Source organism: Arvicanthis niloticus, chromosome 5, assembly GCF_011762505.2.
Source record: "Arvicanthis niloticus isolate mArvNil1 chromosome 5, mArvNil1.pat.X, whole genome shotgun sequence".
In the NCBI taxonomy this organism is placed as follows: domain Eukaryota; kingdom Metazoa; phylum Chordata; class Mammalia; order Rodentia; family Muridae; genus Arvicanthis; species Arvicanthis niloticus.
Genome location: NC_047662.1, coordinates 129,767 through 408,784, shown reverse-complemented (window position 1 = coordinate 408,784; position 279,018 = coordinate 129,767). Strand labels below are relative to the sequence as shown.

At 46.8% G+C, this 279,018-nt stretch overlaps 16 protein-coding genes across 39 annotated transcripts; 10 read left to right on the top strand and 6 right to left on the bottom strand.

Moving 5' to 3' along the window:
* Positions 1 to 1,778: 1,778 nt before the first annotated feature.
* Positions 1,779 to 13,653, top strand: Dvl1 (dishevelled segment polarity protein 1). 3 transcript variants are annotated; one of them, XM_034502988.2, is made up of 16 exons: positions 1,780 to 2,249; positions 7,805 to 7,874; positions 8,020 to 8,141; positions 8,366 to 8,469; positions 8,715 to 8,853; positions 8,986 to 9,079; positions 9,151 to 9,220; positions 9,306 to 9,445; positions 9,524 to 9,600; positions 9,692 to 9,759; positions 9,876 to 10,028; positions 10,536 to 10,667; positions 10,766 to 10,933; positions 11,015 to 11,221; positions 11,931 to 11,969; positions 12,416 to 12,587. In XM_034502988.2, exons 1-15 carry the CDS (start codon positions 2,080 to 2,082, stop codon positions 11,939 to 11,941), a joined length of 1,725 nt encoding a protein of 574 aa, XP_034358879.1. In that variant the 5' UTR covers positions 1,780 to 2,079; the 3' UTR covers positions 11,942 to 11,969; positions 12,416 to 12,587. The 3 variants fall into 3 exon arrangements, with proteins under 3 accessions (XP_034358877.1, XP_034358879.1, XP_034358876.1); XM_034502986.2 differs by lacking the exon at positions 11,931 to 11,969 and having other exon boundaries at positions 1,779 to 2,249; positions 9,876 to 9,953; positions 12,416 to 13,653; XM_034502985.2 differs by lacking the exon at positions 11,931 to 11,969 and having other exon boundaries at positions 12,416 to 13,653.
* Positions 13,102 to 17,933, bottom strand: Tas1r3 (taste 1 receptor member 3). The gene is made up of 5 exons (XM_034501587.2): positions 17,524 to 17,933; positions 17,108 to 17,408; positions 16,222 to 17,025; positions 15,902 to 16,099; positions 13,102 to 15,808 (listed from the first exon to the last, which is right to left on the bottom strand). The coding sequence occupies exons 1-5, from the start codon at positions 17,712 to 17,714 to the stop codon at positions 14,549 to 14,551; spliced, it is 2,754 nt and encodes a 917-aa protein (XP_034357478.1). The 5' UTR covers positions 17,715 to 17,933; the 3' UTR covers positions 13,102 to 14,548.
* Positions 17,934 to 19,657: 1,724 nt separating this feature from the next.
* Positions 19,658 to 23,865, bottom strand: Cptp (ceramide-1-phosphate transfer protein). 2 transcript variants are annotated; one of them, XM_034501693.2, is made up of 3 exons: positions 23,587 to 23,865; positions 21,545 to 21,769; positions 19,658 to 21,311 (listed from the first exon to the last, which is right to left on the bottom strand). In XM_034501693.2, exons 2-3 carry the CDS (start codon positions 21,664 to 21,666, stop codon positions 20,783 to 20,785), a joined length of 651 nt encoding a protein of 216 aa, XP_034357584.1. In that variant the 5' UTR covers positions 21,667 to 21,769; positions 23,587 to 23,865; the 3' UTR covers positions 19,658 to 20,782. The 2 variants fall into 2 exon arrangements, with proteins under 2 accessions (XP_034357584.1, XP_034357585.1); XM_034501694.2 differs by lacking the exon at positions 23,587 to 23,865 and adding an exon at positions 23,176 to 23,377.
* Ints11 (integrator complex subunit 11) lies at positions 23,434 to 39,443 on the top strand. Of its 6 annotated transcripts, none has more exons than XM_076933565.1 (18): positions 23,434 to 23,558; positions 25,943 to 26,082; positions 26,347 to 26,444; positions 26,914 to 26,987; positions 28,828 to 29,056; positions 35,886 to 35,984; positions 36,063 to 36,097; positions 36,327 to 36,465; positions 36,832 to 36,896; positions 37,391 to 37,580; positions 37,705 to 37,788; positions 38,028 to 38,117; positions 38,201 to 38,363; positions 38,451 to 38,558; positions 38,641 to 38,702; positions 38,780 to 38,922; positions 38,994 to 39,123; positions 39,218 to 39,443. In XM_076933565.1, exons 2-18 carry the CDS (start codon positions 25,956 to 25,958, stop codon positions 39,281 to 39,283), a joined length of 1,902 nt encoding a protein of 633 aa, XP_076789680.1. In that variant the 5' UTR covers positions 23,434 to 23,558; positions 25,943 to 25,955; the 3' UTR covers positions 39,284 to 39,443. The 6 variants fall into 6 exon arrangements, with proteins under 6 accessions (XP_076789680.1, XP_034357578.1, XP_076789681.1 ...); XM_076933566.1 differs by having other exon boundaries at positions 23,461 to 23,548; XM_076933564.1 differs by lacking the exon at positions 23,434 to 23,558 and adding an exon at positions 23,751 to 23,767.
* Positions 39,431 to 43,026, bottom strand: Pusl1 (pseudouridine synthase like 1). 5 transcript variants are annotated; one of them, XM_034501688.2, is made up of 8 exons: positions 42,815 to 43,026; positions 42,526 to 42,583; positions 42,205 to 42,392; positions 41,903 to 42,052; positions 41,652 to 41,822; positions 40,249 to 40,372; positions 40,016 to 40,178; positions 39,431 to 39,739 (listed from the first exon to the last, which is right to left on the bottom strand). In XM_034501688.2, exons 1-8 carry the CDS (start codon positions 42,889 to 42,891, stop codon positions 39,678 to 39,680), a joined length of 993 nt encoding a protein of 330 aa, XP_034357579.1. In that variant the 5' UTR covers positions 42,892 to 43,026; the 3' UTR covers positions 39,431 to 39,677. The 5 variants fall into 5 exon arrangements, with proteins under 5 accessions (XP_034357579.1, XP_034357581.1, XP_034357580.1 ...); XM_034501690.2 differs by having other exon boundaries at positions 40,085 to 40,178; XM_034501689.2 differs by having other exon boundaries at positions 40,249 to 40,303; positions 42,815 to 42,976.
* A 361-nt stretch (positions 43,027 to 43,387) lies between these two features.
* Positions 43,388 to 57,752, top strand: Acap3 (ArfGAP with coiled-coil, ankyrin repeat and PH domains 3). Of its 2 annotated transcripts, none has more exons than XM_034502339.2 (24): positions 43,388 to 43,663; positions 47,363 to 47,420; positions 47,827 to 47,946; positions 48,144 to 48,197; positions 49,306 to 49,364; positions 49,835 to 50,018; positions 50,386 to 50,430; positions 50,516 to 50,611; positions 50,714 to 50,788; positions 51,475 to 51,486; positions 52,140 to 52,252; positions 52,341 to 52,392; positions 52,597 to 52,697; positions 52,770 to 52,881; positions 53,121 to 53,329; positions 53,419 to 53,488; positions 53,586 to 53,680; positions 53,757 to 53,959; positions 54,196 to 54,303; positions 55,285 to 55,383; positions 55,470 to 55,690; positions 55,867 to 55,976; positions 56,061 to 56,171; positions 56,266 to 57,752. In XM_034502339.2, the coding sequence occupies exons 1-24, from the start codon at positions 43,617 to 43,619 to the stop codon at positions 56,411 to 56,413; spliced, it is 2,502 nt and encodes an 833-aa protein (XP_034358230.1). In that variant the 5' UTR covers positions 43,388 to 43,616; the 3' UTR covers positions 56,414 to 57,752. The 2 variants fall into 2 exon arrangements, with proteins under 2 accessions (XP_034358230.1, XP_034358232.1); XM_034502341.2 differs by lacking the exon at positions 43,388 to 43,663 and adding an exon at positions 43,719 to 43,901.
* Positions 57,753 to 59,020: 1,268 nt separating this feature from the next.
* On the bottom strand, positions 59,021 to 75,804 carry Scnn1d (sodium channel epithelial 1 subunit delta). Its single transcript, XM_076933531.1, is given in 11 exon segments — positions 59,021 to 59,478; positions 60,254 to 60,341; positions 60,343 to 60,386; positions 60,463 to 60,678; positions 60,681 to 60,879; positions 61,193 to 61,331; positions 61,434 to 61,663; positions 62,186 to 62,235; positions 62,237 to 62,278; positions 75,402 to 75,572; positions 75,733 to 75,804. Coding segments are annotated over 11 exon segments (1,485 nt in total). The 3' UTR covers positions 59,021 to 59,244.
* On the top strand, positions 75,409 to 90,381 carry Ube2j2 (ubiquitin conjugating enzyme E2 J2). 5 transcript variants are annotated; one of them, XM_034503619.2, is made up of 8 exons: positions 75,409 to 75,758; positions 77,842 to 78,004; positions 80,586 to 80,716; positions 83,086 to 83,126; positions 87,692 to 87,794; positions 87,902 to 88,025; positions 88,976 to 89,056; positions 89,746 to 90,381. In XM_034503619.2, the coding sequence occupies exons 2-8, from the start codon at positions 77,969 to 77,971 to the stop codon at positions 90,028 to 90,030; spliced, it is 801 nt and encodes a 266-aa protein (XP_034359510.1). In that variant the 5' UTR covers positions 75,409 to 75,758; positions 77,842 to 77,968; the 3' UTR covers positions 90,031 to 90,381. The 5 variants fall into 5 exon arrangements, with proteins under 5 accessions (XP_034359510.1, XP_034359511.1, XP_034359513.1 ...); XM_034503618.3 differs by having other exon boundaries at positions 75,412 to 75,600; positions 87,882 to 88,020; XM_034503617.3 differs by having other exon boundaries at positions 75,412 to 75,758; positions 87,882 to 88,020.
* A 3,936-nt stretch (positions 90,382 to 94,317) lies between these two features.
* C1qtnf12 (C1q and TNF related 12) lies at positions 94,318 to 98,655 on the top strand. Its single transcript, XM_034503219.2, has 8 exons — positions 94,318 to 94,720; positions 96,544 to 96,660; positions 96,781 to 96,901; positions 96,993 to 97,144; positions 97,625 to 97,733; positions 97,914 to 98,004; positions 98,130 to 98,208; positions 98,457 to 98,655. The coding sequence occupies exons 1-8, from the start codon at positions 94,562 to 94,564 to the stop codon at positions 98,553 to 98,555; spliced, it is 927 nt and encodes a 308-aa protein (XP_034359110.1). The 5' UTR covers positions 94,318 to 94,561; the 3' UTR covers positions 98,556 to 98,655.
* Positions 98,656 to 121,026: 22,371 nt separating this feature from the next.
* Positions 121,027 to 124,376, bottom strand: B3galt6 (beta-1,3-galactosyltransferase 6). The gene has a single exon (XM_034502397.2). The coding sequence runs from the start codon at positions 124,175 to 124,177 to the stop codon at positions 123,200 to 123,202; it is 978 nt and encodes a 325-aa protein (XP_034358288.1). The 5' UTR covers positions 124,178 to 124,376; the 3' UTR covers positions 121,027 to 123,199.
* Positions 124,377 to 124,454: 78 nt separating this feature from the next.
* On the top strand, positions 124,455 to 142,537 carry Sdf4 (stromal cell derived factor 4). Of its 2 annotated transcripts, none has more exons than XM_034502394.2 (7): positions 124,455 to 124,606; positions 128,282 to 128,611; positions 132,334 to 132,470; positions 133,575 to 133,688; positions 141,089 to 141,247; positions 141,470 to 141,645; positions 142,103 to 142,537. In XM_034502394.2, the coding sequence occupies exons 2-7, from the start codon at positions 128,289 to 128,291 to the stop codon at positions 142,277 to 142,279; spliced, it is 1,086 nt and encodes a 361-aa protein (XP_034358285.1). In that variant the 5' UTR covers positions 124,455 to 124,606; positions 128,282 to 128,288; the 3' UTR covers positions 142,280 to 142,537. The 2 variants fall into 2 exon arrangements, with proteins under 2 accessions (XP_034358285.1, XP_034358287.1); XM_034502396.2 differs by lacking the exon at positions 124,455 to 124,606 and adding an exon at positions 124,641 to 124,868.
* Positions 142,538 to 142,687: 150 nt separating this feature from the next.
* Positions 142,688 to 148,817, top strand: Tnfrsf4 (TNF receptor superfamily member 4). The gene is made up of 7 exons (XM_034503853.2): positions 142,688 to 146,491; positions 146,711 to 146,833; positions 147,352 to 147,459; positions 147,558 to 147,624; positions 148,094 to 148,293; positions 148,374 to 148,490; positions 148,580 to 148,817. The coding sequence occupies exons 1-7, from the start codon at positions 146,107 to 146,109 to the stop codon at positions 148,648 to 148,650; spliced, it is 1,071 nt and encodes a 356-aa protein (XP_034359744.2). The 5' UTR covers positions 142,688 to 146,106; the 3' UTR covers positions 148,651 to 148,817.
* Positions 148,818 to 159,833: 11,016 nt separating this feature from the next.
* Tnfrsf18 (TNF receptor superfamily member 18) lies at positions 159,834 to 162,443 on the top strand. Of its 3 annotated transcripts, XM_034503493.2 has the most exons (5): positions 159,834 to 160,055; positions 160,864 to 160,986; positions 161,513 to 161,600; positions 161,762 to 161,964; positions 162,032 to 162,443. In XM_034503493.2, the coding sequence occupies exons 1-5, from the start codon at positions 159,851 to 159,853 to the stop codon at positions 162,154 to 162,156; spliced, it is 744 nt and encodes a 247-aa protein (XP_034359384.1). In that variant the 5' UTR covers positions 159,834 to 159,850; the 3' UTR covers positions 162,157 to 162,443. The 3 variants fall into 3 exon arrangements, with proteins under 3 accessions (XP_034359384.1, XP_076789599.1, XP_034359385.1); XM_076933484.1 differs by lacking the exon at positions 160,864 to 160,986; XM_034503494.2 differs by lacking the exon at positions 161,762 to 161,964.
* Positions 162,444 to 166,049: 3,606 nt separating this feature from the next.
* Positions 166,050 to 194,500, bottom strand: Ttll10 (tubulin tyrosine ligase like 10). 3 transcript variants are annotated; one of them, XM_034502998.2, is made up of 15 exons: positions 193,379 to 193,999; positions 184,175 to 185,336; positions 184,011 to 184,073; positions 181,982 to 182,400; positions 181,247 to 181,327; positions 181,030 to 181,162; positions 180,772 to 180,890; positions 180,568 to 180,694; positions 179,427 to 179,512; positions 178,811 to 178,982; positions 177,744 to 177,915; positions 177,155 to 177,295; positions 171,148 to 171,264; positions 170,740 to 170,833; positions 166,050 to 170,449 (listed from the first exon to the last, which is right to left on the bottom strand). In XM_034502998.2, coding segments are annotated over exons 2-15 (2,181 nt in total). In that variant the 5' UTR covers positions 184,177 to 185,336; positions 193,379 to 193,999; the 3' UTR covers positions 166,050 to 169,994. The 3 variants fall into 3 exon arrangements, with proteins under 3 accessions (XP_034358889.2, XP_076789677.1, XP_076789678.1); XM_076933562.1 differs by lacking the exon at positions 181,247 to 181,327 and having other exon boundaries at positions 193,379 to 194,500; XM_076933563.1 differs by lacking the exons at positions 181,982 to 182,400; positions 184,011 to 184,073; positions 184,175 to 185,336; positions 193,379 to 193,999 and adding an exon at positions 181,585 to 181,957.
* A 44,022-nt stretch (positions 194,501 to 238,522) lies between these two features.
* Positions 238,523 to 257,689, top strand: C5H1orf159 (chromosome 5 C1orf159 homolog). Of its 2 annotated transcripts, none has more exons than XM_034503979.1 (10): positions 238,523 to 238,885; positions 244,283 to 244,395; positions 246,900 to 246,993; positions 249,313 to 249,388; positions 252,339 to 252,434; positions 252,755 to 252,820; positions 253,905 to 254,039; positions 254,363 to 254,388; positions 254,478 to 254,508; positions 255,839 to 257,689. In XM_034503979.1, exons 3-10 carry the CDS (start codon positions 246,922 to 246,924, stop codon positions 255,934 to 255,936), a joined length of 600 nt encoding a protein of 199 aa, XP_034359870.1. In that variant the 5' UTR covers positions 238,523 to 238,885; positions 244,283 to 244,395; positions 246,900 to 246,921; the 3' UTR covers positions 255,937 to 257,689. The 2 variants fall into 2 exon arrangements, with proteins under 2 accessions (XP_034359870.1, XP_034359871.1); XM_034503980.2 differs by having other exon boundaries at positions 238,874 to 239,027.
* A 3,751-nt stretch (positions 257,690 to 261,440) lies between these two features.
* Rnf223 (ring finger protein 223) lies at positions 261,441 to 263,906 on the top strand. The gene is made up of 2 exons (XM_034503978.2): positions 261,441 to 261,581; positions 262,961 to 263,906. The coding sequence occupies exon 2, from the start codon at positions 262,965 to 262,967 to the stop codon at positions 263,766 to 263,768; it is 804 nt and encodes a 267-aa protein (XP_034359869.1). The 5' UTR covers positions 261,441 to 261,581; positions 262,961 to 262,964; the 3' UTR covers positions 263,769 to 263,906.
* The last annotated feature ends 15,112 nt before the right edge of the window (positions 263,907 to 279,018 follow it).

The window sequence follows — 279,018 nt, the reverse complement described above, 5'->3', positions numbered from 1 at the left end:
TCCTTTTTTTTTTTTTTTTTTGGTTTTTCGAGACAGGGTTTCTCTGTGTAGCCTTGGCTGTCCTGGAACTCACTCTGTAGACCAGGCTGGCCTCGAACTCAGAAATCCGCCTGCCTCTGCCTTCCAAGTGCTGGGATTAAAGGTGTGCGCCACCACTGCCCAGCCAGGCATATTTTTTTATTGGATATTTTATTTACATTTCAGATGCCATCTCCTTTCCCCATTTCTCCTCCTTAGAAAACCCATATCCCATGCCTTTTCCTTTTTGCTTTTATACAATTTTTTAAAAATGTTAATCAAAGGCTTTATAAGTTTGGTAATGCTCAATCAGAAGTGTAACCCAATACCCAACCTAGATATATCAACTATCTTTGACTGGTGGAGACACGTGAACATCTGCCTCCATGCCCCCCCTCTCTCTTTCTCTCTCTCATCACCTAGCTTCTCCTCTCCTTCTTCTCCTCCTCTCCTTACTCCTTCTCTTCCTCTTGGTACTCCTCCCACCTTAGCTCCTCCTACATATCACCCTTCCTGTTAAAATAAAACTTTTCTCTCAAAATACAATTAGAGCATAATTATACCAATTTGTACCAGTGAGGTACAAGATAGTCCTAATACCCAGTCCATCATTTTGTTGACTAACCAGAACCTGAGGGGCACTCATAAAAGGGACTGTCTTTCTTCTCCTTTGGGCAGATCCTCTGAAGCCATCTTGCCCGATTTCTTCAGGTTACTTTTATAGAGATTCAAGGAAGGCCAGCTGCTGGCAAAAGTAGTATAGGTTTCCAGAATATTCCAGAATAGCAGTTGGGAGTAAGGGGGAGAACTCTGCTTAGGCTGACTTCAGTGGCCTTTAGTATAAGCATTCAGCGCCTACCTCTGAGTCCTCTAGGCAGTGGTGGGATCTTTCCTTGTGCTGGTTTAGTGTCTGGGGATGGTCCAAGGTCACAACAGGCACCACTTTTCTCCATCACTGATCAATATCCTATGCATTCCCCATTCTTACTGGCCAGTGAGTTACTCCCTCTAATGGCCTTAGGCCATCCTGGAGTGAGGAGTGACCTGGTCTTCCTTGGTCTGCGGAGGACACCTGGCTGGTTCAATCTACAGTGTCCAGGGCGAAAATCCCTTTGGCTTCAGTTGCAGCCTGGGCCTTGCCTGGATATCTGTGTGTATACCTGTGTCACTACTTGAGTTTCTTGGAGATCCGATGGGCCAAGGCAGTGGGCATAAGAACTGAGCTCCGGATTAGCGTGGGAGCACAGTGAGGCTCCCGCTGTTTGGGCTAGGCATAGGTATCTTCAAATTCTTGTAGGGCGCCCAAAGCCGCCAAAGTGGCCAGTGCCTCCGCATTCTGGACACCTAGGAGGCTCTGGGATTGGGTCGGAGAATCAGGACCGACTTAGCCTTACGACACTCCTCTGCTCCCTGGCAGATCTTATTGGCTCAAGGGCAGCGACCTTTCCAGAGTCTATCTGTCTTTCTGGGGTCCAGCATGACTATCTGCCCACAAACCTCAGACCCAGATGCCGTAAGGATTGCAGCCTGTTGGGAATCTGGGCGAGCACTGGCTAAGGGAACTCAGAGCCCCACCCGAAGCCAGTGCTCAAAGAGACCCAACTAGCCCGGCCTCCGGAGCCTGCCCAGTCCCACCCGAGTTGCTCCGCCCGTGCGCACACCGTAGCCCAGCCCCGCCGGACCCGTTCCGCGCGTGCGCAGTCCCGCCCCGCCCGCGCTGCGGGCGACCAGTGACGTCACCGTCCCTGAAGCGCCCTCCGGCGGCCGTGAGCTCAACCCCACCAGGCGGTTCTTGAACAGCCCAAGGGGGCGGCGGGCCGCAGTAGCCCTCTGAGCTGCTTTCCCTCGCGCCCGCTCCGGGGCCGCAGCGGATGGGCGGCCGCGGGCCGCGGGGCAACAGGCGGGGAACGGGTGCGAGCCGGGACCGGGAGGGGCGGACGCGCAAAGGGGCCGCGGGGCGGCCGGGCGGGGCGCGGGCCGGCGGTTTGGGAGGGCGCCCCGCGTCCGAGAGGTGAGCCGGGCCCTGAAGCTGCGCGGGTTCCGCGTCGCCCCTGCCGCGCTATGGCGGAGACCAAAATCATCTACCACATGGACGAGGAGGAGACGCCGTACCTGGTCAAGCTGCCCGTAGCTCCCGAGCGCGTCACGTTGGCGGACTTCAAGAACGTGCTCAGCAACCGGCCGGTGCACGCCTACAAATTCTTCTTCAAGTCTATGGACCAGGACTTCGGGTCAGTGGGCCCTGCGGCCTGGGCAAGGGTGCTGGCACTCTCCCGCGCGTGTGTGGTGGCTGCCGGGCCCCCGCGCGGACATGAGCTGGCACCTGTCTGCGTCGGCTGGGCTTTCGGGTCTGGGGATGTCAGAGAGCGCCCCCGTAGCCCGCAACCCTGCGGCGCATTTACAGCAGGTGTAGGTTGAGACTCTGTACCTCGGTGACCCTGTCTGTGGCAAGCTGGGGATCCGAGCCCTTGACTACCCTCTAGGTAGGCCAGACAGCTCTTTCTGATGGACAGGCGAGGGCCCAGGCTTTCTGACCACCATTCGGTGGTGCTCCTGTGCCCAGCTGGTTCAAGTTGGGTGCCGAAGGCCACTCTCAAAGCCACCTCCCTTCTCTCTGGTTAAGCACAGGTTCTGATGCATTCCTCCTCTGTTGGAGAAAATCCCGGGCTCAGGACTGCCCTGGAGGGTGTGCAGTTTTATGCGGGGGTGGGGGCTGGGGGGTGGGTGGGATCAAGGAGAAGGATTGGGGATTTGTGGCTCCTAGCACTTAGTGGATCCTCCACTTGAGATGGGGTAATGTGGAATAGGTGGGTCATAGGCACCCATCTATTTTCTGGAGCTTAGAAAAGTTTTGAAGCCTGAAAACAGACTCTTTCTGGCCCCTCTAGAGTCCCTGTGGCAAGGCAGAGGTCAAGGGTCACTGGAAACCAAGAAGCTTCATTCCATGTACCCTGTCCCCTTGATTCCTGGCTCCTGTGCCCCTGACCTTTCTGAACCACACAACATTTGCATTCCTGGGAGGTGCTCAGGTTATCTCCTGACTTGAGTCAGCTTCTAATGTAGTGTGTTTCATAGGTAAATGGCTGTGGTAGCTGTCTCAGGAGACGGGACTTCCTATTTGAGCTAAGCTGGGCCTCTGAGACAGTGAGCCAGGGACTGGCAGTGCAACAGAGGCCTGACAGGGCATAGCCACAGAAACTTGAGTCCATGGCTTGGCAGTGTTTGGGGGGGTGGGGAGGCAGGGTAGCATGCTTAGGCCCTGTGGGTGGAGCAGGTGTGCTTGGTGCCCTTGTGTGTGGCTGCATCTCAGAGCTTTGACATTGAGGCTATTTCCTGGATTCCATGGTTGCAGGGTCCCTGGGCAGCCCATGCGTCAGGTCAAGCTTGGACCTCTTTCTGACCCTGGGTGTCTAGGCAGAACTGAATCTGGTTTGGATAACTAAACTCTCTTGCCTATACAGTCATTGTGCCCCGACCACCAGGAAAAAGCAAAGGAGAGTGTGTCCCTCACAGCTTAAAGGCTGGTGCTGCCCATTTGCCTGGGGGCTGGAAGGCCTTGCTCTGGAGGTTTGTCTTTCCTGACTCTCCTGACTGGACTACCTCCTGTGGTCTCTAATCTCAGGGACAAGGTATCTCTGGATCCAAGTATTGGTGCATTTTGGATTTTTTTTTTTTTTTTTTTTTTTTTTGTGACCAAAGTCACAAATGTTCCCACAAACTTGTTATACCCTAAGGTGTGAGTAGTAAGGAGTAGACCTGGGTTGCTTTCTGCTATACACTCTGGGCATCTCCTGAGAGTACTTGTCCCTCTACTCTGATATCCATGTTGGGTAGGGTGTACCAGGAGCAGTAGCCCAGCATCAGCTCACATAGGTTCCCTACTATCTGTGCTTGTGGCAGGTTTGGAGGACCTGCAGGTGTCCTGGCTAAGGAGATGGGATAGCAGAGATGTGTCTTGAAGCAGGAGTAGTTCCTTTGGGTGGGTTTGAAATGGCTGTGCAGTGGGATCTGAAGTTAGCAGAGAGCTCAGAGGTACAAGTTGGGTGTCCTGGGTGTGTGGAAGAACTAAGAGGCAGAGCAACTTAGTGGTAGAGTCTGGACTAGGGATGCCACAGAAAGACAAGCAGCTTTTCAGTAGGCATTATCATGACTCTGACCTGGTTCTCTGATGGTTTAGTGGACCTGGGAGCCTAAAAAAGGAGCCCCACCTTGTTCCAACAGCATCTCTCCTTTCCTTGCCTGAGGTCTACCTACAGAGCTTCAGGGATACCAAGAGAAGGGAAGCTCAGCAAGGTTGCCTGTGCTAAGCAAGTGGTCTCAGGGGTGGCCACGGATAGAGTCTGTGAGGAGTACCCTAGTGAGTCTAGTTCCAAATCAAAGCTGGCTACTTTGTAAGGAGCAGAGTCTGCCCTGGGCTGGGCTCAATTCCCAGTGTGTATCTTTAGCCAACAAGGTCTATTCTATGCCCACTTATGTGCAGCTTGTGGTTGTTCTGACCCTGGACCCCAAGGCTTAGTTAGTAGTAGCATGACTTCTAGGTTCTGGTAGGCCCCATAGAGGTGTTTGGTGTTTGGTCTTGTGACAATGGAGGGTCTAGTCTATGATAGAGTGAATACATTTGGCTCTTGATCCCTGCTACTAGGAATGTACTGCTGATACCAGCCTGTCTGATATACTGAGTTCATCTGCCTGGCAGTTGCCCCAGCCTCATCTCTGAGAAAGAGCTACCTGAGCTGGAGGGAAGCAGGCAAGGGTAAAGGCTAGGAGCCCTGGGCTCTGGGGTCCTCTTGCACATTGGCAAATGTTCTGAGGGCTCCCTGTGCCCTGGTCAAGCTGCCTGGAGTCAGTGACTTAGCCTCTCTGTGTTCCATGTGCCTCCCTAGTATTTATTATGAGGCTCTAGGTAATTATAATGCATTCCCTGAGCTGTGGGGAAGGACTCGATGTTCTGGGGCTTAATGCCCCCATGGGATGGGTTGGTAGAAGAGTGGACAGCTATGGTCAGAGGCCTATGTACGCCTGCCAGTTCAAATTCATGGATAGTAAAACTCCTTAGGCTAAGAGACCCGTCCACACCAATGCTTGGTAAGAGTTGGACCCTCACTCCTGGGAGCATACAGAAGCCCCTTGAAGCTCAAAATACCTCCATGATTTATGCCTACTTGCTCTGCCAGTCTCTGGCTCTATGTGCATGGGAATTGGAATGGGGCTATCTCAGGGCTAGGTATCTAGAGAGGTAGTCTGTGTGTTACTGTAACCTCCAGAAACCCTGGGTCCTTTTTGGCCAAGCTATGCAGGGTTCCAAAGGCCCTACCTTAGAGCAGATTTCTTCTTGAGGTGGATCTCTGGGGGTGGATGGTAGAGCTCAATGGCCACAAGGATCTTTCCAGGAATTCTAAGGTTGGGGCAAAATGCTCACGGGGTGCCCTGAGTCACTGTGCAGAGTCAGTGGAGACACATTAAGGTCAGCTTTCCTCTTGAGAGGATAGACATACAAGGCTCAAGGTGGTAGAGAGGTTTGGTTGTGCCTCATTCTGTTCTTGTTGTAGAGTGCCCAGGAGGCTATACCACAGCTGTGGGTAGCATCACATACCTGTGGTACCCATTCCTGCCTCTACCATGGGTATTGTGATGTTTGTCCTTTGCCTAGCCAATGGTTGGGAAGGACCAGGGTTAGCCCTAGCATCTGGGGTAAACACCATCCTCTCAGTGCTTTCATTTCACTTTGGCCTGTCTTCTTGCCCTGACCCCTAGGAAGAAAGCAGGACTTGGGTTGCTCAGGCTGGGAGGGCTAAGAAGCAGGGCTTTTGAACCATAGAGGTGTGTCTTGTTAGGGTTTGAGAGGCACAAAGGTCTCAAGCTGGCTGTATTACCTTAAGGGTCTGACTGAGTAGGCTCTAGCTGGGACACAGTGCCTGTTTGAGGAGCTAGGCAGGTCCTATCGTGGGTGCTAGGAATTGCTCATATGTTTCCCCATGGGTGAGTCAGGGAGGGTTGGAGCTTGGGTGTGCCAATGAGAAAGGCTTTTGGCGAGTCCACTTGGGGTCGAGGTTGGGGGCTAAGGTGAGGAGGATTCCTGTCTGGCTTTCTGTTGCTGTTAGGTTACTCAGAGATAGCAGGCTTTTTGTGGGGCCTGGTATACCAGCTGCCATAGGCAGACCCCTGTCATCCTCAAGAGAAACTTTATCCCACCACAGAGCAGCCCCAGGTCTTTCTGTGATGACAGCCTCTCTTGGGGCTGCTTTGGCCCAGGCTTGTAAATAGAGCAAGCTACATGGCTGTAACTTGTAATTGGGGAAGTGATTCTATCTGCTGTTGGGGTCCCACTTCATTGATTCAGAACCCTCATGGGCACATGGAAGCAGCAGTAAGATCAGAAAAGTGATTGTAGCCTCTGCCACCACCTCAGCCCTAGGTCTCTAACAAGTGGATGGACAAAGGCCTTATTCCCTAGATAGGATGGGATGTTGCTCTGCTAGAGCTTCCAGCAATCTACTGTTGCCCAGTGGTTCTGGAGCAGCAGGCAGAGGTGGCCCTGCCCCTGGCATTGGGCCCATTAAGCCACAAGCCTGCTTCCTGCCAGGTGCACTTCCAGGACCAGTCTGGTTTTCCAGTTCTACTCAATTCAAGTTTTAGGTGTGGAAAATCCCACTATGCTAGGCGGAGCTAAGTGCTAGGGTGAAGGTGAGGGGGTGGAGAATCTAGGGCCTGAGGAGATAGGTGGAAGCCTATTCCCAGCTGCCCCTTCTGACCTGTCCTGGCTCTTGTCCATGCCTTTTTGAACACTGACCCCAGGCTTTCTGGCTTCCTTCCCAGTTCTCAATCCCTGACCCTTTGAATCTTGCTTGGGCGGGCTTGGCTCCTTTCTAGCCATGCTGACCAGGGAAGCAGCATGAAGACAAAAAGAGATGGCTATGGTCAGTAGGTACAGCCAGGGCTTGGCTAGCTCTGTCCCTAAATGTCCTTCCAGGCCCTCAGATAGAAGCCAACCAAACTCCCTGATAGTAGGGACTGATCTTGTGCATGAGGTCCACTTTGTCTTTCTAGCTGGGTAGTTGGTTTTGGGGGCAGCAGGAGCTGGTATCCTTCTGGCCCTCTCACATCTGTAGAAGGGGTTGGCAGTCCTTGTACCTTATACCAGGAAGTCCAGGCCCTCTCTGGGTTGGGGAGCTTCAGAGGCCCAAGGGCATGGAGCACCATGAGATGCACATTATATTGACTAGGGCCTGTGAGAGAGGCACAGAGGGTATGTGTTGGGAAGATGAGGACAGGAGTCAGACCTGATTTAAGCAGAGTGCACAAAACACTGTTCCTGTGCAGCCCAGTCTGCAAATGCAGGATTTGGAGGCCCAGAGAGTTCCCAAAGGAGCCTCAAGTGTCATATGTTGTAGTGAGGGAGCTTTTGGGTCCCCATGAGCAGGCATATATAGCTAGAGACAGGTCTGATATAAATCTCGGCCAGGGCCAAGGAAGCTGAAGAATTAGGGACTTTCCCAGGAACCTTAACCTTGTCTGACTCACCAAGGGCTAGAGGCTGACTCTGGAAGTGAACAAGAGTTCTAGGATGTCCTTCCATGAACTCCTACATCTACCCCAGTGTTAAGGTTCAGGGGTTTGGGGGTAGTGGAGAGCAGCAGAGTCCCTAAGAAAAGACTGTGTTAGGTAAACCCTCAGTAACAGCTGTGGCCTAGCAGGTGCTCTGTTGCTAGGTCCAAGGGTGGGAGATGTCTCTTAGTGTCATTCATGGATCCAGGTGAGGTGACATCAGGGCCTTGTTTGACCACAGGGTGGTGAAGGAGGAGATCTTCGATGACAATGCCAAGTTGCCCTGCTTCAATGGCCGGGTGGTTTCCTGGGTGAGTCTATGGGTGGCTCCACCAGAATGATGCGGGTGGGATCTTCCTGGGAGAAGTAAAGTAACTGGACAAAGGTGGGCATCTGGGTGCCTGTAGGGTGGTCTTGAAGCATATGGCCATCCAAGGCCTCACTCTTCCTTCACAGCTGGTCCTGGCTGAGGGCGCTCACTCGGATGCAGGGTCCCAGGGCACTGACAGCCACACGGACCTGCCCCCACCCCTTGAGAGGACTGGCGGCATTGGGGACTCCAGGCCCCCCTCCTTCCAGTAAGGCCCCTAGCAGGGGCAGAGATCTGCCATTGCTGGATACTTGCTACCCAAGACCCACCTGGGAAGAGTGAAGCTGACAACAGAGGAGGGGCCTACAGTTGGGTGGGAGGCACCTTCTAGAACTAGGGTCCTGCCTGGGGGGTTGGGGACTAGGAATCATTCGAGGTACTGGCTGCCAGCCACCTGGTCTACCCAATTTCACCTGCTTCTCATCTGTGCAGTCCAAATGTTGCCAGTAGCCGTGACGGAATGGACAATGAGACAGGCACAGAGTCTATGGTCAGTCACCGGCGGGAGCGAGCCCGACGTCGAAACCGCGATGAGGGTACTATGGCTGTGTCTGCCCAGATCTGGAGCCTAGGCTTCCCTTTGGTATCCCTTTGATATACTCCGAGCCCCTGGAAATACTCCACATATTCTTTCAAGCAGTGATCCTTGGGTAGAGGCCCCAACTTGGTACTCCTAGACTCTGTGGCCCCAGAGTCACTGCATAAGCTTTGAAATGCACAGGCCACCCTCATTCTGTGACCACTGAAGTCCCACAATCTTCCCATCCTACTATCCCCACAGCTGCCCGGACCAACGGGCACCCGAGAGGGGACCGGCGGCGGGACTTGGGACTACCTCCAGACAGTGCATCCACTGTACTGAGCAGTGAGCTTGAATCTAGCAGCTTTATTGACTCAGATGAGGAAGACAACACGAGTCGGTAGGTGGCATGTGCACATGTCAGTATGTGCTGGAGATTTATGGTTAAGAGTACTGGCTGCTTATACATATTTGTGCCTTGTGCTTTTCTGACTCCTGGCTCCTTGTTCCTGCCTCTGATCCCCTGCCTCAGGCTGAGCAGCTCTACAGAGCAGAGCACCTCCTCTCGGCTAATTCGTAAGCACAAATGCCGTCGTCGGAAGCAGCGCTTGAGGCAGACAGACCGGGTAGGCAGCTGGTGGGTGGGGTGTCTGCTCTGAGTGGTGTCCACACAGCCTCTCACTGGGTCCTTCCACAGGCCTCCTCCTTCAGCAGCATCACTGACTCCACCATGTCCCTGAACATCATCACTGTCACTCTCAACATGGGTGAGGCCTTGTGGGCTGTGGGTGCTTGCTGGGGGTGGGTTCAGCCTTGGGAACTTTTGGGGCCCGCTCACGGCCCCTCCTGCAGAGAGGCACCACTTCCTGGGCATCAGCATCGTGGGCCAGAGCAACGACCGGGGTGATGGCGGCATCTACATTGGATCCATCATGAAGGGCGGGGCTGTGGCAGCTGATGGCCGCATTGAGCCAGGCGACATGTTGCTGCAGGTGGGAGTCACGTGGGGACTGTGGGGACAAGATGTACCCACATCCCACCACCAACCCCTGACCCCACAAACCCCATAGGTGAATGATGTCAACTTTGAGAACATGAGCAACGATGATGCTGTGCGGGTGCTTCGGGAGATCGTATCCCAGACGGGGTGAGGGGGGGTCCGTGTGGGGGTGGGGGTGGCATGGAATAGGAGGGGCTGTGCGGGCCTCACCTATGACGTGGTCTGCTGAACTCTGTAGGCCCATCAGTCTCACAGTGGCCAAGTGCTGGGACCCAACGCCTCGGAGCTACTTCACCATCCCAAGGGGTGAGTGACCCCATGGAAAGGCAGGCAGGGTGGGGTTCCTAGGCCCAGTCTGAGAGTCTTTGTTGTCTGCCTACTTACTATCACCTGTCATCTGTTGCCATGTGGTAACTGTGCAGCTGACCCAGTGCGACCCATCGACCCGGCTGCCTGGCTGTCCCACACAGCAGCACTGACCGGTGCTCTGCCCCGCTATGGTACGAGTCCCTGCTCCAGCGCCATCACACGCACCAGCTCTTCCTCACTAACCAGCTCAGTGCCTGGCGCCCCACGTAAGTGGCAGCTCACAAGAGCCCCCCAGGAAACTGAGGCTGAAGGGCAAGGGTCAGCTTCAGCTTTGAGCTTTGGTGCTCATCGGAGCTATTCCAGGGGCCTATTATATATGAAGGTTTTGGTTTGCCTTCAACACCTTCACAAATGTGTACACAAAGATACATGTACATATCTCTTCAAGCCTGGCCATAGTGGTCATCTGCATGAATTGAAGGGTCCTGCCAGGCCTGTGCTGAGGATTGGGAGGACATGGTAGCCTCTGCTTTGCTTTTCTGCTACCTAACATAACTAACAGCTTGAGCTCTCCAGGGAGGTGTCCTTAGGGGAGGGGAAGGAGCTGGTTTGCCCATGTGTACTTGGACTGGGGCAGGGAAGAATATTTCAGTCTTAGGTCAAGTTTTGATCCTCCCGAGGGTAGGAGATAGAGGTTTGATCCTGTCCCCTGCCCCCAACCCCATGGAGGTTCACACTGTGAGCCTGGGCTTAGAGAGAAGTATGTTCTGCAGAGCTTGAGGAGGCACCACTGACTGTGAAGAGTGACATGAGTGCCATTGTCCGCGTCATGCAGTTGCCAGACTCGGGACTGGAGATCCGGGACCGCATGTGGCTTAAGATCACCATTGCCAATGCTGTCATTGGTGAGTCCCTGGCTGTGTGGGAAGGGCCCAGTCTGTTCTTCATTCTGGTGTAGCTTCCCAAGGCTCAGCTACCCTGACTTTCATGTGCCTATGGCTAGGGGCAGATGTAGTGGACTGGCTGTATACACACGTGGAGGGCTTCAAGGAGCGAAGGGAGGCAAGGAAGTATGCCAGCAGTATGCTGAAGCATGGTTTCCTGAGGCACACGGTGAACAAGATCACGTTCTCTGAGCAATGCTACTATGTCTTTGGTGACCTGTGCAGTAGTGAGTAGGGGTTATCGGGTTGGGATTGTTGTGGGGCTCATCCATTTGCCTTCACTTACCCCTCCCTTCCCTTCCTGCCAGACCTCGCATCCCTGAACCTCAACAGTGGCTCCAGTGGAGCCTCAGATCAGGACACACTGGCCCCACTGCCCCACCCATCTGTACCCTGGCCCTTGGGTCAAGGCTACCCCTACCAGTACCCAGGACCCCCGCCCTGCTTCCCACCTGCTTACCAGGACCCTGGCTTCAGCTATGGCAGCGGCAGTGCTGGGAGTCAGCAGAGTGAAGGTGAGAGTCATGCCAACCCTTCCTCCCACTCCCATTCCTTGGCTCTGCCTGGCCCTGATGCTTTCCTCTGTGCTCCTGCTGTGTGTTTGGGTCCTGGTGGGTCCCATCTCGGGAGTCAGTGTGTGGGACAGGGAGGGGCTGATGTGGGCACTCAGTGTGGTTCTGTACTTAGAAGCCGTTAGAGAATAGGAAGACGGCCTGGTGGGAACAGGCCTGGTATGCTAGGTGGCAGAGGCAAGAGGCCAGGAGATGAGGTGGCAATAGTGAGAGTGAAAGTAGCCATGGGCATCAAGGAGGGACTCTCTCTAGGTGCCAAGTTAGGGGGAGAATGGGCTTTATCAGTTATGGTGCCTGCATCCCAACAGAGTGCCAGACAAGAATATGGAACAACACCAATAAAGTATATCCCAGGGATATTGAAGACCTTGAAGGGTGGGTGTCCCTGAGGAGGAAATGGCCTAAAGCGGAGGTCTTAGGCAGAGTGGGGCACAGTTAGGCCAGCAGCTGTGCTACAAGGCTCAGAGAAAGACTCAGGAGAGGTTGGGCCAGTGGGTGGCGATGCTCAAGGGAAGCTATTGAGTGACTACTGACCTTGGATAGGCCCTTGCATGTAACCAGGCTCAGCGTGGCCCAGAATAGTCCTTTTAGCCATTGGTGAGCACTGGAATGGTGTGTGACTTGTGCTATCCCTTGCTTTGTGCTGAGCAAGCCTTAGACTGAAGGACTAGCAGAGTGGACCCTCGGGCCGGTAAGCCAGGTCCCCCTGTGTCCCTCTCAGCATGTCCCCAGCCAGCACGTGTTTTCAGGTTCCCACTACTTTCAGGACAGGGGCTAAGAAAACTAGCTGACCAGGGTCCTGGGGTTGGGTGGACAATGGGTATCTGGGTGGTGAACCCAGGATGGCTAATGGGAATGCTGGGCACACAGGGCCTTCATTGGTTTCTTAGTTTCTCAGCTGTAACATTAGCCCTTGGTTCAAGCATTGGGGTTAGGTGTGGGGTGCCAAGCTGGCCCCTATTGTCCCTGCTGTCTGCCACTGCCCCTAGCTTCTCGCCTCTCAGCTGTTCTGGTATCTGCATGGCTGCCATTCCCCTACCATCCCCAGGCTCACCAGGCCCTGCCCTGGCTGGCTGGGAGCAACTGATGGTCCTGGAAGTGGCCAGGCCTAGTGCTGACTTGTCCCTTCCCTTCTAGGGAGCAAGAGCAGTGGGTCCACAAGGAGCAGCCATCGGACCCCAGGCCGAGAGGAGCGCCGGGCAACTGGAGCTGGGGGTAGTGGCAGTGAATCAGACCACACAGTACCAAGTGGGTCTGGTAGCACCAGCTGGTGGGAGCGGCCTGTCAGCCAGCTTAGCCGTGGCAGTAGCCCTCGAAGTCAGGCTTCAGCTGTTGCCCCAGGGCTCCCCCCACTGCACCCCCTTACAAAGGCCTATGCGGTAGTGGGCGGGCCACCTGGAGGGCCACCTGTCCGGGAGCTGGCTGCTGTTCCGCCAGAGCTTACAGGTAGCCGCCAGTCCTTCCAAAAGGCCATGGGAAACCCATGTGAGTTCTTTGTGGACATCATGTGATGATCAACCAGTGTTTTCAGTGCTACCTGTGGCGAGAATCTATGTTCCTGCTGTGCCAGGAACTTTGTGGGCTTGCCTTAGTGGTGGCCAGCCAGGATAGATCAGCTGTGGAGTCTGGGCCAGGGCAAAGGGAGCAGGCTACAGAGGAGGGGCTGAAGGCAGCCATGCCACCAGGATATTGGCTTGATATTTTGTCTGCTGATGGTGGTGCAGCTCAAGTGTCTGTAGAGTCTTTTAAGGAGACATCTTTATCTTTAAGTCCTCAGCACAAGTCTCAGAGACCACCTCCTGGTTCCTTTTTTGGAAGTGACCTCCATTTAGGACACAAAAGGCTCTCTTGGGCTGTTACCCTTTTCCCAAAAGTCCCCCAGAGGGGCACAGGCTGACCATCACTATGTTTATGGGCCTCACCTGTCAGGCCAAGGTGGCATTCTTGAGGGGTTAGACAGAGCCCTCAAACCTCTCTGGCTGCCCAGGTGGGGTCTAACTTATTTATTTATTGCTAGCCTGCCTGCTCTGAGGATGGCAGCTGGTTACCCAGTAGGGGCAGTTTGCCTGTCCCTTTCCCCACCTGATACTTGGCAGACAACAACACAGTTTGTACTGAAGGTATGTGGAGGATGGCTAGTAGGGGAGACAGTGAACACAGGAGCTGCAGAGGTGAGGTCCTGTCCTGTCACTGTTCTGGTGGCTGCCTGTCAGCATGTGCCACTGCCATCCCAGCACAGCAGCCCCACACATCTACACTAGACACTGTGTCAAAGTCTGAGCGACTGGGTAGTTCACATAGAGCTGCTTCTGTGTAAATGCTGCTTCTGTGTAAATGCTATTTTAAACACTAAAAAAGCGTTTAATTTTATGGGACTGATGTGTGGCTTGTTTCTCTTTTCTCCAGCTAAGCTGCTTCCGGATTCAGGTGTGGGGGCCAGTCCAGAACTGACCCAGGTCTGATCCTGCCTGGAGATGGAAGATGCTCTTGTCCCTTGCCGCTTAGTCATGTGGCTCTGTCCCTGGTGCTGGCCAGTAAGGGGCCTCGCAGGCAACTTTTCTGTCCTTGGTACTAGAAGCTGAATCCAGGGGTCCTGGGTGGCTGGTGCTGGCCATGGTGCTGACCCGTACCCCCGTGTGTGTGTGTGTGTGTGTGTGTGTGTGTGTGTGTGTGTGTGTGTGTGCGCGCGCGCGCTCTGTCCAAGGTGCTGGTGGCGACCCGGTCCTCTCCTACAGGTTAGGGCTCAGCCAGGAATGGAGAAGGCTGGATGTTGCCTACCTCCTGAGTGTCCTCTGCTTGCTGTCTTTCTTGTTCTGTCCTGATACATACATACATGCCCGGCCTTCTATTCCTGGGATGCCTGGACAGGGTGCTGAGTGAGGGCCCCAGGCTGGGCATGTTCAGGCAAGTAGTACCTTCTGGCCTCCCAGGGTCTGTCCGGGGAATTCCTGAATTTGAAGTATGGCTATGGAGTCTCAAAGAACCTTTTGTGGGTCATTTTCTAAGATAATAGAGCCTGGTTACCTGGGCAGGCCTTAGGTGGGCATAACAGGATCAAGGATGATCTTTCCTTTGAGGGATAGGTGGGCTCACAGGGTCCATCTTGTACACTGCAGGCCTTGGGGGATCACTGTGGGGCTAAGGTCAGTGGAGTCTGAGTCTATAGTTAAGTGTTGTAAGTCTCAGGTTGAGGTACTATTTAGGATTTTTTGGCTTAGGAGATCTCTGGTAGGGCTGGGTTCACTAAAGGTAAGGTCATTGGGTCAGGGGTCATTCGTTCTGTTCTTGAGTTGCCTCATCTCTACCACTGTTCCCATCTGCTGCTCCCTTAGGGCTCCTTCCCAGGAAGAACTCCTGGGTGTTGAGCTTTGGCAGCCACAGAAGCACATAGCACTTGGGCAGGTGGAAGGTGACCAAGATGCCCAGGGCACAGAATAAGATAGCACCCATCTGCACAGCTGGCTGGTAGGTCACCTGCACATTGGCCAGGAGGGGCACAAAAGAGACCCATGTGATGAAATAAGTTAGCATGGCGAACGTGAGACCACGGGCACGGTTGTAGCGACCAGGCTGGCTCTGTACCAGGAAAGTGCCCAGAAAGCAGAGGAAAGCTAACATTGCATTGGTGATGTGCACCAAGCCCAGGCTGACCCAGGAACGCGTGCGGCAGTGTTCCAGTACCTCTGTGGGCAGCACCTGCCAATCTGTCACCACCTCTGGTGGGAAAGCTATCAAATACCAGGCACATAGTGCTGCCTCCACAAAAGTGGCCAACAGTACCACCAGCCAAGCCCAGGGTCCCCGAAGGTAGCTGCATAGCCAGTTTGCCCAGTTCATTGGCAGCTCAGACTCCACAAAGGTCTCGGCTGCTTGCAGGAAGAGTGTACTCAGGCAGCCTGTGAGAGGGAGGTGAGCCATTGGTTGTTGTGCAAGGCAGCTGGCAGAGCTTGGCCGTCCTGGGAACAGAAGGACACTGAAGCAGAAGAGGCCCAGGCAGATCACACCAAAGCAGAACAGTGACCCACCTGAGGCCTGAACAAGAGGGCTGTCCCAATGGTGGACAAAGAGCCCCAGAGCAGCCAGTGCTAGGCCTAGCACCAGGCAAAGCAGCAGGAGTAGTGACAGCACAGTTGGCTCCCCCCAAGCCAGAAACTTGGGCCTGCGAGGTAAGCAGGTTGTGCTTTTCTCTGGGGACCACTGGTCCTGGTTACATGGAGTACAGGTGAAGTCATCTGTAGTGGTGAAAGAAAGAAGGGCAATGTGGGGGCTAGTGATGGGAGACAGAACTCCCCAGCCAGCCCCCGACAGTAATTGCTTCAACATTAGCCCTAGGGGAGGGGGGCTTGCCAGACTTGTATGCTTCTGTCCCATAGCCCAGCTGTGCAGGCTATCTAGGGAAGATGGTTCACCTGGATGCTTCCGGTAGCTGCCTGCCTTGCAGTCTACACAGTCATAGCAGCAGGAATGAAAGCCCTTTACTCTGCGTACCTGGCCATCTTCACACTGCCGGGAACACTGGGAGACTGGAACCTGGACATGGAGCCTTGGGTTAGGATCCCCTCAGCACTGGCCCAAGACCCACAAACTTCTACCCACCATGCCTTTTGCCTATCTTGTCCTTACCTGGTTATCTGGCCAGTGCATTTTAGAGTGCTGCAGCTGAAGGGTGCCGTTGAAGGTGCCTACAGTATGTAATACAGGTGTAGGGCTCTGCCACACCCACATCTTCAGGTCATATTCCATGTCTACATTCCCTTTAGCATCAAACTGCAGTGTCAAGTCTCGAGCACGGAAACTCATATTGTACATGTTGTCCAGGAGCTGTGGAGTGGAGTCAGGGTAAGGCTGACCCATGAGCCTCTCCAGTCACGACAGGATTTGGCTCTGCCTGGTTTAGTGTTCCTGCAGTAGCAGACAAAACCCAGCAAAATCCCTACCCTTACCTGCCAGGGTTGAACATGCTCTGATGTGTGGCAATGTGAGACATTGCACTGTAGGGTATTGTGAAGGGCCTGAGCCACACTGTACACAGCTGCATAAGTTGCAAATATTTGGTGGTGCAACTGCCCAGCTGATAGGTTCTGTAACAGCCCAGATGATAGGTTTTGCAGCATGATGTAGTCACACTGTGGACAACGTTGCCCCATCACATGCTCCTCCAGATCCAGCTCTGCATTCAGTGAGGCACAGAATGTTGGGTCAGCAGCCAGGGCAAGGCGAGTCTCCACATAATGGGAAAATTCAGGCAGTGGGGCACCCCGCTGCAGAAACCCAAGCACAGTGCCCACACGGGCAATATTGGGAAGTGTCATGACCAGGTTAGAGGTCAGCCAGGACTCACTGGCCACCCATACCTTGGGTGAAAGGCTATGATGGATGCTGTAGCTAAAAAGGGAGTAGACAGCATGGGCAGAGGCAAACAGCACCACCACTTGTACGTTACTTTGGTTCACCTGGCGTAGCACATCCAACACCTTGTTCAACGGTTGGCCGCTAATGTCATGTTGTGGCACCAGGCCCTCATGTGCGATGCAGATACCTCGTGCATTGGCCAGACTAGAAAAGATGCTCAGACCTTCCCGGCCATAGTCATCATCACTACCTAGGGCAGCCACCCAGTTCCAGCTGAAATTCTGTAACAGAGTCACAACCGCCTGCAGCTGCACCCGGTCACTGGGCACTGTGCGGAAGAAGGATGGAAATGTTTCCCGGTCACTTAGTCGATCCATGCTGGCACTATAGCTGACCTGTGGTGATCAAGAAGCACTTCTTGATGTGAGAGGTCAATGGGCACAACTGGTTGAAGGAACACAAAGGAAGTGGGCTCACCTGTGGCATGAGGAAGAAGCTGAAGAACTTGCCTGTGATAAGGGCAAGCTCTGATGAGTGGGGACCAATGACAGCCAGCACACGGGGTTGGTACTGTGTGTAGTTGCAGTAGGCAGCAATGCTTTGACTGCCCACCTTGGCCATGAACATGAGACTGGGCTTCATGGTGACCACTGGCTCTGAGCATGTGTCAAACAGGTCATAGCCCAGTTGCAGCCCAGGGAGCAAGGCAGATGCGTTGTTGATCTCTTCCACAGCCATCTTCATAGCCATGGCCAGTAACAAACCAAGGTGTGAGAATCTGAGGCCACATGGAAATTGCAGGTGGTTACCACCTCATCCCCAGATTGGGAGTACCACAGATCCAAAGCTGCTAAGCTTTGGCTCACTCCCGCCCCAGCTGCTAGCCTCCATACCTGGTACACGGAATGCCATTGGGCTGTGTTCTCTGGTCGAGAGTGGCCTCCTCAGTTGAGCCCAGGGGAAATAGCCCACCTAGTATGTAGTCCCCTTGTGCCTTGAATTGCCGTGACAGACACAAAGAGGCCCCCATCCCAAGCTCCAGGAAGGCAGCCAGGCTGAGGCCCAGGAGAGCCAAGCCTGGCATGGTAGGTAGAAGTTTCCAGCAGTGACAATAGACGGGCGTGAGGGGCTGGAGCCACAGATGTACTGGAGCAGTGGATTTGTTTAGCAAAACCACTGCTCTGCTTGGCTGCCAAGCTCCATGGAGCTCCGGTGATATATGCAATATCCCAGGTCTGATGTTTTGTGTATACTTGACTGCGTATCTAATAAACTCTGTCCAAGAGTGATCCAGTAAGCCAACTGTGACCACTGACTGTGGTCTTGTCATCTGTCTATGCCCAAGCCCCTTAGCACCCTTCATTCCTAGAGCAACCTGGCACACTGTAAAAGGGAAGGTGCAGACATGTTCAGGATTCCAGGGTTTCTCTTGACTGGAATAAGGAGGCACAAGGGCCATACTTGTCACAGAGACACCTTTTATCTTCTGAAGGCAGGGGCTGCAGAGGTGGTCCCTCAACAACAGCTAGCTAGCTAGCTAGCTAGATCTAACCTTCACATGGGGTAGGGAGAGCTCCAGCTGAATTTCTTGGCCTTCCCAACTTGCCTGGGTCCTGGGGCAAGGCAGACTCATTGAGGGTCCCAGCTGTTTTGCTGGGGTTCTGACACCTGGGAGCTGTGGAGCTCCTAGGCCACCCTGCTGATCTTCAGTGTAAGCACTCCTGCCTTGGCAGGCATGTGGACATCTCTTTCTCTCTGCAGAGTGCTCATGCTGGTCCATGAAAATGAGCAAAGGCCATAAACAAATAACTTCCTGCAGCTGCTAGGGCCAGGTGTATGCCTGTATGCAGTCGACAGTTCCTTCTTAGCCTCTTTCCCTGTTCTGGTTTTATGTCAACTTGATATAATCTAGAGTTATCTGAAAGGATTGAACCTCAACTGAGAAAAATGCCTCCATAAGATCTGTCTGTAGGGCATTTTTTAAATTAGTCATTGATGGGGGAAGGCCCAGTCCTATTGTGGTGCCATCCATGGGCTGGTGGTCTTGTGTTCTATTAAGAAAGGAAGCAGACTGAGCAAGCCAGTAAGCAGCACCCCTGCATTACCTTTACATCAGCTCCTGCCACCAAGTTCCTACTCTGAGTTCCCATCCTGACTTCCTTTGATATTGAAGTGATATGGAAGTGTAACCCATATACCCTTTTACCCCCCCAAGTTTCTTTGGTCATAGTTTCATTACAGTAACCCTAGCTAAGCCATCCCCCTCTTAATCTGGGTGTGAGGGAGCTATTGCTAACACAACAGGTTTCTGATACCCAAACATAGGGGAAACAACTCCTGCTGGAATGGGTACCCTGGTAATCTCAATGTCCTATGGCATCCAGCAGGAGTTATGGAAATGACCTCTGCATTTCCCTGCTACTTTGTGAGGATGTCCACAAAGCATGTTCACATACTTAACACACATGTACACATGAATCTGTGTGTGGCACACATATCAGCTATTGTAGTCTTACTTTCTGGCCAGTCTCAGCATTGGCAAGCACTATGTGGCTTTTAGTTCTTAGCTGGGTATAAGCATGGCCAGACAATGTACAGCCCAAGAAGATGAGGTGTATATACAGTGGAGTACCAAGAAGACAACACTCATAATGTACCCTCTAGGTTGTTGCCATGAAGAAAGCAGCTCTAGTTTTTCTCCAGCTTTGTCACACAGTGCCTGGGTATCTTCAGACCTATTTCCCCACTTAGTCCTTCAAGGTAGGTGATTCAGGTGTTTCTCACCTGCAAAATGGAGGTAACGCAGACCTCATAGTGTAACTGTGATTAAGATAAACCAAGGACAGATACATGGGAACTCCTTCAGTCCTGGCTACTGGATGAACATGTTTCATGATTCATATTGCCCTTTGAGCCTTCAGGATTGGGGACACATGCTTCAGCCTTATCCCTAGGGTTAGTTCCCTCCCCACCCATATGAGTATTTCCATGTTCGTCCCCCACATAATCAGGCAACTGACACACCTGTGACCCATCCCAGAATGCCATACCCAATCATGTAGGTATAATTTATTTATGCTGGAAATACTACATATATCACAGTTCTTAAGGAAAGAGATATGCCCCAAAGTTTGCATTTACACACATCAGCTATGCTGAGGATACTCTCCTAAGGTTTAACATTAAGACTCAGAAAGTTTAGGGTCTTATACACTGGTTATCAGCCATGCTGGGTATGGCCATCTGTCAGACAAAGGGGCCTAGCCCCTTCCATGAGTCATGTCCTGAGTCACCTGGATACCATAGTAACAAGAGCAGCAGGGCTGGCTAGAGAGAAGTATGGTTTGGCCAGTTAATATTGACGTCTTAGAATCTTGGGGGCGGGGGGTGCATGTGCTGTAAGAGGCCACCTTCAGAAGGCTGATGGAACTAGACTACAGAAGCTGTGAAACAAGCTGTACTGACTAGGGCAGACTTTCCTAGAGAAGTATCACCTATCGGTTTCATACAATTTCCATTTCCAAGGAGACAAGGGCCCTGTTTGGTATGGAGAGAGACTAACAAGGAAGCAGATGAAGGGCAGGAAAAGAGCCTTTAGTACTCATGCCACTGCCAGAGGAACTTCATCTTACCTGAGGACATCTTTTAGAATATGAAGGGGCCCCAGGCATGTAGGTCCAGGAATGTTTGCCTGGCACCAGTGCCATGTCTGAGGCTCAAGATGGGCGCAGGATACACAATGGCTGGGCATGTTGGTTATGGGAAGACAGCTCCAGGGTCCTGTGTCCTAATACCATTTCTGATTCTACACAAGAGGTAGAGCAACCTTGGGCTATTGCAGATACATGACCCCCCAGCCCCCATCTTCTCCACCTGCCATCTGCACTTCAATCAAGCCTGACTGAACACACACATAACTAAAGTGGGGGGCAAAACTGGAGTTTAACTGTCTCATCCTGGACCAAGAGGATGACCAGCACCCACCTTTCTCTGTTCAGCTGCCCATCACCTTTCTTTCACAGACCGTGGCTCTCAACACGTTCAGCTGTCAGGGGTGACAGTGGGATCCAGAAAGCACTGCTGTGGGAGTAGTCCCAGGTTGCCCAAATCCAGTTCTGAGCAGAGGAAGTCTACACAGTATGGTTACCACTACTAGGGCAGGTCTAGCAGAGAATGCTCAGCATAGAGCTTCTGGGAGATGTCATACACATGCTCAATGAAGGGCAGGGCCTCTCCTAGCATCTCCACTGCTTGTTCAGAGGACCCAACATTCATGGCCTCAAGGAAGACCTTGCGTGAGGGCAAGGCACAGAAGGCCACAGTGACAGCTTGCCGTACTATCCAGGAGTGATAGGCAGCCAGTGTGGCATTATAGGCCTCACTGCAGAGTGTGGAGGTACGAGCATCCTCAGAGCTGGTGCGCAGGCCTTCCAGGAACAGCTGTAGCCAGTGCAGAGCACGATGTAGGCGCAGCACAGTCCGGCAGCCCGAGTTAGGGTGTCGTGGACGGGAGTGGCGATCTATGTCCAACAGCTTGTTGCTCACCTCGTAGGCTACCATGGACTGCAAGCTAGTGTAGTGTTCAGACTGTGGGCCGCTTCTCAGATGCTCCATTATCTGCAGCTTTGAAACCACATCCTTGGAAATGAATGAGAAGACAGCCCCCAGGCTGTTCAGAAACCTGTGAAAGGAAGTATAAATTTGAGGCTCGACCCATACTGCCAGCAATCCTCTAGTACAGGGAAGATACCTTGAGCCTGCTAGAGCACTTGTCTGTCTGGTGGCAAGGGCAGGAAAGCTGGATGGAAATAGTCTGCTAGCTGGTCCCATCCTGCTATGCCATGTGGGATGCATATGTCCCATGTGGACTCTGGCCGGCAAAGCCGCTACCTTCAGCAGCCCCAATAAACACACCTGACAAGCCCCTTCCAGCTGTCAATGTAGTGGTCCAGCAACACCTCTCCCTCATCAGTGAGACACTGCTTGAAGCTGACCAGGACGACTTTAAGGTTGAAATCTCTCTCTGAGTAATCCATCTTCCAACACAAGCCAAAATAGCTTCACACAGAACTTGTAGTCATCATGCTGGGTTAGCTCATTCTGTGGTTCATTTTCTCAGGAAGTGATTGGGAAGAAGATCTGAAAGAAATAGTGCATGCGGTGCTAAAATCGTCTTCTAAGAATCATGGTGAACTTCTATCCCTTTACCTGAGTGCCTATGCCAGGAACCACAAGCTTTTCCACAAGCCAGTTTGGCCCTGCTGTGCCCTTGAATCCTATACCCACAGACCCTGACATTGCTGCTCCTTGCTCTTAATGCTAGTAATCTGTTCCTGATGTGAGACTCACTCCATGGCTGCACTGCTGGCATCTGCTGTTGCTTCTTACATTTTGTTTTTTTTTCTCTTCCTAGAGCATCTGTTTCATGCATTAGGGGAATGTTTCTAAAGTCCTGGATCCTGGCCACACCTGGACCTCACTGTATCAGGCCAGCATTCTGATGGGAAGTTGCACTGAAACAAAAAAAGGGACTCTAAAATAACAAGTGATTCTCACATAAGGGGAAGGGGGAGAGGTGGCTAGACAGGCTTTCACTTCCTTTTTCAGGGGTGTATCCCCAAATTAAAGCAGAGGCTGTGGGTTGGCATCTGCTAGACAGACAGGCAGATACTCCTGTTGTTGAAATGGTATGTGTCCCCAAAAAACAGGGTAGCTGGACCAAAGGTCATACCACACACAAAGGATTGCTACAAGTCCTCCCACTAGCTCCAAAGAACATTTTGGAAGTGGTCTAGGATAAAGGCCTCAAGGTAGGGCTGGGCTCTAGATTCTGTTTGCATTTTTACAGTCACTCCACAAGCCGAGCCCCCACACTTTTTGTTTGTTTGTTTTCAGTGGGGACTGAGCCTAAGGGCCTCTTGTATGCTGGACAGGGAATATCTTAGCCCTGGCTGTCCTGGAGCTCACTCTGTAAATCAGGAGGATGGCCTTGTACCCAAACCTGCCTGCTTGTGTCTGTCTCCCAAGTGCTGTGATTAAAGGTGTGTGCCACCATGTCAGGCAAGACCTTTTACTTTCAATCTTCCTGCCTTCTGAGTAGCTACAACTACAAGCTTATGCCATCAGGTTCCTTTTGTGCTCACATATTGAATGGATAACTCTAAGCACCCAGCCCCTAACTTTCCTGCTATCTTAACAGCCTTGCCTTGGTGTCCAGGTCCAACCCTGTGGGGTGTGGCTGCATTACATTTATGCCCAACACTTACCAACAGTTCTGGAGATTCTTGTGTCCCTTAGTACTGGATTCCTGACTTAACCTCTGTACCGATAGGGCTTCAAAAACCCATCCCCATCCAGTGTGCAACATCTATGTGCAAGTTTTTTCTTTGCTTCACACAGTCCTATGTCTCAGTCCTTCAGCTCTGGGAGTGTGGTCTGCATGTCTCCCTGGTCAATGACTGAGGCTGCCAGAGTGGTGATAGAGCCCCCTGGGTTGGACTGGGTGGGTGCCCGTCGAAAGTTCCAGACTTAGGAGATGGGCTCACCTTATGTTTAGGTGTCAGGGACAGCTCTGCCTGGGTCTCAGAAAGATGGCGACGCCCAGAATACACCCTTCTCTCAGGGCCTGTTTGCTGTCCAGTGGGTAAATAGTCCTATGGCCCCCCAACAGTTCATTTTTGGCCACCTAACAATCCTGCGGCTAGGCCTTCCTGCCCAGAGCCCGAGCCAGAAGCCAAGTAGCCTCTTAGAACTGTCCGCGGTAACCCGGAAAAAAACAGGAAGGGAGGGCAGCTCACCAGCTCCCGGAAGGTGATGCAGAACACCTCTAACCCTCCCTCAGAAGATCAAGCTAAACAGGACGGACAGCCGGCCGAAGGTCCACAAGCTGGCACACAGCACATGCACCTGGGCGTAGCAGTGAGTCAGGGTAATGCAGACAAGTCTGCAAATCTCACCTGAGATGGGTTCCGGTGGTGGGGGAGTGGTGGTCTCTACTCCCGCGGAGGGCAAAGATGCAGCAGAGGCCAGAGATGGGGAGGGTTGATCAAAACTACAATTAGGCTGTGGGAAATGATTCTTTGCCCGTCCGTTCCGGTGGTCTACAGAGACGTGGCTCTGCTGCCTGATCCATGTCAGGTAAGGGTCCCCATCCCCATGCTTTCCCCCAAGCTGGGAGCCTGCGGTTGAGCAGAAACCTTGACCTGCAACCCAAAGCCCAGCCCCTGCCCCGCCCTTCGCCGCCACGCCATCCCAATTGGTTGCTGGTCATCCAATTAGAACTCGACATATCGGCCTGCGTTTCCGGCGCAAGGACCGGAAGGAGGAGGTGTGTGTGTTGGCGGTTGCGCCTGCGCGCAGTGTGTAGGTGTCGCGGTGTCTGGGCATCAGGTCTAATCGCGCGCAAGGTCTAAGGCTTTCCTGCGGGCGGTGCACGCGAGCCGTGGAAACGTGGTTCGAGACTGCCTTCCAGACGATGCCTGAAATTAGGGTCACTCCCTTGGGTGAGTCCGAGTCCTAAGCATCTTCTGCGGCGTCCGGCTAGTCGGGCGGGTCTCTTCATCTCCTTAGTCTTCTGTCAACTGTTCGTCCCAAGGAGCGGAAGCCAGAGTAGAACATTTAGGAGCTATTGCTTCCTTTTCTCTGTCTGGCAAGGGCTCGAAGAGATTTGGGGTTGATTCCTGGTCCTAGCTCGATTTGAGTTATGGAGACCCAGCTTCTGTACCGCGGCTGCTTAAGGTGGTTGTGAGGTGAAATGAGTCTTGAGCAGATGTCGCCTGTCAGAGGTGTTGAATCTAGCACAGAGTTCGTCCTGGAGACTTTTCCGTCCTGTATTTGGACTGCTGTTTCAAGACTCCTCTGTATGGGCTTCCTTCTCACTTCTGCCCACACTTCCCCCTAGCGCTTCTCATGTTGAGGTTGCTTGCTATCACCCCTCAGATCAGTCTTTGTGTCTGGTCTATCCCGAACTTTTAAAAGTATATTTGTTCATCGTAGAAAACATAAATCTAGACTTCTAAAAGTCCCAATAGCATAGTATGGTTGTGAAGGAGAAAACAACCGTTTGAAATCTGGGGTTTCAGAACCTCCCAAATGTTGGCTAGAACTGGGAGTCTTTAACTCACTGCATCACAGGGCCTTAGCAGAAGCAACTTCTCATACTGACTACCTCCACTATCTCGTCTAAATAACTAACTAGCTTACAAGAGCAAGCATATTCATTGACCTGGCTCCTCAACGTCCCCTACCCCCACTGGGAAAGTTTTGTTTTCTGTCACAGTTCTGAAATTTTTTGGCACAGCTATTTAATCTCAGAGTAATGTTCTCTGTGTCTAATTGCCTTGTCCCCCCTATGGTGTAGTTCTGCGCTATGTAGAGAAGTATGGACAAGCCTTTGCTTTCTTGTCAGTTTTTTCTCCTTGTCCTTTTTTCCTGGAGTTGTAAGTCTCCTTGGGAAGAACATTTGCTAGTGCCCAAGAACTGGGCTTTGTAATTCAAAAATGTATACTTTGGCATTGTTCTTGGTAGTCCTGTGATTATGGGTGCCTATGATGTCAGGTAACCCTTGTAAAGGTGCAGCCATTCTCCCTTCTATAAATACTTTAAGGGCCTCAGGTCCTAGCACAGCTTCAGGGCTAAAGATACTGTGGGGGCCGGGCAGTGGTGGCGTACGCCTTTAATCCCAGCACTTGGGAGGCAGAGGCAGGCGGATTTCTGAGTTCAAGGCTGGCCTGGTCTACAGAGTGAGTTCCAGGACAGCCAGGACTACACAGAGAAACCCTGTCTCGAAAAAACAACAACAACAACAACAACAACAACAACAAAAAAGATACTATGGGGAAGGATGCTAGAAGCTTTCTCTCAGGGTGCACACATCTTGAGGGGACAGCAGCAGGCCTGCAGAAGACTCTGAGATCAACGACTCCTTAACCATTGTGGCTGGCTACATAAGGAAAGCAGCTGAAGCAGCTGGGCCATGGCTGGTCACCATGATGTTTGTGATACTGATGATAGTGGTTGGTGCCTGCAGTTGGCAGGTGAAAACTGGATTCAAGATGACAACAAGGCTGTTTGTTGTTTTCAGACTCCTGTTGAGGCATGGGCCATGTCTACTTAGGGATCCAGATCCCAGGAGAGATAACAGACTCTGAATGGGGGAGATAGCTGTATCCTGTGTGGTCAGTGTCTTGGGCTGAATGGCTGGCTGCTTAGTCGTCCGGAGCATGGGAGGAACTCCCATTAAGGCTGAGCTAGGGGTTCAGTGGTATGGGGCATGTGCTGCCTACTGACCAAAGTGGGCCATCTGTGTTGCAGTTATTGGCCAGTCATGTTTCTTTATGGCTGGCCTAAGGCCACATGGGTTTGGCACTACTCAACACTAGAACTCAGGATCCAGGCCTCAGCCTCTTCAGGAAGAAACCTCAGGGAAGAAAGCCTCTGGTTTGCAGCCTCAGGTAATTTGCCTAAGGTCTGAGGAAACAGCAGTGACGTTCTACAGAGCACTGGCTTGTTTCTGTTCAGTGTTGGGAACCACAGCCAGTGCTCAGTTCTCTGCTAGCAATTTGTTACACCTTTGAGATGTGCAGGAAAGCATGGTGAGGGAAGGCACGTGCCCCTAGTGTAGTGCCTTGTCTCCTCATTGTGCATTTTCCTAACCTGCTGGGGAAAAGAGGGAGGAACCATGGCCTTGTCTCTCACTTGCCCTTCTCTTTGAGTAGGGGCTGGCCAGGATGTGGGCCGCAGCTGCATCTTGGTCTCCATTTCGGGGAAGAATGTCATGTTGGACTGTGGAATGCATATGGGCTACAATGATGATGTGAGTACTGTGGATGGGTGGTCCAGAGGACAGCAAGGGCCACAACTTACTTTCTAGTCATGTTCTTTCTATCTAGCCATGTGAATCCTGGGGCTTTGGGTGATAAATGGGGCAAGTGGACAGTAGGAGCACGCCTGGACAGCTATACTCATGCCGTATGGGTACCAGTGGCCCTGCACACAGTACTTAAAAATTAGGGTTCAGCTGAGATGGGCCTCTTAAGGATTCTTGAAGCTGGTCATGATTGGACGCTTTTGGCTTAGGAACTTGCTCAGATAGTAGTTTGTGAGGTCAGCTAGTAGCTTGACCTTTTCATGAGGTTATAAACAGGCAGTGGCCTAGGTGACACCCACAGTGTAGGGGTTCTCTGGTCCTTTGCTGGGGTTACTACCTGGGACGTACCAGTCTTGCTTACAGGAGATCCTGGGTAGCCTTCAGCATTCCAATTTTTCTCTTGTCTCTTTATTAGAGGCGCTTTCCTGACTTTTCTTACATCACCCAGAGTGGCCGTCTGACTGACTTTCTGGACTGTGTAATCATCAGGTAGGCTTGTCATGTTTTTGATGGTCCTTCCTTGTACCCCGTTATAGATGCCAGAGGCCACGTGTGTTACCCAAGCTACATTGTGGGTCACTCTTGAGGATGGTCAGTATCCACTCAGAGCCAGGAAGATGATTATACCTATTGACTGTGCTCTCAAGTGTCATGAATTAAAGCCTAACAGGTGCCCCTGGAAGTAGAGACCTGGCCAAGGTAGCTAGTACCAAGTGCGGGGCTACTCCAGCCTAGATGACTCCTAGATGACTGCTGCTGTCAGCTAGAGTGGTCCTGCGGGCCTGAAGCAGCCCATCTGGATAAGCACTGTACTCATAGCTCAGGCTCTAGTATTTTGGTCCCTTCTGGACATGTGTCTCCCACTCCCTGCCTGCTATGGTTTCTCTGGCCCCATTCTTTCTGCTTAGGGTATTCCTAGGCCTTGCCTGAGCTGTCTCAGTTCTCTCTTGGTTCTACCAGAAAGACTTCCTACTTCTTGACTACCTGACAGATAGTTCTTTTTCTGGTATGGTGTTCTCTGGACTGCCTTATATTTCCTCACCAACTTGCCACTGTCTGATTCAGATGTGACTCAGATGGTGTGTGATTGCGTGTATTTGTGGGGGTGTTTGTGGGGGGCCATAGACAGCGTCAAAGAATATTCCTCTGTAGTCATCAATCCATTTGTGGTTTGTCTTGGTTTGGTTTTTTTGTTTTGTTTTTTTTCCTTCTGAGACAGGATTTCTTTGTATAGCCTTGTCTGTCCTGTCTTGGAACTTTCTCTGTAGATAAGGCTGGCTTTGAACTCACAGAGATCTATCCTGCTTCTGCCTCCCAAGTGCTGGGATTAAAGGCCTGCTTCACTACACCTGGATGTTGAAGATTTTTTAAAAAGACTTATTTATTTTTATTTTATGTGTATAAGTGTTTACATGTATGTAAATGTACTGCAAACATGCATGCCTGGTGCCAACGGAGGCTAGAAGTGGGTGCTGGATCCCCTGGAACTGGAAATATTGGGAACTGAACCAGTATTCTCTACAAGAACAGCAGGTGCTATTAGCTACTAAGTCATATCCCTAGCCCTTTAAAAAATCTTATTTTTATTTTTGAGATTTATTTACTTTTATGTGTATGGGTGTTTTGCCTGCATGTATTTCTGTGCACCACTTGCATTCATTACCCCCAGAGGCCAGAAGAGGGCGTCAGATGTCTTTGGAACTAGAGTAACATGATTGCCAGCGACCATGTGGATGCTGGCAATTGAGCCGAGGTCCTCTAGAAGAGCAGTCAGTGTTCTTAACGTCTGAGCCATCTCTCTAGCCCATTTTTATTTTAAAATTAATGTATGCGTGTTTGTGTGTGGATATGTACCCATGGAGGCCCAAGGCTTTGGATCCCCATAGATCATCATGTAGGTGATGGGAACTGAACTCATGAACTGAGACAGGATTCTCTACCGAAGAGAATGAGTGCTCTAAACCTCTGAGATATCTCTCTACTCCGTTTTCCTTTTTCATTTTTTTGTAGATAGAGTCTCATGTAGTACAGGCTGGCTTAAACTCCTGATCCTCCTGTCTCTACCTTCCAAGTGTTTGAATTACATGTATGTGCCACTATTGTCTGTTCTGATTCAGGTTTAATTATTAATTGCATATTGGTAGGCATCTAGGCTGTTCACTTGGGAAGACTGTAGCTTTTGTGATTTGTTCATTTCTGACTCTTTAGTACCTATGACAATGATACACATTAGGCCTGGGTAAATGAGTGGACCATGAGCATAGGGCTGAGTGGGATGGATGGGCTGGAAGAGGGTGGTCCCAGGCTGACTAGTGTTACCTTCCCCCAGCCACTTCCACCTGGATCACTGTGGGGCGCTCCCCTACTTCAGTGAAATGGTGGGCTACGATGGACCCATCTATATGACCCATCCTACCCAGGCCATCTGCCCCATCCTGTTGGAAGACTACCGCAAGATCGCAGTGGACAAGAAGGGCGAAGCCAATTTCTTCACTTCTCAGATGATCAAAGACTGTATGAAGAAGGTGGTGGCCGTCCATCTGCACCAGACAGTTCAGGTCAGGGTCCCTGCCCCACTCTGCACATAGTCTGGAAGTCCCTGGGGTCTTGGTCTCAGGCCACCTCATCTCACTCTTATGTCTAGCACTGTGGAGTCACCAAGAAACAATAGTGTCCAGTCACATTTAGCATTTAGCCTGGGAGAATATATGTAGTGTGTCTGTATGTGTGCGCATACCTATGTAATCAAGACTGTTTTCCACCTGGCTCTGCCCAAGCAGTAGTCTATAATCCAGGCCGCCTTCTTCCCTCCCAAGGGAGAGATCTGAGGTATATGCATCATAGTCTATTATGTGGTAAGGAGGCAGAGACAAGACTGACCAGTCTGGGTGAGTACCCAGTAAGAGGCTGTGATAGTATATGGGTCAAGAGAGGAATGAAGGGTTTTAAATAGCCAAGTGACTGCTTAAATTTAACAGAGTCCCCAGAAAGTATGTCTGTCTCCCATTAAAGTCTTTGTTTTGCTTTATATGTTACTATCACCATATACACTTTTAGTTTTTAAATGTTTTGTTTGATTTTGAGACAGAGATTCACAGTGTAGCCCTGGCTGTCTTAAGACTCTGTCTGTAGACTGGCCTTGAACTCACATAGATTCACCAGCCTCTGTGTCCCACGTAATGGGATTAAAGGTGTGCACTGCCTGGCTAGTTTTTAAATTTTTATTTTTTAAAAAAGATTTATTTATTTATGTATTTTATGTATATGGGTACTTTGTCTGCATGTACATCTGCACACCAGAAGACAGCATCAGACAGTTGTAACCTGCCATGTGAGTGCTGGTAATTGAACTCAAGACCTTTGAAAGAGCAGTGAGTACTTTTAGCCACTGAGCCACCTCTCCAACCCCAAAACTTAAATGATGTGTCTTTTTTTTTTTTTTTAATTTCAAACCATTTATGTAATACTATTTTATTTATGTTTTGTTAAAACATAATATATATGTTTGATTATATTTCCCCCCAAACCCTCCCAAACACATCCCGAATCCAACTTTATGTTAAAACCCCCGTTGAGTACAGTTCGTATGTCCATGGAGTTGGAGACATTAACTGAAACATGGTAAGAAAAGTGACCCTGTTTCCCCCAGCAGCTGTCATTTGCCAGTAGATCCCCAGCCCACAGCAGGGCCTTGTGAGCCGCTCCCTAACGTTACCCTGTTGGAATCTCGGTTGTCAGGTCCACATCCTGGGCAGATGATCACAGTTGCTGTGAGTGCAGCAACCATGCCCTGTGCAGAAACACATTTCACAGTCCTCTTCCCTGTCTGTGGCTCTTACACTCTTCTCTCCTCTTCTTCAATGTTCCCTGAGCCTTGGGAGAAGGGAATGTGGTACAGATGTCTCATTTCAGCACGAGCATCCATAATCACTTGCTCTCAGCCCACATGGTACTTTTTTTTTTTTTTTTTTTTAAAGATATATTTTAGTGCTGAGCATGGTGGTACATGCCATTAATCCTAGCACTTGGTTGGCCTGAGGCATTTACATAGTGGGGGTCCTGTCTCAAAAGTTACTTATGTGTGTGAACCTGAATGTATATATGTGAGAGGGTGTTCAGTCCTTTGGAAGTGGAGTTACTGACATTTTTGAGCTGCTGTAGGGTGCCGGGAACTGAACCTGGATCCTCTAGAAGAGCAGTAAGTGCTCTTCACTGCTGAGCCATCTCTTCAGCCCACCCATATCTTTGTTTGCTTGTTTTTTGGGGGACTGGTTTCTCTGTGTAAAGCCCCCCAGGTATTCTGGAACTAGTTTTGTAGACCAGCCTGGCCTCACACTCATAGATCTGCCTGCCTCTGCCTCCTGAGTGCTGCAATTAAAGGCGTGTGCCACCATGCCCAGCCACAGACAGTATTTTGAAATGTGGATCTTTTAGGAGATATATGGCTTTTTTGTCTGTTTGTTTTGAATTTAACCTGGTTAACTAAGATCACTGGATTTGTATATACTTTTATTGTTTGTCTTGCTTTTTTTTTTCTCATTGTTTCTTAAAATTCCTTTCTTTTCCTTTTCTTAGTGACTATATACTCTTTTTGTTTGTTTGTTTGTTTTTTGTTTTTTGAGACAGGGTTTCTCTGTGTAGCCCTGGCTGTCCTGGACCTCACTCTGTAGACCAGGCTGGCCTCGAACTCAGACATCTGCCTGCCTCTGCCTCCCAAGTGCTGGGATTAAAGGCATTCGCCACCACCGCCCGGCGACTATATACTCTTGTTTGTTTGTTTGTTTGTTTGTTTGTTGAGACAGGGTTTCTCTGTATAGCCTTGGCTGTCCTGGAACTCACTCTGTAGACCAGGCTGGCCTCAAACTCAGAAATCCGCCTGCCTCTGCCTCCCAAGTGCTGGGATTAAAGGCGTGTGCCACCACCGCCGGTGCTGGGTTGATTCTTATTCTATTCTGCCTACTGAAACACTGTGGTCTATGTTATCTTGTTGTAAGGATTCTTCTGACAGTCTTAGAGAAAGTGACCAAAGGTATATACATTGTTTTTCTGGTCTACTGCCAGGATGTTTGCTTGGGAATCTAGTGAGGACAGAGGTTTTACTGGGCCACACAGACCATGAACATCTGTCTGGAAGTCCCACCTTCCACTTCCTGCCCAGTCAATAGACTGTCAGCTCTTTATTAAAGCCAGTCAGATACAATTCTAGGTTGCATTATGCAGATGAGGAAGGAAGAATTATTTACACAATATGAGACAGGTGATGGGCCATAGAAATAACAGTATCTGTATCTGCTAGTATTTAGCTCTCTGCCAGTACAGAATTAACAACTGAATATACAGAGACACACCTTCACACAGTGTACCCCAACAGTTAACAGTAAAGGTTTAAAGAAAAAAAATGTTATCACCTAGAAACAAGCCAAGGAAATTATAAGAAAATGTCTTGTTTGTTCTGTGGGTAACCAAATTCCATTACCTGCAGGAGGTAACCCTAGGGATACTAAAAGAAATGAAATATGGCAGATGGATGTGTTTCATTTTGCAGAATTGGAAAACTAAATACACCATACCATTGATACATATTCAGGATTTCAATGGGCAACTGCTTTGAGTTCTGAGAAGGCTGATTCTGTAATTACTGGAATTACATTTACTGGAAGTAATAGCAGTTATGGAGATACCTGTACAAATTAAGACTGACAGTGCCCCTGCATATATCTCCAGTAAGATGAAGCAATTCATTGTGTGTATTAAGAGTATAAAGCCCATTATGGGTATATCGCACAATCCTACAGGACAAGCACTTGTAGAACAATCTAATCTCATCTTAAACGCTTATAAAACAAGAAGGAAGAATGAAGTCCTTTGGGATAGACTAAAAGTGCTCAGGTAACCTTAAATATTCTGAATATTAACGAGAAAGGAACAGCAGTAGCTGAGACACTGGGTTATAGAAGAAACTGAAATTAAATCATGCTATAAACTATAAGGATATGTTGACATTAGAATGGAAGCCAATGAAAGTTTTGTATTGGGGATGTGGATTTATTTATATTTCCACAGGAAATGAGAAGCTGTGGATATGGTTAAAACTGATAAAGATTAGAATTGAGCAGAGAAGTCTCCTGAAAACCTTGGCCACTGGCCTGAAAGTGCTTATTTCAAATGTCTCTGTTTATAATTTCCCTCTATACACAGCACAATTAATGGCTTAAAACAAAGTGAGGAAAATGTAGTGAGAATCCTGGAATTTTGGTTTCTTTAAGAAACACAGGGGGCCTGGAGAGATGGCTCAGAGGTTAAGAGCACTGACTGCTCTTCCAGAGGTCCTGAGTTCAATTCCCAGCAACCACATGGTGGCTCACAACCATCTGTAATGGGATCTGATACCCTCTTCTGGTATGTCCAAAGATAGCTACAGTGTATTCATATGCATAAACATAAATAAATAAATCTTTAAAAAAAAAAAAAGAAACACAGAAATATTATAAGATTATGTTTTAATTCCAGGTGTGGTGATCTAGGGCTGCTTCAGACTGTCTGCAGCAGCTATGGTTTGCCTCATGCTCTAGCAGAGGCATGTTTTTGCCAGCTGCAGATAGTTTTTGTGATTGTGTGACATTTGGAATTCTGGGAACTTCTCAGAAGTTCAAGAAGTTCAAAGGCAGGTTTGGTGGTCATTCAGGGGGTTGGTTGTGGTCTGTTAGTAGTTGTCCTCAAAGAAGGAACAAGAAAGAAATTAGATTCACTGTCTCTTTCTCTCTGTCTCTCCCCCTTTCTCCCTCCCCATCCCTCCCTCTCTCTCTGCTTCCCCCTCTCTTTCTTTCCCACCCTCCTCTCTCCTTCTTTCTCCTATCTAGTGATAGGGGGTGAACCAGGAAGATAAAGGGTGGGAAAAGAAGAACCCACGGAGTATCAGACTCCCATGTGCTCTGACCTGTAGAAGACTGCATGTTACAGGAATCTTACACACTCTGGGAGACATTCCTCTTACCAGCCTTTGTATGGCAGACATTCCTGGAGAAACACAACATACCTTTCTATGTTGGTGTTCTGAGTTACTCAGCATTACCAAAGAAAGAGAGCCACTCAAGATGAATTTAGGACTCGCTGGCTGCAGGGAGATCCAGCCTCTGGCCTAAATGTTCAAACCACCACACAAAAGCATATTTATTGATTGTTAAATAAAAGTCATTTTTTGGGGGTAAAACAAGTTCCTCATACCAAAGCTCCTGAAGGAAAACATCACACCCTGCAACCTTAGTCCTTGTTGTGCACTGTTTGCAGTACCCACTAATGGAAGATGTTCCAGGTGTGCCAGGATGATCTTGTGACCAAAGTCATGCAAAGGCTGCCAAGCTCCTTCAGAAAAAAGTCACTGTTATCCAGAGATTCTTCAAAGTCTGAGTACTTCTAGAAAATAACTGTTCATTCCAGTGTTTACCCTAAATATGATGATTCTATTAGAATTCCTACTACAACCACACACCCTAGAAAAGGGGCCACAATAAAACAACGCCCCAATGTTCAGTTTATTTATTCAATGAGAATTTTTTTAAAAGATTTATTTATGTATATAAGTACTTATGTATGTGAGTACGCTATAGCTATCTTCAGACACACCAGAAGAGGGCATCGGATCCCATTACAGATGGTTGTGAGCCACCATGTGGTTGCTGGGAATTGAACTCAGGACCTCTGGAAGAGCAGTCAGTGCTCTTAACCACTGAGCCAGCTCTCCAGCCCTCACTGAGAATTTTTTATTGTGGCTACTAACAAGTATGGGTGAGGGGTTACTTTCAAGGAACAGGGATAACTCAAAAATAGCAGCATTACCAGAACATATGTGAAACTTCCTTGCTTGGAGGCAGCTCCACCAACCAGCAGACCGTTCTTCAGTGACAAGGTCCTGAGAGAGAGTATCAGGAAATCAGAAGATAAGGAGGTAGGAAAGTTTGGACTCTGGAGCTCTTCCATAAGCTGTTTTATGCCAAGCAAGTTTATCCAGAAGTACAGCATCTTATACTATTTCCAGGATAGAGTTAGCAGAAATTATCATATAATTGGAGGAAGTCAGCAGGAAGCTAATCGAGCACTCTTGCACTAAGGGACACAAAAGCATGATAGACTGAACACACAGCAGTCTTGGTGCATTGTCATGGGGGTGGGGTGGGGAGGGGGAACCCAAGTTCCCAGGAACTGAAACTTTAACTTCTTTAAGGCCTCACATCCCAGCCACAGACTGGGCCTTACCTAGTCTGTCCCTGTGCAAGGACCCAGAACTAGTCCCTTTTGTTCCTCTCATCATGGCCTCTGTCTAGCTCTCAACACTCCACAGTCAGATCATTTCTCACCTGATTTCTTCCCACAGTTTGGCTGGTTAGAGTATCTAACCCCGTCAACTATTCCCTTTTATACTGTTGGTGGGGACTCTGAAGAATCTTCCAAGCTTTTGTTCTTCTAGAATGTGCTCTTTCATTTACCACTTATTTATCACCCAAGACTCTGGGCCTCCCTGTCCTTCCAGAGGCAGATGTTTCAATTTGGAGGGAAATTCCCAATTCCAAAGAACATGCCTACAACATAGCCCCTTTCCTTTGCCTCCTGTGGGCTTGTCTTCTTTGAAGCTCTTCCATGATCACTTTTCATGAGATGCACAATTCCAGAATCATAGTTACCTATATTATTTGGAATACCCTCTGTTCCTTGTTTAGGCTGCTTTCTCTTTGGCCTTGACAGGCTGTGCTATGAGGGACCTTAGTTTACTTTTGGGTTAGTATGGAGTCTAAGGTCTTTAATTCTTCCTGCCTATGTTCCTGGGGCTCTGAGTAGTTTAACATTAGGTCTTTTCACTGTAGCCTTCTATCATCCATTTTGTGTTATATTTCATACTGGATTTAAGAAAAAAAATTTGCTTGAGGGAGAGTCTCATTGCACAGCCCAGGCTGGCTTCAAACACTCTACTGTCCTGCCTCAGCCTTCCAAGAACTCAAGAACTGAGATAGTTAGCTCTTGCTTTTTTTTTTTTTTTTTTTTGGTAGGATTTCACTATGTAGTTCAGGCTAGCCTTGAACTCATAAGTGATCCTCCTGCCTAGCTTCCAGAATGCTGGGATTACAGGCTGGTACCACCATACCTAGCTTCATCTGTTGAATTCTTAATTTGGGTTCCTATAGTTTTACAATTTTTTTGTAGTGTTTGGGGTTTATTTGTATTCTTAGTCCAGTCTAGAAGTGTGGCTTCTAGTTCCTTTGATACTTAACCCGGTTTTATTTTTATTGTAGACAGCTTCTGAGAAACAGGAATTGACTGGACAGGGTTAAGGTAGTCACCTACTTCCTGCTGCCTTCCTGCCCTGCAGGCCTAAGAGCATTCTTTCTTCTGCAGGTGGATGATGAACTGGAAATCAAGGCATACTATGCAGGCCATGTTCTGGGGGCAGCCATGTTCCAGATTAAAGTGGGCTCAGAGTCTGTGGTCTACACGGTCAGTGGAAGTATTTGGCTTCAGTGAAATTGCTGGGAGGTAGAAAGACAACTTTCTTATTGCAGTTTTCTTTGCCAGGGTGATTATAACATGACTCCAGACCGGCATTTGGGGTAAGTATGACTGTGTCTCACCATGGGGGCGTCCCAGGACTTGATTGCTCTAAGAGGCATGGTGGGCATGTAAGTACTCCCATGCAGTAAGGAAGTCTGGGCTACAGGCTCATCTTCCCTGTTGTCTCTTCTGACATAGGAGCTTGTGCCAGGGGCTAACATCCACTTTGCCATTTTCAGTTCTGTAGTCATGAGCAATCCATCATCCCTATTCCTACCTCTGTCCTAGGGCTGCATGGATTGACAAGTGTCGCCCCAACTTGCTCATCACAGAGTCCACATATGCCACAACCATCCGAGATTCCAAACGCTGCAGAGAAAGAGATTTCCTAAAGAAAGTTCATGAAACTGTGGAACGTGGTGGAAAGGTATTGATTGTAGGCAGGCGTTGGGGTAAGCGCCTACTTTGGCTACACTCTGTAGGCCTCCTGGCAGGCTTTGCTGTTGTCGGTCTCTGGGTACGGGGGTTATTGTTTGTTTGGCACTAGAGTCTTCCATTCTCTTATGCTTGCATCCTATGAAGGGCTGTTCAAGAGCCTCCCACAGTTTCTGCTGTCTCTACATGTAGCTGGTATACACCCAAATCTGTGGTTCGTAGATGTCTGGCTCTTCTTTTGCAATGTCATCATTTAACTTGCTAGCAAGGGGGCAAAAAGTATCTTGCTATCTGATGTGTTCAGGGAACGTTAGTGTGGCCAGTAGCTCCTACCTGAACCAGCTTCACCTACCCCCAGGTGCTGATCCCTGTGTTTGCGCTGGGCCGAGCACAAGAACTCTGCATCCTGCTGGAGACCTTCTGGTAGGTACAAACAGGAAAATTCCACAGGCAGGCAGAAAAGGATGGAACAGCCTCCATGTAGGAGAGTAAGTCTCTCATACTACCAGGCACAGTGGAACTGTTAAGAAGTTAAGGCACCATTGACTACCACTGGGTGCTCTATGGTATACAGTACCACTAGCTCTGCTGTCTTGGGTGGAACTGTGTATCTGTTGGGACATCATCGCACTTGAGCCATCATCTGCTGGCTATATTGGCCAACATGTGGTTCATGTGGTTTACCATATGAACACTGAGCCTCCTCACATGAGTTCTGGGGAACTCATCTTCCATGTTTCATAGGTTTCAAGGTCTGGCCTAGTGGACATCAGGGTAGAGACAACAAAGGGTTCAGTTCAAGGTACATTGGACTCAGCCCTGACCATAGCTACTAAGCTGTGCAGTAGAGGGCATAGGGCTACATGTTGCAGGCTAACTCTGGCCTCCACATACTGACTGGGTTGGTGGACACACAGGGAGCGCATGAACCTGAAAGTGCCCATCTACTTCTCTACGGGCCTGACAGAGAAGGCCAACCACTACTACAAGCTCTTCATCACCTGGACCAACCAGAAGATCCGGAAGACATTTGTCCAGAGGAACATGTTTGAGTTTAAGCACATAAAAGCCTTTGACCGGACATTTGCTGACAACCCAGGTCCCATGGTAAGGCCCTGGCACTGCAGCTTCTCTACGTCTGGCCTCCGCGTGGGGTTCTGCTGGTCAAAGGTGTGGTGCTTACTGCAGCCCTAGGTAAGGTCTACTTTTCTGACCCTTTTCAACTGTGCAGGTTGTGTTTGCCACACCTGGGATGCTGCATGCTGGCCAATCCCTGCAGATCTTCCGAAAATGGGCAGGAAATGAGAAGAACATGGTGAGGGTTTGGGACCAATTCCCAAGGTGGTTAAGGGGGTCCCTTACAGCTTTAGGGAACTGGAGTACAGAAGAACTGGCCCTTGAACTTTGTGCCCTGACCCTATAATGCCACCAGCAGCCGAGACTGAGCAACTGTCACAGTGGTTAGCTCCCCCTGAGAATTCATGTTAGAGTTTGTTCCAGGAGGCAGTGTCTATCGTTGGAGGCCAAACAGTTGGACCTCACTTCTGCTTGCAGGTCATCATGCCTGGCTACTGTGTGCAAGGCACTGTAGGCCACAAGATCCTTAGTGGGCAGCGGAAACTGGAAATGGAGGGGCGTCAGATGGTGAGTGCCTCCCTGTCCTGGGTTCAGCAAGCCTTCCAAGCTCTTGCTGCTGCTAACCCTGCTTACATCTTGTGATGCCACAGCTGGAGGTAAAGATGCAAGTGGAATACATGTCATTCAGTGCCCATGCTGATGCCAAGGGCATCATGCAACTGGTGGGACAAGCAGAGCCAGAAAGTGTGCTGCTGGTGCATGGCGAGGCCAAGAAGATGGAGTTCCTGAGGCAGAAGATTGAGCAGGAATTCCGTAGGCAGCTGGTGGGCAGGGAACATCCATGGGGTGGTGCAGACAAGGCTGGCAGCCTAGACTGAGGCTCTGTATTACTTTCCTCAGGGGTCAACTGCTACATGCCAGCCAATGGTGAGACAGTGACGCTGCCCACAAGCCCCAGCATCCCAGTGGGCATCTCCCTGGGACTGCTGAAGCGGGAGATGGTGCAGGGTATGAAGGGCAGACTGGGGCATGGGTCAAGGGAGGTAGGTAACTGGTGGCTTGTGTTGATGTGTTATTCCATTCCCCACAGGACTGTTGCCTGAAGCCAAAAAACCTAGGCTTTTACATGGCACCCTAATTATGAAAGACAGTGTAAGTGTATCAACAATAGTGGTGGGGTACAGATTGCATTCATTACTTTCTGTGACCTGTTTGCCTTTGCCCCACAGAGTTTCCGGCTGGTATCCTCAGAGCAAGCCCTCAAGGAGTTGGGCCTAGCGGAGCACCAGCTGCGCTTCACCTGTCGTGTGCACCTGCAGGACACACGCAAAGAACAAGAAACAGCCCTACGTGTGTACAGCCATCTTAAGAGGTGCGCCCTGGCCTTGTCCCACTCCCTACAAGCAGGGTGAGGCAAGGGTCTCTCACTATGCCTCTCCTTAGCACCCTCAAGGACCACTGTGTACAGCATCTCCCTGATGGTTCTGTGACTGTGGAGTCCATTCTTATCCAAGCTGCTGCCCACTCGGAGGACCCTGGTACCAAGGTGCTATTGGTCTCCTGGACTTACCAGGTAAGGAGGATGGGCATCACTAGTGTTCCTGGAGACCTCACTTCCTTGATACTGTGTTGTCTGTAGTGTTTAACTGTGGTTCCCTTTCTTACAGGATGAGGAGCTGGGAAGCTTTCTCACAGCATTACTCAAAAATGGCCTTCCCCAGGCTCCCAGCTGACATGTATCCATCACTCTTGTGCTATTTTCCCAGCAGGAGGACCAGGGCTTCGGCTTTGAGAGGCGGGTGAAGACAGTTAACTGGGTCACAGACTCTGTCCTAGGTATAAGATCAGAGTCATAGGCTGGCTAAAGTAATAAAGAGGCCTTTTTGTTCTTCATGCCTTTTATTCCTACTCCCTTGCTCCCAGAAATCTTGGGTTCTTACAGCTTTTGACTGCCTGGTACCCCATGCTGGTCCCTTAGTGACAAAGGGATGTCCATGGGAACTGCTGGAAGGCATGCAGAACTGCCAGAGCCCTGCATAGCTGTAGATTGATCTCTGCCGAGCACAGTAAATGTTGGACGAGGTTGATAGCCCGTGTGCTGTGTGGCTTCATTTCCACTGTGTACTGTCAGCTGGTTTCCACACTCTGGACGCCATACGGTTCAGGATGTAGGACAGGTTCAGGATGACCTATGGACAGACCCTCGGTCAAAGTAGAACTCCTACTATAGTTCATCCAGAGACCCCACGTATCCCTAAAATCTGACCCTTGGACCACTTACTACATGCACCATGGGGATCACTGATCCCTAACTGAAGTCCTTTCTCCCACTGCCATTGGCTTCCCCACTAGGTGCTTGGATTCTCATCTGGTATAATGGGGGATTTGACTGCTTCCAAAAGTCCCCTCCCTTCAGTGAGGACCCAGCTTTGGGAAAGACTCTTTCCAATCCCATCCCCTCTTACCAAAGTTGTTATATAGCACTGACTTCAAGAACAGGCCATGGGCTGGGGCAACTCGAGCCTGATACTTGCCCAAGGGATCTTGACTCTCCAGAATCACTTTCACTTGTGTGGGTGCCAGAGTCCCTAGCCCCACCGCCACCAGCACAGCCGTCATCCTCCGCACCTGCAGCAGAGAGCTCAGGTTGTTACAGGTGTCTACCTGAGCCCATCCTGGGAAGGTGAAGATAGCCTACCTGTCGATAAAGGAAAGACTGGCTTTCAAACTCCAAGGTCCAAAACTGCAGCCTCCTAGGAACACAGACAGCTTTGAGATCCAAGCTACAGGGCAGCCACAGCCAACCTCGCTCACCATGTGGCCTCAAACAAGACAAAGATTTAAATGCTGGTTTAAAGGTTTATCCATCCATCCAGGGTGGGTTCTTGCCTAGTTGACCACCAGTTCCAGAGGGGGAGCGAGTTTTGCATGGCTTCTGGAGTCTATATATATATATACCATAAAAGAAAACAATTATATATAACGGAGCATTGGTTAGTCTGTGCACAGGAAATAGCAACTGTTTGGGGCCTTCTTCATGTGTCAGGACTATAGTATATGTGGCGAAGCAGGACACAGCCAGCCCACCTATCAAGGTGGAACCTTACCCTTGTGCTCTTGTGTATGGTCACACCAAAGTCCCCTTTCCCCTTAGAGCTTGTTCCAGATGTGATGTGGTTTCTGGTGGGAAGCCCACTAGGAAGTGCTTAAAGCAGAGAACTTAACACTGTCAAAGTGGAATGAACTACTTAGCTCCAGTGAAATCTTTTAAGTGACTGCCAGAACCTATCTGCTACAAAGAGCTAAGGGCCTCAGAAAGGAAACATTTTCTACCCTGTGCTCCCCAGCCTGAAAGGGACCCCACCCAACAGGAAGAAGATACAACCTTTTCTAAGTGGCCAGCACATTCCACCCTCTAGGCCCAATGGATGTGCAATATACCAGTTTAACATCATCCCACTTTTTCTTCTTTTTTTAATTGGATATTTTCTTTATTTACATTTCAAATGTTATCCCCTTTCCTGGTCCCTATCCCAATCCCCAAAGCCCCCTATCCCATCCCCCTTCCCCTGCTTCTATGAGGGTGTTCCCTCACCCACCCACTTCTGCCTCCCCGCCCTTGAATTCCCCTACACCGGGGCATCGAGCCTTCATAGGACCAATTAATGCCCGACAAGGCCATCCTCTGCTACATATGCAGCTGGAGGCATGGGTCCTTCCATGTGTACCCTTGGTGGTTTAGTCCCTGGGATCTCTGGGGGATCTGGTTGGTTGATACTGTTCTTCCTATGGGGTTGCAAACCCCTTTAGCTCCTTCAGTCCTTTCTCTAACTCCTCTATTGGGGACCCCATTGGGGACCACATGCTCAGTCCAGTGGTTGGCTGCAAGCATCTGCCTCTGTATTTGTCAGGCTCTGGCAGAGCCTCAAGAGACAGCTACATTAGGCTCCTGTCAGCATGCACTTCTTTGCATCCACAATAGCGTCTTGGTTTGGTGACTGTATATGGGACGGATCCCCTCATCTTACTTTTATTGGGGTATTATGAGAATTTAACCCTGGTGGCCTCTAGTTTGGCATAGTGAAAGGCTAGTCTCCTCACCTGCTCTCCTGGGGGAGGACAAATGGACTGGCTGGACCAGGAGACACAGAGACCCTGCGTAGTGTGCGTACAGCATTTGTTACTGGGCTGCCAGCAGACTGGAAGGCACTAAAATCATGTGTCCCGAGGAGATGCTGGGCAGCCTCCTGCATGGCAGCCATATCCAGGTACCTGCAGAGCCAAATGAGCATTCAGAAGGGTCCAGCCAAATGGATGGTGAGCCATTTTCTTCTCTTTCTTAGCTCACTCACTCTGTCTGCAGAGCCCAGCATACATTTTGTTCAAACACAGGCAGTTGATTAGGCCTGCAGCAGCCTGTGGCCAGACGGTATAGGTAGGTTCTGGAGGTAGCTGCGTGGCGAGCGTGGAAGTCGTTGGGCACTCGGAAGGCCTTCAGTACACTGTGGCAAGCAGATCTGGCTCATCCCAGGAATGAGTCTGCCCACCTGTCCACGTAGCGCTCTGGAAATCTCAGCCACCCACCACAGTGGGGTGTGGGGTGCAACAGTAAAAGACAAAACAAACCAGAACCATACAAAATTCCCGGGCTCACCGAATGGCCGGGTGCTTCAGGTGGGTGTTGAGGGCCTTAGTCACGATCTCCGGGGAGAAAGGTGTCTGGCCTGGGCGACGCTGTATGTCCAGGTGCGCTGCGTTGCTCAGGGCATGCACTCCGGCATCAGTGCGGCTAGAGATAGTGAACCTGACAGGCTTGACAGACTTCAGCCGCTTGGCAGCCTCCTGCGGGAACAGTACAGGCAGGCTGCCACAGCGATGGCCAAAGCCCGTGGGACAGTCAATACAAGGAGTGTGGGCAGGGATTGGAGCTGCCGACTGCTTCTTCCCCCTAAACCGGTCATCGATAACAGCTCACCTCCAGGAAGTTCAGTACCCCAACAGCGCGATGATTACCCCTCACGGCCGCAACTCCGCTGCAGAGAGAAACAGGAAGGAATTATCTGTAGCGTCTGTGGGAGCTGTCCCGCCTGGGATCTCGGCCCCCAGGAGCGTTCATTCCGTCCAGGCCAGTGTTACTAGGCTCCTAAAATTCTGCACCCAAGAACGAACGCCCAGGGGCTGTCGATCGTGCCCCTCCTGGCCGTCTCGCGGATTTAACCGCGAGGTCGAGTGGAGAAAGCGGAGGTTATAGCGGGAAAACGTACTTGAAGTCAGTGCCCAAGTACTGGAAGAACACAAGGTAGCGCGCACGCACCGAGCCCACCGGCCCGCAGGAACCCATATTTGAGCGGCTGGCGGGCGGGGCGGTTGCACGTGGCCGGCGGTCGACCCTGCCCAGCTGTGACGGCGCCTGCGCACTTCCTCGGCCCACCCCGCCTGAATGGAGAGACGGAGGCGGGACCAAGCTTAGGGAGCGGATGCGAAGTGCTGTCTTCTGGACCCGACCATGTTTACTGTCCTCTGCCTCACAGGGGCGCGTTGACGGGTTGCTTCCGCACAAGTGTCCTTAATTCGTTCACTCCCGATCTCCCCACCGCCGTCCCGGAGTGTGTCTGTCTGCAGCATTCCAGCCGAGTGCTCCCAAATGTACTTTTTGTTAACTCCCTGAGTTTAACCAGGGCAGGGATGCCTGAAGTGGGAGAGTCGTGCCCTTCCCTTTCCCGCGGACGAGCCAAACTACTCCGAAGCCCAACTGCCGCGGCCAGCCCAGATCCCAGACCCCGGTGGCTGAGGACAGAGAGCAGTGACAGGCAAGGGAGTACAGCGGCGCTTTTAGCGACGCTCCCCAGAGGTGACAGCGGGTGGTGCAGGCGGCGGCTGACTTTGGCGACGCTCCCCAGCGGTGACAGGCGGGGCGGGGCCGCGGCGCGCCGGCCTCATACCGAGGCGGGCAGGCGGGCGGGCGCGGAGCGCAGCGCAGCGCGGGCGCGACGGACGGTCTACCGGCCGGGGATGCCGCTCGACGCGCCTTGGTCCTCGGTACAGTGAGCACCGCTCACCGCAGCCATGACGGTAGAGTTCGAGGAATGCATCAAGGACTCGCCGCGCTTCAGGTGTGCTGCGGGCCTGGGGTAGGGCGCGGGCGGGGATGGGGAGCCGCCTTTGTGCCGGAGGCGGGCAAGGGGTGCCCAGCATGGTGACCGCTCCAAGTCCACCTGGACGGAGCAGAAGACCTGGCACGAACAAACCGGCTGGAGCCGGAGTCGCGGTCCCCTAGCTGCGCAGCTCCGCCTCCGGCCTCGGGGGACCGGAACAAAAGACGCCCCTGTACTGATCACCTCGCGCGCGGGGGTGAGTGCTCAGACTGCCTTGGGCAGCTGTGTGTCACTGGCCATTTGCGTTCAGTGCCATCTCTAGAACTGTCCACCCTTCTTTGTGTGTATGCTTTAGTGTGCCACAAGTACTGAGCTCCTCCTTGGCCCTGTAGTCCAGTTCTGGCTAGGATTGTTGGGCACCCTGCTTGGTCTCTATCTTGATCCGTATGCCCAGAGCAGTGTATTGGTGCGAGCAGCTAGAGCCATCAAGGCCTGAGATGGACACCTTGATGAGAGTTAACCGATGTATGAGTGACCCAGGAGCCTGAAGGGTAGAGGCTGTAGGGATAAGGAAGTCATGTTTAGGTGGCAGGATATGGGCCTTATTCACCTATGGGTTTGTTTCTTTTATTGTTCCTGGAATATAGTCGTGCACATCTGTGTGAACCATATGGCTACACAGATATACATGTTTCACTGGGTGACATTTGGCCCACAGTAATGGTGTACCTCCTGTGTGTCATTTGAAATCGCATACCTTCATATGCATATACACATACCTCTGTATATGCATATACACAGGGGAACATGTTCTGCCACTCTGCTCCTCCTTTGAATAGGTGCCAGACGATGCACATGAATGTGTGGGTGAGCTGTGATACTGGGTTGGTGTGCTTGATGCATGCACATAGCATAGTGAGGATGGACATGTGTGTACATGTGCTACATCCCTGTGGAGTCATGAGCCATGTTTGTCATACTACTGGGCACATGTTAATGTATGCAGGTGTGTGTTTTAGAATGCACATGAGTGCACTGTGTTCCTGGAACACATGTCTATATGCCCTGTGCTAATACAAGCATGTATCATGCCTTTGCAGAAGAGTGCTTGATCACATATGTACATGAATGTTGAGTTTCTGATGGCCTACCTCAGCAGTCCAGCTCTTTGCAAAACCACCTTGCAAGAGAGTCAGCAAGAAACACCTTGGAGCATTAGAGTTTGCCAAGAGTATCCACTGACTATAGACAGGGAGCTTGAGGCAGTCAACTATGCCTTCCTGTTTTCTATTGAGAGGAGTGGTCTGAGAGCCTCTGATACCCCACATTTCTGCATCCAGGCTTGGTAGGAATCATGGCCAAGGCCTATGTGACTGGAACTGAGACCCAGTTAAGACACTCTTATCTTTGCCCTGACCCATTTCTTCGAAGCCCTGGCTCCACCCTGCCCTGTATAGGGGTTTGGGCCTAAGCAGAAATCCATTCACCTCTGGGCCTTCTTTGCCACAGCCAGCCAGTTGGACTTGTGGGGCTGCAGTAGGTGTGGCAGCTGTCTAGGCTTAACATTATTTCTTTTGGTGGGGGGAGGGGAATTGTTAGGGTGGGGGCTGAGGATAACTCTCTGGACACTGGTCTTGAGGTTATGGAACCTGGCTTGGTGGATTTGGGTGGGCTGTGATTGGATGGGTTGGAAGAGTACCTTGTCTACTCTAAGGTGTTACTGAGGTTATAACTAGATCTTTCTGGCCAACAACATTTAGGTGGGGCAGGGTGGGGCTGTCTGAAGGATGTGGAAGTGAGGTGGAGCCTAGACCCTAACCTGGAAACTGTGGTAGTTTTGCTTTGGAACTCTTGGCCTAGAATAAGGGCTTGTGACAGCCTTAGGAATGTCTCATAGTCCCTGAAGCTGTGGGTGGGGGTGCAGGGGAGCCCCGGAAGAGAAGCCGGCCCAGCCTTGACTGTAAGCCCTTCCCTGGGTGGGGCTTCAAGCGCTGAGTCATGGCTTTGGTGAGGGGGCTCCTCCCCAACCTCCAAGCTGCTGAGGAAGTCCCTGGCTGGCAAAATAGGCATAGGGCAGGAGGGGATGCCTCAAGTCCTTGGAGGAGGTGGGAGTGCTGAGGAACTCCTAGGATAGAATGCAGGACCCCTTGAGCTTGTTCTAAGTACTCACTATGTTCCCCCTGTCCCTGTGAATACAAATGCCAGCTCCTGGTGCAGCCCCTCCCGGTTCCTGGCTCCCTGGCCAGCTGCAGCTCTCTATGCAGCTGTCTGGGCTGTCAGGCCTACTTGGGGAAGCCCTGAATTGGTCTCTCCTAGGCAGATAGTTACATCTGTGTTCTGGAACTTCTGACTCTCATAGTGGCCAGAATCCTGGAACAGAGCCTCCTGTGGTGGCCTGTGTTAGGCTCATAGATAAAGGGCATTTTTTTTCCTAAGCCGGACAGGCTGTGCAGCATCCTTCAAAGGCATGGCTGCCAATGGTTCAATCAGATGCTGCAGCTCTATTCCCGACCCTTCTCTGCTTTAGGATTCATGGTGCCTTAGCCATTAAGAAGGGATGAGGCTGATGGCCAGGACGTTTGAGGGTTTGTGGCTAGGGCAGCCTGGCCATTTCAGGCCCAGGTCCTAAATGAAACTTATGTCCCCTATGCTTCTCAAGCCCTTTACCCAGGAGAAACTCTAGAACAGGTCTTTCTCCTTTCCTTTCTGAAGAGTAGGGCAGAGAGGGGTGAGGAGCTGCTAGAACTAGTTGGCTTCCCTTCTGACACCCAAACCCCAGCTAGTGTAAAACTTGTTCCTAGAGGTCTGTCTAAACCTTTGGCCTATTATGTTCCCAAGGTACCTCTAGCCATGCAGGCCAGATGGGCCTACCTCACCAGCTAAGCTGATTGTATGAGGTGGGGGACTGCTGAGAGCCTGCCCTTATTTCCTTATTTCCTGTTCCCAAGTTGGAGTTAGGGGGGTGCAGTCACGTGCCTGATCCATCTGCCTTTGGCTTCCGGGGATTCTCCCAAGCTTCTCTTGGTGATGTCATCATTAACTCCTCCCTCCCCGGGGCATCTTCTTTATCAGGCTGGATTGGTGGAAATGAGCTCTAAAGAGACCCGACCCATCTCTTCTTCTGGTTGGACTGAGCTATATGGAGTCTTGAGATTGAGGGAGATGGAGTTTTAGGCATTGTTCCTTAGCTGATGGTTCATAACCAACTGCTTTAGGGTCATCTAGCTGCAGGCCAAAGTGGCCTGCAGTTGAATCAAAGAAGTAAGGGGCAGGCTCTTTCCAGTGAGGAGGGGCTGTCCAGATGGAGTTGAAGCTCAACTTTGAACCTCAGAGAGGATTGTCATGGGCACTAACACTGCATCATGAGATTTCAGCATTATTGTGCTTAGGAAATAAGGACTTGTTTAACCTTAGTTCATGAGGCATAGCTACACTGTAGAGTGTGTGTGTGTGTGTGTGTGTGTGTGTGTGTGTGTGTGTGTGTGTGTGTTGTGTTGTATGATAGCCCATGTAGCAAGACTAGGTGGCTTCAGCCTGCTTGATAGGCTCTGGGTTGCTCCAAATTGCTGGACCTGGGTCCCAGTTATATCCATCAGGCAGGGTATTTACCACTCTAGGCCTTAGTTTCCTGAAGCCCACTTCTGGCAACAAAACCCTTGGGGAGATGCAACAGGAAAGGAAACTCCAACTGATCTAACCGCCCAATTCTTGTTGTAGGGCAACTATTGATGAGGTAGAAACAGATGTGGTTGAGATCGAGGCTAAACTGGACAAGGTAAGAGGCAAACCTGTTGGGACATAGAGAGCCCAACATTATTCTGCCCACTCCAAGCCCAGCCTGGAACTATGGGATGACTCCATGTGTATCTGCCTATGTCTGAGATGCCTATTAAATGAGAAATAGCTGCTGTGCTTACTGTGCCTACTGTGACAGGGGTAGAGGAACACCAACCTTCTAGATGATCCTCTGAATACCATCTAGATATCTAGATGCTATAGTCTGTCCCTAGCCCTCAACTGAAGAGGGGCAACTATGTCTGGATATTAGTGGGCCTGAGTTAAATTCTGGCTGCCCCCGGGCTGAAAGTGTATTCTCTCTGGCCTGGCCTTGTGGCAGATCTGAGTTATCAGCTTGAAGAAACTGTTGGGCCCTCATTTTGTCCACTCTATCCCACTTGTAGCTGGTCAAACTGTGCAGTGGCATGATCGAAGCTGGCAAAGCCTATGTTACCACCAACAGGCTCTTTGTGAGCGGCGTCCGAGACCTGTCTCAGCAGTGCCAGGGCGACACCGTCATTTCGGTGAGGCGCCAGTATGGTGTGGTGGGTGAAGGGAGAAAGCCCCCTAAAGGATGTCTAGACCATGAGCTTTGGGTGGTCTGCATTCTGCTTCAGTACATCTAACCCTAACCTGTGGACAGAGAGGAGTCTTTAGGGACTTGAAGGAGACATTAGCTACTTGGCCACCCCATTGTGATCTTCCCCTTACTTTTCTTCAGGAATGTCTGCAGAGGTTTGGAGACAGCCTACAGGAGATGGTCAACTATCACACGGTGAGCCCCATGGGGCATGTGGGGTTTCTACTTCTATCTGAGAATATGCAATGTATCTTAAAGGCCCTGACTAGACAAGAGCAAAATGGACTGGTTCTTAGGTAGCTGAACTGGTGGCCACAAGTGAGAAAGGCCATGCTCTGCTTCTTTAATCTATAGAAATGGTAGCAACCCCAAGTCTATGAGTCAGTGTGAGGGATGTTTCTGGGGGAGGGTGGCTGCCATGTCCCCAGCTGTGGCCAGACTATATCCTAAGGCAGAAGAGGTGGCACACAGATCTGACCTGAAGGCAGCAATGTCTCAGGGTGAGGAAACCCTGGAAGTTTCTTCTCTGCTCCAAGTTGGGCAGAGCTTTCTATCCCAAGACAACTTATTTCTGGATGACAGCCTCACTGACATCCAGGCACAGTGTGGTAGCCTCATAAGGCCCCAATATTCATGTGAGTAGACACATAGAACATGCCAGGTCTCAGTACAGTAGGGGTAGACCATGGCCTGGGAACTAGCATCCCGGACTAAACAAGAACCCTCCATTTGGCCAGACCAGCAGAATCTCAGAAATAAAACAGCTTGGGATGGTTCATCCTGGGAGCTGCCAGTCTGTCTATCTACCCCTGACCTGGCTCAGACCTCTTCCATGTGTCACTGTGGGTCAGGAGTATTGTGGGGGTGTTTTGGGGGGGGGGTGATATGAAACCATGTTAGTTCATCAGTGATTCCAATCAGCTACTACCTTTCCCGGGCTAGGCCCTATGGGAACTCTCTGCTCTGAGTTCTTGTTGCTGGTAATCAGCCTTGAGGCAGCCCATATGTGCCACCCATGCAGATATCGAAGGTGGAGTTTAGAAGCCTGCCTGCCATCACATTGATCTCCAGACTGGCTAAGAGCCAGATGGGAAGATGAGCAAGTGGCTACAGCTGTTACCTCTGGCCCCCAAGAGGCCACCCTGGTACATGGCAGGCTCTACCTAGTGTTCTCTGTAGAGAGCTGGGGCCCAGGAAGAGATGGGCAGGGATCCCAATTCTCACCTGGTAGGTGATGGGACTTTGTCTTTGGGGTCCTATTGGTAGTGACCCTAATAACCTAATAACCCTGCCTCTATCTCAGATCCTGTTTGACCAGGCCCAGAGATCGGTGCGGCAGCAGCTCCACAACTTTGTCAAAGAGTAAGTGACCAGAACCAGAAGTCCCCCAGCCCCATAGCCAAGTGCCATGGTGAAAGCTGAATTCCATGTTCCATCTTCAGGATAAGAAGGGCAGCGGGTCCTTGCCAAGGATTCAAGCTATGAGGAGCCTTTGCCCTCTGACAGGAGGTTCAACCAACAGGGGCAAAGACAGTGAGATGGGATAGACAGGCCAGGGTGGAGTTGTAGTTTGTCCCCATACCCTAGAGGAGATGCAGGCTGACATTTGGCGTATGAGCTGGGGTCTAGACTAGACAGGCTGGTGACGGGGCTGAGGAGTCCTAGAGCAGGGAAGAAGGAAGAAAATGTTTGGTTGAGTCCAGGGGAAGGAGATAAGGAAAAAGACCCTGCTCAGGAGCCATTGGGGGATATGTGGTAAGAGAGAAACAAAACATACTATGCACTCCTGTTCTGACCTCTGACTCTTGGCATCCACATTGACTGGCACCCAGGGATGTGCGGAAGTTCAAAGAGACAAAGAAGCAGTTTGACAAAGTACGAGAGGACATGGAATTGTCCTTGGTGAGGAATGCCCAAGCCCCAAGACACCGGCCCCATGAAGTAGAGGAGGCCACGGGTGCCCTCACTCTCACCCGGAAGTGCTTTCGCCACTTGGCACTGGACTATGTGCTCCAGGTTAGCTGTGGGGCAGTAGAGATGTGACTTCTCCAATGGGTAGGGATGACACCTTGCAAAGCCTGAAGGTAGGGTGGTCAGTAGGGGGCAGGGGCTTTGATCTTATACAGGAGGCCTCTAGGGATATGGGCAAGGATAAGAATTCTTGGTTTCATCCAGATGAGACCTTATATTCAGACAAGAGGAAAGGCTGTGAATCAATCATCTCAGCTTCAATCTTCCTTAGGACTTTTCCTATAATACCATGCAGAGACCTAAAAACTACCTGGGGTTTTGGAACTATAAGCGGTCCAAGTGGGTTCTGTAAATATACAGGTTGTGGTCTTCTGGGCCCTGACACCTGATCTGTTTGCTCTCCCTCTGGCAGATCAATGTCCTCCAGGCCAAGAAGAAGTTTGAGATCTTAGATTCTGTGAGTGCTTGTGTTGGGGAATACCCGTGGGCATTGTTTGAGCAATAGGAGCTGGGCCTTACCTGGGCTCTACTCTCACCTGCAGATGCTGTCCTTCATGCATGCCCAGTACAGCTTCTTCCAGCAGGGATATAGCCTTCTACATCAGCTGGACCCCTACATGAAGAAGCTGGCAGCTGAGGTGAGCCTACAGGAGTGGCTCAGTGACTGAGCCTTCAGTGGGGGCTCCTGGTTAAGGTCTTGGGAAGGGGTCTACTGCCTCCCTGTGATGCCCTCCCCACAGTTGGACCAGCTTGTGATTGACTCTGCAGTGGAAAAGCGAGAGATGGAACGCAAGCATGCTGCCATCCAGCAACGGGTGAGGCCCTGGGAGAGCACTGGGAGAATGTTGCCATCAAATCCATTATTCCATCATCACCACTCCACACGCCTGATGTAGGGCACCAGTAGACATGTCCACAAACTCTGCCCTCACTCCCAAGACTGTCCACTTGCTACCTATTAGGCCTTGCAACAATTGCCAGCTGAATCTGCTCTATTGCAGCAGAGGGAGGGGCCCCATCTTTAAGGACATCAGTATAGTGAGCCTGATAAATGGAAGGGCTGGAGCTGGGACCTGGAACCTCACTCCTTAGAGCCATGGTTCTCAGCCTTCCTAACACTGCAATCCCTTAACACAGTTCTTCATGTTGTGATGACCCCCAGTCATAAAATTATCTCATTGCTACTTCATAACTGTAATTTTGTCATGAATTATAATTTTTATGAATTGCATATGTAATGTAAATTATAATATAGGTATATGATATGCAAGATATCTGATATGTGACTCCCAAAGAGGTCATGACCCACAGGTTGAGACTAGTTGTTGGCTTTTTCTGGGGCCTTTGCTCAACTGCTGGACATTGATCCCAATGTCCCCCGCCTTCCCCCAGAGCAGAGATTGGCTGCAGTGGGATAAAAGAACCTGTCAGTGTTTGGGAGCAGGGTCATCATTCATTGGTTTTCTCTTTTTCTTTTCCCTCCCGCTTGCTTGGGTCTCAGACACTCCTGCAGGTAAGACAGCTGAACTCTGGGTTATACACATGGGGCTGTTCACGAGCCCCCTTTCTGGGGTGTTTCAGCACCGAGGACACCTCCCCCACCTCAGTGCTCCTGCAGCATTTTGGGAGGGACCTGTAGGCCAGCTCCTTGCTGGCACCAGCAAGATGAATCTAGCCAGTCCCCCTACAGGAATGGTGGCAGCTGTGCTGTCCTTCCCCTGCTCAGGCTGAGAGCAGGTGATAAGGTCTTCCTTCTACTGGCCTGGCCTGTCAGACAGCAGGACACCCAGGACACCCAAAGCTCTCTGGCTTCTGAATGGAGCTCTGTCAGGCAGCTGGAGAAGGTCCAGCTGGCAAAATGCATGAAACACTTAGAATGGCGGACGGGGGGAGGGGGCAGGGAGTGCTGCTTCCTTCCTGATCATAGCCTGCTTGTTCCTACAAGCTTAGTTGTGGGGGATGGAGCACTCAGGACCAGCTGTGAACACAAGGGATCTTCCCATAGTGTCTTTGGACAAAGGGCCTTGCTTGGTCAGGAAATTCTTGTGGTGGGCAGATGTTCCCAGAGCATGTACCTCACCTTAGCTTTTATTTGGGATGAGCCTGGGAGGGGTTGGGGTTCTTCAAGGATGGGCACTCCCCAAGGGCCAACTCTGTCTTCCTTAGGACTTTTCCTATGATGAACCAAAAGTGGAGTTTGATGTGGATGCACCAAGCGGTGTGGTAATGGAGGGCTATCTCTTTAAGAGAGCCAGCAATGCCTTCAAGACATGGAACCGGTAAGAACCTTCCTCAGACAGGGCTAAGGGCAGAATGACTGTGGAGCCAGCTCTGCCTGACCTCTTGTCTCCCATGTTCCTCACTCAGACGGTGGTTCTCCATTCAAAACAGCCAGCTGGTCTACCAGAAGAAACTCAAGGTATTCTGGGGACAGGGTCACTTTGGGGCAGACCACATCTAGAGACTATGGGCCAGGCTGCTTAGTGGATATTAGCTCAGGGCTGAGGACACAGACAGGCACGGAGTCCAAAAGATCAGGGGGCAGGGAGTTAGAGACACGTTGCTTGAGTCTAAGATAAAGGAGAAAACAGGTATGAGAGTGGTAAGCTTGTACTGCCCACAGGATGCACTGACTGTGGTGGTAGATGACCTACGCCTATGCTCTGTGAAGCCATGTGAGGACATTGAACGGAGGTTCTGCTTTGAAGTTGTGTCACCTACCAAGTGAGGAGGCCCAGCCCCAGGAAGGGTTGGGGAAAGCACTGCTTACCCAGGCTGACCAGCTCCTCCCTACAGGAGCTGTATGCTGCAGGCTGACTCGGAGAAGCTGCGACAGGCTTGGGTCCAAGCTGTGCAGGCTAGCATTGCCTCTGCCTACCGGGAAAGTCCAGATAGCTGCTACAGTGAGGTGCACTGCTTCTCTGCTTCCACATGTGTATATGTACCTCAGAAACAGCTCCTGTAGGCTACATTCATGCTTGTGCAGGCAGTTTGTGCATGTGTGTATGTGCAGTGTTTGCATGTACACATGCATGCCAATTTGTGTTTGAGGGGTCCTAGCCTGTGTCGACCCTTCTAACTGGGGATCTTCTGGGGAGTTGAGACAAGTTCCTGAAGGGCTGAGTGGCTCTTCACACCATCCACCAGAGGCTGGACCGTACGGCATCACCGTCAACAAGTAGCATTGATTCCACCACGGACTCTCGGGAGCGTGGAGTCAAGGGCGAGAGTGTGCTGCAGCGTGTCCAGAGTGTGGCTGGCAACAGCCAGTGTGGCGACTGCGGCCAACCAGATCCCCGCTGGGCCAGCATCAACTTGGGTGTACTGCTCTGTATTGAGTGCTCAGGCATCCACAGGTAGTTCCTCTTGACTCTGGCTGGACAGGGCTGGCTGAGGTTCTGGATCGAGCCACACGTTGGTCCATTTCTCTCCTCTTTCTATCTAGGAGCTTGGGTGTTCACTGCTCTAAGGTACGATCCCTGACACTGGATTCCTGGGAGCCTGAGCTACTAAAGGTGTGTGAAAGGCTCTTGACTGGAGCCCCCAAGGAGTCAAGGGTGGGATTTAGGTCTTTGAACTTGGACTAACATCCACATACACTGTGCCCCACAGCTGATGTGTGAGCTTGGAAATAGCACCATGAACCAGATCTATGAGGCCCAGTGTGAGGGCCCAGGCATTAGAAAACCCACAGCCAGTAGTTCCAGGTGAGGTTGAGGACAGCCAGCTTGGCCATGGGAGTCCCAGCCTGTGGATGCAGTCTCATGTTCACCTCTGGTCCAGGCAGGACAAAGAGGCATGGATCAAGGACAAATACGTTGAAAAGAAGTTTCTACGGAAGTTGACTTCTGCACCAACACGGGAACCCCCAAGACGCTGGAGGGCACAGAAGTGCCAGCGCCCTCACAGCTCCCCCCACGCCCCCACTGCCCGCCGCAAGGTCCGGCTTGAGCCCGTCCTGCCCTCCGTCGCCGCTTTGTCCTCAGGTGGGAGGGCTGCCAGCAGCTGCACCTGAGCTCATGTACCTGGGCAGGTTTGGGGACAGGCTCAATGCAGCCATGGAAAGAGTCACCAACCTTCAAAGTTATGGTGGGGTTGGGTAGGCTGGAGGCTGGGCTTCACAGGGGCACCTTGGAGCTCTGCCTGTCTCAGCATGACTTGAGATATTCCCCAATCCCAAGGCTCAGTTTTACCATCTGAATGTGTGCCCTATCCCTTGCAGCTGGCACTATGGAGCGCAGGTTCCACAGAGACTCCCTCTTCTGCCCTGATGAACTGGACTCCCTCTTCTCCTATTTTGATGCAGGGGCTGCTGGGGCTGGTCCACGCAGTGAGTGCTGGGAGACATTCCCTTCCCATGCTTTGTGTCCCTCAAGGGGCATATCCCACCCTCAGCCAAAGTAACAGGAGAGGATCCGTTGAGTTCCTCCGTATAAATGCGGATGACACTTCCTCAAGAGCTTGAAGAGACAGGGACAGGGTGGTGATGCCACAGAGGGTCAAGACTAGAAAAACATCCAAAGGGCAAAAGCAGAAGTTCTCACTTTGTTGGTCTCGACTCCTTTGGGGTCACACATCAGGTATCCCGAGTATCAGCCATTTACATCATGATAACAGTATCAAAATTACAGTTATAAAATAGCAATGAAATAATTTTATGGCTGGGAGGGGCCAGTCACCACAACATGAGGAACTGTATTAAAGGGCTTCGGCATTAGGAATGTTGAGAACCACTGGACTAGAGTTATCTTGATCACCAATTTGGGGTCAATAATGTGTGGAAGCCAGGCATGGTGGGTTACACCTATAACTCAACACTCAGAGGCTGAGACAAGGGGATTGTAATGGATTCAAGGCCATTCTGTGCCACATAGTGAATTTGAGGCCATCCTGGGTGCATTTGTATGACCCTCTCTCAGGGGGAAAAAACAAGTGTGATGTATGAACTATGGCTTGTGTGCACATAGGTGTAAGAAGCAATTGCATGTGCCTGTACTAATGGCATTGACAGCAGAGGGCGCTGTAGTACTGACCCTAAGTCGATCCAGAGAGGACCTATAGCTTCTCTCTGGGTGATGACCTGGCTTTAAAACCCAGAGGGCTGGGAGGGAGCATTCTGGGTTACACTGGGCAGGGAGGGCTTCCCCTGCCTCTCTGAGTTATTATTGCTTGATTTTCTCTCCTTTCCGCCTAGGCAGGTGTTTCCTAGTAAGGGCTAATCCTCCACTAAAGGGCAGGTGGGGCTTCAGCTTTTCCTCTAGTGTTTCAGGACCCTCCAATGCTAAGGATTCCCTTTCCTGTGGTCCTACAGGTCTAAGCAGTGACAGTGGTCTAGGAGGTAGCTCTGATGGCAGTTCGGATGTTCTTGCCTTCGGCACAGGCTCCGTGGTGGACAGCGTCACCGAGGAAGGTGGGTGTGTGCCTCTCTGCCTCCATATAGCCTACCATCCCAATACCCTTGAGGGTTTCAGCTTTCTAACCTTAACCCTCCCACAGAGGGTGCTGAGTCCGAGGAGTCCAGCAGTGAGGTAGATGGAGAAGCTGAGGCCTGGAGCTTGGCAGATGTACGTGAGCTGCATCCTGGGCTACTGGCACATCAAGCAGCACGTACTCGTGATCTCCCGGCACTGGCTGCAGCACTGGCCCATGGAGCTGAAGTCAACTGGGCTGATGCAGCAGATGAGGGCAAGACCCCACTGGTGCAGGCTGTGCTAGGGGTGAGCACAGGCAGGGCTTGTATAAAGAACAAGACTGCATACCTATGTGTGCATTTTATTGTTCTAGATGGAGATCAGGATTGATCCTGTTTGGGGGTGCTCGTGGCAGGAGGTCAGGGTGCATAGGCCCTACCAGTGTCCTTTCCTAGTTCAGTCTGATTTCTCTGGATCTCCAGGGTTCCTTGATTGTCTGTGAGTTCCTTCTGCAAAACGGAGCTGATGTGAACCAAAGAGACAGCCTTGGCCGGGCACCCTTGCACCATGCTACACTCTTGGGCCGTACTGGGTGAGTTCTTTGGGTCTCTCTTATGCTACTGTCCCCTCACCTTCAACCCATTCCAATAAGCTCCTCTACCCCGCCCCACCCCAGCCAGGTCTGTCTATTCCTGAAACGGGGAGCTGACCAGCACGCCCTGGACCAGGAGCAGCAGGACCCACTGACCATCGCAGTTCAAGCAGCGAATGCTGACATTGTCACACTGTGAGTCTGGCAGGGTCCTGGGGGGTGCAGTCACTTGAAAAGAAACAGAGACTGTGTGGGGACAGAATCACCTTACGCTGTTCCCCACCTCCAGGCTTCGCCTGGCCCGCATGGCTGAGGAGATGAGAGAAGCTGAGGCACCCCCTGGTCAGCCAGGCCCCCTGCCAGGCAGCAGTCCTACAGAGCTGCAGTACCGCAGGTGCATCCAGGAGTTCATTGGCCTCCACCTGGAAGAAAGCTAGGACCTGGCAGGCCGGGCAGCTGAGGGATCCCTACCCTGACCCCAGCCTACCCGGCCCAGAAATCTTGCATGTTCCTGAAGACCCTAGCCCCTCATCTAGCCACAGCCTGCCTGTGACAACTGTGGGCCCATCCCAACAGCCCAGTACCCTGGTGTTCCTGGAGTCCTCACTCTCTTGCTTTTCCCTCCTTCTGGCTGCTCTGATGCTCAGCCAGAGGACAGGAACCCAAGCACTACATCTTTTGAAGCCCCACAGTTGTGGGTGCTTGCATCGTCTGGTGCCCCTCATTTCACCTGGGGGAACCTGTCTTCAGGTGGTCCTTCCTTCAGGGGCCTGGGCTGTTCATGGCACAAACCACTCTTGAGGTCCATGTCACCCTGTGCCCCGCTGCCCTCAGGGCCTATTTCAACTTGTGCCCCTATGTTTACTGCCCCCAAACTCTGGCCTGCTAGCTAGGTCCTTCCTACATACTTCCAGAGCCCTTTCTCCAGCCTAGGGCTGGTGGCTGGCCACCAGCTCCTTCCCTGGCAGGAGTGGCAGCCCACCCAGGGAATCCCCCTGAGTACCTTGCTCAGTGACCCCAGCATCTGGGTTGGGCTTTGATGGTGCTGGGAGGTGGAGCTTTGGCCCAGGTCTTCCATCCAGCCTGGACGCAGGCGTCCCAAAGCCACGTGGCAGGCCACTTGGGTCCTTGTGCCTGAGGGTTCAAGTCTATCCCTGCCTCCTCCAGAGGCACTGTCTGGTTTACCTGGGCCAGAGTCCATGCCTAAAGCAACTGGTACTTTCCACCCTGTGCCCAATGTTCTTTGTTACTGAGAGGATTTTCTACAACAACCTCATTCTGACTTTGTCTGCGTCTTTTTTCTGTGGACGCTCAAGGACCATCCTGATCCCAGCTCTGCCTGCTGCTGGGGAGGCCCACATAGATTTCCCCCCTGCCCTGCCCCCAAGCTTCACTCCTTGGGCTGGGTCTCTGATAGATCCAGTGGTCCCTTATGTGGGGGGCCCACCAATGCCTTCAATTTCTCTTTCTCTGGAGGAGTCCCAAGATAGAGGCTGGGCCCCTCTGCATACTATGGGGTCCTTGGTTAGGTCAAGGGCACTCAGCTGGTCACTATGCAAACACTGCCCTGGGAGCATCCACGGACAGTAATGTAGGCACTGGGTCAGGTCAGGGCCTCTGACTCCCTTACTTGATGGCTGTGGCCCTAAAGAGCAGAATCAGCTTCTTCCTCCTGCTTGAGCTCTGCCCACCACCTACTCTGCCACCTTTGGGCTGGCAGGACCCCACTCCTTCCTGCTCTGATCACACTCACTTAATAAATCTCTGCCGCTTGCACCCACTGCCTGCTCATTGCCGTATCAAACCTTGCTTAGCTCTGTCTCAGCTGAATGTTTGTCTGGGAACAGCCTGAAGCAGAGGCCCAACATTGTCCCTTTCCAAAAGGATATAACCCAGACAAGCCAAGGGGGTCCGATACTTTGAGAAAAACTGACACCTGACACCCTCAGCCCCTGTTCTCTGGCCTCTCCTCTCTGCCTTTCTCTGAATTAGACTGTATCCCTTGATAGGGATAAGGAGGAACACAATCAGTGAGAATAGCTGGGGCTCATGCCCCTCTTCTGTACCCAGTGTCCCTTAACAGCAGTGTGTCTGCTGTGCTCTGTTCCAAGGTGCCATTGAGGTACATTCTGAGGTTTGTAGCTTACTCTGATATAGGTGGTTGGGGAGACACATATATGTGCAAGACAACAGTCAGAATGACTGATTGTATCACGGAGCAGCCCAAGGTCAATAGATGTCTTGGCCTGAATTTACTTTTTAATTCCTGCCTCAAAACCAATTCAGGCTCTGTCTGGCGTGTGTGTGTGTGTGTGTGTGTGTGTGTGTGTGTGTGTGTGTGTGTGTATTTCAGAAACATGTACAGACAAATGTGATATTAAACAGACTCCACAGTGTAGAAGTACCTCTTCACACACATGAACATGAATGGATACATGCTCATATCCAGAGTTTCCAAGTATAGAGAGGGGAAACTTCACAGCCTTGTCTTGAGATCCCCCTCAACCCAAGGGACCATCACCTGGCAGGGTAGGTGGGTAAGTGGAGTCCCTGGCATGTTGGATATACTTAGTTTCTGCATGGGTCAGATGTTACTGCTTTCTGGGCCCTCAAATTGCTAGTTTGGCTCACACTGGGCAGCTAGGGAGCCCGCTGCTGCTACAGCTCCCAAAATTATGCTGAGGGATTGGATGGCACTATTGGGGTTAGTTCAGTTGTCAAGATCTCAAGGGAGCTCTGGGGAAGGGGCTACACACACACCTTTAATCTCAGTATTTGGTAAGCAGAAGCAGGGGAATATCCGAGTTTGTAGCCAGTCTGGTTCCAGGACTACACAGAAAAACCATCTTTAAAAAATGAACAAAACTCTCAAGGGCCTGGAGTTTAGTTCAACTGTTACACTGAAACAGATCCTCCAAAGATCCCGGGAGCATCTGTGTAAGCTTATCTCTTAACGGACCTTTGGCATCATCCACTGAGGTTTGGGGTGGAGGTCTCAGGCTGGCCTGGGTGGAGATGTGGGATTTCCTGAAGTAGTACTGACTCCCAGCCAGGACACCTTCCCCTCAGCAAAGCCAGTGAAAACAAAGGGCAAGGGCAGTGATACCCAGCTCCAGCACAGAGGACAGATGAAGGGAACCAGTTTCCAGAGGCTGCTCCTGGCATAGTGCCCTGTGGAACCTGTGGGTAGACAGGCAGTAAGTCCATCAGGGCCTCCTAGACACTACCTATGAACAGGGTTCTGTGGAGCTGCCTCTACTCAACCACCTCAGAAAAGGTGAGAGTGGTTAACCATAGGCTTTATTCCCAACCCTGGCCCTGGATCTCTCACAACACAAGAGTATATTATTGCCTCATCCACAACATGGTAGTTAAGCCCCTGAGAGAGAATGGTCACCTTGGTCACACTGCCTCCTGGATGGGGATAGGAGAGGTAGGATGTGTCCCTGGAGATATACCCACCTCTGGTTCTTGCTCCAGCTTGAGCTCCATAGGTCTTGCTCTAGGCATAGTTAGGATCCAGTCCTGCATGGAAAAGGCTCGCATGGCCACAATCTCCCCACCCCAATACCACAACAGGATGTGAGGAGCACAAGGGGTATTGGCTGATCCACTCCCACCAGGCCCTGTAAAACTCACAGTAGATTTGGCTGAAGGCCACCTGGAAGTTCCTGCAAAGATTTTTTTTTTTAAATCTATTTATTTTATTTTTATGAGTACAGTATAGCAGTCTTCAGACACAGCAGAAGAGGGCATCAGATCCCATTACAGATGGTTGTGAGCCACCATGTGGTTGCTGGGAATTGAACTCCGTGTTGAGAGCCTCTGGAAGAGCAGTCAGTGCTCTTAACCTCTGAGTTAATCTCTTCAGTCCCCCTGCAAAGATTTAATACAGAGACATTTTGGGAGAGACAGCACCACCAGTCATCCTGCAGTGCTCTCCAGGGAACTGATGTCCAACTCCCAACATCATTGTCCCCTCTTGCCTGCAAGGTCTAGGGTATCAGGAAATACAAGTAAGCTGGGGGTTTCAGGTCCAGGTAGAGTTGGTAGAAGCAATGACCTAAGGAGTTTGTTAAAAGAGCCCATGCTGGGCAGTGGTGGCTCACGCCTTTAATCCCAGCGTTTGGGAGGCCGAGGCAGGCGGATTTCTGAGTTCGAGGCCAGCCTGGTCTACAGAGTGAGTCCTAGGACAGCCAGGGCTACACAAAGAAACCCTGTCTCTTTAAAAAAAAAAAAAAAAAAAAAAAAAAAAAAAAACATTAAGAGTGACTGACTTGGAGACCCCCAGCAACCTCAAAGGAGATAACAGGCTCACTCCAGGCTGGATGTTGTTTGTGGCTACAGAACTGGGATCTGGCTGGAGCAGATCTCCACCATCAGCTGCTGGAAGCAGGACACCAGGCATGCCTGAGGAGATGGCAAGGACTTAAATCCTGGATCCTGCCTATCCATGACTCAAGGAGCCTCCTTGCCACCCACTCACCTGCATAATGTTTGAAGTGCTATACAGCAGTCCCACATCCATGATCTTAGCACCACCAGTGCAGAGGCAACAGGGACTTCTAAGGCAATGCACCTTGTCTTGGGGGAAAGGTGCATCAACTTTGTTCACTCCATCATGATGAGGCCCTGCCCCACTCAATGCCTGGGTTTGACAGGAAATCCAATAACCCTGCTTACCTCTCGAATTCCAATGGTAGCATGAGTCCAATGGTAGTATGAAGTCACTGTGCTCCAGAAGAGTGTGTTGTAGCTATGAACCATGACCTTGATTCCAGCCTCCAAGGACAAGAGAGGGAGGTGATCTTGCCTTTTAGCCTTGAGGACCAGGCTGATCTCTGGGGAAACCAAGAGATAATGAAGAGACCTGCCCAACCCCTTTATTGTAATGTCCAGATGCCTGCCAGGGCACTGTGCAGCTCAGACACCCTTAAAGGAATAGTAGTTACGATAGATCTGATGCTGGAACTTCTGGAAGTTCCTGAAACATAAGGCAAAGCTTAAGCACTTGTCACCTTCTACCCTATCACGTATGCCCTGGGAGGCCATGGCCTATCATTCAGGGAGTCATTCATAGCCAGCCTTGAGAAGCTAACTCCTAGCTTTTACCAGTTGGACCCCAGGGAAAAACAACTCTGCTGGTGAGATAGAAGGGAGCAGCCCAACAATTTTGCCCTGTTTACTACTCACCCTGGCAATCCTGTCATAGTGACAGGACAAGATTACCATGACTTTGGTGACTGTCTTCCCAAGCAGTGGGGAGTAAGGCCAAAATGTCTATGTAACAGAAGCAATATCATTCCTGAGCAGTTAGCATACCTGAGGAGTAGGCACAATAGAAACAGCTGCCACCTCTCTATTACAGAGAGGAGACAGGATTAGGTCAGCCACAGCCCATTGTCTGTCCTTGCCAGAAAAGCCTTCTTAGGGACAGCAGCAGACCAGCACTCTTACCTCCTTGAGTCCCAGAACTCATCAGTCTGAAGCCCACTTTGTCCTGGCTGCCCAGATGACTCAAATGCTGCAGATGAATCCCATGGTTCAGCTGAAAGTGGAGTTTATGACTGGGGATTTCAGCAAAGGGGGTGTCCCATTTTTCACTAAAATTGGACTTGTAGAGAGTATTGATGTTTTCCCAGGCAAAAGCATCAAGTACTTCCAGATGTTGGCAAATGAGGTCTGGCCTGTAGGCATGGCCAGTGTTCCTGTGGAGAGCCTTGTGGGTTTCCCTATGCCACAGAGCAGGGATCCAGCACTATGTGGCTTCAGTGTTCCTGTGTGTCCAATGAAAACATGAGTCCATCCCCCCTACCTCAAGCCAAGAGAGAAGCTTTGAATTAGGAGCTGGGCCTCTACACTCTCATCTCCAGCCTGGTCATTTCCAGGGCCACATGCCTTCCTGGCAGGCTAATATCCATTCCTTACCTGGAGTTCTACTTAGTCCTTCATCCTGAGGTGCCTTACAATTGCAGCCCAGCTCAGACTGACCTATAAAGTTCCCCTTCACCTAATAACCCTGGGAGCCTAGTAGTGTCTAGGAGTTTCTTTAGGAGTGACACAGAGATCTGAGAAGTCCTGATTAGGTACAGGGGTTGGGAGAAATAGGATCATGAGGTATCATTTGAGACCACACCAAGGGATATATTCTAGGCTGATATATGTGCTGGGGAGCCCATACGCAAGGCTGACAACTCTCAGATCCTCACTGATGTGGGTTTACATCACATAGAATGACAGATGGGAAGAATTTGCACTCAAGAGTGCAGGGACACTGCCATGATGACTGGGTAGCTCCAACACTACTCTAATAAAAGCACAAGCTGCCAGGAGAGCACCCCCGAGGCACCTAGGACCAGCATCCCCCTGCCCCTGGGCACTCTGTCTTAAACTGGTTTTGATGGGAGCAGACAGGGCAGATGGTGCTGTGGATGGTGCATTTGCACAGAATAAAATAAAGTGCAGATCTTGAGATCCAAGGAGCAGATCTGAATATAGAATTCAGAGTCTCTAGACATGGCAGGAGCCGAAATGCCAGCCCCTGGCATGCATATGAAGTTATACATACCTGTGCATATACATGTGTGTGCTCACACACACTGCAAGGCATGCCCAGTGTATACTTATCTTTCAGTCAACTGTAGCCACAAGCTTTTCTACCCAGCCTCTTTGTTCCCAGAGCAAAGATTCTGAGACTCTCTTATTTGTAGGCCATAAGCTCTGGCTCACTTCCCCGACTAGGTTGTAACTTACATAACCCATTCTAGTCTATGTTTGCCACAAGACTGGTTAGCTTTCCTCAGTTTCATACATCCGATGTCTTCAGAATTTGGGGTAAATCTCCCACTCTGGACTCCTACCCAGAATTCCTATCTCTCTGCCAGATGTCCCACCTTTCAATCCTGCGTCATCTCATTGACCATCAGATTTTGGTTGATAGGTGATGCTTTCTCACAGTGCACAAGAGATTCATTCTCTCTACAGTTAATAAGTATCACAGAATAGAAAATAATAGACTAGAAAAGAAGACAGAATCCTGTTCCACATGAGCTGCATGCTTGTGCTGGCCTCTTTCTTGCTTAGTTCCATGTATTTATGCTGTGGTCATTGTGTATAGTTCACAAGTGGGCATCCTGTAAGGTTCATGGCACCTGGGCACACAATGGTGCCAATCTACCCTAGGGGGTTACCCCACACATTGTATGAAATTTTTTCCATGAAAATAAAAACATTTTTATGGTAGAAGAAATAAGCATTTACCACTTAATAACCTAGCAAACTAAACAATAATGAAGAACATAAAACCCACATATAGAAACCCATTAAAAAAGATGCTGGAAAGATGGCTCAGTGGGTAAGAGCACTGGCTGCTCTTCCAAAGGTCCTGAGTTCAACTCCCAGCAACCATATGGTGGCTCACAACCATCTGTAATGGGATCTGATGCCCTCTTCTGGTGTGTCTGAAAAGAGTGACAGTGTACTCACATACATAAAATAGGTAAATAATTATTTTTTTAAAAAATAAATAGATTTTTTCACATTTCATTCTTTCTTTTTTCTTTTTTATTATTTTATTTATTTATTTTTACTTATTCACTTTATATCCTGCTCACTGGCCCCCTCCTGGTCACTTCCTTCCACAACCCCCTCTCCCCCTCCCCTTCTCCTCTAAGCGGGTAGGTCCCCCCTGGGTATCCCTCCCACACCCTGGCACTTCAAAACTCTGTGAGGCTAGGCACTTCCTCAACCACTGAGGCCAGACAAGGCAGCTTGAAGAACATATACCACGTACAGGCAACAGTTTTTGGGATAGCCCTGTTCCAGTTGTTCAGGACCCACATGAAGGTCAAGCTGCACTTCTACATATGAGCGCAGAGAGGCCTAGGTCCAGCCCGTGTATATTCTTTGGTTGGTGATTCAGACTCTGAGAGGCCCAAGGGTGCAGGTTAGTTGACTCTGTTGGTCTTCCTGTGGAGTTCCTATCCCCTTTAGAGACCATAATCCTTCCTCGTATTCTTCTATAAGAGTCCCCAATCTCCATCCACTGTTTGGCTGTGGGTGTTTGTATCTGTCTGAGTCAGCTGCTGGGTACAGCCTCTCAGAGGACAACATAATCCTGTTTATATGGTTCAAGAGTCTGATGGAGATAGAGGCAGTAGGAGAATAAAGGTCCCCTTGGGATGGCCTGGAATGTTTTTTCAAAAATGTTTTGTTATTATTTATTTACATGTACATGTGTGTATGTGTGTATTATTTATTTACATGTATATGTGCATGTGCCTGAGATTAGGGGCATCCCCTGGAGCTGGACTATACATGCAGTTATAAGCTGCCTGATGTCGGTGTTAGTTGAACCCGAGTCTTCTGCAAGAATGATACGTGTTCTTAACCATGGAGACATATCTCCAGCTCATCATGGAATATGAGTTTTTGAAGCTCAATTCAACATATACTATGCCCCACTAGGGGTGTAGTGATTTAAATATGCTTGGCTAGAGGAGTGGCACTATTTGGGGGTGTGGCCCTGGGTTGGGTGTGGCCTTATTGGGGTGGGCGTGGCCTTGTTAGAATAGGTGTGTCACTTTGAGTGTGAGCTTTAAGACCCTCCTCCTAGCTGCCTAGAAGCCAGTCTTCTAGCTGCCTTAGGAACAAGAGGTGGAACTCTCAACTCTTCCAGCCCCACCTCTGCCTGGATACTGCCATGCTCCTACCTTGATGATAATGAACTGAACCTCTGAACCTGTAAGCCAGCCCCAATTAAATGTCATCCTTATAAGAGTTGCCTTGGTCATGGTGTCTGTTCACAGCAGTGAAACCCTAACTAAGACAGAAGCTGGTATAGGGACTGGGGTATTGCTGTGATAGGCCTGACCATGCCCTTGTTTAGAAGAATGTGGATTTGGAAAGCAGTGGAATGCTTTAAGTGGGGCTTAATGGGCTACCCTAGTAGGAGCATGGGAGACTTTGTTGCTGAAGGTGATTTGAACTGTGGAAGCCTGGTTCTAGAGGTTTCTTTTTTCTTTTTTTTTTTTTTTTTTTTTGTTGTTTTTGTTTGTTTGTTTGTTGTTGTTGTTGGTTTTTCGAGACAGGGTTTCTCTATGTAGCCCTGGTTATCCTGGAACTCACTCTGTAGACCAGGCTGGCCTCAAACTCAGAAATCTGCCTGTCTCTGCCTCCCAAGCACTGGATTAAAGACATGCGCCACCACCACCCGGCAGTTCTAGAGGTTTCAGAGGAGAAAAATTTTAATATGTGGCCAAGAGACTGTTCTTGTGGTATTTTGATGAAGAATGTGGTTGCTTTTGGTCCAAAGAAGAGTCTACCTGATGCTAAGCTAAAGAGATTTATATTAATTGCATTGACAAAGGAAGTCTCAAAAAAAAGCCCAACAGAGACTTTGTTCTCTGGTTAAGTCTCATGAAGAGCATTTTGAACAAGTGTACCAAGTTTAGAAAGGAAAAATATAAAATGTATGGTTTGAGTAATAAAGGGAATGAAATGGAGGTGAATCCTGTGTTCAAAGAGATAAAGTGATTAAGGGAGTGGCGGTCTCAGGGTGAGACCTCACCCAGCTAAACTTAACTGTTTGTGTTTGCAGTTGAACAAGGAATAGTTTGGACTTTCAATCTGGAATGATTACAATCCAGAAATGGAGGGCACACTTGTGATCCAGATTTTGAGGCTGGAAGACAGGGGGATTTTGATTCAGATTTTGAGGAACGGTGGTCATGAAAAGCTGAGGCCCAGGCCTGGTGGTACATACGATTAATCCCAGGGGTCAAAGCCAAGCAGATCTCTGAGTTCAAGGCTAGCTTGGGGTAGAGCAAGTTCTAGGTAAAGAAAAGCTTAAATCCAGGCATGGTAGTACACGCTTTTAATCCCAGCATTAAGGAGACAGCTGTGCAGATCTCTGAGTTCAAGGTTAGTCTACAGAGGTGCAGCTGGAAGCGCTGAGAGTCGGCCTCTTGTTCCTAAGGTAGCTAGTAGGAGGGTCTTAAAGCTTACGCACAAAGTGACACACCTAGTCCAACAAGACCACACCCACTCCGAGGCCACACCCACTCCAACAAGACCACACCTTCAAACAGTGCCACTCCCTTGGCCAAGCATATTCAAACCACTACATGGGGAGACAGGCTAGTTACCACCTCAGTACAGCAGATCTAAAAAATGACCTGCCCTGATTATCAAGAAGGAATCCCCATTCAACCCCAGGAGCCAGCACAGAAAGCAGAGGTAATGCACTCCTTAGTACTTTGAAGATGGGCTCTTGTTCAGGTGCCTCCATTCTTCCCCTAAAAGTGTGGTAGACAGCTGAGATGGTGACAGCTCCAGCAGGTCATAAAGCAAGAGGTGGGCTGAGGCTAGAAGCCTTCTCTTTATAACAGGCCATTGGGATAGGCCAGGTGACAGGGGAGGGACCCAGAGTCACACTTGCTCTGGGCATAGAAGAGGAATTCTTGGGGAGGCAGAGATGTAAGGTTCTCTGTCAGTTGAATCTTTTTTACCCTGAGCCTGGCAGAAGAGACTTAGGCTCCTTATCCTAGTTTTGGTGGTAGGGTAGCAGGTTCTGGATGGGAAAGTACAGAGAGAATCTCTTGTGTACTGTATGGAAGCATCACTTGTTAATTAGAAGCTGATGGCCTTCTAGCAAAAGGCAGAAAATAAGTGGGAATTCTGATAGAGAGATAGGAACTCTGGGAGTTAGTGAGAGGCAAGAAGATTTCAACTTGGAAGAGACGGACATATGAAATAGGAAAGAGGTAACCAGCCATGTGGCAGACATAGACTCTAAATGGGTTATATAAGTTATGAGCTGTTCAGAGAATGAGCCAAAGCTTATTATTCACAACTATCAGAAGCATTATTCTGGGAACAAAAAGACTGGGTAGAAATGCTTGTGGCTATAGGAAAGAGATCTGATTTGGGCCAGGACCTGAGAGCTCCTGGAGCTCAGAGTTGGGCTCCCACCAGGCTAGAGGGACCTCTGCTTGCCACCAGCACTGACCACAGGCGTTTGTGGTTGAGTGACTCTGACTGGAACCCACCACTCCCAGAACACAGGTATTCCTTGAGACTAGTTACTGGGATGGAAACTATTTGTAGGAACAACCTTGGGCCTAGGTGTAAAGATGGTACCAGGTGTCCTGAGTGGGTGGAGATTCGCCTTCTCCAGTGCCTTAGCCATATTATCCACTGGGACATGCTAAAACACGCATGAAAGCCATACATACACTAAGACCTCACTTCACACTCAAGAGACCAAACCACATAGTAAGTGTGTGAAACTAAAGGAAGGCTAGCCAGATGCCACAACCCCAGGACCTTTAACTATTCCTGTCTCTTCTGAGGAACCTTACATGTCTCAGAATGACCCACTGGTCTTACCATGCTCCTCAGCCTGGTTTGTGGGTTGAGCACATGTACTGAGAATTCTGGTTTCTTTAAAACCACAGAAATGTCCTTTTTGTTTTAATCTAAGATGCTGGATATGGGTGGGGCTGTTTTACATTGTCCACAGCAGCTGACTATGACTTTGCCAGCTGCAGATAGTTTCTGTGAGTGTATGATATTTGAAATTCTGGGGACTCTTGAAAGGGTATATAAATGCTAGAGCCCCAAGAGGGGCTGCTGCTGCTGCTTCTGCTGCTTCTGCTGCTTCTGCTGCTGCTGCTGCTGCTTCTGCTGCTGCTGATGCTTCTGCTGCTTCTGCTGCTTCTGCGGCTGTCTGGCTGTCTGGCTGTCTGGTTGTTGTGGTTTGTCAAGTGGTCATTCATAAAGAGATGAGAAATAGAAATTAGATATCCTGATGGTGAAGACTGAACTTGCTCCAAGGAAGTCGATGCTGCTGGTCAGTCCAATGATATCAGCACCCTCTTTCCTCTCTAGCCTTCTTCCTCTCCTACCTTGTGCTGGGGGGTTGGAAGGGTGGAGGAGAGGCAGAGAAGGGTGGTAGAAAAAGGGACCCATAAATTAGCCAAAAGTCCAGCTACAAGCACAAGCCTTACCGTCCCTCACCTAGGACAGATTCTGCTTTCCTGACTAGTCAATTTTAAGGACCTGGGTTAGACTGAAGGAGGGAGTATCCATTGACATTGCATCCAGCTTAATTTTGATTGACAAAAGGGATGAAGTGATCAGCCTCTTGGTTCTGGAAGCAGGCAGAAGCCATTATGACTTCCCAGGAGAGTGAAGTCATGCTGAGAAAGAGTAGCTCAGGACTTAGCCAGTCAGTTGGAAATCATAGCTTATCACTGACCAGCTTTGTCTGAGCTCTCTGAGCCCATTTTCTTAAGTGTAAAATGTGACTAAGGCACTCTTTAAGCCTGAGGTTCAAAAGTGGCACTAGTTAATATGGCTGGTGAGGGACTCCCAGACTCAGCACAGAGCCTGCGATGTCTTTCACATCCAAGCACTGTTCCTTTGGAGGATGAGAATGGACTTGTTGACATCCAGCAGCAGAAGAGGAAGAGCCTGGCCTAAGTTGTATGCATTAGAGCAACTCAAAACTCCCAGTACTGCTGGGGCGGGAACGAGAGAGGGGGGGTGAGGGAGAGGGAGAGGGAGAGGGAGAGGGAGAGGGAGAGGGAGAGGGAGAGGGAGAGGGAGAGTGAGAGAGAGAGAGAGAGAGAGAGAGAGAGAGAGAGAGAGAGAGAGAGAGAGAGAGGAAGGAGAGAGGAAGGAGAGAAGAGGAAAGAGAAAAGGATGAAGGGACACTGGCTGGCCCCTAATTCAGCCCTCCTCACTTCCTGGGAAACCCTGAAGGGACAACTAAGGTGCAGGGAAGGGACAATGAGGGTCAGCTTCATGTCTTACACTTGATTTGGGCCCCAGTGTGTCTCCTCCTTCCTGGCCTTTCTCACACCTGCTTCCCCAGGTGCCCTGGTTCTGTGAAGAGGAGGCAGGCTATAGTAGCATAAGGCTGTCCCAGTTATTGATCCATGAGAGTCCCCATGATCATTATTCACTACAAGTTGAAAGATATGGAAAGGGGCTGGAGAGATGATTTGGTATTAAGAGCACTGGCTACTCTTTCATAGGACCCAGCACCTACATAGTGTCTTACAACCATTTGTAATCCAGCTCCAGGGTGCCCTTTTCTAGCCTCCATGGACACAGGGCATACATGTGGTACACAGACATTAAAATATATGCATGTTTCAGGTAAAATACACATATACAATTTTTTTAAAATGTGGTGAATGGGAGGGGGAGGGAGGACGAATAGATGGTTCTGGACCTCTGCCCTCTCAGAAAGGACACTGGAGCACTTACTTCCACCCCAGGCCTTAGAAGTATCTAGCCACAAGAATAATCAGGAACCAGGAATAGGCAGTGTCCACCAAAGATAGAGCTGCCTTGGTACTACAGATACCTGGACTTTCATAGGACTCCAGGCTCAGTTCTTCCCCTGGGGTTCTTCATAACTGGGTGTGACTCAGAGGGCACCCTGCGAAAGACTTATGCAACTCATGTGAAACATGTGATTCCTAGAAGGGGAGATTGAGGCACCCTTTCTGGGCTCAAGGCTAGCTGATTTGAGGTTCCTGAACCTAAACTGAGGGATCTTTTTGGTGTTTCTGCAGAGAGACCAGGCATTGACAGTACTGGCAAGACCAAGATCTTGGGCCACCATAGAACAGGTGCCTTATACACTGACATGGGACACATCTGCTAGTCTGATGTACGATATGCTGGAGGTCAGGGAGATATGTAAGGATGTTCTTCTGGGTCACCTCCAGCTCTTTGGGGCTCTCCCTCAAGCTCTGGCCAGACTGTCTCTACTGGTGAGATGGGACCAAAGCCTTGTGGTCTACCTTGTAAGAGTTTTTTTTTTTTTTTTTTTTTTTTTTTAAATAATTTAATTTTAAATTTATTAGTCAGGCATGGCAGAGCACAGCTTTAATCCCAGGACAATGAAAAACAGAGCCAAGGAAGGAGAATCCCTGAGAAGCCAGCTATCTTGGTCTACACTGTGCATTCCAGTTCAGCATGTGTGTGTGTGTGTGTGTGTGTGTGTGTGTGTGTGTGTATGTATATGTATATATATGTATAAATTAAATTAGTAACTTTTATTTGCCTGTAGTAATTGTTGTCTTGACTCAAAACTTCTCACCACACTAACTGATTCAAGCTTGTTTCTCCTTCTTGGCTTCTCCTGAATTGCTCTGCTTGGCCCCAAACTAACTCTAGGAATCTTTTAAAATCTTCAAATCTTTCTGTTTTATCATGTTTTCTGCCACTCAATTAGACATCACTTTTAAATATGGGAGTCTCCTTCCACAAACTAACTTTACCTTCATTGTTTGGGGTTAAAGGTGAGTACTAAGGTCGTGTCTGTATGCCAGCAAGAGGAATTAAAGGGTGCATGCTAAGGGCTGAGCCACACCCTAACTAGAAATAAATTCAAATATCCTGTAACACTGTCTCAAAAGAAAAAAATACATATATTAGGGTTCAGTGGTTAAAAGTGCTTGCTGCTCTTCCAGAGTACCCAGTTTTATTCCCATAGCACCACTTAATGTAACTTACAACCATCTGTAATTTTAGCTCCAAGGGTGTGATTCTTCTGGCTTCTGTGGGTATCTACACTTATGTGCACATACCTACATGAGAACACACACAACTAAAAAATTTTGTAAGCATTTACATATATTTATGTGTGTGTCTAGGTATGTGCCACAGTACAGATGTTGTAATCAGAGGACAACTTGGGTTGGGGGGGGGGGGTCAAAGTTCTTCTAGCATGTGGGTCCTGGTACTTGAACTTGGGGCTTTGTGTTTGTAGCATGTACCATCTTGCTGCTCTTGGAGAGTTGGGTTTTTTTTTGGGGGGGTTGTTTATTTTTTATTTGTTTTATTTTTTATTTGTTTATTTTATTTTTTTATTTTTTATTTTATTTTTTAAAATTCCATCCTATCCTGGTCTTTTGGAAGCTGTTATAAGACACTGATAAAAGTACTAAAAAACTGAGTAGTGGTTAGTGTTTCTTTCCTGCAGCTCAGCAATCCATAAAACTGGAGGCAAACTAGGAGGTACATCCTGGAGGCAATCCCTAGGCTCTCCCATTGCAGAAAAATGGAGCGAGCCTACTCTTAGGAGTTTGGTACCGGAGTTCAGGAGGTTCCAGTCACAGCCAGCTGCTAGTCTATCTTGGCACCCCTTCTTAACTCTTAAGGTTATCAGCTTTGTACAGACAGAGCAGGGCAGCCTGAGTCTTGTTAACCATAAAGTTGAAGATGTGTATGGTAAGGTGAGGTCTCTGTTTCTGGCAGACTGTGCTAGTTACATCTGTCCCCATATATCCCCAAATCTTATCCCTTCGGGTATGATCCACATGTGCTCAGGGTCTGGGGGGGCCCTAAGTTGGGACCTCTCTGCATCTTCACCATCATGATGATTCAGGTGCTCATGCTACCCTGGTGGGTATGTTAGTGCTTCATTTTATACAAGGACAAGCAGTTCAGAGAATGGTTATGGCCCAAGCGTTGGCTGCTGTTTGCATTTGTATTCTCTTGGAGTTACTATTATTATGATGAAGCAGCACGACCAAAAGCAATTTCGTGGGGAAGTGTCTTACTTAAGGTTTTTATTGCTGTGATGAGACATCATGACCATAGCAATGGTGGTGTGTAGGCAGACATGGTGGCAGGCAGCAGAAAGAGAGAAAGACACTCAGCTTGGCCTGAACATTTGAAAACCCAAAGCCTACCCCCCAGTAACACACTTCCTCCAACAAAGCCACACCTACCCCATCCCCAACATGGTCACACCTGAGGCTATGGGGCCATTCTTACTTAAACCACCACTATTGAGGTCCAGGAGTTGCCTCACAAGCTACAGGAAGACGGATCTCATTCAGACAGGGATAGTTTATTGAGCACATGTTCAAGGCTGATCAATCAGGGCCACAGTCCAGACTCAGCAGCTGAACTGTGACACTGAGCTAACATCCTATAGAGATTTTAAGCCTAAAATCCACAACATCTGTACCAGGTTATTCCACCAATCAGGATTTTGGGGTAGGGGATTTCCTTGGGAAAATGTCTTTGGTATACATTTATCCAGCTTTCATTGATTGGGGTATTCAACTGTGGCAGGGAACTTGCATTGTCTAACATTAATGTCTTAACTTGTCAATCAGGATGTCAGTTACCGACATACATGTATTTTCCTGCCAAGTTGGATGTCAGTTCCCAGGGAGATCTTGGGAACTTAAACATTGCTCAACATTGCTCAAAATGGAAGTCTTATTCCAAATAGTTTCTTGTATTTGTGCAAGTGTTTCTCTTATACTGGGGCCCAAGCTTATTGTGGGTAACCATACAAAGCAGTTCTACTGATTTTTATTGTGATTGGTTTCCAAGGGCACAGAACCTAACAGAATATGTAATCAATTTGGGCATACGAAAGTTTCTTAGTAACAGCAGAAACAACATATGAGAAAGTTTCCTTATAATATTAGTAACAGCAAAAAATGGCAGGCTAGCCAAGTAGTAGTTGCCTAGGCCTTAACAACCACAAAAAATTTATTTGGTATACACTTCCACATCATTGCTTATCATTGAAGGAAGTCAAAGAACTCAAGCAGGAGAAGAATCTGGAGGTAGGAGGTGATGCAGAGACCATGGAGGAGTGCTGGTTACTGGTTTGCTCCGTATGGCATACTCAGCCTCCCTTGTTTGTTTGTTGAGACAAGGATTCTCTGTGTAATCTTGGCTGTCTTGGACATCACTTTGTAGACCAGGCTGGCTTGAAACTCAGAAATCCACCTGCCTCTGCCTCCCAAGTGCTGGGATTAAAGGCGATCAGGTTCCTTTCTTATAGAACCCAGGGCCACCAGTCCAGGGGTGACCCCACCTACAATGGGCTGGGCCCTCCCAAATCAATCACAAATTAAGAAAATACCCTACAGGTTTACCTAAAGTCCTAACTTATGGAGGCATTTTCTCAGTTGAGGCTCTCTCCTCTTAAATGACTGGCTTTTGTCAAATTGACATAAGACTAGCTAACGAGTTATGTTCTAGAGAGCATATTTTCCTATGTGGAGTGGCTTCATCTTCTAACTTTCCTCCTTTAAAAGTGGCTTATTTTACACTGATTAGGAGTCCTAGTGCCTTGGGGAGGGAGGAGGCAAAGGGTCTCTGTGCTGCTTTGTTTTCTGAGTTTGACAACGGAAAGAGAAGCCATTGATCTCCCAGAGCTAACTTGTCATGGTGGGCTTACAGACAGGACTCCCCAGAGCTCAGGGGCCAGTCCTGTTGCAGTAGCCCAGATCAACTAAGATGGGCTGCTTGACTCCTCCAGAATGCTTCTAGGACTGAATACTGTCTAATCTACCATCTGCTCTGTGAATCAATCACCACTGCTGGAGTTATTGTTGAATCTCCATCAATTGACAATGATCATTTAGTGAGCCCACTGTTGATACTCAAGAGGCAGTCAGGGTTCTGGTGAAGGTTGAGGATTTAAAGTTGGCCATCAGTTCTGCCCTTCGTAACTGGTTGGCCAGGCACTGTAATGTCTCTGGTACAGCCCATTGACTGTGTCTGATTTGCAGCCCAAATAGCAACCTAGGATACCCCAAGCACTTGTAGCAGATTTTTAGCAGAACCATCATATCTGGCATGGAATTCTAGAGTCACCTAGGCTTTGAACTAGTCTTTCGTAAATAGTCAGTGGTTATTATATGAGCTTTATGGGGTTGCTCTTCGAAAGGACTTAGACCCTTTGCATAATATAGTCCAGAGACATACCTGGCAAACCAGGAAATATCTTATGGCTGAGAATTGCTTAAGCAATGGTTCCTCGTGACCATGAGCCTTTCCACCAGTGCCCAAGTTTCCTGAAATAATGGACTCTGAGACTATTATATATAAATACATGCTTAGGCCAATAGCTTTGGCTAGTTTCCACTAGCTCATAATTCAATTATCCCGTTTAGATTAGTATAAGTTGTGCCTCATGGCTAGTTACCTTTCCTTTAGTTTCATGTGACCGTCTTCTTCATGTGGAGTGGGGTGATCCTCCTTGCCTGACTCCCAGAATACTCCTCTCCTCCCCTCCCCTCCCCTCCCCCCTCCCCTCCCCTCCTCCCACCTTTCTGCTATTTCCTGCCTCAGGTCATTGGCATAGGCTTATTATTATTATTATTATTATTATTATTATTATTATTATTGACAAATGATGCTTCCATGCAGTTTACAAGAGATTTTCTCTATAGTTCCTTCAGACTACTCATAGATCAAAGGTTTTGGTATGCACAAATTGACTTGCTAAAGATGCCTTTTGTGTAACAATATATAGGCTTTGCAATGTGGATTCTGGGTTCAGTCCTGCAAAGGACTTGCTTTTGAGAAATCTAAATTCATCCTGCAATGTCTCTCTTCAATCTTCTAGTGTGTTGTAACCCAGAACACTGACACTTGTCACATCCAACCTGGCTTTCTGGAACCTGTACACAGAGTTCACAGGCAAATGAAGGGGAAGGTGCTCTATCAAGGACATATGGTGTGTGTGTTTGTGTGTGTGTGTGTGTGTGTGTGACAACGTATCTCACCAACATGAGAACAAACTTTAGCATTCCAGGAATGCAACCGTGAGACAGGAGTTTGTGCATAGAGAACTGGAGAAATCTGGATATCTATCAGCCTCCTCAGCCCAGATTCTCCAGCCGTCAGGGCTCAAACTAGTATTCAGAACATCCCTACTGGCAGCCTCCTGTCTCAGCACCAGCCAGATAGTCTGGCCAAATGATCAAATTGTACTGCCTCTCCTCCCCAGGGCAAGGAAGGAGGCTGAGGGAGAGGGAAAACCCGTCTTAGAGCAATGTCTTCGAGCATAATGATGGTATTCAAGAGCTGAGTGGAAAATTTGGTGCGGAAACACAGGAACTATTTTTATAGGAACGGCTGTCCCCGGGGCTTGGGGGCTGTCGCGGGTTCGGAGTGCGATATACGCTTACGCCCATCAGTTGCGCTGTATAAAAGGGTCTTCGTGGCTAGAGGGGCAGCGAGGGAGGGCTGAGTGAGCCCCCAGGCCCGGAACTTAACTGCGTTAAGAACGGACAAGAGTGCATCCTGGGCCAGAAGGTCCTAATTCGTGGTGAACTCACGGGTCATCTTTTCTCTGGGACTGGCCTCCCAGTCTGACCCGTGATTTGAGGTCGGGAGCACTGCGGTTTTCCTGCAGCCACTTACTGGTTCCTGGAGTGCCGGCTAGACAGTATTAAGTCTCAGGCGTGTCTTGGAGGAATCAGGCAATACTACCCCAATTCCTAGTGCGCACGCGTCAGCAGCCCTTTGCGCAGTAGCGCGGCGCAACTATAGCCACAAATCTGAGACTAATCCGAGACACTCAGGAACTGACAGTGGAGCCCTCCACCAAGCTGCCTAGAGAAGCGCTTCCACCCGCAAACAGTGCACCGGAAGCGGAAACGGGCCCAGGCCGCCCCCTGAGCGGCCATCTTGGAAGCTGAGCGGCGGTAGCAGCAGAGAGGCTGCGGCGGGTGCGGTGGGCTTAGTCCCAGCGCGGGTGCGGCTCACGGCGCGGGCCCCACTCTTCCGTACCCTGCTCTGGCCTCGACCACGGCGAACCTGAACGCGGCAGCGGCCTCAGGGAGAGGTGAGCGCTCGCGGGCTGCGCGGGGCCTTGGGCCGCTCGTTCGCCCCGCCGGAGCCGGCTGCAGCGGCGGGCGGGGACTCGGGGACTCCACACGTCGGGTCCCGTTCGTTACGTCGCCGGCTGTGCCCGGACCCGGAGCGTCCCTGCGCGGACCCGAGGTCGGTTACTGAGGGCGCTTGGGGTTCCTGGCTGGGGTTGGTCCATCGGGCAGGTTAGGGATTTGGTTTGCCACGCGTCAGATTCTCCCACGAAGAGGCCTGTTGGTTGGTGCACTTGAGGTACTTCGAGGAGGAGCCAGGTTTGAGCTTTAAAAACGTATCCCGTGAGTTTGTGTTGTGGGGTGGTAGCTGTTGAGTGACCCCTTTCATCTTGAACAGTTAGAACCTCAGACTACTTAATATACCCCAACAGGAACAAGTGTATCCACAGTTATGCCCTTGAGGGTAATATAACAAAACCTTTGACAATAAGAGTTGGGACTCGGGCCCGGAACAAGACCCTGCCCGTTTCGGGCGTCGGGGAGGGTGAGGACGGTCGATGCTTACCATTCACCTTTGCTAACTGCGGACTCTCAGCCAATGACCTCACTTCCTTTTTAATCTACATCACTTAGGTGTATGTTTAACCTAAGTCAAGTTCTCAACGTTTTATCTAATCCAGATAGACAGCTAGGAAGAGATAAGGCCTCAGTACATTGTACTAGCACGTGCATAAGACTATACCTTCTTAAAAGTAGTAGTACAAGGCTTTATTTATGCCAGGTGTGTGTGTTGGTATTTAGCTTTAGGGAAAACAGGAATTTTAGGATTTTATTTAATTAGAAAGTCCTGTGTATGATCTTCAGCCAGAGATAGGTCTAGGTCCTAGAACTTGGAGTCATTACTCTGCACATCATGATCTTCCTGTACTCAGCGTCAGTTCAGTTCTCACGAGTGTGTAAGAAAGTGGTGCTATGAGCCTCTGGCTTCCTCCAGCCTATGAAGTAATCCTGGAGAAGATAAAACTCCCTAAAAATTCTGGCCTTGGGTGTATCATATACCCTTCTGATTAGTCAGGCCAAGGTCTTACTCCACATTGTCACCTAACCTGTGTGTAGTGGTGTAGGAGAGAGATGTCCAAAAGAAAAAAGAAGTACCACCTTGGCACAGTGATTAAGTACTGAAAAAAAGACTGTTACCCTGCTAGTGACTAGCTGTTTCCTGTCACCTACCATCCCCTGGGAGAGTCATGAAGATATTGCTGTTGTGATTGAGGTAAAGGAGGAGCAGTTACGGCCACAGAGTAGTTAATCATAAGTATGATTTTATATGCTTAACAGCAAGTTTGAGGCTGGAGATGCAGCTCAGTGATAAAAATACTTGCCTGTTCCACGTGAGGCTCTAGGTTTAATTTCCAGTACTGAAAGGAAGTTAAAGCTGGTCCTAGTGACGGATGCATTTAATATCAGCACTTGGGAGGCAGAGGCAGGAGGATCTTTGAGTTTGAGGTCAGCCTGGTCTACATAGTGAATTCCAGAACAGCCAGAGCTATGCACTGAGACCTTGTCTCAAAAAAAAAAAAAAAAAAAAAAAAGGTTAAAATCAAGTATGAGAAGGACTTTTGTCCTGTGATTGACTAGGCAAAAAAAAATTTTTTTTAAAGATACAGTTTCTCTATGTAACCCTGGCTCTCCTGGACCTCACTCTGTAGACAAGGCTGGCCTTGAACTCACAAAAATTTGTCTGTCTCTGCCTCCCAAGTACCAGGCTTAACAGTGTGTGGTTCCACTGCACTAAACTTTTTTTTTTTTTTTTTAAGACAGGATCTTTAAAAAAAAAAAAAAAAAAAAAAGACAGGAAGCTGTATGTATTCCAGGCTATCAGGCTATATAGCCTAGGGTGACTTTGAACTTATCATCTTCTGTTTCTACCTACTGGGATTATAGATAAACACCAACCATGCTTTACTTATGTGGTGCCGGGAATTAAACCCAGGTCTTCATGATGTCAGGCAAGCACTTAACCAGCTGCATTACATTTATAGCCTGGCACAGCTAACTGCTAGCTTCCTCTGTGTGTCCACTAACTTTGATTACTCATCCTATCTGGTCACTTAGCTGAATACAAATATGGCTGTGTTGGAATTACTCAATGAAGTTATTTTTTATTTGTTGGAGTATTAACTTCAGAGGTGAACATAAGAGAAAGCACGAGGCTTGTAGTTTGCTTGTGGATCATTGGATATTGCTTTGTTTCTTACTAGGTGCTGGGCAAGTTGAGCTCTCTGGCCCACATGGCTTCTGAAGCTAAGAACTTGGGGACAATGCTTTCTGGAAGCATTTCTTGGCCATGCTGGACTGTAACCTTGTTCCTGGTGTGAGCATTCTTGGATGCATCAGGCAAAAGCCCTTGATTCTGCCAGAAAGGTTTTTGTGCACTATACTCTTAGACCATGGGGGTGGGGGGTGGTGGTGGTGGGGATGGTGGTTGGTGGTGGTGGTGGTGTGGTTGTGAGGTTGTAAAGGACAGGAAAGGAGGCATTTGACTAGGGAAATCAGAGAGGCCCCTGGTGGTTGTAGCTCAGAATCGATAGGGAAGGATGTAGGTGTATTCTCCACTGGTCCAAATTGGACTGGGAAGGTTGAGTTTTGTTAGGTGCTATGAAAACTAGGTCTAGGTGGGGTTTTTTTGTTTTGTTTTTGTTTTTTAAAGGGTTTGGCAGAAAAAAAAAGATGTTGCCATTTATCTGCTGTCTTTGCTGGGGAGTGGATGGTTAAAGTGCATTGACGTTAGTGTGCAGGACAAACTGAAGTGTGGAGAACTTGGAGGGTCGTGTAGTTGACAGGAAAGTAATGCATTCCTGCACTGTGGCTTCTGGGACTGGAAGGAAGTGAACAAGTCATATGTGGATTAGACTCTGTCAAATATCCCCTCCCCCATTGAGAGGCCACATTGGGGTAGATAACCCTAGCCAAGCTGTTCCCTCTGTAGGCCTTGAGGGTACAGAGTAAGCACAAACCAAGTCCTGGTTGTCTTGAGGTATCAGTACTTGTAGAGGAGGCATATGCAGTAGTCTGTGGTGATGGTGTCTACCAAGAAATTAGTCAGGTTAAAGATAGTTAACTCTCAGACAGTATGTATAAGCAAATACTGAAGGGAGTGAAAGAGCATGTGGCTATTTGCTGGGAATAATTCATACAAAGGCTAGGTTTATCTAGCTGGGAGATCAGGTTGGGGATAACTAGCTGTTACTGGTGTTAGATGTTGACTAGAGTCATGGTTAAAATGATCAGACAGCACTGTGTGAGACAGGTTAGGGATAGGCTGGCCTGGTGATGGTGGGAGGAGGCTCAGTGGAGAAGTTTGGACTTCCAGTGTCACAAGATAAAGCCATCAGTGACTGCCCGTGTTGAGCCTGCTCTGTTATAGCCAAGCTCATCTATTTTTCATTTAAATTTAAAATAAGTATATTTATTTTTGGCAGTGGGAGATGTATGCCAATACACATGCACAGAAGTCAGAGAAAAGCTTGTAATGTCAGTTCTCTCCTTCTGCCATATAGATCCTGGGAATTGAATTCAGGTCATCAGACTTGGCAACAAGTGTCTTTACCCACTTAACCATTTCACCAGCCTATTATCTTTTTTCTAATTTGTATATCCCCAAATGGCCCCATCAATCATTTTAGAGTAGTGGTATTCACACTTTATTTTTAGTTGTAGAATTTTTTTGTATGTTTATGTCTTAAATTATGAGGAAAGAGAACAAATAGGAGCTCTTCTGAATCTGTGACAGTGGGACCCCTAGTCTCTCCACCACTGTCTCTTCCCCATCTTCTGGAATAGAGCTGAGGGGTCTGAGTCAGATTCAGTCTTCTCTCTCTTTGAGACAGCGTCTCACTGTAGACTGGGCTGGCTAAGACTCAGATCTGCCTGCCTTTGCCTCCCTTCCTCTATGATTGAAGATATGTACCACCACATCCAGCTGGTCTCTTCTCTTTAAAAGCCTTTGAGTTATATTTATTTATTGTTTGTTGATGCATATGTGTTTGTGCATGAGTGTGCATGTCTGTGGACATGTGTGTGAAGGTCAGAGGACAACTTGCAGCGATTAGTTCTTTTTCTACTGCTATGTGGGTTCTGAGGAACAAGCTCCTTTTATCAGTCTTGTCTAGCAAACACTTTTACCTGTTCACTGAGATATCTTCAAAGCCCCAGTCCCTTCTTTAGCATTTTCATGGGTTCCCTCCCTGTATATATCCTTCACTGCTGCCCTATGTTGAGGCCCCAGAGTGACCTTGCTAATAGAAGGTTCTAAGTACCTTAAGGCTGATCACCTAAAACTCTTGGGGTTCTGGAAGTTTGGCCTTGCTCCTCTAGCTACTCTTGTCTTTGTCTTTTATTGTATTTAAACTCCTGCTTGACATGTGGTCAGTGCAGTCCCCTAAACATGCCTTCTCCTCTTCCTAGTCCATGCATCTAGATCTCTGAAATTTCTTACTTCATTTCTTTAGCCTCACATTGTCTCTGCCCCTGCTATTGTTACTTGTGACCAATGATAGATGTATAACAGGCTTTCAGGGCCAGAAGGGTACTCACTAATTTTCTGCTGTGAAATGTCTGTCATTGAGGTGTTGCTGATCAGAGTTAAAGGATGTAAATAGTTGCTCTTTGGAGCTTGTGCAAACTGGTTTCAGTATGCCTACCCAGGTCTCACTTGACTAAAATGTCCCGTGTAAATATTTTGAGACTGTAATGTAGTTTCATGGTTCTTTATACCTTGCATCTGTGTTAGGTGCTTGGTATCCTGTTAAATACATGAAATTGGTGGTGGTGGTGGTGGTGGTAGGGGCATATAGACAAAGAACTGAGGGAAGAACTTAACGGTGGGTGGGCCACAGAAAGGGAAGCAGAGGTATTCATCTGCTGAAGTTGTTTGTAGGAAGGAAATCATGTGTCTGTTTTGTTCTTTGTAAATAGAGATGCCCTTTTTTCTTTTTTTAAATAGATGAGCAATAACAGCAATAAGAGAGCTCCAACAACAGCAACACAAAGGTTGAAACAGGACTACCTTCGAATTAAGAAAGACCCAGTGCCTTACATCTGTGCGGAGCCCCTCCCTTCAAATATTCTTGAATGGTAAGACTGCATTCCTTCTCATCCTGCACTGGAGTCACTCTCTTGCAGGTTCTGTAGTGGTCTAGCTGATAAGCCTGGTCATGACAGAGGCAGTTTTGTAACTCCTTATATGTGGATGGATACTTGAGAGGGCTGTCAATACTCTGGGCTTTGCAGTAAGTGCCATGTCAAGAGTATTATAGTCTTGTTTGGCTTAGGCTAGGGCTAAAAGGAGAAATCTTCTACTCTCGGGTAGTACTTACTATGGGTTTTGGGTATATAAATCTCTCAGATGTTGCTCCGATACATTAGGGTTAGGCTGCCTTTTCTTTCTGGCATTGGGAATTAGCTGTCTAGCCTGGGAATGTTAGTGGCAACACTGGCACTAACCTGTGACTATCCTAGGCCAAGTGCTCCTAACTCTTGAGCTGACAGTGATAGAGCTTGTGAAAACATTTGGTGCATGGTAGTTCTTTTGATCCATTAAAAGTATGAAGTCCCAGGCATAGTGGCACACATTAATCCCAGGACTTGGGAGACAGGCAGGTAGGTCTCTGAATCGCTTGAGTTCAAGGCTAGCCTGGCCTACAGAGTAAGTTCTAGGACAGCTGAAACCACACAGAGAAATCTTGTTTTGAAAAACCAAACCAAAACAAAAAGGGCAAAGTCATGAGAGTTCATGTTCTCCATGGAAATGCTCATTACCAGCTTTGAGAAATGAAAAAAAGCATTTATTACTGAGTGTGGCACACACCTTTAATAGCATTCAGGAGACTGGGGCCAGTACTGTGTAGTGAGATCCTATTTTTTGTTTGCTCGTTTGTTTTTAAGACATTTTTCTTGCTTTGTTGGATTTGATCTTTTACCAAAAAAAAAAAAAAAAAACTTGATACTTTTAGAATTTTCCAAATCCAGAGGAAAAATTTTTCCTGAATTAAAAAGAAATAGTTTGCATTTTGGATGTTGTTGACAGAAGAAATGCATGAGGAGCCTCTTCAGTGGCATCAGAACTAACTCTATTCCAGAGATGAAAATTAGATGTGGTCCCTGGCAGATAGTTGGCTGATAATGGGGACACGTTTCATTGATGGGTTACTTGTTACCTGGTTTGTGGGAATATCCTTGTTGTATGTGGAACTCATCTTCATGTGCTTGTCATGGGCCTCTAAGTCCAGCCTTCCGTTTGATTATGTGCTAGGAAGGACTTGATTGAGATTTCAATCGATTTGTTATTGCATTTATTGTGTTTGTGGGGTGAGTACACATGTGCCACTACATATGTGGGGAGTCAGTTCTCTCCTTCTACCTTATGGAATCCTGGGAATCAAACTCGGGTCATAAGATTGGCAGTATGTGCCTTTACCCACTAGTCCACTTCACCAACTCTTACTTAAGATTTGCTAGAATGAAAAGACCAAAAAAAAAAAAAAAAAAAAAAAAAAAGGCAACAAAGGGAAAGAGGTATGTGGAGCAGACCAAAGCATTGGGTTCCTGACTCTGGGCATTTGCTCAAAGCACACTTAGCTCCCCCATTCTAAGCTTAGACGGCACATGTGATATGTCACCGAAGAAGCTCGTCAGGCACTTACTGCCCAGGATTGTAACTTTGGTTTTCCACTCTAGCCTATTTGTTCCCAGAAATAATGGATCTGAAACTGAACCATATTTGAATAAATGCCTAGGCCAGTAGTCCTGCTCTATTCCCTAACTAGCTCATATCTCAGTAATCCAACTTATTCTACGTTCTTCTACTGGTTAGATACTTCTCAGATGTATGCATCTGTCTCCTCCAGTGTTGGGGCAAATCTACCTTGCCTGGCTCTTTCCCGGAATTTCCCTCTCTGTGGGAACTCTCGACTCCTATTTCCTGCCTCAGCTCATTGGCCACAGACTTTTTTATTGACAGGTGATGCTTCCACACAGTATATAAAGATTCTCTCTACACAGACTCTGTTTGAGTGGCCATTAGTGTCTGCCACTCACTGAAACACCTAACTCCTAGGAGAGAGTCTGCCACTCACTGAAACACCTAACTCCTAGGAGAGAGTCTGCCATGCACTGAAACATCAAGCTCCTAGGAGAGAGTCTGCCATGCACTGAAACATCAAGCTCCTAGGAGAGAGTCTGCCACTCACTGAAACATCAAGCTCCTAGGAGAGAGTCTGACACTCACTGAAACATCAAGCTCCTAGGAGAGAAGGCTCAATGTGAGCTATGATGTGTTTGTCCTCTTTTTATCAGGGTTGTGGGCACTGCCCCCAAACTGCACTGTCAGGCATTTTGTGAGAATTCTATAGTTTTAGAGAATTTATGGTACACAAAACAAGTAATTTGCTTCTCTCTCTCTCTCTCTCTCTCTCTCTCTCTCTCTCTCTCTCTCTCTCTCTTAGGCATTATGTTGTTCGAGGCCCTGAGATGACTCCTTACGAAGGTTAGTAGAAAATTTGAATCATTCCTTTCGTCTGTTCCCATGGCCAGAGGCCATGTGCGTGCCATAGCTAGAAATGGCCAGCCAGAAACACCAGCCCTGCCACCCACGAGACGTGATCATGGGAGATGGCTCTGCCAATCTTCCACGCTGTCTTCGAAAGGCTGGGCATTGCCCAGACCATCCTGCCATCCATTCGGGCCTGGTCGGAAGTGAGACTCTAATGCTTAAAGATTAATCAAAGGCTTTATAAGTTTGGTAGTGCTCAATAACAATATGTCCATACAAAGAATTGTTTCCCAGTTAGCTAACCTAAATAAAAGTTGTTACCCGAGACTGCTCTCCATACCTGCGTGGCTCTCCATCCTCCTACATCTCTGTCGTCCCTTGCTCCTCCTCTTCCTTTTCCTCTTCCTCTCCTTACTCCTCCCACCTTAGCTCCTCCTACAGATAGTCTTTTTATTTTGGTTATGTAGTAGTTATATTTACTTGAATCTCATCCTTGTAATTCTATTAGGTCCTAGAAATGTTTGTTCATTTTGGTTTTGTTAGACTGTTTGTAACAGTTTGCATTTCCCCAGCCTCTTATATTGGTTAGAAGTGGGAAAAGATTTTTTTTTTTTTAATGTATATAGGTATTTGCTTGTGTACCATGTGTGTTTCTGGAGCCCACAGAAGAGGAGCTCAGTTCCTGAAGTTCTAGATGATTGTGATCTACCATGTAGTTGCTGGGAATTAAACCTGGGTCCTTTTGTAAGAACAGAATGCTCTTAATTGCTGAACCATCTCATCAGCCCAGAGAAAAACAGATTGGAATAAATAATAAGACATTCTTCTGTTTTTAAGGCCAAAGTGGAGAAAAGGTTTTGCTAGATACTTTTTAATGTCAGAATAGTCTCTGAGCTAAACGGAGGCATGTGAAGCTTAGGAAGATCCTAAGGGTTTTTACAGGACATATCAGGGTCTCATCTCTCTTTATTGCTTTCTATAGTGTTGACCTGGTGGTCTGTTCCCTCAGGTTACCAGATACCACTAGGGTCCTCAGTGATTTTGACAAATCAGTTCTTGAAACTATCAGTCAACAGGTTTCTAGGGTCCTGTGGCAAGATTGACATTTCTAGGCAAGCCCAGGTCAGAGCACTGGCCAGATGGGTAGTGCCTCTGCTTTCAACCATCAGGCCTTAACTTCAGATGGCAAAAGCAACAGGCCTTCACCTAGTAAAAATCTTGTGGAACACTGAGGTGCCAGTCTGTGAGGCTCTGGGTTCCATTCTCAGCACAAACAAAAAGAAAAAACTACTGCTTGGAATGTTTGGTTGAGAGCTAGGATGGTTGAGAATATAAAGGGCAAATTCAGGTTAGCTTAGCTGATACTTCTTTAACAGGTTCTTCTTTGGTCTAGGAGCCCAAGTTTTGGGGTGATTTGTTCTGGAGAATGAGTCTGCATGGCCTATGGGGGAGATACATGTGTGTGCATGTCATGATGATGGTGCTGACACCAGAACTTGTTTGTACCCCATAGCAGCCGGGTGTGGATGAAATGGGGGAGGCATACAGGCGGTGTATCTCAAGGAGTCCTTGAAATTCCTTTTGGTCAGTCTCTAAGAGATGAGCTTCCAAATAGTTGGTAAAAATAATATAAAATACTTTGTGTGTTTGATATGCATGCATATATAGAAAGAAGTCATAGTTATCTCTAGTAGGATACTGTGGGTACTACTTTGAGTTTTGAAGTTATTTTGGGTTTTTTAATTTTTTAAATATATTTCTGTATATGTGTATGTACACATAAGTATGGCACCATTTGTATGCAGGAGCTCAGAGGTCAGTAGTAACTGGAGTTAATAGACAGTTTTGAATAGCTATGTGGGTGCTTAGAACCAAAACCAGGTCCTTTGCAAAAGCAGTAGGTACTCTTTTAAGTGCTGAACCATCTCTGCAGCCTGCTTTTAAATTTTAAACTAAATAAATAACATTTAAACACTGTGTGACAGATCTCTCTTAGCACCAGACCAACCAAGGTTTGCTGATGTGGGGATGGGCTGGAGATGGTAGCTCTGAAGGATGTATAAGCAGAAAGCCTTGGAGATTGCCAGATCTTGCCAACTCAACCCTGGCCTATTTCCTAAGTTTTAACTCTGGTGTCTCGGCTGTCAGTGCTGGTACCCCCCTCCCCCTAATTCTTCCATCTTTTTTTATCCTCTTCTGTATTGTCTGTGGGTATTGTCCCTCAGGCTGCCAGTTTACTGAACCTCTTTTCTGCATCTTCTCAGCTGTCCCTACTCAATGGGACTAACCTTTGGTAGGTGTGTAAGGAATCCTTGTCTTGGTCAAGAGCTTTGCTCAGTCCTCAGTTTCTTGTCTCCTGGTATATGTTGCTGTTGATGACTGCTTTACTGATGTGCTCTTTCTCCTTTGTTTTTGAGCTATTTGTTCTTTCCTTGCCTTCCTAGTGGCTGCTCTGCAATTCCACATTTTTGTCCTGATCTCTGGCAGTCCTATATCTAGTGCTCTTGACATACCCATTCCAAGAATACAAAATTGACTTCCTATGAAAAATTTGCCAAGAATTTACCATTAATTCTGGTTTTTACCATTAATTGTGGGTTGGTTTTTTTTTTTTTTTTTTTTTTTTTTTTTGGTTTTTCGAGACAGGGTTTCTCTGTATAGCCCTGGCTGTCCTGGAACTCACTCTGTAGACCAGGCTGGCCTGGAACTCAGAAATCCGCCTGCCTCTGCCTCCCAAGTGCTGGGATTAAAGGCGTGCGCCACCACCGCCAGGCTAATTGTGGATTTAATGTGATCCTATTCATGTTTTAAGAATGTTAAAGGCTCACTCTAACTTTACACGAAAGGACAAAGGACCTAAAGTAGATTCCAGAATTTTTTTTTTTTTTTTTGAAAGGCATCTATGGTTCTGTGTTCTGGGTTTCTGTTCCTAGACTTGGGCCATGGTTGTGTTTGTGACCCATCCCTCATAGACTCTTCTTGGGTAAGCTTGTAGAGGACCTTTTGCTGACTCCATCCCATGGCAAAAACTGTACTTTGATTTCAGTGGGTAGGGTCTGTCTTACTGTGGTTATTTGGTTAAAAATATTCTTCATGCTTTGAGGGTGAGGCTTTTGGCTCCCCATAAACACGGAGTATTTGTAATTTAACCTGTATCTTAAGTTAGGGATATACCTCAGTGGTAGACTTCTTACTTAGCATGTGCAAAAGGCCCTAGGTCTAATCACCAACATAACCTATCAATAAGTATTGTGTATTTATAAACAAAGAATCACATTTTAGTGTGGTGTGTGGGTACACATGTGTGTGCTGGTGTACTCACTTATGTGAGGAAACTAGAGGAGGGTGTCAGGTCTCTGTTCCATTTGAGGTAGAGTCTCCCTGAACCTGGAATTCTCATTTTTCTGCTCAACAAGCCCCAGCAACCTTCATTGCTGAAGTTGCAGGCGTACACAGAATCATACCATGAAGAATATTTTTACCAAATAACCACAGTAAGACAGACCCTACCCACTGAAATCAAAGTACAGTTTTTGCCATGGGATGGAGTCAGCAAAAGGTCCTCTACAAGCTTACCCAAGAAGAGTCTATGAGGGATGGGTCACAAACACAACCATGGCCCAAGTCTAGGAACAGAAACCCAGAACACAGAACCATAGATGCCTTTCAAAAAAAAAAAAAAAAAAAAACTGGAATCTACTTTAGGGCCTTTGTCCTTGTTCTGTGGGTTCTACAATGCAGACTCTGATCTTAATGCTTGCATAGTCTGTTCTTAATTTCTGATTCATCTCTTCAACCCTCATTTGTGTTCTGTAAGTAGTTATCTGATGTTCAGTGGCTTGTTGTTTTCTTATCTAGTTTGCACTATGTTATGTGTGGTGTAGATTTCTCTCCAAGCTCATTCCTGACATCCATTCTTGTGGTCCTTTTCTTTGAAATGCAAGTGGGTGCAAGTGGGTTCATCCCTGCAGACAAATGCTGGTGCTAGGAATATATTTGTTAGGAACCAAGTGTTGTAGTGGAGGAGGCAGGGATCTTCCCCTTCAAGTTGTCTTCTGCTGACTCAGTTCTCTGTAAGGGAGGAACATAAAGATTTGGGTTGCTGGGCGATGGTGGCATATGCCTTTAATCCCAGCACTTGGGAGGCAGAGGCAGGCGAATTTCTGAGTTCGAGGCCAGCCTGGTCTACAGAGTGAGTTCAAGGACAGCCAGGACTACACAGAGAAACCCTGTCTGGGGGTGGGGGGTTGGGGGGGCGGAAGGTTTGGGTTGTTCTATGGCTGTAGGGGACAAGTGGTAGTTAGAGATTCCTTGGGTATAGGTGTAATAGATGGAGCGTCAAATACTGGGGGGATAGGCTCAAGTGTTGGACAATAGCATAACCCCTGGAAAATAAAGTCAGTAGTTGATTGAGCCTGTGAGCCAACATAGGGAGAGGGCATTTGGGAGACCATGGGCTTGGGATGCCAGCTCAAAACTGGGTAAGGTGTGTGGGAGTTGAGAAGCAGTTACATTGGATGTTGACAAGACTAATATATTTTATTTTTCTTTTGGTGTAGGTGGCTATTATCATGGAAAACTAATTTTTCCCAGAGAATTTCCATTTAAGCCTCCTAGTATTTACATGATAACCCCCAATGGAAGATTTAAGTGCAACACAAGGTAAGCCTCCTGGTGGTGCAATGCTTTGAGCTGTCTGTGCTCATGGGAAATGTGCATTCTTGCTTACAAAAAATCACTTTCTTTCAGGCTGTGTCTCTCCATCACAGATTTCCACCCAGATACATGGAATCCAGCGTGGTCCGTCTCCACCATTCTAACAGGGCTCCTGAGCTTTATGGTGGAGAAAGGCCCCACCCTGGGGAGCATAGAGACATCGGACTTCACGGTGAGGTGTGGCAGCGCCTCGCCCGGGGCCTTGTGGCACTGTGGCCACCAACCTTTCATCCTGGGCTGATTGGTTCTGTCCTGAGACATGGGACAGTTTTCCTCTTGAGCAGGTGGAGGCTATATTGGTCTCCCCAACCAGTTCCTTGTTCCTGGCTACATTGTAGAAACATCTCCTCCTTGGCTGCCTCAGACCATGGCTCTTGCTCTTGACCTCACAGACAGTCCATCTCTGTCTCCAACTCTGCTTTTGTTTTTTGCTAAGCATCACTGATGCTCCTGTACTCCTCAGAAGACTTTCTTTGTAAGGCTCGATGAGGAGACGCAGAACACATGTTTCCTGCTTGTTTTATTTCTTTTATGTTTAGATAGGAATCATGTTTAATGTTAATTGATAACAAAATATAAATAAGCCTCTTCTTCTTTCTTTTTTTTTTTTTTTGTTTGTTTGTTTTTTTTGTTTGTTTTTTGAGACAGGATAAATAAGTCTTCTTAAGACTAACTTTTGAGAAAAAGAAGCCTTTTAGGTGCTTTCTATAATATTGACTACCCGAGTGTTTTTGAGATTTTGTTCTGCTTTGCCATTAGGATCTCATTATTAGCACAGGGTGTCTGGAACTCACCTACGTAGAATAGGCTGGCATTGAGTCTGTAGTGATTCTCTTACCTCAGCCTCCTACGTGCTGGGATTGCAGGTAGGAGGCTTAAAAAAAAAAAAAGTGCATATCCAGCACTTTTTTAGATTTTTTTTTTTTTTTTTTTTTTTAAGTAAAGTTAGCTGGGCAATGCTCACTCACTCCTTTAATCCCAGCACTCAGGAGGCAGAGGCGGGTGGATCTCTGAGTTTGACGATAGCCTAGTCTATAGAGTCTGTTCCAGGTTGGCCAAGACTATTCAGACAAAAAACAAATTAAAATTATCTTTCTGGCTGATAATTCCCTTCTCTTTCTTCCTAGAAAAAGCAGCTGGCAGCACAGAGTCTAGTGTTTAATTTAAAAGATAAAGTCTTTTGTGAATTATTTCCTGAAGTTGTAGAGGTAAGAAAGCAAGAGTTGGAACCTAGTTTTGTCTTCCTTTATGTTAAAAACACTTTCAGATTTGTTTCCAAAGAGAAACTGTGTTTGTGTGCCTACTGCTGTGTTCCTGTATGTGTTGAAGAGGGATTACAGGCCCTCCTGGTTGCTATAGGACATAAGAGGAGTCTGTGCTGGGCATGCCTCCAGATGTACACACTATTGGGTGACAGAGCTAGTTCTTCTTCAAGACCCTACAGTGCAGGAAAGACAGCCTAGGGATGGGCGTGACTCTGAGGAACATATACAAGTGTTAGGGACTGAGTCTGTCCCCACATAGGCATGAGGCTTGCTGATCAGTGGCCATCCCTCAAGGGATCCACCACCAGTGGCCAGAAGGTATATCAGTTGCCTCCTACAAGGGCTGGGCATGTACTATGCCACAAGTGTCCCCTGGTCTGGGCTAGACAGTGGTGTAGCCCTTTATGGCTCATTGTTACTCAGCATTGCTGCCACTCGGCTCAGGCACAGAATAGGAATTTTGACATCTTGCTTGGTTTCTTTACCTGTAAAAAGCTATTTTCAGATTAGGATCTCATGCAAAGGAATGGAGAACTGTATTCTGGGTGATAGATCTGAGATTATAAAAACTTAAGTTCTGCTCCCAAATGAATAGGTTAAGACAACTGAGGGTTTTTGTGTTTTTCTCCCAGGAAATTAAACAGAAACAGAAAGCACAAGATGAACTAAGTAACAGGCCCCAGAATCTTCCTTTGCCAGACGTGGTTCCTGATGGGGAGATGCACCGTGGCCAGAATGGGATTCAGCTCCTCAATGGGCATGCACCTGCTGCTGGCCCAAACCTTGCTGGGCTCCCACAGGCCAACAGGCATCATGGACTCCTGGGCGGCGCTTTGGCGAACTTGTTTGTTATAGTTGGGTTTGCAGCCTTTGCCTACACGGTCAAGTACGTGCTGAGAAGCATAGCACAGGAGTGAGGTTCACAAGCCACAACCTACAGTTGCTGCTGAGGGACACAGGGGCCAGAGCTTGATGCAGGCGTGATGGACATGCTGCTGAGCACAGGGTGGCCTGCCGGACTCCTGGGCTTCACTTTTTAAAAACCTTAAAAAGAAAGCAAAAACCAAAATGTGATCTGGAGGAGATTGGAGGTTCTTAACTCCCTCTTGAGGTTGACGTGGACAGTGCCACTCACGCTTTGGTTTTATTGCTTATCTCCTGTGTTGTCTTTTGAACCTGTTTAGTAAACCTGTTTTGTTTGTTTTGTTTTGTTTTTCATTTTATTAGATTTGGTCACTTAAAAATATAAAACTTTAATGCCTATTAAATATTCTGTGTGTGTTCTTAGTGGAGGAGCTGAAGGCCTTCAGTAGGGCTAAATGGGCTGGCTGGTGGCAGCTGTAGGTGGGAGGGTCTCGGAGAGAACTGGTTTGGTCTCATTGTAAAACTGCTTATGAGTGAGAGGAAAAACCCACACAAAGTGCTAGTTCTGTTTTCTGTTAAGGTAGAAGAATCGACTTGCTCTCTGACCACAGTGTTACACTTAAAACAGTGGCTGAGGATTGCAATGAAGGCTTGGGGGTTGGCCCAGGTATTTCTGTCAACCTTAGTACCTCTCTGTTCTGCCAGCTTCTTTGAGTGATGGAGAAGTAGGAACCCTTGGTATCTCTAGCCTTTCCTCTGAGTTTCTTATGTCTAGTTGGCCAGAAGCCAACCTCTTATGTTGGCAGACAGTGGAGAACTCAAGACCCAGTGGGCTGGGTCTATGTCTTTTGATGCTTTTCTAAGTTCTTTCATTTATCTTAAGATAGGCTATACCATCCTTTCCAGGTGACCTATGTTGATCTCTACAGATCATAGAAAGGAAAACTGCTCAGAAAACACACCAGGTTTAAGTAAGCTGGCAAGCTTTCAGCTTTTAGTCGCTTGACACCCTTACAGCCATCATCTTTTTGGTATTGTGTTTAATGTATCTGCAGTAGTTTGTTTGGGAAAACTGACATCTGTAAGGCACCAGGTGGAGGTAGTGACATTGTGTTGAGCACCAGTCATCATCAGGGGCTCCAAAAAGGCTTCTAAGCCAGCCTCCTATCAGGGACCAATGGTAAAACAGAAGTGCACCCATGTGATCATATTTGATTTAGCTCTGTAATTTACAACTAGTATATACCATGTAGCCCTCTCCTGAAAAGTCTTTACTTACACCTTTGTTCTTAACTCCATGCTGTCTGTGTTAATGTCCCTTCCCTGGTAGGGTCATTCCCGGGGTCATGCTTGGCTTGGGGGAGGTTATGTTGCTGATGCCAAAAGGTAGATTGACAACCCATGGCTGGGCCTGTGCAGCTAAGGGCTGAGAGGTGTCTGCATGGCATGGTCATAGTGGGTGGAGCCCTACAGACATGGGCTTCCTTCTAACAGTAGGCATTAGTTCTTCCCTGGTCCCAGAGTGCTCTGTTGCACTTAGGTAAGTTTAGTATCAGTTCTAAATTCTTGTTTCCTGAAGTTCTTGTAAGACAGAACATTATCAAATTTAGTTCTCTGTGAAATCTCAGCTCTTCCCCCTTCCAGTCCCCCAGCACTCTGTGGGAGTTTGGGGGTTTCAAGATAGGGTTTCTTTCTGTATCCCTGGCTGTCCTGTAATTCACTCTATAGATTAGGCTATCCTTCATCTCAGATCCACATGCTTTTGGCTCTCAAGAGCTAGGATTCAAGGTGCAGGCCTCCACTGCCCAGCTGAAATCTCAACTGGCCAGAATGAAGGAGAAAGTCCTAGGAAGTGCTTGTTGTTACAGTAGAAGTAAAAAGCAACCTGCTCTCTGACCACAAGGGGTCGCACTTAGTGTACGACTGAAGAGTGCTGTGAGGGCTTGCCATGTTAGCCCTAACGCTTCTACCCTCTTCTAGTGTGCTACAGGACCCTAAAGTATGTTTCGTGTGCTGACTCCAAATAAAAGGTGACCTTTTTTCCCGTTGGCTCAAGCATGTCTGACCTTGTTGCCTTTCTTGGGAGAGGTCACTGATTGGAGCAGTTGGCACCTTGGACTGCCTTCTATTAAGATCTTCCTTGTACAGATGAAAAACCTCTCTCAAAGCTCACATTCTATTGTTATTTAAAGAGAGGGGCACCCCACTTGTCCACCTCTGTTCTCCCCTGAGAAAAGGAACTCTCAGGTAGCCTTTGGGGATTTTTTTTTTAACAAGGCCTCATGTAACTCAGGCTGGCCTGAACTTAGTATGTAGCTGAGGCTAGCCTTAAGTTCTCTGTCTGCCTCCTAGGTGCTATTAGACCAGAGTGGCCTTTGGTAATTTCACTGTAGAATGGGTGAGAAGGAGGAGCATCCATGCCTAGTAAGCTAGTAGGTTCCTGTTGATCTGTTTTCTCCAGGGTTTGGGGTATGAAAGCCAATACCTGATCCTCCTGTCCCCCACCCCCCTTGGTCAGGGTTTTTGTGAACTAAAGTAGAATCCTTTTGGTTATTTTCCAAGTTGTTTGTGGCAGGGAGATGTTGAAGCTGGAAAACTGGGAACTTGAGTCCATCCATAGCCACAAAATGAGGTCCACACTGTAGTATCCCTGTGACAGGGCAAGCCTGGCCTACCTGCTTATAAACTGCCTGAAAGACAACTGGGGAATCTCATTACCAGAACACTAAGAAAAGCTAGGCTACCAAGATATGGATGGACCAGAACAAGATATGCTGCATCCTTGAAGAGGAGGTCTCTGGGCTGAGGTACTTGTCCTCCCCGAACCCTGAGCCTTGAACTTGGGGCACAGAGGCTGTCTTTCTTGGCATACCTACATACACAAACACAGTACAGGTCACCGTCAGGGATCAAATGCTGGTACTCATCATCCAAGTGGTCTCACCAGTAAACATAAGGACCAGAGGCACTTTTGAGGACATGAGACATTGACAGTATATGTGAAACACTCCAAGATTAGCTTCAGCTGTTTCTGGAGGTGGCAGTTTGCTTGGTAGCCAGGAGCAAGAGGGATGGACAGACACTTCCCTTACATTCTCCCCTACCTCTGCTTTATTTGTTAGGCTTCTCTGACTGGGTGTGGCCTGGAGCTGGGATGTCTTGCTTGATCACCTTTCAATCTTTTTTGGTGTGAGAATTGAGGGGGCTCTGTTTTAGAACATTCTGTTCTGTTCACCAGGACCCATACCCACTGGGACCAGTTTGTGTTGGGGATGCAGCTCCAGTTCCTTTATAGAGGAGTTGGAACCGCCTGGCTGTTCTTAGCCACAGCTTTTACCACAGCTTTTTAGTTGAAGGTCATCTGGCTATTGGGAATCGTGGCCCAGTCTCACAAGGGCCACTATCTCATGATCACTGTTAATTAACTGTTGCCCCACCAGCAGTCCCTTTTCTTCTCAGACCCACTAGGCGTGGCAGAGGGAGGCTCCCCTGTATGGGAGCCACCACCAAAAAATATCCACACCAAAAAAGATTGAAGGTGATCAAGCAAGACATCCCAGCTCTAGGCCACACCCAGTCAGTTAATGAGCCCAAGGTACTCATTGGCTTGGCTTGTCCTTAGCTAACCAACTTGCAACTTGAAGGTGATTCAGAAGGACCTTTCTCTGGGGACTGACACTGCATCACGAGTACTCCAGGGGGAAATTGTATAGGTCAGAGGTGAACAGGAACCAGTTTCTCCTTGCAGTGTAGCCTGTGCCTGTGCTCACCTCGTAGAAGACAGGCCTAGGGGACTGACAGTGGAGTGACAGACTGAAGAAGTTGGTCCTGTGTCAGTTGAAGAGTCAAGGTAGATCACCAGCCTCTCTATTCTGTGCCTTTTTGCAGAGGTCAGGCTGGCAGGCCTCATGTAAGTGGAGGAGGCTCACTAGCTGGGAGGGGTAAGCACCTTTCCAGGACCCTTTGTTTGGGGGGGGGGGGGTTAGGGTAGGGGCTGCTTCTGAGCCTGAATGAAGTATGTGAGGGAAAGTCTGGGAGATTTGTACACAGCTTCCTAAAGTGAAAGAATCACGTGGATTCACTTCCCTGGAGGTGTGGGTATGAAAGATCCCACAGAGAGTTGACAGCCCCCACCCCTCCACCCCCCTGCCAGCTTAACTAAATAGAAATCCTGCTGAGAGGAGACCAGAGAGACTGGGCCTGAGAGATGCAGCCCAGCTCCTCCCAACTCCTTAGAAAGGGTGATGGAATCACTGGTCGTAGGGGTCCGGTCCCGCCCCGCCCCGCCCCGCCCCGCCTTCCAAACGTTGTAAGTGCCTTGAGTGAGTCCTCCCCCTGGAGCCTGAGCCGCCTAAGAAGGAAGGAGGTCTCTCTTGGTGGCAGGGTTGCCGGCAAGGCACTGAGCTGGAGGATAGGTCGGCAAAAACGCAAAGTTCTGGCTCCTCCTGCAGACATGCACCAGCGGCTGCTGGGCTCGTCCCTGGGCCTCGCCCCCGCGCAGGGGCTCTGAATGCCTGCCGCCGCCTCCATGAGAACACTGGCCGGGGCTCCTATCCCTAAGCCTCTGCTTGCGGAGACTGAGCCATGTGGGCCTGGGGCTGGGCCGCTGCAGCCCTCCTCTGGCTACAGACTTCAGGAGTCGGGGCACGACAGGAACTCAAGAAGCCTCGGCAGTTGGTTGTGCGTGTGGATTCCTCCAATATTACCACATCTAGCCATGAGGGATTCCCAGTCTCCATCAAGGTAGGCAGAGGCTGGGGAGCATATAAGTGTGCAGCTCTAGGCACAGCGTCAAAGCTCAGACTGTCCCTCTACCTATACAGTTCTGCTGTCCTATTTCCAGGTTGCACTGCATGAGACCTTGACCACTGGTCCTGGCTTAGAGTTTGCTGCAGCCAGGGCAGGGCCTGGCCTGTGGGGGAGCCTCTCCCTGCCACCCCTGGTGGGTCTGAGAAGAAGAGGGACTCCTGGTAGGGCAACAGTTAATCCTTTGAAGTTAAACTGAAAAGCTCAATGTGCTTTTCAGCAATTTGTTGGTATTGGGTATAATTGCTATCTCAGGTGAGGGTGGAAAAGGACTTCGGGCATCCTGGTAAATGAATGAATGGGTCGATTTATGTATCATAACTAGTCATAGTAGTCTGACTAGCCGGTCCCATGTGGCAGTCTTATCTGCTGTGGCATCTTGCATGCAAAGTACCCTGTTCTTAGAGTCCTCAAGAGACAGGAATCTCCTGAGCACTCCTCAGCACCCCTACTGCTGCTGTCCTATGGGCCCCCCAGGACAGGAAGGGAAACAGCTGTTTCCCAAACAGGATCCTTGCATCTCTCCTTTCTAGGGAGTCTCTGTGTTAGCCAGCTTGGCTTCCTCTCAGCCCACATCAAAGCACCTCAAGCCTGAGACCCCATTTTCCTGATAGGCAGAGTGACCAGAACTGAGGGAGCATTAAGCTGTGGGCTGGTTCCTGGGAAGGTAGAAGGAAGAGTGTGACCACTCATAGTAGGAGCTTCTGCAGGTGTTGGGTCCTGAGTGGCCTTCCTTAGAGACACTAGGAAAGGGAGGTTGTGTCCACTCAGTTGAGTGGAGGCAGATTTTTCGGCCCTGCCCTTGGTTGTCCTTTCAAAGATATGGCAGGAGAGAGTTTGAGAAGATGCTGGCAGTGGTGGATCCTCTGTAAACTCACTCTCTAGGTGTCCCTGCTCTTTGTGCTGGGGTGGGGCTTGTTCTACATCTCCTTGCAACCTTTGCCCTTGGCTCAGCAGTGTCTGATGTCCTCAGTGCCAAGGGGCCAAACAGATACCTGATAAAAAAAAAAATTGTGGTGCATTCATATGTCCTTGCATCTGTCCCTGAGGGGGAAGCAGTGCTTGCAAGTCCTTTCTAGCCTACTAACCTGTCTGGAAGAGGACGTCTTTATTTCTGATTAGGATCTCTCTAGTCTTACTCAGGACTGACCTTGTGCTGTGCCAGAACCATTGGCTTACTCTGGTCAAGGTAGGAACATCTTGGAACAACCAGTCTGTCACAGCTAGGCTGGTGGCACTCCTGTCCATTCCACACACTGCTGGCCTGACATACAGGTCTTCTCCACATCCTAATTGTCCCCAGACATGGGCTTGACCCTTAGCAGGCATACTTTCCCCAGCCATATCCATGTGTCCGTAGCTACCTTACCTCATTTAAGGCCAGCCTCTTGTTAGAGACACATCAGGCTTGCCCCATAGGAATCCATTATGCCCTTCTTTATGGGAGCAGGGCCAGAGGGGTCATGGTCATTTTCACAAAGTCCCAAGGTGCTTTAGTGTCAGGTTCCTGCTTTCACAGAGGCCCAGACCTCACCTTGCCTATCCCCACCCCCTCCCCCCAACACTCTCACTCATGGGGACATCTAGGTTCCAATTAGGGACAGTCCCTTTGGGCCATGACCTGAGTTATTCCAGTGACATCTTCCTGTGTGCCTGAATCCCCCACTAACTTGAAGTTCACAGATAACTGTGGGGGATAATAGAATAGAAGCCAGGGGCCTGGCGGTCAATACACTAGCCTTGCTTCTCTGGCTTTTCAGCCACTGGAAGCCTCTGGACCTGAGCTCTCAGATGCCCACATGACATGGTTGAACTTTGTCCGCCGGCCAGATGATGGGACCTCTAGAAAAAGGTGTCGTGGCCGGGACAAGAAGTCGGTAAGGCCCTGAGCTATGTGAGACTAGCCCTTAATGGGTTCCTTCCAGGTTCTCAGCACAGAGAGGGGGGTTGGAAAGGAGGGACTCCAACTCAGATTTACTCTCTTTTACCTATTCTAGAGAGGCCTCTCGGGTCTCCCAGGGCCCCCAGGACCCCCTGGCCCTCCTGGTCCCCCTGGTTCCCCTGGTGTGGAAGTTACCCCAGAGGCCTTGCTGCAGGAATTTCAGGAGATGCTGAAAGGTAAGATTGCCTTGTACCCAGCCTCTCTCAGAAGCCAAGGAAGCTCTTACAGGGCTAGAAGGGACCTGACCCAAAGTGACCCTCTCCACAGAGGCCACAGAACTTCGATTCTCAGGGCTACCGGGTACATTGTTACCTCAGGAACCCAGCCAGCGGCTGGTGGTTGAGGCCTTCCACTGCCGTTTGAAAGGCCCCGTGCTAGTGGACAAGAAGACCCTGGTGGAACTGCAAGGATTCCAGACTGTGAGTGGGGACACAAGACAAAATAATACTTACATCTTTGGGAATTATATACCAAGGGGATAGGATACAGGAGTAGTTCCTTATTGGCAAGATGGGCCCACAGATACTCCTAGACAACTGTTGCTGGACACATGCCTGCATTGTGCCCTAGAGATACTACTGTAGAGGGTAAGAGCCAACCTTCGTTAAAGTTAGGAGCTCCAGTGTGCCTCCTCACCTTGTACTAAGACAAAAGTAAGGCCTAGAATTGCCATCCCCTATGATAGCTTTTGGGGTCCTATCTACCCACTGGAGCCTGGAGTCTGCTTTAAGGCCCGCATGGTTATAGACATACAGGTCAGCCCTGTCCTTTCCACAAAGAGAATGAGGCCCAGGAAAGACTTGTTTGAGGTTGGGCTATATAGGTGCCTCGCTTGGCTAGAGTGTACATGGTGAGGATCCAGGCCCCGAATGCAGCCAGTCACCTCCTAATTTCCACAGCCTACTACCCAGGGTGCCTTCCTGCGGGGATCTGGCCTGAGCTTGTCCTTGGGCCGATTCACAGCCCCAATCTCTGCCATCTTCCAGTTTTCTGCCAGTCTGCATGTGGGTGAGTCAGTCTACATATGCAGTATGGGTGGTGGGTAGGTTATCCCTTGAGGGTGGGTACCTCAGAGATGCTATCTACTCTGTTTGGGGCCAACCACCCTCAACCCTGGCAGACTCTTGAGTCTGTTCTGGACAGTGTCCTGAAGCTACCTCCCTGTGCCCCCCGCTGTTCTCTCCATAGACCATAGTGAACTGCAGGGCAGAGGCCGGTTGCGTGCCCGGGACATGGTTCGTGTCCTCATCTGTATTGAGTCCTTGTGTCATCGTCATACGTGAGTTCCACCACAGTCCTCTAGGGTCTATCCTTGGACTGAGATTACAAATAGCCACCTTGAGGGGTGTCTGGGCACCATGGGTCAGTGGCCTCAACACTGTCGCCCTGTGGTGCTATGCTCAGGTCCCTGGAGGCTGTATCAGGCCTGGAGAGCAACAGCAGGGTCTTCACAGTGCAGGTTCAGGGGCTGCTGCATCTACAGGTAAGCAACAGGTGGGTGGGCTTCTCTGACCTGGGAAGGTCTTACAGCTTAGTACAAATACTTGCTCCAGACAGACCTCTGAACCCTTGGCCTAGGAGGGTACTGCCTAGTCAAGATGCTTTTAGATCTGTATGGCTAGTGCTTCAACTGTTGGGGGAGTATTGGCTACAAATGCTATCCCTGTGGGTGGGGTAGGCATCTAAGTTGGGGCCACCCACTAATGATGATGCCCACCATGATGTCTTCAGTCTGGACAGTATGTCTCTGTGTTCGTGGACAACAGTTCTGGGGCAGTCCTCACCATCCAGAACAGCTCCAGCTTCTCCGGAATGCTTTTGGGTACATAGAGGAGCTGAAGAGATGATTGGCACCTTGCTTCTTAGAGGAGCTGAAAAGGACTACTCCCCTTTTGATAGTTCTCATAGCAATAAAGAACTCCAAACTTCATTACTCTTGAGTGATATCTGGTTATTGTGTTGGTAGAAATGGCAGCTGAGTGAACAGGAGATGTACAGCAAGCAGAAGAGTGTCCATATGTGATCCCAGAGCAGAGTGTAGTCTCAAAGAAGGACAAGAATAAAGTCCTCTCATATGGTCTCCATATAGACTTCCAGACAGTGGTGGGAGCAAAGCTTCCTGGCAGGTTCTCTACCTGCTGGGTATTGAGTTGTCCCTGAGGCAGAGGCAGGCAGATGTCTGAGTTTGAGGCCAGTCTTATCTACATAGTGGGTTCCGGGACAGCCCACAGAAACCCTGTCTTGAAAATTAAAGCAAAACAAAAATCCAAAGTCTTTTTTAAAGTACAAAATTTCTCTAAAATAGCCAAAACCTCATAACTGAGTTTCTATAAAAATCAACAAAATAAAACAACAATAAACTGCCCAAGTTAAATGCTTTATTATCGCAAGAGAAAAGAACCAGGGTAAAGTCACAGTCCAAAAGTATAAAATGTTCAGTGCTTCATGTCTGGGATCCACTCACAATGTTCTCCAAAGGGTCTTGGCAGTCCCACCTCGATTTTGCCATACACAGCACACATAGCTTGTTTCGTTGGCTCAGGATGGCTCCCATACCTGTTGCTGTCCTTGGTGAGCATCCTATGATGCTGGCATCTCCAAAATGCTGGGTTCTAAGCTGCAGCTGGGCTCTCTTTAGGGAGCCATATGTTCCAAACCTCAACTTCTCTCCTTGACCCCTTCAGTTCTGGGGCTTTTACTGCTACTGAGTTTTTACCTTTATCAATCGCCTCTGAAAAGTGCCAGGTCTCTGCTGCTTTCTATGACCCTTCATGCCTTTAAAACCAGAATCACCTGGGGAAACTCTTACATGTTACCAAGTTCACCTGCTAGCACAAGGTATAGCCTTGGCTGCTTCTGGATCACAGCTTCTGTGTGCTGACCCCATGGAAATGCTTGCCAAAAAAATTTCCCTCAGTAATGGTGGTCTCTTCTTAATTACAACTGATTCTTCAACCCCAGCTCACCTGTATCAATTATCCCAGCAAGCAAAGACTTCAATTTAGTAGTTATAGTCTCTTGTTAATAACAGCCAATTCTTCAGTCCTAACTGACCAGAGCCACAGATTTTTTATTCTAAAAAGCAAATAGCCCTGATAATAATCTTTAAGGGACACTCAAATTTCTCTCTGAAACTTCACAAATCAGGTCTCCACCATCTAAACCGTTCTCAGCATTATCTTGTAAGTTATCATGATAGCTCATTAAACTCTGACCTATCTAGCCCCAAGTTCCAAAGTCCTTTCCCAGTTCTCCCCAGAATACATTGTGGTCAGGCCTGTCACAGTAGCATCCCACTCCTAGTACTAATTTCTGCCTTAGAGCTTCTAATGCTGTGATAAAACACTAAAATCAAAAGAAACTTGGGGAGGAGATGGTTTATTTCAGCTTATTTCAGTTGGTTTCATGTTCCAACAATAAGGGTAGTCAGGGCTGCAACTCAAGGCAGAAACCTAGAGGCAGGAAATAAAGCCAAAGTCACAGAGGAGTTCTGCTGGTTGACTTGCTCCTGTGGCTTTCTTAACCTGTCTCTCTCTCTCTCTCTCTCTCTCTCTCTTTCTCCTCCCTCCCTCCCTCCCTTCCTCCTCTTTCATTTTTTTTTTCTTTTTTGGGCAGGATCTGACTCGACAGCTCTGACTGTCCTAGAACTCAGATGTAGACCAACCTCTATGTAGACCAACCTGGCTTTGAACTCAGAGATCTGCCTGCTTCTGCCTCCTAAGTGTTGGGATCAAAGGCATGTGACACATGGTCAGGCCAGGTCAGTCTTATGGAAGCATTTTTTCAATTAAGTTTCTCTCCTCTCAGATGATTCTAGCTGGGTCAAATTGACAAACAAAAAATGAATCAGCACAGAGATCCTGTGGGGCCTGTATCCTATGAGGAGGGGTTCACACACTGTCTGGGGAACTGAAGGGAGCTCAAGTGTATATGAGCAATATACAAGGCTGCCCACTCTTCAGGCCTGCATGTGCTCTCCAGCATGGCACATTGTTGTCTAAGTGTGGTAAAACAAAATCTGGGCTAGGGAAAACCTGTCTCCAGGCTGAGGCAGGACTTCCCCTTCTTTCCACCTTCTTCAGTAGTGGCAACCACTCTTCAAAGATCAGAGGGTGTGCAGGGTAGACCTAGCAGCTCATCCACTGCAGTCTTCAAGGTAGGAGCAGTGACTAATGTGAGGCCTCTCTAGTCCTACACTATTTTGGTTCTGGCAAACTCTGGTCAAAGAATATAAATTAGCTTCAGGATGTCCCAGCTGCCTGAGCTTCCAAGATACTATCTGTAGTTGGTACCTGGGCCATCAAGAGGTGGTGGTAAGCTTTCAGCCTCTGACTTCTCTCAAGATAAAACCATGGCAGGCCATCAGAATTCTGTCTTCAAGACTGAGCAGGGAAGAGTGCTCTGGAATGATCTCCCAAAGGCAAATATACAGCAGAGGAGAGGAGTCTGCTCATAGGCCTGTGAGCAGCATAGCATGTAAGGCGAGGCAGTAGGAACGGGAAGAGGCCAAAGTGTGTGGGCTGTTATCTCTCACCCAAGACCTTGACCCTCTTTGAGTTACTATAGGAGGGCCCCTCCCTAGGGTCTTGCTGAGCAGTGAGGCAGGTCAACCAAACCAGGCACTAAGGTGGTGTGGATGGCGCCAGTCTTTGTAGTAGTAAGCTTGGCCACTGACCCATCTCCACCTTTCTTCTGGACCCCAACTCCCAACCCCCATTGTGGCGTCGGGCTGGGGCTGTCTGGAGAGATCTGTGTTTCACTTGACTGCAGCTTCGATGCCAGCTACTTTGATGGGGGATGGTGCAAGCTTACTAGGGTCCTTACCCTAGTAGGAGCATACCAAGGTCACTTGAGTAAATAGAAAGGGGCCCCAGGAAGGAGTAATGGTCCTCCCACTTGCCAGCTACTGAGGTCCTGACAGACCCGGGAGCCCAGGCCAGATTTTAAACTCCACTCTCAGGGAACCCTCTTCCCTTTCTGCTCTCAGCACCCTTATTGGGCAGTATACCTGCTGGACCAAGGTCTAGCGCTCTCAGGTCTTCTTTCTAGAGGCCCAACCCCTTAGGCTGTGGCTCAATGGATCCTCACCCCGAGGGGAGCAGGGCCTCCACCCACACTATAGCAGGGAAAGTAGTTTATACACTTTTCAGGGCCCATCGGTGTGAGAAACTAAGGATCACGGTTCTGTGAGAAGGCAGAGCAGGGACTAGAAGTGGGGTGGCACAGAAGTATGGTTTGAATATCTACACCTGCAGATCCATAACCACCTCCCTTACATTAATAGGGTTTTCAAAGGCTGCTTCTCTGCATGGCCAGAGCCTGTAATTCCTCTGCTCCAGTAGAAGCAGCATTGCTCTGTGCAGATCAGGCTGAGGCTGGAAGCCAGCTAGCTACCCAGTATGGAGAATAGCACCAGCCAGATTCTCCTGAGCCAGATATAGGGCCTCCCTGTCCAGGGTAATGGTCTCTCAGCTTTGTTCTTTGGTCTTGTTGGCTGCTGTAGGGACTGTAATCCCCCTGATGGAGACTCAGAGAGTGGGACTTAGGACTCCACAAGGAGACATGGAGATGAGGAGATGAGAGATGAGGAGACATAGTGATCAGGGCACAGCTCTACAGAGCAATGCCCGGGCAGGTGGCCAGAATCGGGGTGGGCCTTGTCTGGGCGCCTGACTCCACCTGAGTCTGTCTGTCTGCTCTTCCTCCCCGTTTCTGCCCTAATCGGAGGTCATTAGCCACTTAGCTGTAATTTCCTTGGAATGTGCTGTCTCCAGATGAGCCCTAGTGTCTGGGGGCCCAGGAGCACAGGAGTGGTGTCTAGGGTGGGGTGGAAGGCTCCTACTGAGGGTCCAGGTAACAGATACAGAAAAACACATGCAACCTGCCCAGAAGACACAACAGCCAGTTTTTGTTTGTTTGTTTGTTTGTTTGTTGTTTTGGTTTGGTTTTTGGTTTGTCTGTTTTACCCAGCTGTACCATATGGTTTTCTCAATTCTCACATGGTCCTAGGCTCTAATATTCCAGAGGTTCATGGAAGACACCTAGCATATCTATCCAGTCAGAGGCTGTGTGGAACAGAGGAATTATACCCAGCCTGTGCATGGCATGCTATGGAAGGCAGACAGACTGGAGCTGCTAATATTCAGGTGGGAGCTAGCTTGAGGGTCCCAAGAGTAGAAAGACATCAGAGGAAGGTAATTTTCTTCTACATTCTCCCATTTTGAAACTGGTTTGTGAAGTGGCCAAAGTATCTGGATAATTAGCTGAGGACAGAGAAAGCATGGCTAGTACTGTGCTGGACAGCCTTGGTTTGGCTCCTGATCACAAGCCCTTGATTTCGAGCAGCCAGAGGTGCTGGCTGGCCTTGCTAACCCCTTTGCTAAGCTGACTTCCCACAACCTCAGTCTGATCCTTCTGCCTACCAGGCTAGGACTTGGAGGCATAACCGCTGTAAAGAGCTCCTGACTGTCCTGGCAGGCCATACCCAACATGGAAATACTTGATCCAAATCCCTTCTTGAGTCTGTTTTTGGGCCATAGCCTAGTTAGACTTGGCCAGCCCCTTCTTGGAGCAATGTCCACCAGGTTTTGAAGGTGTGCTGTAGTGTTCAGTCAGAGCCTGACACCTTAGTATCCTTGCCACCATTTCCTGGGCTGGAGCACAAATAAGAACATGCTCCTCATGCCCAGTATGGCTGGACAGTCCTTTAAGGATATAGGGCTACTCAGAGAAACCCTGTTTCAAAAAACCAAAAACCAAACCAAACAAAACAAACACAAAAAAAGAATTCCTGTCCAAAGACCCAGGGGTAGGGAGGACCATGACACCTTGCACAGGCTGAGAAAATCCCCAAGACATTGAGCCCTGGGCCCTCCTTCTCAAGCTAGGAGTTGGAAGGAGTAGGCAGAGTCAGGAGCTTCTGGTCATGAACAAGGCTAAGCCTCCACAACCTACATTTTAGGGGTTATGTGGCTTTGCCAGTTCCAGTCCCCACACATACCCACCTGTACTCCCCTTTGGGAGTTCAACATAGGGAAGAGGACTGTTTATATCAGCCTATACATGAGGCCTTAAAATATAGCTAAGCTAGGCTGTCTTGACTGGGTCTACTCTAAAGACCCCTTGGGTTATTTGCCCTCTATTGGGCCCCCTGAGTTTTGAAGCAGTGTATCATCCTTAGGCCCAGATTCAGACTACTTATTCTGAAGAAAACCAAGTGTGTCTGGTTGGCACTGTGGGTGCTCTCTTTGAAGGTGTTCCTCTCTCACATCTGTGTATACTTGTGAACTTATATAGGCAACTTAATGTCTGTATAGGTGATGTCAAGAATCTGTGGGTATGTCTTGGTATATTCCTACAGAGGCACCCCGAATGTGGATGTTAATTTGCAGTGAAGGGAAAAGGGTATCTATGTCTTCAGGGATCTCTGCTCTGGATCCAGAAAGAACCATGGGGCAGGTGTCCAGCTGATTGGAGCTTTCTGTAGCAAGTGGTCAAACTCAAGAGTGGACATAGTTCTTTGTCCTTGGTGCTGGAAAGACCCAATGGCATTAGTCCTGCTGAAGTCAGCTAGGAAATTCAGCATAGGATGTATGGCTGCTCAGAACCTCATACTAGCCGGGCAGTGGTGGCGCATGCCTTTAATCCCAGCACTTGGGAGGCAGAAGCAGGTGGATTTCTGAGTTCGAGGCCAGCCTGGTCTACAGAGTGAGTTCCAGGACAGCCAGGGCTACACAGAGAAACCCTGTCTCGAAAAAACAAAAAAAAAAAAACCGAACAAACAAACAAACAAACAAAGAACCTCATACTAGCTTACTGTGAGTGCATCCCTGGTATCTGAGATTTCCTGGGTGGAAAAAGTGGGTGAAGAGGTCAAGGGAGAGAGGCTTCCCAGCCAAAAAGGGGCTCCTGGCCTGGAAAGAGGATCCTATGTTACAGTGGGAGCCTTGTGTGGACTGTGTTGTCCCTGGAACACTGGCTTTAGGCAAGCTGACTAACATTCATGGCTGACTGTAGCGTAGAGCAGAACACAAAAGTCCTGTATTTGGGGGTACTGCTCACCTACTGGGCTTGGCCAATCTGACCCTGGGCTCCCAATTGAGGCCACTATGGGTTCTAAGACCTCATGGCTCTACTCCTTCCAGGACAGCTGCTGGAGCCTCCTGCAGTCAGCCCCAGGTCTTCCATGCTTAGTTCTGAGAGCTGAGGCAGGTAGGCTGAGAAAATCACTCAGGTATGGAAAATAGCCTTGATTCTACTTGTGCTGGCTGCCTCCATTGGCACGTCTGTCTGCCTGTGTGTCTGGCCGTTGTTCAGGTGGGCCTGGAAAAGTGGGTTTGAGAACAAAGGATCTTTGTTTGGGAGGATTTGGGGCACAGCCCCTTGCTCTGGGGCAGTGATTCACAGGCTCTTCCAGGAGATAACATCAGTTTTGCAACAGCCAGGATGCACACATGTAGCCCAACCCCAGCAAGACTCCAGCTTCACCTGCATCCATATCCCTGAGACAATTCTGCTGAAACCTGGTGATATGAGGTGGCAGCCAGAACTGGAGTAAACAGGAGCCACCTGTTGGAGCCACACAAACTCCATTTTGGCCACTGAAGTATCTCTCTCAAACAGCTGATCAATTCCAAGCCTCAGCCACTTCTTGGCCTTTCCAGATACCTCTATAGTAGCCCAGAGGTAATGAAATTCCTAGGCCTGTACCTGCTACTGCCACAGGAACATCTCTCAGGAACAGGACATTAATGCCCTACTCTCTGAAGCATTTACAGGGGATTATAGAGGATTCTTCCTCTAGTGCAGGCCTAACAAGGCTAGGTAGGGCCTATCTGGTATGCTGGAGGGAAAGACTGACCTGCCACCACCACAGGGATTTGAGCTAACACTGACCATCATTTCCTCTCGTGATCATAAGTGGGAGACTGTGAGGATGGCCCATAGTAAAGGCTGGGTCAGCCAAGACCAGACACCAGGAGGAAGTAGCTGGGTATTAGGTTTCCTTCTTCTTCTTTGGTCACTGAGCATGGTAAGTCAGGTCCTGGGTTAGTAAAGAGGCAGACCTTGATGCAGGCTCACATGGCCTGCTGTCATACCAGGCCTGGCCTCAAAGAGGCAGTTGCTACCTAGGGTGTTTACTCTACAGCATGAAGCTGAAGTGGTCATACACCATGACTCCTGGTTTCTCCCCAACTGGAGCAGCATTCATCACCAATGTCAGCTTGGTCGAGCTGAACTACACAGTGTTGTTAGAAAGCCCCCAAACAGTATTCTTTCTCTGTAGCCCTGTCATAGAAGCGTGCTACAGTCCATTGGGAATACTGCTGAGGGCACATTGCAAGTCTTGGTGATTACACCTTGTGCAGGGAGCTGAGTCTAATTAGAAGATAAGACATGGATGAGGCTCAGGTAGGCTAGGTCTTCTGGGTGCTTTGGCACTTGCCACCTCTCCCTTCTTTTCCCCAGAATCTCTTTGGTTCTCATCACTCATGTCTCCCTTACCTGACATGTAAGATATCAAGGGGTGAAGCACCCCAGAGCATGACAGGAGATAAGTATGTCAGTGTTAGGACACTGTGCTGGGTAGTTTTAGGTCAGCTTGACACAAACTAGAGTTACTAAAAAGGAGCGAACCTCTGGAACCATTTCTATGTCTGCCCCAGTTCCTAAACAATGACACAGAGCATTATTTATTAATAAGTGAATGGCTAGTCCTTAAGGTAAGCTTGTACCCAAGTAGCTTGTAACTCAATTATCCCATTTATACTAATCTAAGTTCTGCCACATGGCTGGTTACCTCTTCTCAGTTTCATATGTCTGACTTCCTCCATGTCTCCATGGCAAATCTTCTTTCCCAGGGTTCCTATCTCTTCCTGGAATTCCCACTTCTACTTCCTGCCTTTGCTATAGGTCCTCAGATTTGTAATAAACCAATAAGAAGGCTAGAGAGGGAGTGTTTACAAAACACTGAGACAGGAGATGCTTAACAATCCCAACGTCTGGCCTGTAATCAGATCTCTGCTGGTTCAGAAATCAGCATTTGTATAAAACAGAGACAATCTTTACACAGTGCATAAAAACATCATTCCAACAAACCACAATTGAGAAAATGCCTCCGTACGACCTGGTTGTTAGGCATCTTCTTAATTAGTGATTGATAGAGGGCCCAGCCTCTTGTGGGTGATGCCATCCTTGGGCTGATTGTAACTTTCATTTTTTTTTTTCAAATCCTATTTTTAATGATGGTTCTTAAATGCTTTAACCTCCCTTTTATCCCACCACCCACCAGAGGTAGTGGAAAAGAAAGGATATGGGGCAAGTGGATCTCTTTAGAAAGGTTTTTTTTTGTTTGTTTGTTTTTTTGTTTGTTTGTTTGTTTGTTTTGTTTGTTTTGTTTTGTTTTTTTTTTTTTTTTTGGAGTAATTCCTGTCTGTGTTGTCTGGAAACCAGCAGTTCAGTTCACAGGTTAACAGGCAGTGGCAGTTCAATCCACTCACAAACACCTCAAGGATACACCAGCAGTCCAGTTTGGTAGAGTTGGGTTAGTGACAGCAGTTACATGACCTAGCAGAGACAGCAAGACCTCAGCCTTGGCACAAGTCAGTAGGAGGGACCAACAGAAACATTAAAAGTTCTCAGCTGTGCCTCTTTCAGGGAAGGGAAGATCAGTGAAGACAAGAGACAGCCCCCCCCCCCCCCAAGCTTTGCACAGCTAGCTGTACAAGCAAGCCAAGCTCTGACTCCATCACTCCGTGGAGTCCTATTTATACCTTCCAAACATCATATGCCTTGCCTCGGCATGGCTCTTGCCTCAGCACATGCATCCAGTCAGCCTGAGTCCTCGAAAGCAGCAATAGACTGCAGCACACCACCAGAAGGGTTTTTTTTTTTGATGCATTTCTCTTCATGGCATCCTGACAAATGCAGCTCACCTATGCAGTGTGTAAGGAAGACCAATATATGCGTGTTGTTAGCAAAGACTCTTTCATCACATGTCTTTTCACACGCTTGCTTTAGCAGAGCATCTCCCGAGTCTGCTTCACCAAAACGATCCTTCATGAGTCCACCTTAGCCTTTCACGCCTGTGTCCACTTTAACAAAACGTTCCTTCACATGCTTGCCCCAGCAAAACACCATCCAACCAACTTTCCAAAGAACTCTTAAGTTTCCACTTCAGCTGATGGTCCTGGATTCTATAAGGAAGCAAGCTGAGTAAGCCAGTAAGCAGTATCCTTTCAATGGGCTCTAGATCAGCTCCTGCCTCCAGGTTCCTGCCCTGTTTGAGTTAATGTCCTGACATCCTTTGATGATGAACAGTGATATGGAAGTGTAAGCCTGATGAACCCTTCCCAACTTGCTTTTTTCATTATTGTTTTTCATTATTGCTTTTTCTTCACATCATCTAGTAACCCTTAGTTAGTATCCCTAAGACAGGCAGGGATCCAGTAAAAGTAACTTTTATTCACCTGTCATAATTATCATCTCCAATGAAAACTACTGAATAAGCTCACCCTTTCTAGCTCTTTCTGAATTCTGGCTGACTGGTTCAACCCAACTGTTCTGGCTCAAACTCCTCCCCAGGCTGACTGATTCAAACTGGCTTCTCTCAGCTTCTGACTGAATTGCTCTGTTTGGCCTCGAACTAACTCTAGCAATCTGTCCTAATCTTGCTTCATCTCATTCTCTGGCTCATTCTGTCTTCACCTGTGTCTAGCTTGTTCTCTCTAAAACCTGTCTGTAAAACTGTCCCCATAAAACTCTCTCTAAACTCCAGGAACTGAACAGCTACCAACCAAACTGCTACACTCAACTCCACTATACTCCTCTTCACTGACTGCTGAGAGCCAGGATTAAAGGTATGTACCATTATACCTGGACCTCAGTTTTTCTGTATCTGGAACTTGCTCTGTACCAGGCTGGCCTTGACCTCAGAGATCTGCTTGCTCCTGGGATTAAAAATGTGTCTATATTCCAGCTAGAGTTGTTAGATTAAATTCCCCCTTCCTATTTAAGCTAAAAATTGTATACTATTTAACTATTACAACAGAAGCAATTATCAAACCCATAAACTTAACAGTCCAAATGTCTTCTGAGGATCAGTTGATGTGATTATCCTTCATAACTGCAGTCCTGATCATCTGTCCTTCTTCCAATGTCCATTTCAGCATCAAGGCTTTTAAGTCTGCCAGTCTGATCTGTCTTTCTTCAACCAATTTGTTGAGTTGTTCCCATGCAGGGGTGTCAGCTTTCCTCTTCATCTGTGTTGCTATCTTTTTGTGTCTCTTCATTCCTTGAGTCATACCTTTCATGTGGAAGCTTCTCTTACTCAGATTGGATCTTTCATTACCTGTGGAAATATAAACAAAACCTCTTCCCCAACATAACATTCCCTGACTTCCATTCTGATGTTGAACCATCTTCAAAGTATACAGGTTGATCCAATTCAGGAGTTTTTCTATAGCCCAGTGTCTTTCATCAGCTGTTGTTCCTGCCTTATTAACATTCAAAGAAATTAAAGTTAATATGCCATTATCCAGTCTATTTCTGGGAGTTTTTATTCCCCTTTCTGTTTATTAAATATCTCCTTTAAGGTACAATTAGATTTATCTATAACTGCTAGACCTGTTCGATTGTATGATATACCTGTAATATATTTTGTTATAATAAACAAGAAAACATTTAATTTCACTAGAAAAATATGTGGGGACATTATCAATCTTAATTCATAAAGGTATCCCCCATGATAGCCATCACTTCCAACAGATGTGCAATTACAGAATCAGCCTTATTCAGAAGTTAAAGAAGAAGCCCATTGAAATCCTGAATATGTGTGAATTGTATGATAAACAAATTTTATTTTCCCAAATTCTGCAGAGTCAAACACACACATCTGCCAAATTTCATTTCCTTGGGCTCCCTTAGTTAGGGTTAGTATACAAAGAATAAGTAGGACTGTTTTTTTTTTTTCTTTACAATTTATTTGGCTTGTTGCAAAGTAATGGAAAATTTCTCTCTAAACCTTTGCTCTTAATATGATTTTTTAAAAGAAATTCTGAGGCTTCTAGCACATTTTCTAGTAATAATTAATTGGTCAATCTCTTCATTTCCTGTGCCATTGGATCAGGCAATCCCATACGATATTTCAATCATGGGGGATAATGGATAATTTCTGTTTTGAATTGTCTGTTGCATTTGTATAAATGATGATGTCAATTCTGAATTATCAGGAATAAATTTAGCAGTCTATATGTAACAAAACCCTCTCTACATAACGTGAGTCATTAATTATATTGATAGGTTCAGAAAAATCTAATAAAACCATAAGAATTGCATATAGCTCTGATTTTTGAACCAAAACATATGGCTTTGAATTACTCCATAGTTCCTGACTTATAAAAGTCAGTATAAAATGTAGGAGCTTCAGAAATTGATGTCCCTTTTACTATATGAGGAGAATTGAATTAGGGTTTTTTGTTGTTGTTTTTTTTTGGGGGGGGGTTGTTTGTTTGCTTGCTTGTTTTTGAAGTGGAGTTGCTTGTTTTGGGATACTTGTTAATTTTCCCAAAAAATTGCTACAAACTTTTTGATAATCTTCATTAATTACTCACAATGAGGTAATTTCAGCAGCATTAATATACGGTATTATATTTTTTTTTTGTTTTTTTGTTTTTTTTTTTGTTTTGTTTTTCGAGACAGGGTTTCTCTGTGTAGTCCTGGCTGTCCTGGAACTCACTCTGTAGACCAGGCTGGCCTCGAACTCAGAAATCCACCTGCCTCTGCCTCCCAAGTGCTGGGATTAAAGGCGTGCGCCACCACTGCCCGGCTAGATCTGTATTTTTTGAGGTTGAATCTTTTTTTTTCTTTTACTTAATTTAAATCCTAATAGTTGATAGAATCTCTTCTGTATTTTTTTCAGGAGTAATCTGTAAACTCCAACTATGTAAAATCATTTTTGCTTCATTAAACATTCTAATGTATTTGCATTAGAATCAGCCAACAAGGTTTCATCCATATAGTGGCAAATTATGGATCTCAGAAAATGTTTATGAGTTATTTCTAGCAGCTGTTGTACAAAATATTGACACAGAGTTGGACTATTTAACATTCCTTGAGGAAGAACTTTCCATTGGTATCTTTTCACAGATTTAACATTGCTATAAGTAAGTACTGCAAAAGCAAATTTTTTCTATCTTGCTCTTGCAGGGGAATAGCAAAGAAGCAGTCTTTTAAGTCAATTATTATTATAGGCCATCCTTTCCAGATTTCATTTTAATTGCAAACACAGGAGAATTCCAAGGACTAGTAAACTGTTCTATATGCTGAACTTCCATCTGCTCTTGTACCAGCTGCTCAAGTGCTTCTAATTTTCTTTATTCAAGAGCCATTGCTCTACATACACAGGCTTGTCAGTTAACTGTTTTAAAGTAGGGCTGTTGGTTTCCCAGTATCTCCAGAGTTTCTTATTTTATCTAGTGGAGCTATTTTGCCCTTGATTGATGGGCTAATTGTGACTAGGTCTAGAGCAGTGTTGCCTTCTGTAGCAGGCCTTAGTTCTTCAATACTGAGTTTAAATTAGCTATTTCATTGCTGTTAGAAAATGCCTGCCTTGTGTTGTTTGTTGCCAGGTACAAGCTAACCCCTTTAGGGAGTTTCCCCTATTTACAGGATTATCTTGTAGGGATTTTCCCATCAGTAAGGGATTTCCTTGCATCTCTCTTGCTGATCTGCATTCATTAGTCCAATGCCTACCTTTACCACAACTTCTACAAACTCAGAAGGGTGAAGTTTTCTAGAGAAGTCTCTTGGAATGCCTTGCTTACAATCCCCTTTTAAATGACCTCATCTCCCACAGGAAAAAAACAATGGACATTTTGATATCTAGGATTATTAGACATTGCTTGTCCAATTATATAGTTATTGTGGTCAATATCAACAATAGTTCTAATCCATTCATCCACTGAGTGTTGATCTAGCTTTTAAAGGTCTAAGATCTTTTTTACACTCTGTATGTGAATTATGAAAGCTAAAGTTTCAATTAATAACTGTTTCGTATTTGGATCTGATACTGCCCTGTTTACAGTGGATGTTAATATATGTAAGAAGTTAGTAAAACTCTCTCTGGGGTTTTCTCCTCTGCGAAGTTTCTGTCAGATGTCCTCTGCTTTCTGCAATGTTGGTGGGCTTTCTGCTTAACTTTGAAAACATATAAATTAACTAGGCTAGTACCTAACATGACTACTAAGATTATTTATAGGTGAATAACTACTAACTTGTATTTCTTAATTACCCTAAGCAGTTTACAATAGCAGTTTTCATAGGACTAGGACTTTACATTTTTAAATGAGCTGCATTCAATTTATATGTACATATATATACCTTAAACAAGAATTGAAACATTAATACAGTATGTTGTAGCAAATATAACCTTAAATTTCTATCAATATACAATAATTCATATCAATTAAAAATTTGAGAAATATTGTTGCTTTTTTAGTTTAAAAGGAGATACAATAAATGTCAGTGTTTATTTTGTCAGCAATACTTAGTTGCAGTTTTTCTGCCTGCTTTGTTATCTCCTGGCTTACCAGGGGCATATTTTTTTGCTTCAGAGTCTCCAGCTGGCAGGCCTTTCATTTCTGTTTCCAGATGGCAAGAGATTACCTTGTATGTTACCCCTAGACTTACACTCATTACTCCAATGACATATCTTGCCACAGTGTCTGCAAATCCTGGGAAGCCTAGATGTCATTTAGGAGACCCCATTGCCTCCAGAGAGGCTTGTTTGCTTCTCTGATAGAAAGTGCCATATTTTTCACAGTTAATGCACTTTTTGAGATCTGAGATTTTTAGTGGCTTGGTCACAATTTCTTTGTAAATGGCCGAATTCACCATAGAAATTAAAGCACCAGGTATCTGGTGACCTCTAGCTTGTCCTATGATATTGGCATGATGAGCACGTCCCTCATCCACCCATCCATTGGTGCTGCTCATGTCTTTACAGTCTAATAACTCTTTCACATTTGGTATGCATATTCTCAAACATTAAGATCTCTGTCAACACCTGTCTCGCATCAAGGTCTGATACGGCTTTGTTTACAGCTGAAACAATCTGCAAGAAACTGGTGAAGACTTCTCCCAGAGCCTTATACAATCATAGTGAATGAGTGAGATCTTTTCCTGGGCTCCTCAACTTTGTCCCAAGCTCTTAAAAACAACATTGCTCTATAAAGGCATCATCAAATGAAATCTGTTCTTGTAGATCAGAATACCACTTTTCATCAATTGTTAAAGTGATTGATCTTTAACAATATTCACACCCCTTGCTCTATTCCGTTGTTCAATAGTCATGATTCCTCCCTCCACCAGGTTAAGCACTGTATCTGCTGATCAGTCTCTAGCACAGCTGTTATCAAACCTTACCAGTCTTGGGGAATAACTTTATTTTGGATAGCACAGTTACTTAATAGTCGTTTAACATAAGGATAATGCAATCTGTAGGAAATAATAGCCTCTTTAAAATACCTCAGATCTATCATTTCTATAGGATGCCTCATTATCTCATCACAACCATGATCGGCACCATTAGCAGGCATGTGCTACACAATTACTGGAAAAACCCATGGTGATTTTTTAATCCCAGGCCCCTCCTCTGGTTGTGCACTTGGTTTAAGATTAAGATCTCTTGAACCAGGCTGTTTTTCTTTAACTCTGTCGCCCTGCATGGCCTCTTGCTCCTTCCAGCTTCCCATCCCACCCAGGAGCTGTGAGGACTTGAAACTGAAAGTGTGCAGCATAGGGCAGGAACTTGATCTGCCTTCTAGCCCAGTTTGCTTTTCTCTTTCATCCTGTGGGAAGTTCACCAGGTCTGAACCTCTTTCTAGCACTATTCTCTTCCCAAGAACTTCCATCTCTACCCATAATCTCCCCAGTTCCACAGCCAATTCTGCAACCCTTTCAAAAATGAAGAGTTAGAGTGATCCTTTTGGTTTTCCCATTTCATCCATTTTTTGTTTCTCAGACCCCTCCATATTTACTCATAAATTTTCCAATTGCTTAGCCATTCTCCCAACCTTTTTTGAGACAGAATAGAGGAAGAAGACAAGGAAGAGGAGGTGAGAGAGGAGAAGAAGGAGAAGAAATGGAAAATTACAAAGAAATAATAGAAAATCCCTCTGAAAGAAAACCAAGAGATAGGCCAGAGGCAGCAGCTGCAATAAACTTTTTGCTGATATCCTGTGTAAAAATAATTATTAATTAATAATTCTCAGCAGCAGCTTGGTTCACTACCTGCCCCAAGGTCTAGGTTCCCGAAAGACACACACCCAGCCTTTATATTTTAATATGCCTTAAACATCACAATAACTTGGCCACTGCCTAACCTCCCTGCAGTTAATCCCGAGATCTATCTTGGCTGCCCAGCTGGGTACAGGGCTCTTTCTCTGGGCGGCGCTCTCCTGGCTCCTTCACATGGCAGCTATGCCTCTCTGTCCTGCTCTCTTCTCAGATATGGCGTTTCTCCTCTCTTCCACACTCTCCCTGCATGGCAGATCTCCACCTTCCCTCCCTCCTTCCGGTCCCAAGCCTGGGAACTCTAAAATCCCGCCTCTGTCTGCCCTTTCCAGCTATTGGCTGTTGGCATCTTTATTTACCAATCAGAACCAACTGGGGGCAGGTTCCCAGAGGTTACATGCAGATGTTCTAGTGAACAAAAGGGTTTTTTTTTGGGGGGGGGAGGCATAATTAGCATCAGAATACAAGCAGCTAAAGTTCTGAAACAGAATATCCATTCCTTTGTACCCTGCTGTCTCTTATAGGTGGGTTTGTTTTGTTTTGTTTGTTTGTTTGTTTTTGGCTACTTATATCTACCACCCTTCTCTGTCCAATCCCTTTCAACCTCCCACAACATTAGGTGGGAGAGAATGCAGGTTAAAGCAGAAGGGGGCATCAATCTCTTTAGACTACTTCCTGCTATTAAGGCATCAAGTTCCTAGGAGCAAGTTTATTTTCCTTGTCAGGATATTCAATTTCTTCTCTTCTCTTTGTTCATAACCACTTGACAAACCACAGGAGGATCAGAAGCCTCCATGGGTCTGCTCAGGGCTCTCATTTATACCCTCTCAAGAGTCCCTATCATTCCAAATGTAAATTATCTGCAGCTGGCAAAAAGCATGCCCCTCCTAAAGCATGAGACAAATCGTAGTGGCTGTGAACAATCTGTAGCAGCCCCATATCCCACACTTGGGATTAAAACAAAAACATAATCACATAACATGACTGAGTTTAGAAAAAAACAAAATTCCCACTACAGGGCTTGCTTACAGTTTTAGAAGTTAATCCATTATTATCATTGTGGGAGCATGGTGACATACAGGCAGATGTGGTGCTAGAGAACTAGCTGAGAAGTCTACATCCTGATCTGTAGGCGGGGAGAAAGACTTTTGACCTTGCATGGGCTTTTGAAACCTCAAAACACATCCCTGGTAATGAAGCATTTAAATATAACTCCTGTCTCTCTGTCTCTCTCTCTTTTCTTGTCTTTTTCTTTTTTCTTGTCTCCTCCTCCTCTTCTTTCTCTTTTAAGACATGGTTTCTTCTTCTTGTAGCCCCGGTGGTCCTGGTCACTCTGTACACCAGGCTGGCCTCAAACTCAGAGATCTGTCTGCTTCTTCTGACTCCCCAGTCCTGGGATTAAAGGTGTACACCGTCATTGCCTGGCCAATATGAATCTTTAGTGGTAATTCTTATTCAAAACACTATACCCACTGTCTCCTGTGGTACACAGGAGGGTGTTCCAACCCCAGGGCTTTTTTTTGTTTTGTTTTTGTAAAATTGGGGCCTCCAGTGACATCACCTAAACAATCACAATTACAGATAAATTATTTCTAGATAAAGTCTCTTTTTAGGATCAGCAGTTAAGGCTTGAATCATTCCTGTGGAGTACAACTCAGTTCTTTACAGGATCCTTGAGAATCTTATTCAGAAAGCGGAGCACTAAAGATGTGAGCAGTTGGATCACAACCTAGATGTAGCCAGAATCCTAGGTCTCCTACCAGTCCTGGCTAGAGAAACAAATTCACATCAGCTTTATGAGTAGAAGACAAGGATTCCCCCAAGAGGAAGAAGACAATAGAACAGAGCAAGTTCTCCTGGTGCTGTGGATGATCCTGAAGTAAGTCAGAACCCTCTGATCAAGGATTGAAATACACCCCCCTCAAAAAAAAAAAAAAAAAAAAAGTCTGGCAGTGGTGGCACATGCCTTTAATCCCAGCACTTGGGAGGCAGAGGCAGGTGGATTTCTGAATTTGAGGCCAGCCTGGTCTACAGAGTGAGTTCCAGGACAGCCAGGGCTATACAGAGAAACCCTGTTTCAAAGAAATAAAACCAAAACCCAACCCACACCAAACCAAACAAAACCACCCTCCCTCCCCCCCCCCAAAAAAAAAGAAAGAAAAAGGAACAAAAGGAAACCCCAACAAAAACAGGCCTGATAACAATACCTCATCCAGTGGGTCCCACAGGTAAGATCTCACAGGCCATTTAGGAGACGTACCAATTTGGTCCCAAGTTCCCTATGAAGATGGACTCAGTTGTCTGAAATTCTTGTCTCCTAAGAGCTTAGCTACTTTCTGGAATCAGATCATGTGAGTTTGAATATGAATGGTCTCTATGTGTTCATATGTCAAATGTTTGGTTCTAGTTGACGGATTGTTCAGGAAGGACTAGGATGTGTGGCCTTGGAGGAGGTGTGTCAGTGAGGGTAGGCTTTGAGGTTTCAAAAGCCCATAGCAGGTCCAGTCTCTCTCCCCATCTCTGCATGTAACCTATGGATCAGACATGAGCTCACAGCTAGTGCAATGTCTACCTGCTGCCATACTCTCTGCTACAATGGTTACAGCCTAACACTCTGTAACTGTAAGTAAGCACCCAATAAAATGCTTTCTTTTGTCCATTGCCCTGGTTGTGGTGTTTTGATACACAATAGAACATATAAAGAGATCACCTGGAATGACCATTACCTTCCAGGATGTGGCACTTTATCTTACAAGACTTGAGAGGTTGTAGCTAGTACCATGAGAGGTAGTAAAGTGACCCCAAACCAAGATAAAAGTGTCATTGGAAGGCAGCCTGGGCTCTGAAATTCATAGCCTGTCTGCTGGCTCCAGGACCACAGAAAGTACATGACTGCAAGTCACAGAGGGACAGTCTTTAGCTTTGAGGTATCCTTTCAATTATGACATCATGTTGCCCACAGCATGAATGGGGAAATTTAGCCAGGTTGTGCTCTATTCACCTTTAAAGATTTAGTTATTTATTGTATGTAAGTACACTGTAACTATCTTCAGACACACCAGAAGAGGGCATCTGATCCCATTACATGTTCATGAGCCACCACGTGGTTGCTGGGAATTGAATTCAGAATTTCTGGAAGAACAGTCGGTACTTTTTTTTTTTGTTGTTTGTTTGTTTGTTTTGTTTTTTTGTTTTTCGTAGCCCTGGGTGTTCTGGAACTCACTCTGTAGACCAGGCTGGCCTCGAACTCAGAAATCCGCCTGCCTCTGCCTCGCAAGTGCTGGGATTAAAGGCGTGTGCCACCACTGCCTGGCAAACAGTCGGTGCTCTTAACCACTGAGCCAGCTCTCCAGCCCCAAAATGTATAGCTTAGGCTGTCCTTGAACTCATGATCCTCCTGCCTCTGCCTTCTTCAGCAAATCCTACTGGTGTGTGCCACCACAATCAGCTCTATTCAGCTTTAAAATTTAATGCTTTATCTGAGTGGATGGAGGTTCTTGTGCTTACAGATAAGCATTAGGGGAACCAGGAATGTTAAACATAGGGTTATCCCTTCAAAGGGAGGGATATATAACCTGTTATCTGTCCAAAAGGCTGGGAGCAGATAGGGTCCTTTGTGCTATCTATCTGAGGGCATCAGATCCTTCCCAGACTATTACTGTGAGCTTGTCAATCTATAGAGTCTATCTTTATGGGAAGATGTCACATTTAGTCAATCTATAGAAAAAGCCTTTTTGTTGTTGTTTTGTTTTTGTTGTTGTTTGAGACAGGTTTGCTCTCTACAGCCCTGGCTGACCTCCTGTAAATAAAGGTGTACTCTACCACTGCTGAGCTATAGAACCCATCTTCATGGAAGATATCACATGTATAGCCACATTTTATTGTACACCTGGGTTTAAGTAAATTATTACCAGGAAAATTTTCACCAAATTGTGCTGTCTTTAAATATGCCTAAAATAAACTACTTGGGGTCAGATGCTCAAAGTTTGAACCAACACTGTTTACTTAGTTGTGTAGAACTGAACTTCCTTCTTGCCTTCTTTGGATTGTTACCCTGCTGACAACTGCACTCACAAAGACCCTTGAAGCTTTAGAGGTGGACATGGTGGCTGATGCCTATAATTACAGAATGCAAATGCCGAGGCAGAAAATCACTGCATATGCGCAAGACTAACCCAGACTACATAGTGAGTCTGAGGACAGTCTGGTGGAACTCTATGGCTCAAAAACAAAAAAATTAAAACAAAACACTGTGGGCTTAAAAATTTCTCAGCTCTGATTTTAATAAAGGCTCTTAAATGGTTTAATCTCTCTTCTAGCCCACCACCCACCAGAGGTAGTGGAAAAGAAAGGTTATTAAGATAAGGGGAAGTAAACATGTTTAGAAATTGTTCTTTGGAGCAAATCTAATCTGTGATTTAGGAAATCAGCAGTTCAGTTTACAGAAATCAGCAGCTCGATCCACTTGCAAACACTTCACTAATATATCAGCAGTCTAGTTTAGTAGTGTTGGCATGACCTAGTAGAGACAGCCAGGTTTCTGTCCAATTGGCTCAAGTCAGCAGGAGCAATCAGGATCAACAGGAATGCCAGAAGTTCTTTGCCATGCCTTTCTTAATGAAGCAAAGATTAGTGAAGAGGAAGATGCAAACCAGGAAGTGTTGCAAACCTAGCTATGTAAGCCTACTGTCATTGTACATTGGGTTCTATTTATACTCTCTCCAAACATGTGTCCTCCCATGGGTCTTGTCTCACCATGTGAGTTTTTCATAGCAAAACTCTATATGAGTCTGTATCAGCTGACATCACTCTGTCAATCAGCCCAAGTCCTTGGAAGTGGCACCACCAGAGTTCCCCCCCCCCCCATGGCATCATCATAAGTGGAGCTTAGTAACATAAGGTGAACCAATACGTGTGTGTCATTAGCATTTCAACATGCATTCTTTCATGTACTTGCCTTAGTAGGATATCCTTTCATCTGTGTCTGCTTCAGGAAAACATTCCTTTATGTGTCTGCCCCACTAAACCACCATCTGACACAACTGACTTTCTAAAGAGACCCTAAGTTTTTACTTCAAAATACCCCTAAGATTGGATATGAAATATTGACTTCAATAGGCCCAAATTAGTCGCATGTTGGCATTTTCAGTGCCCTGTTCAAATCCTAAAGTCTTTATGACCTCCCTAAATATATGTACTGAGCCAAGGACACAGATTTTCTGTCACACACTTAACTATTTGTGTCTAGCTGGTGTGTGAGAGAGCATGCTTGTGCCATGATGTACTTTTGGTGATCAGAGAACATATTTTGGAAGTCAGTTCTCACCTTCCATCTTACTGAGACAAGTTTTGTTAGTCTGTGAGCTTCTAGTGGTTTTCCCTGCTTCACCTCCATTGTTGCCACAGAGTGCCACACTTACAAATGGGTACTGCCACATCTAGCTTCCTACTTGTGTTCAGGTGGCTGTCAGGTTTACATGGATAGTACTTTTACTAACTAGCTTTGGGCCCATTTCAAAAGTTTTCCCTGTGTTGGTTAGCAGTTTCCTCTCATTTAAAACATTCGATCTTGGAGGAAAGCCCTTCAAAAATGAAGGATAATCTGAAGGGAGATAAAACATTGAAACTTGTAAGGAAACCATTAAACTCTGGAAGTTAGCAACCCCAAAGCTTTAGGAAGTCACTCTAACTGACTGGATTCATTAGGTCTCTCCCTCCACAAGCATATGTAAGGTGTAATGACTGCTGAAAAACATTCTCAAACTGAGTCACCTAGAAAAGATAAAGAGGCTGAGATCAACTGAACTGGGGCTGAGGGAAGGGTCCTCGGGCCAACTTAACTATACTTGGAAAGACACTCTCCAACATGTGGAACTGCCTGTAAGTTTTACAGTGTACCTCAGATTTTCAGCTTTCATAAGCTGTTACCTATATTGAGGTGAGCTGTGGGTGATGCAGCTGTTTTTGAGTGATGTCTGATTCTGTAAATATCCCTTCACTCATATATTCCTATTAAGTAACCCCAGAAACCCACAAGTTCTCCAAGTTGGATTTTAGTGTTATCATTCACTTTGGTTTGCCATTTTTTTTTTTTTCGGGTGGTGGTGAGTAGATGTCTCCCTAGGAACAGTACCACATAACACCCTGAACAGTTAGCAAAAATAAGTATGGGGTTTGTTGTGTGTGTCAGTGTGCACATGTTTGGAGGCTAAATAGAGGTCAACTTTGAGTGTTCCTAGGAAATGACCACCTTGTTTTGGCACAGGGTCTTGTATTGGGACCTGGGGATCACTGATAGCCTGGCTGGACATTCTTGTTTCTGTCTCCCCTGGTATTGGGATTACAAGCCCACACATATCACTACACCTGGCTTTTTACATGGGTCCCAGGGGATGAGATCAAACTATGGTCCTCATGATTAGTACTTTACTGACTGAATCATCTCTACAGCTTACATAAGTTGTAGATTTTTGGCACCTGTGTTGTGGTTTTTGTACAGTCATCTGGAGCCCTTAGCTTGAGTCCTGGCTGCCTATAGCCACATGGTCCTTCATGTTGTTTAGTCTCTTCAAGCTCATTTTGAAAGAGACCTAACTATTCCTCAAGCAATTCCAAGGTTCAGGTGAAAAATCCTAGATGAAAATGATTGTTATGAATCTTGGTCTCGCTATCAACATCCCTAAAAAAAACACCAGTCCTATGAGGTCATGGCACCTTTAAACCCCATTCCATCTCACACTCTATGTATGAACAATGTATATACTGGGCAGTTCATCCTCTCCTCTAGAGCCCAGCAGAAAGTGTATTGGGCCTCCTAATGTGACTCTTACATGTCTCAAGACTTGACCACCTTACATTATGAAGATAGGAGAAACAGTCTTTGATAAGAACACCCATCTTTCAAACCTAGGGTTTCACACTCCAGTCCTGAATATTTTCTAAAGAAAATAACCCAACTGGGTATGGCTTAAAACAACAGGGGGAAAACAAACAAAAGGAAAAGGAAGAATCCAAACATGTTCAAGTTTACAGCCTGAAAATTTAAAAGCAAATAAATGACAGGTAATCAGGGCATGTCTCTCCCCATCCAGGAATATCCCCAGGCTATACAGACCAAACAAACAAAAAGTTAATGTAAACTAGGTTCGGTGGCTTATACCTTTAATCTCAGTAGTCAAGAGATTGGGCAGGATTGAGTTCAAGTCTAGTCTAGGCTACATTTCTAGACCCTGTCTCATAAAAACAAAAACCCAAACATCAGTTCCATTAAAATAGCAGAGATTGCAATATCATCCAAAGCTGGAGGTCAAGGCCAGCTCAGATTGTCCATTTATTCTGGAGCCACCTTATTATATTCTTCTAGGAATACTCTTCTTTTTTTTTTTAAACATTAAAAGGGGGTATGTAATGTAATATTGTTGAAGTTTGTGTGGTTGGGGTGCTATGCTAGGTAACAAATATTATTTCCTTAAGAGAGAATCTAGGAAGTCTCAGGTGTGAATTCCTGGAATTTTGCTAAGACACAAGAAATCTGAAGGTCTTTGTGGAAGCTTGTAGGGAACCAAAATCATGTTGTGTAACTCAAAAGCATTTTTGTGTGACCCGAAATAATATGCTTGAGTTTGACAGCAGGCAACTTTGCTAAGAGCTATGCCTCAGAAGCAAGTCCACTGGCAGCCCACCCTGCAGCTCACCAAGAGAGCCTAGCCCAGGATAGGCCTTGATATGCTAATGAACTAACACTAAGGTGACACTGATATGGGAGTAAACCAGTCCAAAGGTACTGTTCAATGAAATGATACAAAAATGAGACTGTTGGGGATTCTCTTGTGACAAGGCTTTTATAGCCTCTGTGTTGATATCAAGAGGACTTGAGACTCTCTAGGTGGCCCTGGCCTCAGTCACCCCTAAACTTCAGGAGCTGTTTGTTACTCAGTCCACTTAAGCCCGCCATTGACTAGCCACTGGCTTACACTCTCAAGGATCTCCTTTCAGTCTCCTACAATTTACAACTGAAGTCCCTCACAGTGTGTGGTGGCTGGGACGATTCTGAAATTGATTCACTGGAGATTACCCAGTGGAACCTGGAGCAGCACATTTCCTGTTCTCTGCTAGGTGAGACAGCTGTTTAACTTTTATATTAGCATAATAGTGTAAGGAATGTTGGTGTGAATAAACCATTTTGAAAGACAAACTTTGTAATAGCCAAGAATCTTACAGTTCATAGGCTCATGCTCCCTGAAAAGTCTTACAAGTAATGTCTGTTCAGAAACAAACAAACAAACAAACACAGACACACAAAGGGACTGACCTATGTGTAATCCTGAGAGATGGAGAATTTAAACATCCTTCTATGTTTTAAACACACTCAGCAGTGGGGTTGGCCACTTAGGCTGTTGACAGATTAATCCACAGATACAAATTCTGACACAAGTATTTTTCTTACGTAATTAAAAATAAATTAAGACGTTTTCAGGGTTTCTCTGCATAGTCCTGGCTGTCCTGGACTCACTCTGTAGACCAGGCTGGCCTTGAACCCAAGAGATTTGCCCCTCTCTGTAAATTCTTATCTATACACGCATACAATATTTATAAATAGGCTCTAAGCAAACTGCATTATATTTACCAAACTCTATCCACAGAGACAAAAATTCTAAGCTAGATGACTTGAAAATCAAGTCAAACCTCAGATTTGTCCATGACAAAAGCTAAAAACAGGAGACATAAGAGAATGAAACTTTGCCCAAACAATAAAGACAACTTTGACAAATAACATTTTGAGATGAATTCAACATAGTCTGCAGGTCAGGCTGTGCAGAACATTCAAGATGGGCAGTCAGCTGTAGAGTGCAGAATGAGGGCACTATAAGCTCAAGTGAAGAGGCCCCTGCCCTCACACTCCAGACGACTGATAGGTGGCATTACACAGGCCAGGTAGTGTGTGTGTATGTGTGTGTGTGCAGATGCAATCTCCAAATCATAACCAGATGCCCTTGGGTAGGCCTTACACAAGACCACTAATAATGAGCACACCCAGTGGACTAGACATTGTAAGCTGTCTCTGGCCATTAGACCCAAGGCCTCAACAGTAATTGGATAAATCAAGCTCACCCCAGATAACTGACCAGATTGCTCAGGCAGCTTGGCCTGTGTCAGGAGAGGCCACAGTACCCGCAATGACATCAGGGAATGCCCTCTTTGCGCTGGCAGCACTGGGAGGGTGGCGCTGACCAGTCATAGACATAGGAAAGGCGCAACTGCACTTCATTCTTGCACAACCGGCCCTCGTGCAGCAACATCTGTTGCTTTTCCAACATGTCCTCTGGGCTTTGCTTGTGTGTCACCAGATACTGATTGCTGCAGCCTCGAGATTTGTACTCCGTGTCGAAGCGTGGGTCGTGCTCCCGTTGTACATCCACTGGTGCCAGCCAGGTGCCCAGCGATACATCTTCACTGTGCCACGCACGCAGGTATTCGCGGCTGAGGCGCAGGTAATGCACCAAGTCCGCAGAAAGGACATATCCACCGCCCAGAGCGTAGGGCAGATAGTAGTCGCAGAGTTGCCAGGCAGCTTCTCGCCAGCGACCTCCCGGCTTGACGCGACCGCGCCCAGAAAAGAAGCCCCAATAGAGGCGTCGGCGGCGTGCGGGCTCACGTGCGCGTAGCTCCACCAGTATAGCGTCTAGGCGCGCAAAAGAGTCGTCATCCGCCTTGAGCACGAACTCGAAGTCTACGTGCTCATCCAGCCAAGTTAGCATGGCCAGGACCTTGGCTGTGAGGTTCTCGTAAGCATCGCGCAAGTCGGGCAGCAGCAGCAGGTCCCCATGCTGTGCTTGCTCGCGCTCAAGAGTGCGCCGCTCCTCTGAGCCTAGGCCGCTAGTACCCACAACGAAGCGCGCCCACACGTCCTTGGGTCCGCCACGCCTCTCTTGTGCCAGCCACGTGCTGCGCACTGCGGTGCGGCGCTCAACCGCGCGGGGCGCACTGGCCACTAGCACTGCCAGGAAGGCCTTAGCGCGGGGTCGAGCGGCTCCAGAAGCGGAGGGCGTCTCGCCCTCAGAAGCGCAGCGGGCCAAGTACAACAGAGTAGTGCTGCAAAATGCCAGCCCGCCTAGGCCCAGCACCACCCGGTGCCTCCAAGCGCGTCGAAGTACCTTCATGCTGCGGGCGGGAGGTTGCTGAGTAGCGCAGGCGCGGAGGCTGGAAGGCGCCTGCGCGACTTGGAGAGTGGCGTGGCCCGTTAGGCCTGGTAACCGTGGGAGGAGCCCCAAGGCACACAGTGGCTAGGCGTTTAGACTCCCTGGAGCTGATATCCAGGGCAGCTTCGAAGTCTGGAGCTGGTACAAGGATAATTGACACGTGACCCCGTGCGCCATTTCTATTGGTTGTTTCTCAGAGGTTGCTTCCGCCCGTAAGAAAGATGGTGGCTCCGAGATTCTTGCCCGAGGCCGTGCTTTTTCTCACGGTTCCAGGTTGTCTTATTCGCCCCTTCCCGGAAGAAAGATGGCGGCGGCCTGAGCCGAGTTCCGCGTACGACTTCGCCGGCGCCCAACTGCCCTTCCCCAGACCCGGCGCACCAGAAAGCCGGGGTGAGTGAAGGGGTCACTGCAGTCGCTTTGCGAGGGGCGGGTTTGAGAAGCCATTCGTCTAGTGTTTGGGTCGCGTCAGTTCTCAGCTGGCTTGACCGCGCGGGCCGCCCTTTTAAGAATGTGCCCGCCCTCTTGCCGGGCTGCTTCTTCCGGAACTCACTGCGCCGCGGGGGAACTGAGGCTCGGGGCTCTGTTACCGGCTGGCGTTGTGACCTCAACTTGTGGTCCAGCATCTCTGCCTCGGTTTCCTCTTTGGTAAAATGTACGCCATGAGTTCTGATAGTAGGAGTTGGAAATTGAAGGCCTGTGTAAAACCTTCATACCTGGCCCTGTTTGGTGGTAGCTCTCTCTGGTACTACTGAGTGTAGTTCTTAAATTGACAGAGCTTTTATTTACTTTTTTTGTTTTTGACGTTTTCCGAAACGGGGTTTCTCTGTGTAGCTCTGGCTTTCTTGGAACTCACTCTGTAGACCAGAGTGGTTGCACCGGAACTCTGGCTGGCCTGGAACTCAGAGGTCACCTACCTCTGCATCCCAAGTGCTAGAATTAAAGGCTTTTTTTTACTTCAATTTTTTTTTACTTCCAGGCTTTATTTACATTCCTATTTTGTGTTGCTGGAGGAAATCAAATCCAGCACCTTAAATGCTGGTCAAATGCGCTACTACTGGGCTGTCATCAGCGCCCTAATAGCTTTTGGACTGTTTTAGACTGTTGTTTTTTAGACTTTGATGGTCGTTTTTTCTTCTTTTATTGTTGTTAGTTTCGAGACAGGGTTTCATGTAGCCTGCCTGAACTTAATATGTAGCTGAGGCTGGCCTTGAACTATTGGTTCTTCTGCTTGTAATTGTCACACATTCAAAGCCAGCCTTGGCAAGTTCCTGGTCAAGCAAGGAACATAGTGGGACCCTGTCTCAAAACAAAAACAAAAGCAAGCAAACAAACAAAATATATAGTCTGGTTTCATCAGAATTATAATGAAGGATGGCAAAGAAGTACAAGTATTTCCCCAACCACCCTGTGTATGTCTGAAACCTGAAACCTCAGGTGGAACTAAATCCTGAGCAGACTATTATTATACATAGGTACAGCAAAGTTTAATTTCAAAATTAGGCCCAGGCAGAGGTTAACAACTAATCATAAAATAGAACAGTTGTGACTTACTTTGACAGATATAATGTCATATGATCGGGAATGATGACAGGTCAAGGGGTACTGTTGTCACCTTCACTGCAGGTGTCACTAGCTTTCCTTTTGACTGCTTACTGGAAACTGATGTGTGGAGGAGCTATGACAAGATGAAACTCTTTGAAATCCTGACCTAGGAGGATAGGCTCCTGGCTGTACTTCCCAGGGCACACCTTAACTACTGTTCACGTGGCTTTGCTCTGTGCTTTTGAGTAGTACTTCCAGTGTTGAGTGTCTTAGATTCTGATAGATTGGTAGTGTCTGGGTAAAGAAGCTAAGTCAGACAGGGTCCTTTCCAGGGGAGACAGCTACCACACATAGGTGGGACCAGGCTGTCCTGGAAGATAGATTTCTGGAAAAAGTAAATGTGATTTCCATGATCTGTGCTCAAATAGTCTTCCTGGGCACTTCAAGTTTGCTTGTGTTCTTTGGTAAACATGATTGAAGACATATGTTGGTGTAGGCACAAGTATAGTTGTTTGTATGTACTTTTGCTAGTTTGGTGCAAGCGTTTGCTAGTGACCACAGTTTTCAGTTGTTCAACACAGAGTACAAAGATCCCCAATCCACGCAAAATTCTGAGGTGAAAAGTAGGGGAGCTTGTAGTGAGAAACAGACACCACAAAGTGTAAAAAAAAAAAAAATAGTTTTTCTTCCCTGCCAGTATGTTCTCTAAAATAGTAACTCTGAGACTAATTATTTATTAATAGTTATTAATAAAGTCCTTTGGCTTTGGCTTCTTCTCTGACTTGCTCTTAACTTATTATCCCTTTTATTCTTACCGGGGTTTAGTTACATGCCTGATTTCCTTTCCTTGTATTCTTACGTCATCCTTCTCTTCAGCATTCCAAGGCAAGTCCTTGAGCATTCCCCAGAATTCTCTCACCCCTGTTGGATGTCCCACCTCCTACTTCCGGCCTCAGCTCATTGGCTATAAGGTTTTTTTTTTTTTTTAATATTTATTTAATATATATGAATACACTGTAGCTGTCTTCAGATATACCAGAAGAGGCACTGGATTTCATTACAGATGGTTGTGGAACTCAGGACCTCCCGGAAGAGCAGTCAGTGCTCTTAACCACTGAGCCATCTCTCCAGCCCCGTTTTTTTTTGTAATGCTTATAACAGATTTTCTCTATAGCGAAGGTCAGATGACTTAACCAAGGTCACAGAGCTCTGTGATCAAGTTGGGATCTGAATAGTGAGTGACCACAGCCATCCGGTAAACACTGTAGTAGTAATTAGGGAGGGATGGAGTCAGGTTTACTTTGTTTTATTGTTGGTATGTGGGGTTAGGGTATAGGAAGTGCTGCAACTTCAGCCTGGCCAAGCGCATTCCTCCAGTTTCTTTTTAAAAAGTAAAAACATCATTTGTTGTCTTTTTCACTTTTCCCTCTTCATTTTTTTTTGTTTCCCTGTAGTGCTGGGATCAACCCTAGGACTTGAGCATGCCAGACAATATATACCCCTGAGCTATATATAGCCCCAGCCCCATATGTAGATCTTATTTCTTTTTTGAGATAGGATCTTACTGTTTATCCATGGCTGGCTTGGAGCTCACTATGTAGATCAGGCTGGCCTTGAATTCAGAGATCCACCCATGTCCACCTCCTGTGTGCTGGGATTAAAGTTGAATGTCACCATATCCTGCTTGAATATATGGTTGGTCCTGATTATTAAATCATGGTATAAAACAAATGTATTTAGTGAAGCATTTGCTTCCACTTAACTGTGGTGGTTTTTTTTTTTTTTTTTTTTTTTTTTTTTCCTCCCTAAGACAATATTTCTCTGTGTAGCCCTGGTTGTCACCCAAGTGCTGAGATTAAAGGTGTGTAGTGACAATTTGGAGTTTTGGGTTCTTTAAAAAAACACAGATATTACAAGGATGTGCTTTCATTTTAATCCTAGGCATAAAGATATGGGGCTGCTTTGGACTGTCCACAGCAGCTGACTATAATTTGCCTTGTGCTTTAGTAGAGGCATGGTTTTGCCAGCTACAGATAGCTTCTGTGATTGTATGACATTTAGAATTCTGGGACCTTTTCAGAGAATATATATATGCTAGGGCCCCAAGAGGTATGGTTGGTGGTCGTTCAGGGGGGTTGGTTATGGTTTGTTAGTAGTTATGCTCAAAGAAGAAACAAAAGAAAGAAATTAGATTCAGAGATCTCTCTTTCTCACCCCTCTCTCCTTCTTTCTCTCCTGTCTAGTGATAGGGGGTGAAACCAGTGGAGGATAAAGGTGAGAAAAAGAACCCAGAAAGTAGCAAAGACCAGCTACAAAGGAATGTGCCATCACCCCTGGCCTGGTCTGTCTTCTCTGTAGACTGTCAGGTTGTGGAGACAGCCATCAGCCTTCAGCTTTCTTGGCAGTGCTAGTAACCCAGAGACTTTGTAGTATCCAGGGCTCTAGTTCTGTGATTTCGAGCTGTGATTTCCCTCTCTTCCTTGCTGCTACCTCTTACTCCAGCTCTTGGTTCACACCTTGCAGGAGTCCCATGGTCTGGCTGGTGGCAATGACGCCCAGGCAGAGTTCCCTCTGTGGTCTGGCTGCTCATGGCCTCTGGTTCTTAGGCCTTGTCCTTCTGATGGATGCAACTGCTAGACCTGCCAACCACTCATTTACTCGGGAAAGAGCAGCCAACAGGGAGGAAAATGAGATCATACCCCCAGACCACTTGAATGGAGTGAAGCTGGAGATGGATGGACACCTTAACAAGGACTTCCATCAGGAGGTTTTCCTGGGAAAGGACATGGATGGGTTTGATGAGGACTCAGAACCACAGAGAAGCCGGAGGAAGCTGATGGTCATCTTTTCCAAGTAAGTGTCTCATATGTCCCCTGCAAATGCATGCTAAGACACCCAGCATTTGCGATGATAATTCAGTTTCCCTAAGCTATTCTTCTAGTACAGCAGAGTCAAGACTTCTTTGGGGATGAACAACTCATTCACAGGGGTTACTTAAGACCATTGGAAAACACAAATATTTACATTGTGATTCATAACAGTAGCAAAATTGCAGTTATGAAGTAGCAACAAAAATAATGTTATGGCTGGGAGTCACCACAACATGAGGAACTGTATTAAAGGATTGCAGCATTAGGAAGGTTGAAAACCACTGTTTTAGTACCTTGTACTTTGATAGGACTTGGAGGGCTAAGGTATGCTGGAACGCCCAGAGAGATGGAAAGATAGAGATAATAAATTGGAGGGCTATGCTTGGAGGGCTGGGCTGCTTAGCTATGCCTAGGCCCTCATGGCCAGGAGGGCCTTAGGATAGACTTCTGCCACTGCCCCACCTCTTAAGGACTTTGTGTATGACTGTTCCAACTATAGACTTTATCAGTTGAAAAGCATAAAGTCAGGTCAAGTGGAAAGTGAAGTGGTCCTAGCAGGTTATAATTTCAGGGAGAGGAGTGCTGGCCCAGGGCTGCCTAGGAGAAGGTCTAACATCAGTAGGTTAAGAGCTGATGAGGGGAGTGGGACACAGTCTGGTTTGCTTGGGTACCTATGTTCCCTCCCTTCCTTTTTCTTTCTCTGAGATAAGATCTTACTGTGTAGTCCTGGCTGGCTTTGGACTTATAACTGGTCCATCTGCTGCAGCTTGTGTGCTTGCTTGCTTTGTGGTTTTTTGAGACATGATCTCTCTATTAAATATCCTAGAACTCAATATGTAGACCAGCAGGCCTCTATCTCCCAAATCCTGGCATTAAAAATGTGCACCATCACACCTGGCTCTATCTCTGCTTTCTCAGTGCTAGGATAATGGTTTCTGCAACCATGTCTCTCTCCCCACCCCTGCCTTTTTTTTTTTTTTTTTTTTTTTTATTAGGTTTTACATTTAATTATTTTTTGAAACACAAGGACAATTTTATTAGAGTTTAAAAGAAAAATAACCTAGGGATGACAAACTGTAAATCTCAGCAGTTACCCTAACCCTAACCCTGAAGTGGAACATGCACGGTAGGAAAAACACCATGCCTTTTGAGTTACTGACAGGGAGGTCTACCACATGGCAGCAGACAGTCACATAACAGAAAGGAAAGGTGTAAGGAGGGTTTCTGATGTTAACCCTATTTCTCGATTGGTCCTTGATTTGTCAATAAAGAAGGTTGGGGGTGGGGGCTGTTGTTAGGCAGTGGGCATAGGTGGGACTTCTGGGTCCTAGGAGGAAAAGGCAGACTTCAGGAAGTAGAGAAGGAGAGGGGCTTTTTTGTCATGTTTTGGAGGAAGAAAGATGTAACAATTGTGTAAGGCTTTGGAGAGAGCTAGGGCCTGTGGCCTTCGCTATGGGCAACTGGCCAAGGATGTTTGTCAAGGACTAGGTGGAATAAGCCATTAAGTTTAGGGCAGAAGGAGAGATGGAGATATTAAATTGGCAAGGACATGATGGAATAAAAGGGAGCTGGGAGGGGCTGTTAGCGTGGTAGCTCCCGAGCAAAGTTTTTTAAAACTACATGCATCAGAAAGGAGCTTTAGAGAAGCTAAAGGGGCTTTAGTAAGGAAGCTCAGAAAATCAGGAAAAGCATACTTAGGTTCTGAGCATGTAGGGATGATATTTAGAAAATGGTGTCCGGTCCGGCTTGTTCACAGGCAGCCGCCATGTTCCTACTGCTCCTCAGCTCTGATGGGGCTCCGGCTAGCTAGATGTGCAGGCCCTGGCACACAGGAGACGCCAGCATGGTGGATGGCTCTGCCAGTCCACCACACTGCACCACAAAGCTCGGCTGAACCCTAGACAGTATCAGCAGTACCTGGTAGAAATGAGACTCTTATAGCTTAATGATTTTCTAAAGGATTTATATAGAAATGCTCAATCCACAAGATGCCCACAATTAGAGTTGTTACCCAGTATCTAACCTTTTGGTAGAAGTTGCTACCCAGGATAGCTTTTGACCCATCTGTGGTTCTCCATGGGTGATAGCCTCCTTCTTCTTCCCTTCCTCTATTTCTCTCCTCCCCTTCCTCTCTTCTCCCAACTCCACCTCCTCTTCTACTGCCTAATCACGGAGCTCCACTGTGAATACAATGTAGCAGAATAAGTACCCTGCTACATGAGCATCAAAAAGAAAGAAAACAAAAACAGAAAGTTGCATATTTGAGTTAGGATATAGGTGGGCAGAGTGTGATAGTTTGTATATGCTTGGCTCAGGGAGTGGCACTGTTGGGAGGTGTGGCCTTCTTGGAGTGGGTGTGTCACTGTGGGTGTGGGTTTAATGCTAGTCCTAGCTGCCTGGAAGTCAGTATTCCACTAGTAGCCTTCAGATGAAAATATAGAACTCGCCGGGCAGTGGTGGCGCACGCCTTTAATCCCAGCACTTGGGAGGCAGAGGCAGGCAGATTTCTAAGTTTGAGGCCAGCCTAATCTACAGAGTGAGTTCCAGGACAGTCAAGGACTACACAGAGAAACCCTGTCTCGAAAAACAAAAACAAACAAAAGAAGTAATAAAAAGAAAATATAGAATTCTCAGATCTTCCTGCATCATGCCTGCCTAGATGCTGCTCTGCTCCCACCTTGATGATAATGGACTGAACCTCTAAACCTATACGCCAGTCCCAATTAAATAATGTCCTTTATAAGAGTTGCAATGGTCATTGTGTCTGTTCACAGCAGTAAAACCCTAAGACAGACTGAACTAAACTTCAATATAGCTCAGCTCTTAAGGACTGCCCATTTATTTATTCTCTCTCTCTCTCTCTCTCTCTCTGGGGGGGGGGGGGGGATGGGGAGGAGATGGATGGAAATTGAGGACAGCTTGCATGAGTTGTTGCTCTTCTTCTACCATGTGGTTTCCTGGCATAAAACTCAGATTGTCAGGCTTGGTGGCAAGAGCCTTTTCTCACTGAGCCATTTTACTAGTCCTGTCACAGATTCTTTCTGATATTCCCTCTACTGTGTTTTGTTTTGGAGTTCCTATAATCTATCTCTAACTCCCAAGATCTCTGTCACTAAGACCTGGGTTCTATCCTTGGACAAAATGTTAGGTTTTCAAAGGGACTTTGTTGCGTGTGAAGGTGTTTGTGTGGTCTAGCTGAAGTATATAAACTGCTATGATTAGAAGAGTTATGAGCCAGATATGGTAGTGCCTTTAATCTCAGCACTCAGAAGGCAGAGGCAGGTGTGTCTCTGAGTTCAATGTCAGCTAGCTCTACAGGATAACCAGGGCTACATAGAGAAACACTATCTCAAAAAACCAAACCAAACAAACAAATAAATGAACAAAGGGTTATGAACAAAGGGTTATAACTCTGTTCATCGTACCTCAAGTGGGAGAGTCTTCTCCCAGTGGTGATCTATGTTGTCCTCAAATAGCAGCTCCTGACTTAATTGCTTCCCCACAATTTTCCTTACAACCCCTGGTCCTCCCTCGTATTCACTAGTGAGCCCCCAGCCTCCGGGTTTTCTGTAACACTTCCAAAGGGAATGTGAGTTTGTGGCAGGTTCACAGCTACTTGTATATAATTCCTGAAACCAGAAGCATTTGCCTTTCTGTTGAGAGTCCTAGAGCCTGATCTGATGCTTGCCATTTGCCTGCTTGTAGGGTAGATGTGAACACTGACCGGAGGATCAGCGCCAAGGAGATGCAGCACTGGATTATGGAGAAAACAGCAGAGCACTTCCAGGAGGCTGTCAAGGAAAACAAACTACACTTCAGGGCTGTAGACCCTGATGGTGATGGTACAGTGGGACCAATGGGCAGAGCTGGGTGAAGTGGGTGAAGTCAGGCAGGAGACCCCAGCCTTAAGGGTAGAACCTGAGCGAGGTCCCCAGGCCAAGGGGCTGAAAAGTAGAAGAGGACATAGTAGGGCTAGGGACGCTCCAGGCATGAGAAAGTTTCTGATGGTAGCTGTGTGCTTGTTGAAACTAAAGGACATAGCAAGTACTACATTGACATAAACTTTTTTTGTTAAAAACAAACAAAAAAACAAACAAAAAACCATTCCATGTATATGTGTATTCATGTGTGCACATGCCTGTGGAGGCTGAGATTAACATTGGGTATTTTGAGTCCAGAGTTCACTGATTTCATTATTCTAAATAGCCAGCTTGTACCAGGGATTCCCTGTCTCTGCCTCTCAGTGCTAGGATTATAGATAGGCCTCCACATGTACGAAGCTTCTGCATAGATGTTGGGGATTCAAAATCTGGTCCTCATGCTTGTACAACAAATACTTCACCTGGCTATGTGGTTAGTACTCAGGAGATAGAGGCAGGCGGATCTCTAAGTTCCAGGCCAGTCTGGTCCACAGAGTGAGTTTCAGGATAGCTGAGGTTAGACAGAGAAACCCTGTTTTGAGAGAGAGAGAGAGAGAGAGAGAGAGAGAGAGAGAGAGAAATAATACAGAATCTTAATAATTCAGGGCCAGCCTGGACTACATACTGAGACTACTTCTCAATAAACCAGAACCATCCAATATCTCTTGTAAGTTTGGGATTCCTTTCTAGTGTTCTCCCATCATAAGCTGCCAGCCAATATCTCTCTTGGCCCTGAGGGATGAAAGTTCCAGTGATTCTGCTAGTGAGGAAGTTGGTACAGGATACTTATTGGCTAAAGCTGTGGGCTGGGTATTGGTTGTTCTGCCCCTGAATGCCACCCTGGCAATATATCTGGAGCTGCATACATCCTGAGCCTCCCTACTACAAGACATTCAGCACAGAGGAGTTTTTACCCTCTGCCCTGTGGCTGCTTGTGACTCAGGACTCCTAGCAGATGTCCTAAAATAATTGTCTTTTTCATGACCTTCCCTGCCAAGTATCTTGACTCATAGAATCTCTTTTTAGGCCATGTGTCCTGGGATGAATATAAAGTGAAGTTTTTGGCAAGCAAAGGCCACAATGAGAGGGAGATTGCTGATGCTATCAAGAACCATGAGGAACTCAAAGTGGATGAGGAGAGTGAGTACTGGCTACCAGCCAGCTGGACATCAGGTCACTGTGCTGGAATAGGGTGGGCTAGCGAGGAATGGAAGACTGACTCTGTTCTGGCTTGAGACTTGGGATCTGGTGTTTTCAAGTAGAGGCAGGGAGGACCTGAATCCAACAAGAGAGGTCTTTAGTAAAAGGAGCAGCCTTTGTCAAGGTCTTGAGTCACGAAAGCTAGACAATGACACCCACTACATTCAGCGTTGCCCTGGGACCTCAAGAGTGATGTCACTTCCAGGTGAGGTGTGGACAGTCGTGTTTGGAGGTAATGTTAGGCATACTGGTCTTTGGGGCATGGGGCACACAGGATTCAGAGACAACTGGGAAGCCCTCCGGGGCAATTGTCAGGAAAGGAAGTCTGGATAACTAGTTAGTAAATCGTAAATAAAGGACCTTACTCATTACTGCCTTGAGTCCTAGACCATTTCCTCCTCTTTGGCCATATCCAGTGATTGATTCGTAGTGCCTTTTGGCTCTGTGGAGGGTTAGGAATTGTGGTGGTCTGTAATTCTCCATATCACTCATGGTTAGTCACATTACACACAGTTCTTGGCAGATGTGCACATTGTAACACTTGTGCTCTACCGTCTCAGTCTGTCTGTACATCTGACCTCAGTAGAGGCCAGTCTGCACAGTAGCATTTCATGCCTTTCTAGCAGCATAGGAATCCTGGAAAGGACTGACCATGATGACCACAGGAAGTTTTAGTTCTGCACTTTTCTTTTTTATTCTCATAGTTTTTTTCTCTTTTTCTTTCTTCTACTGGGCTGGCCTCAAACTTGGAGACTGATCTCCCTCTGACTCCTGAGTGCTAGGAGTCAAGGTATGCACCACTGTCTAGCCTTTTTTTTTTTTTGACAAGATATCACACTGTAGGTCAGGTTGGCCTTGAATTTGCTGCAGTTTTCCTGTCTCAGCTTCCCCAGTGCTGAGATTGTTGGTGAGAGGAAACCTAAATGGCCAAGTTCTATCCTTTCTTAAATTTCATCAATTATTCTCTTCCTAAAGCAGTTGTCTGCTTTTCCCCATCTTAATGTGTTTTGTCTTTCCATTAGTTGTCCTTCATTTTGTGCTGCTTACTGGAGGGTCCTGAGGGCCCTTGTCCTGTTCCTCTGGTGAGACTAGTATATGCCTGTCCAGGTTGTTGACAGTTTTGAAGATGCTTTTCAGGGCTTCAGGGAGCTTGGTGCCCTCATAGCAATCCTTCTCTGACTTCTTTGGGGTGTAGTCTCGTGCTGGCCATTTCACTTTGGTGATGAACAGTGATGTGGGAATAAACCCTTATAAACCCTTCCATTCCCAACTTGCTTTTTGGTCATGGTGTTTGATTACAGCAGTAGAAACCCTAAGACAGCTATCAGAGGTTTTCATGCCTGAGGTTCCTGCTCAGCTACATCTGATCTTCTTAAGTATTAGCTAGTTTTCTATTGTGATAAAACATTACCAAAGGCAACTTAGAAAGACTATTTGAGCTATGGTTCCAGAGGGTTAGAGCCCATAATGGCAACAGGCGGTAAGCATGGTGCCAGCAACAATAAGTTGAGAACTCAGATCTTAAACTGTAAGCATAAAGCAGAGAGTGAACTAGAAGTGGGCAAGATTATAAATACTCAAAAGCCCACTCTCAGTGAATTATTTCCAGCAAGGCCTCACCTTTGAAACCTTCTTATCTTGGTTAGGGTTTCATTGCTGTGAAAAGACACCATAACCAAGGCAACTCTAATTGGGGCAACATTAATTGGGGCTGGTGGGAAGCAAGGCAACATGCAGACAGATGTGGTATTGGAGAAGGAGCTGGGAGTCCTATATCTTCATCTAAAGGCAACAGAAGGGGACTGTTCCACACTGTGTGGAGCTTGAGCACTAGGACACTTAGAAGCCCACCTACACAGTGACACACTTCCTCCAACAAGGCCACACCTCCTAACAGTGCCACTCCGTGAGGCCAAGGATTCAAGTATGTGAATCTGTGGGAGCCGAACCTATTCTAACCACCACACTCCCATGACATTGTCATCAACTGAGGATCACATGTTTACATGCCTAGACTGTGAAAGGCACTTGTAAAGAATTATCTTTAAATATAAGCAGTGAATTAATCTGGTGGCTATATTTCTTTACCTTATGCTAGTCCCCAGTGACCACACAGAGAAACCAAGATTTATTTAAAACTGCACTTCAGTGATCTACTTTAACCTCCTATGCTAACTAGTTCCTTTCGTCCTATCCCATGGTACTCGCATGTGATTATTGATCTGGTTCTTTGAGCTTCAGGTGAGTTTCCATGATCTCTCTCTAGACTCCTCCCTCGTGGCTCCAGTTCTTTCATCCTCTTGGCTGACGTGCTCTCCCTTTGTCCTTCCTGTGCTGGCAGCTATCCCACCCTAGTCTTTATTCTGATCACTCAGTACTGGGTGATCAGCATTTATTGACAAGGCAGAGAATAAATGGTTAGAATTGTTTACATGCCCGGGCAGTGGTGGCGCACGCCTTTAATCCCAGCACTTGGGAGGCAAAGGCAGGCGGGTTTCTGAGTTCAAGACCAGCCTGGTCTACAAAGTGAGTTCCAGGACACAGAGAAACCCTGTCTCGGAAAAAAAAAAAAAATTGTTTACATGAACTTGAGACATTAGAGTCTTGATATAAGCATCACAATGCCGTGTTCAGAATGAAACAAGATATGAGAGCAGAGAAAACAGCATTTGACCAGCACAAGGGTAAACTTTACACAGTGTACAAAAACATTATGCCTAGAGGCCCTTCTCATCACTTCCCAGCCCCTATAGTCTCATGACAATATCATAATGTTGTAAGGTTCTGATCAAAAAGAGAGAACAAGGCTTTTTCAGAAAAGAACAGCTTTAATGTGCATGTATAGGTTCAAAATGAACTGTTCATAAAAACAAAACAAAACAAAACCCAAGCCTCAAGTACAGTGAAACAGCTTTTGTTATGATTTTTGTTTTTTTCTCTCTCATATATGCTAGCTTGCAATTTCATTGTTTATTTTTATCTTAAGGTGGTACAGAGTTTATTTAAAAGTCTTAAGGTGGTATAGAGTTGGCTCAGTAGTTAAGAGGATTTGTTGCTGTTTTCAAAGGCTCTGGGTTCAATTTCCAGCATCTACAATGTGACTCACAGCCATGAGTCTGGTACCTTGAGTACTAGGCACATATGTGACACACACACATGCATGCAGGCAAAACATTCATACATATGAAATCTAAACTTCTAACATTCATACACAAAAATACTTAGGGTGTGATTCTAAAGACCCCTGTATTGGGGGTTGGGGTGGGTGGTACTCAGGACATAGCAAAGTTTCACATAAACATTTTGACAAAGACTAAACCACATGGCAACCTTTCTATCTTTCCTTCAAAGGAAGGCTTACTAAAAAAAGGGGTTTGCAGGAGAGATGTGATTAAGTTTATGTATATTCAAGTTGTTAAGAATGTGACACTGCTCGGCCCATATGACTTTTTTGTCTTTATTTTTTCTGGTTCTCAGGGATCCCCTATGACAGTAGTGCAAAATGCTTTTAGTTCAACTTCAAAAATCTCCATACCCTTTGTTTGTTTGTTTGTTTTTGAAACAGGGCCTCTCAAGCCCTAGTTGGGCTTGAACTCACAGAGATCTGCCTTCTTTGGCCTCCCTAGTGCTGGGAACAGGCATGTACCCCTATGTCTGGCTCCCCATTTTTACATTTCCAGGGCAGAATAAACTGACAGAAGGCAGAAAAAGATCAGAATCTGACCTTTAACAGAAAATACTGTGCTTATTTTTTATTTTTAGAGATGTATGTATATATGTGTGTATGTATGTATGTATGTATATATGTATTCTATGAGTGCTCTGCTTGCATGTATGGCTGTATGCCAGAAGAGAACATCAGAGGGAAGAGGGCATCAGATCCCATCACAAATGGTTGTGGCTATATTTCTGGGCTCAATTCCCAGCATCCACATGGTGACTCACAGCCATGACTCTGATACATTGAGTACTAGGCACCATGTGGTTGCTAGGAATTGAACTCAGGACCTCTGGAAGAGCAGTCAGTGCTCTTAATGTCTGGGCCATCTCTCCAGCTCTAATAGTGTGTCTCTTAATGCACACAGTGAGAGGCACTCTTCCTCCTGTGGGAAACTGAAGGGTCTGCTAGGGGAAAAAGCTGGCTGTAGCCCTCTATAGGAGTGAGATGAGGGTCTTGGAAGTAAAGAAATTGTTGCAGTACCCAAGGTGAGACAGACTGTTTTGGGAGACAGGCTGTTTCAACAGACATTCCTTTCTGGGCTGACTGAACACAATCAGTTGTAATCTCACAGGAATCCTATTTTTATAAGCAAGGCACTCTATCTCTCATAGTCTTTACATAAGCAATGTGTAAGAGTCCAAAGTCTCTTCTGAGACACAAGGCAATCTGTTGACTGTAATGCCTTGTAAAAAAAATTTTTTTTTCTATACTTCCAACATATAATGGCACAGAATATACTTTACTGTTCTAAAAGGGAGTAAAGGGAGTGTAGTGAGAAAATGCTGGACCAAAGACTGAAATCCAGCAGGGCAAACACCAAATCCTACAACACCATGTCCAATATCAGAGGCTTAGATGACACTGTCCCTTCTGCTTTGTATGCTTGTAGCATACATATCTCTCCTGGGTTGGTTTAACTGCTTGTATGCAGCTCTCCTTGGCAGATATACCACAAGTCTGGCATCTTCACCATCGCGGGGTTTCTACCACAACCCAGGTTCACTTTTACACCTTTACTCAGTGGCCGGCCTCTGAGGGCTTTCACACGGGTCCTCCTGCCACAGGCTGCCCAGCCCAGCAGTTTTAAGTTATAGAGGAGGAACTAATCACCTCTTCACCCCTGGATCTCTTGTGTTTCTAAAGCTAGTACCACATGGTGGACACTACAAAGTTCAGCTGCCAGCTTGGGCTGGTTTGCCCTTGAACCATGTTACTAGCAGTTTTTGTTTTCTCTTTCTCTCTAGGAGCAGAAAATTCCTTAGGCTTTTTCCTTTTGTAAATTGGAAGCTTAGCAGAATGGGATCTTGCCGTGAGGGCACCCTTCCCTTTGTTCCAGTACAAATTAGGCTCCTCTTTAATGACATTAATCTCCTTAACAAATTACAGGCTTTTCCAGCACATGTCTTGTTATAACATTAAGCTTCCTAGTATACTTTCTTTTCTCAAAGTTTTTTTTTTTAATATTTATTTATTTACTTAATGTATGTGAGTACACTGTAGCTGTCTTCAGACACACCAGAAGAGGATATAAGATGCCATTACAAATGGTTGTGAGCCACTATGTGGTTGCTGGGAATTGAACTCAGAATCTTTGGAAGAACAGTCAGTGCTCTTAACCACTGAGCCATCTCTCCAGCCCCCTACTTTCTTATATTTTTCCCTGCTTTTTTTTTTTTAATTATAGACCTGTATAAACATTAATAACCATACCACAGATTTATATTATACAGTCTTAAAATCTCTGCCAAAGAAATTATACAGTCTCTCTCTCTCTTCCTCCCTCCCTGCCTCCCTCCCTCCCTGTGTGTGCGTGTGTGTGGGGGGGGTGTGGTGTGTATATTTTCCCTACATGTATGTATTTGTACCACGTGCATTTCTGGTGTCCAGGTAAACTAGAAGATGTCAGATTCCCTGAAGTAGAGTTACAGACATTGTGAGCTGCCATATGGATGCTGGGAATTGAACCTGGATTCTCTGGAGAAGTAGTCAGTGCTCTTAGTACTTGAGTCATCTTTCTAGCTTCTATTCCATTACTTTTAAATTTAGCCTCATGCAAGTTCTTGGGACAGTGACAAAAGGCAGCCAGTTTATTTGCCAAAATATCACCAGAATGCTCTCTAGTCCAGTTGCTAATATTGTTTCCCTCTGAAACCTTTTGAGCTGGGCCTCCACAGTCAACATTGCTCCTAGTGCCACTGTCTTTCAGGTTTCTATTATAATGGCCCTTTTGACTCCAGGTCTTCCACATTCTTCCCCAAACCAATAGGTTAGGTTCTTTATAGCAACACCCTATTGTCTGGTACCAACCTCTCTATTAGTCTGTTTTCTGTTGCTATGATAAAGAACCATGACCAAGGCAATGTGCAGAAAGACTATTTGGGCTTATGATTCCAAAGGGTTAGAGTCCATATTGGTGGACATCTTGAGCTTCAGGCATGAAGCAGAGAGCATGACCTGGAAGTGAGTGAGACTATAAACACTCAACGCCTACTCCTAGTGATATACTTTCTGCAAAAAGACCTCACTTCCGAAACCTCCCCACACAGCATTGCTTGGATTGACGTGTTTAAATTAAATGCACTAGACTATAAGAGACAAGTCACATCTTTGACTTCAGTACATTGAAAGGCCTCTTAATTGTCTGGGGAGATCTGAGCAGTTGGTAGGATCCTGCAGGGGAGGCCTATATCTCTCTTGTATAATACTAGTGGTTCTTCCTCAGTGCATGGTGAAGTCTTGATAGAGAAGTCTGCCTTATATCACATTTTTATTTTTTTGTTTTTACTTTTTGAAACAATCATTCAAATGATCTGTCTGCTTCAGCCTCCCAAGCAGCTGGGACTACAAGATTATGCCAGTATATCCCATTCCCCATCATTCTTTAAATGAGCCCTGTTATTCAGGTTAGATTAACCCAGGAAATACTATGCTTGAAGGCCACTTGGTCTCTCTGTGGTGATCAGGTACCTGATGGGTCATAGAGGAACTGCTATAGTCAGGATATGACCAGAGACAGACTCAGGACAGTAGGTTAAGGCCATGGAGGCAGGCAGGGGTTTTTAAGGTTCCCAGAGCTGAGCAACCTGGAAACCTAGACACCAGAACTTAATCACTGACTATGTTGAGTCCCAGATGGAAAAAGATCATTTCTGCCCTGGGAACATGGGAGACATTGGAGGATGCATAGGCAACCATTGTTCAGAAGAACAAGGGGAGTCCATGGGAAGCTTAGCTCACTACCTCAGTCATTTCTAGAAACTGGGTTTTCTGTATTCTATGCTCTCTGAGTGATAATATACATGAGAACCGTAGAGAGGAACAAAAGTGACGCCTTTGTTCCTATAGACGTCAATAAGAATGAGTCAACCTCAGTCTCAGTGAAATTTCCATTTCTGCTTAGGAATAAACAGCTTGGAGTGGCAGGATGACAGGTTGGGCAGTCTTTGGGGGTTTTGTGTGTCCCCTCCCAAGGACCAGGTTCTTTTGGGTGGACTAGCACCCTTTGTCTTGAGCCGGTAAATGATGACCCTCTTAAGTTCAAGCAAAACCTTGTGGAACCTTATGAGTGCTTGTATTAGTGTCTAGCATGCCTAGATAGTCACAGATGTGCCTCTTGCAGCACAGGAAGTCCTTGGGAACCTCAGAGATCGCTGGTATCAGGCAGACAATCCTCCTGCAGACCTGCTGCTGACTGAGGACGAGTTCCTTTCATTTCTTCACCCCGAGCACAGCCGGGGCATGCTCAAGTTCATGGTCAAGGAGATCTTCCGGGACTTGGGTAAGGCCTTTGTGCACTATGACACTGTTTTAAGCCTGAGGGTGACCAATGGGTTGGGAGCATTGGAAGAGGATACCCAGCCCTAGGGTAGGTGGGCCTGGCCTACTTGTTTTCTAAGGAGGTTCTTGAGTGGTACTCAGTGAATTTTAGGTAAAGCCCCAGCTGAACATTACCTCCCTTATCTATAATAACCTATCTATCTATATAACCCCTTATCTATAGACCAGGATGGCAATAAGCAGTTGTCTCTGCCTGAGTTCATCTCCCTACCTGTGGGTACTGTTGAGAACCAGCAAGGCCAAGACATTGATGACAACTGGGTGAAAGACCGGAAGAAAGAGTTTGAGGAACTGATTGACTCTAACCATGATGGGATTGTGACCATGGAGGAGCTGGAGGTGAGCAATGGAGCTTATGAATGTTGTTGTGTCCCAGGAAGGGCCCTGGGTTGGAGACTGTGGGCTAATCCTATAGCAAGGTACCAAAGGAAAGGGGGCTTGCCTACATGAGGACCTGAGACAATGGGCATCAGCATTAATGTTCAGATTGAAGAGATGGGGTCCTGTGAGACCTGTTATCTGTGGAAGGCATCTGGGAATTTGTTTTGGTGCTTAGGATTAAGCCCGGGGCCTTTAAACATGCTGAACAATTGATCTATCACAGAGCTACATTGCCTGCCCCGTGTTAAGACATTCTTAAGGCCCCTTATGGGACCAGAAGAGAAAGTACATACCAGCCCCCCTTTCAAGTGACCTTTGGGCTAGCACGTAGGTGTGGCAGCTAGCCCACAGGGCACAGGACCTCTCTTGATACCGTATCGGGTATAGGTCACTGACTTATGCCTTGATCTCACAGAACTACATGGACCCCATGAATGAATACAATGCCCTCAATGAAGCCAAACAGATGATTGCCATTGCTGATGAGAACCAGAACCACCACCTGGAGCCTGAGGAGATGTTCAAGTACAGTGAGTTCTTCACTGGCAGCAAACTGATGGACTATGCCCGCAATGTGCATGAGGAGTTCTGAGCATGCCCCTCAACTGGGGCCAGGTCACCAGTATACTGTTTGACCCTTCCCACACTTCGAGGAGGCTATGGTCCAGTGAGACCTGTAGATGATTGGGTCCAGATTGGGTCTAAAATGCTATCTACCCTGTGTCTGGGGGCTACCATAGGCCCCTAAAAGTGCTGTTCCAGAACCTTCCTTCTTCTGTTGTGTCCATATGCTCTGGCTTAGCTCCTGCCATGGCACGGCCCAGGTTTATTAAAGATATGCTTAATAGGCTATGTGTCCTCTTCAGCATGTGTCTGAGGCAGTAGCCCTTCTGTTCCAGTCATGAGCTGAGCTACATTTGCTTGACCAAATCTCTTTCAGTTGTTACATTCTGTTTCTGAGAACTGCTTGGAATGGTTGGTTCAGGTGAGGGTACTGCACACATCAGGGCCAGGAGCTCTGGGCTGGGCCCCTTCGTGCGCTTACCACACTGGGGAATAATGCAGCTTGTGCAGTTTCATTGAAAACTGAAAGATTGTGATAAAGTTAGATCATATTTCTCTGGAAATGATCAGCCCCACAGTTCTGGAGGTGCTACCTCCTTGGTAAGGTCTGGCAGGCCATTGGAGTCTTCCTCAAGCTCCTCAGAAACATGCAGAATCACTGATGGCCCTGTGAGAAAGTGCAGATGCTTGTTGTCACAAGGCTCGTTAACATTAGCCAGCAGTAGTGGGTGGTGATAGTGTCACACACCTTTAGTCACAGCACTCAGGAGGCGGAGGTAGGCAGATCTCTGAGTTCGAGGCTAGCCTGGTCTACAAAGCTAGTTCCAAGACATAACATAGATCTCAGCTACACAGAGAAACCTTATTTTGAGAAACAAAGCATATCATTATTTTAAAATAGAGTTGCCTTTTTCTCACATTTTTTTCTCTTTTGTTGTTGTTGGGGTTGTTGTTTATTTTGTTTCTTTTTTTTCCAGACAAGGTTTCTCTTTGTAGCCCTGGCTATTCTGAAACTCAGATATCTACCTGCCTCTGCCTCCAAAGTGCTAGGGTTAAAGGCATGTACTGCCGCTGCCCAACAATACATCATCATTCTTTAGATGAGGGGAAAAAGGAAAGAGAAAGCATTGTGGCCTAGGTAGCTTACACTAGAAGCTTTGAGGTGGACACTGGTTAAAGGGGCTTGTAGCTTTCAATAAACACTGATTTTCCTCATGGTAGAAGTGAAAATAGGACCTGAAGGCAAGACGTGAAAGAGTACCATGGGATTTCATGCATGAGAAAGGTTGTGTGGGATCAAGTTGGGCCTTGAGGTTGGGAGCAGCAGCAGAGTCTGAGCTAGTCAAGGTCCTTGGGCCAGTGTTCTTAAAAGTTTGGTTTGGTACTCAGGACCACTGTCTTGGTGTTAGAAAGGGATGAAGTAGCTATGTTAAGACAGCTGATACCTCATCACAATCCCAGGCCTGCTCTAGATACCTGTGTGACCCAATTTTTCCACAGGAACGTACTTCTGTGTGTTGTATTGGGGGTGTAGGGTGCAAACATGGCACCTCATAGTCATTAGAGTGTAGTGGCACCTGAGCTGGTTGCTAGGCAAAGATGAGACTTGAGAACCCAGAATGATAATGTGGACAGGAAGGTCTCAGCAGATCCCAGCCGCTAGGTGTCCCGGAGTGATAGGACACCCTGCTTTTGAATGTGGTTCTCTCAGTAGACCATTAGACTCGACCACTCTCCCCACCCCGCTCTGCTCGTGCCTTGGCCTGCAGATGGCATCCAGGATCATGTCTCCAAGTGAAGGCGGAGTGCCTCCTTAGAAACCAGCTCAGTACCTGGCAGGTAGCTTATAGAGTATCACCTGGGCTTTCAGAGGCTCTGATTACCTTCAGTCTGGTACTCAAGGATCAGCACCCTATAGGAGCTGCTTTAGGTCCCTTATCTTGAACTGGAGGGATGAGTAGGGCCTAGAACTGTTTTTTCCCTGCAGTTTTTAGGGACACCAGCTCAGTGGATACAGTGAGGCCAGCTACTGCTAGTGGTCTTTCCAGTCCCGTGAAAACTATTCAGTTTTAATGTGGTCCTGCATGGAAGCAGCTTCAAGCAGAAAGGCCCTGCTGTCCTGTACAGATCCTCTGCAGGGAGTCCCTAGGAATGGAGGACACATCAGGCTTCTCTGTACCTCCGTTCACCTGTGTGCAGATGCTAAGCTATATGACCAGGTGTGACAGCCAAGGACAGCAGAGTTCTGGGGGGAGGAGGGGAACCTTAGTGTGGAGTGCTAACTATAGACATTTCCAAGCTACCTGACCTCGAGAGAGACCACACATCTTCCTTCCTGCTCACTAGGACTAGAGAATGTTGCCCAGAATGTCCTGAGGATTCTTCTCCAGAACCTTCACTGTACCTCAGAAGCATGGGGAGGGAAGTCTCTGTAACCACTTGGCCCATTCTGGGTTTTTCCATGTACTTCCTAGCCTACCCTGACCTTCCAGGTTAGGTGTTTCCATGAGAGGACTGGGGACTTCTGTTTTCACAGGTGATCTTAAGTGGGGGATTTCCAGCCCCAGTGCTGTATCTCATTCTGTAGCACAACTATTCCCTGCACTTTTTTTTTTTTTTTTTTTTTTTTTTTTTTTTTTTTTTAAAAAGACAGACTCTCCATCTCTATAACCCAAGCTAGCCTGGAATTCAGTCATCATGTCTTTGTCTCCTGAGAACTGGGATTACAGGTGTGTACCACTATGCATAGCTAGCATGTAAATTTCCAATTAGTTTGGGAATTGATGATTATGTCATACCACAGCTTACATGTGTAGTAAGGGTACTTCGTCCCTGATAACTCATTTCCTCCTTCAGTGTAGTAGCTTGTCTGTAAGAAAAGAAAGCCCGAGTTGAGCTCAGTGACACACCTGTAATCGCAGCATTTAAGAGGTAGAGGCAGAAGGATGGGAGTACAAGTTCATCAAGATGGTTCACTGAGTAAAACCACTTGCCAGAACCCAAATTTGGTCCTCAATATCAGTACCTGGCAGGTAGCTTATAGAGTATCACCTGGGCTTTCAGAGGCTCTGATTACCTCGAGTCTGGTACTCAAGGATCAGCACACTATGGGAGCTGCTTTAGGTCCCTTTTTTTTTTTTTTTTTTAAAGACAGACTCTCCATCACATGCGGTTCACAACTGCCTATAATCCAGCTCTAGGGGGACCAGACATTTCTGGCCTCCTAGGGCCACATGTAAATCCCCTCACCCCCCCCCCCCCCACACACACACACACACATACAGAGTTAAAAATAAATCTTTTTTAGAAATTGAAGCATGGGCTACAAAATAAGTTCAGATGTTAGCCTGGGCAACTTAGTGAAACTGTTACAAAAACATGAAGAGAGCCATGGATATAGCTCAGTGGTAGAACACTGTCCAGCATGTAAAAAAGCTTAGGTTCTTAGCACTATTAAAAAAAAAGAAAAGAAAAAAAGAAATCCATTGACACTGGAGAAATGGCTAAGTAGTTAAGGTTGTACTGTTCTTTTGGGTGTTTTTGTTTTTGAGACAAAGTCTCTATTACGTAATCTGGCTGTCCTGAAATTTAACTATGTAGATTAGGCAGAGCTGCCTGCTTCTGTCTCCTAAGTACTGGGATTAAAGAGGTGGACTGCCGTGCCCAGTGGTAAGAGCACGTGCTCTTGCAGAGGACCAAAGTTCAGTTTCCAGCACTCATGATGCTGGTTCACAACTGCCTGTAACTCCAGCTCTTCTGACTTCCTTGGGCATTATACTTACCTTACATATACCCTCCCCCCTCAAGAAAGAAACAAAATTAAAAATAAAATCTTTTTTCTTAACGCCTGTGTGCATGTGTGTGTTTCTTGGTGTGCTTCCTATGCATATGTTGGGTATCTGTACCTCTATTCACATGCTCCAGTGGCCCAAAGCACTTCTTAGCTTATTATGGGACTCTGCACACGCCTGTGCCATATACACAGGAACATGTTCACATACCTTCTTGCCTGTCCGCCTACTCTTCTTGCCCCTCCTCCATAGTTCTTATAGCCACATCCTGCAAGGAAAAACCCCAGACTCCTGTGAAGGCAGAATGCAGACAAGGATGTATGTGTGGGTTCAGCAGCCCACAGCACTTCTGCTCCTGGGACTCACACTTGGAGTTACAGCGAGGAGGCTCAACTGTGTTGAAAATACCTACCCAAGTGGTCACAAGTGCTGTCGTGAGTGCCAGCCAGGTGAGTAGCCTGGCTTTGGGATGTAGTGATAGGGTGGGGGAGGGGTGATTGTTGGGGCACAGTGATGGAGACACAGGTACAAAATATGGGGTAAATGTCAGAAATCATTGTCACAAATGTGACAATGTCACAGAGGCTGGTCCTAGAAGAGCCACAGTGCTGTGTATCCACAGTCCTGGGCCTTAACTGACCTGTGTAACTTTCTGGGCTCCACTACAGGCAATGGTATGGTGAGCCGCTGTGATCACACCAGGGACACTATATGTCATCCATGCGAACCTGGCTTCTACAATGAGGCTGTCAATTATGATTCCTGCAAGCAGTGTACACAGTGCAACCATCGTGAGTTCCTCCCACTCAACCCTCACTGTCCAGTCTGCAAGGGTGCAGCTACAACAAATGGGTGCCTACATTTTCTATATGACTGTGAAACTAACTTAAAGCCAGGATGAATCCTGATCACTAAGGGGCCCTTAATTGCTAGGGCATTTCCTCTAGGGTGAAAGTTTAGCCAGAGCCATGTAGAACTGGGGTGGAACACATGTTGGCCATGTGGCCTTGCCCAAGCTGTTCTAGTGAGTAGGCCCAGATGTGGAGGTGGTAGGGTTATCTGAGGATTCTGACTCAGATGCTACAGGCTGGAAACAGGTTGGGGGAGGATGGAAAAGGGAGGTCACGCTCAGTAGTTTTCTCCAGGGCTACAGAGTAGCTAGGAAGAGGGTCTTAGAGGAGAGATCAAACGTAGGCTAACAGTTACTTCAGCTTTGCTCCTGTGCCGTGGAGGAAAAACAAGTCCATTTTGTTCTTGTCCATAGGTCAGAGCTGGGTAAGCCTCATTCACAATCTCTTATCTTCCCTAGGAAGTGGAAGTGAACTCAAGCAGAATTGCACACCTACTCAGGATACTGTCTGCCAATGTAGACCAGGCACCCAACCCCGGCAAGACAGCGGACACAAGCTTGGAGTTGGTGAGCATTAACCCTCCCTTTCAACCCCACCCCCAGTGGCCTCAGCATCCAGGGCCTACCTAATACCATTAGAAAGCTGACTTATGTCTTTGCTGCAGACTGTGTTCCCTGCCCTCCTGGCCACTTTTCTCCAGGCAACAACCAGGCCTGCAAGCCCTGGACCAAGTGAGTATTGTGGCTGACGAGAGCACTGAGGACTTGGGGTATGGAGGGAATTGAACCAGAAAGGTTTGGGCATTTAAGAGGTGGTGTCTAGATGATTGTGATGGACCAGATAAGGGAGTAGAAATCCATGTGCTAGGGTATCTTCTGACATCACCAACACCAACACAGGCTCTACTGTTCAGGGGACCCCTGAAGATGGAGTAGGGGCATGTGAGATCCTAGCCCAGGCCCAGGAACATGTTTGCTGTCACACACATTATGGTTCTCCAGAGGGCTAGAGAAGTATAGGGTAGGGGTTTGAAAGTGCAGAACCCCAGCTAGGAGCAGGCCAGGGATGAAAACAGGGTAAAGACAGAGACAGAAGCAGAAATAGGTACATACCTTGTGGGTGGAAATCTTAGCAGAATTGAAGATGGCCCAGTGCAACTTCCACCACTGTCTCTAGCTAATGGACAACCTCATCCCGCAGTTGTACCTTATCTGGAAAGCAGACCCGCCACCCAGCCAGTAACAGCTTAGACACAGTCTGTGAGGACAGAAGCCTCCTGGTCACACTGCTCTGGGAGACCCAGCGTACTACATTCAGACCAACCACCACTGTCCAGTCCACCACGGTCTGGCCCAGGACTTCTCAGTTGCCCTCTACAACCACCTTGGTGGCTCCTGAGGGTAAGGAACACTGGCCCAATGGAGGATAGGGGAGAGAATTTGAGGGTAAGTGAGTTCACTCAGTTAGCCTTTCCTCATAGGCCCTGCATTTGCTGTTATCCTTGGCCTAGGCCTGGGCCTGCTTGCTCCCTTGACTGTTCTGCTGGCCTTGTACCTGCTCCGAAAGGCTTGGAGATTGCCTAACACTCCCAAACCTTGTGAGTACCACTTTGGGTCCAATAAAGCTTACTTCCTTGAGGGATGAGGCATATCTCCTCACTGCTTTCTCTTTCTTTGCTTCTCATAGGGGGAAACAGCTTCAGGACCCCTATCCAGGAGGAACAGACCGACACACACTTTACCCTAGCCAAGATCTGAGCAATACCACAGGAGTGGATTTTATGGGGCGTGGACAACCCATATGCTGATGCCTGCCAGCACCCTCCACACCGTTCTAGGTGCTGGGCTGGCTCTGGGCTCTCCTATGTATGCTGTGCATACTACCTGCCTGGTGGTACTCCTAATAAACATGCTAACAACTGTGAGTCTGTGACTGGCACTAAGGTTGAGGTGGCATCCTCTTCTGGGGTGGGGGGGTGGGGGGAGTTAAGCCAAAGTGAAGGTCCACTCAGAGACCTACACTTAGTCACATATACTCCAGTTTAAGTACCGGTATGGAATTCAGAGGCCCGAAATGCCAAGGGGAAAGTACCTGGGGAGCCAACTGGCAGCTTGATGAGCAGTCCAGAGTCTTGCTCTAAGGCAGTGGTTCTCAACCTTCCTAATGCTGTGACCCTTTAGTACAGTTTCACACATTGTGGTGAGCCCAAACCGTAAAATTGTTTTCTTTACCTCTTCATAGCAATAATTTTGCTACTATTATGAATCACATTGCAAATATTATTGAGATAGAGGTTTGCCAAAAGGGTTGCAACACACAGGTTAAGTGGACCTAAGTGTCTTAGCCAAGTGGAAAGGTCTCTGGCAAACAGAGCCTAAGTACCCGGTCACCAAAGGGGCTCATGAAACAAAACGTGATGCTTCTTTTCACCCCTGTGGCTCAGGCAGCTAACTCAGAGTTCTCCTTTCTCTCCAGGCACATAAATGGTGAAAAGTGTTTGATGGTCCTTTGTAGCAAGAGTTTTGAGAATTCTGGAATTTTTTTTTTAAACACAGAGAGAGAGAGAGAGACAGAGACAGAGAGAGAGACAGAGAGAGAGAGAGAGAGACAGACAGACAGACAGAGACAGAGAAATAGGGGCTGGAGAGATGGCTCAGCGGTTAAGATGGCTGCTCTTCCAGAGGTCCTGAGTTCAATTTCCAGCAACCACATAGTGGCTCATAGCCGTCTGTAATGGGATCTGATGGCCTCTTCTGGTGTGTCTGAAGACAATCACAGTGTACTCACATACATACAATTAAATCTTAACAACAACCAAAAAAAAACTTAAAACAAAACAACACACAGAAATATTAAAAAAATGTGTTTTTATTTTAAGCCCAGGTGTAGGACTACGGGGCTGCTCCAGACTGTCTGAAGCAGTTGAGTATGACTTGCCTTGTGCGCTAACAGAGGCATGGTTTCGACAGCTGCAAATAGTTTCTGCGATTGTGTGATGTTAGGAATTTTGGGAACTTCTCAGAAGGTATAAATGCTAGGTAGCCCGGGGAGGCAGGGTTGGTGGTCCTTCTTGGGGGTGGTTAGATTCAGAGATTTCTTATCTCTCTTCCCCCTCTCTCCTTTCTCTCCTATCTAGTGATAGAGGATGAAATTGGGGGATAAAGGATGGGAAAAGAAGAACCCACAAAATAGAAAAGAACAGCAACAAGGGACGAGTGGCAGCTAAATATGGGTCTTAAAAATTAAGGGTTAAAACAGGAAATTTGATTTTAAATGCCATCAAGAAAATAGGTAGGGATAAAGGAATAGATATTTTTTTTAAGACATAAACAAAAAGTTTATTGCAGCTGCTACCCCTGGGAAATCCCTGCTTTGCTCCCAGAGGGGATTTCTGTTTCTTTCTTTCCTTCCTTCCTTTCTTTTTCATATGTTCTGTTTCAAAAAAAAGGTTGGAAGAATGACTGAGCAATTGGGAATTTTTCTGGTGGCAATGGAGGAGCCTGAGAAACAAAAAGTGGCTGAAATGAGGGAAACAAGGGGTTGTTCTGCTCTGTTTTCTGAAAGGGTTACAGAGTTGGCCGTGCAACTGGAGAGGTTGTAGGCAGAGATGGAATCACTTTGGAAGCAGGGAGCACCAGAAAAGAGAGAACACAGAGGCTCAGTCCTGGTGACTGAGCAAAAGAGCCGGAGTTTCCCACAGGAGAAAAGAGGGAAGGAAACTGTGCTAAGGGCATTGGGTCAGAGAAAAGCCGAAAAAGTAGGAGGACAAGCTGATGAAACAGCCACTTAGAGAGAAAGGGTTAATCTTGACCAGCCGAGCTGCCAGGGTGGGAGAGCAGGTGACCAGGGTTACAAGATCACCATCAGCTTTCCAGTAATTAAACAGCATATGCCTGCTAATGGTGTGGTTATGACAAGATAGGATGGTGTCCTATAGAAATGATAGATCTATGGCATTTTAAAGAGGCTGTGGTTTCATTTGGGATACAGTCACCTTAATGTGAAACAAATTCTAAATAACTGGATGACTAAAAATAGAAATATTCCCCAAGACCGGAAGGGATTGGTAATGCAGTTACATGGTTAACATGGTGGAGGGAAGGAGCTGAGAGTTTTGAACAGTGAAATAGAGTGAAGGGAATGAATATAGTCAAAGACCAGTTGCTGGGTGGAGGGCAGTACTCTGATTTGATGAATTATAGAACAATGTCACTTAATGGCTTTAAAAGTGTGGGACACAGTTGAGCCTGGGGGGAAAATCTACCTCATTTACAAAGATTATACAAGGCTCTGGAGACAACTTCACTGATGGTTTATGAAGATTAGTCTCAGCTGTGAACAAAGCTGTAATCAGTCCCTAACACAGGTCAGGCATTGATAAAAACCTTGCCGTTTGTAATGTAAATACTGAATGTAAAAAGTTTATAGACCGTTAAAGGTGAGAGCCACACCTATGGATATTGGTTATGCTGGTGTTTCAATTGCAATAAATATGGTTTGCAAAGAGGCTGTGAACAGGCTGCTAAAGATCTCGGATCTCAAAATGCCTGGTTCTTTAATTGTGGGAAATATGGTCATTTGCAACAAAATTGTGAACAAGGCATTTCTAAGGGCAGTGGTTTTTCTAAATATAAACCAGAAAGAAGACACAGGCATTCAGAGACGTGCAGGCGATGTGGCAAGGGTTGCCATTGGACCAGCCAAGTGTAGGTCCAAAAGAGATATTCAAGGTAATTTATTACCATCAGGAAACAGCCTTTGGGGCCTAGTTAATTCAAGGTAATTTACTACCATCAGGAAACAGCCTTTGGGGCCTAGTTAGAGGTCCCACCATAAAAAGTACAAGCCTTTTCAGCCAAGGAGTTACATGCAGATTTAAAAACTAGATATTGCATATTTAATGCACTGCAGGCATTGAGGATCTAGTGTTGGCCACAAGCAAACATCTTACTCTATTCCTCAAAACTCAATACTATGCTGGGCAGTGGTGGTGCCCAGCACTTGGGAGGCAGAGGCAGGCAGATTTCTGAGTTCGAGGCCAGCCTGATCTACAGAGTGAGTTCGAGGACAGCCAGGGCTACACAGAGAAAACAAAAAACAAAAAACCTCAATGTTATAAAATGACTACTGAAGTTCATGGCCCTTTGCCTCAGGGATAATGGGGATGATCCTGAGAAGGAGTGGGCTAACTCCCCAAGAATTCATTGTGCATCGAGGAATTATAATTTCTTCATGAAATTTTAGAGGAGAAATTAAAATTATAGCCTAAGTAAAAGGGAAATGCAGTTTGATGCAGGTGACAAGTTGCTCAGCAGCCACTACATCATAGGCAAATTTGCTCCTGTAGAAAGAACAGGAGAGGTCTCTTGAAAACCTTGGCCACAGACTCAAAAAGCACTTATTTCGTTGAAAATGTCTCTGTTTATAACTTCCTGCTACACACAGCACAATTAATGGCTTAAAATATGAGTGGGGAAGTGCAAAACAGTTTTGAGAATTCTGGAATTCTGATTTCTTTTAAAAGCACAGAAATACTGTAAGAATGTGTTTTTGTTTTAATCCCGGGTGTAGGGATGTAGGGCTGCTTTGAACTGTCAGCAGCAGCTGACTGTCATGTGCCTGGTGCTCTTGGCATTGTTTTGCCAGCTACAGATAGTTCCTGCGATTGTGTGACATTTGGAATTCTGGGAACTTTTCAGAGGGTATATAAATGCTAGAGACCTGAGAAGCGGGGTTGGTGGTTGGTGGTTGTTCAGGGAGGGAGTTAGTAGTTAGTAGTGGTTAGTAGTGGTGCTCAAAGAAGAATCAAAAAAGAAAGAAAGAAAGAAAGAAAGAAAGAAAGAAAGAAAGAAAGAAAGAAAGAAATTAGATTCAAAGACCTCTATCTCTCCCTATCTAATAATAGGGAGTGAAACTGGGGGGATAAAGGGTGGGAAAAAGAATGACCCACAATATAGCAAAGATCAGCTACAGTCCGTGGGGACTGACTAGGCACTACCCTAGGAATCTCTGGAAATTGAATCTCTGGCCATGGCTCCATGTAGCAGCCAATCAGCCAGCTGTGCTGGTAAACTGAAAGCTGCTACTTTAGTCAAATGTCATCTGTCCTGAGATCATTATTCTCTAGAAACATACGTTCTTTGACATGAACTCAGACATTTATGTAAAATAGACCTGAGGACACAGATCTCATTGCTTCCTCTACTGAAAAGGGGTTCTAGGAACAGCATCTGGGAATGGCGGTATTGTCCAGGAAATACAGGTACTCTGAAGCTCAGTGAGTTAAAGATAGAAGGTACCAAGCTGCTCGTGGGAATAGCCAAGTGGTTATGTGAAGCAGAAACTTAAGGGTTCTTTGGAAGGTCGGTTGTATGGTGTTTTGCTGGGACAAACACATGAAGGAACATTTAGCTGAAGGGGACACAGGTAAAAGGTTAAGACAGATGCATGAAGGAATGTTTAGCTGAAGCAGACACAGAAGAAAGGATGTTCTGCTAAAGCAAGCACATGAAAGGATGTGTGATGAAGGGTTCTTTGCTAATGACAGGCATGTATTGGTCCACCTCATATTGCATAGTTGTGCTCCATTTACCAGGACCTATAGAGAGAAATGCACCAAAAAAAAACTTCTGGTGGTGTGCTGCAGTTTCTGCCTCTTCTGCAGACTCGGGCTGATTGGCAGAGTGATGTCAGCTGAGACAGACGCACATGCTGAGGCGAGACCCATGGAAGACACATGATGTTTGAAGGGAGTATAAATAGAGTTCAATGGACAGTGATGGAGGCTGAGCTTGACTTGCTGGTACAGCTAGCTGTGTAACGCTTGTGGGTCTTGCATCTTTGCTTATTTCTGCTTCACTGAGAGATTCACAGCTGAGAACTTCTCCTGGTGTCCCTCAAGTTCCCTCCTGCTGAGTCGTGCCATGCCATGCCTTCTGCTAGGTCGTGCCACTGCTGCTGATTCCTGTTTGCTGTGGCAATTCTACCAAACCGGACTGCTAGTGTATCCATGAAGTGTTTTCAAGTGGATCTAGCTGCGGCTGCTGACCTGTGAACTGAACTGCTGATTTCTAGACAACACAGACAGGAGTTGCTCCAAAGAACCTTTCTAAACAGGTCCACTTCCCCCATATCCTTTCTTTTCCACTACCTCTGGTGAATGGTGGGCTAAAGGGGAGGTTAAAGTGTTTAAGAACCATCATTAAAAATAAGATTTGAAAACAAGTTACAGTTTGTAGCAGTAAATTGTTAAATCTGCTCTATGCTTCCTGTGTACTGAGACTCCTCTCCACCTGCCCAAATGTTTGGGATTCACTAATGAAACACACACACACACACACACACACACACACACAGAGAGAGAGAGAGAGAGAGAGAGAGAGAGAGAGAGAGAGAGAGAGAGAGAGAACCTATGCCTTAACTACCTTAATGGCTGGGTCACTCCTGAACCTCCACATGGCTAACAAACTCCCCTCCAATATTCCTAAGCTAATACTTACTAAATCTATATTTTATCTTTGCTGCCCTGAACCCTCTGGGCAGCCCTCCTGGGGCTACTTTTCCCTTTGAACCTACATTTTGGCCATCTCTTCCTCCTGTACCTTCCCGATGTGGTCTGTCTCCCATGCCCTTGTCATGGCCAAATCCCCTCTTCCTCTTTCCTCTGCATTTCTTGCCCCAGAATCCTAAAAGTCCCACCTCTGTCTCCCTGCCCAGCCATTGGCCACTGGCAACTTTATTTCCTAATTGGAGAGCTGGAGGCAGGTTCCTATGGGATTTGGGGGATCAAATTAACACAGTGTTAGAGCCAACCCATAATATCATTTATGCCTGATCAAGTGAAACCAGAAGTCAAAAGGGCAAACATTGGTGTCATGTAGTGCATGTTAAGGGTCAACTAGATGTAGAGCTGGAGAAATGGCTCAGCAATTAAGAGCACTTGCTCTTCCAGAGGACCCTGGTTCAATTCCCAGAACAGACAAGGCAGCTTACCACTGTCTGTAAGCTGCAAAGGAGCCAAGCCCCTCAGACATACACACAGACAACACCAATGCACATAAAATTAATAATAAATCATTTTTTAAAAAAGAGTCACTATCTGACCAAATGTGGTAGCACATACATTAAATCTCAACACTGGGAAGACAGAGGCAGCTGGATCTCTGTGAATTGGAGACCAGCCCTATCCACATAGTGAGTTCTAGGTTGGCTGGGGCTACAGAGTGAGACCCTGTCTCAAAACACAAACACCAAAACAAAAACCAAAAAAAGTCACTAGACTTCCTGGACAGGGGGTCAGGGGGTGGGGTGTGCTGCTCTGTGTCAGCTGTACTTTGACGTGGCAGAGGAAGCATAAGGAGATGTAAAGATGGGTGTTTCCTGCCTCTTGCCACCCCAAGACCACTGGCCTGGTGTTCCAGCAGCATTTTGTCACTCTTCCCATCTTTTACTTGATCTCTTTGTGGCCAGACACGATGAACTTAAGTTACCACTTCTGCATGATGGAGCATCCTATTACTTATAGCCCAAGTCACTTGTGACCCATATGGGGCAACTGGACAAAACTGCCTATGATCCTGGTTCTTCTCCCACTTCTTTTTCATATTCTCTGACAACATTCAGCAGCCTCCAACCAAAGGAAACACCCACTGAACTACTAAATGCCCTTCATTGGGTGCCTGTGTACAACCACACCTTAAGCCTGGAGGTGGACCCCCATCCCATAGGGAAGTTCATGTCTGTGGAGGCCAACAGGAAGCTGGGGAGGGTTGGAAGAAGAATGCTGTGGGGTTTGGGAGGTTAGGGATTGTAGGAAAGAGGTTTCATCCCCACACTAGGCAGGTCATACCTGCGCCTCCTCCTTACTGAGCACAGGCCTCCAGTCTTCCCGCAGCATCGTTTTGGGGCTGCTGGGCCCCTTCCCATGTCTATGCCTAAACAATGGATTTACTTTCTTTTCATTCTGGTGCTGTCCCAATGTACATTCTCTATACCCCCGCCTTATCTTAAAAACTCCCTTTACTGAGGCCCCATGTCAGTCTGGGAATTCCCCACAGGGTCAAACTGTCAGGACCCTCTCTGCTGCTTGGAACATATTCAGAGTCCTGTGAAACAAACCACATGAAAATACAAGGAGCTTCTCATAAAATAAGGGAGATATCAGTGAACAGATAAAAATCACTCTGTTCACCACCCAGTTTTGGAAGCTGCTTGTTCTTGGTAGTAGTCCCTGGCAGCAGGTACCTAGAAGTGGGTGGGACAGGAAGTTTGACGTAGGTGCTGACATTTACTGATGTCATCAGCTTGAAAACATCTCCCCAGGTATAGGACCTGTATCTTTTTATCTTTGTGGTCCTTTTGTGGTTAGCACAGGAGCACTGTATCTCCTAGAAGGAACCTCTATGGAGCTAATTAACAGCCTATACTTCGGAATCTGAGTTACCTTGCAAGTCTATATCAAAAGGACTTTGCCCATGGCTGAGCTAGAACACAACACCAATGCCAAAATTCCAATGGGACACCTCCAAAGTACACTGCATGTCTCCCCTAGAGAACAGGGATCCCCAATGTAAGGATATCAGGGTTGGTAGGGGATACCATGTATGTACCATGCACTCACTAGGGTTAGAATGATACTATGAAGACATGGTCCTGGCTGACCTCTTAGGTTTTTGTTTGTTTTTTTTGTTTGTTTGAGACAGGGTGATGTCGGGAGCCATAATGGGATAAGCTAATAATGAGCAGATGATCATCCTGAAATGCTTGCCTCGGATTATTATATAATCTGCGACGAGTGTGCCCCATTAGCAAGGCTGTGGTGGACGTGATTTTAGGAAAGATTCCTGCTATTAATATGCTTTTCCCATTATTACTATTATTAAACTCTCTCTATAACTTTGGCTGTCCTGGAACTGACTATATAGACCAGGTTGGTCTTGAACTTAGAAATATACCTGCCTCTGCCTCCTGAGACTAAATCCAACAGCCTTCTGCTGTAATTAAAAGTGTGCATCACTATGTTCAGCCCCAAGTCTGAACATAGTGCGTCGTGGATTTTTTTGTGTCATCCTTGCACAGGAGCTGTGCTAATCTTTGCAATGTCCCAATTTTTGTATATGTGCTACCAAAATGAGCGTGCCATGGATTTTTTTTAAATGATTAGGAATATAGCCAATACTGCCCTCTGCACCTTTATGTAGAGTCAAAGCATGTGGCTTTCCTTCTGCCCTTGTTCCCAGACCCATCTCCTTGGCCAGAAGCTGCACAAGTTTCTCAAAGATGAGGTTCTCCAGGGCTGGAGAGATGGCCCAGTGGGGTAAGAGCACTGACTGCTCTTCTAGAGGATTAAGGCTCAATTCCCAGTACTCACATGGCAGCTCACAACTGTCTGTATGTAACTTCAAGATCTGACACCCTTGCACAGACATACATGCAGGCAAAATACCAATGCACATACATTTAAAAAATATTTAAAAAAATAATAAAAGAGGTTCTGCTATGGTAAGCCTAGAGTAGAGTACCCAGAGCCCCCTTCCTATCCTGAAGAGACCAGGACTGCCCCTCACAAGGCTTATACACCTGACACCAGAGAACAAAAGTTGTACAGTTAGCTGGCAACTTTGATGTTCCTACTTCCTCAGCCTCCTACAACTGCAGCCTAAAAGAGTGTCAGACCAGGTTTCCTGGGCCTATCACAATCACAATGGTATCCATACCTCCCACCTGTGGATGCAACCACAGTGAAGTAGAAACTTAGGGTTCTTTGGAAAGTCATTTGGATGGTGTTTTGCTGGGACAAACATGTTGAAGGAACATGGTGTTAAAGTGGACACAGGTGTGAAAGGCTAAGGCAGACTGGTGAAGGAATGTTTTGCTGAAGCAGACACAGGAGAGAGGGTGTTCTGCTAAAGCCAGCATGTGAAAAGACATGTAATGAAGGATTCTTTCCTAACAACACACATGTATTGGTCCGCCTTAAGTAGTTGAACGGCATTTGTTCAGACTCTGCTGGCTGATGGGATGCATGTGCTGAGGCAAGACACATGCTGAAGCAAAGCATGGAGGACACGTGAAGGGAGTAAAAATAGGACTCCACAGAGTGAAGGAGAGAGACAGCTTGGTTTGCTGATACAGCTAGCAGTACAACACTTATGGGTCTCAAGAAGACTTCAATGATCTTTGCTCCCCTGAGAGAGGCACAGTTGAGAACTTCTGGTGTTCCTGTTAGTCCCTCCTGCCAATTCAAGCCAAGGCTAAGGCCTTGCTGTCTCTGCTAGGTCATGTTACCACTGCTGCTAACCTGACTCTACTGAACTGGACTGCTGGTGTGTCCATGAAGTATTTGTGAGTGGACTGAGCTGCCACTGCTGCTGCTGACCTGTGAACTGAACTGCTGATTTCCAGGCAACACAGACAGGAGTTGCTCCAAAGAACCTTTCTAAACAGATCCACTTCCCCCATATCCTTTCTTTCCCACTACCTCTGGTGGGTGATGGGCTGAAAGGGAAGTTAAAGCGTTTAAGAACCATCATTAAAAGTAAGGTTTGAGCCAGGCGGTGGTGGCGCACGCCTTTAATCCCAGCACTTGGGAGGCGGATTTCTGAGTTCGAGGCCAGCCTGGTCTACAAAGTGAGTGCCAGGACAGCCAGGGCTACACAGAGAAACCCTGTCTCAAAAAACAAAAACAAAAAAAAAACAAAAAACAAAAACAACAACAACAACAACAAAAAACAACAACAACAACAAAAAAAGTAAGGTTTGAAAAAAGTTACACCACAGTTATATCCTGAGATGATCAAATTCACCCCCAGTCCTCCCAAAAATCCTCACCATGTTTCCCTGTGCTTAGCTTCAGCTGGAAGACGTGGGAAGTAAGGCTGAGTACAACAGAGAGGCTTCCTGATAGAGGCAGGGTTCCAGAACCTGTCAGTGGCCACATGAAGAAACTGTTAGGAGACCTCCAACACAGTAGAGGTTCTCTTTCAGACCCCAGATTAGGCAAAAACCACATACAAACACCTGTTTTCCCAGAGAGACCCTTTATTAAGCAAGGAAGAAAAGTTAAAAGTGGTTGGTTTCCGACTCAGGCACAGAAACATCAGCAAATGACCTTACACATGTAATTTTTAAAAAGAGAAAAAGGGGAAGTCTGTATTAGAATGGATTAGGATGCAGTGGTATATTTTAATTGGGCTTGTTAATTAGTTGAACCAAAGGGGGCTTTTTGATTGCTGGACTTCAATACTTTGATAGCTGAACCTTGGTAGTATGCCTGAGGAGGAAGAAATGGCCAAATACGGAAAAGACTTTGGTGGCTAGGTAACCCTGAGTTTAGGGATGTAATCTAAGTGTTTTTAGCCAGGCAAAGGGAATGGAAGAGAAGGGCAAGGTCTGTCAGAGCCATGCTTTCCACATTCAAGAAAATGAGGCTCACCTGTATCAGGGACTCTTTTCCTGTTGTCTAAAATTGTGTGAGGAGGTGAACAAAAGTGACTTCAGAGAGTCAAGAGATCCAAGCTAGAACTGCCTAGGCTGGATCTGGGCAGGCCCTACTGCCCATGGCTTCATGTGCCTGCTAGGAATGTCCAGTTTTTGATGACCTTCTCAAAAAGGACTCCTCTCACTGGCTCTTCTAGTCTCCCAGGCTTAGAGGAACTTCCTGGGGTAGAAGAGGAAAGGGGAGTTTTATACAACAATAAGGGGTGCCCACAGGTGGAAGCAGCACGTGTGAATGGGCATCCTTTTCCTTGGTAGCCTATCCGGGGTGAGTATGCTGGAGTTGGAAGAGGCTTGTAGGGGTTTAGGAGATATCCAGAAAGGTGATAGCTATGCCCTACTTTTTACAGAAGGTCTTTTCAAACACCACAGATGTCTGCCGGAAGTTGGAGGTGGAGCTGGCCTGGAGCCCAATCTGAGGAAGGGTGGGGACAGAGGCAGAGGCAGAGGCAGAGACAAGGCATGTTGGAGCGGGAACTCCTGAAATCAGCCAACAGAAGACTCAGGAGAAGCACTATGGGAGCATGGGCCATGCTGTATGGAGTCTCACTGATTTGTGTGCTAGACCTAGGTCAGCAGAGCGTTGTTGAGGAACCTAGCTGTGGCCCTGGCAGGGTCCAGAATGGAACTGGCACCAATACACGCTGCTGCAGCCTGTGTGCTCCAGGTAAGGCAGGGAGGAGAGTGGGATCAGGATGTACAGCAGCACCCCTCCCTGCACTCATACAAGGAGGCTGGGCACAGGGCACATGTGAGTTGGTAGGTAAACCTTCTGAGTCTAGAGCCTTGAGTCTGGAGTTCTGAGAAGGAGGCAAACTATCCTAGGTTGTCCAAGATCAGAAATGTGGGAACAAAGGCAACAGGGGCTGGAGACTTCCCTCTCAAGAGAGATCTGGGATCCAAGATGAAAGAGGACCATATCAGGACCTGTTGGGTGGATCAAACCTTAGCTATCACTAAAGCTACTCTTTGTCTGGGTTGGAGTCTCAACATTCTCCTCTGGTCTATCCACTGACTGTGACTTACATTTGTAGGTGTAGGGCAGTCTGTGAACCAAAGAAAAATATCTTAGCACTTCACCTTGCCACATTTCTGGTATAGAAAGGGGCAGCTCTGAAGCTCCATGTCTGTCATAGAGATATGGACAACAGTGAAGGCAGCTGATGAGGTGTTCTAGTGCCTTGAGGGGCAATGTGGGATGAGAATGGGGCAGCATGGGACCAAGGCCCATAGGAAGCCCCAGGTGACTCCCACATCTAATGGAACTTACGAAACCACAACTTTAGAGCAGTGGGAGATATGAATACTAGCTGTCAGACATCTGAAATGGAACACTAAGCTAGACAAAACCAAGGATCTTGCACTGGGATTGATTGAGAATGGAGGCATAGCGCTCTAAATACTTGAAGGGCCAGTAGAAACTCTGGAGAGAGAAGAGGCTCTGTCTAGTGGATGAGGCTCTTATTCTTGCCCAGGCAAGGAGGAGTGTCTAAAAGAAAGGTGCATATGTGTCACGCCTGAGTACCACTGTGAAGACCCTTGGTGCAAGACCTGCATACACTACCCCTGCCAACCAGGCCAGAGGGTGGAGTCTCAAGGTATGTTCCTGGGAACCTGATGAAAACCACAGACAACCCCAAGCTAATCATGAGTTAGACCCAGGGCCAAGCTGATATACCCAGTGAGCATGTGTAGGCATGTAAGAGTGTTTGCAGATAACTCTCATGGGCACATCTTTTGGGTAGGCAAAGACCTACATCCTAGATTCTAGAAGGGATAGGTGGGTCAAGTGGTCTCAGGGTACCCAAGCCCTTCTTCTTATTAGCCTGGAATTCTCCATCATAATGAGGGTGCTGAAGTCTTCTCAGGGTTGTTTGTGAGAGGTCCAGGGGACCTCTCTATGGGGGACTGCCTAGATGCTGGTCTGCTCTTAGACTATTATTCTGACTATGGCCAGATATTACCACCAAACCTGTCCATCTTCATAGGGACCAATGTATCATGCCAGTTCTGGAATAGGCATACATGATACTCCTTATCTAAGCCCTAGACCTATGGACATTAGACCTGGTTACTCCTTCCTCGTTAACTTCAGTGGCCCTAATAGTCTCTGTCTATCCACAGGGATTATTAAGTTTGGCTTCCAGTGTGTTGACTGTACCATGGGCACCTTCTCCGCAGGTCGTGAGGGCCACTGCAGACTTTGGACCAAGTAAGTTCTGGATGACTAGCCTAGGCCCATTCTGAGCAAGCCTTTCCTATCCCTCCCTTGTAGTGACCATTCATCTCCCAAATGACTCAGAGAACAGCTGTCCTATCCTAATGTGGCTGCTTAGGTAACCAATCCTGACAGTGTCTGTGTCTGTGTCCCAGCTGTTCTCAGTTTGGATTTCTCACCATGTTCCCTGGGAACAAGACCCACAATGCTGTATGCATTCCGGAGCCACTGCCCACTGAGCAATATGGCCATTTGACTGTCATCTTCCTGGTCATGGCTGCATGCATTCTCTTCCTAACCACAGTTCAGCTCGGCCTGCACATATGGCAGCTGAGGAGGCAACACATGTGTCCCCGAGGTCAGTTGTGTCCCAGGGAAGGGGAAAATGTTTCTCAGTCCCCTCGCTTATCATAGTTTTACTACAGAGACCCAGCCACTCCTGGAGGTGCAGTTGCCACCAGCTGAGGATGCTTGCAGCTTCCAGTTCCCCGAGGAGGAACGTGGGGAACAGACAGAGGAAAAGTGTCGTCTGGGGGACCGGTGGCCATGAGGCCTGTTCTTCCTCTGTGCCCCAAGCCAGTGCCTACAAGACTTGCCCAGACATACCCTTGGTAAGAGCAGGGGCCATGCTCTGCATCCTTCCCTGGGCCTGGCCCCGCTCCCCTTGACAATGGCGGAAGTGGGTGTGGTCGTGGTGAGTTACAATTGGGCCCTATGGCTGCCTCTCTCATTTGACAGCTCTGTTGGAGTAGGGTCTTTAGTCCTTCCAAGAGCACCAAGTTTAAGCACAAGATCTTGTACAGGTGGTTTTCAATAAATACTTGTCTAGTAACCTGAGTGGCTGTGTCCTAAGGCAGAGGAAAGCAAGGAGCCCAGGGCTTCATTTAGGGACATCCCTTGTCATCCTATGCCCACAGTCATTTCCAGAGTATGAAACAAAGAGGGCAGGCTAGTGAAATATCTTGGCAGGAAAAGGCTCCTGCCTCCAAGTCTTTTTATTTTTTATTTTTTTGGATTTTCGAGACAGGGTTTCTCTGTGTAGTCCTGGGTGTCCTGGAACTCACTCTGTAGACCAGGCTGGCCTCGAACTCAGAAATCCACCTGCCTCTGCCTCCCAAGTGCTGGGATTAAAGGCGTGTGCCACCATCGCCTGACCTGTCTCCAAGTCTTATGAGCTGAGTTTGATCTTTGGGAACCATGGTAGGAGGAGATTCTGTTAATGCCAACAAGTTGTCCTCTGACTTCCCACAAGCCTACACACACACGCACACACACACACGTACACAAATGCATGTGCATGTGCTTGCATGCACATTCAAATAAATGTAATAAAAGCTTTAATTTTAATGGGAGGAAGCATCTTAGGCCTGTCCTCAGAGCCCCCTCTTGGAGGTAGTGTGGCACAAGTCAAGATTAATCTTGGCCACAAACCCTCAATAGGGACAGGAGTCTTTTAGAAAGTGATACTCGCTGGGTGGTGGCAGCGGTGCACGCCTTTAATCCCAGCACTTGGGAGGCAGAGGCAGGCGGATTTCTGAGTTCAAGGCCAGCCTGGACTACAGAGCGAATTCCAGGACAGCCAGGACTACACAGACCAACCCTGTCTCAAAAAACCAAAAAAAAAAAAAAAAAAAAAAAAAAAAAAAAAGTGATACTCTGTACCAAATACCTAATACCTGCCTTCTTTGCTTCTTTGCTTCTCTCTCTCTTTTTTTAAAATTTATGTGTATTTATCTGGCCTTTGTAAGTTTCTGTGTATCATGTATAACTTTTTGGAGCAGGAATTATGGACAATTGTGAGCCACCATGTGGGTTCTGGGAGCCGAATCCAGGTCCTCTGGGAGAGGAGCAGGTGCTCTTACTCCTGAGCCAGCTCTCCTGTCTCTCTTGGCCTTTTGTTCAAATCATTTAGGACATTTGCCCTGGCCTAACTGCTTCAAACTTAGGCTTGGCCAGTTTCCATACTGAGCAACTTCTGGCATGAGGCAAATTCTCTGAAGTGAATGGTTCTATGAGACATTCCCAGCAAAGCATCCTTCCCAGTTCATGGTAGTTGTTGGGGCTGCTCATAGAAAGATTCAATAAGAACTGCCATAATAGTGCCTGCCTTTGATCCCAGCACTTGGGAGGCAGAGGCACTTTGATCTCAGGAGTTTGAGGCCACACTGGTCTACATAGTGAATTCTAGGTCAGCCATAGCTACATAGTGAGACCCTATCTCAAGGGAAAAAAAAATCAGTAAGGTCATCTTGTCAAGATGTCCAGGGAGTAGCAGGCCAGAGGCCAGGTGTCTTGACAGCACACTTGAGACATCGGCACACCTGTATATTTACTCAGCCCATCCCCCACTTTAGTGCCTCTGTCTTATCTCATAGCAGGTAAAAGGGGGTTTCGGGGGGTGGGGGTGGGGGATGAATCTTCAACCTCTGATGCTAACAGCCCCATTGGCACACAGGCTTCTGGGAGAAACTGGAGGAGGAGGTGGAAAACTTGCCTCCGAAGTGGACGACACTGGGATCAGAACACAAAGAGCTCAGGGCCACATGAAGTCACTTAGAGATGTACTAGCACCTTCATAGCCTGGAGCTGCCTCTTCTGTCCCCTACTGAGTGGGTGAGGAGTCACATACAAGCTGCAAGGCTAGAGCCAGCCTGAGAAGGGAAGCAGGGTCTGGGGACACCTCCCAACTTGCCCATCATGCACCTCTAGGTTCTGAGACATAGGAACTCTGGAACTGCCCAGGTCGGACATCCCCAAACATCATGACGTGTGCACAAATACCCACAGGCTGCATCTGCTGGAAACTCCTCCTGTGGGTGGCTGATGAGTGTGATAATGAGATGGTAGGAGATTCTGCAGGGTATGGTGAAGGGTGCTATAGTCTTTGCTGTATCCTTGCCTTGAAGCCAGCAACTCCCATTCCACTCATGTCCACCTCAGGGGCATGAGATGAGCCATGCCAGCCTGTGAGTTAGATCTGGGGATTTTCACTGAGAACTGTGAGCTGTGCAGGGCCTGTTCAGGTCCCAAGGGCTGAAGCTGAGGACCTGTAGCAAAGGGACAGTGCCCATGACTGCAAGCAGGTGTGAAATCCAGAGGTGCTAGAAGGTGGGGAAGAGGACCTGATGAAAATATTCTACTGCAGAGGCCACTTCAGAACCTGCCTTCTGAAGTATTTGCCCACCTGCATAGTCTAACAACCACAACAGCTAGGTGTAGTGTAGCAGTAGATTGTTAATCTGCTCTAAACTCCCGGAAGGTAGCTTGCGTGCTTCTTGCCACCCACTCAAATGCTCTGGATTCCAGAAAGACAGACACACATACACAGCCTTATTTTTAATGTGCCTTAAGCAGGTCAGTGGCTGGACCATTCCCTAACTCCACATGGCTTACACACACTTCCCTCCGATATTCATGAGTTAATACTTACTAAATCTGTATTTCATCTTTGCTGCTCTAGACCCTGCTGGGCAGCCCACCTGGGGCCACTTTCCCCCTGTCCCTACATGTCAGCTGTTTTCAGCATGGTCTGGCTCCTACCAGTCATGGCTAAATCCCCTCTTCCTCAGTCCCTTCCCAGGAATCCTAAAAGTCCCACCTGTCTCTCTGCCCAGCTATTGGCCGCTGGTAACTTTATTGACCAGTCAAAAACCAACTGGAGACAGGAGGAGGGGGAACACTGCAAACAGGGTTTTTTTTTTTTTTTTTTTTTTAAATTGGATATTTTATTTACAATTCAGATGTTATCCCCTTACCCCATTCTCCCACTCCCACCCCCACCCCCACCCAGGAACCCCCTATCCCATCCCCCCCTTTATTTAACATAATTGGCATGAGAACACAAGCAGCTACAGTGTAACTCTGCCTGGCCTAGAATAGTGGGAGGGAAGTCTTGCTGCAATTCCCAGAAACCCCTACCGGACAGTAGCTGCTCTCCAGTTCTTCCGGAAAACCACAACAAGAGCAGACACACACACACACACACACACACACACACACACACCCTTCACCTTGATTTTGTAAGTTTTGTTCAGTCTCAGATAAAGACCCAGAGGCCATCTCAGTTCCCAGAAATGCTTCCGGCCACAACTGGTGGCTCCAGCCCAGCCTCCACCCTCTCACCTCTCATCCTTTGCTCAATCAGAGTGGAACATGCCCTAGCCTGACAAAGACCTGTGAGATGCCTCTTCCTTTTTACAACTCAGCACCCCCTCCCCCAACTCCAGGCTCCTGACAGCTGTCTAGAGACCTTGAGGGGCAGGTGGGTAATAACTCTCCCTAGCTGCTGAGGTATGCTCCCACTGACCAGGTGGTACTACAATCTCTAGGTCTTCCCTGTACTGGGCTAGGCTCACATCCCAGAAACTATTCCTTAGGCAGCCACTAGCCTCTATGGGAAGCAGCTTGTCTTAGGGTTTTACTGCTGTGAACAGATCCCAGACCCACGACCAAGGACAAAGTTTAATTGGGGCTGGCTTACAGGTTCAGAGAATCAGTTCATTATCATTAAGGAGAGAATATGGCAGCATCCAGGCAGGCATGGTGCAGGAGGAGCTGAGAGTTCTGTATCTTCATCTGAAGGTTGCTAGCAGAAGACTGACTCCCAAGTAGCTAGGATGACCTTCATGACCCCTTCATGCCTTCAAAACCAGTACCACCACCTGGGTGACTCTTACACATTACCAAGTACAGCTACAGCAAAAGGTACAACCTTGGTTATCTCTGGAACACAAACAGCTTCTTTGTGCTCTCAGAAAACACTTCCCAGAAGATTTTACCTGTTCTCTTCTTTTTGTTTTTTGGGGTTTTTTGTTTGTTTGTTTGTTTTCGTTTTTAGAGACAGGGTTTCTCTGTGTAGTCCTGGCTATCCTGGAACTCACTCTGTAGACCAGGCTGGCCTCGAACTCAGAAATCCGCCTGCCTCTGCCTCCCAAGTGCTGGGATTATAGGCATGCGCCACCACTGCCCAGCTCAATTTAATACTCTTGAACACAGGATTCAGCTCCATTTCACTTCCTGGTGCCCCTTTAATACTTGAACCACATATTTTATATTTTTCATTTATCAGCTTGCTACGCTTGTTTAAAATGTTCTTCATGCGAATTAAGCAGAGAACAAAATCTATGATGGATGTTGTTGAGACTTCCTTTGTCAATGCAATTAATCTGAGTCTCTTCACCTTAGCCTCAGGCAGACTCTTCAGACCAAGGCAAAAAGTAGCCACATTCTTCACCAAAATAGCACAAAAACTGTCTCTAAGCCACATATTGAAATTCTCCACTGAAACCTCTTGGGCCAGGTCTGCATAGTTCAAATCACTCTCAGTAACAAAGTCTCCCATATTCCTACTAGGATGGCCCATTAAGCCCCACGTAAAGCATTATACTGCTTTCCAAATCCAAAGTCCCAAAATCCACATTCTTCCAAACAAAAGCATGGTCAGGCCTATCACAGAAATACCCCAGTCCCTATACCAGCTTCTGTCTTAGGGTTTTACTGCTGTGAACAGACACCATGACCAAGGCAACCCTTATAAGAACATTTAATTGGGGCTGGCTTACAGGTTCAGAGGTTCAGTCCATTATCACAAGGCAGGAGCATGGCAGCTTCCAGGCAGGCATGGTGCAGGAGTTGAGAGTTCTATATCTTCATCTGAAGGCTGCTAGCAGAATACTCACTTCCAGGCAGCTAGGATGAGGGTCTTAAAACCCATACCCATAGTGACACACCTACTCCAAAAAGGCCACATCTCCTAATAGTGCCACTCCCTGGGCCGAGCATATACAAACCATCACACAGGTCATCTTTCAAAGCAGCTCCACAAAGTGGGATTTTTTTCTGAAGACCAGGCACTAACTATTCTGGCCCTCCTCTTAGATGGGGAGAGACCGGGGTGGGTAGGTATTTAAGATGTCCCACTATTGTTTGGCTGAAGGTAAAATGCTCAGAAAACTCCAGACTCTGACTGCGGGCAGCTCCAATGTGTGTGTGGTAAAGGTCTGTGCTGGCTGCAGGGACCACAGGAGATACAGGATGCTTGGGTCAGAGATATGAATGGCTCAATTCCCTGTATCTTCTGATGGTAGAGGATACTTGACTAATGGTAGGGTCACAGGATTCCCCCCAAAGAGGGAAGGAGAGAGAGACAATGGTGGAAGGCACAGTAAGCTGCCAGTTGTTCTATTCTCCTTGGGTCACCAACCCCAGTGGCAATCAGTGTAAGGCCAGATTAGTCTTGACACAATCTGCTCCCTAAACCCTGGTCCTGTCATATTATTTGAATATTAGGAATATCTTAAATCTGTCAGGTGGCTAGATGCTCAGATGTCCTACAGCCTCTCACTCCTCAGAGCTCTATGTGGTCCTAAACTCAGGGCTCCAGGAGACGTACATGTAGGCTATAAGGACTTGAGGACCTGAAGAGGGTAGATGGGGCCATTACTCCTGGGTGAGTGCGCTGCAGCAGGTCTCTGATATGTTTATTGACATGCTCTGCAGCTGCCAGGAATGAACAGTAGCAGGTAGCCCAAGCCCTTGGACAGCCTCTGGTTGGCAGAGGCCCTGCTTGGACCAGATAAGCTACTGCCAACAGGCATTTATCACATCAGGGTCCTAGTAGAGGCTCCATGTCCCCACAACAGCAGTGGGAAGCACCTCTTTCCTGAGAGCTTTGTCACCTATGCTGACATCTTAACACCACCCCAGGGGTGGGAGCCAGGGCTGCAGCTCCATGTGGCAACTGAGATCAGAAATGTTTATGACACTGGTGATGCCATCAAGGAACACAGCTCTGACTTGGTCAAGGAACTATGAGTCTATGGAAAACATAGAACTTGGAGGTGGCACAGTTGACAATGCAGTAACAGGTGTCCCTAAGGGACATGGCTATGTAGCACCATGGAAGCCAGCAGAAATGTTGCCCTGACCCCAATAACACGCCAAGGCACTTAGGCCCTAGGGAGACTCATGTTCATTTTCCTAACTTTAGTGGACTTCAGAGCAGATACCCAGAGACCCATCGGCCTGGGGCAGGCTCTTTCCAAGAGGAACCACAATCTGCTTTGGAGACATGAACTTGGCCACATAAGGACAAGACTGCTTACACTGCACCTTGTACCTCATGCTCTACAGGCCACAACGGCAAGACTGAACCTGGAAGAGTAGACTGAAACACCCGGCGTGGAACAGGCAATCTGAATGGAGAAGGGTTGTGGGGGTGGAGGGGGTGGGGTGGAGAGATGTGGGATGTTCACAAACTATAAAGTAGGGTCTCCATGACATTTCCTGTGGGACCTGTGAGCCTCACTTTGCCTCTTGGAGCCTCAGTTCCTTTTGTTTTCGGGTTAAAAGGTTCCTCTGCCAGAGCAGCTGCTGTAGACAGAGCCCTCTAGTGGTGGCCAGGCCGTCGTAGCCTAGAAACCATGCCATAGTTGAGACTATTGTACCAGGAAGAGTTCCTTACCCACTGAGGGGCTTTGCTCCAATAAAGAACAGGGACTAGTCTGGCACCCCTCCCACATTTGTGGTAGAGCTAGGCTTTGACGTTTAGGACTAACAATTAGAAGGGAGTGCAGGGAAGAGGAATCTGCCACCTTGGATATGCAAGAGAGGATTTAAGCTAGGAAGGACCTTCTGGAAATCTGTGGGAGGTCCTCTTTGGAGTTTTGTAGGGGTGAGATAACTTGAGAAGACAGGGTTTGGCTGGAGGGACTTACAGGCAGTGTCCTGGTTGCTTTGGTGTAAGACGTGGACACCTCAGAGGTTTGAGGTGGTCAGTGTTCTTTCAAACCCCCATGCTAGCTGGGAGCATGAGCACTGGAGAATGCACTAATCACTAATACCAGTTTAGAGTAGTCATTCCTGGGAACTGCCATGACACAGCCAACTCCTTTGTGCCTCTCACGCCTGACAAACTCCAGGGCCTTTGTAAGGAAATGGGGGCTTTGGCTGTAGACAGTGTTCCACAAGAAAGGTGTTGGGCAGGGTAAGAATGAACCCCAGCTCTGCAACAGAATAGTAATGGGGTAAGGTGGGACTTCCAGAGTTCCTTGGGCATCCAAGACTTTTCCTAGGGACTCCACAGAACAGTAGGTGGGTCCCAGTGTCAGGCTGCAGAGGCCATGAAGGCCGTGGAGTTTCAGGAGCCTAGACAATGAGTAACAGAGAAAAAGACTAGTGGAGTTTTTCTCTTCCGGAAGGACTCATTCCCATTCAGCTTCCCTCTCCTTCCTCTAAGGACAACCAAGGAACAAATAGAGAAGCGGGGACAAAAGAGCTTGGGGCGCCCAGATGGGACCGGCTTCTGGAGGTCGCGTTTGTCACAAAGTAGCTTTTATAGGTCCCGGAGAGGGCACGGCAAGGTGCAGGGCCGCTGGATGCTTGTGGCTGCTAGGAGCCTCGATGGCTCGTGCTCCTCTGTTCCTCCTCGCGCTCTTCCTCGGGCGGCCCCAGGGAGGGTTCCCCGGTTGTGTCCCTGCTGCTTTCCAGTGTCCCAGAACAGAGAGAGGGCTCAGACTCTGCTATGGAGCTACCGCCCAAGTCAGACAGCCGCGATTTGCGGGAGGCACATATGGGAGGTCCCCTGGAAGGCATCAGCTTGCGTGCACCAGGCCGTTCTGCGATAGTGGCACGTGCCGAGGAAAGCGCAGAGGATGAGACTTCACAGGTGGGCCGGGGAGGGTTAGGGTTAGGGTAAGGCAAGCGGATAAGTGGGCGCGAGCTCCCCAAGCGCGGCCACAAGTCCGTAGTCTCGCCGTTGTAAAGGAGCACAAAGCGACGCTGTGACGTCAGAGGCAGCATCTTCTGACTGTGCAAGCTCTTTTGGCAGGTCTCAAGCGCCAGGTCTGTGGGAAGGCAGGGGAGCGACAAGATGAATGGTGAGAGAGCAATTTGGAGCAAGCAACCTCTCTGCATGTCTAGAAACAAGGGAGGAAGAGAGGGGTTTGTGAGGGATTGGATATAGGTGGGTGAAGTGACAGAGAAGTATGAGCAGAAGGTTTGGCTTCCATACAGATTATGGAGCGCTGGAAAACCAGACTTGTGGAGTCTGAACTTGGAGGCAAGTAGGATAGGGTGCTGAGAACTGGGGGGAAAAATATGGGAAAGTTGTGGTGTGGGGCTGCCCAGAGCTCACCCAAGGTCTCCATAACCACTCCAGGGATCACCTCCTTCAGGACTTCACAATTGGTATGTAGGGCAGGGTTGGAGTTCATCTCCAACAGCCACACCTGTAGCAGACAGTGGTCAGTATCATTCTCTACCCACTTCCTGCCAGGTTGGCAGTTAAGAAGCTGGGGCTCTGGTCCCTATTAAGCCATGTAATTCTGGGATTCTGGGCGGATTGTATCTTTCCATGGCTTTGTTCTCCTTGTTTGCTCAAGGAGTTAAGACTGATCTTGAGAGCTGCTCAGTTCCAGTAGACCAGTTTTATGCGTGCATCCAAGTCTAGGGTTGAGTCCACCCACTGGGCACGCTTATATGCTCAGCAAGGGCCCTACCTCCTTGCACCTGCCTACCAGACCTCCTCTTCCCAAGACAGCACCTTGAAGTTTTCATCAATCAGGAAATCACAGCCAATGAGGTCAAAGTAACCCAGCTTGCACTCCAGCTTGGACTTGACAGCCAGGAAGCAATGGGACATGATCTGCTGCATCCGCTTCTGTGGGTAAAGTAGGGAGGGATCCTGGATGTCACCTGTTGGCCCAGATGAAATCTCCTAGGCCTGAACAATCAGTCACACCTCTCACTTGCACCCCTCACCCTCACCTGCACGGCTGAAACTGCACGCCCCACACTTCAACACGCTCAGAGTTACAGGCTCACAGTCAGAAACTCACTCAACAAAATCATGGGGTTTCTACTGTGAGGCAAGTACTAGGAGATACAAAAGTGAAGAAAATTAGAACCCACAGCAAGAGAGACAGACAACTAGAACACATAAAACCCTAATAAGGACAGAGAACATTATAGTATTTCAAGCTGTCCTGGTTAGATTCATTCCATGAAAAATATATCTCAGTATCATAAATAGCAGAACACATCCAATTTACAAATCATTACGGCTATTAGTTTTCATAAGTTTGGGGGTTTGTTGAAAGAGTTTAGAAAACACCAAAGGAGAGTTGACATCTCACGGAACAGAAAATAGCAAAGAAGAGATACAAATTACAGATGCCATTAAAATGGTCAGTGGGAAAAGGTGCCTGACACTAAGCCTCATAACCTGAGTTTGATCTCTGGAACCCACATAATAGAAAGAGAAATGGCACTCCCATATGTTGTCCTCTGACTTTTACACATGTGCATGGCATGTACTCACAGTATATGCACTCCTTAATACATTTTTTAAAACACAATTAAAATGTAAAGCAATATAAGGTCTAAAAGGGAGTAGACTGGAATATCTATAAAAAAACTACAGTGACTACAATTCTTAAAAAAGAAAAGAAGAAAAAAGAAATAGCACAGATCTTGGAGCTTCAGAGATAGCTCCGTGGTTAAGAGTGCTTGCTTTGGCCGGGTGGTGGTGGCGCACGCCTTTAATCCCAGCATTTAGGAGGCAGAGGCAGGCGGATTTCTGAGTTCGAGGCCAGCCTGGTCTACAGAGTGAGTTCCAGGACAGCCAGGGCTACACAGAGAAACCCTGTCTCAAACAAAAAACAAAAAAACAAAAAAAAAGTGCTTGCTTTGCTCTTCCAGAGGACCTGTGTTCAATTCCAAGCACCTACATTACAGCATCTGTAACTTCAGTTCTGACATTCTTAATCTGGCTTCTGTGGGTACCAGGCATGCACTTAGTATACAGACATACATGTAGGCCAAATATCCATATGTAAAATTCATAAAATAATATTTTTAAGTCACAGAACTGGGTATAGAAGCACGTGTCTGTAGTCCCAGACTGAGCAAAGCAAAGCAGAAGGATGACATGACTCTGCTATTTCTTGCTTGCCTAATCACTAGAGGGGTTTATAAATTTGAGTATTTTGAAAGCAACTCAGCTGAAATTATCTAGTCTGAAGAAAATAAAAAGTAATGAAAAAATTAAGCCTCAGAAGTCTGGAGATGGAAACTATTCTAGCAAATAATATATCCACTGAGAACCCCAGGAGGAAAGAAAGGGAACAGCATTATAAGAAATGAAAGAAAGGTTCCTAAATTTGATCTCTAAATTTAAATTGTGTGATGAAGCCCAAGCAGAATGAATTCTAGACTTATCATAAGAAAACTTTCAAAAGAAGAGAGGGCTTGGGAGATAGCCCAGTCTGCAAAGTGCATGCTATGCAGGTATGAGGACCTGAGTTCAGTCCCCAAAAGCCATGTAAGCCAATATGGTGACTCTTTTTTTTTTTTTTTTTTTTTTTTTTTTTGGTAGTCCTTGTGCAGGGAAGGCAGAGACCTCAGGTTTGCTGGCCTTATCTAATCAGAAAACTTCAAGCTAATGAGTATGACCCTGTCTTTAAAAAAAAAAAAAAAAAAAAGACAGATGACACCTGAGGAACGAGGAACACCTGATGTTGACCTCTGGCCTCCATAATTGTACGCATATGTCCATGCACATACAAAATCGTAAAAAGACAAAGAGAATGTTAAAATCAGTGAGAGAAGCAATTCATCACATAAAAAGGATACCCAATAAGATTAATAGTCAATTTCCCATCAGAAATTATGAGGCCAGGAGGAAATGAAATGATATTTTCAAAGTGCTGAAAGAAAAAACTACAACCAAGAATTCTATCTCTAAAGGCTGAAAAAAAAATGCTTAGTTGGAAAAGTGCCAGCTGTACAAACACAGATTGAGCTCAGTCCCCTAGAAGTCAGGCATGACAATTGAATGCCTATAACCCTAGTCTTCAGTGGTGGTGGTGATGATGGTAGTGGTAGTGGTGGTAAAACAGGCAGACCCCTGAAGCTTATGGTCTAGCCATTTGAGCTTAGTTGATGACCTTCAGGCTCAGTAAGAGACCCTGTCTCAAAAAATAAAGGTAGAGAGTGGTTGAGGAAAGACACATGACCTGGAATACAGGCCTCCGTGTATACATGCTACATGTATATATACCACATAGAAACACAGCACACAGAACACACACACACACACACACAGAGAGAGAGAGAGAGAGAGAGAGAGAGAGAGAGAAGTTCTTTGCCCAGCAAATCAAGAATGGAGAAGTTAAGAGCTAGAAGAATGGCTCAAATGTCTAGAGCACTTGCTGTTCTTGCAAAGGACAGCAATTAAGTTTCCAGTGTCTACATCAGACATCTTACAACCTCTTATAACTCCAGTTCCAAGGGATCCAAAGCCTTCTTCTGGTTTCTGTGAGTACCAAGCACATATATGGTACATACATATATATGTATATGTGTGTGTTTGTGTATGTGTATATATATACATATATACATATATATGTGTATACATATACATACATATATATGCAGGCACTGAAACACAAAAAATTGAAAATATTTTCTAACAATGGAGAAATTAAGACATTTCCACATATGGACAGGTGTGGTGGCACATATCTTTAATTCCAGCACTGGAAAGGCAGAGAGGCAGGCAGATTTTTATGAGTTCAAAACCAACCTGGTCTACATGGTGAGACATAGTCTCAAAAACCAAAGAGACATTTCCACATAAGGAAAAATAAAGGTATGCCTGCCCTGTAGTTCCTCTATCAGTAACTTGAACTTATGTTAAAAAAATAAAATAAAGAACCCTAGTAAAGGTGATTATATAGTTAAATATAAGACAGCATATGAGCATCTCAGAGGGTGGGACATGCCTTTAATCTAAGCACTCAGGAGACAGAGGCAGGTAGATCTCTGTGAGTTCAAGGCCAGCTTGACCTACAGAGTGAGTTCCAGGACAGCCAGGGCTACACAGAGAAACTCTGTCTTGAAAAACAACAAAACAAACAAAAAAAGATACAAATGGACTATATACATAGATGGTCAAAGAGTAAACAGAAGACTTGACCAAAGAGCTCACACACACACACACTCTCTCTCTCTCTCTCTCTCTCACACACACACAAACACACACACACACACACAAATTGAACAGGGCTGACTGATAGAATGGCTAAGTGAATAAAGATGCTTATGGTGCAAGCCTGGTGACCTGACTTTGATCCTAGAACCCATATTAAGGTACAATATCAGAACTGACTATGAAGTTGTCCTCTGATCTCCACATGTCCACTGTAACATAATCACCCTAGCTACAATCTCTCCCGCTGTCTGTCTCTCTGTCTTTCTGTCTCCCCCATATGCCACCATACTCAATGTTAAATACATTTTTTTACATCTTTTTGGAGGAGGCATGGAGGGTCACAGCACACATGCAGAGGTCAAAGGACAACTTTTAGAACTCTCCGTCCACCATATGGATCTGGGAATGAAACTTAGGTTGTTAGGCTTGACATCAAGCACCCTTACTACCTTAGCTATCTTACCAACCCTTATTTTAAATATTATTGTATGTGTTTATATAATGGATATGAATGTAGGCATACGTATGCTGTGGTTAGAATGAGGTCAAAACAACACCTGAATAAAACTCTATGAAGTTGTTCTCTGATCTGTACATATCCAACTTTCTCTTAAAACAAAACAACTAGACTTCACAGACCTTTATGGACCTTGTATTGAACAGTGGGTTATATGGTCTTTTCCAATGCATAAGAAGGTGTGTGTGCATGTGTGCCTGCCTGTGTAGTATGGTGTGTGTGTGTGCAGTATGTGTGGTATATGCATGTGAGTGTGCAGAAGTGCACACTTGTACATATTCCTCCAGAGAGCACAGCAGGACCTAGGGTGTCTTCTTTTATCACTCTGTCTTTTTGCCTCCAGACAGTTTCTCAGTGAACTATAATCTCTCTTTCATAATATAATCATCGCTTTCATTTTATAATCTAGGCTGGCTAGTCAGCAAGGTCTTAGGATCTACTTGTCACCATTCTTCAGTGCTGGAATTACAGACACGCACAGCTACATCTGGCTTTTTATATGGTTGTTGGGTATTTAAACTCATGCTTGCAAACAGAGAAAGTGCCCTTAACTACAGAGCTGCCTCCTCAGCCTCACGAGAACATTTTTAAGATACAGCACATATTAGGATTAAAAGTTTTCATTAATTTGTTTTTGTGTGTAGTCAGTTGGCACCAAAGGCTCTTGTGCATTATAGGCAAATGCTCTACTGCTGAGCAGAACCCTAGCCCTTAGCAGTTTTTTTTTGTTTGTTTAAGCTAGAATCTCACATAGACCAGAGTGTCTTTTGAATTCTCTGTGTAGACGATGACCTTGAGTTACTGATACTCCTGTCTCTACCTCACAAATGGTAAGATTACAGGCTTTGTGTTACCCTACCTTCCTCCTGGCTTTCTCTTTCTCAACCTCCTCCTCTTCCTCCTCCTCCCTCCTCCCCTCTCCCTTCTTCTTCCTCCTCTTCTTTTTCTAACTCTTCCTCCTTTTCTTCTCTTTCCTCTCCTCTCCCCGCCTTGGTAGATCTCATCATGTAACTATTATTGGTTTGGAACTATATAGACAAGACTGGTTTCAGACTCTGAAATCTGCTGGCCTCTGCCTCACAAATGTTGGTATTAAAGGTGTGCACCAGCATGCCTATCATAGTAAAATGAATTTAAGGAAATATTGTAAGTGTAGTTAGACCAAACACATTATATAACCAAGGAGAACTGGAAAAATCCCTAGGAAAAGCTAACAAAGTAAATAGAAAAATCTAAAAACAAACAAGAATAGAAAATCTTAGTAGACAACAATGAAATGAGCTTGAGGGTGGTGGTAGGCACAGTGACAAACCTTCCCACAAAGCCAAGTCCAGGCTGCTTCCTGAGTGTGCCAATCATTGTTTTAGGAAAGATTTTTGTTTTATAGTTTCTATAGTCTCTCAAATTTGAGCAGGGCAGATTATCGCAGGAGTGAGATAAGGTGGCAGACCTTGCTCAGTCTCCAGACCTCTAAGATTATGAGCCAGAATAAGTTGATTATTTCAGATATTTTATATATGAAGGGATATGATATATTTTTATATCAAAATCAGGTAAAATACTAAAGAAAGCTATAGGTCAGGATTACTTATGTGCATCAACACAAAAATACTTAAATACAATAAAATCAAACCTAGAAGTACAGTTGAATTATCATATACTACTACCACCTGGAATTTATCCCAAAAATATAAGAATAGTGAAAAGCAATCAATGCAATACACATGAATAGAATGAAGGAAAAACAGCACGACCATCTTAATCAGTATACAAACAACATTTTACAATACCCAGCAACCTACCCTTTAAAATGCTTAGCAAACTAGGGAGAGAAGGGAATTTGTGAGCCTTCCCCTTATGTCAGAAGAAATGCAAGAATATCTACTTTTGCCCCTTCAACTTGATATAGAAAATTATACCTGAAAAATTAGGCATGGCTTCAGTGCCTCTACACATGCTTCAAAGACTCATAAAAAGCCATGTGCCTAGCCCAACCCATAGGCGGCATGCACACAAAGCACGACACAAAGCTAGACTGACCGTGAAAGTGGTGAAGACCCAATCTCTGGGGAGGCCCTTGGTCTTCCTAAATTTGTCATTGATGTATCGGTTGAGATGCTCCATGCTCCACACAGTGCTCTCTTTCAGCAGCATGTACAGGGGACTCTTCTTCTGCATGAACTACAACACAAGCAGAGCCGAGAGGTCACCCTAGGTAAGGTATCCCTCTATGAAGGCCTTACCCTCACCTTCTGACCCTCACCAGAGCTCCATTCCCATCTCCCATGAGAACTGCCAGGAGACCCTTGTGCATACACCTTTATGCCTTCAAACTTCCCAGTCAGCAAATCCCCACAGACCACGAACAAGGAATCTTTGTTCCAGACCCTCCCCTTAATTAGGCCTTTGATCAGCACACCAATGGCAGCTGACTCAAGGATTTCAGCTCTAAGGTACTTAGGACACCTGAGTATCTATTGGGGCAAAGGAAGTAGCTACTAGGCTACTTCCATGCCCAGGCAGGCAGTCTATAACTAGATTCTTCCTCTGTGTTCCTAAACAATGAGACTCTTTCTCTGAGGCCATCCACACCTATAGTAAAAGGACTTCTCCTATAAGGGGTTCTTACCTGATTGGTCAAATGACCACTGAGGTCACTGGAATGAGGGTTATACAGGCTGAGGGTGAGGCGGGCATAGCCATGGCCAAAGAAGACCATGTAGGGCATGGCACAGGCAATGAGCATGTAGGATCGCACGTCAAACTTCTTCCCGTCTAGGAGCAGCGGGTTCTGGACATATCTAGAGGGTACCACAGGGGCACCTGGGGCTGAGTTGTTTGGCCAGTTGGCCTAGATCTGTCACCCCCCCCCCACACACACACACAAGGACCATTTTGTCGTTGCCTCACACCTGTCCCAGGCATGACCACTGGCTGAACATGGGTAGAGGGACTTTGAGCTGTGTCTGGTGCAGCTCTTACTAGGAAGCTTTTGGGAGCAGATTGGGCCCCTGTGGCAGGGAGGGCTGTCTGGAGGAGGGAGACTGACATTGGACCAGTGAATGGTGAATGGCTTTGGTGATGGGAGAGGACATTCCACATAAGAAACTTCACATCTTCAAGACTGAAGGTAGGGCGAGCATGCTTGGAAGGGCCCTTTGGAAGGGAAAAGGGGTAGCCGATGGCAGCTGTGGCCAGAGAAAGGGTCCATATTGGTAGAGGATAAGGCTCTATTGGGACTTTTCTAAGTATGAGCTGAGTTTTCCCTCCTAGTCCCATGTGAAACTGAGGAACTGGACCCCACTGTAGGCAGATGAGTCATTGGTCAGCTCTGTGTTGCAGATAGGCTGTAGCTGGCTGGCTGGGCTGGAGAATAGAAAGACAGCTGCAGAGCAGAGGACAAAGGAACCAAACCATCCTTGGCTTCCCCTCCTTGGAGGAGCCTGTGTTTAGGGGCAGACTTCCCTGCCACCCCAGCTAAATGTGAATACCCCACCCTCACCCCCCTCACAGTTTATGGGTCTAGATGTGGGCTGCTCGAGGCAGGTTGGTTGGGTGTTGGAAGAACTGTAGCCTGCTATGGCCAAGGGCTGCTTGGCAGCACTACTGATGACTATCACCAGCATTCACAAGCAACAGCCAGTCTGGCTTATCCCCGCCTGAGACTCAAGCCCTTCCTGGCATCCATGCCCACACCTCTGCACCACTCTCGCCTGAGGTGCACGGAAGGGCATCTTGCGGTAGATAGGGTCGTCCTCAATGCTCTGGGTCTTGGCCTGCAGAGCAGCAGCCTCCTCCTGGCTCCTGATCAGAAAGATGCCCTTTCCCTGGTTGGAGGCCGTAGGCTTGCAGATCCACATCTGGGTTTCTGCAGGGAGTAACCCCTGAGCAGTGGCCCTGAGTACTCCTTGCCCCTCCCATCCCTTACCCTGCCCTGCCTTGACCTTTTCTTTCCTTATCCTTTCTGCTCAGCCCAGACCACACCAAACAGCCAAACTGGATCCTACCCTGATTTCACTGTCTGATTACCCTGATTACCCAGATCATAGGACTATTTTGTCTCACCTTGATCATACCCAAGATCTTTCTATGGCCCTGACCCTGCCACACTCCTACCTCTAACTAAGGCCACAACCCTTCTTTCTCCCACTCTTTAACATCAGAAACCATTAGGATCCCAAGCCCTGGCTTCACTTTCCTCTCAAGAACTATTCTACTTTTCCCAGGTCTGGCCCTGCCCCACCCTGCTAAGGTCCAGCCCTAATCTTGACTGCCCTTCTAGTGTGCCTGACCCTACCCATTGGCCTCTCACCATCAAACAGAGTGAAGAAAGCCTGCCTCTCATCTCTGATGTCCAGCCGATAGGTCTCTGGAAAAAACTCTTCCATTTTCAGGACCCTTGGGAGAGCAAGGAGGTAAAAACATGAAGAGGGCTGTCCTCTGTCTCAGACATGGTCAGTGATCTGGTAGTTTGACCTGTAGGCTAGCTGGAGGGGATGTTTACTGTTGTATCCTCCAGCCTTCTCAGCTATTTCCTATGTTAGGCCTTTGCTTAGATTATACCCTTGCAGAACGTTTTTATATGTGTCTCATACTTTCAGCCTCTCTGAAGCAGCCAGCCTTCTGGCTACCAAACCCACTGTGGTTCCTCTGTCCCATCTCCCTGCTTTCTCTCTCCCAATTGTTCCCTTCTATGTCAGTCGGTTTCCAGTGCCAAAACAGTGCCCCCCAGCAGTCTACTTCTGTGGGCCAAGGCGTCTTTTCAAATCTGCATCCCAAAGGGACATAAATCCTGGTCTGAGTACCTATTTCCAGCACATTTGGAAGTGCAGAATGAAAGTACAGATGGCCATAGAGGTAGGTGGGCAGGTGGATGCCTTAGAATTATGGCTCTGAGTTGCTGATACAAGTTAGTAGGAAGAGGACAGCTGGACACACAGATGTCAAGATGGTGTTATGGATGTCCATGATCTAAAAGCTACCTCAAGAGGCAGATGGTAAATATTTGGTTGGATGAATAGACAGATCTGAACAAGTAATCAGTGAATCATCGAGTGGGTCAGCTTGGATAAATGGTGAAGGAAACTGGATGAATAAGAAAGAACAAAATGATGGCTAAGTGAGGTGGGAGCAATGGATGACTCCTGGGGGACGACTTCCGGGGAAACAACTACTGGAAGATATTCTTGGGTGGCTATTGTGGGCATAGAGTATAGATATCTGTGTCGGAAATGGTGGGCATGTGCTGGAGTAGAGGCAGATTGGAGAGAGAAGTGGAATGTGTGAAGAGAGTGCTTAGGACTAATAACTGACCCACATCTTGGGTAGAATAGTGAATGCTGAGGAGCTGCAGAGGGAGTGGTGAGTTTACGGGGGTGGGGGTGGGGGGATGGTCCTAAGAGACAGGTGTAGGTAGAAGTGGGATGCTTCTGGGGCTGGCAGAGTGGGCTCACTTGGCTTGGGTACTGGGCAGCAGTCTGGCTTTGCTCAAAGCGCGTGCATGCTCCCGAAGAGCACTGAGCAACCCAATCTTGGTAGTAAGCAGTTTGTTGTTGGGGAGCTGGAACAGCAACTGCTGGCCTGGTGAGACAAGAAGGGATATGTGTATGACACCTTAAGGCTGTGCCACATCCCCTCTCCTCAGTGATGTCCCCTACCTTCCCGGAAGCTGCAGTAGTTGTCCCTGCACTTGATCTCACACCACTTTAGCTTGTAGTCTTCACAGTGGCTGTCCTGAGTGCGTTGCCAGCCCTTGCTCTCACAGTAGTTGCTGATTCTGCAGGGTATAAGGCAGCAGTAACTGGGGGAACTTAGAGTTCCCTGAAGAAGCATGGCAGGAATGGCTGCCTATAGCAACATCTTGGGCCAGATCCCAGGGATGAGAATACAGACCAGGCTGCCCAAACTCCACTCACATTGATGCTCCATTGGTGCCTCCGATGTAGAAGAAAGGGCCCTGACTAGGATTGGGCTGCTTGTCTCCTTCCATCAGGAGCCCGTCTGGGGAGGTCACTGGGAGTCTAGCAGCTTCTTCTTCCTCCAGGTCGTCTGTGGGTAGGTTAGTGATCAGAGGCCCCTGGTTTCTAGCTCAGCAGGGGTTTTCCTGCCCCTCCCAGCTGCCAGAAGCCCCACCTGCATCTTGGTCCAGCTGACTTAGCTCAGGCCGGAGCCCTTCCTCGACACTGCTCCCCATCCGTTTCTCATGGGTCCAGCCTGGAGACCAGTGGTGTCAGGTGGGGAATTGGCAAATACCCATTCAATCTGCCTGAGCCCAGCCAATGCCAGCAGCTGCTGGGAACTAACCCAACCCCTCTGGACCTTTCTTCAGCTCAACACAGACCTGACTAGGAGGCCTAAGGGTCATTACACCCAAGAAAGGAGACATTACCAGCCTTAAATCAGGCAGAGTCCACATAGTGTGGAGACTACATAGGGAGTGAAGAGGGTGGCCCCACCTCCACCCTCCTTACCAGTAGGAAAGGCTCCATGCAGGGAGTGGGCTAGAGTGTGAGACAGGAGCCCATACAAACATGATGTGGGGATGTCTCCAGAGGGCAGGAGTCACAATGTCTATAATGACATCATGGGTGACTCAAGAGTCTATGGTCAACCAGCAGAGATGAGAAACTGCACTAAATGGGTTGGGGTAGTAAATGCTCACTGTGATGGCACGGACAGGTAAAGCTTACAGATTCTTGAACATGGTGTCCCTAGTAGGTAGACCCTTGTTAGCTTCTCTCAGGGCCTGCTTGGATGGATGGATGGGCATGGTCTAGTGTGAGCCTAATCTCTTCCGGCTGAGATGCTGTCCCTGAAGGCCCTGACTTGAGGGTATGTGTAACAGTCCCAAGGCCCCTCTGCATTCACCTGGCACCTCAGTGTGGCTATGGATCCTGGACCGTTTGGGTCTCTTGGAGCTGACATGGGTCCGAGGGGGCTGACCCCGGCAGTGGATGAATCTTGGACGGCTGCGTGTTGCAGGCATAAGGGCACCAGGGCGAGGAACCCTTGAGGCAGATGTAGTCCCTACACCCCTTCGGGGTCTTCGAGCAGTCCGATGTCCCAGCCCTTGGATGGGACAGACAGCTGCACCCACCCTACTTGGGGAAGGAAGCCTCCCCATATCCTGGGCTTTAGCTTCAGCTTGTGCTTCACTTCCATCTCTGTGATGGCCATGAGGCCTCCTGGCCTGTGGGTGTAAGGCCATCTTTGCATCCCGTCTCTGCCTAGTGAGTTTTCTTCGGCCAAGACTGTCCTGGCCTCCACGAGTGTGGCCTCTGTGTCTGCTGCAAAGAGGTTGCCCATCAGTCTTGCCGCTGGTAGGGTGTACATCTGCAGACTTGAAGGTCAAAGAGGCTCCACGCCCCAAACAAAGGTCCTATCAATTTATGGCTACCCAAGAACTCAGCCCAGGTCCTACTAACACAAGCTGTCTATAGCTACCATCAGCTCTTCTTCCCTTACCACCCCTGCCCCAGATGCTATCCCTTTTCTCTATTTGCCATCTTTGGAACACTTTAGGGCATTTAAAATTAATTCCTACTTGGGAGGCAGAGGCAGGCGGATTTCTGAGTTCGAGGCCAGCCTGGTCTACAGAGTGAGTTCCAGGACAGCCAGTGCTACACAGAGAAACCCTGTCTCGAAAAACCAAAAAAGAAATGAAATGAAATGAAATAAAATAAAATAAAATAAAATAAAATAAAATAAATTCCTAGACAAAAGTGTGTGCTTCACATCAAGGGAAAAAAAAAAAAAAAAAAAAAAAAAACCAACCCAGTTTGTTAGGTAGGGGTGAGTGAAGAGATACCACATAGACCCTGTGACTGAGAAGGGAAAGACAAGCTGAGGCCTTTGGATAGAAGCAAGTCAGCTCTAAGGAGGAAGACAGGTCCATGGATAGACTGACTGACAGCAAAGAAAGGCCAAATACAGCAACCATGGAGAGTCAAGCCATTCAGGCATTATGTATGTCTAGCAATTCTACACCCACCAAATCAACAGGAGAAGAAAAAAAAAATCCCTAAAGTTCTGTAGGATGGAGAGAAAAGTCCTGGGAACGAGAAACTCATACCTCTGTAGAGGACAGGAGTGCCTGGAGATCCCTTCCCACTGAGAAAAGAACGGATCCCAGGAAGAGGCTGAGATAGAAGCTCTTAAACTGGGCAGGAGTGTAGGTGTGGGTGTGTGATTGTGCAATCACTTTCTTAGTTTCACATTCTTGTTATTTTAACATTGAATTCAGCTATGAATTATTTCTTGTCACTTATTATATTTACTAAAACTAAGCTAGGTGTGGTGACACAAGCCTGTAATCCCAGCACTTGGGAGGCAGAAAACAAGAGATTGCCAAAAGCTTGAAGCTAGTCTAGGCTACATAGAGAGATCCTGTGATCCCAGATCTAACTCCCTGCACCAGGAATGGTATTGCATACTTATAATCCCAATACTTGAGGAGGATCAGAAATTCAAGATAATCTTTAAGTTGGCAACCAGCCTGAGCCACATGAAACCCTCCCTCAAAAATTAAAAAAACAAAACCAAGAAAAACACCCCACAAAATAACAAAAACTTCATAGAAAACCTAATGAGTAGGGATATATTTACCCAAGAGAGTAAGGACTGGGACACAGCATCTACACTTGGAAGCAACCAGTTGCTGTCTTTATCTAGAAAGCATGTTTCAGGGTCTCTCTGAGGATGAGACCCAGGATCCAGAAAGGAAGTTTTACAGTAAAAGTTTCAGTTACTATTTCAGGAAGCAAGTTGTCTGATATTGAAGCAAATTGTGTGGTTATGAGTCTTATGATATTATAAAAAAAGTTGAGGAAAAGCTCCAGGCAAGGAGCCAGACAGAAGCCTGAAGTCTTTATAATAAATTTAAAATAAACATTTTTACCTGGTCAGATAAAAAGACCGGCAGGAAATCACACCCCGGTACAATGAGCAGATGCGTTTAAACCTGAAGAAGATGGCCAAGAAAATGGCCACGTCAGTGTTCTGCTGAAGTTTTCTCCAGACACACAAATGTTTGGCAATACAGGGCTCTGAGAAGGTGCTGACATTTTTTTGAAGGGCTGGTGCCTCCCAAGCTTCGCTCACTGTCTGGGGATGCGTTCTCTGTGGATCTCAGGAGGTGGCCCTTCTGAGGGGTCAGTTCTGGGGGAGACAGACATGGCTCTAGGCAAAGAGCTCCTTCTAAGGGATCCCAGCCCTCCCCAGAACTTGAGTTGCCCACATGGATCAGTCCCACCCCACAAAACACTCCTTTCTTGGCTGAGACACTTGGGTTTGGAGAGAGTGGCCTTGGCAGAGGGCTGAGCTCAGCCAAGCTGCCCTGTCTCTGCCCAATCCTCTCCTGTTTGTTTATCTACTTCCTGAAAGGGTTAAAAATGAGGCACAGGAGGGCAAGGACTCAGCCTCAGTCCTAGTCAGGACCCTCAGCTGGTAACCAGCTAGTCTCTCTTACCTGCTCTGCAAGGTCTTAGGAACCCTCTGCTGGGATACAACAGTGGTGACCTGGCAACTGTCTCCAAGCAACTATTACTAGGGAACTATGATTCAGCAGCAGCCCAAAGGTAAACAAGAGTTTTAGGTGGATGGCAAAAGGAGCCATTGTGTGAGCTGAGGGGCAGCCTTACAGATGTTGGGCAAAGCAAGAGGTGGAGAATAGGGGTCAAATTGATCTGAGGAGTCTGGGGGGATGCTGTGGCTGAGTAAGGGTCTTGTACACACTCCCTATCTGAACCTGGGGCATAGCCCCACTTCTTCCATCCTCCCATGAATTCTTCCAAGATGATTTTGAGTATTCACAGGGACTCCTTTATCCAGACCTAAAGATCTAGGATCTGACACCAAGCATGGCTCAAAGTGGCTTTGATGCCAATTTGTAGTTTCCTGCTGGGGTCCTTGGGACCTGGTGTAACTCTTGCTTCTGACCCCAAGTTTTCAGCCATATGATCCTTGTCATCTTTCAGAACCTTGTAAGAATCACAAGACCTTGACAGGGGCTACATGGTGCTTCCAAAACTGAGGACCATATCATGAGTCCTGGAGTCCATGACTGTGCCTTTTTAAAAATAAGAGATCTACAGATGTGACTGAGTTAGAATCTTGGGTGCAGTCATCTCGTATCAACCAGGTGTACTCCAACCCAGTGACTGTTGACCTCCTCAGCAGGAAGCAGAGATATGGGTGTGTGGCTGTAAGCCAAAGGACCTGTGAACTAAGAAAAGGACATATGAGGATTCCCTTTCTAGGGGCATATCTTGGAAATTCTGGAAAACAACTGTTGCCTTCAGCTACCCTCTAAATCTCCTCACCTTAGGTTCTTTTGTGGTTCTGCCCAGTGTTAAGGAGCTCAAGCACCCCTTAGAGGCTAGGTGTGCCCAGTCACTTACGTGGCTCCTCCCATGAGGTCTCTTACCTAGTCTAAGCTGCCGGTGTGGGAGCTTGTGCTCAGCATGTCTGAAGGAGCACCATCTCTCAGATGTGCCCAGAGTCCTGTGGTGATAGGAGTGGCTCATAGGCTGTCATTCTCTATTTGTGAAACTGCTTATTGCCATTGATCTGCCCTTCATATGCTGTGCTGAGAGTAGGGGTCTTTGTGGTCAGTCCAGTGCTGGCTCAAGAGTCTGCTTTAGACTAGCAGTACAATGGGATTGCAGGTGGGGCTGTGGCACATAGTACTTCTACTAAGCCCTGGATTGAGTTATTGGGGCTTATAGCCTCCAGGCCTAGACAGGTAGCACACCCAACCCTGGAGAGGCTCTGGACAAGTAGCCAGCAGTCTCTGATCCTGGGTATGAAGGACCTTTCCAATTCACATTCTAGGAGCTGGGAGTGTTGTTCAGGAGTGGAGTGATTGCTTTTACATTCATAATTCCCTAGGTTTGGTTCCTGCACAAAATACCCAATTCTCACTCCAATGCTGACTCTCAGCTGAGACCGGAGCCCCTATTTTCATGGATTACTTGTCCTTGGTATGTTCTAGAGTACATATTGCATACCAGAGCCAGTTTGTGTGGTGACTGGCAGGGTATAATGAGCCCTATGTCTCTCTTCCATAGGTCTTCTATCTGGTGGGAGCACAGATCACTGGAATCCCTGTGTTCTCAGCTTGGTCCCTTGCAAAGCTGCTTGTTAATGTTTTGTGTGGTTAAAATGAAGTGATCAAAGTACAGTTTCACAAATCACACAATTTATTGCCTTACAGAGATTTTTTGTCTGCATTTTATTTACAATGCTTGAAGAGATGACAATAAAAAGACCACCTATTATAGAGTGCACAATGGGCAGACAAAGCCCTCAGTCACATAGATAGAACTTCCAATGTAAGGTTCAGTTACTCACTTGGGGCACAGCAGGTTTCTGTGGGAGGTGAAGTCCAGTCTCCCTATAATGGTTCTTTGGATAGAATGGCCTGACCCAGGACTAAGAAACCTGTCAGGACATGTTGGTCTCCCCCAAGAGGGCAGTGGATGAGGTAGAACTTGACTCGCCTGGATTTAGGCTGTATTGGCCAACTTGAAGTTTGCAGGAGTCCAGGTACTGAAGTAAACAGCTTATGGGGTCTAAGAGGTTCACTTCTAGTTCTTGTTATAGCAAAACTCATACAGCAAATGATGTAAGAGTTGGGAACCATTCTGGAGTGACAGCTTTAGAAACAGCCTTTTGAAAATTCTCAGGGACATGGGGGTGGGAGGTCTTACTGGACTATTCAGCATCCAAAGTTAGATTGAAGGTGGCTCTCTGGTCCTAAGAGCCAAAGGTGGGCTGCATAGAGAGCTCGTGAGCAGGCTGACAGTACAGAGCTATGCGACCTTCTGCATATTCCTGGGTATGAGTCACTATCACCTGGTCTGGCACCTTGGCAGTACCCCTGTCCCTGAAACCCATATACCTGTTTTCACCCTGGGTTTGGGCACAGTGGCTAGACCTGTTTGTATTCTCTTTCAGCCCATGACCTGAGAATTTTGGGGAGGAGACTAAGGACCAAGGTTTTAGATCGCCCGCCTCTTGTCCCATACCAATGTTGATAGCACAAGAGCTACAGAATCTTCAGGTAACAGCTGACTACAGCTTGAGGTCCCTCTGTGTGGAGTCCAGTGGGCTATGGGGGGCAATAGCACTGCGACACCCCCACTGACTATTCCTAAAAAGGACAGATACGGAGACCTCAACCTGCTGTGGATCTAACAGAAAGCTATCACAGGGTCAGAGGAAGGCAGTTAGGCCTAGGGGCCCCTGTAGATTTAAACTGTAGTCTGTTTGGATAGAGGGCTTCATGGCCCCAGCCCTGGAAGGCCTTGTCTCTACCCAGTGTCCATGAGGTGGTGAGGATGTTGTCTCCAGCGGTGATAAGGCCGTGGATGGACGGCATTACCAGACAGTATTAGACAGATGCATCCAGATCTAACCATGTCTGGTAAGACATCCATCAGCAGGCAATGCATTGCACAAGGGCCTCCCCATCTGGGCAGTTAATTCTGATTTGATACCTGTGGAGGGAAGGCAGGGGTTGGCTTCCAGCCTGCTCTGGTCCAAGGGCCATTCTTGGGGTTCACTTTTCTAGGACTTGGTGCTACTCTAAGGACTTTCTTACCAGGCCCCAGCTCAGTTGCCTGTTCCTCTAGTATGGAAATCTGTGGGTGCAACAGAAGAGTCATCTGCTCACTCTTACTTAGCAAATGCTCGTCACAACATCTCTTTGGTTTTCTGAATGGCTGTCAGCTTAATGAGTAATATTGAAGCCAGGAACAGACTCCTTCCCTAGGAAGAGCCATCTAGGCTGATGTTGGGTGGGGCTCCCTGGCCCTGTACTCTCGCTTCAAGTAGAGAAATATAAGAAGTAATCTTAGATTCTGGTTTGGAGCAAAGTTCCTATTCTGTACAACCACTGGGAAAGGAGATTCTTTGTCCTTAATTAGAAAACAGCTGATGACATCACGATTCTGTGTACCAGGCTCAGGCCCCTGAACCCACCCTTGCCCATTGATCTTATAGGCACTGATAGTAATAGTCTTTATGCTAACAATGCTATCCGCCATGTCTCCTTACCTAGCCTAGCATCCTCACTAACCCTCACAGTCTCCCAAATCTAGCCAACAGGGGAGTTGGCAAAGGTGGGCTTTGCTGCTCTGGGAATGAGTGACAAGCTGCCTCAACCCTAGTACCCCTGGCATGGTGAAACCATCCCTTGCTCCAGCATGAAGTAATAGACAAGGGTTCCCACCTCGGATAAAGTCTAGCCCCCACTGACTGCTGAGACAGGCCCTCTGCAAGTCCAGCATATCCACAGCCTTGGCCTATCTGGAGTCCAGGAGCTAGGACAAGTGTGTATCATCAGCCTGTCTTCGGCGAATGGTGGGTCACCTTTGAACATCGTTACCAGACAGTGTTAGAGTCAAGCCAAGAAATCCAGCACTGTCCGGTAAGATGCCCACAGAGGCCCAGGTATGCATTGGCAGGAAGACACAGGGAAAGATACGTAGTTTCCACCCTCAAGGAGGCCCAGTGGAGACCTGATGCCATAAATAGCCAGGGACTGTATATGTATTGCAATAAGCCAGCAGAGAGGTTGACCCTGACTCATACTGTCTGCTTTGTCCAAAGCAAGGGAACTGTGACACATTGGCTCAGTGGGCATGCTGGAGGTGCTGTTGGTCTATAGATCAATGCCCACTGATGCAGGAAGGTAAGGCATCCCAGGCTTGAGTAGCCCCACTAAAGGAGTCAGTTAGTACACAGCTCTTAGATCTGGGTGAGGAGGCAGTTTTTGGCAAGAGGCCCTCTGAGCCCAGGCTGAGACTTAGTTGCAGTTCCACCCAGCCCACACCTGGTAGGTGTGGTGGCAGCACCTGCCTGGGTGTTGTAAGCAGGACTCAGGTACCTAAGTGTCCTAATCCCCAGGGCATTGGGAGGGAACACCTCCAGGGCAGTGGTAGAAACCCCTCATCCCGGGATACAGAGAGGCCCTTGGAGGTGCCTGGTTTGGGGAAGCTTTCCCTAAAGCTCCCCACCGCCACCCCCAAGGGTAACTTTCTGCCCTACCTTGGACAGGGTAGGTGAGATGTGGAACTAGAGCCCCTGGAGGCTGGGATCAGGAGGCGGCTCCATTGCTGCATGCAGGGCCCCGCCGTCATCATTACCAGGCAGTATTAGAGATCAGACACTATCCAATGCTGCCCAGTAAGATGGCCACGGCTGCCCAAGGTGGATATGGAGGCCGCCTAGCAGGGAGTTGAAGATTCCATGGGCAGGGCTCAGATGCCTAAGTATCCTAATCCCCAGAACACTGCAGAAGGAAGGCACCCTCAGGACAACAGCAGAAAGCCCTCATTCTGGAGGGCAGACCCCATAGCATCTCTCATCTCCAAAGAAAAGTAGGGGGGAACTCAATAGCTTGAAGTGAAATCAAGTTGTCTTTTGAAAATTAGATGAAAAATAATTAAGATGGGGGTCTTGTGGACCCTGAGGCCTCTGTTGGCCTCTCTGAGGCCCAGAGGATGGGCTTAGCACCCACAGCCATAGATAAGCTCCTCTGCTCAGCCAAACCTGGCCTGCAGTGGACTAGCTTGGGGCCTAGCTGAGAACTTGGAGAGCCCTGGCAGGCAGGCTATGTAGAGTCCATGTGACCAGTGGCCAGGTCAGAATCAGGTCGTGGATGGGCCCTACATTTAAGTATATTCACTACAGAATAGCCTAGACAGCAGGCCCAGTCCCATTAGGGTCCACAGTGTATTTAAGGTTGATGAGGCTCACCCAATGGGCCTCTGTCTCTAGGATATTATTTAAGTCTACTTTCCTGCCCACCCCCCTCATGCCTTTTTCAGGGCCCAAGAAGGATATTGGGACGAGGGACCAGGTAGTAGGATTTATTGTCTGGGTTTGGGATCTAATACTTCCAAGCATATGGGAACAGCAGCCCCCAACAGAAGTATAATAATCACATACCCATAGACCTGCATGACATGGGTGTTTAAAATAGGAGTACTCTCTGATCCTCTTGTTGCTAAGGACATAGCCTGTAGTCCCCACACAGAGCCAAGAAACTGAGCCCCAGGGATACTTGGAACTGAAAGAGACTTAGTATGCCCCTCATCCCATTTCTGTCTTTACACAAGTATTTCTTCTCATGTTTTTCTGGTATTTTCTATCACAGAGGCAATACAGACGGCTCAAGCCCTATACTGATTTCTTTGGATCACAACAAAGGTCTCACTGCCTCCAGGCAGCTGCTGGTTCTCCGGCCTCTCTCCCATAGCCAACATTTCTCAGAGGACCTGACCTGAGCACAGGCATAGCAAATGGGCATGGACACTCTATAGGATCCTAGGGTTTTAGTAACTGTCCTAGCTCTTTGTTTATCCCCTACAAGGTTCCCTATGCCCTCAAATACCTGCCAGACAGACTTTCCTTTCTCTGGGCTTTTTAGGTCTATCCTGTCAGACCCATAAAAATCAGTGCTTCAAAAAGGTTTTTTTGTTTGTTTTTGTGTTTGTTTGTTTGTTTGTTTGTTTGTTTTTTTTTTTTTTTTTTTTTTTTTTTTTTTTTTTTTTTTTTAGCTTTGGTAGACTAAGGCTTCAATTTGCGAACAAAGTGGAATTTCAGTTACCCTTGTGGCTTCAGGGCCACAAACAGAGTGGAAGCTGGATGAGGGTAAGCACTAAGGACGTTGTCTTTTTCCCTTCTGGTTGTGTCAAAGACACAGGGAAGAGAGAATGGTATCTAATGATGAGCCTGGTGTCCCTGCATCCATGACTACTCAGGGTGAGCACTTCTTAGGGAGCATGGAAGGCTAGGGGACCCTGCTAAGTACAAAGCTGGCCAGGCCATAAGCCAAAAGGTCAGCTTACCCTCTCTATACTGAATCCTGTTCTTGCCTAGCAGACTGAGAGATACAGGGGTAGGTGCCAGACAGCAGTGCGTGTGTGTGTGTGTGTGTGTGTGTGTGTGTGTGTGTGTGTATGTGTGTGTGTGTATGCGTGTATGTAGGACAACCTTCAAAAAGCAGATTCTGTAGGTCCTCCAGCAAAACTTAAAGGGTGAACAGATTCTAAAAGTCATGAGTTGAGAATGGGTTTCTTAACGTCAAAGCACTGTGGAGTATGGGGGAAACCCTGCTTTATCTAGCACAGGGGTAAGGGATTGTCAAGAACATGACAGAATTGCAGCCATAGGTCAAGAAATGAAACGCAAAAACAGAGGTTCTATTTGGAGCCTGTGTGGTGCCCATCTGGTCAGCTGTATCTGAAAGTAAGGTTCAGGTCATGGTTTCCACAGCTAGTTAATTATCAGCATCTACTAGGCTTAGTTTAGGAAAATTGAGGAATGGATCCAGGAGCCGAGGGCCCCCAAGGCTCCTCTGCAGCAAGCACCCTCCCCTTTTCCAGAGTGCCTTGATCCTCACCTGCAAGAACAGAGAAGGTCGGGGATTTGTGGCAGAGGAATGCAATACCAGTGTGAAAAAGTGAGTCGCTGGTTAACTTGCCCAACAGGCCTTAATCAATGGTGAGGCCAGAGAACAAAGCTCTGAAATTCAACCTCTCCCACAGCAGATCAGCCAAACTTAGATGCCAGTGGCTGCGGGGGGCGGGGGCAGGAAAGACTTGTCTACACTCAGGCTACTTCTTAGTGTCTGTTGGAACTACGTGTCTTCAAGGCAAAGCCGCCATTTCATCCACACAGCGGTCAGCATTGTCCCTCAGCCCTTTGGTTGTATAGCACACCCTCCCGGTCCACCGCACCTCTGAGTACCAGCCTCCTGCCACTGGGGAACTTCCTTAGGCCATTTTACCTAATCCTAAACACACTAAGAACACCCTGACAATTGATTTTGCAAATAAAGTTATTTGCAAATTACCAAGATGTCTGAAAATTAACAATGGATTATATCCATATTTTATGGCTCATTTACATTTTCATAAATGCAAAACATTTTGCTTAATTCAACAATCTGCCAATTGGTCCAACATTTTTATCTAGGTTACCAGAAAAACTGAACAAAGCTGAACTACTTTTTCGGATGCTCAGTCTAAAAAAGGCTTACAATAGTCACCACATATTAATCAAAATACTGCACTCTTACATCCTATGAACTTTGTTCAAGGACAATGAAACAGCATATTCTATATTATGCTTAGAGAAAACTAACCTAACTTTCCTTCAACATTATCAGCTCCTAAGTTTAAACTCAGAGAGTTGGCCATCTGGGTACAAACTCAAGGCTGAGCATGCCTGGACGCCATAGCACAGGCTAGATGTTCCTCAAACCAGACATTTATATAGCTGCCTATTTATGGCTGCTGTGCTATTTGGCATGTAAAGGGAAAAACAAACAAACAAACAAACAAAAAAAAAACTTTCAAATGGACTTTGGCCCTGATCTGGAGTAATGGTTTGAGGAACCTGTTCTGTCTTCTCCAGTGTGGTCCTGGCTTTGTTAACTCCTTAGAAAAGAACAGTGAGGAAAAAGCCAGAGTGCAAGGCTGAATAATTATGACTTCACATTGTCACCAACCTAAAGGTCTCAAGCAACCTCTGACCACAGGTCACTCTGGGTCATGGCTGCTGACAAAAGCAAGCCCTTCCCAGCACAGAAACCCACCAACAGAGATGAGGTCTTCATGCCCACCGGCCGCACCCTTCCCTGCACCCACCTCTAAGGCGGTAGCCTACCGTGGTGAAAAAAGTATCTCAGGAACAGCAGTGGCTGCTTTAAGAAAGAACCTTCCAGAAGGCTGTATTTCCGGGAATGGCAGGAGTCTGCTTTCTGCTCTCCAGGTGCTTAAACCCACCTGGTCTAAAGATGCCGCCTGTGGACCCCTGGAGGCTCCCAAGCCTAGCCCAAGATGGCTCCACATCTGAATCCCAGCTGTAGCACAGTTGAAGGAGCCGCTTTCTTCTTTGGAAAGGAAGACCTGTTCTGCTCTGCTTCCACCAATACACAGTTTACTAGACAAGAGGCTGATCTGTAATCGCCAGTCTGTCACCAACATTCGTCCTACTCCATGTCAAACACATAGGGGCCCTCCAGCCTCTCCCTACAGAGTGGTATTCTTAGGCCTGTCTGGCCTCCCTCCTGCCTGCCCCTACCTGCCCCAACAGGTTCCTGACAGGATCCTCCACTGCTGTGCAGAGCTGCAAGCTGCTCCACCCCCAGTATCGAGGCAGCACTGTGCCTGTGTCTAGAACCAAGTAGGTGGGCTGTAAACTAAGGTCTATAAAGGATATGGAGAGGCTTGGGCATCCATCACCCCCATATACCTGTCAGCAGTGGTGGATAGGGCTGGACGACCCGATTTGGCATCAACCCAAACTTTCCCTCAGCCAGGATTCAGCCTCAGGCGTTGTAGCTGGGGAGTCACAGGAAAAAATGACTGTCTCCCCTCCAGGTGAGTCTCAAACACAAAGAAAACTAAGGTGCACGGTGAAATGGCACAGGTCGACAACTCGGGGACAATGAGGAGGAAAGAAACTGCTCTCAGCCAGGAAGGGGAAGGACAGTGTGGCCCGGGCTCGCCTTACAAGTAGCTACTCACCCCGCCCAATGCAGGTGTCTGTTGCCTGCCAGCCAATCTCTGCTCCTGGCCCCCAACAGGTGTGTCCCCCGGGGCTCTGATAGGCTAAGAGAAAGGCAGCTCTGGTGACGCAGGCAAGGGGGCGGTAGGCCCACACATTCCTCCCCCAACCTTGCCCGCCAAGCCCAGGTTGAACAAAAACCAGGGTAGGGAGGCCCTTGTGGGACATGGTGCATGGGCAGCTAATCACCTAGGCCCAGTCCACGAGAGCAGCTGTAGGCATCAGCTCCTTTCCAGATCCAGGTGCAGGGCAGGCTGTCTTAGAAGGAGAAAGGTAGGGTCATATATTGTATATAAGACCCGAATCTCTCAGGCCCCAGCCCACAACTGTGGCTACTACCTCTCTCTGGATCTCAGCATCTACTGACCAGAGCTTGAAGAAACTGCATTCCCCTAGCCCCTCTCGATAAGCACGTTGCCTTAGAACTCCACAGAAGACACAAATACTGGGGTCATAGGCTTTCCTGAGGCCTTCTTTGAAGTAGGACTAACCCGGCACAAAGCTTACTATAACCCTAAGAACCCTAATTTGGATAGGACTATAGAGTTCTTAGTCTAAAGCAAAGCATAATGGTGTTCACCTTTAACCTCAGCACTCCAGGTGCATTCCCTGTGTTCAAGACCAGCCTGATCTACAAAGTAAATTTCAGGAGCTAGGGCTACAAGAGAGGAAACCCTGTCAAACAAAGCAAAACAAACAAAAAAAAACCAATAACAAAAGAATCAGACTAGTGGTGCAAGGTTTCTTGTTAGGGCTTGGAAAGACATATGGTCTCTGGTTCTGGGGCTGGGAAGGTATGGCCCTAGAGTAGTCTAGCAATGAAACCATTGAGCCCCTTTCTAAGCGTTCCCCATGACTCCACCAGACATGTTTGTTTCTTAGCCTCCCAGGGGAAGGACCTATAATGAAACGACAAACGACCCCAGCAATTAGCCAAACCAGAAGAAAGATCCCAGGAGGCCCAACTATTTTCCATAACGAACTCAACAGCTCTGCTGGAAACTCCTAATTATGAAAGTCTTGTCTCCTGAGCCTTACACTTGGTATCCCTCCATGCCTAGGAGTGGAGGGAGCATTGAAAGGCCTACTAGCTCTGTCCTGTGTACAACCTTCAGGTGCAAACTTTCTTCCAGGGATAATGTGGCCAGAGAAGGTAGCCTAAATCAGGTAGTAGTTGCCAGCACCAAATGTTGGAGTTAGGGCATTGCCTTTCAGTTGACTAGTCACTTACACTGACGGTTCTCAGTCTACTGCTTGCCTTAGACACTCTAGTTCATGCCTCACTTGAGCTCAGCCTCCTTGAACCAAAGGGTCATGCAGGGGGTAAGGGGTGTCACAGCCTGGTCTACATTCCTCTCCCATCCTAGAAAAGCTTTCCATACAGCATAAGTGAACTCTGACTTCCTGAAACCCACATCCTCAGGCTGTCTCTTCTCAGCTATCAGACCCTTAATTCACCCTGATGTCCCCCCAGAGTATCTGTGTTTGGGGAACAAGAATGGCATCAATATACCCCTGGATACGGGTCACATCAGTTCTGGGAAGACTGAAGCATTTTCTTCTGACCCCAAACCTAAGGATGTTTGCCAACAGGCACGGGAACAAGAGAGCTGTTTCTAGCTAACTTCCTGGCTCATGGTGACCTGTCCTTGCTTAGTGGGACTCTCAGTCATTTAAGACTGGCCTGGTGAGGTGGGCTGAGGTTGTAGATACTCCCCAGGGATAGGGGCAGCCACTATCTACAGAACCCTAGGATATAGGGGGCGGGCGGGGCAGACAGGACCCTTAGGTAGAGATTCTCAGGCCTATGTCTACATAGCTTAGTTTTGATGTCTGTAACTATCTGCAAAGTACCAAAGTACTAGAGAAGAGGTGTAGCATATTAGCCATAAGGGATTCTTGACATACAGGTCAAAGTCTAAGGGCGTAGTGTGACTGGGACTAGCTCTATGCTCTGGTAGGAAGAAGAGGGTCTTCAGACACTTTCTGCCTGGGTTTTTCCTGGGTGGATGAGCTTGACAGCAGAGGCACTCCTTACCAAGGTGGAGGAGACTCTTCCCCAGGGGCTTCTGGCAGGAACATAGCAGCCTGTGGAGGACTCTGTCTCCCTGTCTACTGTATCTGTGATACACTTAGGTCCAGCCATTCCTTTGTTTACACATTCTCTGATACAGGGGATGCTATACTGCCCAGACTCAGTGAAAGAGTACATATACTGACTGCATTTGTACCCAAAGGCCCCTTCTGTGTCTATGGGCACAGTCCTGAGCCCCATTTTATAATGGACCCAGCTCTAAAAGCTCTAATCTCTGCTCAGATGCTCCAGTTAAAGTCTATTGAGGACATTTCTGTGTCATGTCCTGGGAGATCCTAACAAGTACATATCCCTTTGTCTCAAGTTGGCACAGGATAGGTGAGTACCCTAAATGTCACATGAACACAGATATCTTCTGATGATATTGAAAGGACTGAGCCTAGATGAGAAGACAACGATCTGAGAAGCTCACCCAGTTCCCGAGTACACGTACAGGCACCTGACCCTATCTGGAATCCTAGATTAATTGTTCTTTCTACTGTCATCAAGAGCTGTGTGCTTGCCGGGCGGTGGTGGTGCATGCCTTTAATCCCAGCACTTGGGAGGCAGAGGCAGGCAGATTTCTGAGTTCGAGGCCAGCCTGGTCTACAGAGTGAGTTTTCCAGGACAGCCAGGGCTACACAGAGAAACCCTGTCTCGAAAAAACAAACAAACAAACAAACAAAAAAACCCAAAAAACAAAACAAACAAACAAAAACAAAAAAAAGGGCTGTGTGCTACCAAGATGAACAGAGAGACGAAGTCAGTCCTAGGTCAGAATGCTGAAGATCTAGTGTAACCTCCCACTCTTTCCCTCTCCTGCATGGCAGAGGTTGCTGTTCAGTATAGGCTGAGCATCAGAAAGAAGGAACTCTCAAACTGTAAGCTCAGGTCTCTTCCTAGCTTGTAGATGTAGCAGAGAATCTCTTGCCCTCACAGTTCCCATTCACATTCATTGCCAGGGAGTCAGCACTTTCCACAAAACCCCAGAAAGCGCTGGATAGGAGTCTTCCCTTTTCACCTCAAAGTAGAGAGGCAACCAATATTTTCACAGGAGACTCAATGAAATGGCTCCACCAGGGAGCTGCCAGAGCAGTGAGATGAAGTCCTGCATAGAAGTGTCTATATTTGTTCCTCTAGCTTTCTTGGTCCCATTTCATGGCAATGATCTGGATGAAGCTGAGCTCTGGTCTGTTCTGACCTAGGCCCTTCACAGAAGTTATGCTGAATGTCTGAGGACCCTGTCTGTGAATATTCTCAGGGAATAAAGTTGTCTTTAAATATTTTCCTTGGCTGTCTGGACTGGCTGCCCACTGGCTTCCTGCTCCTGTAGTTACTGCCCATTGTTCCCTTACCCTTCTTGATATCTAAATAGAATAAAATGACCAGAGCTGTCTGTGTCTATGCAAGCCAACTGGTCTAGAGAAGGCAAGGTTTTCATATATCATCACAGGGTTTTGAGCAAAATGATCAATAACCCCAGGCTGCTCCAATGCAGAGCTTCCTGCTTGAAGAGAGGGAGCCTAGGATGGTCATCAAAGTCCAGATCCAGCTTCATAGTAGGGTTCAGTAGGCCTAGGACAGTTCATCTCTTTTCCATCTAAAATAAAAAAGTCTTACTACCTTGCTGATACCTAGGTGTTGATGGTCAGTCCTGAGCACCCAAAAGGATGAGCAGTCTGAGTTGTAGCAGGGTCCACCACCTACCATGTTAAAAAGCATAGGGAGGAAGCCTGGGACTCATGTCGGGGCAGGTCTCAAGTCTCAGGAGTCCTCATTTTGTATAATCACCTGTCAAGGTCAGTGGGTATGGGGTACAATGAGCCAGCTACTATGGTCTTGCTTGTCAGTTGAGCCATTCCACACAACACACCAGGCCAGTCTTCTGCCAGCTGCACTGGGTGTCAGAATCTCTGTGAAAGCAGACAAAGGTTCTGTCTGGCCCACCTGCTGGGCAGGGCAGCGTTACCATGGCAGCAGGAGAGGGATAGTGGGTGGGAAAATGTAAGGAAGCTCTCCAGGGACCTGAAAGGCCAGGCTGCTCCCCTTTGTAGTCTCTCCTCAGAGGAAGGACTAGTTTGAGAGGGGTGTGGCAGAAACCCCCACATTAGTCTGGTTTTGTGGAGTTGGCCTAAGAGAACCCAGCCCCCAGTCCCTCAGCCCTGGCCAGGCTGAGGCCTCCTTGGGTGGGGCAGACACAACAAAGGCCCATTGTGCTGACAGCCAGGCTACTTCCTGCATGTCTGCCAGCCTTGCCAGCATCCAGAACAAACTGAGGAGGGGTCCTATGTGCTGGCAGGGCCTCACCTTCCCTCTGGGACAACCTGGGAGGAAAAAGAAGGGCCCTGGATTCTTTCTTAGGCACTGGCAAATTTTAAAGTTCCCTGATTCTGTCATGTGCTCAGAGGTAGCTGCCAGCTTGTCCATTTCTGGCTTCTACTCCAATGTGAGCATGAAACCTTCTTTCTCATTGGCTTTGGGCTCTTCTAACTTGCACACCAACACCTGGAGCAGATATGGGTAGATACTAAGAACTACCTAACCAGACCTGTGTAGGGCCTATCTTAAAGCCCTGTACCAGGGAGCTTAAACCAAGTGGATCCAACTCTGTTATCTCAGTCTCTGGCTTTTTGCCTCATGGGGGAGGGAGCTCTGAGATCTCCTGTTGCTCTAGGGAAGTGTTATCTCTTTGACTTATAGTGGACAGTCTGTGGGTTATTTTTGTCTCTCCCAGCTCTAGCCAGCACTATCCTGGAACACCTACCATTTCTTTTTAAGAAATCTAGGAAGAAAACTTAGTTCATAGAGTAGTTCAGGGCCAGAAGAGACCTAATTAGTATTTGGGATTCAAGCAAATTGGAATTCTGCCCCAAGAACAAGGGGCAACACATTCTACCTCTCCATACCTCCAAAGTCTCCTCTCTTCCTATACTAACCTGCCTCCTCTTCTCAAGAAAGACCATGGGGTTGGAGAGACTGGGGTATTGATAGAGCCCTGGGTGTGTCTTGGACCTGCTTTCTGCCCTAGGTCCATGGAACAGGTGCTTCTCTCCTAAGGGTAGGCATTAACAGGTAAACACACCTGGGGAGTGCCAGTACCACAAGAGGAAAGGGGATTTGAGGATGGAGTTCTGGGTACCCTCTAGTCTGGCAGCTAAGAGGTCTCAACTCAGACTTCTTGCAGACTTCTAGTGGGGCAAAGGAGGCTCGTGGAGAGTCTTGGTGATTGGTAGGTGATATGTTGTTTCCTATTCATGGTAGGAACTGAGGCTAATTCATGATTTACTGTGCTGTAAAGAATTCTAGCATTTGGCTGGGAAGCAGGTGACGGCTCTGAAGAGAGGACAGAAGAAGCTATAGAAGAGCTAAAGGAAGAGATTCTTTTCCTGGCCTCCTTGGGCACCTACATACACATAGTACACATACCAACAAGCAGATACATATACATAAAATAAAATACACACACACATATATATAATATATATATGTACATATATATATATATATATATATATATATATATATATATATATATATGATTTGCTGTTGAGCTTTTATATTCTCCTACACAGGGACCTGCTTTCAAATAGTGTTTTTGTATGTACATCAGTCCTTGGTATTGATAACCCTCACATTTAGCCAGCCAGACTCTTGGACATGAGCATGAAGTTCAGGATCCAAAATGCCTCTGGGACAAACCCTTTATACCAAATTCTATACTAAATTCAAGGAAATTCAAGGACCCTTCAAATAAAATTCCAGGGACCTTAGCATTATAGGCTCTTAGTAATCACTCCAAGCAAGCAGCCATGGAGCTCAATTGGCCCATGGCACCTGAAACCTTGCAAACCTCCAGGGAGGCTGGCTCTCTGGGGCTTGGAATAGAAGAGAAGCTGGGTAGAGAAATCCCAGCTGGTGGAACCAAGACACCTATGGAAATCTGAGGCAAATCAGTCTCAACAGGCTCCAATTCAGTCTCACCCCTCCCAACCTCCTGTCACCTAGGTTTCTGGAGGCACAGAACTGAGGATGTGAAGAACGATAGGGGTGTGGGAGTGGCTGTCCTGTGAAGGGGTCTCTGAGAAATTTGAGGCCAATTTGCCATTCTGTTGAATGAGAGAAGCACAGGATGTGTGGTCAGTGGGATTGACACTATTTGTCCTGACGCAGTAACCTTGAGAGCTGATGGACTTCCACAGTAGGACTCTGGGTAGATTCTGTGGAGGGAGGGAGGTCAGAGCTTTACCTACCTCACAGCCCTACACCTCAGAATTCCTCAGACTCTGGGAAGGAAAGGGAAGTGGATAGGCAGAGCCACTTCCTGTTTGAGTCTGGCTGGCTGAGCCCTGCCCACAGCTTGATCTCTATCTGATCCCACCCTCCTGCCTCTAAACTCCAGGGTTTCCCAGCCTCCAGCTATGTTTTATCCTAAATTCAAGTAGCCATGAGACCAGGTGGGCATTGCAGTGAGGGTATCTTTGGTGTTTGCTAGATAAGCAACCAAAGACTTGAAGCCTGAAATGTGTGCTCATGAAAGTACAACTCAGGGCTCTCATCAATCAAAGAGAACAGTTTGTAAGCAACTGGGTCTGCTTTTCAGTGAACCTATGTCAGCTTTATGTTCACCTGGGACACATACCACATCCCACTTCTAAGTGATTGATCTTGAATATTTTGTCGTTTTTTACAATTTTTTTTTTGGCTCTGATTTTGCTTTTTGCTTTATTTATTTACTTTGAGACAGGGTCTCACTGTAGCTCAGACCAACCTTGAACTCTCAATGTAGCTAAGGATAACTTTGAACTCCTGCTCCTCTTGCCTCCACCTGCAACGTGGCTTATTGGTGACTCAGCACAGAGGAGGGTGAGTTTGAGGTTAGCTTGGCCTACAATGTGAGATCCTCTCTCAACAACAAAAAGTGGCTTTGAGCTGGATGTGGTGGTGTATACTTAGTACCCAACTTACATTCAGGAAGCTGAGGCAGAGAGATCCCTTGAGCCAAAGAGTTGGACACCAGCTTGTGCGAAATATTGAAACATCTTTATCTAAAAAATGCCAAAACCAAGTAAATGTAAATAAATAGTTTTGATGCTGAGCCTTCCCCTGAGAGTATAGGAAGCTGTCCAGGCTTTGATCAAAGCTACAAGAAGAGGAGACCTTTCCTTACTTATGAGGCTAGGACCTAGGGGTCCCTGTGAGAAATCTGTCCGGTATCAATCAGTATACAGAAAGGTTAGCTCTGTACAGCCATAGATAGTGTTAGACATTGTATCTCCTGGTATCTACACTAAAGTAGCATGGCCACACTGGGGAGTTGCAGAGAATTTAGACATAGCTGTTGAAGCCTAGTTGTTTTGTTTTGTTTTGTTTTGTTTTCTCACTTATGGCTCTGCCTCAACCCCAAGCTCTGGAAGAACACAGCATTGGTACAGGTAACAGATTTGCGTTCAAAGGCAGCACCTGGAGCCAGCATTAGCATCTAATTTGAAAATCTCAGATTCAGGAGAAAGGTATGGGTTCTTGACCCAGGCTAGAGCCAAGCAATTGATAATAGGGGTGGGTCTCTCTCTTGGGGCAGGAAGTCCTATGGTACGGTATGGGTTTCAAAGAAGCCCTCCAGACCTATGGAGTAAGGCCAGTATGCTGGTCTTTACTTCTTTCAACCCCACTTCTCTGAGCTGGGTCATTAGCCTGCAGGAAGCATTACTTGGTTTGGGCAAGGAGTATTCTAAGGGAGCATGGTAGCCCTGGTGGCCCCCAGGGCTCCTGGCCCCTGATTTTCTTTATAGAGGTTCCCAGTGGCCATACTGACTCCTAGCACCCTAGCTCAATTGTCTACAACAGAGACCTGCTGACCACCCTGTACAGGAACTGGGCAGTCCCAGTTCTAAACACTCAGGGGGTGCTCAAGGCATTACTAGTTGAAAGCCGATAGACACCTTACCCTGTCCTACCTTGGGACTCCTAAGCTTTTACACTGAGCATTTAAACTGAGCACTACACTTTTGTCTAAGCCTACTGCAGTTCTGGGTGCCTATGGAAGTGCCTGCTGTGGTGCTGCCTCTTCCTTTGGCTGCTGTCGTTTTCTCTGTAGGGCCAAATTTGACTTTAGGTATGACTGATTGGTCCATGGGTCAGGGATTGGGAAAAGCTGGGGCACTAGTGTAGAGGGTGTGAACCAGCTTGGTGGATGGCTTCTGAGGAAGAGGGAGGCAAAACTTAGAAGTACCAGGCACCCTTAGAGTAGATGCTGCCTTGAGCGGGGGAAGGGTTTCTAAAGGCCCAGGCTAAGCAGAAGCTAAGATGACCCTGTAATGCCATAGGTTTCTCAGAGTTAGACCCCTGGTGGAGCAGATATGGAGAGATTAGCTGCTCTTGCTGCATGTGAGGTTAGGGGAGAAAGTACAGGTAAGTGGAGAACAGTAGCTCCTGCTATGTGAGTTTTGGAAGACCTGACAGAGAAGCTGGAGTAACACTGCTCTGGGTTAGAACTCTCTTTTCAGATTGCATAGCAGAGGAGACAGAACCATGCAGAAATCCCACAGGGAGCAGGTTCCCCAGCCATAGAGGCTGAGGCCTCTCCCTGTAGCTGAGCTGGGGGAACTGAGCAGGTGCTTCATCTTAAAACCAAAGCTCTGTGCCTGGTGACAGAGCTAGACAGAAGAGAATGCCACCCTGTTTTCTATACTCCCCAAGCCCCAGGTGTCACAGTTGGGTCCCTAAGGCAATGTCTGATGCAACCCAGCACAGAGAGGAGGCTGCTATGGTCTATGGCCAAGTAGAAGGAAAGCTCTGTCATACAAAATTATTTTGCCCACCCTTGGGACCCTTGCTCCTGGCAGAGGCCTGAACCCAGTGGGCCAAGTGAGGCCCTTCAGCCCCTTCAGGCACCCAGCTGCCCAGGGCCTAAAACCAGCCATTCTTTATGTCCTGATCCTCCCCCTCCTTTGCACTGCAATTCTGGATTCTTAACAAGACCTCTGGGTCTCCACCTAGGTAATTGGTCTCCAAAGGAAAGTGTCATGGAGACAGACCCAGGCCTCAAGGGGTGGGTGGAGTCAGAAAACCACCACCCTTTTCTACTTTTGGTATCTAATTGTGCTCAGGGGCTGCAACTCCCCAGCACCTAGAAGGCTTGTTTTTCAGAGTACTGAGGTGGAGTGGGGGTTCACTGGTTTCCCATTCTCAGACACAAAAGACCACTGTGTTCTGCCAAGTACTCAGATAAGTCCAGGAATCAGGCCTAGGGTGGTAGGCTGGGGTGGCAAAGGTAGGGTTTAGAGCTGAAGCTTTGTAACCAGCAAGAACTGTTGATACAGGAACTTGAATCAAGTGCTTGAGGAAGTGCAGTACAGTCATACTGCACCTAGATCCTGGACTAAGGCATGTGAAGTTGGAGGATGTGTTTCTGTGTTTCATATTAGAGTTTATTTCTAATCGGGGTCAAATTCACATGACATAAAATTGATTGTTTTAGGGGGGTGATTCATCACACTTCCACATTCATAGCATTTCAGTAACCACCAGATCTAGTTCCAGGCATTTTTATCATCTGAGAAAAACACCTTGAGCAGTGTTCCTTGGCCTCACCATTCACCAGTCTCTACCTCTATAAGCTGAGTCTATTCTGGGCATGTCCTAGAAATAAGTTACAGCACATACAATTATGGCTTTTTGTGCCTGGCCAGGGAACCCAGAGACATGTCCCCAATTCCAGTCTTCCTATAGCTAAAAGTGTAGACAGTTCTCACTGCTGTTTTTTCATCCTATGGGCTTTTGTTATGAAGGAAGACGTGCACCTGCTCATGGTCCATTCTATGGTCTTGGAGGGCCAAGACAGAGGGTCCCATAGGAAACCCCAAAGTTTAATGGAGTCAGAGCTGATAGACAATGAGAGAGCCTATGCTCTCTGACACAGCCTGGCTAGGCCAGCCTCATTAATACATGTGTAGTAGCAGCATAATGGTGTCTCCAAACAGGAAGACAATGTTGGGAAAGAATCTGGGAGTAAATATTTTATTGTGAAACTATTATGTGTGGTGGGAAGGACTCTGCTGATCCCCCTATCATGAGGTCATCTTTGTTCAAACTATGTGTGAACACGGGCATCAGACCAGGTCTATCAGAAGGGGAGGAGCAGAAAGAGATGTGGTGCTTTTACAGTCAATGGGTGGAAGAAAATCTCATTTAGAGGTCTGAGGACACATGTTCAGGAGATGAAGAAGCAGAAATGAGCATGGGCCATTAGGGGGCCAACCAGAGAGCTCTGAACAGGCAGAACAGGAGGTCCAGGTCCAAGTCCAGGTCATGACAGTTTGATGTATACCCCAGGAAAAGTGGGTACAGACAGACATCCCTCAAAAGAATGGAGAGTACAGGCACTCAGAAGGCAAGAGTATGCCTTAATTACAAGGAGAGGAAGGTGTCTCTTGATGTTATATCAGCTGTGGAAACAAAGGATTGGGGAAAGAATGACCACAGGTAAGGAAATAAATTTCTGGAGGAGGCCATAGCAATGTAGGGTCTTGGCTAGATCAGATCTCAGGGGCCATCTCTCCTCCTAAGCCCAGGCCATAAAGGAACAGGCTGGCTCTGAGGGGATGTGGAACTCTGGTGTGATTTAAGCTATAGTATCCTCGTCTTTCCTCCTACCAGGTGCCACAAAGAAATGACAATCTGTCCCACATCCAGGACTCCTGTGTAAAGAGACAGATATTAAGCTAACTGCTCAATACTGGTAACAGTGATGCCTAGAACAAAGTAGGGTTGGGTCTCAGGACTCTATCCCTCCCAACATAACTGCAATCTGACTCAGGGGCCCCTAAATCTAATTCTGAAGAGTCCCAGACCTTCCGCAAGTGCTACTTGTGGTTCCATAAATCTGGACTCTCAGTGACTTCATGGAGTCATTGCCCATCCATGATCATATGTGTTTCCTGTATTTCTTGAATGTCTGGCATCTTGGAGTACTACCCAGAATCAAGAAGGAAGCTGCACATGTAAACATGTATTTGCAAACAGGCTTGTGTGAGATGGTATGCAATTCAAGTATATGAACATTGCTGTGTATATACTAGCAAGCATGTAGCTACACATGTGTAGATGTTTGCATAGAGGCAGGCATCCAAGTGTGCAAATGGGTTTGTGGGGGAATGTGTGTATGTACTAGAATATGAACACAAGAACATGACTGTGTACATTCTGGCAAAAATTCAGATACACATTCACATTCTTGTGTTTGCAAACTGGCAGCCACACCTGAGTGTGTGTGTGTTTATGTGCATGTGTGCGTGTGCCTGTGATGTGAGCCTACTCATTAGCTGTAGTCTGCTGCTTCCTTTTTGTTAGATGATGACAGTGAAGGAGAAATAGGGTTATGAAAGGCACAGTGTAGTGGTGGGCTCACTTGATAGCCTCTGGGTTTTATCATGTTTGCAAAGTGATGTTTTCTGTGCTCTTTTCTTCAGGATCCCTTCCAGAGCCTGGAATAATCATCCACCACCTGAAATGAATGACCATGGCTATTCAGGAAGGCCCCAATGTCTGAAGAGAAACTCTTGGTTCATAGAGCTCAGCAGTCAGTAGAGGCAATTCTAAGGTGTGCCATGAGGTTCCAAGGTTTCTTGGAGGAGGCATTAAGTAAACCGTTAATACATCTTCCCCAACAGAGTGCACTGGACCCACGGTAGAAGGAAGCTCACCTAGGGCATCGGCTCTCAACCTGTGTGTTAGGACCCTTTGGGGGTTGAATAACCCTTTCACAGGTGTCACCTAAGACCATCAGAAAACACAGATATTTATATCAGGAAACTTGAGAACCACTGCCCTAGGACAATAGCCTGGGAGGCTTCATGAAGAAAACTGTGTCCCCCAAGACGACACTTCATTCTCAGTGTAAAATGCCCACTTGCCCATTTTAAGAAACCAAGAAGCATGTTCTTGTTCCTGTACTTACTATGAATGGCTCACAAAGTTTTGCTAAGGAATCTAAATCAATGGGTAGGGGATATCTGCCCCTATGGGAACCTTACTAATTGAAAATGGGATAATAATATGAAGACACCTGGTAGCCTAGGGAACACAGGGGAGGATCCACTATATAGGAAATTTTACATGGGAAATGAGAAGCCTCAAAAAAAAAATCTGTAGGAAAAAAGTGTGTACCAAAACAACAACAACAAAAGTTGAATGTGGTGTCTCACATCTTTTGATCCCAGCACTTGGGAGTTAGATAGAGCAGGTGGATCTTTGTGAGTTCTAGTCCCGTCTAGTCTACATAATGAGTTCCAGGACAACCAGAGCTATGTAAAGAAATCCTGTCTCAAACAAACAAAAAAGTATACACCAAAAGATTAAAGAAATTTCAGATGATTTACCAAATATGGTACCCATCAAAGCCTTACACAAGGGGAGATAAGAACACAGACTTAGAAAGCTGTATGACATCTTTTTAATTTCACAAACAAAAACTAACAAAGAGGAAACCTGGAATTTGATGACATTCCCCAGTGAAGAAAGATGCTTTAAGCAAAATTAAATTTCAAGTAATAGATTCATGGAAAAGAACAGCAGGAACATCTTATACTCAAGATTAATGTCCAGAATATACATCACTAAACCTCCTCTTCAAGGGCCCCGACTCAGAGCACACTCATCCCAGAAAGACAGGTTAGGAAGCCTGTTTCCAGGCCTTCCCTGAACGTAGAGTCACAGTGTATGTTCTGCTGTAGAGATAATCTCTTGAACACTGTGTAAAAGCATTCACCCACCAATAAAATGCTAGTTGGCCAATAAGCTGGGGCAGGATTAGAAGGTGAGACATCTGACAGAGAGAAAGGAATTCTGGGATTGAGTTAGACAAGGGGAGATTTGCCTGGACACACTGAACCCAGAAGCCCTGAACCATGAGGAAATCATGCCACAATTAAGACGATTAGTCTATCCTTTCCTACATGGACTATTTTGGACAAGCCTCAGTTCCCCATCTATATCAAGAAAACACACACACACACACACACACACACACACACACACACACACAGGCTTCTGGAGGAGCCATATAGGGTACCCATACTTTTCTCCTTTCTTCTTCCTTTTCGAAGACAAATCTAAGGAGGGAAGCAAGAAGCAAACATTTGAAGCAGCAGGTATCTAAAGTTAAAATGTCCTTTTAACATGTGTTTCTAAACAAGGCTTTGGTAAATCTTGCTTTCAGCAGAATGGCTCAGATCAAAGATGTTTTTTCTCTGTTTGCACCAACTGAGAATAGAAATGGAACACAGCACAGAACAAATAGGTCTCTGATCTTGAGACTCAGGGCTTTCTCTTGCCTCCAGTTTTCAAATGTCCACATTGCACTGAACATAGTTTAAGCCATTGTTTGCCCCTTCTCTCAAAACCACAGACCTGGAACTGAAGGTGTAGCTCTGTAGCAGAGAACATACCACTTGCCTAACATACACAAAACCTTAGTTTAACACCCACCAACAAACAACAACAACACACACATACATATGATGGGAGTCAGGAGAGGGAGCATGTGAGCTTGCAAGCTGGCCAAGACCTGGACACAACCTTACTGTTCCTGGATTTTTTTTGTTGTTAATTGTTGGATTTGTTTTGTTTTGAGGCAGGTTTTCCCCATGTAGCCCTGGCTGATCTGGAACTCACAGAGATAGTCTTGTCTCTGATTCCCAAGTGCTGGGATTAAGGGCATTAAAGACATGTGTCACAATGCTCAGCTATTCTTGGATTTTAAGAACTGGTATGTGTTTATTTGCCAGAAAACACATTATAAATGCAATCTTCAGGGTTGGAGAGATGGCTCCAAAAAGTATTCACCACACAACTGTGATGACAGGTTTTTCAATACCCACGTAAGAAGTATGCATCAATAATCCTATGACTGGGTATATGTATGTGTATGTATATGTATCTGTATATATAATGCGGTTGCGCAATTGAGGAGGAGATCCAGTGTTAATCACTGGTTTCCCAAGCATTCACGCACATTTGCACACAACCACACAAAAACATACATACATTATACACATCAAACAGATAATGTCACCATCTTCTAACAGCAAAGAACATCTTTGGGTGTTGGGACTGGAATCCAGGGCCTAGGGCTTGTCAAACATGCACTCTAGCACTGACCTGCATTCCCAGCTCCTATAGATGACATATCAACATTAAAAAGCCCAGAACTGGAAGCCTTCCCCTCTGTCTGTTGAGTCCTCACTATAATTCAGTAGTTTGACTAAACCAACTAACCAGTAAGCTGGGAGGGCTGTAGGCTCCATCGCTGGGAGCTGTGGCGAGGTGAGAGGGAGTCCACTGGCAAAGCACCACCCTAGGCCCGGAAAGGGAAACTGCTCCTAGGGTTAAGGTGACTTCAGAACCAACAAGTGATTGTTTCAAATTCCAGGTAGGCTGCCTCTCACTCCTGCCAGAAATCCAAGGCCCCTATCTAGTCTCTACTTATTTCCACAGAGCCACTCTGAAGACCTTTGTGAGGGTTGCTGTGCATCCAGAAGGACACAGCCTCTCCAGTCAGGGCTTTCTGAGAAACAAACTATCAGGTTAAATGATCTTCCTTTGAATTGCTGTGAAATTTTCCATATTCCATAGATCTTGGAAACCACACCTACATACCTAAGGTCATCGAGCTATAGGTATGGAAACCACCCTTTCTGTGTTCCAGGAAGGGCTTCTTATATAGTAGACAGCTGCAGCAGCACTTCTCTACAAGGCCTTCAACAGCTTCCTGCTGACCTGCCTACCCCCTTCCTATGCTTGCCTTAATTCCTGTGTCTTCAGGAATGAATAAAATTGCTAACATTCAGTGCCTGGATGTACAGAAAGCAATTTGGGGGGGCTTCCTGGCGGAATGGGGGCTTGCCAGGAGTTTCCTCTAGCCTGCCTGCCTGCCTGTGTTAGAGAAAGTGGAGATGTTGAGATAAGAAAACCTTGGTAAATTCTCCAACTGGAACAGGTCTTTGGCAGGTCAAGAGGGCCCCAGACCAGTAGAGACTACAGGAAAACAAAGTCTTGTCACCTAGATTTTTGGCTTTGTTTGTTTGTGTGGCTGTCTTTTTCCTTTCCTGGGCTCCAAGGACTTTGCCCCAGGCCAGCAGGAGGGAGAAAGCCCACACGGGAGAATGCACCAGGAAGTGGTTTGTTAGAACCTTCGCTGAGGCCAAGAGCTTTTCAGACTTTAGAGCACATACACTCTTTCGATAAGGAAGGGTGTTGCCGGGTGGTGTGGTGCACGCCTTTAATCCCAGCACTTGGGAGGCAGAAGCAGGTGGATTTCTGAGTTCGAGGCCAGCCTGGTCTACAGAGTGAGTTCCAGGACAGCCAGGGCCACACAGAGAAACCCTGTCTCAAAAAAACAAAAAACAAACAAACAAACAAACAAAAAAGATAAGGAAGGGTGTTTATGTCTGAGCATGCTTGATTATGTTTGCCCGTGTATATGTGTTTTGTGAATGTGTACAGGAGGAGCCCAGTGGCTAATGCACAGAAAAGGACTGGAGGTGCCCCCAGAAAAGGAAGCACGCCTTTCTTTTCCCTTGGGGACACGGACTCCTTCTCCCCCACCATGAGCTCCACCTTCCTTCAGGCCAAGAGCTAGTTGGGGTGACTCCCACCCCTGATGGCAGGAGCATAAACCTAAGGCCATAGGTAGCACCACTAAGGATGTGCTATGAGGTAGGTGAAGTGGGGATAAACTTGCTCTCCATAAAGCTCCTTCCAGGAAGTCTTTCCCTCTGTTTGAGGAGTCCCCACTGTATTGTAGTTCAGCGGGTCGACCAAATTAACTATCCGGGAAGCTGGGAGGGCTGCAGGCCCCACCCTTGGAAGTCACAGAGAAGGGAAGGAGAGTCCACTGGCAAAGCACCACTTCATGCTTGGAAACTACTCCTAGAGCTGAGGTGACTTAGATCCAACAGGTGCTTGCTTGCCTTCCAAATTCCAGGAGGGCAGCCCTTCGCTCCTGCTGGGGATCCCTAGTCTCAACCCTTCTCCAACAGAGCGGCACGCTCTAAAGACCTTTGTGAAAACCTGTGCATCCAGGAGGACGCTGTCCCCCTGCTAGGGCGTCCGCAGAACAGAGACCAGCCCATGGCAGGAAGGGTAGTCTTAATCGCGCGCACCTGGCGTTTCTGGTTTCCTCCTGTGAAGATGGCTCCCAGCCAACTCGAACTCGGAAGGAACGGAAGGCGACTGCGCCACTGAGCACCCCAACCATTGTCAGCTGCAAACTGGGGGTTGGGCGGGGCTAGAGAAACGTGAACAGGTGCACGCCGACCGAATTGGGAGGCCCAGGGGCCGCTAGCCACCCTATCCAATCCGACCCTACGCCGAACTGCCTACTCTTTTAACTATTGTGCACAGGGTGGTGGGGGTCTCCACAGATGGAGCCTAGCCAAGTCCTGGCCAGGGACTGGTGGGTTTCTAGTCTGTCTCCTGGCCGCCGACCAGGTTCCTCCCGTGCCGGCGGGAAAGGCTTCACTGGCTAGGAGACCGCGCCTTTGTTTGCTTGAGATCCCCACCTGTGTCCAATTAACTCGGACAAATGAAGGCGAACTGGATTGAGTGAGTGCAACCAAAATAAGAATTCGCCCCAGGGAGTGGCTAGATCCTTCAGCCACACCCAGCAGCTGGCCCTCTTTGCCTCACACCTTGGTGAATTTTAAGATTCAGTACTCTAGACCCTACTCTTTAGGCAGGTTTCTGTGTGTACCATCCGTTCCTGCCCCCTTCCAGGCCAAGGGCCGCTTCCACTTGCTTCTGACCACCAGTGCCCACTGCTCCAATCTGCCCTCTGCCCCCCCCACCATGGTGTTGCCTTCCATTTTCTTGTCCAAAGAGAGACAGAATGGGCTAGTCTATAGGGCCCTTGGTTTCAGGGACTTAAGAGAATGGAGAGATGAGGAAGATGCACCTCTCCCCCCAGCTCTAGACTTTTAAAACCCTTCTCTCCTTCAACCAGAATATTCCTGACACCCCATGCTCTCTGACCTTGCACATCCAGCTTCCTCCTAAAACAGCACTAGCCTATTCTCCTGGTGTGAACTTTGGGACTCCTCCCCAGGAAAAGGTCATTGGACATCCACCTGCCTTACAAGGCCTACCCTGTCTACATGATACTTAGCTTCCATATAGATTCTGAGTTTTGCTCACCTCTTAAAACCTGCTGTCTTACACCACAGGCAGAGGCTTGAGCCACCCTCCCATCCATTTGTCCACTAGGATGCTAAGAGACTGGTGGGTGGACAAACTGGCTCCCTTTGGCCTTGCTGATTCTCAGTAAGGATGGGAGTTGCTGTTCTCAGCCCTGTACTGGACATTCATTATCAGGCAGCCAGTCCACATACATAGTACTAGGACCTGCTTTCTCTGACCTGGCTCAGAAAACCCTTTCTTTCTTTCTTTCTTTCTTTTTTTTTTTTTTTTTTTTTTTTTTTTTTTTTGTTTTGTTTTGTTTTTGTTTTTCGAGACAGGGTTTCTCTGTGTAGCCCTGGCTAGAGGAAACCATTTCTAATTTTGAAATTAAAAACTGAGGGCTGGGGATATGATAAACTACTTGCCTAGCATTGGGTTCAATCCCTATCAATGTTAACATAAAACAAAAAAGAACAACAAAAAGATAAGTTTTAAAAATGTAAAACCCAAATTTCTATAAGCCAGGCCTTTGAGCAGTATAATTCTTGAACAGGGTCCACATGGATGACAGCTAACTCAGATAAGGTATAGGTAGGAATGCAAAACACCAATAAACTCACATTTCACGGCTAGAAAGTTCTAGAAGGTCCTACACAGTGAAATCTATGGTCAGTGGGCACTTTTGGGACCCCCCCCCCCCACTCCTACTCCCTAGGCAGGTGGCAAAACTTCCTGGTCCTGTCCAGGAGATAGATATATGTGTATGTATGTATGTGTGTATGTATGTAATCCAGGTTTAAAGCACTTGGCATTCAGAATGCCAACAGCTCTGTCCTAGTCAGCAGAGTGGTTAAGAGGAGAAAAGGGGACAGTGACTTTGGGATGGTTAGAGGCTCTTGGGGGCAGGGGGCACAAGGAAGACCTATTTTGAAAGGTAGGACTATGACTTGATGGCATCTGGGTCTTGTGGGAGCCTGTTAAAGAAGCCATGTCCCTCGAGTGGGTTGTGGCTTCAAATGTTGCCTTGATGTAGCTTATTTGGAAGGAGCTAGAGATGAGGCAAAGCTACACCCGGGGCCCAGGGTGATGACATAGAACAAGAAGGAGAGGGACACAGAACCAAAGGCATGGTACTCACACAAACTCGTTCAGGCCTTTGTCAAGTAAGGATTCCAGTCAGTCAAAATCACTGAGCAAGACTATGTGCATGGATAGATCCTGGAGGTCCACGGATAGAGGGGTGGTACTATTTGTTGAAGATGATAGCTTGCATGTGAGAGAATCTTCAGTGACAAGAGCAGGAGGATCTGGGGGCTGCTAAGATAGCCTATGATTTTGTAAAGATGAGGAAGAGGAAGAGTCCAAGATAGCAATGACCAGACAGGAATAACGAGGGTGTGACCTGAGGCCTTAGGGCTCCAGAGACTCCTTCAGAGAGCAGGCCTCTGCTACACTGATCAGCTAGGAGTTCTTCAGTAAAGGTCCCACCTACAGTCATCACCAGCCATGGAATGGTAAAGTAGACTTCCACTCTCCATCCTGTTTTCCCAGGTCTTAGAAGACCCCCTTCCCACCCAATGTCCTCTCTACCTTGCCTTCCTTCACCATCTACCTCTAACAATCCTTCCTGGGAGGTGGCTCTGTCAGGACAAACCTGGACACCTGTTGTGAACATGGACTTAGGCCTTTCAAGCAGACCTCTTTGGATGCCTCCTTTCCTCCAGGTGCTTTATGTGGTCTGATTCTAGGCACCTGTGGGGGACCCTAGGGTCCTTCCTGTATCTTTTGACTGTGAGAAATTAATTTCCACCAGGATCCTGCGTGGAGCTCTAGTTCCTGTGTTACATAGCTGTACTGAGGGTTTGTGAGGATTATAATGCTGTACCAGCACACACAGGACTCCCAGAAGCCACTACACCTGCTAAAGGACTAAATCATTATGCCCTTTAAGGTGACTGGGGAACAAATTCATTGTCCTTGCAGGACAGCAAAGAGTAGTTTGAAGGAACTCTGTGTCAAGGTCTGTTCTGAGGTGGTCTAAGTACATGTCAATTTCTCTGACACTAGTGTCAAGCACTCAGTAAGAGATACAAGTTAATCAAACATCTTTTTCAAGAAAGAAAATTTGGGGCATAGTAGCTCACACCTTTAACCCTAGCATTGCAGAGACAGGTAGATTTCCGTGAGTTCTAAACCAACCTGGTCTACATTGTGAGTTACAAGCCAACCAGGGTTACAGCTAAAGCAAAGATGAAACTCTATCTTCAGGGATATACTTTTCCCCAGGCACAGGGACAAACTCCAAGGAAACGCCATATCCAGGCCAGATAGGAACTCAGGTGCTAACTTTAATAGATTGAAGTGTGTGTGGTGTGTGTGTGTGTGTATCCCAAAGCTCTTGCTATCCTTGGAAAGAAGGTTTAACAAGCCCACTCCTAGAAGCAGCCAGGCTACCTTGTGTAACTGGGTTCTAGACCATAGCTTAATTGTATGAGGGAGGAAGTAAAAAAATTACAAGATTAGATGTGGTTTGCCTTCCCAGGAAGGCTACAGACACTAGAAGAGATAAATATCTATAAGGCTAGACAAGTGCATTAAAGTGGCCAGTCAGCCAAAGAGATACTCATCCATGAGGAACTGCCTGCTAGAAAGAATATACCAAGTATAATAGACTGACCAGTCCCAGGACTTCTGTGTGTGTGTTTGGAGGTGGGCCTTGGAGGATGAGGTCTCAAAGATCCTTTGGCTAATTTGACTAGGATCTTCAGAGAGGTTGGAATATTCACAAAGTCACCAGGGAAAAAGCAGGTACAGAAAAGAAAACCATGTGAACACCAGGAAATATACCAGGAAGAGAGATCTAGAATACAGCCCTGTCTACATCTTGGTCTCAGCTTGTAGCCCCCCAGGACTATAAGGAAACAACCTCATTGCTTAAGTTCCCAGTTTGTGGTGTTTTATCATAGCACTGAGTCTTCCAAGTCAGCTAAGACATACCCAACCAGCCCTGGAGGCATGCAACTTCTTACCAGACATTATAGGAAGTTATATAGGGGTGCCCTCATGGTGCCTAGCCACCTCATCAAACTGAGGAACCTAACTAGAACAACTATGGGAGCATCTGTGGAGCCAAGGTCTACACTGAGGTTTACAAACACTCAACTCTTGGCTGATAAGCCAGCTGGCCTCCTTGAAGCAAAGGTAAAGTAAAAACTACTTTGTTCCTTCTCCTTTTGGCCAGCAGATGCATCAAAAGTGAAACATTGAGCCCTGGGCTCCTCTCAACAGGACCAGCCTGTTGTGAACCCAAGATTCACAGCAGCACACATTGCCTGACTTTGAGACAGGCTTGTCCTTCTGCTTCCTCAGGATCTGAAACTCCTCATGGCCAGGTATGAAAATGTGAGCCTCTCATTCTAGCATTTGGAAGATAGATACAAATTCAGAACTAGTCTTGGATTTATATCCAATTCAATACCAGCCTGGGCTATATGAGACCTCCCCCGGCACACACACACACACACCCCCCAAAAAAAAAAAAAAAAAAAAAAAAAAAAGCAAAGCTGGAAACATGGCTTAGCAGATAAAGCCATTTGGCACCAAGACTGACAATGGGACACACATGATAGAAGGAGGGAACATATTCCTGTGGTGTCCTTTGATCTCCATATGCATGTCCACACATATGCACTCAAAAATAAATGTTTAAAAAATAAAATCAAAGGACTGGAGAAATGGCTCAGTGGTTAAGAGCACTGACTGCTCTTCCAGAGGTCCTGAGTTCAATTTCTAGCAACCACATGGTGGCTCACAACCATCTGTAATGGGATCCAATGCCCTCTTGTGGTGTGTCTGAAGAAAACAACAGTGTACTCACTATATAAAATAAATACATAGCAAAAAGAAAACAAAAAAGCAAATAAAAACAAATAACCACAAAGAAAACACAAGCCCCTGAAACTGAAGAATTCCCTAATTGCAAATTGGAAGAGCCACTGGCAACTTAGCAGAAGGGAGGAGAGAGTAAACACATGTGAAGTTTCATATTCGTGAAATGTCAGAGCCATACAGACAAAAGAAAGTCCCCCCAAAACTCCAGAGAAAAAACAAAAATCGAGTTTCATACCAAAATCAGGAATTAAAACAGCATTACCTATGTCTACAGAGGCCCTGGAGAACACTTGGAAGATGTGTACCGTCACAAAATGATCCAGCTCAACCACCGTCATAATAGTATCATGGATAGCACAGTCAAAGCCATATGTTTACTATAGCCTCCTTTTAAGTGGCTACAGGAGAACCATCTACTTTGGCAAAGAGCAACCCAAGAAATATGAGCTCCAGATCCAGAGAATCTGATGAAGGAGGTAAAGGGATCTTCCAGATGAAAACCAGAGGCCATTTCAACATGCCAACCCCACCCCCGCACAGAAGGATCAGGCTGAGAGCCTTTCCCAGAAAGGCCCAGTGTAGATGAATTAGTAATTTGATCAGAGAAAACTAAGCAAGCAAGAAGAGAAAGGCAATTATTAACCCTTTGGAAAAGCACAAGAGTTCAAGTTAGAACAAGTATTAGAAGCCATAGGCCTCTCAAATACAGATCTTGTTGTTGCAAAACAATTTAACCGAACTCCTAGTGTAACTACAGGAAAGAAAGAGAAAACCCAAGTATTCAGCGCCAACACAGGAGGTGAGAGAAAGATAAATATGCTCCCACACAGGTGAGGTCAGTGGGTAACAGCTTTTAGTCCTGTCAAGGCAAGTGACACTGAATCCCACTAGAGCTGGGGCAGGCTGAGAGTAGGGTGTGGCTGAGAAAATGCTTCTCTAAGTCATACAGACTATTTGTCTCAAACTACATTCACAAATAATGCTAATAGAAAATGAAAGTATAAGTTAGATCGGTGTCCTCTCTGGGAGACCTGAGAGTGATAAAATAATGTTGCCATACCCTATAACTAAAGTCTGCTGAAATAGCTGTTTTTATTTCTAAGAATGTGTCTCTGAATCACGTTCCCCACTTTTTGACAATAGACATTTCACATTTTACATTTCACCTTGTCTTGATAGTTGAAACTGGCTGAGGTTTCCCATTATGGTGTGACCTCATGAGGTCCAATTTCCTCTACCCATGTTAAATGGCCTCCTACCTGGCACAGTGCCCAGAAGCCTTGCATGCGAGGCCAAGGACAGGCCCACACTTGTAATACCTGGACTTCTGGATCTCCAGAAGCCTGAATTTCAGCATTAATAGAGCAAACCTGGGACACCCAGCCTCACCCTAGCTTACTCCAGATCCTACAAGTAAAGGGGAAGTTAAGCACACATGTGACTTGGCTAATGGAATAGATCATAAGCACTCCCCTCCAGGTACCAGACAGGCTGGATGCAGTTGGACCAGGTTAGGATCTTCACAACCACCTTTTCTCACAGGAATCTTAAGACATCCATAAAACATCACAGTGGCTCAAGGCCTTTAACTTTTCCCATGTTTTTTCTATAAAATTTTCTCAGGCCATGGCTTTGAGTGAGAGTGACATAGCCCTTACCTGTACAGCTATCTAGGCTATTTCCAAATAATCCGAGATCACAGTCTGATCCTCATCCCAACTCCAAACTTACACTGAAAGTGGTTGTGTCTTTCTGGAAGGCCCTTCACTGCCCTCTGTAGAAAGAGCTCCTCTCACATGGACTTGAGCCCATGATAGTGCCTGAGTGTCCAGCCTGACATACCCTGGAAAACGCCCTTCCAAGACACTGACATCTACATACAGGGCCAGGAAGAAAAGCTTTCAGGGCAGGGCCTTGGGACTATTCAAAAATCACAAAGGTAACCAAAGTTATTGCAAGTTAATTGTTCCAGTTCCCCACAGACTCTGGTTGAGTCTCAGTCCTACCTGGTCCCTGGGGCCTCAGGTGCCTTGTGGACTAGCAGGGCTGTCTTATCACGGCCTGGCTGGACGGAATGTGGTGAAAACCTTTGCCTGGTACAACTGCCGCTGCTCCACAGCCCAGGAATTTTGTGTTGAATAATTTTTAACTTCTGCTCTGAGAAAAAACAGGGTTTGTGTATAATGTTCATCGACACAGGAATGCCAAGGGGCTTTCAATGAAAAGCGAAGACTTTGTAATAATGAGAAAAGCCTGACTTGGAGATACGGGAACACGAACAACAAAAAACATCAGAAGAAAGCAGTCCTGGGGGTTTACAGACCCTGCTGGTATCCAGCGGCCCTGGATGCTGAACCCTGGACACTTACAATTCAAGGGCAACAGCCCTCCCTGGAGAAAAACAGAACATGGTGGGGGTAGGGGACAACTCCCTTTTCCAGGAGAGGTTTGTATTTCCTGATAGGAATAGAAACATCCTCCTCCACACATTTCTGCATGCACTACTTGTTCTGTGGACACTCACCCCCTCTGGCCCCTAACCCACTGAAATGTCCTGTGATTTTTTTAGAGATCTTTGTATTACAGAAATTGCCCTGCCAAGAACCACTTTGTACTCTTTAGCTGGCTTTTACAACCTCTACATTCATTCTCAGTGGTGGGCATTCAAAGGTCTAGTCCAGGAGGGTAGGTCCCTTCTTACTAATACCCAGGCTTGTACCCTGCCTCCAGGCCATGTCTCACCCACCCACCAAGGCCCTGAGCCATCTATTAGTATGAGACCTTCTTGTTCTGCCCTGGTAGGAGTCTAAAGTGATTATGACCTCAGGACTTCGGAGCTGAACAAGGAGGAGACTGAGTGTGGCTGCCATGAATCTTGTGGCCACTTGATGGGGAGGTAGGTCATGGGTAGGGTCCACATGAGACAAGTGTTGACCCACTAGGCTACAGAGGACAAGGAGTCCTCAGAAAAAGTATTAGTTTTACCTTAGGAGGGGGTTTGCTGACTTGCCCTATTCCCTATGGAGTGTTCAACAAAGTTTTTTTTTTTTTTTTTTTTTTTTTTTTTTTTTTTTTTTTTTTTTGATATGGACACTAACCCTGTTTCCCTTAGCATCAGGCATAAGATACATCCATATGACCTCTGAGTTGTTACCAACTCATGGGGCTGAGACAGTGTCCAACACAAGGTTCTGCAAGGGCACTCAAACTCTTATATTGGGTCTCTTTCAGACTCCCCTGTCTACACTGCTTATGATTCCTGTAGCCTACACAAGCACCAGTGCTTAGCCTTGCCTGCCATTTGATGGGTGATCTGAGCCCTTCTCTGCCTTTTATTTGCATGTCTCTAACTACTGATTCTGGGCCTCTATTCATGAGGGCCCCAAGTTCAGGGAACCCTTTTTTGAAAATGCCACTCACAGCCTCTTGCTAGTTTTCTCATCATGGTATTGTAGAACTCTCATTCGTCCAACTCTAATAATATTTAAATTATTTTCATTACAATTTATTTGTTGATCGTGTGTGTGTGTGTGTGTGTGTGTGTGTGTGTGTGTGTGAAGGTTGGTGGTAAGCACTGTTATCCATTGATTCATCTTGCCACTTCCCAATCACATTTTAATATGGATTATGGATGAGAGGTCAAGGCCTGGCACATTTCTCCACCCCATCTCAAATCCAAGAAGTGGATAGCTTGCTGAGGGAAACTGAACTCCATTTTCTTCCCCATCACATACTTGTTTTACCCACCCCAATAAACTCATTTCCTTGGCCTGTGGAGTTCTGTTAGTATATATTATAGAAGGCCTCTGCCTATACATTTGTTTCTGTACTAAGTACAAATATGGCAACTGCCTTTTCATAGGCCCTTAACATCTGGAGGAGCTAACTCTCTCTGTTCTTTCTCTCTTAAGGATTACGTATTTACTTATATGTTTTGTTCTTGGTGGTGGTTTTTTGTTTGTTTTTGAGACAAGGTTCCTCTATGTAGGTCTGATTGTCCTGGAACTCACTATATAGACAAGGCTAGCCCGGAACTCACAGAGATTAGCTTGCCTCTGCCTCTTAGATGCTGGAATAAAGGTGTGTGCCACCATGACTGGCTTTATTCACACTTTTTATTTCATAATTATTAGGGTAAGTTTATCTAGTTCCTGAAAAATTTTAAATGAGGTTTGGAATTGGTTTTGTAGATATCAGATCGAACTTTAGGAGCTGGGTTTCTAATAGTGTTTGATCTTCCCAGAGACTGGAGACACCTGAATAGGCTCAAGTTCCTTGAATTTTAAAGATTTGGACAGATGTGGTATGCACTAACATAAGTTAATTACTAAATACTACCTTGAAGTCCATTTTTTTCTAATTAGTTAATGTTGATGCTGAAAAATACTATCTAGTTTTTTGGTTATAGTTTTTTTTCCTACTATAAAAGTTGAGGTAAGCCAGAAGGTGGTGGTGCATGCCTTTAATCCCAGCACTAGGGAGGCAGAGGCAGATCAATCTCTGAGTTTGAGGCTACCCTGGTCTACAAAGTGAGTTCCAAGACAGCCAGGGCTACACAGAGAAACCTTGTCTTGAAAAACCAAAAAGAAGGAGGAGGAGGAGGAGAAAGAAGAAAAAAAAGAGGAGGAAGAGAAGGAGGAGGAAGAGGAGGAGGAGGAAGAAGAAGATGAAGAGAAGGGTTGATGTGGTGGCACAGGCCTGTAATCCCTGCATTTGAAAAGGCTGAAGCCAAGAATAAAAAAATCTAAGGCCAGCCTGGGATACAGAATAAAACCCTGTCTCAAAAAAAGAGAAATGAATTTTTTAAAAGAGGAGGTGAAATTTACTTAAAGCTAACCATTTAAAAGTGTGTGTTTGAATGTTCACCAGCCTGGAAACCACCATTTTACCTGTCTTTAGAATGTTATCGTGTTTGTACTTCCTGGAGACTTTGTACTTCCTGGGTTTAGTTCCCATCTGCTTTCTGTCTCTATAGATTTACCTGTCCTAGACATTTTATGTAAATGGAATGAATCACATACTATGAAACATTTTACATATGGTGGTGGTTGCTTCTTCTTTCCTCTTCCTCCTCCTCTAAGAGTGGAGGGAGGAGAGAGGGCGAGAAAAGAGGAAGCAGGGAGAGAGTCTCACTACAGAGGCTTGGCTGGCCTGGAACTCCCTATGTAAACCAGGCTGGGTCTCAAACATACAGAGTGTGTCTCTACCTCCAGAGGGCTGGGATTAAAGGTGCTCTGCTATCATTCCCAGCAGTATGTTTGGCTTCTTTAATAATGTGGGTTTTTTTTTTTTAACTCATGGTAAAGTATATATAACAAAATGTACAATTTAAACTATTTAAAATCCAATATTTTAAGACAGTATTAAGCATACTCACCTCTTGTGCAAACATCATTGAGCAACCCCACAGTAGATATTGCTCCAGACTGCGTGCCTGTAGATCATAAGGATTGACAGTTTTGTGTTGGGCCCATTTTACTTTACATGATACTTTCAAGGTAGTATTATTGATTTTTTGTAGGCTTGTACTTTTGTTTTAATTGTTGCCAGGCTTTGTTTGGTTTTGGTGATTAATATTGAATCTGGAACCATGCATGTGCCGAACACATGCTTTAAAGTACACTACTAGCCCATGTAGATGTCTTCTATTCGGCAACCTTTATATAATTGCTTCCTCATTGATTATATGTTTTTTTCTAGAAAGAGGAATCAGTCTTATGCAAATAACTTAAGTATATGATGTACACATTTACCATCCTCAGACCATCTCATGTGTTTTCCTTCCTTGTTGTGTGGGCAGTAGCACCCAGTGCTGTGCTGAGTAGCAGCTGCCTATGGACCTGACCCAAACCTTCAAGAGAATACACTAAATTTGGTGTCAACTTATGTGTGCTATGGGGCTTAGTTTGTAAACCTTACCATGTTAGTAAGCTTTTCTTCTATCCCTGACTTACTTTTTTTTTTTTTTTCCGTTTTTTCGAGACAGGGTTTCTCTGTGTAGCCCTGGCTATCCTGGAACTCACTCTGTAGACCAGGCTGGCCTCGAACTCAGAAATCCGCCTGCCTCTGCCTCCCAAGTGCTGGGATTAAAGGCGTGTGCCACCACCGCCCAGCCCAGTCTGTTATTTATTATACCTGTTTTATGTGGTGCTGGGGATAAAATCCAGGGCTTCATGTGTACTAGCTAGCACTTTACATATTGACTCACACCCTAATCTAGTTCAAAGTTCAAAAGTTATTCAAAACTTTTTTAAAAAGTTTTTCTTTATTTTTAATTTTTATTTTTGTTTCTCGGTGTTGGTATGTGCATCAGAAGGCTGATGTCTTCAAGGGTATGTATGTGTGAATGTTGGGACCAGAGGGATTGGATGCCTCAGGAGCTGAAGTTATAGGAAGTTGTAAGCTGCTCAGTGTAGGTGCTGGGAATCAAAATTTGGTCCTCTACAAACAAAACAAAACAAAACAAAACAAAAAAACCCAGTACATACTTTTAACCACTGAGCCATTTCTCTAGTCCCTATTTAAAACTTTTTCTGCATTGAGATAATCACATTTTCTCCACTAAGTTACTGAGATATTCTTTTATTCCTAGGACACAATCCACCTTCTCATAGTATTTATATTTTACAGATTGATGAAGTGAACTCTTGAGCAACTTTCTTGCAGGCCAAAGGGGTAGGTGGCTTGTTCCTTCTTGATATCAATTATCATGAAGCACTAGAAAGTAAAGGGGCTACTGAAGTGTAGACTACATGGTGACCATGAGAGTTACCATTTGTGAGATGAGAGCTGTATTGGGTCTTTAAAATGGGATCAGCCTATAAAGGTACCTGCAGCCCAAGCCTGAGGACCTGAGTTCAATCCCCAGGGACCATATGATAGAAGGAGAGACCTAACTTCTGCAAGTTGTTCTTTGACATCTACATGAGTGCTGTGGTACATACACACACACACACTAAAGAACACATGCATGAACAAATGTGCGCGCGCGCACGCGCGCACACACACACACACACACACACACATATAAAGATATATGTGATTTTAAAATGCTGTGGGGTAGTGGCAGCCTTTAATCCCAGCACTCAGAAGGCAGAAGTGGGTGGATCTCTGAGTTTGAGTCCAGCCTGGTCTACACAGTGAGTTCCAGGACAGTCAGAACTACATAGTGAAATCTTGTCTCAAATAGACAGCCAAACAAACAAACAAACAAACAAAAATGCTTATATCAATCTCAGGAATGAGAATTTGGGTACATGAAGAAAGGTAATATTTAGAAAAATAACCATTACATAGGGAAAGGGGACATAGCACTAGCAGGAGACATGATGAAAACTCTGTTTATGTGATCCATAAAATATCCAAAGAATTTAAGGGCTGGTGTGATGGGTCAGTGATTAAGAGCACTGACTGCTCTTCTGGAGGTCATGAGTTCAAAATCCCAGCAACTACATGGTGGCTCACAACCATCTGTAATGAGATCTGATGCCCTTTTATGGGGTGTCTGAAAACAGCTACACTGTACTTGCATATAATAAATAAATAAAAACCTGAGGGCCGGAGTGAGAGGGAAAAGGGAAGGGGGAAAAAAGAAAAAAAAAAAAAAGAATTTAAGTATTTTAGATCCCAGAGGCTCACTAGTATTTACTGCCTGATAAGTCCCTCTAGGGAGCTGTACTCTGAGACATTAGCACCAATAGTTAGAAGAACTAGTCTGAAGCTGCTGCAAGGTCAATTTATGGGAAAAATTCTACATCCCGGTGTCCATGGGCTACCATAACAGACAGGTAAAAAGTGTGAACCAAATGGAATATATTGTATGCTCTCACCCAATTCATAAACCCTGTATCTCCTTCTGATGAGTGCTGCTGCTACAACTGAGCTCTGGAGAAGGGAAAGATAGGGGCTGTCCTTGGCCTAAATAGTAGATGCTGATTGCTAGTGCCAGAGACAGGTTAATATAAGGCAGGTGGCTGTTACAACAAAGGACAAGTACCAGTTTGAGGAGAAGGCATCTGGGAGGAAGATATCCTTGTATAAGAGCTAGGATAAGAGCTGGGAGGATGAGCTGCCCATCTCTGGAAGGAACAAGGGGTAGTGGAAGCAAACAGGATTCTGGAGAAGCTTTTCTAGGGGAATGTCTGATTATGTCAAAGAAGTCCAAAGAGAGACCATGTTTCTAACAAGGATTGCCCTACCACTTGGTTATCAAAGTGTCAGCTGTGTCCTAGATTAGCCATGTCTTGTCCTGAGCCAAAGAGCAGGAGGTGGGTTGGGCACTAATGACACATAGGCATGCCCAGCTCTTTGTCCTGTGTAGCTGGACATTTCCTCTGTTCACAATGACTTCAGATGTCCAAACAATCAAAAGAAACAGCATCACCTGGAACCTTTTTTAGCTCTAGAGGACACTGAGGTTAGACTTCCCATGCCCACTCAAGTATGTGACAGCAAAACCCAGGAAAGCAGCTGGGGAGGGTACTATAGGGATGAATGCACTAGATGTGTGTATACACATGTGTGCTTGTGTGTATGTGTATGTGTGGACTTGTATGTCTGTGTAAATGTGTGTCCTATGTATACATGTTTGTACATTTGCTTATGAACACATATGTACCTGCATATACTGTGCATGTGTGTACACACACACATTTGCATACTGTGTGCATATATGCAGCTATGTCTCTCTGATGCACTCCACCAGCCTCCTATAAGACACCTCCAAGAGTTGGACATGGTGATGCATGCCTTTAATCCAAGCACTCAGGAAGCAGAGTCAGGCAGATCTGTGAGTTCAAGGCCAGCCTGATCTACATAGCAAGTTCCAGGCCAGCCAAGGTTAAATAGAGAGAATATGTTTTTTTTTAAACAAAACAAAACAAAACAAACAAACAAACAAACAAACAAAAAAACAACAGTAGCAACAACAAAGGGGACCACCAGGACCAGCTGCCTCATGGCCAACTATGGTTCTAGTCTTGCAGATGATGCAGTCTGGCCCCAGAATCAAGTTATATGATGTGCTGGGAAGCTAAGGTCACCCAGAGAGATCAGAACCAGCTGAATCCAAAGGCCCAAAAGCCAGCCACACCAGGTATCACTCTCCATGAGGCCTCAACCCACTTACAAGTACATCAGCTAACCATGAAAGTATGAGGCTCAGTCACTGTGATTGATGGTTTGTATATACTTGGCCCAGGGAGTGACACCATTAGGCGATGTGGCCTTGTTGGAATAGGTATGACCTTGTTGGAGTAGGTGTGTCACTGTGGGTGTGGGCTTTAGGACCCTTGTCCTAGCTGCCTGGAATCCAGTCTTCTTCAAGCAACCTTCAGATAAAGCTGTAGAACTCTGAGCTCTTCTTGCACTATGCCTGCCTGGATGCTGCCATACTCTCACCTTGATGATGATGGACTGAACCTCTGAACCTGTAAGCCAGCCCCAATCAAATATTGTCCTTATAAGAATTGACTTGGTCATGGTGTCCGTTCACAGCAGTAAAACCCTAACTAAACCAGTCACAAAGAGTAGATTGACACATGATGGAGAAGGCCTCAAGGTTTGTAGGACACTCCAAGTTTCCGCAACTTCGAAAGACTACAGGGGTATGTGATACACACTGTTCTCCCCAGAATGGAAGGGATACATTTTAGTGGGTTTCCTACAAACTTTGTACTGTGCACTGACAGAAATAAATATAGGGTAAACAGTCCCTTTTTCTCTTCAAACCCAAGTAAGGCAGATTCTCCCACTACACCATTACATATTTATCAAACTGTTTAACCTCTGGGTTTTGCGGTGGTGGTACATCACCAAGTTTGCTTATGTTGGCTGCTGGGCTCATTCCATTTCCAAGTCAGAAATCCAAGGATAAGATCATATAGCCCAACGTTCAGGTGATGGTCACACCTTTACATCTATGGTGATTCACTCTGATTTACAAGCAGCTGTATATGCCCCACATCCAATAATGTGCAATCCTTGAGGTTTGTGCTGTTCACTTCTGAGAAGCCAACCTGAGGGGGCTACTGCTGCTGCTCTCTCTGAACACAGGGCAGTAAAGAGTTGAATTAGTTGCACAGCAGCACTCTGCCAGATGGATTCTGTTGTTCGAACTTTCCTTGGAAGACAGCCTGTTTTCTGCTCTCCCACAATCCCCAAAAGGACAGTAGGTGTTTTGGATCCTTGTGTGCTTAAGAAGCTAGTAGTGCCTAGGGATAGATTCTTGCTATGTACTTGCTAATGTACTGCCCATAGCACCAGTAAATTGGGGGTTTTCTCTATCAGGAAGAGACCATCAGTGGAAACAGGCCCCTTCCTAGCTGGAGATGCTTCCTTCTGACTCTAGGAAGAGCTTGTGTCAGATTGGAGCTGATTTCCACTGCCCCAGGCTGTACACTCCAGTAGCCCCCAAAGCTCTACAAAACTATGCTTTTCAGAGGACTTCCAGACCTTCAAAGGGTAGGCTCAAGGTCAGAGTAACCAAGGAAAATAACCAAGGATATTTTCAGTCTCAGGCTTGCTGACTTCTTGCTTGGGGAAATGCAGGGAGGAAGAAGGGACACTGACTTTTATTCAATCCAGGCTCATGCCAAAGCTGATCGTTAACCAACCAGGCAGCTCTAGAGTGTCTAACAAACACTGCACAGAGTGGTCTAGTTCTACTAGGTCAAAGAAGGAGAGCTCAGATGTGATCAGACACAGCCCCCTTCCTGACTTCAGCACACTTTAAAGGACATATTTTAATTACTGCAGATCCTTTATGTCCTGAAGGTGGAGTTATTGGGAAAGTCTGAGGTAGCCACATCGTATTTCACAGTGTTCAGGATTCTAGGGTCTGCTTTTGGTGGAGGGTGGGGGTGGGTGAGGGATGTGAGATTGAAACAGGCTTTCACAGGCTTTTATCTCTATCTGGTCTTGAACTCCCTATGTGAATCAGGATGGACTTGAACTTTTGTCAATCCTTTTGCCACTGCCTCCTTAGTGTTGGGATTACATATATACTGATACCATGCCTGGCCATAGGATCCACTTCTTAACAGAGCAGACATACTGTGCTCCTACAGTTACTACAGTGTTAAAGATTTTCTAGTGTTTGGAAATTCTGGGTCAAGGCTCCCTATATCTTCCTGTAAGCTACCCTCAGGCATCTTTCCAGATCATAGCCCTTAGACACTGACAGTAGCATTCTGAGCTCCTTGATGGTTTATCTTCCCATTATCACCTAATCAGAACACAGAGACCAGGCTGGTGGATGAAAGGGACATCAAGATCTATCCTGTGCTGGCAGAAGCCACCAGCCCAACCCCTAGTACCCAGGGTTCCCCATATCCTTTGTACAAGGAGTGTGACTTAAGGCCCCTGACTCCTGTTTCCTGCCAGATGGGACATCTTTGCTTTGTATGTCTACAACACTGAGTCCCATCTTAGCTCCCTTTGGCTGAGAGGTCTCAGACCCACACTTGCCTTCTTCTGCTTCCTTCTCATACTCACAAAACTCTTCCTGGTACAGTCTGACACTAGTTTATTCCTGTGCTACTATGGCTGTGGCCTTCATCCTGGTGAGCCATTATTTGCCAAATAAATATTTGCACAGGGTGGGACTTGGTGCTCAGGGTTGAGTATTAAATGGGCCTAAAGTCGGAGAATTCTGTGGCATCACCACAGAGGCTCTGGGGTAAGGAAGCATGTCGGAAAGCTGACCTAAGGCTCTCTCAATTGCCTTCGAAGTAGCTTGTGTTCCTGACACCAGGGACAAAGACTCCAAAAGGCAGAACCAATCTGCCAAGACACAGAGCTCAGGGCTGTGAGTTCCCAAAGGAAAGATGAAGGCCAGGGGAAACTTGAGGAACACAGGGTTCGTGGGAGGCCATCATAAACATTGGAGATCACCAAGGTAAACCAGGGGGAAAGGTTCATGTAACAGGAGCCATATCAGTTACTCCACCCTGAATTAACATGGCAACCTTCACCAGTTACCCACTGCTGTGTAACGAGTACCTCCAAACCTAATGGCTGTGAACATACATTTATCATTTCTGTTTGTAGCTTAGGAACAAGTGGGGCCAATGTAACTGGAGGCTGAACTATATGAGGACAGGATTACCATAACCCCAAAGTTCAATGGTAGTAGGTCTTCATACATGTTCCTTTTGAGGCGTTTTTTATGTTTTATTTCTGTTTTTAGACATTATCTCATGTAGACCAGGTTGATCTGGAATTTGCTTTGTAGCTAAGGCTGGACTTGAACTCCTGATCTTCCTTCTTCCATGTTCCAAGTATTGGGATTATAGACATGGACCACCACATCTGACTCCATTGACCTCACTGCTGGGCTACCTGCAAGGGCTGGCTGTTCAGAGCAAGCTGTTCTAATAAGAGTTTCCAAGAAAACCAGGCCTGGTAGTACAAGCCGACTTAAGATGTTGAGGCAGAAAAATCGAATGTTTAAGGTCGACAAAAATAGAAGGCAAAATCAGGGCTGGGAGCCAGTGAGATGGCTTAGTGGGGTAAAGGTGCTTACCACACCAACCTGATGACCTGAGTTCAATTCTCAAGATTCACATGGCGTAAGGAGTAAACCAACTCCTGAAAGTTCTTCTCTATTAATGAGCCATGCTGGTGCACATATATGCATATATACAAATCAATCAGTCAGTCAGCCAATCAATCGATCAATCATGTAATTTAAAACAAAGCAATAAGGTGGAAATATACCTTAGTGGTAGAATGATTACCTAGCTTGCATGAGGTCCTCAGCACAATCTCCAGTAAAACACAGACACACACACACACACACACACACACACACACACACACACACACAGAGAGAGAGAGAGAGAACACAAGATGAAGAAGCTACAGGCTCCCTATCACCCAATCCTGAATGTTCTGCCTGTCACCTTTGTATTTGTCCAAAAGCAAGCTATCAAATGTATTTAGAGGGCCATTGAGTAGATGTGGGAGTATGAGGAGGGAGAACCTAGGGGTGCTGCCACAATTAGCTGTCCTGGATTTAGGACAGCTGCTGGTCAGGATCCTGGCTCACTAGCTTTGCTTGCTTTGGCTTTTTTCCTGGAGGCCAATCATCCTATTTGTGGGTTTGTCTGTGTTTGCTGATGGGCTAGCAATTGTTTGGTTAATAGTATAAAGTCAGAGAACTTTTGAAAAGACCCCCATTTTGTTTTAACTTAAGTATACAAATACACAGCATATACCCACCCATTGTGGGGCCTTGAGAGCAGACAGAGACCTACTTCAAATTGTGTTACATGTTGTCTTCATCTAGTTGTTCTCTCTCTCTCTCTCTCTCTCTCTCTCTCTCTCTCTCTCTCTCTCTCTCTCTCTCTTCTTCTTCTTTTGAGACAGTTTCTCTACATAGCCCTGGCTGTCCTGGAACTCACTACATAGCTGGCATTCACAGAGATCCATCACCTTTGCCTCTTGAGTGCTGGAATTAAAGGCACAAGCCACCACACCTAGATTTCACCTGGTCTTTTCAAATAGTTTCACTTAATTTCCATAAAAATAGCTCAAGTTTTGCATTCATGTAATGTGTTTATAGATTTTAATTTAAATCATGTCCTCTTATCATCAAACCCTGGCAACATCTCTTACTTATATTACAGCAAATATAAGCCACCTATATGTTTCAGAGTGACACTCAGTGATGATGGTGGGCCTGCATAGGGCACAGAAAAAAAAAAACAGAACTGAACATTCAGTCCTGGGGTCCGAGCAGAATAAATGCTGGTAGTACACAAAGTGTTTTGATTTGATTTCTTGAGGGCAGAACAGCACCTTGTACTCTCATAAAAGCCCTCCAGGCACGAGGAAAAAAAAAGCTCACCTCCTTTGAACACTGTAGAATATTGGTTTGGTTTAGTTTTGTTTTTTCAAGGTAAGGTTTCTCTATGTAGCCTTGGCTGTCCTGGAACTCACAGAAACCCCCCTGCCTATGCCTCCAGAGTGCTAGGATTAAAGGCATGCACCATTATGCCTTGTTTTAGTTTAGTGTTGCTTCTCTCTTTCTTTCTTTCTCTCTCTCTTTCTCTCTCTCTCTTTCTTTCTTTCTTTCTTTCTTTCTTTCTTTCTTTCTTTCTTTCTTTCTTTCTTTCTTTTTCCATTTCTTCGAGACAGGGTTTCTCTGTGTAGTCCTGGCTGTCCTGGAACTCACTCTGTAGACCAGGCTGGCCTCGAACTCAGAAATCCTCCTGCATCTGCCTCCCAAGTGCTGGTGTGCGCCACCACTGCCCAGCTTTTGTTTTGTTTGAGACAGGATCTCTTGTGTAGAACTCCCTGTATAATTAATGACGATTTTGAGCTCCAGATCCTGCCTCTGCCTCCAAAGTGCTAGATTATAGACATGCGCCAACACACTCAGCAATGTGTTGTATTAACAGTAAGAAGTTAGAGATAAATGAGGCTCTATGAATCTGGAGGCTGTATTCTGGGAGGCTAGTGAGGTTTGGGGATACCAGGAAGTAATGATTTAAAGCCGTAAGGGCTATTTTTGTAAGCTTTTCCTGGATGGAACTATCAGGAAGAAGAGATGGTGACAGGGTCAATTTCTTGATTTTCCTCTAAAGCTAACTTAGCCCAGGGATTGAGGCAGCCTTGGTAGCAACCCTACGGCCACCTCCATGTTCTTTGGTAGTAGAGTGAGGATTAATGTTCAGAATCTTCAAACCTCCTGGAAAGGGCTTACACTGTAGCCTCTCTTTCTTCCTTAGTTGCCAATCAAAACAATTATCATGGCTAGAACCTCAGAGCTAGAGGAGCTTGGCCATAAATAGAAATCCTGGTGGGCGGGTAGACATCAAGCAGCAATGAGACTGGCAGTGTTGGCCTAGTCTTGGTGGAAAGCTGCTGGAAAAGGGATGCCACCTGCAGGCAGCTCAGAAATCCATTGTTCCTAGATGCTCTAAGTTCTGCTGCATGGCCCTGAAGCACCTGAGTCAGTGCTCCCAACTGTGATGCAAAGTCCATTTGATGCCAAAAGGCCCTGCGTAGGCCCTATAGCAAATGCTTGGTGAGTATGATGGCATTTGGGGAAATGCCCTTCCCCTAACCAGTGGAGTCAGAAGCAACCCTGAACAATCCTCTCAACCCACAATGAGAGTGAGGCCATCCAGCAGCAGCCGAGCCTTGCTGACAACAAAAATGCCATCTCTAATGGGAGCTGGGATTTCTATTTATGGCCAAACTCCTCCAGCTCTGAGGTTCTAGCCATGATAATTATTTTGATTGACATTGAGAGCTAGCAGGATTCATGGAGTCAGCAGCACAGCCCAAATATTGGCTACTAGGTTGTCACCCCCTTCTATACAATGCCCCAAAACCCTTCCCCAAACCTGTGCTAATTATCCAACTTGTGCAGTCCACTTCCTGTATCTCCTTACCCATGCAAACACAGGAAGGATGTATCTATCCTAAGTCTATTCAGTTCTTACTGAGGCTCAGGGGTATCCCTTAGCACCATGTGCAAAGTAAGTGCCATTTAGAGATACTCTCACCTGACCTAGCCTTGCTGGTTACCCATGGATGGCATGTATGTTTTGTAGGATGGTCTGGGCTGCAGGACGAGGGCTTGTTAGTTATCACAGCTCACTTAGCCTGCCTCTTTCTGTGTCCTTCCTCAAAGGATTCCACACAAGAGGCTCAAGTCTGTAGCCACCAGTCTAGGGCCTGGTTAGAGAAGGTGAGAGGTAAACAGACCAATTAGGGCCTCCTCCTATTACATGGATTAGGTAGCCTGGTAACTGAACCTCCCTCAGCTCCAGCTGTTTGGGAAGGAAGCACTAAGGATTCTTACCTGTTCATTTCTCCCATGTGGATGTAGGGCTTCTGAGCTTTGCTGGTGGCAGGGATGAACACGGTGCTTCAGACTTACATATCGTCCCGGAGTACTAGTGGTGGGCCAAGGGCTCCTAGTGCCCTGTAGGGCCTTAGGCACCGTCAGCTTCCATCTACCAGGTCAACTATGAGGCACCTTCCTAGGAAGCTACATAACCTTGTCCTGGAGACCGAGATCTAGGAGACAGTGAGGATCAGGAAGAACAAGCCTTTGGGAACAACATGAGGATAATTGCTTTCTTGTGAGACACACAGAGCCAGCAAGCCTGGGCATGTCTACCTCAGGGACCATCCTTCCTGATGTGACACAACACAATGAGTTCTGCTGCCGTCTCCAAGGACCCCTAAGAAAACTGCTGAACTGGCCACTCAACTGAGTTGTGTCCTGAAACCTTCAGAAGAGTCCATAGAGCTGTCAGAAGCTCTGCCTTAGTTATTATTCTTTTAAAAGATTTATTTGTGTTATTTTAATCATGTGTAAGGGTATGTACACATAAGTTCAGGTGTCCAAAGAAGTCAGAGGCTTTAGATCCCCTGGAGCTGAATTTTTGAGCAGTTGTGAACCACCCCACACAGTAGGAATCCAAGTCTAGTCCTCTAGAAGAGCAGTGCATGCTCTTAATCATTGAGCCCTCTCTCCAGCTTTGGCTGCCCTCTCCCTGATGTGTCATATATTCCAGGGACTATGAATTCTGTCCAAAAAAAAACCTCTTGTAGAGAAAGGAATAGAAGCCAAGCATTTTAGACAGTCAGCCCCTTGGATATTTGTTGAGCTTTGGATCCCACAGTGGCATACCTTGCAGAGTACAATTACCACCCAGAAAGTGATGTGACACCAGTATGCTTCATGTCATCTTTCCATACCGGAAGAAGTTGTAAGAATGTAATGTTAGAATCTCTTGGCTGCTTAAGCCCCAGTACTTTGCAGTAACATTCCCCCTTTCACAGATACTGACTGGCATTCTACTGAGACAATATCTATGAGTCTGTAGTTAACAGACTTCCTGGTTACCTGCCAGGATCTCTTATCTTGAAAGTGAGTTTACTTCAAGTTGGGTATTCCTTATGACATTCTGTTCCCCATCATCTTCCCTGATTCCTGCCTATAAACTAGAGATCCTGGCTATAGGCTCTTGCTGTGAAACCTCCCTCTTCCTCAGAAAGTTTTTAAAAATAGGCCTCCCTTGTGCTATGTGGGCTGGTTCCTCTCTGTAGAGACTCCTCTATGCTATTTGTCTCTGGTGCCAGGGCCTGAACTCTCTTTGGAGGCCCTGCCAGGCTTCTGCTTATCAATCTGTTTGTCTGTCCTGTTAATAACTCCTCCAATAAACTTTCTAGTAACCTTTCAGTTCCCCTTGCGCCCTTCCATCCGAAACCTTTCAGAACTGACATGGTTCTATCACCATAAAGGGTGCTCTCCCTTCCCCTGCCACCATCCCTTCTTCATCATCTGTTCCACTTTCATTGTCTAACATTTCAGGGATGTTTAGTACAAGGTAGCACTCAAGTCATGGTGGACATAGATGGCTGGTTCTCTTTATGCTGCATAGTGGTCTCTAGGGTGATTACCTCAATCAAGGGACACTGTGAATACTTTCAGGTCTGGGTTCATACAAATAAAACTGCTAAAAACCCTATACAACAGTTTGTGGAAATTAAATTTTCGTTCTTCTGGGACATGGTTCTGGACCATGTAGTAATTGTCCATTCAGGAAATGGTTGTCAGTTCTCCAGGACAACACAGTCCTGCTCTGTCAGCAACTTGTGAAAGTAATTGGCAACAGGTACAATTGTTTTTAATTTTACCCTTCCTGATAGGTGTGGCATGATGTCGCCATTCTCTTAATGTACAACTCTAAATGGCAATGATATTTATGAGAAACCTTTTTAAAGAAATTCTCTCCAGGATTATTAGCCTGACAAAGAGCCATATTCCTTGAGCCTAACCTCCTCGTCCTTTACACTGATTATCCAGTCAAGTCAAATTGGACATGATGTTCACTGCCAATTATCTCCAATTTATAGGGTGAGATATAGTCAATACCAATGTTAGGAATAAAAGACACATGCCATCTTGTCTGTGTGTGCTTGTTAGAAATAAGTTCCAGGTCACAAAGAAAGAGATTACCATTCTAACTAAAGTGTCTGGACAAGGTGAACTTTGCTCCTGATCAAGAGGGTGTGCTTAGGAAGAGTAAACACACATCAGGATAGGAAACTGGAAGTGCATTTGGTTTTTATTCTAACTCAGGGTGTGGTTGTGCCTTTTCTCCCTCAGTTGGCTGGAGTCAGACCTTACAATCTTATTAAACTGGATAGCCTGAAAAAATTGGTGCACAGGAAATGGAGAAAGTGGAAAGGGATCTCTGTTCCTAGGAGAAAAGTGTCACTGTTCCAGGTCATCAAATTCCTAGAGTGGAGCAGTGGGCCTTTGTGTAAGCAAATGTTGTAGTGGGTGGGGAGGATTAAAACATTTGCCTAAAAGTCTTACAAAATGGGAGAAATAAAGATTTTAATTAATTGTTCTAGACAGAAATTTTAGACTCACATTTAACGTTTCTTACAGTTCTCATTATTAACCTGTTGTGGATTCTGGTTCACAGAATTACCTCACTGAGTTACTTTTGCTTTGCTCCTGGTCTCCTCTGTGAGACACTAAGATTATTCTTTTACAACAATTTGAGAGCTTCAGAAGGATCCCAGGATAGAAAGTGACTTGACAATATGGAAAGGGCCCAAGAAGATACCACAGAGACCAGGAATCTCCTGTACATATGACCAAGATAGGAAAGGCAAAGAAAGCATAGAACTTTCTCTTATCCAACTTCCAGGATGACCCAATCACTAGAGCAAGAAAAAGTAAATAAGAAGTGTCACTGACACAAAGTAAATATGGAGTCCTGAGTGCTGTTAGTACCCTTGGTAACTTCTGATAAACCTGTTGCTAAGAATCACCAAACACAGGACACTGTCCCATGAGGGAATTCATTGGAGACAGACAAAGCACTGAAAGTCAGAGAGCAAGAAACCTTCATTATGGAACAGTCGGGGTTGAGATACTTGCTGATAGCTTCACTCTCACAAAGCCCAAATGGAAAACAATTTAGGTAAAAAAGAGTTCTAATATTCTGAGAGCCTCCAGGGGTCCAGGTTGGTCTTCCTGTGGAGTTCTTATCCTCTCCAGGCCCCGCAATACTTCCTCCTATTCTTCTATAAGAGTCCCCAAGCTCCATCCACTGTTTGGTGTGGATATCTGCATCTCTTGGAGCCAGCTTGGATGTAAAGTGAATAGGAAATAAGTAAAATAAAATAAAAAAGAGTTCTAAGGGACTTTCCTAGACAGGGAGTAACCACTCCTCTGGCAGGCCCAGAGGCTCCTCCCACCCTATCCAATATTCACAGATCTGATTTCAACTCATTTCTTTCTCAGGTGGGACAAAATGAAGCCAAGGTTACATTCTCCTTCCCCGTTTTTTACATGTGCTCTCAGAGCAACAGCACCACCTATGGGTGTTAAGCACACTTTCCATTTCTTTGACTTCTTGGTTCACTTTCCCAGCAACAGCCTGTTTCTAGAAGCTGATGGCAGTCAAAACATATCCAGATACATTGATTGGTTTTTACAATTATAATTTGTGGTAAGACATATGAACTCTTTTTTTTTGCTTGAAACCCTGTTTTGCTGTTTCTTTGCTTTTTCAGTCCTACATGTCTAAGCCATAGGTGCTGTATCTTCACGCTAACACAGCTTAGTCTTTTTTTTGGGGGGGTGGGGGGGGAAGGATCTAGTGAAGTGCCGGCTGCTTTGGAGCACTCTGGAATGTAGGTTCTGAAGGAACACCTAGGACTGGCATGTTGCATGCAGTTTTGGAGCAGTTTGCAATATAAATTTGATTGAAAATCTGGGACAGATATAGACTAGGCATAGATGGTAAAGTTAAGGTGTTTAGAGGAAAATCTTTATCTTAGGTGTTCACTTAAAACTTCCAGGCACATGGTCATAGTAGTTGAGGGAGGGGAGAAATCCCAAAGCAAGCACAGAGGGGTGGGGGATCCTACCGTCAGGAATAGGCAGTAGTAGGCAGCTTAGGCTGTTGATTGACAGGAGTACTTAGTTGGAGTCCATCTGACCTGTGACAGGTGGATTGAAGTTTCATGACTCCCTAAAGGTTACAAGATTTTTTTAAGTTTACAAAAAGAGATAAAAGTTGTAGACACATTAGCATGACCACTATCATAATCGGTACTGAAATCCACACTGTAGGAAAAAACCAATAGGCCGGGGACTGGTGGCACATGCCTTTAATCTCAGCACTTGGGAGGCAGAGACAGGTGGATTTCTGAGTTCGAGGCCAGCCTGGTCTACAGAGTGAGTTCCAGGACAGCCAGGGCTACTCAGAGAAACCCTGTCTCGAAAAAACAAAAAACAAAAAACAAAAAAACAAAAAAGAAAAAGAAAAAAACAATAGACTGATGCCTTCAAGTCATAGCAAAGGCTATAACTTAGGGTTAAAAGCATGAACACTCTTTCATCTGTTGAGAGTTGGATACACAGATTGGACAAAAATGCTTTCAGCATGGTGAGCTGACTGGCCTCGAACTAAGAGATCCTCTTGCCTCTGCTTCCTGACTGCTGGCTGTTAAGAAGCAATCTTAAGTCTATACTTAGAAGATGACCAAGGAAACTTAAAATCTTAAGCTCTTGACTATAATTGGAGTAGTCATTGCTTTACAAGAGTTAGAGTGGTGAATTCTGTGTATGGGGATTTGGGGTTCAGAAAACCTATACTCATCAGTTTAAACAGACCACTCATCTGAGGTTGCTCATCTGCTCATCAGCAGGTTGCCAAAAGGAGATACTTATCCCTATGACCCCTAAATCAATCTCTATAGCACATGTCCCCTACATTTGCTTCTCTATGACCAAACTAGAAACCACTGTTGACACTGAGCAGAGACTTATGGAGGCTGTCCTTATTGGTCCTATAGGAGACATAGTGAGTATTCAGGACGGCTTTTGCAGAATGGGAAATCTTTTATGTTTCAATTAAAGACCCATGGCACCCCAGATGGGAGACACAGTCATTGATAGACTTTACTACAGCATTCACCACAGCCACCCATCAGGTACAATAAAAAAATATAAAGAGGACACATCCCACCCCCTCGACCCCTAGGTATAGGCAGAGTAGAAGTAGTTCAAAGCTCTTCTAAGGTTCTCATATCCCTTTTTGATAATATAGTTAAATGCCCCAAACCAAATAAATTTCTACCACCCCTTATCACTCCTCTCTCTCTCTCTCTCTCTCTCTCTCTCTCTCTCTCTCTCTCTCTCTCATCACAGACAGCTGTAATTCCCCCAGGAACACACTTCGTGAGTACACTGGAGACCACAGTCTATAATACCATTAATACTACCACCCAGCCCCTGTGTGCATACATCCACAATGACTCAATTATCTGCAGTCCTCAAGTTTATCACTGCCTACCTGCTGGATGGTCTGGGACTTGTGCTGTGGTGTTCCTTTTTCCAAAACTAGTGGTGGTACCTGGTGAAGCGCCCTTGCCAAGTCCCCTCACCAGGTTTATATTGGCGCAGCATAATGACTGAGCAATCTAGGCCATACTCTTTCTAGTAGTCCTGGGCATAACTGCTTACCAGCACCTCTGGAATGGCAGGACTGACTACTTCCCTAGCTACTTACCACAGGTTTTCCTCTTAGGTCTTCTAGGATCTCCAATGGGTGGATCCGACCATCCTTACCCTCTCAGGCCAAATAAACTTACTGGCAATAATGTCACAAAATGAGCTGGAATTAGGTTTGCTATCAGCTCTACAGAGACCGCACTTCAGGAGTTCTTATCCTAACCCCTGGGCCCAACACAGGGAAAAGGGGGTGAAAAACCCACAAATCCCTGAGCAGGAAAAACCTACCAATCCCTGAACTTCACACAAAAACAAACAAACAACAAACAAACAAACAAGAACAACAACAAACGCTAATCCCTGAGCATGAAAATCCACCAATCCCTGAGCTCCCCAAGCTTAGGACTTGAAATCCCACCAATCCTCACTCTGGAAATCTCTGCCCTGACAAGCTCTGCCCCCTCAAAAATCCTTATTTGCACTGCCCTATGCCCAATTCCCTGATGTCCACTCCTGGAAGCAGAGGGCGGCTGTCCCTGGATTTGTCCCTGTTCCTGGATTCTTCCCTTGAATAAATCTCCTTTATAAGATTTACCACCTGGAGTTACTCTCTCACTGGAAGAAGCCAAGAAAAGCTAAGAATCTGAGGCTCCTGAGCTCCTCAGCTCAATTGGGGATGCCCTCCCCTGGGAACTGCAATGCCTCTGCTGAGAAGGCTTCCTCTCAGAGCTGTATGGTTCCTGAGCTCCCATGTCTCAGGATACCCTTCCCTTGGGACAGCATCTCATCTCAGAGCTGTGTGGTTCTTGAGTTCCTGAGTCCCCAGACAGCTTTCCATCTAAGCAGAAGCATTTATAGTGGGAGGAGAGGTACTAGTGGCCTATCTATGACTCATCCCCTCATACTGCCTAGCCAGTGTTCAACGGATGCCAAGTCTGATGAGCATACACACACAAGTCTTTCAAAGATACCTGTCTTTTCCTAATATTTTTCCAGAAATACTAGAGGTCCTGGGGGTAGCCCAGAGGAAGAAGGAAGGAAAAAAAAAAAAAAAAAAAAAAAAAAAAAAAAAAAACAAACCACAAACAGAAATTCTGTCTGTGCCGAGCAGTGGTGGCGAATGCCTTTAATCTCAGCACTTGGGAGGCAGGAGGATTTCTGAGTTCGAGGCCAGCCTGGTCTACGGACAGCCAGGGCTACACAGAGAAACCCTGTCTCAAAAAACCTTAAAAAACAACAACAACAAAAAATCCTGTCTGTCCTGATGTCACTAATTTGGGAAGAATCCAGCTCATTTTACCACAGTCCCACACCCCTGTGCTGCTGTAGTCACTTGCTGGCCAAGAAGGCCCATAGTTCTAACTCTGAATTCTTAGATCCACTGAACTTTAGGATGGAGTTCCAGAAAAGAGTAAATCACGGTGGTGCAAAGAATGCTGAGTTGTCTGGCCAGCTCTACTATATCAGAGAAGCTGAGGTCATGTCAGTGTCGAGGAAGTGAGGAAGGGCCTGATGGAGAGCAAACACTGGGCAGTGTCATTTCACTAGAGGCAGCTTGAGACCAGGGTGAAAAAAAAAACAGAACCAAGCCTGACAGATACTCTCTAATCTTTATTCAAAACACAGCCCTGGTGCACACACTTTTGCTCTCTTCAGGTGCTGCCTAGTGGTCGAACCCCACTTCAGAGAAAATGTAATCTGGTGGACTGCAAAAAAGTACAATGCCTCCTCCTTGTGTCACTGTGGCGCATTCAAGAAGTTTTAGAATAGCTTCTGTGAAGAAGCCCAACTACCTGAGGCCTCCAAAGTGAAAGAGACCGAGGTGATCAGGTAGTCCAGAGGCAAGACTCCTCCTAAGCATTCCACTTGGTGACCTCAGATGCTCCATGTTCAGCTTAGCGTGGGTGTGGCCTCCCACTTGGGAGGAACTGGAGTCCAGATCTCCAAGCAGACATAACAAAGATACATTAGGAAGCCCAGATTTTAACAAAAGAATTAATTTGAATTTTGTGTTCACTTTGAAATGGGGCTAGCCAATCAAACCATACGTTCTGAGTGAGTTTGAAAAGCATCTACCCCACCTCAATCACGAACTACCTCCAGTTAAATATTTCAAAGGCTACCATAGCCTTGAGTGGCAGTTCTGAATTCTTTTGTGATCCTCTACAAGAGAGGCGGACGTTACACTCCTAGAACCAAGTCAGGCACTGGTGGCCCTCCATCTAACAAGGACTAGGATGATTGGCCGCCGCTAGGAATATTGGGGCATGTAGTCTTTTCCTTCCCACTCTACTCCTTCCCCTTTCCCCTTCCCTAGGTTCAAGTCCTATTGGACTACATTTCCCAACCAGATCTCCGAATGCAAACCAGCTGCCTGGAGAGACTCTTGGACAAACGTACTTGGGCGAGGGGCCTGTTAGGAGTTGTAGTTTTTTCCCTAAAGCAGCCCTCGCCAACGCCTGGGCGGGGGAGGACCAGAGACTACAAGTCCCAGGGGGCGCTCGCGGGCGTTCGCTAGGCGGCCGGTACGAAAGAGGAACCCGACTGGTTTGTGGTGAGTGAAGGCCCTGGTCTGACGGAGGTGGCTGCTGTAACTACACGATAAAGGCTTCGGGTAGCCAGACTCCAGGACTCATCCAAAGCCTAGCGGGATAGTACCCACCCTCTCTGCCTGCCATTTTGTCAGTGATGAGGCGGTACGGATGGAGCCGGGAGTGGAGCATGGTGGTTGCGCGAATGGACAGACGGAGGGAGGGGAGGTTGAAAGGGAAAAATGGACCGCAAGCAGCACGGAGGTGCGCGGAGCGGAGCAGGACGTGGGAGATGTGGGACTTCCGTTGGTCTGTTGGTGTCATGAAGTGGTCGAGGTCCTGCCACGGGATGTGGTCTTCTTAAGGACTTTGCTGTGAGAACCCTATTATCAGCGTATTACAAATCCTACCGCATTTCGTCTTTTGCCGTTTGCAGTTTCTCCACGCAGCTATATTCTTACCAAATTCTCAACTCAATAGACCTATTAAATTTAAAGGTGTCGAACTTAGCCCAGTATTTTGTTTTGTTGTTGTTTTGGGAAAGGGTTTGGCCATGTAGTCTCTGCCAGCTTCTAACTTGCGTCTATTGGCCCGTAATCTTGTTGGGTTGTTTTTTTGTTTTTGTCTTGTTTCTGTTTTTTGTTTGTTTGTTTGTTTCTTTTGTTTTTTTAACGTGTATGTGTGTTTGTGTGTGGCCTAGGTGGGGTGGAGGCAGGATTTGAATCTGGGACTTCCTCACATTTTAGCTTTACAGCCCCTGGCTTTACTGCCCCTGCTTCTCTACTATAAATTCTGCAAGAAAGTCATAGCTTGGCTTCACCAGGTTGATCCAAGTCACAAATATAGTTTGGTAACTATGTTAAGAACCAGCCAATAATTTGAGTCCGTTTTTATTTTTAGAAGCTTGTAGAAGGAACTACAGATACAAATTATACAGATAGTTTCTTTTCTTTCTTTCTCCTCTTTACCCCCTTCTTCCCTCTTCTCTACCCCTATCCCCTACCTCCTATCTCTCCTTTTTCTCTCTTTTTTGAGACAGGTTGTCCTGGAACTCATTCTGTAGACCAGGCTGTGATCAAAGGAATGCGGCCCCATCACCCAGCTGATAGTTTCTTTTCTTGACTTCCATATCCTGGCCTTAATAGTCTTCCCCAAAACAAAGCAAGCACATATCTTGACAGGCTTAGGCTCGTCTTAGGTGAACTCTCTTGTCCACTAGCAGCATCTGTCACAGCCTTTCAGAACTGGTTTGCATTTGTTCTCCATGTTAATTTGGATCTATAAGGTAACTTGTTTAAAGAGTTTTGCTACCAGGCACTGGTGGCACACATTCCCAGCACCCGAGAGTAGAGGCAGGCATATCTCTTCAGTTCCAGGCCCTGGGATGGTTAGGGATGCATAGAAAAACCCTGTCTTAACAGAACCAAATGATGATGATAATGATGAATATTTCTTAGGGGCTGGAGTAATGACTTATTGGTTAAGAACAGGTATTCAACAAGAAAACCTGAGTTCCAGTCTCAGGACCCAAATCACACAATCACCTGTAACTCCAACTTTAGGATCTATTTCCCTCTTTTGGCCTCCACTAGCACCTGCATTTATGTTTATAAATGTATACACCTGCAATTATCTAATTAAGAATAAATCTTTTTTAAAAATCCAACTATGTGCTGGAGAGATGACTCAGCAATTAAGAGTACTTGCTGCTCTTGCAGAAGACCAAGGTTGAGTTCTGTAGGTGCCTGGGCTGGTCTCAAACTCAGAAATCCCTCTCCCTGTGCTTCCGGGGGATTAAAAGCCTATGCCAACACTCTTCGTACTTTTTAAAATTTTGTTCCTGTTGAGTTCAGTTAACACTATCTGTTGGAATGTTAACTGATCTTGTTATCTTGATCTTGCACAAGTAGCTGTAGCTTTAGTGAACTTGTATGTGCAACGGTTATAAAATGTTCACAAGATAGCAGTTTACAACATTATTCCCCATCCTCTGGCTTTTAAATTCTTTCTGTGGATCTAAGTTTGTATCCACAGCACTCACATTAATGTGAGGAATGCAGTCAGGTGGGTTCTTGAGCTCACTGACTAGTCAGTCAGCTGAGCTGAATCAATGAACTCCAGGTTCAATGAAAGCCTGTCTCAAAAATCTATCCTCTCTTCTACAATCTTCCTAAGCCTTGAAGTAGATGTCCTATTTAGGACTGAGCACACTGATTTTCAGTACTTCAACCACCAAATAAATCTACTTTTTTATATATTTGTTAAGCCAGGATCTCACTATGTAGGCAGGCTGGCCTTGAACTCACATAGATCTTTCTGCCTCTGCCTTGAAAATGCTGGGATTAAAGGTGTGTGCCACTATGCCTGACCTAGATTATCTTTTAAGAGAGAATATAATAGTATGTAAGATTTTAATCTTTGGCACATGTCGGTATGTTATGTCACTATCCAGGACCAGATGTATTCCATTCTTTTGACCTGGATGCCTGGGGGGGGGGGGGCATTTAGGATATTTTCCTTTCTAGTGTTACCAGGGAAATAAGAGGTGGTGCCCAACCAACGTCAGGGAGATAACTATCTTCGATGGTATCCAAGGCTATCGATCCTGTGTAGCTACCTAATAATGAAAATCTATCTCAAAATCAATTTGAAAGTCATCATCTACTACATAAAGAGTTTGAGACCAGCCTGAAATATACATAAGACCACACACACAGAGTGATCTGTACTCATGCTTGTAATTCTAGCACTTTGGGAGGCAGGGGCAGGAGTTGAACCTGTTCTATATAGTGTTGTAGTGAGTTCCAGGCAAGGTTGGACTTCATAATGAGATCATAATTCAAAAAAAATGAAACGGTGCAGGGGAGATGGCTCAGTTAAAAGTGCCTGCAGAGCAAGCATGAGGATCTGAGTTTGTATCCACAGCACCCATACTAATGTGAGAAATGTAGTCAGGTGAGTTCTTGAGCTCATTGACTTCTCAGCTGAGCTGAATCAATGAGCTCCAAGTTCAATGAAAGAGCCTGTCTCAAAAAATACAGTGGATGGGGACTGGGTAGAAGGTTGAGAGGGTAAAATGCGTGTGTAAGCATGAAAACCTGAATTCAGATTCCCAGTCCCTATTAAAAGAAACAGGTGTTGTGGTGTGCATCTCTCATCCCAGTTTGAATGGGTAGGGGGGAAAACAGGCAGGTCCTCAGGACAGGCTGACCATCCAGCAAAAGTGATAAGGTCTAGGTTCAGTGAAAGATCCTATCTCAAAAAATACAGTGGAGGACTGAGCATAGTGACCCACCTTTAGTTCCAGCACCCGAGAAGCAGAGGCAGGGGAATCTCTGTGAGTTCAAGGCCAGGTGGCCTTCACAACTAGTTCTAAGGCAACCAAGATTATAGAGAGACTTGTCTCCAAAACAAACAAACAAAAACAGACGAGAGTGATAGAGGAAGACGCGCATCGTCTGGCTCTGAGCACCACATGTGCCATGGGAGAGTGAACCCATACACACTATGCACACACATGCACCACACAAAATACCAAAATAAGGTAGAGAGTAATTAATGCTGACTTCTGGCATACACACACTTCTTTTTTCTTTTCTTTCTTTCTTTTTTTTTTTTTTTTTTTTTTTTGAGACAGGGTTTCTCTGTGTAGCTCTGGCTGTCCTGGAACTCACTCTGTAGACCAGGCTGGCCTCAAACTTAGAAATCCACCTGCCTCTGCCTCCCAAGTGCTGGGATTAAAGGTGTGCGCCACCACTGCCTGGCCACACACAACAGAAAAGTATGTATAGGACCAACACAGTGAAAGAAGAGAACTGACTCCCACAAGTTGTCTTCTGACCTCCATACATGGCACAGCAGGTGTGTATATAAGATATAAACAAATCATCGAAAACTTAAAATTATATTCAGAATGGCTGAACCAGTGAAATGGCTCGGTGAGTAAAGGGGTTTACAACCAAGACTGACAACCTGAATTTGATATCTGGAACTCACATGGTAAAAGAAGAGAACTGACTGTTCTCTGATCTCCACATACATGCTACAGCATGTGTTTCATGGCATGTAGGTGCATACTCATGCACACACACAGACACATAGTGAATGAATAAGTACATATTACAGAACTGCCATATGTAATTGGAAGATAATCTAATTAAAACTCAAAAGATGAGAAAAGGCAGTTCAATAGGACACATATGTGACAATGACATGAAAAGATATCAACTATTACTAGTCAGGGGAATGCTGAGAACATAATATACCACTAGGTGCCTGCCCGCCAGTACATTACCAGATATTGGTGAGGATGCAACTCCTTTGAGCTCTTCTGTTTCACTGGTGGGAAAGTAAAGAGATACTACTGAAAGTTTGAGAGGTTAAACATACCTCTCTGATCCAACACAAATCCCTTAGTATTTATCTATTTGAAGTAGAAATACAGGTTCACATAGTCTGTGCTCAAGGCCCTGTGATTTCCAAAATAGTAGAATCAGCTCAGGAACTATTAGCAGGTGATAGGTAAAGGAAATGAGGTCTAGCCTCATAACAGTCACATAGTAATAAACAGAACACACATAACAAAGTGCACCTAAAGATCCTTAGTGCTGACTGAGAGGAACCATTTATATTATATGTTCTACTTATTTGAAATTATAGACTGCTTTGCAGTGACAAGGTCAGCTTGATTGCCTACAGCTGTAGGTTGAGGAAGGGGGCCTCCTCATAGAAGGCTCCAGTCCTGATAGCTTTTTTGCTGTAGTGGTGGCCTCATGCATATTTTTCCAGAACGCCCCCCCCCCACTTGTCTATTTTAAGTAGATGTTAGTTATTGTGCTGGACTTTTTTGCTTGACCTAAGCTGAGGGATGCTCTTCTCAGAGAGAGTAGAAGGGTCTATTTAACATCTGGGAGTTTTCCTCCAGGGCAGAGAAATACGGTCTATGGGTAAGCAAATTTTAAATTCACAGAAAAGTTGAAGTTTGATTACATCCTATAGTTGAGAGGCAGCCAAACTATGATATAAATGTTTCTAAGAAGACTTCATACCTTAGAAAGAAGAGTTAAATCAAGGACAGAATGTATTTGAAACTCAGCATGCATTCCTGAAACAAAAAAGCATGTACTAATGAGTGCCAGAAAGGCTCTGGATAAGGCTTCACAGATAATTCCTGCAGGCCTGAGCACCACCTTGTGCCCCTTGCAGTGTGGTCATTGCCTTGACAGTCCCGGCTTAAATCCAGTATAAAGTGAATTACAACACAGATTCCTACGTCCTCTGCTGATAGGACTAGACCTATATCATCCTGAACCTAAGGATCATGCGGACCCACATAACCCCTCAAGTGGGGCTTCCCACTGAGCCAGAGAGTGAATTCCTCATTTCTAGCCTCAAACTGAAACTTCTCTGCATTCTGTTAGAATTCCTCTATCTAGGAAGCTCAGACTACTATTGTTCCAGAACTGGAGATGCCCAGCTTGCCTGCTATTTCAATGCTTCAGTGGTCTCTGCTGAGTAAAAAGTCTTCATAGAGGTAACTATTGTTTATTATTATTATTTCATAATAATAATGGTATCTCATGGTATCTCAGATTGGGCTTGAATTTACTATGTAGCTATATTACTAAGTGTTTGGATTACAGGTGTATACCACCACACCAACTTACGTGATAATGGAAATAAAACTCAGGGCTTTGTTTTTGTTGCACAAGCACTTTACCAACTGAGCTACATCTTTAGTCTCTTAAGAGGTAACTTTGTTTAAAGTTTTTTTTTTTTCTTTAATGTGATTGGGAATTTTGCCTACATGCATGTCTATGTACCATATGCATGCAGTGCCCTCAGTGGCCTTACCTCCTGGAATTGAAATTACAGACTGTTGCTTTGTGGATGATATTAATTGAACCCAGGTCCTTTGGAAACACAGCCAGTGTTCTTAACCACTCAGCCATTTTTCCAGTTCTGGTTTTGTTTTTTGAGAAATCCACTATGTAGTTCTGGCTAGCCTGAAACTCACTAGGTAGACCGAACCATACCCAGTTAACTTTTTGTTGTTGTTATTGTTTATTTGTTTATTTTTCAAGACACGGTTTCTCTATGTAGCCTTGGCTGTTCTGGAACTTGCTCTGTAGACCAGTCTGATCTTGACCTCACAGAGATCTGTCTGCCTCTGCCTCCAGTGTGTTGGGATTAAAGTTGTGCACTACTACCACCTGGCCAAGTTTTTCATTTTTTTAAGAGATAACTTTATGGCAAAAAAATTTTCTTAAATCTTATTTTGGACTGACTGATTTAGAAGTGCCACCTTATGAGTTAACATAAGTTTGTTGTGAAAGGGATTTCGTGGAGAGAGAGAGAGAGATCGGAAATATGGCTTAGTGGTTAAGAGCACTTGTTTTTGCAAAGGACCCAGGTTGGGTTTTTAGCAACCAAATGCTAGCTCACAATTGTCTATGACTCCATTTCTGGAGTCTGATGCTTGTCTGTATCAATAACAATATACCCTTACAATCAGAGGTGTAACCCAATACCCAACCTAGATATACCAACTATCTTTGACTACTATAGACAAGGGAACATCTGATGCCCTCTTCTAGCTCTGCAGGCACTTAAGCACACATGTGATGCATATGCATACATACAGTTAAAACATTCATATACATAAAATGATTTTTGAAAAAAATTAAAAGGGATGTGGACGTAGCTCAGTTGCTTACCTAGTATGCACAAAGCCTTGGGTTCAATCCCCAGCCCTCATAAATTGAGCTTGATATTGCACATCTGTAATCATAACACTCAGTGTTAGAAGCAGGAGATAAGAGAGATGGCTCAGCAGTTAAAAGCACTGGCTGTTCTTCTAGAGGACCTGTGTTCCATTCCCAGCACCCACAGGGCAGCTTGCAACTCTAACTGGTACAATTCTGTAATTCTAGTTTCAGTAGGTCTGATGTCTTTTCTGGCCTCTGCAGGTGCCAGGCCCGGTCATGGTACACAGACATATATGTAGACAAACACCATATATGTAAAAATGTTTTAAAAGTTAAAAAAAAAAAAAAAGCAGTATTGTTACAGATTGAGTTCAAAGTCAGTCAAGGATATATGAAACCCTTATCTCAAAAACAGGAAAAATTATTAAGACTGTACACATGATAATACCTCAAGGCTTTGAGGTAGGTGCATGTTTTCCTCTATTATACTAACAATGAGGTGTATAAGGCAACAGTTTACAGGCACCAAGTGTTCTGAGGTATAAATCTTCTTTCAATATTTGTGCTCTTTTTTGGTCTCCAGATCCTTCCTCTTGTGACTATACTTTCTGTTTGTTTTTGTTTGTGGTTTTTTTAAGACAAGGGTTTCTCTGTGTAGCCCTAGCTCTCCTGAAACTCACTATGTAAACCAGGCTGGCCTCAAACTCAGAAATCCGCCTGCCTCTGCCTCCTGAATGCTTGGATTAAAGGGGTGTGCCATCATGCCTGGCTTGTGCCTGTACATTTTTAGGCTTGGGTGTTACTCTGGACCAAGGTTTTACATCTTCTTGTTTCCCCAAGTTCATAAAGGCAGCAAACTGTATCACTGAGTATTCCCAATGAACCCATGTCACCTCAAACCCCCAGCTAGCTACCCAGAAGGAATAGGAGCTCACTAGGACAAGAGTGTGTCTACATCCTGGGAAATGGTGGTCTTGAAATACCTGAGAACATGGTATTTTTAGAAGGCGCACCAGGTCATCCCTCTCAATCAAGGTCTTGCCTACCTGCCTTGATTCCTGAGTTTTGAGCCTTAAAACTGCAATGGTCAGGCCTATGAGCTCCCCACAGTCCTGTCTATGTTGACAACTGGTCCCCAGGTGGTGAGGAGCTGCTGGTACCTGTAGCTCTCATCCTGGAGAGACAGGTAAAGGTACTTTGACTGTATATTGTTTCCTTTTCCATTAAAGCCTTACCCTCCCTGTCTTGGTTCTGTCCTCCCAGTTATGTCCCTCTCAGCTCCATCCACTTTTACTAGTACCTCCTTCTTACACACTGTTCTGCCTTGCAGATCTCCCTGTCAGCTCCCTAGCATGGCACTGCAGTGTCTCATGCTCCTGACTGGCCTTCTGATGGGTGGCATGAGCAAGTCCACAGAAAGCAAGGTAGGTAATCCTGTACCCAGTGGCAAGTTGAAGCTTCATAGGCAATAGATTTTTACCCCATAAAAATTTCAGTCTTTGAACTTAGGGTTCACTGATACTAGCCTAACCCTGGTAGAATCCCCTTGGAGTCTACTGCTAGTATTAGAGATATTTGAAATCTACCTGTCAACTGTTTTGTTCTGTTTTTTAAAAGTTTCTTTGCCAGACCTACTTATTGCTATAACTGACGTACAATCCCTGCAGAATCACCCTCAGAGCTGCCTGCTCAGGTGTTGCTTACTCAGGAGAGCTCATGACTGGTAGGCACATGTGGTCAGGCATCTTAGCTCCCACCAGAAGTAGTTGAACAAAACCAGTGACAGTCCAGTGGGGTGAGAGCTCTGGTGTCTTTAATGGGTGCCATTATTCTGCTTCCCAAGTCAGGCAGGGTGGGGGCCTCACTGGGGCTGATGGTATGGGGAATCCCTTACTGACTTGGCCAAGGGTAATGGAAGGGATGGCTTGTGCACTGGGCCTTGGTCTTTCCCATGCTGTGTCCCTGTTACCCTCTAGACACCCCTTTCTATTAACCAAGCTCAGGTCACAAAAACAGAACTGCTAGGCATGGTCATACAAACCTGTAGTCCTATCCCACAGGCGTTCCAGACAGTAGGATTGGCCTACATAATGGATTCTTGTCTTCTTTCCTTCCTCCCTCCCTCCCTCCCTCCCTCCCTCCCTCCCTCCCTCCCTCCCTCCCTCCCTTCCTTCCTTCCTTCCTTTCATAATGGATCTCTCTCTCTCTCTCTCTCTCTCTCTCTCTCTCTCTCTCTCTCCCTCCCTCTCCCTCCCTCCCTCCCTCCCTCCCTCCCTCCCTCCCTCCACTTCCCTCCCTTCCTTCCTTCCTTACTTCCTTCCTTATCCCAAAATTCCTATTTTGGGATAAGGTTTCTCTGTCCTGAAGCTTGTTCTGTAGACCAGGCTAGCCTCAAACTCAGAGATCTGGAGTACTGGGATTTAAAGGCATGCCACCACCTGACTGGAACCCTGTCTTAAAAACAAAAATAAACAGGGTTAACAGAATGCCTCCTAGGTCAGGGCACATGCTGCCAGGCCTGATGAGTTTGGTCCCTGGAACCTACAGTTAAAGGATTCCCAAAAGTTGCCCTCTCACCTCCATGTACATGCCCTTACTTCTTGTATGTATGTATGTGCGCATACACACACACACACACACACACACAATCATAATAATAAATGGAACATCTGAGTATCATGGTATATGCCTTTAATCCTAGCATTCAGTAGGCAGAGGCAGGTAGATCTCTACGAGTTTGAGGCCACCCTGGCCACCCTGGCCTACACAGTGAGTTCCAGGTCAGCCAAAGCTATATAATGAAAGAAATCCTGTCTCAAAATAAAACAATAGTAATAAGTAAAATTTAGAAATTAAAAATAGAGAAAAGGCAAACAATATAAATTTTACATTTCTTGAGGGTTTCTATAAAGAAATAGGGGCACCTGTATGTTTATGTTGGGGTTTGAGGAAAGGGGATGTTTTTAAGAAAGTGTAATTGGACAGAGGGTATGATCTGGTCATTAACTAGGGACCTAACCGGCTGCTGTTCAGATTCTTGTCCTTCTGGCTTCAGAGACCAGGGGTTGTCCTATCAATACATGGAAGGCACCACTCTATGAGGGTGGCCTTAGCCTGTCCTTGCTGGTAAAGGGCAAGAGATAGTCAAAGACTTCATTCTGAGCTCTCTCCAATGTATAATATTCTATTTTAGGATGGTTTGTTCTGTGCCACACCATGCCAAGCTGTACCAGGACCCAGGCCCTAGGCCAGTTTATATAAATCCATTCATTTGTACCCATGCAGACCTTTGGGAGACTGGGTAGCTGTTGTTGGACACACCTGGTCAGATTCTAGCCTTATACTTTGTGACTCATTCAGTCATCAAATATTCACTGATCATAGGCTTTGCAGTCTAGACCTGGAGCCAGTGTGAGAAGGACCTGTTGGATAGTGATTCATATGACATGACAGGAATGTAGTCCAGATGCATGTAGATAGATAGGTAGGTACCCCAACCTGTTTGTACAAGTAACTCCCAGGTTTTATCTCTATGTCTAGGGCTGGATTTTTCCCTGTGCTCTTCCAACATAGGCTGCAGAAGGAATGGAGTAGGAATATTCACTTACTGAAGGGATGTCACTTGATCTTAGAGAGTTTGGGGGTTGTGGGTGATAAGACAGGTAAGGCTCTGTTAACATCAGTGTTGTCCTTGAGATGAGCTAGGTACTTACCAACCTGTCTCACTGATGTCTTTCCTCTAGGCCCAGCAACCTGAGTGTTGTATGGATGTGGTAGACTTCAATGCTACCTGCTTAGGTACAGGTCTCTGTGGCCCAGGTAAGCATCATGGTTGCACGTATATAGCAGACAATCTACACCACCAACATTCCTGGATGTTTTTTACTTCTCAGTGATAAGACAGCTGGGTAGGGGGAGGGAAGAACTTGGGGTAGCATAGGCTGTGGCATTATGCAAAGAAGGCCTACCTACCTGGGCACTCTTGTTGAGCACCTAGCCACACCTTTGTCTAGTCCATGCAAGAACCCTGTGGGGACTGTTGCTTTGTAAAGGGCTAAGGCACAGGGAGGAGAAGGTTCAGGAGGAAGAGGAGGAAGAGGAAGTAGCACCGGGTTCAGAGGAGACTAAGCCAGGACAGTGCTTCCAGGAACTCAGAAGCTTTTGGGGGTATCTTTTTTTTTTAAAGATTTATTTATTTTCATTTTATGTATAAATGTTTACTCATGTGTGTGTGTGTGTATGTACATACGTAAATATGTAAGTACATATGTACATATGTATTGCACCACATGCATACCTGGTACCCTCAAAGGCCAAAAGAAGATATAAGATCCTCTAGAACTAGAGTTATGGATGACTATGCAACTCCATGTGGATGCTGGGAACCAAACCTGGGTTTTCTTTAGGAATAGCAAGTGCACTTAACTGCCTAGCTATCTCTCCAGCACTTCATGGGGTATTTTGACCTTGGAATATCCAGCAATGTTTGAAGGCATTTTTGGTCATCACAGCTGGTGCTAAATGAGTTCAGGATGATGCTTCTAGCATCTGGAGGTAGAGGCCAGAGTGCTGTTCACTACCCTCAGTGCACAGGGTGACTCCACTACAGAGGGCAGTCCAGCCTCAATGTCAGCATGCCAAAGGTGAATGAAGTTCGGGGCTGGTGAGAGAAAGTAAATAGGGGCATCCAGGAGAGGAAGACCTAAATGAGATGTCAAGGCCACCCACTATCTTGACTTGTCCTGAGACAAGACTCTGGGCTGCTGTTTGTTTTAGACTAGAATAACCCAGACCTATCCCTTTTTCTGTCAAGGGGCACTCCTTGGCACCTGTCCTGGGTTCCATTACACTCAAGACTACATGAACCCAGAGGGACTGCTCAGGGAAGCAAGTACCTTAAAACATTGGTCAGGTGTCATGTGAGGAGGACATGGACAAAATGATGAGGCTGGAGTGGGGTGGTGGTCAAGGATGAGTGTGGTGACAAAGAGAAAAGGACATTGTTCTGTGGTGAGCAGAGAAAATGTGAGGATACCAAAGGGCCTTCATCAACCCTCTAACCTAAAATTACAGCAGTTGAACTTTCCTGGGTTTCTTTTTTAAAGTCCAAAGTGGCTCTGGGCATAGGTACAGGAATGGAGAAAACTAAGTTTGTGTAGGGAGGCACAGGAGCCTTCAGGGCTACCACATGACCCTGGCCGCCCTCTTTCCCGACATAATTTAGCAACCCAGCAGAAGCCCTTAATAGACTCAGTTGCATTTCAACACAAGAAGTTAGTAAAAGGGGATGATTCTAGGGATGAGCGCACTTTTTGTTTGTTTGTTTTGTTGGTTTGGTTTTTGTCACCAGCCCTCACTATGTAGCTCTGGCTGGCCTGGATCTCCTAGAGAACCACCTGCTTTTGTCACCCAGGGGCTGGAATTGAAAGCATGAGCTGCCGGGCGGTGGTGGCGCACACCTTTAATCCCAGCACTTGGGAGGCAGAGGCAGGCGGATTTCTGAGTTCGAGGCCAGCCTGGTCTACAAAGTGAGTTCCAGGACAGCCAGGACTACATAGAGAAACCCTGTCTCGAAAAACCAAACAAACAAACAAACAAACAAAAACAAAACAAAACAAAAAAAAAAAAAAAAAGAAAGCATGAGCTATCACACCTGCTGAGAATCTCACTTATTGTATTAGGTTTTGTACTGAGGACCCTGTGTTCCTTGGTCTTGCTTTTAGTAGACATATACCTCCAAATGAGATCTACCTCGGATTGATGAAAGGAGGAAAGTTAGACCACTGTAGGAGACTTACTCCTCGTTTTATGATTCCACGTTTGATCAGGACTCTTCCACCCAAGTAGAACTGAGCAATTGGACTTTGTTCCTGTGTGGTCATTTGCCCACAGCATTGTTAGAGCTGGAATCGGCTGCTGTCCCTCTTAGACCATTTGTTCATTGTTCTTAATACTATCTCTGCCACCACAGAAAGGCTCCTGTCTCATCTCAACCCATCTGTTCAGATCAGACGTTGTAACGTTCACCATTAAGGGTCAGTGACCCATGGTTTAGCTCTGTATACTGGCTTCTAGTACCCAGTCAATATATTTAGAACATGTCTGCTCATCTTTTGTGTTGTGGATGTTAGAATAAAAGGCTTAAGATGGTCTCAGAATGTACTCACCAGAAGGGAAACAACTATCACTAGCCAGTGCAGGCTGGGTCACTCTAAGCATGAAGGTAGAGCTTTGGTCAGTACCAATCTGGGATAGAAATTTGGCTTAATCCTGCTACAGAGACCCTAGGAAATAATACAGGGACAACAAACAAACCTATTGACACCTGCCCCATGTAGAGACCCAAGTAAGGTACTTAGAGCTTCACCGATACAAGGTAGGCAGCCATCTTGTCTCCTGAGGAAGTAGTTCTGGTGGATAATCAAGACTTTCAAATAGTACCTATTAATTTTAGATTTCTGTCCCAAGCACTTTAAAATAGTCTCCTGAAGCATTCAGTAAATAGTCTCCTGAAGCATTCAGTAAAATAAAAGACTGGCTCAGTGACAGACATCCACGGGAACTTGCTTGAGAGCAGTGTGCTTCCTGTTGAGTTTACTTTTTTTTTTTTTTTTTTCTGGAATTGTAGCTTGTGCCTTTACAGACTTCCACAATATGTTACTGTTCTTGTGTTGAAAATTACCAATTCACAATACAGAAAAGCTTACAGAAGGCAATGAGATGACCTTGACTTCCCTTGGCTGAAAGATCCTGTCTCCCTCTGGTGCAGGTTGCTATAGGCACTGGAATGCAGATGGGAGCGCTAGCTGCATCCGTTGCTGGAATGGGACCCTCCCAACATACAATGGCTCCGAGTGCAGAATTCGTATGTCTTCTCCAAGCTATCTGCCCCTGTTCCCCAAGACTTCACAGGGGTCCTCCTGTCCAATTTGGGGAGAAACCAAGGGAACTACTGTACTTGTCTTCTTCAACCGAAAAGACAATACTCACCTTGCCCAGGAGTATTGTTTATCAGTGAGCAGCTCCTTCCATCCCTCCCTGAGTGTTCTGTTTACGAGAATAGCTGTGGGTGTGAACTCCTCCTTGTTTTCTCATCTCTAAGATGTCTCTTTAGGACTGTATATGGAGGCCTCAGTAGGGTCGCAGACATGGCCAAGGCCTCCCCTCAGTTTTGCTCTCCCACAGTCACTGGCCGGGGCATGCAGTTTCCCATGAACAGAAGCACAGGGACACCTGGACAGCCACATTTTGGTAAGTCTCTTAGTTCATAAGTTCAGAACTGTGGCTCTGTCTGCGACCTGGGGCTGGTGCCGGGGTATCATTAGAGTTAGTACTGGTACCAGTGCCAGTCCTGAAGTCAAGTATTTTCTGTAATGAACTCTGGTTAAGGAAGAGGTCCAGCATCCCCTGGGGCTGAGTCATTTAGCTTGAGTATGGGCATGTGTTGGGATGCCAGCAGAGAAAGATACTTCATGGTTTCCAACGAGCTTCAGTTATTTAATAGCAGCCCTCACTGCTACCCACTTATGCTTAGTCTTTGCCTCATTCCATATTCACTGTGACCCTCAGGGCTGCCTAACTTGCTCTTGTAGGATGCAGGCCTCAGATGAGACTACAAACACATAGGCCATACCTCCTGATCTGTTTTCAAGGAAGGGGCAGGCCCTATCACCTGATGCCTGTATCTCCAGAGCCTTCACGCTCACCTTAAATGAAGGCCTAGGGGGTAAAGGGTGGAGGGATGTGTCTGGGTTAGCAGTGTGGTCAGGCAGGAAAGAGAAGGGTCTGGGCCTGATGCTGCTCGAGAGAATATGCCCAAGGCAGAGGAGCCTCATATGTCAGGGAGCTAGACGGAGCTCCAGTAGAAGAGTGCCTCTTCTGAGGTAACCGAGTCACTTTAGGGACACGTCACTCTAACCTGGGCTAATCCTTCAACAGTAATGGATAGTACTTCCCATAGCTGGCAGTTACATTGTTCTGCCAACTACCAACCCCTAGTATGTCTTGACCCCAAACAAATGGAGAAGAGCAGAAGGCAGCTGCATATATCAGAAAGCAGGCACTGTAGAGGCTGAGGCTAGTCTAATGGAGAGAGCCCAGGACCTGATATTTCTGGAGCCTGGAATTATCTTGGACCAAGAGAGAGTGGGCAGTATGATGTCCCTTGTCTTGTGGCTAGATGTGTTGGGCTCATGGTGGCTCTGACCTGTGGCTGGCACCTACTAGGGGCTCAGGTATGTTTGGGGAATGGTGATCCCCAGGGGTTAAGCATGGAGCACTGGATACCCATTTCCCCAAACCCAGGCTCTCCTGGCAGCTGTTGGTTTGTCTGCAGGGGGTTCTCATGTAGCAGCTTCCCTCTTCCTGGGGACACTGTTCATCAGCACAGGCCTCATCCTCTCTGTGGCTGGGTTCTTCTACCTCAAGCGCTCCAGTAAGCTTCCTGAAGTTTTCTACAGGAGAGACAGAGGTACTTCCCTCTATGGCTGAATTTCTACTTGCCTAGCTTCACAGGTACTATCCAGGGTCTGACCCACTCAGGGCCTAGGGGGTCCCCAACAAATACAGAGCAGGCACAGGGACTCCACTGTGTCCAGATACCACTGTGCTCACACTAATCAACAGAGTGCCTTTGGATGCTATTACAGCTGAGGATGTAAGGCTGGGCCCTGCTGCTTAGAGTTCCCCAGGTAAGAAATGTGGCTGAGCAGCTGTCGAGGCTCAGGGTGCTCAGGGCACTCAGAGCTGAGGCAGCTGCTGGGCAGCAGAGTGACACTCCATTTTCTTCCCCAGCCCCTGTCCTGCAGCTTGGTGAAACAGTAAGTAACCTATTCAACTAGGCTGAGAACTGGGTTGTGTGTACCTGTGCCAGGCCATCCAAGTCTCACTCTGCCTTTCTCTTTTCAAGGCTGCAATGGTCCCCCTGCCACAGTCTTCAGGTACAGGCTGCAGCATGTTATGGGAGTTGGGTGGAAGGGTCTTATTGTGGGCTATCTTCAAAGCCTAGTCTATGGTTTTATCCCCACATATAAGGATCCCTCTCTGAGACCTGACCTACCTTCACACATTCTAAGTAGACTGCTCCATAAGGCAGGGACAAGGACAGGTGTTCAGCAGACACTACTCTTCTTTCTTACCAACCCACATGGTTTCCATGCTGCCTTCTCAGCATAGGACCAGACTCTCTACTTCTCCTCTAGCCCTGTCCAAGTCCAGCTCTGCTTGAGAGCTGCAAGGAACAGGTCAGTTCTTGAGCTTTTCCCTGAGGCCTATCTGAACGTTTATAACTCAGTGTATAGAAGAGGCCATGGGCCGAGATGTTCCACAGCTACACGCCCTGGAGCAGATTTACTTAACTTCTTTCCCATCTCATTGTCTTCCTTGTGCAGTGGTCTAGAATAGAGCACCAGTGACACTGTTTCTCTCTGTTGAAGATAAAATAGATCCTTGATGAAGTTAGACATACCTTGTTCCAAGTTCTCCAAAGCAGCCTTATCCCTGAGGACCTTACAGGTGTTAGGGACCTGAAGCACTATATTAGTGACTATATAGCAAATACACACCCTGGCCACTGTAATAAAACCATATCCCTTGATAGTTCTTGGAGCCAAACGTTAGAAATCAAGATGTGAGGGTGAGAGAGGTGCATTTCAAGGCCTGATGGGTGGGAAATCCCTCGTGACTCTTCCAGCTCCTATGGCTCATGGCCACATTAGACATCTCTCTTTCTTTCTCTCTCTCTCTCTCTCTCTCTCTCTCTCTCTCTCTCTCTCTCTCTCTCTCTCTCTCTCTCTCTCTCTCTCTCTCTCTCTCTCTCTCTCTCTCGGATACCAGTCATTGGATTCAGATTAATCAGGGTGATCTCACCTTCTTTCCTAATAGAATCTACACAGACCTTTTTTCAATTAAAGGTTATGTTCATGGGCTTCAAAGCTCAGGGTGCAGTCCTGTCTTTAAAGGGTGCTACCTAACTCCCTGTAGTGCAAAATGCAAGTATGATCTATGCTTTTGTCTTGAGGAATAGCTGGGCCCTAATACAGGCCCAGGGATGTGGTGTCTGGGGTGGAATGGGGGTCCGATAGGAAATAGCTGAGCTCGTGGGAGCCTCCATGAAACTGCCTTTGTACAAATGGAGCCTGGTGAGCGTTACTCTCTTGTCAGAATAAACACCATACATGGGCTTTGTGCCCTGGCTCCTGAGAGCCAACAGTGCAGACAAAGGTCTGAACTTATCATCTCTGACTCAGCTTGTCTTTGACCCCATTTCAGTGAGGAAGCCAAGATACATCAGGCGTGAGCAGCACCCAGACAAGAATAGGGATCCTCTTGCCTTCTCCACAGTGGAGGCCCACATCAGCAACGTCTGACCTAGAGGTCAACTGAAACTTCACAGTACAGCAGTGGAGACCCAAGGCTCCCCTCCAGTGAGCTCAATTCACAAAGGGCCTGGGGCTTAAGATATGCCAGAATTGACTCCCAATGACAGACACGTACAAATGCTAGGGGGATGCTAACCTCCATGCCATGAGATCTTCACTGTGTGGTTTAACAGGAGTAACCATCTGTGAGACCTGAGGACTCAAGAGCAAGTCGTGTGGGGTCTGTGCCCCTTAAGAGTAACAGCATCTATAACATCTACAACACAGGCCTGGTCCAAATGATCAAATCTTCTGGAGCCCACCCACTGGAGCCCATAGTAGACAGGACTCTCTCCGTCACCACTGAGCTAAGAAGAGTGAAACCAAGGTTCCAACAGTGGAAAAAACACAACCTGGAAACTGGTACCAGAGATAGGTTGCTCTAGTGTCAGCCTGCTAATTTAGCTGCTGGCCTCTCAAAGCATATATTTCTCAGAGTTGCAGAATTGAGTGTCCTAGCTTTTCTGATTCCAGAAGCCAGTAGAACCTTGTCTCCCAGGGACAGACTCCCATCTAGCTACCTTTCAGGCTGGGCACTCAAAGTAAAATGTTTATCCATGGGGCCTCCATATCTGAACACTTCAGGTCACTTGTCCCATTGGGCTTGTGAGGTTATGCTGGTCAGCAGTCCTGTCTTTGCTCTTCCAAGACTCCAGAAGCTATGTCTGTGAGTTGCTAGTGTGGCTGGTGGCATTGGCCATGTTCTCCTGTAGAAGTGCCCTGATTACCAGTGCCACCCTCCATGTATGGTCCAAAGGTGTCTAGCATCTTTTTCAACATTGGGCAAACATCTGATGTTACAGTGTTATGAACTTGCTTTCCCAGACTTGAACCAGTGACTCAGGTAGCAGCAGCAATTCAGAGTTGGACCAGTTAGACTAAATCTTCTCTCCTCTAGCTTTATTTTCCCAAAGGTCATCTATTCAGTATGTGGGGACTGATTACCCCCTTGCTGTGTTCAGGGGACAAGGAGTCAGGGAGGGGAAGAGGAACCCCTTAGCAGGATCCAGAACCTGGATATAACATAACCCATCCCCTCATGTTTCCTTGGCCAGAACCTGCTCCACATGTAGCCCCTGTCTTGCATGAAGAGATGACCCAGCTCCTTAGGACTTGAGGTAGAAGGTGCCAGTCAAGCTTGGCATGGTTCTTCAGATAAGTCTACATGCATCACTAGGCTTTGAGGAGGCCACTGACAGTTTGTGGATCTAACTCACCCTTGGAGAAAGCAGAACCCTCTGTCTGGCTACCTAAGTCCATCTGACTGGTCCTACTCAAAGTCCCTGTATAGATGTGTAGATGTTTGCTGACTTGAGGTAGAACTGGGTAGAGTGCCAAATGAGCACATATGGATTCTAGAAGTCCTTCCAGGTAGTTTGAGTGAGAATGCCTACCTGGTGCCCCCTGGGCTTATATACTTGAATACTTAGTCATCGGTGAATGGCACTGCTTGAGAGGGATTAGGAGGTTCGGCCTTATTGGAGGAAGTGTGTCTCTGGGGGTGGGCATTAGGGTCTCAAAAGCTCAAGCCAGACCCAGTGGCTTTCTTTTCCTGCCGCCTGTGGATTTGGGTGTAGAGCTCTGAGCTCCTCCTCCAGCACTCTACTACCTATGTGCTACCATGCTTCCTGCCATTCTGATGATGGACTAAATTCTAAAACCGTAAACAAGCCCCAATTAAATACTTTCTTTTTTAAGAGTTGCTGAGGTCATGATGTCTCTTCAAAGCAACAGAACACTTACTAAGACACTGCCCTTGCTTTGTAATGTCTATAGATCTCCCTGTGTACTGGCTAAAGGGCTGTGGCCAGAGACATCTGTTGAAACCTCAAATGAACTTCTTGCCTGTGGCTTCCAAAGAACATCCCTCTGCCCTTGGCCATATTTCAGAAAAGTGATGGAGAGTAAGAACCTGTCAGGCTAAGATGTAGGTTTCCAGGCCTGGATCCTTTGTGCCAAGGCCAATGACCTTGCCCTGGGGACAGGCTGTGGAGTAAGTAGTATATGCTACAGGATGGAGTCTGACCCAGCAGCTTGGCACTCTCGGGCCTACAGCAGCATTGGATGTTCCAGCCAGCATGAAGCCCTAAAGTTTAGGGTTCCCCAGGATGATTTCTAATGAAAAGTGGAAAGGGCCATTGACAGCAACAAGGGAAGGCAGCGTGATAAAGTGGCTGCCAGTCTGGCTCCCTGGGGGTCACAGGTAATTCTTCTCCCAGCTCATCCTGAATAGCAGGTGCTCAGACACTTCAGAGTGGAAACCCCAGATTATTCCAGCCACCTCCATGTGCCACCCATCCCCTACCCCTGTGCTTTCTGGTTCTCACACCTTCATTCTTTTGTGCACTCACTGGTTTTTATTAGGCAGCACTGGAAGTGTTCTAAAGCCAGCCCATTAAGGATGGGTGGGACAAAAAAGGATTGACAACAGCATTAAGAGGTGGCCCAGTCTAGGGACCATAAGAGTGATAGGACGGAGGGTTGGGACTGCTTGGTCACGAGCACAGGAAGAACTGACACAGAACAAACCCATCAGGTAGGCAGTCCTAAACAAGAGGCTTTCATATAGGTCTGGAGACCTTGTCCTCACTGCTGGGTGCAGAAGGAAACCTTTGGTTAGGCCACCTTATGTCCAGACAGTATGAGACCAGGTATACATCCAACCCCCCAAAATGGGGCAAAATACTGGGTGAAGTGGCTCATACCCAATATTTAATCCTGGCACTGGGAGGCAGAGACAGGCAGATCTCTGAGTTTGAGGCCAGCCTGGTCTACAGAGAGTTCCAAGACAGCCAGAGCTGTTACATGTAAAAACTCTCGGGGGGGGGGGGGGCAGAATATCAAATCCAGGGGCACCTCCTACCCCAAAGTGTACCTGTTCCATCCCAGCACCCATGGTGGGAAACTAGTTTCTATTCAGCTAGCAGCTGATGCCTTAGGAGAAATTCTGGCCATAGGGCAGCTAGTACCAAATAAGAATGTGCATCCAACCTTTCATGCCCATTGTTTGGGGAATAGCAGAATGGTCAGAGATGACCAGCACCAGGTAGGCAGAGATAGATGAGTGATGGGTCTTAGGCTGAAACCTAAGAAAAGTCCTAGTCTTAAAAGACGTCATTCACTTGCCATACCTTATCTCCCAACAGTGCACCACCATGGACTTATAGCCAGGTCCATAGCCTTGGTAGTGAGAACTATAGTCAGGGTAAGTGTGGGGTTATTACTGAGAGGGTATGGCCAGTTTGATACAAGGATAGAGGCTCACAGTCAGAGCCCTTAGGGCTCTAGGGCCAACAGTGAGGTGATAAGAAATAAAGTTGACCTTGTGGGCACATACTAACACAGATAAATACATGTGCTCGGTGGTAGTACTATGTTGATGTGCACATCCACACATTAACTAGCTTGGCAATTTCACTTCCCTGCTACTTAGGATAGAGTCAAGATGGATCCCACTTACTGCCCTAGACAATGTAGTCTGGGCTTTTCCAATTCCTGGTCCCTCTGCCAGCTGGGAGTTGACTTCCCTTGAGGTCAGGCCTGGAAGAAGGCCAGGGCTGTGAGAGGCCTGATAGATTCCTAAGGCCTCACAGCACATTTGCCTCAGGATATTGACTGTTCACTGGGTAGCCTTGGTGATCTCAGAGCTTGAATATTCCCAGGAGCCCTCTGAAGATTGTTCCTAGAACATCTGGGACTCCAGCTTCCTAAAGGCAGCATGTGACACAGAGTCATACTCTACACAGATGACTTGGGCTGGGCCTTCAGCAGCATTCTCTCCTCAGCACCCTCATACCCTCTACAATCCTAGACCCCTCTACAATCCCCCCCAAAGGATTCCATCTCCCTCCTTAGATCTTTAGGTACCTACCTATCTTCCCTCTGGGCCTCCCTTCTCCCTCAATTCCTTACTTCCCTTGGCCCCATTTTTGGTTCTTAGTACTCATGGAATTAGGTTCCTAGTACTTGTGGAATTAAGCAGGGGACCGTCTATCCTTCCAGAGCTCAGGCCTCTTCTGATAGGACATTGTCCACAGGTTCCCACAATCACCCATATCTTAACTTCATTGAAAGTTGGCCTTGAGCATAAGGATGTCTAGAAGCAAAATTGTGGCAGTTTCCAGAGATCTGGACCATTGGGTGGTCATTGGGTATCTGTAGGTAGTTGAGTACCTAAGGCCATACACCTACTAAGATGAGGTCCTCCTAGCAACATACCCTCCCCACAGGCCTTTGTGTGAGCTCCCATCTCAGAACTCTACAGTTCACTGTGCCAGGAAACAACTAAACCTCAGTGGTAGGGAAGAACCTGGACTGACCAAAGTAGGTGGGGAAAAATCCACTGGGGTTATTGAGTCTGGCCAACAAGGATATCTCAGCCCAATGGGCATGCCGTAGACCAGGGGCTGCTTGTGCTACTGCCTACACTCCACAGTTCATACTATTTTAGTGTGATACTCCTTGCCCCAACCCTAGATGCTGCCAGCCCTTTAGACCAACTTTTTTTTTTTTTTTTTTTCGAGACAGGGTTTCTCTATGTAGCCCTTGGCTGTCCTGGAACTCACTCTGTAGACCAGGCTGGCCTCGAACTCAGGAATCCGCCTGCCTCTGCCTCCCAAGTGCTGGGATTAAAGGCGTGCGCCACCACTGCCCGGCAAGACCAACATTTTCTTCTGTGTTACCTGGTCAAAGCTTCTTGAGACCCCCATCTTTCCAAGCACAGATGAAGACTAGGGGCTTCCTTCCTGAGGTATAAAACAAATGGTACCCACAATCTATTGTGACCAGCCTGGATCCCTAATATTAACTGACTCCAACATCTAGGCTGTTTCCCAGGCCTGCCTAGCTCTGACCTTGCACCCCTACTTCCTGGACTTCAGAACAAGGAGTCCCCCAAAGGCAGCAGGGTGCTGAAACAGCAGCAGATGGGGACCTTGCATGAAACAACTATGAGAATATAGGTGAGATGGAAGAAGAAATAACAGGACATTGGTGGGCACAGAGATGGGGCAGAAAGGGGCAAATGGCTGTTATCTGAAAGTGGGCTAGGCTCAGTGAAGAGACCCTGAGTGCACATTGGGATCAGGTGGGCATACTTACTTTCCAGAGGAGAGGGGTTTGAGTACCTGAGCATCTATGCTTAGTCTGGAATCCTAAGACAAGAAGCCTGGCTCTAACCCTTCCTCTGGCTCCACACCCATTCTGAGTCTGCCTGGGAAGAGAACAGCCAATTGCTAATGTTCAGGGCCACACCCCCAGCCACCGAGTTCTGGAGAGTATAAATAAACCTACTTCAAAACTCATGGCCTGAGAATTCACACCTGTCTCAGTCGGCCACCTCCTGGATGAACACGGGCATCATACCTCCACTCCCACATACACGCAGAAGAGGTGTGGTGGCCAGACCAGTGCCACCAGAAGGCTGTTGGCTGCTAGTCTGTAGAGGAACACCTGCCAGGTAGAGCAGAGGCTGAGTTGGACCTGAAGGGGGGGAAACCAGCTCTAGCCAAGAGCTGGTCAATCTAGAGACACAGAGCTTTGCTGTGACCAGTGAAGAGGACCATGCCCAGGAACTGCTGATCTCAAGCTACCAGGTAAGGCACGCTCAGCCTGTCTTGACCTTTCACCTATACAGTCTCAGGATGAGGCCCCTTCATGGAAGGTGAGGCCTGGTGCCAAGGAACCAGTCCTGTGAGCAGCACAGGTCAGGGGAGGATAGATCCAAGGCACTGTTAGACCTTGCCAAGACCACTGCTGCTTCCAGGAAGTGGTGACATCTCATGCAAGAAGGTTGGGGCTCTCGTGATGTCACAGTGATGTCAGATGATTCACAGACCCAGTGATGGTTCAGCAATCTCTAAGCCATTTTACTCACCTACTTGGGGCTGACAAGTGAAGCAGAGAGACAGGTCATCTCTGCTGTAGCTGCTGGGCTCCATGGATTATAAGGTTCAGGCTTTTGTGATGAATATTCTAATCTGGTCAGAATGCCTATGGCTCCTGAAGTGTAGTCCTAGCTAGGGTGGGGGTGGGGAGTGGTAGTGGTGGTGTAAGCAAACAGTACTAAGTGGTCAGTGTGTTTCTAGGATTCCTCTCAGAGAAGTGAGGTGAGCTGCCAAAAAAAGAAGGCCTGGATTTTGTACATCCCACCTTCTCCCTGACAGGCCGTGGAATGACTAATACTGGCAGAACAGGGCAGAGGTATCCCCTGGGCACTGGTTATGGAGCATTTTTAATCCCTGGCCTCTGGCACTTGTTCATATCCTTACTAAACAAGCTAGCCCCACATTCCAGGCTGCAGCTGTTCAAAAGCTTTTTGGGCCCCTACTAAGGCCCACCCTGTCTCTTGGAGCTCTGTGGGCCCAGCTGCCCTCCCAAAGACCCCAGAATCCTTACACAGCTGCCAGCAACTCAGATGTATGCCATAAAAATCAGGGACCCATACCATGACCAAGTTCAAACTCCTTCCACCTGATCCACATGAGCCACAGGTAGCTCATGAGCCTGTCAGGACCCAGCTTTCAATTGGCTCATCCAGAAAGAACCCAGGTCATTCCACCTTGGAGCCGTCTTCTCCAAATGAAGGAGCTGTTGTAATTATTCTATGGCATGAGATCAGTCCTGCAGAGCATAGACAAGAATAGTAGCTATAGTGGGCCACATTCATTATTAGCATGGGGGAGGATGGGCAACAGGTGTCCAGCCATCAGCGTTGACAACCTTTAGCACATGGCCTCTGTTCTTGAAATCTGTCTGGGCTGTCCATGCCTGGGGTACTCTTGATCTTGTAATGAATGGAAAAGGATAGGTTACAGTTTGGACATGGGTGGAATTTCGGAGGTACCTACAGGTAGATAGTGTTCTTCATTGGAATCTTTGGGTTTGATGCTGGGGAAGAAAAGAGGGGTTGTGACAAGCTGGCTTTTCAGGAAAAGGGCAGTTCATAATGTCCCGTCTCTGTTCTATAATTCAGAATCATGTCATCAGGCCAGCGGCTGTGGCGTACAGCTATGCCACCCTACCGCCAGAACAGCTCCACAGCCTCAGTGCCCAGGTCCCCTGGCTCAGGTGGCAGCCCCAAGTCCCCCAGTACTCCTGGCTCAGGTGGCAGCCCCAAGTCCCCCAGTACTCCTGGCTCAGTGAAGGTGGCCTCCCCATTGGAGTGTTCCATCTGCTTCTCAGGCTATGACAACATCTTCAAGACGCCCAAAGAGCTTTCCTGTGCTCATGTCTTCTGTCTTGAGTGCTTGGCTAGGCTGGCAGCTGCCCAGCCTGCAGGCCGTCCTGGCAGAGAAGCTGTGCCCTGCCCATTCTGCCGACAGCCCACAACTGTACCTGCCGCTGGGGCTCCTGCACTGCGCACCAGTCGTCAACTACAGGCAAAGATGCCAGCGCACCTACAGAGAGAGGAGCCTGTGTGGCTTGAGGGCACCAAACTGTATTGCCGCCCCTTGCCCACCACTTCTGGCCAAGAGGCCAGTGACTTTGTGTGTGTGGATGTAGGCCTGAGCAAACCACCTGAGCCCACCCTACCTGTAACTGTCCAAGACCCTGCACCCAACCCAGGCCGTCTGGCACGCTGTTGGGCACGCTTTGGGGACTGGCGTCGTGTAGCACTGGTTTCTGTGCTGTTGCTGGTGCTATTTTGTGTGATACTCTGGCCTGTGCAGTGTGCACTCAAAACTGGAAATCTGCGTTGCATTAACCGGCCACTTGCAGCCACTGTCTCCGCCACTGCCACCACAGATGCCCTCTCCCTTGGGCTCTTAGCCAACAGCTAGGGTCTATTTGAACAGCTCCATGGATGGGTCTCTGACCCACTGAGATCAAGAACACGGCAGCTTTTGAAGTTAGTTGGTCCCCCAGAATTCCATATAGGACACGTATGTGTCCGTTACTCTCCAGGACTAAGTGCCAATGAGGACAAAAGAGTCCTCAAAGCCTCTAAAAACTACAGGCTTCTAAAGGCTCCAGAAACTGCCCTGGGACCCTGTGATACAAATGGGAAAAGGAATCCATGGATTTCTGGTCAGGTGCCTGGCCTCCCTGGACACACTGAATTGCCAAAACAGCAGGAGTTTGCCGTCCTCCTTCCTTAAGACTGGTTCTCTAAGAGTGAAAATGAACATGAAGGACACCTCTGCCCCTGCCACAGCACCACAGCAGGAACTTGCCTGCTATCCCTGGCCATTATGAATGGTACATTTTAAAATAAATTATTTTGTATAAATATTGTTTCTCTGTGTACACTGCCTCTGTCCTCCACCATCCGATTTGTCCTGTTAGAAAATCTCCCACCTACATCCCCACAACCCAGCCTCCGCTCAGGTAAACTGACTGGATCTCAGTGGTAAGGGGAGGGGAAGAGAAACCAACAGTCATTGTCTTAAGTGTTCCTGTTAGGGAGAAGAACAAGCATTTAAACAAAGAAGCATGCAAATTTTAAGTTTTGGGTGAGCTGTGTTTGTTCCAAGCTGTCAGCAGCAAGATTCCACCCATTATTTTTTTTGGGGGGGGGGTCTTCCCACCTGGGTGGAGGGGGAGGAGCCTGCTTTGCTGCACCTTGCTGCCAGCCATTTGCTCCAGCTGCCAAGTCCTTCTTTCCCAGACCCAGGCTCTACCTTCCCCTTCCTGCCTGACTCGTGGATGCCCTGAGGGAAAGTGTGGATTAGGGACCCCAATTCCCAACTCCCAGTGACAGCTGTGCCTGGGTACTCAGGAGACAGGGAATCACAGCAATCATCCCAGACTCTGCTGTTTCCCACTGGGAAAATGCAAACTGAGGGTCCCCTTTACAGGGTGAAGTTTGCCTCTCCTGAGTGGCTTGCTGGAGGCACTCGACACCCCAGTGGCAAGGCAGGATGAAGACTGGCACAGGTTCTGCCACTAGCCCTAGGAATCCTGTAATTACAAGGTGAGTATGACCAAGAAAACCCAGGCCCCTTCCAGCTTGGCTAAGTTTCAACGTCCTCACCTCTGACCACAGGCCCAGATACTTCCTGTTCTAACTAGCTGTGCCTTTGGCTAGGGCAGGGAGGAAGTTTAGGGAGGTATTAGCTGAGTCCAGCTTTGGGGATCCCTCACACCCCTGCCCCAGTGCCAGTAGCCACTAAACTGAGTTCACTGAAGGTACCACAAAGCCATAGACCAGCTGTGATGGGGAAGGGTTCTATGTCTCATGAGCTAGTGACTTTGCACTCTGTCACATAGTGATGCATATATGTGGAGCCACACCCATGTCACTGGCAGGACCAGTCATGTGAGAATGCCTATATGGTCACATGAGCATATCATATATGCCTTCATTCCAAAAGCCTTATCCATTGTAACCAAGACAATGATGAATCATCCATGACAAGGACCAGATCCCAGACCACCCTGAAGTGGTTACGGTTAAGGCAGGGCACAAGGAAGCTGGGCTAAAGTACAAGTCAGTCTCAGACTGTTCCTAACCTTGTTGCTAAGATCACACCAAAGGACCATACAAAGTGTCTGGAATTGTGGCACACACAGGTTCACATGTAATCCCTTGTCGCAATCCTACAACCACATTTCAACTGGGAACCAGGACAGGACACTGGGATCTCCAAGTGCACTTTCCATTGCCTATCTAGACTGTGGAGCAGATTCCTGGATGTCTTCCACAGCTCCAGTCATGGTCAGTCAATAAAGCAGTCCTTCGAGAAAACACACAGGGAGAAGCTCTGGTACACCCAGGGCACTCCAGGGTTCTGCTGCCTGTAGCTCCAGGTTCTTCTAGTACCCAGTCCTGCCCCTGTTGAGACTTCCCAGGCCCCCAAGATGCACTGCTCAGGTTAGGAGCTGTGGCTGAGCCTGGAAGGGGCCCAGTGCCAGTCCACCTTTTCGAGCTTGTGCTGCTCCACCAACCTGTTCCCACAGTCGCAGCTTCTGGCCTTGGATAACTATTGCATCGTCAAGATGCATGCCTTCCTACACCAGCCTCAAACTGATCCAGTGGCCGGCTCCCAGACTGCTGGTAGTGGAGGCACCAACTATATCTTTATTCTGGATGTTGATGTCTCAGTCCAACCCTGGGAGGCAAGGTGAGCTAGGTGAACGTGGCCTAAGCAGTGAGATGCAAATCAGTGGGACTCAAAAGGAGGATGAGAGGGACAGGGTGCAGGAGTTGGGTCGAGGAGGAGGCAGAACCCAGAAAGGAAGGTGGCATTTTTAGGGAGGGACCAACAGGCAAAGGTGAATCTGAAGGTGGATTCGTAGGATGGAAGAGGGAAGAGGCCTCGGATTAGTGGGAGGCACACTGTGGGGCTCACATGTCTGTGGATGCAGTCAACCAGAACATTAATCTTGACAATGGTGTTGGTACGCCTGATACTTGACCCTAAGCGGGCCACTATTGGCTAGTTGAGCCTACATGGATCCAATGGCCCATCTCACGGCCACATCTGAGATACACTATATATCTGACTCTGGCTCGCTGCTCTGAACCAGGTACACCTCTTCCATGAAACGTAAGGATATCAGTGGGCTCCAGCTGGACTTCTCCAGCCATACTACTACCAGTGCTTCACGGTACCAGAGAAAGCAGTGAGTTGAAGACCCCAGCTTGGTTGTGGAGTTTACAGATGAGAAACACATGTGTTACTGGGACTCTCGTGGGCAGACACAGAGATGAGCCAGAAGTGATTGTGTGATAGTACTGATTATAGACCACTCGTGGGCAGACACAGAGATGAGCCAGAAGTGATTGTGTGATGGTACTGATTATAGACCAGAGTCAAAACAGGAGAGGCAAAGAAATACTTCAGGGTGGGACAGAGACCCCAAGTGTCTTAGGTGCTCAGGAAAAGGAAGGGCAAGATTTATACCTGAGTTCTGTTTGAGAAAAGCTACCCTTAGGGACTTCTGAGGAATTACAGTTTCCCCTACTTCCACTGACAGCTACAGGTAGAAAGAATCTGTGCCTGAAAGAAATAGGTACCACTAAATACAAGATGGGTACCAAAGCTGTTTGGGGTCAGGAAGGGCATAAGTGGGAGTACAGGCGAAGCTGTCTAGGGCCATGGGTCAGAGGCCTGGATATGAAGTTGACAACATGGTGTCTTATTTCTGTGATCAAACACCATGACCAAAAGCAACTTGGGGAGAAAAGTGTTTGTTTCAGTTTACAGCTTATGGTGCTATAATTATGAAGGGAAGTCAAGGCAGGAACCTGGTGGTAAGAACAGAAGCACAGACCATAAAGAAGTGCTGTTCACAGGCTTGCTTCCTATGGCTTGCTCAGCCTGCTTTCTTCTGTCACTCAGGACCACAGGTTCAGGAGCAGCACCATCTACAGTCCTCCCACATCTATTATCAGAAAAATTCTACCACAGACTTACCTACTACTAAATCTGGTGGGGAGCTGTAAGGTAAAAGGGCTCTCTACTGCCAAGATACCTTTCTCCTCAGAGTCATAACACTTAAAGGAGCATTTTCTCAATTGAGATTCCCTCTTCCCAAATAACTGTATCTTGTGGTAATTTGCCCCTCCCTCCTCCCTGCGCTCATGCACACACACACACACACACACACACACACACACACACACACACACACACAAAGTAACCAGCACGTATGGCTTCTGTGAACTGAGAAGAGCTAGGCATACTTGTGCTAAATATGTTAAGACACATGGGAGTCAACAGATTCAGTAGGGTTGGACTGCGGACTCCTAGCTTAGGGCTTCCTCACTCTCAGCATAGACTTGGGGACTCTGACCATGCTGATCTATAACTGTTACCCACCAGGGTCACCTGGATAATGTTATACCTCAATTCCTTCTGAGCCCTGGGTCTGGTGCTCAGAGCCATGTTGCACAGCCACCTTCAACTGCAAGTTGCAATTCTGGCCATTATTGGAAGCACTTGTTCTAGAGGACAGTGCTTTATATCAGCTTGCCCATATGTTCTACAGAGCAACACGCATACATATGCAGTCACCCATTTCTCGGTACATTCCTTTATCCCAGTGTTCCACAGCTGTCTCCAGCTGTCTCTAGAAACAAGGAGTAAGGGAGCTGGCATTCTTGCTGCCATAGTGTCTGAACAGATGGAGATTTCAGTGTGGCTCCATTGATACCTCACCTCCTCTTATCCAACATCCTTGGGCCCCTGTCCCAACCCCAGAGGATAAGAGTACAATGTGGACTCTTGTGGAACCATCTCCAATTTTTTTCAGAAGGCCCATGTGGCCTGCCCACTAGGGTCCTAGGCTGATTGAGTTCTTTCATACCTCATGTCCTTAAGAGGCTAGCAGAGAGACTGTGCAAGCTAAGAAGAGCCTGAACAATACCCTCCACAGGAATAGGAAAAATAAAAATGGTTAATTCCTGAGGTGAAACTAGAGTCCTGTGTCTCCTGTGTCTGTCATTACTCTCCTTTCCAGGTCCCTGTGCCACTCACTGCTGCAATGGCCAAGACAAGTGGTACCTATGAATAAGAACTGGAAAGAAGCTGTGTCTGCAAAGACTGATTGATTAAAATTGCAATCTTGTGAAGAAATTGGAATGTTGTAGGCCTACAAACTAATTGGTTTATCTTGGGTTACTCGTAGTCCTCTGAAACAGACTTTCCTTGTCCACTTCTGTTTGGGAACTAAAAGCTTGTGACTAATAGATAAAAACCTCTTAGAATCTATTAACTTAACAAACCACTAGCTTCCACCAACCCAAAAGCTCAGATATTCTCTTGGGCCTATTGAAAAGCTTCTCCCATCTCACTTTAACTGTTTCTCTGATGTACAGACATTGCAATCTCCTAGGGTGGAGGGTGTGGACAATCCTAGGAGCAAGAAGCAGTCCTTAAATCAAACAATCCTTGTTTTCCACATTGGCCCAAGATGACCTCAGCTAAACTAAGTGATCAAGGGAAAAGAGCGTCTCCATATATTACCAGGGTACACACACACACACACACACACACACACACACACACACACTTGAAATGGGTAACGACTTGAGAACATGGGGAATTCAAATGTTTGGATACACTATGTCTCTTTACTTTTTTTTTCTTTTTTCTTTTTCCTTTCTTTTCTTTCTTTTTCTTTTCTTTTCTTTTTTTTTTTTCTTTTCTCCGAGACAGGGTTTCTCTGTGTAGCTCTGGCTGTCCTGGAACTCACTTTGTAGACCAGGTTGGCCTCGAACTCAGAAATCTGCCTGCCTCTGCCTCCCAAGTGCTGGGATTAAAGGCGTGCACCACCACTGCCCGGTAAGTTTGCTTTCATCTTTAAAACATTCTGGCTTTGTAATAACTTTGGGTACAAAGAATGTGTGCATTGCTTGCTGATAATAGAAACTTTAAAACTTTAAAAGCTTAATAACCTGAGACTTGTAAATTTAAAAAAGCCTCAAAAGTGAGGCTCAATAACCTGCTAGCCCTCAATTGTTAATAAAAAACAAAAATGACAGAGCTCACCAACTGCCACAAGGGCTTAAGTAAATAAATAAAAATAAGTAAAAGTCCCTGACTTTAAAATACACTTAGGGGCTTCTTCCACTAACAGACAAAACCCTACGGAGACTTTTATGGACTTTGGTAATTTTCTACAATAAGCTATAAAAAGACAGGACAATAAAGAGATTGCTACCACTTTATTTCTTTCAGTAACTTATGAAAATATAAATTCTGACAAGGCCTCTAAATGTTTCAAATATAAAAATCAGGCCTTGCCTTTTCCTAGCATTACTAGGCTTCCTACTGAGATAGGTAAACTCACAAACAGGTTTCAGTGGAAAAGCAAACTCAAAACTACCATGTTGTTGTTACTGACTTAAAGTTTGTTTTTACTACCCCCATGCAGCCTAGTAATCAAAAAGATTTACCTTTCCAATGACTACTCTCAATACTCAAACATCTATGTCTTATGGCATTAAGAAGAAAAAATAAAATAAAAGGTTAAATGAATATAAAGATATTCTTTTTTGTTAAAAGATTTATCTATTTTTTGTGAGTACACTGTAGCTGTCTTCAAACATACCAGAAGAGGGCATTAGACCCCATTACAGATGGTTGTGAGCTACCATGTGGTTTCTGGGAATTGAACTCAGGACCTCCAGAAGAGCATTCAGTGCTCTTAACCGCCAAGCCATCTCACAGGTTGAAAACCACTAGTCCATAGGACTGCCAATTGCCACTATTCTAACAGTTACTGGAATCATAATTGATACTACTGAAGGAACATTGGTTCTCAAACAGAAGTACAAACAGCTCAATTTACCAATAATGTTACCACCTGTAATGAGATCTAATGCCCTTTTCTGGTGTGTCAGCAACAGTGTACACATATACATAAAATCAATCTTTAAAATAAAGATGTTTGGAGAAAAATTACTGTGTAGCAGTTCCCAATGCTGTTAAGTTGAACAAATATGTGATGGAGGAATGAGAAAGATGCATGCATAGTGGAGAGGAATGGAACTAGATATTAACATGAGAAAAGGTGGTAGTGGACAAGGGAACAAGTTGTTACCAGGTAGGGCCAGCAGGGTGGAGTGAAGTAGCCTGAAGCTTGTGCAGACTCAGACACTATGGATCACCCTGGCTCTGTGCAAAGACAGGATGTCCAAGATGCAGAATGGCTCGGGTTCTGGACTGGATCTCCTTGAAAGACCTCTGTGGTCTGTGCTGCCCAATGGAGGCCATATTGATATTTGTGATCTGTGTTGTTGTGTCATGCTGAGTTAAAGCCTGGGTTTTATGTAGATATCAGTGGTCTGGACTGTTGCTAGTGACCATGATGATGTCTGAGACCCAAGTTACTGCTTGTAAAAATTGCTTTTATTTGCCTGATGTAATTGTGTCCAAAGCTTATTGCCTCAGTCTGCTAACCTAGACCTAGTCCTGGAAGCTTCTAGCCTCTGTAAAATCTTATCTAGGCCTTGAATGTTTTCAGCCTCAGAGACTTAATGTTGAATAAGCTCACCCATTCCTAGTTCTAGCTGGCTGATTCAACTCAGCTGTTCTGGCTCAAACTCCTCTACAAACTGACTGATTCAATCTGCTTGCTCCATCTCTATCTAATCTAATCTAATCTAATCTAATCTATCTATCTAATCTATCATCTATCTATCTCCCTCACCTGAATTGCTCTGCTTGACCTCAAACTAACCCTAGCAATTTGTTCTAATGCTCTGGCCCATTCTGTCTTTACCGGTGTCTAGCTTGTTATCTCTGCAATCTGTCTCTGTAAAACTCTTCTAGTGAAACTGCCTCCTCTCTTCCTGCACTAAGTAGCTTGTCTTCTTTCTTCTAGTGAGAGTTGGGTATATTATGCATAAACACGGATGTTTCCTTCTATAAACTAACTACCTTTGTTGTTTAGGACTAAAGGTGTGTAGAAAGGGTATGTTTGTATCCCATCTAGAGGGATTAAAGGTGTGTGCTATGGACTGAGCCATACAACTAGAAACAAGTTTTCTCAGTAAATAACAATATCTCAGTGTTCACAGTGTGATCAAATATGCTGCAACAACTACTGGAGACCATGTTGATATGTGTGGCCTGCTCAGCCAACTGAGTACAGGTGGTATGTTGATGTCTTTAGTCCATGCTGCTGCCAAGGGCTAGGTTGAGGCCCATGGTCCTGCTACAGCCAGAGGTCTGTGTTACTACCAAAGGTCATGTGGATGTTTGTGGTCTGTCCAACCCTGAATCCATGTCCTTGGGCCATGTGGCCACTGGGGGCCATGTTGATGTGAGTGGCCTGTGCAGCCACCTGAGGCCATGTTTATATCCCTGGTTTGTGCTATCACTGAGAACTATGTTTGGGTCTGTTGAAATGGAAACTTAATGGTTCTTTGGAAAGTCAGTTGTGTTGGCTGGTGTTTTGCTGGAGGAAACACATGAAGTGAAGTTTAGCTGAAGTGGACACAGGTAAAAGGCTAAGGCAGACTCGTGAAGGAATGTTTAGCTGAAGCAGACACAGAAGAAAGGATTTCTGCTAAAGCAAGCATGTGAAAAGACACGTGATTCTTGATTCTTCGATAATGACACTCATATATTGGTCTGTCTTACATTGCATACTTGAGCTCCATTCGTTGGGATTCCATAGAGAGAAACGCACCAAAAAACTGGTGGCGTGCTGCAGTTTCTTGCCGCTTCTGTGGACTGATTTAGAGTGATGTCAGCTAAGACAGATGCACATACTGAGGCAAGACCCATGGAGGACACATGCTGTTTGGAGGGAGTATAAAAAGGAATCAACAGACAGTAATGGAGGCTGAGCCTGGCTTGCTTATAGAGCTTGCTGTCCAATGCTTATTGGTCTTGAATCTTTGCTGATCTTCACTTCACTGAGAGGGATAGCCAAGAACTTCTCCTTGAGCTCCTGTTGGCTCTGGTCCCTCCTGCTGACTGGTGCTGAGGCTGAGGCCTGGCTATTTCAGCTAGGTAGTGCTACAGCTGCTGATTTGTGTTTGCTATCCCAACTCTACTGAACTGGACTGACAAGTGGTATTTTGAATTAAGAATTTATGTTTCTGGTCAGTAGAAACTTAAGGATCTGCTGTGATTAACAAGAGACCAGCACCACTGGAATAAAACCTTTCCTTTTCTGGGACAATGGACGCTGGTCATCTGAGAGTGGAGAATCGGCTATACTTAACAAGAGACCAACATCACTAAGGCAGAATATTCTGGGAAGTGTATCTCAGGATCAGCACATGGAAGCTGTGGTCCAGAGGCAGCCAAGGCTTATAATGTGTAAGAGTCTCCAAGGTGGTATTAGTTTTAAAGGCATGAAGGAGTCATGGAGAGCAGTAGAGACTTGACACTGTGCAGGCAGGGCTGGAATCCTTGAAGAAAGTGTAGGAGAGGCTATTGATAAAAGTACAGACCAGTTGCAGCAGAAAACACTGGCATTTTTGAGATGCTAGTACCCTGGGATGTCCACCAAGGAGAACAGGCGTGGAGTGGAGCTGGCATGCTGCATATGGCAGGCATGAGAGCAGCTGGCAGGCTAGCTGCTCAGATACTTTGGAGCCCAGAGGATCATGTGTGGTCCCAGATGTCAAGCACTGAACTCTTGACACTACTGAAGTTTGGTTTTGCTTGAATTTGATTGTGGTTGTACTTTGGTTCTTTCTTCTGGAGTAAGAAAGCATTCAACCAGGCTGGAGAGATGGCTCAGGGGTTAAGAGCACTGACTGTGCTTTCAGAGGTCCTGAGTTCAATTCCCAGCAACCACATGGTGGCTCACAATCTGTAATGGGATCCAATGCCCTCTTCTGGTGTGTCTGAAGACAGCTACCAGTGTACTCATATACATAAATAAATAATTCTTTAAAAAAAAAAAGAAAAACATTCAACCTACTTTTTATTTTATAGAAGACTTTGAGCTTTTAAGGAATTTTTTTTTAGTTTTAGTTTTATAGAAATCTTGAAGTTTTAGAGACTTTGGATATTTCAGAGAGATTTATTAGAGATGAAACTTTTAAAGACTGTGGGACTTTTACAAATTTGTATGTCTCATATTTTGTGTGTAGGTGCTGCTGAGGCCAGAAGAGGACATCCAGTCATCTGGAGCTATAGTTACAAGTGGCTATAAGCCCTCCAACATAGGTGCTGCACACCAAATTCCACTCCTCAGGAGGAACAGCAAGGGCTCATAACTATTGAGCCATCTTTCCACCTATACCCTATTTTTGTTGTTGCTATTTGTTTGTTTGAAACAAGGCCTCATGGTGTAGCTCTGGAACTTGCTATATAGACCAGGCTAGCCTCGAACTCTCAGAACTCTGCCTGCTTCTGCCTCCCAAGTGCTGGGATGAAAGGCATGTGTCACTATGCCCAGCTATGCCCCCACTTTTTATTTATGTGTTTGGGTGTTTTGCTTTCATGTTCATATGTTCATCACATATATGTCTGGTGTTCTGGATGTCAGAAAAGGGCATCTGATCACCTGAAACTGGAGTTAAAGATGATTATAAGCCACTCTGTAGGTGCTAGGAACCTAACCCTGGTCCTGTGCAAGAGCAACAAGTGTTCTTAGCAATTGAGCCATCTCTCCAGTTCCCCCAATCTCAATTCCCCCTTTTTGGGAATGATTTTATTAAGTAGCTCTGGATGGCCTGGAACTCAATATGCTATAGATCAAGTTGGCCTTGAACCAGCCAGAGATCTGCCTATCTCTGCCTCCTGAGAGTTGGGATTAAAGATGTGGCTTTAACTTCTGAAGAAAGGGAGGTATACAGGCTCCCAGACTTAGAGAGTGAAGATACAGCTTGACCCTACATCTGGAGTGGCCCTTAACCTGCTGGCCACCTCCCTTGTACAACAAGCACGATGAACATAGATTTCCCCTGCCCCTCATGCTTGAGGCTCTTCCTGTAACTGTTAACCTCTCACAGCCTCAGATTCCCATACAGTCATGAAAAGTAAATTCACTGCTGTTTTAACTTTCTCTCTTAGAAATCATTTGGGGGCAGGGGCAAGGACTGATGACTCAGCAGTTAAAGGCTGTTTCTAGAAAACCTAGGTTTGATCCCAGCACCTACACAGCAGCTTGCAAGTGTCTGTAACTCCCATTCCAGTGGTTCTGACACACTCACACAGACATACATGAAGGCAAAGCACCAGTGTACATTATAAAAACAAAAAGGCCATGGGTAGGGGTACACTCCTTTAATCCCATCACTTGGGAGGTAGAGACAGGTGGAACTTTGAAATTTCAAAGCTAGCCTGGTTTACAAAACCAGTTCCAGGATAGCCAGAGCTATTACTCAGAGAAACTTTGTCTTGAAACAACAACAACAACGACACAACAATAAAAAAAAGGAAAAAATATCACTTAGGGTCATGTCACCCTCAAAGCAACCAACAGTGACATTTCCTAGAGAACCCCCCTTTTCCCTGTCTTCCAGGCTCCCTTTCCTTTTACTTCCCAGAACATTATGGATAGGTGTATACTCTTCACCCCACTACAGGGTCTCAAGCTCTCCAACTCAGCCCCCTTCAGACGATCAGAGATCCCGCATCCAAATGCTCTTTGACTTTTCACCCCTGCCTCCAACCTGATCACTATTTTACATGGCCTGTGTTCTACCTTGCCATGCTTTGGGGCCTCCTTGTGAAGTCGTAGCTTTCTGAGCAGTCTAGTCCAGATGTACTTACTGTGTTTGCTCACTACTCCTATCTAACTGCAGGGCACTGACTTATGTTGTTCCTGGTGGCAAGACCTCAGGCCCATTGTCCTCTGGCAGGGGCTGAGCAGGACTTCAGTTCTCCAGCCTTTCCTGAAGAGCAAGACAGTCTGTACTGCAACTCGGTGCACTCTTAACACCTGCTAAGGCAATGGCCTTTCTGCTTGTTCTGAGTTCCTGACACTCAACTGGAGCACTAAAGACACTTAGCACTCCTGTAAAAGCGAATCAATGAGGGAAGGGGGTAGTGAATAGTCAAGACTCATGAACCTCCTGGGTGAGCTTACAACTACTTTTTGTTTGTTGTTCATTTGAGACAAGTTCTCATTGTTCAGCCATAGCTGGCCTAGAATTTACTATTTAGTTCAGGCTGGCCTCAAATTCAAGATCTGCTCACCTCTATCTCCTGAGACTAAAGGTATATGCTACCATGCCTGGCTATATAGGATTTCAGTTTAAATTATTATTATTATTATTATTATTATTATTATTATTATTATTATTATTTATTATTATTATGAGTGTGTGTACACCACTGGCCCACGTAATAGAAAACATTTTATGAAGTTGGTTCTCTCCATCCTTTTATGCAGATTCTAGGAACTGAATTCAGGTTGACAAGCACTTTTACCTGCTGAGTCATTTCACTGGCTCCATTTTTTGTTTTGTTTTTTGTTTGGTTGTTTTCTATTTTTGGTGGTGGTGGTTTGAATAAGAATGACCAACGTAGGCTCATATATTTAAATATTTAATCATTAGTGAGTGGAACTGCTTGAGAAAGATTAGGAAGTGTGGCCTTGTTAAAAGAAGTATATGTCTGGGACTGGTTTGAGGTTTCAAAAGCCTAAGCTAAGCCCAGTGTCTTTCTCTTCCTAATGTTTGTGAGTACAGACATAGAACTTTCAGCTCCTTTACCAGCACCTACGCACCACCATACTCCCCACCATGATAATGGACTAACCCTCTGAAACTGTAAGCAAGCCCTAATTAAATGCCTTTTCTTATAGGGTTGCCATGGCTGGGTGGTAGTGCATACACCTTTAATCAGTACATGGGAGTTCAAGGCCAGCCTGATTCACAGAACAAGTTCCAGGACAGCTAGGATTACACAGAGAAACCCTGTCTCAAAACAAGACAAAAAAAACTACCCCCCCCCCCAACAAACAAGTTGCCAAATATGGTGGTTTGAATAAAAATGGCCCCCATTGGCCCATAGAGAGTGATACTATTAGGGGTTATGGGCATGTTAAAGGAGGTGTGTCACTGGGGACAGGCTTTGAATTCTCAGATGCTCAAGCTAAGCCTAGTGTGACTGTCTCTTCCTGTTTCCTATGTATTAAGATGTACAACTCTCAGCTCCTTCTTCAGCACCCTGTCTGCTTGCATGCCACCATGCTTTCTGCCATAACAATAATGGACTCAACTTTTGAAATTGTAAGCCAGGCCCAACTAAATGTTTTCCTTTATAAGAGTTGCTGTACCTGGGCAGTGGTGGTGCACGCCTTTAATCCCAGCACTTGGGAGGCAGAGGCAGTCGGATTTCTGAGTTCAAGGCCAGCCTGATCTACAAAGTGAGTTCCAGGACAGCCAGGGCTATATAGAGAAACCCTGTCTTGAAAAACCAAAAAAAAAAAAAAATTTGCTATAGCATGGTGTACCTTCACAGCAATAAAAACCCTAACTAATGGGCCGGAGAGATGGCTCAGCAGTTAAGAGCACTGACTGCTCTTCCAGAGGCCCTGAGTTCAATCCCCAGCAACCACATCGTGGCTCACAACCATCTGTAATGAGATCCTATGCCCTCTTCTGGTGTGTATGAAGATGGCTATAGTCTACTCATGTAAATGAAACAAATTAGTCTTTGAAAAAAAAAGAAAGAAAGAAAGAAAGAAAAAAAGAAAGAAAGAAAGAAAGACCCTAACACAAGTTGGTACCAGAGATTGGAGCATTGCTGTAATAGGCCTGACCATGGGTTTTGTTTTTTTAAATGTGGATTAATAAAGTAGTTAAATGTCTTAAGTGGAGCTTAATGGGAAATTCTGGTAGAAGCATAGAAGGCAGTGGTGCTGAGGGTGATTTGAACTGTGGAGGACTGGCTCAAGAGGTTTCAGAGAATATTTGTTTGTGGTTGCTTTTTGCCCTTGTCCAAAGTCTGCCTGAGGCTAAATTGAAGAGTTTGGGATTGGCATTGGCAGAGGAAATTTCAAATAGCCTAGTACTGATTGTGTCATGTGGTTATTAATGTTCACTCTTATAAAGATCTATAGTGCAAAGGAGCAGGCTGGTCAAGAAAAAATACAAAATGTACAGTTCAAGGAGAAAAGGGGGAAGTAGAATGGAGCTAAGTCGGTGTTCAAGGAGATAAACAAATTAAAGTCTGAGGTTGGATGGAATAAAGGGAGTAGTGACCTCAAAGCATGACTTCACCCAGTAAAACTCAGGTCTATACAGAGAATTCCAGAATGGCCAAGCTTAGAGGTAGTGAAAGAAACCATTAAAAACAACTGGTGAAGATATATTTGAACAAGGGGATCATGTTCCAGGCCCAGCAAACAGCAGAATTTGCCATAATTCAGACTTTAGAGTCAAGTATAGAAGAAAGGGGTTATAGAATCTCCCTCCATGGCTAAGGAAAGCCATCGAGGCCAGGGATATGTCAGAGGTATCCCTGCATGGAGGTCTAGAGAGGCCATTGTGTGAAGCTGTGAATGTGAAGCCTAGATTGCCTTGAAGATCCCAAAATGCTGTAGATGCCACAACTGAGGGATATCTGCTAAGGAAAGCTGCTAACAGGGAGTGACCAGCCTAAGAGAAAGAAGAGTGTTTTAATCAACAACGATAAAAGGAGTTGGAGATCTGAAGATCACTTTAATATCAGATGTGATATCAAAGGCAGTTTGCCCAGCTGTTTTTTGGTCTTGCTTTGGTATATCCTCACTATGCTCTCTTTTAGAATGGTAATGTATATCCTATGACATTGTATGTTGGAAGTATGTGATCTGGTTTTTCATTTTGATTTATTTTACAGGGAATTACAGTTAAGAGATTGCATGAGTCTCAAAAGAGACTGAACTTTTAAATAGTGTTGAGGCTGTGATAGACTGGGGACTTTTGAAATTAGACTTAAACACCTTTTGCATTATGATATGGCTACACGCCTGCTGGGTCCAAGGAAGGAGTGGAATGTGGAATGAGCAAAAACGGCCCCCATAGGCCCGTAGAGTTGCACTATTAGGAGATACAGCCTTGTTGGAGAAGGTGTGGATTTGAAGGAAGTGTGTCATTGGGGGTAGGCTTTGAGGTTTCAAATGCTCAAGCCAGGACCAGTATGATTGCTTCTTCCTGTTGCCTGTGATCAGGATGTAAAACTCTCAGCTCTTTCTCCAACACCCTGTCTGCATGCCACCATGCTTCCTGCTATGACAATAATGGATTCTAAAACTGTAAGCCAGTCCCAGGAAATGTTTTCCTTTATAAGAGTTGTGTGGTCATGGTGTCTCTTCATAACAATAGAAACCCTAAGATACCGTGGTCACAGTGTCTTTTCACAGCAATAAAACACTAAGACTTCATTCAAGGAGCCACTCAGCCAACTGTACAACCTCTTTTTTCTTCCTGCTCTTATGGGGAAGCGTCAATATCTTGAAGACTTCCTACTTATATATTTTTGGAAATGCCAGTGATAAGAATTTCCTTCTCAAGGCTTCCTAGTTAATGTCGCCCACCATATACACCTGAGCCAGATAAAGGGCTGCCTGGTTAATATTCCAGCCCATATATTTCCACAGAGGCATTTTCACCCAATTTTCCTGGTTTTATCCTCAACACAACCACTAGCTCCCTTCCTTATATGCAGATTTGTACACGCAAGA

Bases quoted from the DNA above. Each gene is read 5' to 3' on its own strand.
- Dvl1 (XM_034502985.2), top strand. From the start codon at position 2,080: ATGGCGGAGACCAAAATCATCTACCACATGGACGAGGAGGAGACGCCG. The intron at 8,854-8,985 runs GTAGGTGGCATG...CCCCTGCCTCAG, and splicing joins GAGGAAGACAACACGAGTCG to GCTGAGCAGCTCTACAGAGC. The intron at 11,222-12,415 runs GTGAGAGTCATG...CTTCCCTTCTAG, and splicing joins TGGGAGTCAGCAGAGTGAAG to GGAGCAAGAGCAGTGGGTCC.
- Tas1r3 (XM_034501587.2), bottom strand. From the start codon at position 17,714: ATGCCAGGCTTGGCTCTCCTGGGCCTCAGCCTGGCTGCCTTCCTGGAG. The intron at 17,409-17,523 runs GTATGGAGGCTA...ATGTGGCCTCAG, and splicing joins AATGGCATTCCGTGTACCAG to ATTCTCACACCTTGGTTTGT. The intron at 17,026-17,107 runs GTGAGCCCACTT...TGATCACCACAG, and splicing joins GCTTCTTCCTCATGCCACAG to GTCAGCTATAGTGCCAGCAT.
- Cptp (XM_034501693.2), bottom strand. From the start codon at position 21,666: ATGGATTACTCAGAGAGAGATTTCAACCTTAAAGTCGTCCTGGTCAGC. The intron at 21,312-21,544 runs GTGTGTTTATTG...TTCCTTTCACAG, and splicing joins AGCTGGAAGGGGCTTGTCAG to GTTTCTGAACAGCCTGGGGG.
- Ints11 (XM_076933565.1), top strand. From the start codon at position 25,956: ATGTTTCTTTATGGCTGGCCTAAGGCCACATGGGTTTGGCACTACTCA. The intron at 29,057-35,885 runs GTCAGGGTCCCT...TTTCTTCTGCAG, and splicing joins ATCTGCACCAGACAGTTCAG to GTGGATGATGAACTGGAAAT. The intron at 37,581-37,704 runs GTAAGGCCCTGG...TCAACTGTGCAG, and splicing joins CTGACAACCCAGGTCCCATG to GTTGTGTTTGCCACACCTGG.
- Pusl1 (XM_034501688.2), bottom strand. From the start codon at position 42,891: ATGGGTTCCTGCGGGCCGGTGGGCTCGGTGCGTGCGCGCTACCTTGTG. The intron at 42,393-42,525 runs GTGAGCTGTTAT...CTGTTCCCGCAG, and splicing joins GGGTACTGAACTTCCTGGAG to GAGGCTGCCAAGCGGCTGAA. The intron at 40,179-40,248 runs GTAGGCTATCTT...TCTCTGCTGCAG, and splicing joins AGTCTTTCCTTTATCGACAG to GTGCGGAGGATGACGGCTGT.
- Acap3 (XM_034502339.2), top strand. From the start codon at position 43,617: ATGACGGTAGAGTTCGAGGAATGCATCAAGGACTCGCCGCGCTTCAG. The intron at 47,947-48,143 runs GTGAGGCGCCAG...ACTTTTCTTCAG, and splicing joins AGGGCGACACCGTCATTTCG to GAATGTCTGCAGAGGTTTGG. The intron at 55,384-55,469 runs GTGGGTGTGTGC...ACCCTCCCACAG, and splicing joins GGACAGCGTCACCGAGGAAG to AGGGTGCTGAGTCCGAGGAG.
- Ube2j2 (XM_034503618.3), top strand. From the start codon at position 77,969: ATGCATCAGGCAAAAGCCCTTGATTCTGCCAGAAAG. The intron at 80,717-83,085 runs GTAAGACTGCAT...TCTCTCTCTTAG, and splicing joins CCTTCAAATATTCTTGAATG to GCATTATGTTGTTCGAGGCC. The intron at 83,127-87,691 runs GTTAGTAGAAAA...CTTTTGGTGTAG, and splicing joins TGAGATGACTCCTTACGAAG to GTGGCTATTATCATGGAAAA.
- C1qtnf12 (XM_034503219.2), top strand. From the start codon at position 94,562: ATGTGGGCCTGGGGCTGGGCCGCTGCAGCCCTCCTCTGGCTACAGACT. The intron at 96,661-96,780 runs GTAAGGCCCTGA...TACCTATTCTAG, and splicing joins GTGGCCGGGACAAGAAGTCG to AGAGGCCTCTCGGGTCTCCC. The intron at 98,005-98,129 runs GTGAGTTCCACC...TGCTATGCTCAG, and splicing joins TCCTTGTGTCATCGTCATAC to GTCCCTGGAGGCTGTATCAG.
- B3galt6 (XM_034502397.2), bottom strand. From the start codon at position 124,177: ATGAAGGTACTTCGACGCGCTTGGAGGCACCGGGTGGTGCTGGGCCTA.
- Sdf4 (XM_034502396.2), top strand. The intron at 141,248-141,469 runs GTAAGGCCTTTG...CCTTATCTATAG, and splicing joins GGAGATCTTCCGGGACTTGG to ACCAGGATGGCAATAAGCAG. The intron at 141,646-142,102 runs GTGAGCAATGGA...TTGATCTCACAG, and splicing joins TGACCATGGAGGAGCTGGAG to AACTACATGGACCCCATGAA.
- Tnfrsf4 (XM_034503853.2), top strand. From the start codon at position 146,107: ATGTGTGTGTTTCTTGGTGTGCTTCCTATGCATATGTTGGGTATCTGT. The intron at 147,625-148,093 runs GTGAGTATTGTG...CTCATCCCGCAG, and splicing joins GCCTGCAAGCCCTGGACCAA to TTGTACCTTATCTGGAAAGC. The intron at 148,294-148,373 runs GTAAGGAACACT...CTTTCCTCATAG, and splicing joins CACCTTGGTGGCTCCTGAGG to GCCCTGCATTTGCTGTTATC.
- Tnfrsf18 (XM_034503493.2), top strand. From the start codon at position 159,851: ATGTTGGAGCGGGAACTCCTGAAATCAGCCAACAGAAGACTCAGGAGA. The intron at 160,056-160,863 runs GTAAGGCAGGGA...ATTCTTGCCCAG, and splicing joins CTGCAGCCTGTGTGCTCCAG to GCAAGGAGGAGTGTCTAAAA. The intron at 160,987-161,512 runs GTATGTTCCTGG...GTCTATCCACAG, and splicing joins CCAGAGGGTGGAGTCTCAAG to GGATTATTAAGTTTGGCTTC.
- Ttll10 (XM_034502998.2), bottom strand. The intron at 179,513-180,567 runs GTGAGCCCACTC...TGCTCTCCCAAG, and splicing joins CTGCCCAGTACCCAAGCCAA to GGTCCTGAAAATGGAAGAGT. The intron at 177,916-178,810 runs GTGTGGGCATGG...GGTACCCTCTAG, and splicing joins CAGGCGAGAGTGGTGCAGAG to ATATGTCCAGAACCCGCTGC.
- C5H1orf159 (XM_034503979.1), top strand. From the start codon at position 246,922: ATGGCACTGCAGTGTCTCATGCTCCTGACTGGCCTTCTGATGGGTGGC. The intron at 254,040-254,362 runs GTACTTCCCTCT...TTTCTTCCCCAG, and splicing joins TTTCTACAGGAGAGACAGAG to CCCCTGTCCTGCAGCTTGGT. The intron at 254,509-255,838 runs GTACAGGCTGCA...ACCCCATTTCAG, and splicing joins CCCCCTGCCACAGTCTTCAG to TGAGGAAGCCAAGATACATC.
- Rnf223 (XM_034503978.2), top strand. From the start codon at position 262,965: ATGTCATCAGGCCAGCGGCTGTGGCGTACAGCTATGCCACCCTACCGC.